We start from the raw sequence: 288,358 nt of genomic DNA, 5'->3' as shown, positions 1-288,358 counted from the left end.
CTGTGCACAAAACTCCCATAGTGGAGGCTGTTGAAATCGTTTCTGAGCAACCCCGCCTACTTGAGCTTTTTTCTATCAAGAAGTGTGCAAGTCGCCCTAAACCTTTAAAAAATAGACGCAGGAACATGCCAGCATGACTAAGGTACAAACTGCATCTCCCTAGCATTTTTTGTTCCAGAGTTATTTCAGAGCGTAGCTGAAAGTTTTTAATTGTCCGGCCTATTTTTTGAATGACCCCCTTACTGTTGGTTGGAACCCTGACTGCGCCGTGTCTTTGTATACGCTGTATACACGCACAGTGTACGTCAATTTCTAATGGGTGCCTGCTCGCGCCGTCGCATCTGGCCCCGCCTTAAACATCGTCAGAGCATTAAGTTTTGTACGAGAGAAAAGCCCTTGAACATGCAATCCTGTGGTGGTAAAATTTTGAAGATTGAGCATGATACTGGGATCGAAATTACCCGTTGTACATTTTGTTTTTTTCTCGGACAGCTCTGTGCACAAAACTCCCATAGTGGAGGCTGTTGAAATCGTTTCTGAGCAACCCCGCCTACTTGAGCTTTTTTCTATCAAGAAGTGTGCAAGTCGCCCTAAACCTTTAAAAAATAGACGCAGGAACATGCCAGCATGACTAAGGTACAAACTGCATCTCCCTAGCATTTTTTGTTCCAGAGTTATTTCAGAGCGTAGCTGAAAGTTTTTAATTGTCCAGCCTAATTTTTGAATGACCCCCTTATTGTTGGTTGGAACCCTGACTGCGCCGTGTCTTTGTATACGCTGTATACACGCACAGTGTACGTCAATTTCTAATGGGTGCCTGCTCGCGCCGTCGCATCTGGCCCGGCTTAAACATCGTCAGAGCATTAAGTTTTGTACGAGAGGAAAGCCCTTGAACATGGCAATCCTGTGGTGGTAAAATTTTGAAAATTGAGCATGATAGTGGGATTGAAATTACCCGTTGTACATTTTTTTTTTCTCTCCGACAGCTCTGTGCACAAAACTCCCATAGTGGAGGCTGTTGAAATCGTTTCTGAGCAACCCCGCCTACTTGAGCTTTTTTCTATCAAGAAGTGTGCAAGTCGCCCTAAACCTTTAAAAAATGGACGCAGGAACATGCCAGCATGACTAAGGTACAAACTGCATCTCCCTAGCATTTTTTGTTCCAGAGTTATTTCAGAGCGTAGCTGAAAGTTTTTAATTGTCCGGCCTATTTTTTGAATGACCCCCTTATTGTTGGTTGGAACCCTGACTGCGCCGTGTCTTTGTATACGCTGTATACACGCACAGAGTACGTCAATTTCTAATGGGTGCCTGCTCGCGCTGTCGCTTCTCGCCCCGGCTTAAAAATCGTCAGAGCATTAAGTTTTGTACGAGAGAAAAGCCCTTGAACATGGCAATCCTGTGGTGGTAAAATTTTGAAGATTGAGCATGATACTGGGATCGAAATTACCCGTTGTACATTTTGTTTTTTTCTCCGACAGCTCTGTGCACAAAACTCCCATAGTGGAGGCTGTTGAAATCGTTTCTGAGCAACCCCGCCTACTTGAGCTTTTTTCTATCAAGAAGTGTGCAAGTCGCCCTAAACCTTTAAAAAATAGACGCAGGAACATGCCAGCATGACTAAGGTACAAACTGCATCTCCCTAGCATTTTTTGTTCCAGAGTTATTTCAGAGCGTAGCTGAAAGTTTTTAATTGTCCGGCCTATTTTTTGAATGACCCCCTTACTGTTGGTTGGAACCCTGACTGCGCCGTGTCTTTGTATACGCTGTATACACGCACAGTGTACGTCAATTTCTAATGGGTGCCTGCTCGCGCCGTCGCATCTGGCCCCGCCTTAAACATCGTCAGAGCATTAAGTTTTGTACGAGAGAAAAGCCCTTGAACATGCAATCCTGTGGTGGTAAAATTTTGAAGATTGAGCATGATATTGGGATCGAAATTACCCGTTGTACATTTTGTTTTTTTCTCGGACAGCTCTGTGCACAAAACTCCCATAGTGGAGGCTGTTGAAATCGTTTCTGAGCAACCCCGCCTACTTGAGCTTTTTTCTATCAAGAAGTGTGCAAGTCGCCCTAAACCTTTAAAAAATAGACGCAGGAACATGCCAGCATGACTAAGGTACAAACTGCATCTCCCTAGCATTTTTTGTTCCAGAGTTATTTCAGAGCGTAGCTGAAAGTTTTTAATTGACCAGCCTAATTTTTGAATGACCCCCTTATTGTTGGTTGGAACCCTGACTGCGCCGTGTCTTTGTATACGCTGTATACACGCACAGAGTACGTCAATTTCTAATGGGTGCCTGCTCGCGCCGTCGCATCTGGCCCGGCTTAAACATCGTCAGAGCATTAAGTTTTGTACGAGAGGAAAGCCCTTGAACATGGCAATCCTGTGGTGGTAAAATTTTGAAAATTGAGCATGATAGTGGGATTGAAATTACCCGTTGTACATTTTTTTTTCTCTCCGACAGCTCTGTGCACAAAACTCCCATAGTGGAGGCTGTTGAAATCGTTTCTGAGCAACCCCGCCTACTTGAGCTTTTTTCTATCAAGAAGTGTGCAAGTCGCCCTAAACCTTTAAAAAATGGACGCAGGAACATGCCAGCATGACTAAGGTACAAACTGCATCTCCCTAGCATTTTTTGTTCCAGAGTTATTTCAGAGCGTAGCTGAAAGTTTTTAATTGTCCAGCCTAATTTTTGAAAGACCCCCTTATTGTTGGTTGGAACCCTGACTGCGCCGTGTCTTTGTATACGCTGTATACACGCACAGAGTACGTCAATTTCTAATGGGTGCCTGCTCGCGCTGTCGCTTCTCGCCCCGGCTTAAAAATCGTCAGAGCATTAAGTTTTGTACGAGAGAAAAGCCCTTGAACATGGCAATCCTGTGGTGGTAAAATTGTGAAGATTGAGCATGATACTGGGATCGAAATTACCCGTTGTATATTTTGTTTTTTTCTCCGACAGCTCTGTGCACAAAACTCCCATAGTAGAGGCTGTTGAAATCGTTTCTGAGCAACCCCGCCTACTTGAGCTTTTTTCTACCAAGAAGTGTGCAAGTCGCCCTAAACCTTTAAAAAACGGACGCAGGAACATGCCAGCATGACTAAGGTACAAACTGCATCTCCCTAGCATTTTTTGTTCCAGAGTTATTTCAGAGCGTAGCTGAAAGTTTTTAATTGTCCGGCCTATTTTTTGAATGACCCCCTTATTGTTGGTTGGAACCCTGACTGCGCCGTGTCTTTGTATACGCTGTATACACGCACAGTGTACGTCAATTTCTAATGGGTGCCTGCTCGCGCCGTCGCATCTGGCCCCGCCTTAAACATCGTCAGAGCATTAAGTTTTGTACGAGAGGAAAGCCCTTGAACATGGCAATCCTGTGGTGGTAAAATTTTGAAGATTGAGCATGATACTGGGATCGAAATTACCCGTTGTACATTTTGCTTTTCTCTCCGACAGCTCTGTGCACAAAACTCCCATAGTGGAGGCTGTTGAAATCGTTTCTGAGCAACCCCGCCTACTTGAGCTTTTTTCTATCAAGAAGTGTGCAAGTCGCCCTAAACCTTTAAAAACGGACGCAGGAACATGCCAGCATGACTAAGGTACAAACTGCATCTCCCTAGCATTTTTTGTTCCAGAGTTATTCCAGAGCGTAGCTGAAAGTTTTTAATTGTCCGGCCTATTTTTTGAATGACCCCCTTATTGTTGGTTGGAACCCTGACTGCGCCGTGTCTTTGTATACGCTGTATACACGCACAGTGTACGTCAATTTCTAATGGGTGCCTGCTCGCGCCGTCGCATCTGGCCCCGCCTTAAACATCGTCAGAGCATTAAGTTTTGTATGAGAGGAAAGCCCTTGAACATGGCAATCCTGTGGTGGTAAAATTTTGAAGATTGAGCATGATAGTGGGATTGAAATTACCCGTTGTACATTTTTTTTCTCTCCGACAGCTCTGTGCACAAAACTCCCATAGTGGAGGCTGTTGAAATCGTTTCTGAGCAACCCCGCCTACTTGAGCTTTTTTCTATCAAGAAGTGTGCAAGTCGCCCTAAACCTTTAAAAAACGGACGCAGGAACATGCCAGCATGACTAAGGTACAAACTGCATCTCCCTAGCATTTTTTGTTCCAAAGTTATTCCAGAGCGTAGCTGAAAGTTTTTAATTGTCCGGCCTATTTTTTGAATGACCCCCTTATTGTTGGTTGGAACCCTGACTGCGCCGTGTCTTTGTATACGCTGTATACACGCACAGTGTACGTCAATTTCTAATGGGTGCCTGCTCGCGCCGTCGCATCTGGCCCCGCCTTAAACATCGTCAGAGCATTAAGTTTTGTACGAGAGGAAAGCCCTTGAACATGGCAATCCTGTGGTGGTAAAATTTTGAAGATTGAGCATGATACTGGGATCGAAATTACCCGTTGTACATTTTGTTTTTCTCTCCGACAGCTCTGTGCACAAAACTCCCATAGTGGAGGCTGTTGAAATCGTTTCTGAGCAACCCCGCCTACTTGAGCTTTTTTCTATCAAGAAGTGTGCAAGTCGCCCTAAACCTTTAAAAAATGGACGCAGGAACATGCCAGCATGACTAAGGTACAAACTGCATCTCCCTAGCATTTTTTGTTCCAGAGTTATTTCAGAGCGTAGCTGAAAGTTTTTAATTGTCCAGCCTAATTTTTGAATGACCCCCTTATTGTTGGTTGGAACCCTGACTGCGCCGTGTCTTTGTATACGCTGTATACACGCACAGAGTACGTCAATTTCTAATGGGTGCCTGCTCGCGCTGTCGAATCTCGCCCCGCCTTAAAAATCGTCAGAGCATTAAGTTTTGTACGAGAGAAAAGCCCTTGAACATGGCAATCCTGTGGTGGTAAAATTTTGAAGATTGAGCATGATACTGGGATCGAAATTACCTGTTGTACATTTTGTTTTTTTCTCCGACAGCTCTGTGCACAAAACTCCCATAGTGGAGGCTGTTGAAATCGTTTCTGAGCAACCCCGCCTACTTGAGCTTTTTTCTATCAAGAAGTGTGCAAGTCGCCCTAAACCTTTAAAAATGGACGCAGGAACATGCCAGCATGACTAAGGTACAAACTGCATCTCCCTAGCATTTTTTGTTCCAGAGTTATTTCAGAGCGTAGCTGAAAGTTTTTAATTGTCCAGCCTAATTTTTGAATGACCCCCTTATTGTTGGTTGGAACCCTGACTGCGCCGTGTCTTTGTATACGCTGTATACACGCACAGAATACGTCAATTTCTTTTTTTTTTCTTTCGATTGGAGTTATTCTACTCCGTTTATTCTACAAATGACAACATACATCACTCAATCCACATTAATAAAGAATCATACTAAATAATGCTATTACATAGCAAAAACGAACATTAAATAAATATTCTAGTATATACAAATATAAAAAAAAAAAAAAAAAAAAAAAAAAAAAAACTTTTAGCGTGACATTTTCACGAAATAAGGAAAACAATGGACTTAATTAATTTAAAATAAAACAAAACAAAACAAAACAATCTCAAAAGGAAATCCCCACAATGATAGCCATTAGGTAAAGCGAAAATTAAAACTTAAAGATAAGTCTGTCATCTTGAAAAAAACACAGAAATTTGTAAAGTTGATTGAAACTAGATGTTTTTAGTCGGTCACTTTCCATTACCAAGAAGTTTTTCAGCGCTTGTTTAAAACTTTGAACAATGTTAGCTGTACGTTTTGTCTTCATTAAAAACAAGATCACATCTACATCTCCAAATTACCCTAATCATCATTGCAACAATAATCATCGACACAAACGACAGATTGGTGCTACAAATTATAGAACAATCAGTTAAACAAAAGAAACTACAACCAACTTGTTTTCTAATTAAATGTTCAACGAATAACCAGGGTTCAATCGCTGTTTTGCAGTATAAAAACAAGTGCTCAATAGTTTCAGTAGCAGAATTACAGAGAGGACACTCAACTTTATCAGTTATTCCCATATGAACAAGTTTGTCCCGGGTTGGAAGTATCCTGTGACAAAGTCTAAAAATCACATCTTTATCTTTACCATCCAAAAAATTGTTTTGTTGAATTTTTCCCCACACACCAGTCCAGTTAAAATCGTCCGAGAGGTTTAAAATCTGAGCCCACTTTTCTTGGGCCTTTGGCCTGACAAATTCTCTTGCCTTGAGGGCTTTGTACAAAATTTTGTTGGAAAGTTTAGAAAATGACACACAGTCCTCTTCCCCTTGATCTAATTTTATATTCAGCCATCTACTAGGATGATTACTTGGCCCACACCTTGTTTCTTTGAACAAACCTGGATTGATATTCCGTTTTAGGCGCTTAACTATACGACCAGCACTTATGGGATTAATTTTACATTTCCTGGCCAACTCTTTAAATGTAACCAATCTATTATTTCTAACAACATGGTGAAATTTACTCATACCATTTGCCAAAAGGACATGACTTAAAAGATCTTTGTCTGGATCACCAGTGATAACAGTATTGTTAAAAAGCGGTATATTCATAACCTCCAACTTAGATGAGAACTCTGGTCTAATAGTGGCTTCAGCTTTTCTATAGGATATGAAGAGGTCCTCATAAAACGGGGTGGTCTTTAAAGATCTCGTTTTGGTTTTCTCAAACACATACCACCCCAAATTTTGTAGCTCGCCTGTTTTTTCGATCCAGTAATTGAAAAATTGTTTCCATTTGCCATCACTTTGAATATAATTTCCCAACCACATCAGTTTCAGACAGCGTAACCGGACTCTAACATCTATAAGGCCAGTTCCACCCATATTGCGGGGCCCAGTGATAGTGAGGCGCTTGATTTTGTCGGGTTTGTCAGACCAGTAAAAACTAAATATTGCCTGCTCGATTTTTTTTTTCTCCCGGACAGCACTTTGCACAAAACTCCCATAGTGGAGGCTGTTGAAATCGTTTCTGAGCAACCCCGCCTACTTGAGCTTTTTTCTATCAAGAAGTGTGCAAGTCGCCCTAAACCTTTAAAAAATGGACGCAGGAACATGCCAGAATGACTAAGGTACAAACTGCATCTCCCTAGCATTTTTTGTTCCAGAGAAATTTCAGAGCGTAGCTGAAAGTTTTTAATTGTCTGGCCTATTTTTTGAATGACCCCCTTATTGTTGGTTGGAACCCTGACTGCGCCGTGTCTTTGTATACGCTGTATACACGCACAGTGTACGTCAATTTCTAATGGGTGCCTGCTCGCGCCGTGGCATCTGGCCCCGCCTTAACAATCGTCAGAGCAATAAGTTTTGTACGAGAGGAAAGCCCTTGAACATGGCAATCATGTGTTGGTAAAATTTTGAAGATTGAGCATGATACTGGGATCGAAATTACCCGTTGTATATTTTGTTTTTCTCTCTGACAGCTCTTCGCACTAAACTCCCATAGTGGAGGCTGTTGAAATCGTTTCTGAGCAACCCCGCCTACTTGAACTTTTTTCTATCAAGAAGTGTGCAAGTCGCCCTAAACCGAGAGGAAAGCCCTTGAACATGGCAATCCTGTGGTGGTAAAATTTTGAAGATTGAGCATGATACTGGGATCGAAATTATCCGTTGTACATTTTGTTTTTCTCTCCGACAGCACTTTGCAAAAACTCCCATAGTGGAGGCTGTTGAAATCGTTTCTGAGCAACCCCGCCTACTTGAGCTTTTTTCTATCAAGAAGTGTGCAAGTCGCCTTAAACCTTTAAAAAATGGACGCAGGAACATGCCAGCATGACTAAGGTACAAACTGCATCTCCCTAGCATTTTTTTGTTCCAGAGTTATTCCAGAGCGTAGCTGAAAGTTTTTAATTGTCCGGCCTATTTTTTTGAATGACCCCCTTATTGTTGGTTGGAACCCTGACTGCGCCGTGTCTTTGTATACGCTGTATACATGCACAGTGTACGTCAATTTCTAATGGGTGCCTGCTCGCGCTGTCGCATCTGGCCCCGTCTTAAATATCGTCAGAGCATTAAGTTTTGTACGAGAGGAAAGCCCTTGAACATGGCAATCCTGTGGTGGTAAAATTTTGAAGATTGAGCATGATACTGGGATCGAAATTACCCGTTGTACTTTTTGTTTTTCTCCCGGACAGCTCTGTGCACAAAACTCCCATAGTGGAGGCTGTTGAAATCGTTTCTGAGCAACCCCGCCTACTTGAGCTTTTTTCTATCAAGAAGTGTGCAAGTCGCCCTAAACCTTTAAAAAACGGACGCAGGAACATGCCAGCATGATTAAGGTACAAACTGCATCTCCCTAGCATTTTTTGTTTCAGAGAAATTTCAGAGCGTAGCTGAAAGTTTTTAATTGTCTGGCCTATTTTTTGAATGACCCCCTTATTGTTGGTTGGAACCCTGACTGCGCCGTGTCTTTGTATACGCTGTATACACGCACAGTGTACGTCAATTTCTAATGGGTGCCTGCTCGCGCTGTCGCATCTGGCCCCGTCTTAAAAATCGTCAGAGCATTAAGTTTTCTACGAGAGGAAAGCCCTTGAACATGGCAATCCTGTGGTGGTAAAATTTTGAAGATTGAGCATGATACTGGGATCGAAATTACCCGTTGTACTTTTTGTTTTTCTCCCGGACAGCTCTGTGCACAAAACTCCCATAGTGGAGGCTGTTGAAATCGTTTCTGAGCAACCCCGCCTACTTGAGCTTTTTTCTATCAAGAAGTGTGCAAGTCGCCCTAAGCCTTTAAAAAACGGACGCAGGAACATGCCAGCATGACTAAGGTACAAACTGCATCTCCCTAGCATTTTTTGTTCCAGAGTTATTCCAGAGCGTAGCTGAAAGTTTTTAATTTTCCGGCCTATTTTTTGAATAACCCCCTTATTGTTGGTTGGAACCCTGACTGCACCGTGTCTTTGTATACGCTGTATACACGCACAGTGTACGTCAATTTCTAATGGGTGCCTGCTCGCGCCGTCGCATCTGGCCCCGCCTTCAAAATCGTCAGAGCATTAAGTTTTGTACGAGAGGAAAGCCCTTGAACATGGCAATCCTGTGGTGGTAAAATTTTTAAGATTGAGCATGATACTGGGATCGAAATTACCCGTTGTACATTTTGTTTTTCTCCCGGACAGCACTTTGCACAAAACTCCCATAGTGGAGGCTGTTGAAATCGTTTCTGAGCAACCCCGCCTACTTGAGCTTTTTTCTTTTAAGAAGTGTGCAAGTCGCCCTAAACCTTTAAAAACGGACGCAGGAACATGCCAGCATGACTAAGGTACAAACTGCATCTCCCTAGCATTTTTTGTTCCAGAGTTATTCCAGAGCGTAGCTGAAAGTTTTTAATTGTCCGGCCTATTTTTTGAATGACCCCCTTATTGTTGGTTGGAACCCTGACTGCGCCGTGTCTTTGTATACGCTGTATACACGCACAGAGTACGTCAATTTATAATGGGTGCCTGCTCGCGCCGTCGCATCTGGCCCCACCTTAAACATCGTCAGAGCATTAAGTTTTGTACGAGAGGAAAGCCCTTGAACATGGCAATCCTGTGGTGGTAAAATTTTGAAGATTGAGCATGATACTGGGATCGAAATTACCCGTTGTATATTTTGTTTTTCTCTCTGACAGCTCTTCGCACTAAACTCCCATAGTGGAGGCTGTTGAAATCGTTTCTGAGCAACCCCGCCTACTTGAGCTTTTTTCTATCAAGAAGTGTGCAAGTCGCCCTAAACCGAGAGGAAAGCCCTTGAACATGGCAATCCTGTGGTGGTAAAATTTTGAAGATTGAGCATGATACTGGGATCGAAATTACACGTTGTACATTTTGTTTTTCTCTCCGACAGCTCTGTGCACAAAACTCCCATAGTGGAGGCTGTTGAAATCGTTTCTGAGCAACCCCGCCTACTTGAGCTTTTTTCTATCAAGAAGTGTGCAAGTCGCCCTAAACCTTTAAAATACGGACGCAGGAACATGCCAGCATGACTAAGGTACAAACTGCATCTCCCTAGCATTTTTTGTTCCAGAGTTATTCCAGAGCGTAGCTGAAAGTTTTTAATTTTCCGGCCTATTTTTTGAATAACCCCCTTATTGTTGGTTGGAACCCTGACTGCACCGTGTCTTTGTATACGCTGTATACACGCACAGTGTACGTCAATTTCTAATGGGTGCCTGCTCGCGCCGTCGCATCTGGCCCCGCCTTCAAAATCGTCAGAGCATTAAGTTTTGTACGAGAGGAAAGCCCTTGAACATGGCAATCCTGTGGTGGTAAAATTTTGAAGATTGAGCATGATACTAGGATCGAAATTACCCGTTGTACATTTTGTTTTTCGCTCCGACAGCACTTTGCACAAAACTCCCATAGTGGAGGCTGTTGAAATCGTTTCTGAGCAACCCCGCCTAATTGAACTTTTTTCTATCAAGAAGTGTGCAAGTCGCCCTAAACCTTTAAAAAACGGACGCAGGAACATGCCAGCATGACTAAGGTACAAACTGCATCTCCCTAGCATTGTTTGTTCCAGAGTTATTCCAGAGCGTAGCTGAAAGTTTTTAATTGTCCGGCCTATTTTTTGAATGACCCCCTTATTGTTGGTTGGAACCCTGACTGCGCCGTGTCTTTGTATACGCTGTATACACGCACAGAGTACGTCAATTTCTAATGGGTGCCTGCTCGCGCCGTCGCATCTGGCCCGGCCTTCAACATCGTCAGAGCATTAAGTTTTGTACGAGAGGAAAGCCCTTGAACATGGCAATCCTGTGGTGGTAAAATTTTGAAGATTGAGCATGATACTGGGATCGAAATTACCCGTTGTATATTTTGTTTTTCTCTCCGACAGCTCTGTGCACAAAACTCCCATAGTGGAGGCTGTTGAAATCGTTTCTGAGCAACCCCGCCTACTTGAGCTTTTTTCTATCAAGAAGTGTGCAAGTCGCCCTAAACCTTAAAAAAATGGACGCAGCAACATGCCAGCATGACTAAGGCACAAACTGCATCTCCCTAGCATTTTTTGTTCCAGAGTTATTCCAGAGCGTAGCTGAAAGTTTTTAATTTTCCGGCCTATTTTTTGAATAACCCCCTTATTGTTGGTTGGAACCCTGACTGCACCGTGTCTTTGTATACGCTGTATACATGCACAGTGTACGTCAATTTCAAATGGGTGCCTGCTCGCGCCGTCGCATCTGGCCCCGCCTTAAACATCGTCAGAGCATTAAGTTTTGTACGAGAGGAAAGCCCTTGAACATGGCAATCCTGTGGTGGTAAAATTTTTAAGATTGAGCATGATACTGGGATCAAAATTACCCGTTGTACTTTTTGTTTTTCTCCCGGACAGCACTTTGCACAAAACTCCCATAGTGGAGGCTGTTGAAATTCTTGACTAAGGTACGAACTGCATCTCCCTAGCATTGTTTGTTCCAGAGTTATTCCAGAGCGTAGCTGAAAGTTTTAAATTGTCCGGCCTATGTTTTGAATGACCCCCTTATTGTTGGTTGGAACCCTGACTGCGCCGTGTCTTTGTATACGCTGTATACACGCACAGTGTACGTCAATTTCTAATGGGTGCCTGCTCGCGCCGTCGCATCTGGCCCCGTCTTAAAAATCGTCAGAGCATTAAGTTTTGTACGAGAGGAAAGGCCTTAAATATGGCAATCCTGTGGCGGTAAAATTTTGAAGATTGAGCATGATACTGGGATCGAAATTACCCGTTGTACATTTTGTTTTTCTCTCCGACAGCTCTGTGCACAAAACTCCCATAGTGGAGGCTGTTGAAATCGTTTCTGAGCAACCCCGCCTACTTGAGCTTTTTTCTATCAAGAAGTGTGCAAGTCGCCCTAAACCTTTAAAAAATGGACGCAGCAACATGCCAGCATGACTAAGGTACAAACTGCATCTCCCTAGCATTGTTTGTTCCAGAGTTATTCCAGAGCGTAGCTGAAAGTTTTTAATTGTCCGGCCTATGTTTTGAATGACCCCCTTATTGTTGGTTGGAACCCTGACTGCGCCGTGTCTTTGTATACGCTGTATACACGCACAGTGTACGTCAATTTCTAATGGGTGCCTGCTCGCGCCGTCGCATCTGGCCCCGCCTTCAAAATCGTCAGAGCATTAAGTTTTGTACGAGAGGAAAGCCCTTGAACATGGCAATCCTGTGGTGGTAAAATTTTGAAGATTGAGCATGATACTAGGATCGAAATTACCCGTTGTACATTTTGTTTTTCTCTCCGACAGCACTTTGCACAAAACTCCCATAGTGGAGGCTGTTGAAATCGTTTCTGAGCAACCCCGCCTAATTGAGCTTTTTTCTATCAAGAAGTGTGCAAGTCGCCCTAAACCTTTTAAAAACGGACGCAGGAACATGCCAGCATGACTAAGGTACAAACTGCATCTCCCTAGCATTGTTTGTTCCAGAGTTATTCCAGAGCGTAGCTGAAAGTTTTTAATTGTCCGGCCTATGTTTTGAATGACCCCCTTATTGTTGGTTGGAACCCTGACTGCGCCGTGTCTTTGTATACGCTGTATACACGCACAGTGTACGTCAATTTCTAATGGGTGCCTGCTCGCGCCGTCGCATCTGGCCCCGCCTTCAAAATCGTCAGAGCATTAAGTTTTGTACGAGAGGAAAGCCCTTGAACATGGCAATCCTGTGGTGGTAAAATTTTGAAGATTGAGCATGATACTAGGATCGAAATTACCCGTTGTACATTTTGTTTTTCGCTCCGACAGCACTTTGCACAAAACTCCCATAGTGGAGGCTGTTGAAATCGTTTCTGAGCAACCCCGCCTAATTGAACTTTTTTCTATCAAGAAGTGTGCAAGTCGCCCTAAACCTTTAAAAAACGGACGCAGGAACATGCCAGCATGACTAAGGTACAAACTGCATCTCCCTAGCATTGTTTGTTCCAGAGTTATTCCAGAGCGTAGCTGAAAGTTTTTAATTGTCCGGCCTATTTTTTGAATGACCCCCTTATTGTTGGTTGGAACCCTGACTGCGCCGTGTCTGTATACGCTGTATACACGCACAGAGTACGTCAATTTCTAATGGGTGCCTCTCGCGCCGTCGCATCTGGCCCGGCCTTCAACATCGTCAGAGCATTAAGTTTTGTACGAGAGGAAAGCCCTTGAACATGGCAATCCTGTGGTGGTAAAATTTTGAAGATTGAGCATGATACTGGGATCGAAATTACCCGTTGTATATTTTGTTTTTCTCTCCGACAGCTCTGTGCACAAAACTCCCATAGTGGAGGCTGTTGAAATCGTTTCTGAGCAACCCCGCCTACTTGAGCTTTTTTCTATCAAGAAGTGTGCAAGTCGCCCTAAACCTTTAAAAAATGGACGCAGGACCATGCCAGCATGACTAAGGCACAAACTGCATCTCCCTAGCATTTTTTGTTCCAGAGTTATTCCAGAGCGTAGCTGAAAGTTTTTAATTGTCCGGCCTATTTTTCGAATGACCCCCCTTATTGTTGGTTGGAACCCTGACTGCGCCGTGTCTTTGTATACGCTGTATACACGCACAGTGTACGTCAATTTATAATGGGTGCCTGCTCGCACCGTCGCATCTGACCCCGCCTTGAAAATCGTCAGAGCATTAAGTGTTGCACGAGAGGAAAGCCCTTGAACATGGCAATCCTGTGGTGGTAAAATTTTGAAGATTGAGCATGATACTTGGATCGAAATTACTCGTTGTACATTTTCTCTGTGCACAAAAATCCCGTAGGAAGGCTTGTTGAGGTCGTTTCGGAGCACAGCTGCCTACTTGTCATTTTCGGTATCTAAAAATCTAGAAGCCGCCATAACACATTGAAAATGTGTTCAGGGACATGCCAGGATGATTCAGGTAAAAATTCCGTCTTTCTAACATTTTTGGTTCAAGAATGAATCAAGAGTATAGCTGAAGGTTTTCATAAGTCCGGGCTTTTTTTTCCATGAATATTTTTTTACTCCAAAGTTCACCATGTGCCGTGTGTATCATGCATTAAATGCCCCGAATTTTGGGGGTCCCAAGAGGAAAAAATATTAGACTGAGTTGCACAATCCAGAATGTACCATGTGCTGGAACTTGGGAATATTATTACGATTTTGTCTGTGCACTTCAAACGAAGAGAGCACCGGACATTACCAGGACCTTGTACTTGACCATCGGCACTAAGGAGGGTTATGACAGTAAGAGTTACACAGTCTCACGACAAGGCTGTAAGTGGACTTTGTACATACAAGACGTGAACCTGATAGATAGAAGAATTTGTTATTGCTATAATCAACATTAAATATAGCAGGGATTTTGAGCTCTCTGATACAGCTAGACTGACTGCAGTTGATCTGATAGACACTACTGTCACACCGTCTCAGATTGAGAGAAACGTGAGCCAGAGTGCGAGATTTCGTTGCCAAGCGCAACCAATAATTGAGTACGAACTGAAATACATTGGGTATATCAAACCAGCTGCAATTATCAAGATGGCTCGTGGCAACAATTAACGGAACATGAGTTGATTGCTTGTGGGACAACGCCACTGAAGTGAAATGTATGGTGTTCGGAGGAGCCATGTCGTTTACTAGAAATACTACTAGTACCTTGTTACTTGTTCACCATGCCGAAGTAACCACGTTTGAGGTGTCGACATCTCAAATGACATTGACCACTTCCCATCCACCTACCAGCTACCCTGCAATCAGCAGCACTGAACCCGTACCGAGAGATCGACCAGACCCCATCTGCACCCCAGACCCCATCCCTTCTACCGACCAAGAAGCAAGATCCCGATCCTGACAGTAACAACCCTTCTTCAGGATCTACGGACTCTACAGTCATCTTAGTAGGAGGAGCTATAGGAGCTGGTTTCTTAGTTCTCCTCATTGTAATCCTCCTTTTTATTGATTTTAAATGAACCACAGGTACAGGACTGATAGCAGCCTTGAAGAAGGCACGGGACTGTGTAGCAGTGAAGAGGACTCTGCAAAACTGTTTCACTTGCCTGCGAGATTTAACCAGCTTGTGCCATCTGCTGTTGGGAGGAAAAACGATGGGAGCAGTCCTGCACCTGGGCCTACAGATGTGTATGATTACGAATCAGACAGTAACCAAACCCTTCAATCAGACAGCAGTAACTACGTCCTTTGTTATTCATGTATTGGTTCCTGCTAATTATTCCCTATTCCCCTGTTGGGGCAAAGTTGAAAAAGGAATGCCTAGTTGGGACGGCGTACATTTTTCACTTAGTCAGTAAGCCCGTACAAACATTATTGTGGATTTTCCATAACCTCCCCCCGCCCACTCTTCCCTCTTAAAAGAAGAGGGGTGCCTATTGGCACCCCTTATAGCCAAAGTGACTTTATGGTATGCCTTTTTGTATTCATTTTACTCTCTGTACATAGGAGTATAGACTCTTCATGAAGGGTGCCAATCGGCACCCCTCATAGCAAAACTGACTATGGTATGTCTCTTGTATTCATTTTACTCTCTGTACATAGGAGTATAGACTCTTCATGAAGGGTGCCAATTGGCCCCCTCATAGCAAAACTGACTATGGTATGCCTTTTTGTATTCATTTTACTCTCTGTACATAGGAGTATAGACTCTTCATGAAGGGTGCCAATTGCCACCCCTCATAGCCAAACTGACTTTATAGTTTGCCTTTTTGTATTCATTTTACTCTTTGTACATAGGAGTTAAGGGTGCCAATTGCCACCCCTCGTAGACACTGTGTATTCAATTTTTATTTCTTTGTACATAATCATATGAAAACATTTATTCTAAATGACCCCGCTTCATTTTTGTTGCAACATTTTGTACTTCGCATCTAAAACATACAAAAGATCGTTCAAGTGAAATTTTGGTGGATAATAAAGAGCCATATGAAACAATATTAATACTTTTGCCATTTTGTCTCCTTATTTAAAAAAAAAAAAGAGTGTTATGTGGTTAATCTATCACAAAGCTTATTTTGGAGCTCCAAGAAGAACAAAAAACAAACCACATACCATTGAGATTGCCAAAAAGTCTTATCACTTCCTTCACATGTCCTCTACATTTTAGATAAATCAGTTCCTTAATTAGGGTTTTATTGGTATAAAATTAATTGCACTGGATACTCAAAATAATACAAGGAAGGAAGTGGAATAGAAAAGGGGAAAACACAGAAAAGTCTGTGGGAGAAAGGGCTTCCTTTACCAAAGCTGTACTTTCATGAAGTCATTTACATGTTGAGGTTATAAGAAGCTGCTTGTCAATTGCAAGTTTAGTTTGAAGTTGACGAGTGAGTCGTAAAGATCTCTGGTGTTCATATCAATGTGAAGACTGCAGTTTGCTGTTATTTCATCGCTCATTCTACAACAGCTACGATGTTTCTGTTCATTCTTGTTATGACATCGAGGGAATTCTCTCGGTAGATAAAATGGTCGTAGCCCCACCGTTATAAGCTCGATATCAGGCGAGCAAAGTTTTTCTTTAATACAGATGTTAGTACACCACTTACGATTCACGTAAATACAGACTCCACCGCCAATAGTTTTTCCCGATTCTTGGGTTCTGTCCATGCGTTCACATATGAAGCCATCAATATCAGTCGAAGTATGCACATCATTAAACCAGGTTTCACTGAAGCACATAAAACTGCAATCTCTATACTCGTGTAAGTACTTTGTATTTGCATTAAGTTCATCAAGTTTATTGCAGAGAGAACGAGCATTACCAGCATTACCAGATTGGCAATAGAATCCATTGCAGCAATATCTACACAAATATCATTGGTATAGAGATGTACACGGTCACGTTAACCGGCTGTACATGGACTTTTCACACACACGAGGGATATTACGCATGTTATGTTTACAGATATAGACCGGATACAAAATCTGAATACTCCAATGACGCGAGACTGACCGTAGTTGATCCGATTGACACAACTGTCACACCGTCTCAGATTGAGAGAAACGTGGGTCAAAATGCGAGATTTCGATGCCAAACGCGACCAACTAATGACTCCGTACTAACATACATTTGGTATATTCGACCAAAGTACAATAATCATGACGAATCTTGGCGCGAGTTAACAACGGGAGAGCATTCAATAGTATTTCATAATAAAACAATAACCATGGAGAGATTGACAATGAGATACAACGGCACTGAAGTGAAATGTATGGTGTTTAACGAAGCCACATCATTTACTCGTGAGACTACCAGTGGCTTGCTACTTGTTCATCAGGACGAAGTAACCACAGTTGAGGTGTCGACATCTCAAATGACAATGACCACTTCCCATCCACCTACCAGTTACCCTGCAATCAGCAGCACTGAACCCGTACCGAGAAATCGACCAGACCGACAGCCTAGCCCACCTGCACCCCAGACCCCATCCCCTCTACCGATCAAGAAGCAAGATCCCGATCCTGGCAGGAACAACCCTTCTTCAATATCTACGGACTCTACAGTCATCTTAGTAGGATGGTTTCTAGCTGCTGTCGCCATCTTGCTCGTCGTCGCATTACTCCTGGACATTATCGTGACCAAAAGAAGATCCAAAACCAATCCTAATTCAACCCGTGTAGTTCAAGCAGCTCCACCTGAAGATGCAAATGCGTATGAGGAAATGGAAACCCAACTACACGGGGAAGCTGCTTCTACTGGCCATAAAGAAACCTCACCATCCAGCTACCAAGATCTTATATTCAAGTAGTCTGTGTTCGTCAAAATGACGCCATCTTGTATACTTTGTGTATATACGAAATACGAATTAACCCTTTCCGCTACGGTTAGTTTTAAGGTCTGCAAATACTTTATCTTCAACTTTTAACAAGAGTTAAATAACGTTTATCCAAGGATAATGGCGCCGAAATAAAATGAACAAGCGATGCGCTTCAAAACTGAAACTCATGTTTAGTTTTTTTCAATGGTAACCGATCCGACACTTTACTTTAAACCTTTCCAATTAATGATCAATGAATGAAACATTTACTGGGATTGTTGTTAGAAAAGCGGTGTTTTTAAAAGATTTTTAAATCGATAAATCCCTCAACGTCGTTGGAAATCAAATATATTTCCTTTGAGGTTCTTTTCTAGGGTAAGAACTTTATGCTTCCGGATTAAAAAAATTGTTTTGTTTGATTAAGTTGACAAATCTGACATGCATATTTAACCGCAAAGTAACACGTTCTCTTATAAACAATTAGTATTTCTTATTTACATTCATCTGAGATACGCCTACATCTTAAGATGGCCACGTGGATATGACGTCATCTCTTCACCTGCATGCATTACTCAATGTTTATTAAAGAAATCACCACAAGGACAAATGACTATGTGATATACCTTTAAACGGACAATGAGCTATTAAATAAAAACAACTCATATACGCCGTTTGAGAAAGCAAATAAGAGCTCAAAAGAATAATCAGCTAAAAACTTTTCTCATCATATTATTTGAATCCAGTCTGAGAACATCCGGGTCAGGATAAACCATGATTCCGTGTCACGTGGGGGGTCTGACCCATTTCGCTTTCAGTTAGACCAGGAATCAGTGTCAAGTTACCCGGAATGGGTCAAAAGGACGCAAATCCAAATTAAAATTCATGGGGTTTGACAGCAGATACCTGGTCAACCTTACCCCCCCCCCCCCCCCGGACTGGAATCCGGGTACGTTTTAGAGTGAAGTGCAGTAGTTATTTCAGTAAATCACATCGGTTGTTGGTCGTTTAAAATATCTTGATTTTCATTGTGTTAAAAATGTGTCGACGCAGTGCTAGACATAACACAAGCCTGCATTAGTTATCAATTAAACTAAAAGTAAAGTTTTCTTAAAGGCACTGGACACTATTGGTAATTGTCAAAGACCAGTCTTTTCACTTGGTGTATCTCAACATATGCATAAAACAACAACCTGTGAAAATTTGAGCTCGATTGTTCGTCGGAGTTGCGAGATGAAAGAACAAACACCCGTGTCACACGAAGTTGTGTGCTTTTATGGTTGATTTCGAGACCTCAAATTCTAAACTTGAGGTCTCGAAATCAAATTCTTGGAAAATTACTTCTTTCTCGAAAACTACATCACTTGAGAGGAAGCCGTTTCTCACAATGTTTTATACTATCAACCTCTCCCCATTACTCGTTACCCAGGGAGGTTTTACGCCAATAATTATTTTGAGTAATTACCAATAGTGTCCACTGCCTTTAAAAACCTGTCTTGTATGAAACCATATATGTAGTTTTAATAAAGTAAGAAGATCTACACATAAAAACAGGCGATGTAAGTGTTTTGATTCTTTTAGGAAACAAAGAGGTGGGAAAAGAACTAATTGAGAAAAACAAACTGCAACTTGAAGGGTTCAGTGCAGTTATATTACAGTAAATCTGAACTTTCCCAGGGCAGGGGAGTTTACAAAACTCAAGGAACTAACAATCTGTGCAGGTCTAACAGTAATTATAAGAGTAGAATTTGAACTTTCCCAGGGCAAGGGAGTTTAGAAAACTCATAAGGAACAAACAATCTGTGCAGTTCTAGCAGTAATTATAAGGGTAGAATCTGAACTTTCCCAGGGCAAGGGTGTTTAGACAACTCATAAGGAACAAACGATCAAAAAATACTCCCTGCTTGTCCTAGTTTAATTACCAAAGACCAAGGAATTTGTTGACGTTGGTGCAAAAGAGGAAGACAAATAGAGATATTTTTTATTTGTGTTGTTGTGCCAAGAAAATAATCTGAACATAATCCTCAATGAGAAACGAGGAGAAAACGATTAGTCTTGGTTTTTAAGGCTGGTATGTTGTATTGATGCGCGTCTTGACTTGCAAAACACGTCTCAAGATCATTATTCAGTACAATTCAAACAAACTTGCTCAACCAAAATGGAGGCGGGGTTGGCGTGCACAGTTTATGTCCAAATTTTGTCTATAATTTCCAGGTTTAATATTATTTTTGGGGGGCGTTTTATATTCAACCTAATACAAGGAAGGAAGCGAAAGAAATACAAGGGAAAACACAGAAAAGTCTGTGGGGAAAAAAAAAGCTTTCTTTACTAAAGCTGTACTTTCTGAAGTCATTTGCATATTGAGGTTATATAAAGCTGCTTGTCATTTCCAAGTTTAGTTTAAAGTTGACGAGTGAATCGTAAAGATCTCTGGTGTTCATATCAATGTGAAGACTGCAGTTTGCTGTTATTTCATCGCTCATTCTACAACAGCTACGATGTTTCTGCTCATTCTTGTTATGACTTTGATCTGGAGGTTGGGTCAGGCCTCACTTTTCAAGACTCACCCAGTTGACACCCTCGCCTTGAAAGGAAGTGATGTGACATTAAGCTGCACGGTCCAGTATGTACGGTGTCCTATAGAGAGCTCTTACCATATGTATTGGAAACTTAAAACAACAGTAGAATCCCCTGCAAATATATTATCTGATTGGACCAGTGTGTACGACAATAGAGAGAGGCACACGATCACGTTAAATGGCTGTACATGGACTTTTCACATTACCAATCTACAACCGATTGACGAGGGATTTTACAGCTGTTATATCTTCAAATTACAGCCTGTAGTACAACTCGAAGATTCCAATGTGGCTAGACTGGTAGTTGGTCCAATCAACACAAGTGTCACACCTACTCAGACTGAGAAAAACGTGGGTAAAAATGCAAGATTTCGTTGCCAAACGCAACCAATCGTTGACTCCGGACTAACATACATTTGGTATATTCGACCAAAGTACAAAAATCACGATGGATCTTGGCGAGAATTAATGGCAGGAGATCATCTTATTGCGTTCCGTGATAACAGTAAAACAATGACAATGCAGAGATTGACAATGAGAGAAAACGGCAGTGAAGTGAAATGTGTGGTGTTTAACGGAGCCACATCATTCACTGGTGAGACTACCAGTGGCTTGTTACTTGTTCATCGGGACGAAGTAACCACAGTTGAGGTATCGACATCTCAAATGGCAGTGACCACTTCCCATCGACCTACCAGCTACCCTGCAATCAGCAGCACTGAACCCGTACCGACAGATCAACCAGACCAAAAGTCTACCCCATCTGCACCCAAGACCCCATCCCCTCAACCGACCAAGAAGCAAGATCCCGATCCTGACAGTGACAACCCTTCTTCGGGATCTACAGAATCTACAGTCACCTTTGTAGGATGGGTTCTAGCTGCTGTCGCCATTTTGCTCCTCATCGCGTCACTCATGTACATTATCGTGATCAAAAGAAGATCCAAAGCCAATCCTAATTCAACCCGTGTAGTTCAAACAGCTCCAGATGAAGATGCAAATACGTATGAGGAAATGGAAACCCAACTACACGGGCAAGCTGCTTCTACTGGCCGTAAAGAAACCTCACCATCCAGCTACCAAGATCTGATATTCAAGTAGTCTATGACCCTTTCAAAAACCACGGCTTCGGCTTTTGATTCGGCTCGGGCTAGCTTGGCCCCGCGGTTGTTTTGACAATTGCGCATGCTTTGCGTGCACGCGCCAGGGTCTCAGACGAGAGCACGGAGCCTGAAGCCGAATCCAAAGCAGAAGCCGCGGTTTCGAAAAGGGCATGTGTTCTTTAAATGGACGTCATCTTTTGCACGTTTGAAGGAATAACTCGTTCAAGCAATTGTATAGTTTTAACGTCTGCAATTCCTATATCCTTGACTTTAAACAAGAGTTTGCAAAATGTAGTTATCCGGAGGATTGCGCTGATATAAAAATGTATAACCGATGAGCTTCAAAACTGAAACTTATTCAAGAAATCACCACAATACAAGGAAGGACAAAAAATAACGACTAAAATTGGTGACAGTAATACTTATTTTTAAAAGGACTAATGAACCATTGAATACAACAACATTGGGATATCTAGCATTTTGTTGAAATGTTTTGTACATTGTAGTTCCCGCTGACCCAGCGCGTAGTTTCTAGTGTCTACCATCCTTTTATTACAATTTTTTTCTAATGCAAGTTTACTCCATACAAGACTTACTTTTTAATAAATAAAAAATAGTAAACTGGCGGGTACAACCACGTGTTAATCTCTGAAAAGAGCCGGTTTGGTCACGACGTTTTGAACAGATACACTGCTCGTCTTCAAAAGAATCAAGTTGTACGATCTTGTCTTATATAATTTTAGGGTTTTCTAATTAACCTCAGAATATTATGATTTGACGTTTTAACGTAATACCGTAATCACCATTGTTTATTAATCCCCAGTTAATAACTGCGCCATAATTGCTTGTTTGAGATATTTATAGAATAGCTACTTCAAGGTGAGGGCTATATAATAATCGGCTGTCAACTTTCATAGAGTTGCTTAGGCATAACTTAATTATTGCTTATAAGGTGTGGACACTATTGGCAATTGTCAAAGACCAGTCTTCTCACTTGATGTATCTCAACATATAAATCAAACAACAAACCTGTGATTATTATTTGAACTCAATTGGCCGTCCAAGAAAACGCCCATTGTTTCACAGGTTGTGTGCTTCCAGATGTTTGGTTTCGAGACCTCACTGAGGTCTCGAAATCAAGTTCGTGGACAATTACTTCTGTCTCGAAAACTACGTCACTTCATCAGAGGGAGCCGTTTTCGCAGTGATTTATACTATCAACCTTTCCCCATTACTCGTTAATTGGCGCTTATTATTTGGTTGTAATGTGTAATCAAAATTAATAAATAAAATAAATATTAATGTTGTGTAATGATTCCAAGTCACGGAGAGGGGATCTGGAACCAAGGGCCAATTTCATAGAGCTGCTTAAGCAAAAAAAAAAATGCTTAAGCACGAAAATAGCTCCCTTATTTTACACACGTTACTGTCCAAAATGTCATGCCATATACATTGCTTGTGACTGGTGATTAGCTGTCGTGCACTCAGCATAACAATTGAGTGGAGTCTTGGCCGGTAATCTGATTTTACTAAGCAAGGTTTTTTTTGCTTAAGCAAAATTTTGTGCTTAAAGCAGCTCTATGAAATTGGGCCCAGGTCAATTGTGACCCAGGACAATTTTTGAGTGCGTTACCATGTATAAATTCCAGAACATAGAATTGGGACATTTTTAATAGCAAAAGTGGTTTTTAAAAACTGTCAGACTATGACTTATTGGCCACTATTTTGAAGAAGAAAAAAAAAATTGTTCTTGCAAAACTTATAGAAATATCATGGGATTCTACTTTCCAATTATTTCTTTATTGTTGACTAATATACTTGAAATAATTTAAAGATCCTCCAAGTTATAAAGGATATGTTGGTCATCCTGCATGCATGAGAGACCATTCTCATTTTGAGGATTATTTAAAATGTTATTATTTTATTTTAAATTAATTATACACGACGCGTCGTGACGGCTCTTGGAGTATAGCGCCCTCTATTGTCGGTAACAGAAATACCGTGGTTTAAAGATGGCGGCGCCCTTAAACCGAATTTGACTGCCCTGAATGAAGTCTGAACAACAACTGTGACTGCAGCAATAGCCACATTATATGAAATTGTGGTGTATCTGCAGATATGGCCCCCTGTCTAGATCACACCTCAGTGGAAAACACGAATTCAGGCAAGAAAATAGAAGTGAATGCTTCATCGGTAAGAACTCTTTCGTTTCGATTTGACAGTTTGATACACTAAGTAAGTTGAATTGATTGATTGTCACTAGGCGAAGTAAGAGGACTTTTGGCCATTGCCATGTTGTCACGATCGATTGTTGTTAAATTTTAATGAATGAAATTTGTATGAATGGAGGGAGTTTACTTTATTTTTCCTCAACTTCAATCAACATTTCCAAGTTCCATCCACCAGATCAAAATAAATTAATTTCTCTTCTAAAGTCATCAATCAATACAACTACAACTGATAACAAGGATAACTTTCCGTACTCCATACTAATTACTAGAACTATTTTGGTTTCGTCCGGCTATCGTCTCCCGTCGATAGCCGGACGAAACCGAAATAGTTCTACATGTAGGTAGGTAGGAGTAAACTTTCTGCATCCCTGCCGCCACTTTTCACTCATTTTTACAAAAAGGGATATCTCATTGATTGAGGTAATTAGACTTGATATTATTTCATGTTGAATGAAAAGCAAAAAGTGGTGGTGTGATACATAAACTTTGCCCAATACAATTGTCTAGGCCTACAAGTCAACTCTTCTAGCCTTTCTACTGAACACAGACTCAAAACATGGTCCATCATGTCCATCATGAAGTTTTTCACTGATCAAATTGATACAAAAAACCTAAAGTTTATTCTGGCTTTTAATAAAGAATATAAAAAAAAGGAACATCGAAAAAGTTACCAATACGATAGAGTGACTCAATCGCTCAACATTTTGAGTTTCAAGAGGTGAAATAATTTTTGAATGGAAAACAAACTTTTTATGCTGAGATGCTGCCCCAGTTATTTTGAAACACCCCCCCCCCCAAAAAAAAAAAAAAAAAAAAGTTCACACTAAAACAGAAATGAATATATTCTAGGTATTGCATGGCAAGCCGCGGTATCAATTTATGTTTGGTTTGCTGTAACACCATGTGTGTGTATGTATCTACTTGCCAGGTAGAGTTTGTTCTTAGAGAACTGTCTTTCTGTATACATACTACTATCGCGGAGTAGAATTATTATTATCATTATTATAATTAGTATTTATTCGACCACAAGACAATAACGTTCACAAAAGTACAGTATAATACTACAAAACAAGTGCACAAAATCAGGAAAAATAGCAAAAACAATAACATGAATAAATCAAAATTTTTAAAATAAAACAAATATTGACAAGAAATTATTATATACAAAACGCAGTAGGAAGAAAAGAGTGGGGAAGAGAGGGGGTGGTTGGGCAACCAAGTAAGACAACGGGGAGAAAAACAAAACAAAGACAACGACAATAGGGACAACAACAACAAGAGGGACAACAACAGCAACGGGACAACAACAACAACAATAACAACAATCCAAAGAAACAACAAAGCAAAAACAAACCAAACAACAACAACCCAAAGAAACAACAACAACAAAAAACACAACAACAGAAACAACAACAAATCAACAACAACACAAAAAACAAAGAACAGATCTCCAGACACATTAAAAAATATGACAAAGCAACATGACCTGACAAAGGAACCAATAAACAACTTAAAGGAACACGTTGCCTTGGATCGGTCAAGTTGGTCTTTGAAAAGCGTTCTGTGACCGTTTGTTGTAAAATGTTCATGTATATGGTTAGAAAGATATTGTAAAAGTAGAGCACAATGATCTACACAAATATGCCTCAAAATAGCGTGGTTTTCTTTTTACCTCGTCGACTAACACGGTCGGCCATATGGGAGTCAAAATTTTGACTCCCATAAATGGCCGACCGTGTTAGTTCGCGACATAAAAGGAAAACCGTGCAATTTTGAGTGATACTTGCGTGGATCATTATATTCTACTTTTAACATATCTTTCTAATCATAAACTGTGAGGGCATGTTTTTAGCTTACACCAATCGTCAAGCACCAAGCGATCTTGTGTTGGCACTGCATGCCTTTCACCATGCAGGGTAATCAGAGTGGGCCGTCCGCACAGCAGTCATAGTGCGTGCAGACATGGTTTGTGACCACAGTTCTGCACATGCATCATACCGATCAGGTACCCAGACGTAGTGTACGTGGCCAGACTACACATTTTCTCTTCAACTATCGCGCCACGATTGACGTCATGGACAGCGCCCTCTTGGGGTCGGGCCTAACTCTTAAATTTTTAAATAAAAAGAAAACAATTTCGGGGCAACCTTAGTTAACTATTTATTCATATTCTACTCATCAAAACACATTGTTGACAAAAGCTTTATTTTGAAAAAATACCACTCCCAGGTGACTTTAAAGAAGTTTGTTTTAACTATAATATATTCCAGGTGATAGTTAGCATCGGAGATAAATAATATAATTTGTTTACCCTTTCACCGATGTGTATGAAAGCACTTTACACTCAGTACTTGCCCGGGTTATACATGTGTCTGCTCTAGCAATGCAAAGGTCATGGGTTCAAATCCCACCTGGGTGATTTGCCTATGATTGTATTGTATCAACAGCTCTCCATTGCTAGTTATTTGAAGTAAGTTTTTATGCTAAAAATTATTGTGAGTAATTACCATGGTGTTCAGTGGATTTTAAAGTCATACTTTCCTGGTTTTTTTCTTCTTCTTTGACAGTTGAACATTCGAGGTTGGAAATATTTGTTTTCAAAACTTTGTGACACTTGAAAGCCAGCCGGTCATAACACTGGTCATTATCAACCATTCATAATACCCCAGACAGTTTCTCCACTCCTATTGGTGGAGAGTGCAAACGTGGGAGTGTTTAAACGGCTGATAAAGACACATCTGAAGCTGTTTAAGATCGGCTGGCTTCTGCATGTCGGGCGCGCGCGCAAGATTATCGCGTGGAACGCAATTCATAGCTATACAGCCTGAATATATGTAAGCGTGCGCGTAATCTTTTTTTAAGCGGGCTCGCGTACACACAACCCACGCACATCAAACAGATTCTTCACAAAGTTTTTGAAAAAAATATTTCAAACCTCGAATTTTCAATTGTCAAAGTGTCTGTAATTGTATTTTGGTTAATGTTTTTTAATAAAAGGGCATTTATGAATGGGAATAAAAGAGTAGTGACTCGTTCTTAAACGTCCGTTTAAAACCTTGCAGGGTCGTTGCCGGTTTTAAACGGCCGTTTAAGAACTTGTCGCTACACTTATAGGAGTGCGCTCCACCAATAGGAGTAGAGAAACTGTCCGGAGTTTTTATGAATCTACATTTAAAGTCCGACTTTCCTTGTTTTCTCTTCTTCTCAGAATGGATGATGTGGACACCTTCTAAGGACGATCCAGACGCTGTATGAAGAAAGATCTTCCTGAGCTCATCAACATGGATAAACGTCTTAATCCTAAAGGCATTTAGGTAAGTCCAGATTATCACCGGATATAAATGATTGGTCTCCGCACTTGCTATTTGATTCATAGTTCAACTAACAATTTTGTAAAAGCACACAATTTGTGCAACTATTTGGTTTAGGAGGCCGAAAAAAATACAACTCCAAAGAAGTCACTCATACAGAGTGAACTTGGTCAACTATTCTATATTCTGGTAATGAAATAAGTAGTAATAGTAATAATGAAAACTTACAAAGCGCACAAATCCATCCTCATGGTGCTAAAAAAGTTACCCTTAAAAAGTGACTAGCACTGTGACCCTGAAGGTCGCTGTGTAGAGAAGATGATGAAGAAATTTCAGTTTAAGATGTTGGAGGAAAACCCAAACAGTTTGTCGTCGACAAACACAGTCGGCCATTTATGGGAGTCAAATTTTTTACTCCCATAAATGGCCGACGGTGTCACTTCGCAAAGTAAACATGGTAAAAGGAAAACCATGCAATGTCGAGGCAAATTTGTGTGGATCATTGTATCCTAATTTTAAAACATCTTTCTAACCATACGTATTTTATAACAAATGGTTATAAACGCTTTTCAAAGACCAACTCGACCGATCCAAGGCAACATGTTCCTTTAACTTGACCTGTCTTCGTTTACATAACTTAGGGAGAAGGAAGACAAAGAGACATCTATGAAGCAAGAATCACTTCCAGATTTTCTCTTTAGTGATAATAATATCTGTTGGCATGTGGCCTTAAAGGATTTGGGTACTTTTTGCATCAAACATAAAAGACAATGTTCACAGATTTACATCAAACTGACACTGTTTGAAGCTAATGACAGTAGCAAGCTTCCCTTAAAATACTACTTACTGAGGTGCTATAGTTTTTGAGAAATAAGTAAAACAATGGCATGAAAAAAACGTTTTTACATTCTAAAATAATTTTCGTCTCATGATCACTGAGACGAAAATTATTTTCATGACATTGTTCTACTCATTTCTCAAAAACTACAGTACCTCAGCAAGTAATATTTTCAGGGAAGCTTTTTACTATCATTATCTTCAGACTGTGTAAGTTTGGTGTAAATCTGTGGACATTGTGTTTTTTGTCCTACAAAAGTTACATAGACCCTTTAATGGATTGAGAAAGAGGAGACATGATGGGAAGAATACTGCCCTCTGGTGGCGGATGGGGATGAGATAATAAGCTTCACTTTAATACCTGTTTTTGTTTTGCATATTTTAGGGAGAAGGAGGACAAAGAGAAATCTATGAAGCGAGAGTCACTGCCAGATCTTCTCTCTAGTGACATGCATCGGGAGATGATAAGGAAGAAATGGGAGGCTGAGGAGGAAAAGATGAGGAGCCGAGGTTCTGGTCCTCTTCACTACCAAAACCTCAAGTTTGATGGTAAGGTGTAAGATGTAGTAGACATACAGTATTTTTTCTTTATTCAATTTAAAGACACTGGACACTGTTGGTAATTGTTAAATACCAGTCTTCTCACTTGGTGTATCTCAACATATGCATACAATAACAAACCTTTGAAAATTTGAGCTCAATAGGTCGTCGAAGTTGCCAGATAAGAACGAAAGAAAAAACGCCTTTGTCGCATAAGTTGTGTGCTTTCAGATGCTTGATTTCGAGACCTCAAATTCTAAATCTTAGGTCTCGATTTGAAATTTCTCGAAATCTATGTAAATTCAGAGGGAGCCGTTTCTCAAAATGTTTTGTACTATCAACCTTAACCCATTTCTCTTTACCAAGTGAGGTTTTATGCTAATAATTATTTTGAGTAATTATCAATAGTGTCCACTGCCTTTAAATGCACCAGGCGGCCCTCATGCCTTCCTTTTGTTACGCAACACCAGGCGGTTTCTCTGACTCCACTCACACCTGTGTACTCACTGCATGCACTCCCTCTCTCATTTATATTTTTAGGACTCACTCCTGGATGAGGCAGTAGTTTAAAGCCATTGGACCCTTTTGGTACAGATAAAAAAATTAAAGTTCACAGATTTTCAAATAACTTACAGAGTTTACAGAAGGTAGTGGTGAAAGACTTCTCTTGAAATATTATTCCATGAAATGCTTTACTTTTTGACTTGAGAAAACAGTAAAACAATATCAATTCTCGATAACGAGAATTACGGATTTATTTTAAACACACGGCGAAACGCGCGGATATGAGGGTGGGTTTTCCCGTTATTTTCTACAGACTCCGATGACCGATTGAGCCTAAATTTTCACAGGGTTTGTTATTTGATATAGAAGTTGTGATACACATAGTGTGGGCCTTTGGACAATACTGTTTACCAAAAGGGTCCAATGGCTTTAAAGGCAGTGTACACTATTGGTAATTACTCAAAATAATTATTGGCATCAAACCTTTCTTGGTGACGAGTAATAGGGAGAGGTTGATGGTATAAATCATTGTGAGAAACGGCTCCCTCTGAAGAGCCATAGTTTTCGAGAAAGAAGTAATTTTCCACGAATTTGATTTTGAGACCTCAGATTTAGAACTTGAGGTCTCAACCATCATATGTTGAGGTTCACCATCTGTGGAGGCTAGTCTTTGACAATTACCAATAGTGTCCACTGCCTTTAACCATCACCAGAATGTGTGTATAATGAATGCCACATAGCGACTCTTATCTGTTAGAGAGGACAATTCAATTCAGCACTTACTTTACTTTATTGGGACTCTTGGTGCTGTGGTGTACTGGGCCTAATTTCATAGAGCTGCTAAGCACAAAAATTTGCTTAGCATGAAATTTCTTCCTTTATATAAACAGGATTACCAACCAAATTTCCACGTGATTTTCAGGATAAGCAAACAACAGCTGAATACCAGTAACAAGAAATATGCAACAAATGGAAATTTTTTTGGTAATCCTGTTTTTATCAAGGAAGAAATTTCATGCTAATTGCTAAGCAAATTTTTGTGCTTAGCAGCTCTATGAAATTTGGCCCTGTTTGGCAGAGAATCGGGCAAGTCGGTCTATGGTTTTCCTTTAAAACTAACACAGTTGGCCATTTTGTGGAGTCAAGAGTTTCGTGTTAGTTCACGACGTACATGTATAAGGAAAATCGCAATTTCAAGGCATATTTGTGTGGATTTCTTAAAACTACTTTTAAAACATCTTCCTAACCTAATGTGGCTGAGCGGTTAAGAGCACCGAATTCAAACTCTGGTGTTTCTGATCACCAGAGTGTGGGTTCGAATCCCCAGCCGTGACACTTGTGTCCTTAAGCAAGACACATAACCATTGCTTCATCCTTCGGATGGGACGTAAAGCCGTTGGTCCCATGTGTTGTGTAACGCATGTAAAAGAACCCGGTGCACTTATCGAAAAGAGAAGGGGTTCGCCCCGGTGTTCCTGGCTGTGGCTGCTTAATGCGCCGTAGCATCTTGTAAACCCTTATAAGGTGCTAAATAGTTGGGTTTAAGAACTCATCACTGCAATAACCATTATTTCTGAAAGTTTGTTTGTATAATACTCAGCGCCTTGAGTACCTTGTTTGGTAGATACATGCGCTATTAAGACTCTGATATTATTATTATATTTCATAACAAATGGTTTCAAACACTTTTCATAGACCAACTCGTCTGATCCAAGGCAACGTGTACCTTTTAGTGAAAAAGAAAGAGGAACAATTTGTTTATTTGTTTTCCGTCTTAAAGATGCTGGACACTATTGGCAATTGTCAAAGACCAGTCTTCTCACTTGGTGTACATGTATCTCAACATATGCATAATATAACAAACCTGTGAAAATTTGAGCTCAATAGGTCGTCGAAGTTGCCAGGAAGAATGAAAGAAAAAACGCTTTTGTCGTAAAAATTGTGTGTTTTCAGATGCTTGATTTTGAGACCTCAAATTCTAAATCTGAGGTCTCGAAATCAAATTCGTGGAAAATTACTTCTTTCTTGAAAACTACGTTACTTCAGAGGGAGCTGTTTCTCACAATGTTTTATACTATCAACCTCTACCCATTACTCTTTACCAAGTAAAGATTTATGCTAATAATTATTTTGAGTAAGTCTCAAGGGTTGTGAACGGTAGGAATATTCCAATTTGACAAATACCACTCCATTGGGCATCTGCCCGTATTCACTCATGTAGGATTCCTTTCTTACGTAAGCATAATGATTCAGTCTAGTCAGTAGATCGTTCTTGTGGTTTAAAGGGTCTATGTAAATTTTGTAGGACAAAAAACACAATGTCCACAGATTTACACTAAACTTACACAGTTTGAAGATAATGATAGTAGAAAGCTTCCCTGAAAATATTACATGCTGAGGTGCTGTAGTTTTGGGGAAATGAGTAAAACAATGTCACGAAAATAGTTTTCGTCTCATGAGACGAATATTATTTGACTAATTTACAAACTTATTTTCATGACATTGTTTTACTCATTTCTCAAAAACTGCAGCACCTCAGTAAGTAATATATGAAGGGGTAAGATTTCCACTATCATTATCTTCAAACCCTGTAAGTTTAATGTAAATCTATGGACATTTTGAAAAGGTACCCAAATCCTTTAATGGGTTGCGATCATGTGCCAACGGGAATGTAATTTAAGAACACGCAATATTTGTGTGATTTGTTGTACTGCCCGGGTTTCCCAAGATAATTTTAAACAAAATGTTTCTGCAAATTCTGAAAAATATTACTATGTAGGTAAGATCAATGAATATTTGAGACAGTGAACAAAAGCCACATTTTCTCAATAGATAAAAATAAGTCTAGGTACATTTCTTGAGAACAGTCAATCTCTGGGTTAAAAAGTCATTGTTTCATTATGACAAAACAAATTTAAAAAATACAAACTTGTTCTGCAAAGTGATCACTGAAAGGTGGTTAAAGGGAAGGTACACGTTTGGTAATTACTAAAAACAAATATTAACTTAAAAACTGACTTGGTAACGAGTAATGGAGAGCTGTTGATAGTATAAAACATTGTGGGAAACGACTCCCTCTGAAGAAACGTAGTTTTTTGAGAAAGAGGTAATTTCTCACTAAAATATTAAAAGACTTCTAGCTAGAAGTCATTTATTCCCATCTGAAAGCACACAAATTCGTCCAACAAGGGTGGTTTTTCTTTCATCATTTTCTTGAACTTCGATGACCGATTGAGCCCAAATTTTCACAGGCTTGTTGTTTTATGCTTTTGTTGGGATACACCTAGTGGGAACACTGGTCTTTGACAATTACCAAATGTGTACCTTCCCTTTAAAGGCAGTGGACACTGTTGGAATTGTTGATAGTATAAAACATTATGAGAAACGGCTCCCTCTGAAGTAACGTAGTTTTTGAGAATTTTTTTTTCCATGAGTTTGATTTGAGACCTCATAATTAGATTTTGAGGTCTCAAAATCAAGCATCTGAAAGCACTCAACTTTGTGTGACAAGGTTGTTTTCTGTCATTATTATCTCGCAACTTCGACGACCAATTGAGCTCAAATTTTAACATGTTTGTTATTTCATGCAAATGTTGAGATACACCAAGTGAGAAGACTGTTCTTTGACAAATACCAAAAGTGTCCAGAGTCTTTAATGCCAGTTTTGTTTCTGTTCAGAGGTGAGAGAGATGGGTGTCGGCTACTTTGACTTCTCAAAGGATGAGGGAGATAGAAAGAGTCAGATGGAGATGTTGAGTCATCTTAGAGACGAGGTAAGAAGATAACATGATTTTTGTGTCGATTAAATACCAGCATTCTCACTTGGTGTATCCCAACATTTGCATACAATAACAAACCTGTGAAAATTTGGGCTCAGTTGGTCATCGAAGTTACAAAACAATAATGAAAGAAAAAACACTCTTGTTTTCACAACTTTGTGTACTTCAGATGCATAACAAAAGGCTTCAGCAGAAGCCTTTTATTTTTTGAGTGGGAATTTACCTCTTTCTCAAAAACTACGTTACATCAGAGAAAAATTATGGGAAAAGAGTTGAGGAGATGTTTTCTCTGCAACCTTACTGGTTTGTACGGTACCTTGTACATGTAGTTTAGCGCTTGGTTAAGCGTAGCCTGAACATCTGACGCCACACTTCGTGGCTCGCAAATAACGCCAAAGATCGGCATCAAAAACTGGCATGTGTTTTGACTTTTGTCCTCATTAATTTTACATAGAGATACTCAGTCAAATTCTATTGCGGACAGTATAGTGTAACGTTTGGGCATAATGGGTGCTAGTTTATCCAATATCATTTTTGTATCCAATGGAATCACTGGGTCTAGCGGCAGGGACCTGTCTTTATCCTTGGGGATAACATGATTTTTGTGTCAATTAAAGACCAGCGTTCTCACTTGGTGTAGCCCAACATTTGCATACAATAACAAACCTGTGAAAATTTGCGCTACGCAGTCAAATTCTATTGCGGACTTGACAGTAGTATACTGTTTGGGCGTAATGGGTGCTCGGTTATCCAATATCATTGTATCCAATGGAATCACTGGGTCTAGCGGCATGGACCTGAAAGACAGACCCCCAGTCTAGGATAGGCATCACAACCAGCCCTCAACCCACAACCCACATAATAATAATAATAATAATAATAACCCGTTTTTATATAGCGCTTTTCACACCCAGAGGGCGTCCCAAAGCACTTCACATTATTACCCCTGGTCACTGGGCCTTAATTCATTCCTCAAACCATCTCAGCTCCCTGGTGGAGTATGCAGCCTGTGCAACATCAATATGCGCTACTCGGCTAAATCAATCACAAGAACCATCTCTGCCCTCACATGTACCCATTTACCCCTGGGTGGAGAGAAGCAATTTTAGTTAAGTGTCTTGCTCAGGGACACAAGTGTCACGACCGGGATTCAAACCCACACTCTGCTGAACAGAAGCATCAGAGCTTGAGTTCGGTGCTCTTATCCGCTCGGCCTCGACACCCATATATATCACAACCCATAACCCACCTCGACGACCCAACGACCTACAGCAACAAAATACCAAAGTACAACTCACAACCAAGACCTCAGAACCCACAACCCTTCTCTTGCAACTTCGATGACTAATTGAGTCCAAACATTCACAGATTTGTTATTTTATGCATATGTTGAGATACATCAAGTGAGAAGACTTGTCTTTGACAATTACCAGACATGTCCAGTACCAAGGTTAGTTTTGCAGTAGCACCATGTGTAAATCTTCTTTTGTGTAAAGAGTTGGTTCTTCTATCTGAGAAGAACCTATGGTGATCAACTCAACGCTTGTCAACCACCAGGGGTGCGTTACACTTGCTCAAACGACTCGCAACTGTTCGCACAAACGTTTTTTATCTTTGGAACGATTGGTGCGCATTACGCGATGTCAATATGGCGGGGCCCTGAAATGAAGATGGCGCGCACGGTACGTAGTATTTTTTTAAACTTAGTTTTTGCTGTATGTAGTCCTCCTTTCTACATCATTTCTTCAACTAATTAACTTTGTTACTTTAAATCTTCATTATAAATCACCGAAAATACAATGTTATTTTGTTTGTGACAAAGAAATAATACTGTATGCTTGTCGGCCATTTTAAAACCACTCGCCAACACCTCAGAAGTATGTTCGCCTAAAGTTGCCAACGTTCGCCAACGGTGGCAGCACACAACTTGTTCCACTTGAAATTGTTTGCGAACGTGCGCAACTGTTGGCAACGTTTGCACGAGTGGAACGCACCCCAGTTCTTTTTACAACTACAACTCTCAGAGAGTTTTACACAAGCCTCCCCTCATGGAATAAATGTGATGCGATCATGTGGTGCAATCAGGGGAAAACCCATCACACGGTGATGAAAGTATCCATTTCTGAGTTAATTTCAAGAGGACACTCTGCTCTTTTCAAAACTGTTTTATTTTTAGTCATAGGATGTCCAAAACTCAAGCTACGCTCTAATGAAGTTCGTAAGACCAAGGGTGGATTTCACAAAGAGTTGAGACTTGTCTTATCTCGAGTTAGGACGAGTTACTCGTCAGTTTGTAATATCTTCTAGGACTATACATGTAGTCCTAAGTTAGGAATAGTCCTAAACCTTTATGAAATTGACCCAGTTGGCCTTTTTTTTTTTTTAATCAAGCTATAAAGTTCCAAATGCACATTGATACAGATGTTTTTCAAGAATACAGTTGGTATATCGTTTGTGCGATCGATTCTTTTTTCAGACACTTGATCAGAGAACCATGAGTGAACAGCTCAAAGCGAAATGCAAAGCGGCCCTGAAGGCCTGATTGGATAAAGTGAAGCGGCGTAAGAGAGCTAAGGGGGAGATAGTTGAGGAGGAGGGCGATAAGGACCATCAGGAGGAGGAGGAAGATGCAAGGATAAAGGAGGAGGCGGAGTCAGCGAGATGGAGACAGAAGGAGGAGGATGAGAAGAGACTAGCAGAGAGGCTGAGCAAGACGGCACCGGCGAGACCTTGGGATATCGGAAAAGGTAGGGTACTCTTCTTCATCTGCTTTCTCTTCTTTCGGTGTTTGGTGTCGTTTTCTTGATGCGGAATGCTCTAGCAAAGTATCAGACTCAAAGTACATGAATGCCATGTTCCCATTGGACTTTTCCTTCAGCTGTCACGTGGAAATTTACTGTGACTGGCCTTTGAGTAATTCTACAGTGCGTTCTGACCTAGACTTATATTTTGCAGCGTTTGCATAGCATTTTACAACGTGGTTGCGGTAGGTTAATAGAGCGGCAGACCAGAGCACTTTAGATAAAGGAACGAGGTACCAATATTTGAGTACAGGAACATTTAGTGGATAACCTGACATAGTCAGATATGCAAGCCTGAGGAAACCTGTAAACATAGGTGCTTGATATGTGAACCAGAAACACCAGGGTTAACCCCTACTCTTTCAAAATAAGTGTGTTGAGCTTGATTTCACAAAGCACTAAGGTTCATCTTAAAGATGGGTTGTCAGTCGTAGAGTTATATATAAGAACTAGAGGGCGCACGGGTGATGCTTCTTGCACAAAGGCGACGGGACCGCAAGGAGACACGTGCGCGCCATTATGTACACGCATTGAATATGGAACACACGTTTGAGTTTGTGTTTATTGAACGCTACGCGATGCTGTTTTGTTCAACTTACAAAAAGGGCCGCACAACCACACGCTGTGGGATGCCAGTTTTGTCAACTTAGAAAATGGCTGCCTGCGCGTATATAGGCCAGTGCGCCCTCTAACTCTATGGTTGTCAGTATTGCCATAGTGATTTTTATACTAATTATGATTACAAAGCCCTCTCACTCTCCTCTAACCGTTTTCGCTCCTAAAAGGCATCTATTTTTCTACTATTTCCTTGACTGATGGAAGCACAAAAAGCTTTTTCAAAATCATAAAAAACGTTCTCTTTCCTTTCACACAGAGCTCTTGGTTCTGATACAGGGGGATCAGTCCGCCACCCAGCATCGTACAGTGGCGTCGTTGGTTTTAAACCTACCTATGGACTCTGCTCCAGGCATGGCCTCATCCCTCTAGTCAATTCCCTGGACGTACCTGGAATATTCGCCAAGTCTGTTGATGATGTGGCTACAGTATTAGGTGTGGAATCAATCACATGAAGGAATACATATTTTTGTACTTTTACCATTTAAGGAGTTGAGTAATTTTTGTAACACAAATCACAATGTGTCTTTCTTTATAATAACCATGACAAAAACATGACCCCACCTTTAATGGAAAATGATGATCATTCAACTTAATTGTTTTAAATCTGTTTGAACAGGTGCTATTGCTGGGCATGATCCCCTAGACTCGACAACAGTCACCGACACATTTGAGCCGTTTGAACTTAATGAAGAAATATCACTGGACGGACAACACATCGGCATCCCGAAGGTAATTTAATTTGTGAGAAATCTCTCAGCCTTAGAAAACTGTGTTCACCAACTGAGCTGTCTCTCTGTTTAATAAAATCTTAGCAAGAGTGTTAGTATTAATAAGGGAATCAATTGGTGAAGAGGTTTTCAACTAGTGGTTTAAACCCAAGGAGGCCTGGTTCTTGATAATTTTACCAAGGCAAAGTCGAGGTAAATTATCAAGAACCAGGCCCGGCAGGTTTAAACCACATGTTGAAAACCACTTCACCACACATTGATTCCCATTCATATACATTTACGGTCAAAAAACAACAAAAATGTTTGGTCAAAAAGTAAAAGAAATGCAAAAATTTGAATTGTTCAATGATTTCTTTCAACACAACACCCTTCCAGCTTTGAAATGGTAAGGCCCTTGGGTAAACAACTCCTCATAAGGGAATGCTGTGCGCGTAGCGCGTATCGCGTGATGTGGCATAACTGTCTCGGCCAATGCTCTCCACCGATATGAATGAAGAAACTGTCTTATAAACATAGGTGCAAGCTCGCGTGTCACGCCCATGTTTCAACACTCTTTACTGATCACAAACAAAGGTTTATACACACCCGCGTGACGCGCTCTCCACCAATAGGAATAGCGAAACTGTCTGATGTATTTATGAATTTTGATTTGTACCCATGTACACTGATGTGTGTTAGCACTCTGTACTTGCCCAAGTCCTGTGAAAAAACCCACACAGGCATTATTACTCGGGTGGGATTCAAACCCACATTCTTTGCAATCCTAGAGCAGTGTCTTACTAACTAGACCACCGAGATTGCCCGCTAGCAATCATTGCAGCTAGAGCAAACATTGGTATTTTTTATCCCTGGTGCAAATTAAAGATCCAATAAAGGATGGTCTCAATTTGTTAACTATTACCTTTTTATGGCCAAATAGACATCGCAGATACCGGTAAATAACCATTTTACTCTCAAAATTTGCATTTAGTACTAAATAACTCAAATCAAAAATGCACCAGGACAGCGACGTTTTCAGCTGAAAGTGAAAAACGGCTTATCAATTATAATGACCCTCATACTTTGGCATTTCCACACAAAATAGCCGCCACTGACGTCACGATTCCTTTGTCGCGCGGGCTTGTTTGACCCCACGTTTTTCAGAAATTTGGCTTGTAGCGTTCTGAAGAAACACCCTTTTTTACCATGGTTAACGTGAGGTAAGAGACTCGTAATATTTGTTATGTTTCCTGGATGGACTGCAGCTGTTAGAAAACTGTAGTATCTGTATATTTGAGATCATCCTTTATTGGCTGTTTAAACATTGATTACATAAGAGGATTAAAAGTTGGGTCATGTGTTTTGAGAGGCTGAAATTTTGCATACATGTACTCTAAAACTTTGGTTTGCACACATGTACTCTAAAACTTTGGGTGCGTTCGTTTAGCTTCCCTGGGTCGACCTCGGTCTGCTCGGTACGTTCGCATAGCTTTGACGGGGCTCACCCGGGTCAGCCCCCAGTGCCCTGCTTGTGAAGTGGGTCACTTGGGGGTGACCTGAGGTGCAAGCCGTCACCATGAGAGGGCGAGTGTGATCGTTTGTTTAGCTCTTGTCAGGGGCCCACCCGAGTGAGCATCGCGGGGTAGACCTAGGGAAGTGTAACGAACGTACCATTTGAATACTTCGTCTTTGCCCCATATCCAATGAAGCCTTCTGCCTCGTTGGATATGGGACGCAAAAGCACTGTATGTTTCTGTATTCCACTCGAGCTTGTGTGATAATTTATGTTATCCCCGATGCAAATTTGACATCTACTCTGGCTTTACTATTATTATTGTCATTATTATTTTTTCCAGGAGTTTCATTTCCCCGGTCTTGATGACTGCGTTCTCCAAGCTTGGTCCAAGGGTGTGGATCTATTTGAGAAGGCTGGAGTGAAGGTGTCTGAAGTCTCTGTGCCTAATGTTCAGTATTCAACAGCTTGCTATTCAGTGATGGGTCCTGTCGAAGTGGCATCCAACATGGCCAGATATGATGGAATTGAGTATGGTGAGTGAACATTTGTTAAGTTTTTAATTAAGGAGTACAAGAGTGGTTCGAGGTCTTGAACGTTTGTAACTGGCAGGATCATGGTGGTGCGATAAAGCTAAAGGACCTGCAGTCGATTTCACAAAGAGTTAGGACTCGTCTTATCTCGAGTTAGGACGAGTAACTCGTCTTAACTTAGGATTAATCTTAAGGTCCGCATGCTACAGTGCAGGGTTGGGACTCGTCCTAAGTCCTAAGATTAGTCTTAGTTAGAAAGAGTCCAATTTCATGGCTCAGCTTACCATAAGCACAAAATCGGCACTTGCGGAAGCAAGGGACTTCTGTGCTTACGGCGTGCGTATTTCACAGGTTAGCGGGAACTTTGGCTTGTGCGCTTGCGTTTTTCCTGGTTACTAGGCATTCTACGCTTACACAGCTAGCACAGAAATTGGGTGTTTGCAGGTCAGTGGAGATTAGTGAATGTGTCAAATTTGGTAAGCAGAGCCATGAAATTGGGCCCCGCAAGGTTTTAAACAAACTTTCCAGGCTAAGTCACCACTCTTTTATTCCCATTCATATACATTTTTCTTTTTTAAGCGCAAACATGTTTGAAAATCTATTGAACAGTTTTTGTAATTTTTCAGTTCTTGTCACGATCTTATGATTTGACTCGAGTAGTTGTACATTGATTGCTGGTGTATTTATTGTATTGTGCTTAAACAAGCACCAAGCAATCTCGCCTATGTTTGAACACTTCTAGCCGTGTTTATAACACTCGCTTAAACACGCCCACATGACCATGGCGTGTTCTCCACCAATAACAAAAGCGAAACTGTTTCGGGTTTGTTCAAGGTGAATTGATTCACAACATGCTTTATACGGTCAAAAGCTGCTGTACTTCTAGCTAAGAAAGTTTTTCTTGCCAATTAGTGTCGGGAGTTGTTTCCACACATCTATGGTCTCCTGACGATGACTAGAGCAGCTAGTCGAAATGTTGTGACCAATTCAAGAACTGACTCCTTGGTAGTGCAGTTGTACGATCCTGTAAGCTAAAGTTGTAGTCCCGCCAGTTTTCTATATCATCCGACCAGGTAATAGTTAATAAGCAGGACAGTTCTTTTCAGAACTGAGAAGTCTCCCAATCATTCGAACAATCAACTCCATGGTTGTTGAATTAAGAAAGACAGTTCTCTAAGAACAACTCTAACTGGCAAGTAGATACACACATGGTTTTCTGCAAACCAAATATATATAGATACCTCACCATGCAATGCCTCAAATCACCTCAACAACATATCACCCCAGTACTTCGCTCACTTCATTGGTTACCCGTCTCCAAACGCATAGAATTCAAACTTCTCCTGCTGACATACAAATCTCTCCACCAATCCGCACCTCACTATCTTCAAGAACTCCTTCATGTAATGTACCTCATCGTACCCTCCGTTCCAGCTCTACCTCTCAACTAGTCCCATACATCACTCGCACGATGTCTTATGGCCACCGCTCGCTCTCATATTCTTCACCCTCACTCTGGAACAACTTGCCGCACAACATCAGAACTGCTCCGAACGAGAACATTTTCAAACATCTGCTGAAAACTTACCTGTTTACTCATTAATTTTTGTAAAGTGCTTCGGGACTGTTGTGTGAAGCGCTATATAAGTGCCGTTCATTATTATTATTATTATTAAATCCTATAAACATCTACAAATGTACCTTCCCTTTATATTGTCCCCGTAGGTCATAGACATGAGCATAGTGATTCAACTGAATCACTGTATGCAGCGACTAGACACCAAGGTTTCAATGATGTCGTCAGAGGGCGGATTCTCGCCGGGAACTACTTCCTGCTTAAAGAGTGAGAACATTTTTATTGAAATTCTAAAATGATTTTTGGGGTTGAACAAAGAATTGACTAGAGTGGGATTCAAACCAACGACCTCCGGATTAATGTGCCGGCGCTCTACCAACTGAGCTATCTAGACCTATATTGGCGGTGTCCCTATTTTGTCAATATCTTTGTTCGGGGGTGCCAGTCAGAAGCCATACAACCGTTAACTGCCGTGTAGCCACGGATCACACCCAAATTACAATACAACCTGGGAAGTGGCAGCTAGGGGATCACCTTAAGGGGATGCAACTTAAAATCATTCTAAAATGATCAAATATAAAAGAACACGTTGCATTGGTTCGGTTGAGTTGGTCGGTAAAAAGCGTTTGGAACTGTTTGTTATAAAATGCATATGGTTCGAAAGGTGTTTTCATGGTACATGTAGAATATAATATACCGCACAAATAGTGCCTTGAAAATGTTGGGTTTTTTTTTCTTGTTTTTTTTTTGCGCACTAATACAGTCAGCCATTTTGTGGAGTAAACAGTTGGAATTCACAAGGTGGTCAATACTTTGTCTTTGTTCAATCAAAAATTATTTAATGTTTACCCAATCAGTTTCCTTTGTGGCTTATTACTAAATATAATTTGTGCGTTCCTGTATTAGTGTTATTTTCCAAGAGCATTTGTATTTTTTTTTTCGGTTGCGCTTGAGTAATTGGTTATTAGAAAGTGTGCTTTTTAAAGGCAGTGGACACTATTGGTAATTACTCAAAGTAATTATTATCATAAAACCTTTCTTTATTATGAGCATTGGGGAGAGGTTGATGGTTTAAAACACTGAGAAACGGCTTCCTGTGAAGTGCCATAGATTTCGAGAAAGAAGTAATTTTCCACGAATTTGATTTCGAGACCTCAAGTTTAGAACTTGAAGTCTCAAAATCAACCATCTAAACACACACAACTTTGTGTAACAAGGTTGTTTTTGTCTTTCATTATTATCTCGCAAGTTCGATGACCAATTGAGGTCAAATTTTCACAGGTTTGTTATTTTATGCATATATTGAGATACACCAACTGTGAAGGCTAGTCGTTGACAATTACCGATAGTGTCCACTGCCTTTAAGTTTGTATTATTATAAATGTTAATATTATTATTATTATTATTCTGTCTGGACAGCAATTATGAGAAGTACTTCCTTCAGGCTCAGAGAGTCCGACGTCTGATCGCGAATGATTTCCAGAGAGTGTTTCGTAGTGGAGTAGACATCTTACTAACACCTTCCTCAGTCAGCGATGCTAGGGCGTATAAAGACTTTGTAGCCCGAGACAATCGGCAGCAACAGGAAGTAGAAGACGTAATGTTCATGTCGGCCAATTTAGCGGGTGAGTCCCCTTTAAGCACAGTTCACACTTCCTGGGAATGCGATACAAATTTTGATGCCACAAGGCTGTTTTCACATGGAATCTTCCCCAGGAGTTAAGCACATTTCAACTGATGCGAAACCATCTTTGCGTATTTGCGATGTAAAAATTTGTGGAAAATAGTGGTAAATTACTCGAAAACTACGTCACATCAGAGGGAGCTGTTTCTCACAATGTTTTATATAAGCAACAGCTCTCCGTTACTCGCTACCAAGTAGGTCTTTATGCTAACATTTATTTTGAGTAATTACTGATAGTGTCCAGTGCCTTTAAAGCCACTGGACACTATTGGTAATTGTCAAAGACCAGTCTTCTCACTTGGTGTATCTAAACATATGCATAAAATAACAAACCTGTGAAAATTTGAGCACAATTGGTCGTCGAAGTTGCGAGATAGTTATAGAATAAAAAACACCCTTGTCACACAAAGTTGTGTGCTTTGTGATGCTTGATTTCAAGACCTCAAATTCTAAACTTGAGGTCCCGAAATCAAATTCGTGGAAAATTACTTCTGTCTCGAAAACTACGTCCCTTCAGAGGGAGCCGGTTCTCACAATGTTTCATATTGTCAACCTCTCCCCATTACTTGTTACTGTGTGAGGTTTTATGCTGATCATTATTTTGAGTAATTACCAATAGTGTCCACTGCTTTCATATTGTCAACCTCTCCCCATTACTTGTTACCAAGTGAGGTTTTATACTGATAATTATTTTGAGTAATTACCGATAGTGTCCACTGCCTTTAAGCGATAGCAAAACAAGATAAACTTTTAATCAAAATTATTCCTTTTGCAGGCATTCCATCCAGCGATATCAGTCCCCGCCTTCTTGTCACCACAGAGCATGCCCATAGCACTGCAGCTGATTGGCCAAGGGTGCAAGGAGAAACAGCTGTTGACAGTCTCTAAGTGGTTGGAACAACAGGTGTCATTTCCATGGCAGGAGCTTCAGAGGTCACTGAGGTCAATGGACAGATGACCCAGGTCAACCGAGCTCAATAGGTCAATAGGTTTAGCTTCCATGGGTCTACCCCGCGGTGCTCACCCGGGTTGAGCCCATGACAAGAGCTATTCGAACGATCACACTCGCCCTCTCGTGGTGACGGCATGCACCTCAGGTCACCCCCAAGTTACTCACTCCAGAAGCAGGGCACTGGGGGCTGACCCCGGTGAGCCCCGTCAAAGCTATTCAAATGTATCGGGGCAGACCAGGGTCGACCCAGGGAAACTAAACAAACACACCCTATAAGAAAATTTCGTTGGATTTATTTTGTTATTATAATTATTTTGTTCCATTATAAAAAATGGCATTTGGCAAATAAAATACTTTAAAAACTACAAAAGTTTGAGGTTGTCATGCTTTGTTTGTCTTATATATGACACTAGAATGGATACAGTCTACTCGACGGTAATGATGCACATGTACCATTCCTTTAGGATAAAAAGTTCACATGGACTAAACTTTTCCGAGCGAAAAGTTCACAGGGCTATACTTTTCTCTCGAAAAAAAATCACAAGGCTATAAAGTAAAGCCTTTTGAAAAATCACAAAGCTATAGCCTCGTGAACTTTGCGCTTGAAAAAAATCATAAGGCCTTGTAAATTATTTGCTCTTTAAAAATCATAATGCCTTGTGAACTTTGCGCTCGAAAAAAATCATAAGGCCTTGTGAACTTTGCGCTTGAAAAAAATCACAAGGCTATAGCCTTGTAAACTTTTTGCTCTTAAAAAATCATATTAGGCCTTGTGAACTTTGCGCTCGAAATAAATCACAAGGCTATGGCCTTGTAAACTTTTTGCTCTTAAAAAATAAGGCCTTGTGAACTTTGTGCTCGAAATAAATCACAAGGCTATAGCCTTGTAAACTTTTTGCTCCTAAAAAATAAGGCCTTGTGAACTTTGCGCTCTTAAAAAATCACAAGGCTACAAGGCCTTGTAAACTTTTTGCTCTTAAAAGATAAGGCCTTGTGAACTTTGCGCTCGAAAAAAAATCACAAGGCTATAGCCTTGTAAACATTTTACTCTTAAAAAATCATAAGGTCTTGTGAACTTTGCGCTCGAAAAAAATCACAAGGGGTAAAGCCTTGTAAACTTTTTGTTCTTAAAAAATCATAAGGCCTTGTGAACTTTGCGCTCGAAAAAAATCACAAGGCTATAGCCTTGTAAACTTTTTGCTCTTAAAAAATCATAAGGCCTTGTGAACTTTGCGCTCGAAAAAAATCACAAGGGGTAAAGCCTTGTAAACTTTTTGTTCTTAAAAAATCATAAGGCCTTGTGAACTTTGCGCTCGAAAAAAAAACCACAAAGCTTTAGCCTTGTAAACTTTTCGCTCTTAAAAAATCATAAGGCCTTGTGAACTTTGTGCTCGAAATAAATCACAAGGCTATAGCCTTGTAAACTTTTCGCTCTTAAAAAATCATAAGGCCTTTTGAACTTTGCGCTCGAAAAAAATCACAAGGTTATAGCCTTGTAAACTTTTCGCTCTTAAGAAATTATAAGGCCTTGTGGACTTTGCGCTCGAAAAAAAACACAAGGCTATAGCCTTGTAAACATTTTGCTCTTAAAAAAATCATAAGGCCTTTTGAACTTTGCGCTCGAAAAAAATCACAAGGCTATAGCCTTGTAAACGTTTTGCTCATAAGAAATCATAAGGCCTTGTGGACCTTGCGCTCGAAAAAAATCATAAGGTTAACGCCTTGTAAACTTTTCGCTCTTAAAAAATCATATTAGGCCTTGTGAACTTTGCGCTCGAAATAAATCACAAGGCTATAGCCCTGTAAACTTTTTGCTCTTAAAAAATCATAAGGCCTTGTAAACTTTTTGCTTTTAAAAAATCATGGGGCCTTGTGAACTTTGCGCTCGAAAAAAATCATAAGGCCTTGTGAACTTTGCGTCCGAAAAAAATAACAAGGCTATAGCCTTGTAAACTTCTTGCTCTTAAAAAATCATAAGACCTTGTGAACTTTGCGCTCGAAAAAAATCACAAGGCGATAGCCTTGTAAACTTTTCGCTCTTAAAAAATCATAAGGCCTTGTGAACTTTGCGCTCGAAAAAAATCACAAGGCCTTGTAAACTTTTCGCTCTTAAAAATCACAAGGCCTTGTGAACTTTGCGCTCGAAAAAAAATCACAAGGCTATAGCCTTGTAAACTTTTCGCTCTTAAAAAATCATAAGGCCTTGTGAACTTTGCGCTCAAAAAAAATCACAAGGCCTTGGAAACTTTTTTGCTCTTAAAAATCTTAAGGCCTTGTGAACTTTGCGCTCGAAAAAAATCACAAGGCTATAGCCTTGTAAACTTTTCGCTCTTAAAAAATCACAAGGCCTTGTGAACTTTGCGCTCGATAAATATCACAAGGCTATAGTAGCTTTATGAATTTTTCGCTTCTGAAAAAAAAAATCATAAGGCTATACTTATGCTGGACCTTACCCTTCATAGTTTTTTAAGTTTCGCCCCAACTTTTAAGTAAAAATAAGAAAAATCACAACTTCCTAATTATTGCTTCAAATATTGTTATTCTTGGCATCTGTTCAATAACAAAGGCTTCAGAAAAGCCTACTACAAAAATATAGGCAAAAGTTGAGAAAAGTGCTGGCCTCACCCCCTAAGATTCTTTCAAATTTCGGCCGAAAAAAGGATGCCGATCGATCACCCCTGTGAACGAGGTTTGTGTACCCCTTTACTTAGTCTGTTTCCCAGACCCAAAAATCTTCGACTAGGCTCTATCGACAAGAGACGTCAAGAAATCTTTGGTCAGGGGACCAGACTACCCTTTGCTCCCCCGCGGCCATTTTCTTTTCTGAGTGCGGGCATGGTGTGTTAAGTTTAACGTGTGTGGTGAAAAAGCAGATTTTCTGCAACATTTTACATCGCAAACCGACATCAAAATTCAACAACTTTCACATGATAACTGCACGGATGTTCATAGAATCAGGTAAGTGATTCATGTGTTGATGCAAAAGAGGAATATCCATGTATGAAATAATTGCTGAAAATATGTCGGAGTCCTGCACTGGCGATGTGATTGTCATGTACCAAATTGATAGTGTGAGCCAAAAATATTAACACTAAATGAGAAAATTCAACAATTTTAAATAATAATGTCTTGGAGTTTTCCCCGACTACAAGGAACATAATTGGTAAAAGTTCAGCTTCCTGAGTTAGGTGTAATATTTTCGCAATGGTACGAGACCTTTATACCCTGGACTCTGTTGCGTTGCCTGCATCAGGGGAGTCCAACCTGGGCTATGTACATGTCATGTATATGTGGAGAAAATTTAAAGGCCCCGAACAATTTAAAGGCCCCTGAAGTAATTTTCCCAATGCCTTTTACTTCCTATATCCCATCATTTGTATGAACACTAATCTACATCTATACTCAAAATATAATTTTGTTCTTTTTCAGAGTTCGTGGAATCTGATGTTTCCCTTTCATCAAGTGTATGCCGCCTCTCCCTGCATCTTAGAAGCCTTTCCAGCCACAACAGCAGTCACTGAGGTACACAGCCACAACCATTCTGTGAGGCAATCTGTAAATCATATTCTATTACTAGCTGTAGGGCCAGAATAATTTATACCAACACATTTGCCAAAATTTCTCTCATACTTTTTTTCTCTTAAGACCCACATTATTTATGACTTTTTTTTTTGTGGGGCCTCCGAAGAATCAGTTAAATTTCTATTAAAAACTTTCATTAAGGTCAGCCCCCAAGGATTTTGAAAAAAAAATTAGCTTTATAATAACGCATTCTATTTAATAGCAGTACAGTTTATCTGTTACTTGGTAGTTACTCCAAAAATTAATTACCATGAAAACGTTAGAGCACTGGTCATGTTGATGTTACAAAAATATTGTTGGAAAAACACCCTTTAAAGTAAAATGTAGTTTTAGGGAAAGTGGTAAAAATAGTTTCACCCCAAAACATTTACTCTGAGAAAGGCTTCAGGCATGAAGCCTTTCTCATGCATCTGAGAGCACACAATTTTATAAACGGAATATGGGGTTTTCTTTCATAATTTGTTTTAAACTTTAATGACCATTTGAGCCAAACCTTCCATTGGTTTGTTATTTATGCATTTATTGAGGCACACCAAGTGAGGAGACTGTTGTTTGATAATTACCAAAAGTATCCAAACCTTAATTATTTTCTAAAATTTATTTTTAATTAGTTCATCAACACCAAGAAGGCATCAAAGTTACAAGTTGTCCAAATATTAGGAATCATCAGAAAATAATAAGCAAACCAGACTAGATTGTTTACTTGAATTTTCAAAAATTTATTTGAACAAACTTTAAATGTCTTCCAGAGAAAGAAAACAATAACACTCACTTAGTGCATCCACACTGTTAGACATTACCCCCACCCACCCCAACCTCAAGAACTTGATTATGACTATGCTGTATGTTATGTTTCCTTAATGTTTCAATTAAAACAAACTTTGTTTTTGTGGGTGCTTTTTGCACTCCTATTGCTTCCTTACTATTCATTTTGATAGTTGCTTAAATTGATGGTTGGAAATATGCCAGTTGATGTACAATTACTTTTTGAAAACTTCATTGAAATTATTTCAAAATGTTTTTTTTTTTAATGCACTTGTCAAGTGCCACAATTCAAAAATTGTATTTGTAAAATCAAATACAGCTTTCAATTCATACTTGTGGTAATTAAAAAGTATTGAAAATGTGTATAGTTTCAAAATTGAACTTAAACCCCCAAAATATTCGCGAAGAAATATCAGCTGGCAAATAACAACCATAGCTAAGAAATATAAATGATCAACCAAGGAAGAAATGTAACCTGTTTTATCCAAAAGGAGTCCACATGGCTAACAAAAAAACTAGTTTCATAAATTAACTATTTGTGTTTTGCAAACTTGCCAAAAAATTTTTTGTGCTTTTTCTTCATCTTACAAGAACTCAGAATATTTACAGAATCAAAGCGTTTTTTTTTTTCTTTTCAAACAAATCTAATTAAATTTGACTCCTTTATGGTTTACAGGTTGCATTTCTTACTTATAAAGAAGGTACAACATTGGTATTCATATACTGCATATAGAGTGCACAAATTTTGACACAAAAAACGTTATCTCAAACTTGCAGCGTTTTCATAACACATTTCTTTATTTATTGTTTAACTCAATACAGTTTTTACTTCAAGTGGACATTTAGATGAATGTTTACTTGCATGCTTACCAAAATTGAAGGTAATGCATAAATTCCCGCAATAAACATGTAATTCAATTCACAATATAGCGTAACTACCAATGTTGTATCTTCTGTAAAGGCCGCATCTTATAGCTTGTTCTGTGACTTTATAATATCAATCTTGGAAAGTTTTTGAGTGTTTTTGTCAAAAAATGACTAAGTCCAAAAAAAGACTAAGTACAAACATTGACTATGAGTTTCTGCTCAAAAAAATTACTAAGTACAAACAATGGCTAGTATTTTGGTCGAAAAAATGACTAAGTCCACAATAGAACACCGAAAGTCAATAATTACCAAGTGTTTTTGTCAAAAAATGACTAAGTCCAAAAAAAGACTAAGTACAAACATTGACTATGAGTTTGTGCTCAAAAAATTACTAAGTACAAACAATGGCTAGTATTTTGGTCGAAAAAATGACTAAGTCCACAATAGAACACCGAAAGTCAATAATTACCAAGTGTTTTTGTCAAAAAATGACTAAGTCTAAAAAAAGACTAAGTACAAACATTGACTATGAGTTTGTGCTCAAAAAATTACTAAGTACAAACAATGGCTAGTTTTTTTGTCAAAAAATGACTAAGTCCACAATGGGACTCCATTTTATTGTTATTTAAAGTCACAACAAGCTATAAGACGATACCTTTAATAAGGGGCTGTATTCCATTTTGATGTACCTAGCTATATAATCTAATTGTAATTTGAATTTGACGCCTTGTATAAGAGTCATGTGCAAATTTCTAGTTGATTATATTGTTGGTGTACATTGCTTTGGGATACAGTCTCTTCTGCACCCCTATAGGGGGTGCACTTGGTTGATCAATATTTTAATAATAGGGGGGTAGGGCCAAACTTTTTACGGAGTTAATTTCGAACCGTACAACGGCACGAGAAATTTTTTTGGCTGACTTAGTCTATATAAAAAAGGCGTTTTTTTAAGGATTTTTTTGATTTTTTTAAGCACCACTGAACTGTAGAAGCAGCAGAGTTGCGCAAACGTGTGTGCCGGTCGGTGTGGCCAACTACTATCTAGAAAGTGAAGCGACTAAATGATCTAAGTATTAATGGAAGGAAAGCATTTTATTAAGTTAAATCTAGTTAATGTTTCATTGATAGTCTGTTTTACCAATGTCCTGCCTTACATGATTGACAAACTAAAAAGATTGTTTTTTAAAAGTCCGAAGCCAAAAACAAACTTAAGATTTTTTTTTTCAAAGTCCAAAACAAAAGTCGGAAAGGATTCTGTTGCCCGTTAAAATGTTTGATGAATCTGTATCAAGTGTACCATCGGACGTCTCCCCCTGTTCGGGCAAACACGTCGCTAAGTTCTTGGAGTAAAGTTTCAAGTTTGAATTTTGGTTAAAGTGTAAAAGGACACTTCCACTCCGTCACCGATTGAGTCCTGTACCATCAGAATAACGAAGACTTCAACCCAGATGATGATGCGCTGATCAGAGAAACAAGATTCCAACATGGCGGCTGAACTTACAAATTTTGTGAATTTTTGTGACAAGCACAAAAAAACAGAACAGCATACTCAGGAATGTATTGGTTTCACTTGCATTAGACGTAGTAAAAATTTGTTTTGGATTTGTTAAAACATCGCAACATTTTAACAGTGTGTGTGATTACACGTTCAAATGAAGTCAAATTTCAAAGTCAAAAATTAGGTTAAACACAAACATCAGATTTGCATCTTCATTGCAGAGTATCGTTACAGGAGATATTGTAGATGACATTGGGTTTATGGAGGATAACTAGACTAAGAAAAAAAAACTCTAAATAAAAAAATAACCTAAACAAATTGAGGATTTATCAGTGACGATAAGATCCTAAGTACAACAAAGTTTCAAATCCTACGGAACTACAAATTGCTGATGAGGTCCCAATAAAGTATTGAACATCTAGGATCAACAACTACTCCTACTAATTAACTTCATGTAAATCTGCAAACCAACCACTGCATACTAATGATTTAGTACTAATCATAAACTACAATGTTTTTGCATAAAAATGAGTCCGACGTCGATGTCAGAAAATTAAGGTTTTATCAGTGACGATAAGATCGCTGATAACTTGGTGTACTTTCCATGTAGAAAGAAAGACACCTGTGATTCTGCAAACAGTGCATGACTAAAGTAACAAAGTGATGGCTTATTTAGATAACCTATTCCTGCTGTGTCTTTTTGGCATAATATTCATAACAAAATCAATCTAACAAGCAAATTGAGAAATCACTAATTTAGTTATTTGTTAAATAATTCTACACTAATACTGGACTAGTGTTTATGCTTCCTATAAATACCTAGCAATGTGACAAATTACTATGTTTGTTCCGAGGTTTAACTGAATAAGTCTACACTAATACTGCTAATCTGCTAATAAGCACCTAGTTTGATCCATTGTACACTACGCTGTTGTACATGTTGAGACGTTCTCTACAGGTTACATATCTTAAACTTGCCAACTCTTTTTAGAACCTGTCAAAATTTTAATGACCAAGTGTCTTTGTCACTTTAACAGCCTAAATAACTAGAGAAACAAGATTCAAACATTGCGGCTGAACAAATTTTGTGAGTGTTTGTAAACCGCCTGAGTGTCGTCACCATGTTCAGCTGGAAAAGGATTAACCAGTTATAAAAACTGATCATAATTATCAATAATTAATACCCTGAAGGATTTAAAACACCTACTGCAGCTAAATTACTGTTTATGAAAAATGTATACAAATCATGCACACCACAGTGGCAGTATTTGTTGAAAAAGCAATGTCTATTGGTCAACATCATTTGTACATCATTTCCTCAACTGATTGTCGTTAACATACCTACTGTAGAATCTGTCATAAAGCTGACCACTCAAAACCTACAATGAACAACCTAGTTAATTGGTCACTGAAATAGACCAATAGTTAACGTCATAGACTGAATGTTGTCAACCAGTTCAAGCGGGGTTTTAACTAAATCTAAAATCTAAACACTATTCTAACTGACGAAGGAGTGTACATACAACCTACTGTGGCTGAGAATTGAACCAGTCACAATTAACCGCATCTATCTAAGCAACGATGTTTCTTCTATAAAGGACCCTGTTAACTTCCTACACAATCCAAATGTCATCTTTGATATCTCCTTTTGATACAGTCAAAACTTCTTAACACAAGTGAAACCAATGTAAAAGCCTGAGTACCTGATTGAAATGTGAATAGCCATGTTCAGAATCTCGTTTCTCAGACCCTCGCACCAACATCTGGGTAGAAGTCTCCGTCATCCGTCAAGTTCAGAGGCTCCCTCAGATCAGAAGAGGATGTCCAGTGTAGAGAAGTTGCTCAAAAAGTAGACCCATTTACACAGGAACAGTATAGAGAGACGGGTACCAACTTAGGATAACAAAATGATCAGGTAAAAAATGTGCAAAAAAGTGCAATGGTCCTCAGTCCTTGACACTTTTGATACAGGCCCCCAAAGACTTCAACAGGCAACCAAATCCTTTCTTTCTTAGGTTTTGTTTTTTGTCGGAGATCGAGAAAGTTGAAATAGTTTGTCAATCATGTAAGGTAGGACACCGGTAAGACAGACTACCAGCGCCACATTAACAAGATTTCACTTAATAAAATGCTTACCCAACCATTAACTCTTGGATCATTAGGTCGTCACACTTTCCAGATAGTAGTTAGCCACACCGACCGGCACACACGTTTGCACAACTCTGCTGCTTCTACAGTTCAGTGGTGCTTTCTACAGCATTTAATGAATGGTAACCAATTAATTTACTACATAATTTTTCAAATTATAAAAACAGCCAAGTACAACACTTACAATCCTTGAGTTGAAATAAAGTTATCTCTGAAATGAGAATTTTTTTTGTATCAGCTGATGCAAAAAAAAACCTAAATAAAATTTAGAACTGTTAACTATTACTGTCGCAGCAATGCAAAGAAGAAAAAAAAACATTTTCAAAAGAAGTTTGTGATTGTTTCGTAAAAAATATTGAACTTTTTAATTTTGAATTTGGACAGGTGTGCATCACACTCATCCAAACATGTCATGACTAAAATGAATAAATTTGGTTAAATTGATGCTGTACTCGTATTTCATTTTGAGTTTGGACAGGTGTGCATCACACTTATCCAAACATGTCGTGCCAAAAAGGAATAAATTTAGTTAAAATGATGACGTACTTGTATGTCATGAAGATTGGTCCCAAGAATACAACTTTAGGATGTGTTCCGCTTGCATTAATTGTATTGAGTGCAAGTTGTACTTGGCTTCACAATCATCAAAGTATCAATATAGAACCAGAGACACTCCCACAATTTGAGTCACAAGCAAATTTTACAGAAAGTTTTGTAAACAAACATTTCTGTAAAATTTGCAAGGATATTCCAACTCTGGGAAAAATCTAGAAAAGAAGAGTTTTTAAAGTGAGCAAAGTTTCAAAAGTAGTAGCGGGAAAACAATTTGCAAAGAGAGTAAAACAAAAAATAAGAATTTAGAATTTTGTATTTTGGGAACTAAAGTCGAGCGTTCTATATGAAAACTGTACGCATTTTGTATGAACTCATTTCGTGGGAATGTCTCAATAAAGTAGTAAGAAAATTTATGTAAAATACACAAATATTTTGCACTTTTGACCCAAATTACCAAAAAGGACAAATCTTTTCGCATTGTCGTATTTCTTGTTCCAAAATAAAGTTTAAAGCCAAAATTAAGAATAGCTTTGACAGTAATTTATTTTGCGTGTGTGGCCAACAAAAAGAATGATAAGCGAAATGTTTCACGTAGTGATTTGTCTTCTTTTTGTGAAGTTGGATCACAGATGCAGTCAAATGCACAATAATGAATAAATCCAGGCCTGATACTTCATGGGGGCAACAAAGGCGATAGCCTCGATGCCCCTGGTCATTGCCTTGGTGCCCTTGAAATGATCCAGTACAGATATACAATTTCCTCATAGGGTGCGTTTAACCAAGGAGGAAATGCTCTGGTGCCCTTGCCTTTTCAAAAAAAGCATACAGGCCTGTTAGTCTATAGAAACGATTCACAACTCAGGATTCAAGATTTATCACTGTTATTGCAACAAATACCCCAGGTGGAAAGGGGGGCAGAGGTAAAATGGCCATTTCTGACATACATCCGCAAAAATTGACAGTAACCTTACCCCACAGACGAAGGGGGTCAGAGGTAACAGGGCAGGTGGATTAATAGAAAGTACCAGTCATTCCCTTCAAAGGTCATGTATGAACATATGAACCTCAACATTTAGTTTGCTGTGACCCAATCCCTAGCAGAAAGGAATGAAAGTCATGTGTGATGGTAGTGGTACAACAGTAAGCCACTAAACTAAAACTTTACTAAGTTTGCTGTGACCCAATCCCTAGCAGAAAGGGATGAAAGTCATGTGTGATGGTAGTGGTACAACAGTAAGCCACTAATGTAAAACATTACTAAGCTTGCTGTGACCCAATCCCTGGCAGAAAGGGATGAAAGTCATGTGTGATGGTAGTGGTACAACAGTAAGCCACTTAACTAAAACTTTACTAAGTTTGCTGTGACCCAATCCCTAACAGAAAGGAATGAAAGTCATGTGTGATGGTAGTGGTACAACAGTAAGCCACTTAACTAAAACTTTACTAAGTTTGCTGTGACACAACCCCTTGCAGAAAGGGATGAAAGTCATGCACCATGGTAGTGGTACAACAGTAAGCCACTGCTCGAGAACATGTTGATAGGTTCCTAGTTTGCTATGACGCAAACCCCTAGCAGAAAATTGCAAGAACATTTCAAGGGGCACCCAGGCAATGACCAGTGGCATTGTGCCTCCATAATGCATCGGGCGTTTCGTAGTAACAGTATCGAGGATGACATTTGTGCAATGACAAACTCTCAGGAAAAGGGAGTTTTAGTCTTGTCATGACCCATAAGTTACTAAGTATGCCATAATCCTAACCAGAGCTAGAAGGCTTTTATCATAAAAGGTTTGCACTCAAGTTTCTTGTTCGTTCTTTCAATCGATTAACCCACCCCAGGGGTTAGGGGAGGATCGATCAATATCAACAATTCACGACGGTTATTAATTCAGTTTTAGATACTAATTTTTTCAAAACAAGCTATAAAGCACGAGTTATCGCAAACTAATGTAAGCAACACTGACAGTTTAAAAACACCTTTACCACAGTTCGGCCATTTTGTCTGGTTCCCGTGTACCGATCAGAACCCGCTCGAAATGCTCAAAGTTTAACAAAAAGGAACCAGACTTAATTTTGTTGTCAAGCCTCATTTTGTTTCTTGAGACAATCTTGATGGCACTGTCAGTGATAAAGGATCCTTATCTTATTTAAGTACCCATACTGGGATGGATGCTCGGCCTCCTCATCAGTAAGACATCTCTCTGGCATCAGGTGGTCGTCGTTGTCGTCGTCGTCGGTGGTGATTTCATCTCCTTGTTCCAGTGAGCTCTTGCCTTGAGTTCCTCTCAGTGTAGACCAAACCGAAGATGTTGATTCTCTTCAGGAGTACTCAATCTCTTGATGCCTGTAAATCAGAAAAAGCAAAACAAAATCAAAAATTACTGTTACATAAAAAATTAACCTTTGACCCTAACCATTCTGGGGTCGATTTCGCCAATGGTTAGAAAGATGAAAAAACAGTGAAAGTTTCAGCAAAATAGGTTAATTGATTCTACTTGCTAAAAAAAAAGAGAAAGAAGCAAAACCTTTCAAAGTAGCCTAGGTGAAGATTTCGACACATCAACAAATTATGTTTGCTTTTTTTCCCAAACATTTAAAAAAGTGTTGGCCAAGGGTTTCCATACGGACACAAACTCTTTGCCACTGATTTTTGCTCCTTTGTTTTCACAGGTAAAGTATAAAAACCTCTAAAACAAAAGGAACCTATTTGTATAGCAAAATATTTGGCTGAGTTTATGTCATTTTTCAAAGTTTAAATGTCAATTTTCAATTTGAAGTTGCACAATTTTCAATCTAACACAAGTAAAAAAATCGGCCAGGGGTTTCCTTACGGGTGGCGAACCCTTTGTCACTGAATTTTTGCTCTTCTGTTTCAGAGTTTAAATAAAAAACCAAATAGTTGGGGGCTTGTTTTTCAAAACTTATTAATCACCTTATATGAAGTGGCGCATTTTTCAATGAATAGACACAGTGGAAAATTTTGCCTCCTCATCAGTAAGATATCTCTGTGGCATCAGGTCGTCATCGTTGTCGTCGTCGCCGGTGGTGATTTCATATTCTTGTTCCAATGAGCTCTTGTCTTGAGATCTCTAAGTGTAGACCGATCCGAAGATGTTGATTCTCTTCAGGAGTACTCAATCTCCTGATGCCTGTAAATATAAAATTTTTTTTAAAAAGGTTACTTTTACATAAAAAATGAACCTTTGACCCTAACCATTCTGGGGTCGATTTCGCCAATGGTTAGAAAGATGAAAAAACAGTGAAAGTTTCAGCAAAATAGGTTAATTGATTCTACTTGCTAAAAAAAAAGAGAAAGAAGCAAAACCTTTCAAAGTAGCCTAGGTGAAGATTTCGACACATCAACAAATTATGTTTGTTTTTTTTCCCAAACATTTAGAAAAGTGTTGGCCAAGGGTTTCCATACGGACACGAACCTTTTGTCACGGATTTTTGTTCCTGTTTTCACAGGTAAAATAGAAAACCTCTAAAATAAAAGGAACCTATTTGTATATAGCCTTGCTCAAGGCAGTCGCATTATTCGCTCTGAAAAGACGCAGCTGTAAACCCACCGCCGTATACCCTGTGCATGGTGTGTGCGATCACACCGAATGACCCACCCGTATACACACTGTCACATCGCACGAATACTGTTCACACAAGTCATCGCACTCGTACACCACTAACCGCATGCGGAGGCCGTCAGGCCGACAGCCTTGTCGGATCTGTATCTTCCCGTTTTAATGTGTTGTATTGAAAAAATTCCAATAGTGGACGAAATTGGGGGGGCTCGAGGATATGCTAGTATGCAGCTCATGAATATGTATATTGTTCGTCAGACCTATCAGACAACACAGGATGTGAGGCAAATGAATTATTCATTTTGACGTCCAATCACGCACTTCCCTTATCACGACCTTTGGACCCTATCATGCGTCCGTGGTGGTGTGTGAGGTAAACATGCCTCGTCTTTCGCGGGCATTATGGTAATGAGCTGACCGTGGGAACTCTTCGCTTATTATAGTAATGAGGTCAGTGGCTTCAACACAGATCCTACAAGGCTGTCGGCCTGACGGCCTCCGCATGCGGATAGTGTACGGGGGCATCGTGTCGTGCGGTGTTACGCACAGTGAATACGGGTGGGTTTTACGCACAGTGAATACGGGTGGGTTTTTATACAGCGGCGGTCTTTTTTCGGAGTGAATAATTCGACTGCCTTGAGCAAGGCTAATTTGTATAGCAAAATATTTGGCTGAGTTTATGTCATTTTTCAAAGTTTAAATGTCAATTTTCAATTTGAAGTTGCACAATTTTCAATCTAACACAAGTAAAAAATCGGCCAGGGGTTTCCTTACGGGTGGCGAACCCTTTGTCACTGAATTTTTGCTCTTCTGTTTCAGAGTTTAAATAAAAAACCAAATAGTTGGGGGCTTGTTTTTCAAAACTTATTAATCACCTAATATGAAGTGGCGCATTTTTCAATGAATAGACAGTCGAAAATTTTGCCTCCTCATCAGTAAGACATCTCTGTGGCATCAGGTCGTCATCGTTGTCGTCGTCGCCGGTGGTGATTTCATATTCTTGTTCCAATGAGCTCTTGCCTTGAGATCTATAAGTGTAGACTGATCCGAAGATGTTGATTCTTTTCAGAAGTACTCAATCTCTTGATGCCTGTAAATATAAAAAAATATTTAAAAAGGTTACTTTTACATAAAAAATTAACCTTTGACCCTAACCATTCTGGGGTCGATTTCGCCAATGGTTAGAAAGATGAAAAAACAGTGAAAGTTTCAGCAAAATAGGTTAATTGATTCTACTTGCTGAGAAAACAGAAAGAAGCAAACCCTGTCAAAGTAGCCTAGGTGAAGATTTCGACACATCAACAAATTATGTTTGCTTTTTTGCCCAAACATTTAAAAAAGTGTTGGCCAAGGGTTTCCATACGGACACAAACCCTTTGTCACTGATTTTTGCTCCTTTGTTTTCACAGGTAAGGTATAAAAACCTCTAAAACAAAAGGAACCTATTTGTATAGCAAAATATTTGGCGGGGCTTACGTCATTTTTCAAAGTTTAAATGTCAATTTTCAATTTGAAGTTGCACAATTTTCAATCAAACACAAGTAAAAAATCGGCCAGGGGTTTCCTTACGGGTGGCGAACCCTTTGTCACTGAATTTTTGCTCTTCTGTTTCAGAGTTTAAATAAAAAACCAAATAGTTGGGGGCTTGTTTTTCAAAACTTATAAATCACCTTATATGAAGTGGCGCATTTTTCAATGAATAGACACAGTGGAAAGTTTTGCCTCCTCATCAGTAAGACATCTCTGTGGCATCAGGTCGTCATCGTTGTCGTCGTTGCAGGTGGTGATTTCATCTCCTTGTTCCAATGAGCTCTTGTCTTGAGATCTATAAGTGTAGACCGATCCGAAGATGTTGATTCTCTTCAGGAGTACTCAATCTCTTGATGCCTGTAAATAAAAAAAAATATTTAAAAAGGTTACTTTTACATAAAAAATGAACCTTTGACCCAAACCATCCTGGGGTCGATTTCGCCAATGGTTAGAAAGATGAAAAAACAGTGAAAGTTTCAGCAAAATAGGTTAATTGATTCTACTTGCTGAGAAAACAGAAAGAAGCAAACCCTGTCAAAGTAGCCTAGGTGAAGATTTCGACACATCACTAAATTATGTTTGTTTTTTTTCCCAAACATTTAAAAAAGTGTTGGCCAAGGGTTTCCATACGGACACAAACCCTTTGTCACTGATTTTTGCTCCTTTGTTTTCACAGGTAAGGTATAAAAACCTCTAAAACAAAAGGAACCTATTTGTATAGCAAAATATTTGGCTGAGTTTACGTCATTTTTCAAAGTTTAAATGTCAATTTTCAATTTGAAGTTGCACAATTTTCAATCAAACACAAGTAAAAAAATCGGCCAGGGGTTTCCTTACGGGTGGCGAACCCTTTGTCACTGAATTTTTGCTCTTCTGTTTCAGAGTTTAAATAAAAAAACAAATAGTTGGGGGCTTGTTTTTCAAAACTTATAAATCACCTTATATGAAGTGGCGCATTTTTCAATGAATAGACACAGTGGAAAATTTTGCCTCCTCATCAGTAAGACATCTCTGTGGCATCAGTTTGTCATCATTGTAGTCGTCGTTGCAGGTGGTGATTTCATCTCCTTGTTCCAATGAGCTCTTGTCTTGAGATCTATAAGTGTAGACCGATCCGAAGATGTTGATTCTCTTCAGGAGTACTCAATCTCTTGATGCCTGTAAATATAAAAAAATATATAAAAAGGTTACTTTTACATAAAAAATGAACCTTTGACCCTAACCATCCTGGGATCGATTTCGCCACTGGTTAGAAAGATGAAAAAACAGTGAAAGTTTCAGCAAAATAGGTTAATTGGTTCTACTTGCTGAGAAAACAGAAAGAAGCAAACCCTGTCACAGTAGCGATGAATCCAGCCGAGGTAAAGATTTTTATACATCAACAAATTATGTTTGCTTTTTTTCCCAAACATTAAAAAAAGTATTGGCCAAGGGTTTCCATACGGACACGAACTTTTTGTCACTGATTTTTGTTCCTGTTTTCACAGGTAAAATATAAAACCTCTAAAACAAAAGGAACCTATTTGTATATCAAAATATTGGCGGGATTTACGTTGTTTTTCAAAGTTTTAATGTCAATTTTCAATTTGAAGTGGCACAATTTCTAATCGAACACAAGTAAAAAATCGGCCAGGGGTTTCCTTACGGGTGGTGAACCCTTTGTCACTGAATTTTTGCTCTTCTGTTTTCAAAGTTTAAATAGAAAACCAAATAGTTGGGGGCTTGTTTTTCAAAACTAATAAATCACCTTATATGAAGTGGCACTTTTTTCAATGGACAAACACAGTCAAACAATCGGCCTCCTCATCAGTAAGACATCTCTGTGTCATCAGGTCATCATCGTTGTCGACGTCGCCGGTGGTGAGTTCATCTCCTTGTTCCAGAGAGCTTTTGTCTTGAGATCTCTAATTGAGAGAGATCCGAAGATGTTGATTCTCTTCAGGAGTACTCAATCTCTTGATGCCTGTTAATATAAAAAAGTAAATAAAAAAAATTACTTTTACATAAAAAATGAACCTTTGACCGTAACCATCCTGGGGTTGATTTCACAAATGGTTACAAAGATGAAAAAACAGTGAAAGTTTCAGCAAAATAGGTTAATTGGTTCTATTTGCTCAGAAAACAGAAAGAAGCAAAACCCTGTCACAGTAGCGATGAATCCATCCAAGGTAAAGATTTTGATACATCAACAAACTATGTTTGCTGTTTTGCCCAAACATTTAAAAATAATTGGCCAGGGATTTTCTTACAGACTGTCACTGATTTTTGCTCTCTGTTTTCACAGGTAAAATATAAAACCTCTGAAATAAAACGAACCTATTTGTATATCAAAATATTTGGAAGGGTTTCCTGTTTTTTTTTCAAAATTTACCAAATGTCAACTTTCAATTTGAAGTGGTGCAATTTTCAATCAAACACAGTTAAAAGATCGGCCAGGGGTTTCCTTACGGGTGGCAAACCCTTTGTCACTGAATTTTTGCTCTTCTGTTTTCAGAGTCAAAATGTAGAACCAAATATTTGGGGGCTTTTTTTCATGAACTATAATATTTAATATGAAGTGGCACATTTTTCAATTAATAAACAGCAGTTAAAAAAATTGGCCAGAGGTTTGACAAACCCATATCACTGAAGATTGCTATTCTAAGGCTTAAATACAAAACCTCTGATATAATACTGTTTCTAAGCAAATATTGGGGGGGGGGGGGGGTAGTTTTCCGAAATTACCATATTATAAAATAAATGACCCGTTTAAAATGAAGTGGTACATTTTTCAATTAAACAGTTAAAAAAAAATGGCCAGCGGTTTCCCTACAGGTGGCGAACCCGTATCACTGAATGTTGCTCTTCTTAAGAGTTAAATATAGAACCTCTGAAATAAAACAAATATTTCTAACCAAATATTTTGGGAGGGGAGAGGGTTATTTTCAAAAATAAATTATTTAAAAATCGCCTTTCAGAAATGAAGTGGTTCTAAACACAGTTCAAAAATTGGCCAGAAGTTTCCCTACGGGTGGCGAACCCATATCAATGAATTTTGCTCTTCTTAAGAGTTAAATATATAAAACCTCAGAAATGAAACAAAACTATTTCTAACCAAATATTTGGGGAAGGGTGGAGGGTAAATTTCAAGTTACCAAATAAAAAATAAAAATTGCCTTTTAAAATGAAGTGGCACAGTTTTCAATTAAACACAGTTATAAAATTGGCCAGCGGTTTCCCTACGGGTGGCGAACCCATATCACTGAATGATGCTTTTCTTAAGAGTTAAATATAAACTCTCTGAAATAAGACAAATAATTCTAACCAAATATTTGGGGAGGGGGTAATTTTCAAAAATTACCAAATTTAAAAAAAAATTGCCTCTAAAAATTTAGTACTAAAACACAGTTTAAAAATTGGCCAGAGGTTTCCCTACGGGTGGCGAACCCATATTTATCACTGAATGTTGCTCTTTTTAAGAGTTTAATATAAAACCTCCGAAATAAAACAAAACTTCTTCTAACCAAATATGTGGGGAGGGGAGGGTAAAAATGAAGTGATACTAAACAGTTAAAAAATTGACCAGGGGTTTCCTTACGGGTGGCAAACCCATATCACTGAATGTTGTTCTTCTCAAGAGTTAAATATAAACCCTCTGAAATAAGACAAATAATTCTAACCAAATATTTGGGGAGGGGAGAGGGTAATTTTCAAAAATTACCAAATCATAAAAAAAATCGCCTTTAAAAATGAAGTAGTACTAAAACAGTTAAAAAAATTGGACAGAAGTTTCCCCACGGGTGGCGAACCCATATTTATCACTGAATGTTGCTCTTCTTAAGAGTTTAATATATAACCTCTGAAATAAAACAAAACTATTTCTAACCAAATATTTGAGGGAGGTGGGGGGGAGAGTCATTTTCAAAAACTACCAAATTTTAAAACAAATCGCCTTTTAAAATGAAGTGATACATTTTTTCAACTAAACACTGTTAAAAAAATGGCCAGAGGTTTCCCTACAGTTGGCATAGAACCTTTATCACTGAATATCGCTGTTTTCAAAGGTATATAAAACCTCTGAAATAAAATTAAAAAGTACCAACAAAGAACTTTGGGGTTGCTTTTTTTTTTTCAAAATTTACAGAATGATAAACCACCTTTTATTCAAAACGAAATTGTGCCTTTTTCTTTCAAACCATTTCATAATTGACCTGAGGTCCCCCTACAGGTGGCAAACCCTTTACACTGATTCGTTTTTGTGTCTTCCTTGAAGAAAAACAAAATGGTGAAGCTAAATATTTTGGGCGTTATATTCTTCAAAAGAAACCATTATGCAATAAATCACCTAATGAGTTTCATTTATTGTGCATCTTTTTTTTTCATAAGCCAATTTTAAAAATTCAGAGTAATATAAATGTTGAAACCTCTGAAAGAACAAAAAAAAAGTGATTTGATGGATCTAGCAGGGGCAACTAAACAATAATAATGTACAAACATTTCTGTATGTAAAGATCAAGATATAAACCTAAACAATTTGGACAATTCCTAAGACATTTTAGATAAAACTCAGGTGTTTCACTCACCAGTGGTCCTAGGTCTTTCTGGCAACGACGACCTCCTGACAACCTTCAACATTCTTGTGAGAGTTGAGACGCAGGTATGAATGATAGACCACACCATGTAATGCAGCTGTAATGAGAATGAAGACAATAAGTGACTTTTCACAGAAATGCCAAGTCCAGAGGCCAGCTATGCCTGAGAATTTTCACAGCTCACCACCAACCCCCCCTCCCCCCCCCCCCCCCCCGAAAAAGAATTGCCAGTTTTAGAAGGCCTTTCGTATAATCGCGGCCCAACTTTTTTTTTTAATGAACTTAAACAAAATTCCGAAATTTAATTGTCGACAAACAAGTGTCCCAAAATGCACCAAAAACCTCTTCAGAATAATTAAATGTCACATGAGGTACACAGTAGATGTTGATGGTTAATGTGGAGGTACGATTGTGTCAGATTATTTCCCCCGAAAAATAAAAAAATAAAATTGACTAAAAATGATGTCCAAAATCCCTTGCTCACTTCTTCTGCCTGTTGTGTCTTCGCTAGTGGAGCGCATTTAACGAATTTGCTAAATGAATCGGGGAAAAAACTTCTGCGCCAAAGCATTTTGCGCTCTGCCGAATCTTAGCTGAACCTGCTGGAAGAGCAAAAGCGTGTGCAATCTGCAAATTTGTACGGCAGCTCAAGGTTGATGATTCTGATAAACTGCGTGCAGTTTGAAGGTTGTGCAAACATTGTAGATTGCGTTTTTGTACACACGAGTGCGATTCGGCAATGCATTATTGTGAATTTTTATTTTTTTCCCGGTCTGGCCCAAATGCGTGATAAAATGGTTGCTATGCGTGTGAGCACGAGACAGAGCCCAAATGCGTGAGTCTCACGCCTAATGCGTGAAACTTGGTAGGTCTGTTTTCATTCATTCAAAAAATGCTGTCTGTGCTATTAATTATTGGTAGTGATGTAAAATATGCGGTCATCGCTGAGTGATACAAAGAAAAAAAAAACACTGATAATATTAATAAAAACAACTTTACACAATTGTGACATTTTGTTGAAAATCTGTGAAAGGAATGTAATTTTTATATCCTAAAAAAATAAAAAAATAAAAATCAATGTTTGTTGTCAACTACAAATTATCAGTCACAGGTCATTTACATCATCAGAGTCAAAGTCATTGAGCTGAGTTTGCATTAATGTGTTTAATATTCAAAGTCTGGGTGTTGTTGCGATCATACATGTAGAGTATGCGATCATGCATCAGCCTCCTCCCCCACCGCCTCCTTGGCCACGTCCCGACTCCGCCTACCCCTTTTACAAATAACGCACAAGTCAAGGGGGCTATCAGTTTTATCACACACAACTTTACAAGCTCCGGTTTCCACAATAAATATATATATTCCAAACTTACTTTTTGCATTTACTTCGTGAGCACATGTCTTGCACTTCATAACTACCGTTTTTTTTTTCAGGAAACGGTTAAATGGAGCCAAATTGCGGGCAAAATTCTCTCGAAGAAGCAAGTCACTCCCCTCCGTCCATGTTTTTGAGAAATTCTGATACCGCATGCGTTTCTGAATGGGACACACGTGATTTATCAAGCTCGACTCCATCTATACGTTCAGCCTTGAATTTGGTTTAGGGTATCTGACTAAGTATTTAAGTAGGAATCGCGCCCTCTGTCGGCGGATTGTAGCGTCTCCCGCGTAAAGTTAATGAGCTTCACTCGTCCCCAGCGCCTTGCTTTAACCAAAGGCGCTGGGATGGGCAAAGGTATCATGCACTGTCATTGGTGTAATAATGCGCAGTCCCATCATGCATCACACTCACACTGCACCATATTTCTATGCAGTGTACGCATGACGTACTTTCTGAACAAGAATCTGTGCAAGCGATTAGCCCATCCCAGCGGTCCTGGATTGACTGGCCGCTGGGGCCGACCGAATTAATGAGCCTGCATTAGGTGGTTAATTGATGCACTTGCTGGATGATTTTGATTAATTCTGGTTAAAAATACCACTCAATGAAAATACCAAGCGCAACAGGATAAAAAAAAAAGAATTTAAACAAACAATAAATACGGATGCATATACTGAGTTTAAATTTCTTGCAAGTAAAACAAAATCAGTAAACTATTGCAGTCACTTTATTAGTTTACGATGTTTAAAAAAGTCAGTAATATTAATAATGATAACACTAAGTTCCTACGTTTCTGCGTTGAATATTTTCTTCAGACCTGCCATGTTGAATCGTCAGCAACTTATGTTTTTAAAGGCAATTACTCAAAATAATTAGTGTCATAAAACCTTACTTGGTAACGAGTAATGGGGAGAGGTTGATAGTACAAAACATTGTGAGAATCGGCCTCCTCTGAAATGACGTAGTTTTGAAGAAAGAAGTAATTTTCCACGAATTTGATTTCGAGAACTCAAGTTTAGAACTTGAGGTCTCGAAATCAAGCATCTGAAAGCACACAATTTAGTGTGACAAGGGTGTTTTTTTTTCTTTTCAGAGTAATCGCGCAACTCCGACGACCGATCGAGCTCAAATTTTCACAGGTTTGTTATTTTATGCATATGTTGAGATACACAAAGTGAGAAGACTTCTCTTTGACAATTACCAATAGTGTACACTGTCTTTAAACTTAGGGGTGTAAAATGAGCCAACCTACATAGACTTTAGCTGCCCGATTTTTAGGAAAAGATATTAATATTAATCAACGATGTATCATTTTATGTTGGAAAGAAGGATGGGCCAACCCACATGGGCAAGGTATGCAAAGGATCATACTATTGTGTGTCGTATGGAAAAGACATGTGGTCGATTTCACAGAGATATTCCTGACTTAGGACTATAATATTATGCATAGTCCTCAGTTTAAAGGAATTTGATATCATTCTTATCTTATCGTACATAAAATCAATCTGTCATTAAAGCCACATATTAATTGTCTTTTTAATGAAACTATAGCCGAGGTAACTTTGCGAAAGTGGGTAACAAAAGGTGATGTTTAAATTGCTAGTGACGTCACAAGATCACAAAATGGTTATAATTGTATGTGTCAGATTTGTTTTATACTATTTCGCTTTTTTACAAAAGGTAACGTTGGGCTTTTACTGCATGTAATCGAAACAACTTTATTTACAGCCACATGTAAGCAGTTCAAAACGCAGCGCGATGGCACCATTCCACTCAACGGGTACGATGCGAATCTTGACCGCCAAGACGGGCTTGAAGAAGTGCCTCTCCACAATGCTGTTTCTATCGGTGTTGCCATTGAATAACTAAAAAGTGGATAAATAACGTAAATAAATTGTTATCTTCGTAATGACAGATTTTTATATTTCAAAAAATTGTAAACCAAGGGAAGCTATATCAGCATACCTGAGTTTGGCCAAGTTGGTCTTTCACGTCAATAAGACATGCCGGTGAGTGTGGTTCGAACTGCACTTTGTACTTAGTCACCCACTGGGCGTTTCCACCAGTACGCCCCTGTGTGAGTACCCCAGTGACGTAGGTCGGGTTGCCTAAATCCACCTGTATCCACTGGTTGGTATTCATTACTCTGGGTTGCCATGCTCCTATGGTATTATCATTTGGCGGTAGCTTGTTGAGACGGCCACCAGCCGCTGTTGACTTTCGACGTCCGTTGTAGTTACTTGATGCAGAGAGGCTCTCATCGGGGATTGGACCATCTTCAAGACCGAGCTTCTCTGGATCGGGAACAGAAAGATACATTAAATATTGTGACTATAATGATAAGGAAAGGTTTGCGGTTACACCTAGTAACGACTATCTCTAATGAGTTGGGGTGGTTCTGAAAAGAACCGTTGGTTTAACTCGACGTTTCGATCAGTATGCTCTGATCGTCTTCTGGAGAATGACGATCAGAGCATACTGATCGAAACGTCGAGTTAAACCAACGTTTCTTTTCACAACCCCCCCCCCCCAACTCATTAGAGATAGTCGTTACATGGTGTTAGCGCAAACCTTTTCATATCGTAATTCCACCATGCAAAGTTTCAAATTCTACTATAATGCCTGCAATAATAATACTTTTAATAATCGATTTTAATATAACTCTTTATCACAACCCGAAGGGCGTCTCAAAGCGCTACACATCATTTACCCTTGTCACTAGATCTTATTTCATTCCTTATAACATCTCAGCTCCCTGGGGATGATTATACAGCCGGTGCTACCAGTTACCACGCTCTAAGCTAATCATTCACATAAACCATCTCTGCCCTCACAGGTACCCATATTTCTACCCCTGGGTGGAGAGAAGCAATCATTATTGTAAAATGTCTTGATCAAGGACACACAGGTTAACCAACAAAACTTGAGCCAGATGCTCTTTCCCACTGGGCCATGACACCCGCAATAATACAGAAAAAATCCACAGAATACAAACTTCTCTAATGCATTAGAAAATATTATGCCTCCTGTAACAATTTACTCACCAAAACTGGCATTCGAAGAAGTGCATTTCCCATTGTCTGACACATGACTGTTCTGTAGAGCAAGCTGGATATCAAACACAATTGTAATTTGTATTATTTAAAAAATACCTCCACAGTCTTTGTCAAAATTTTGAGAAAAAAATGATGTATAATATAAAAAACACGATAAATAAGTACAAGTGTAAATGAAATTAGCAAATACCTGACAAGTCCTTGGTTCTGCAGTTGCGTCGTAATACGAAACATACTGCATTCCTTGAAAGTTGTCACAGGTTTGCTCTCCGATGGCGTTGTTGTTCATCTGACAGACTTGGTTAATGTTATCGTAGTTGTAAGAAAAACATCCATGATGGCTGAGACACCGAACTGAACATCTGGCGGCAGAGATACCTGAGATATTCATGAAGGACTGGCCTAGTAGGGCGTAGTGCTCTGTCGGCTGGTACCAGACCCCTCGGTAGAGACCACTCACACTATAAGACGCTGAAACCTCAAGAAACATCTCAAGCAAGAAAAACATCCAACTACTGCGAACGGCCATTTTTATACTCCGGCCTTGTCATACAGTTTCACCGTTAACCGATAAACTAACAAAATAATTCAGTTATTCTCACGTATCAAGCGCGAGAAGTTTTACGCGATTAAAAATGATCGCAAATCCGTTGCCATAGTTAATAATCATTACCTGTTTCTCTCATCACCTTTAAATAATTAAGGCCAGGGCCTACTTTTCTTGTGTTAGTTATTTATTTATAATTATAATTTGTTGTCATGCAGACACACTTTGTAGACTACGATCAGCTATTATTCCAGAGACTGTCGTCACCTACTTCTGGGGCTGAAACAGAGTTACCTCTTTAAAGTCCATAAAACGGATGTGACCTGGGTATAATCCATCAGAAGTCTCGAGTGTTGAGCAGAAAGCACAAAATACGAATAATTAGTGCAAATGAATAAGCAAATGCCTGTAGTGATAACTTACTGGTTTGGCAGTTGCGTCGTTAAACGAATGATGAAGCACTCCTTGAAGGTTTTCACAGACATACTCAGCATTGGCGTTGTTCATCTGACATACTTGACTGATGTGATCGTAGTTGAAAGAGAAACATCCGTGATGACTGAGACACCGAACTGAACATCTGACGGCAGAGATGCCCGAGATATTCATGAAGGACTGGCCTTGTAGGGCGTGGTGCTGTACCGGCTGGCACCAAACCCCTCGGTAAAGACCACTCACACTATAAGACGCTGAAACCTCAAGAAACATCTCAAGCAAGAAGAAAATCAAACCACTCAAGACGGCCATTGTCTCACTCTGGCTTTATCGTCGTAGAGTTTCACAGTTTACCGATAATTATCATCACTTTAAAAAAAATCAGTTATTTAAACCTGGCGACCTCCAGCTTTAAAACATTTATGCGAGTCCGTGGCCTTGATGAACTACTTATTATGAGCAGGATACCATTAAAATGTTCGTGTGGCGTATTGTAGGTTGACTAGTAACAATTGTTGTGATGAGCTTCTTATGACAATTGATGTTTTTACAGTATAAGTTTCTGATTTTGACCCATTGTATTACCGTATATTTAAAGGAACACGTTGCCTTGGATCGGACGAGTTGGTCTATAAAAAGCGTTTGAAACCGTTCGTTATGAAAATACATATGGTTAGAAAGATGTTTTGAAAGTAGAATATAATGATCCACACAAATATGCCTCGAAATTGCGTGGTTTTCCTTTTACTTTGCGAACTAACACGGTCGGCCATTTATGGGAGTCAAAAAATTGACTCCCATAAATGGCCGACCGTGTTTGTCGACGAGGTAAAAGGAAAACCACGCAATTTCGAGTGATACTTGTGTGGATCATTTTATTCTACTTTTAAAATACCTTTCTAATCATATGCATTTTATAACAAATAAATACAAACGCTTTTCAAAGACCAACTCGACCGATCCAAGGCAACGTGTTCCTTTAAAGGCAGTGGACACTATTGGTAATTACAAATCTCTCAAAATGAAATTGCTCCTTGTTTGAGATGTTTTATGCACTAAAACACCAACACTAAAGGCCTGTCCCTATAAATTATAGAATTATGAATTATGGATTATGAATAAATAGTTTCTACGCTGTAACTTGAACGTCCATTAGGCACTTACCAGTATAAGTTGTTTTGGTAAGTGCAATATAAAATGTTAGAAGTAGTTCTTTGCCCTGATAAATTATTGAGCATTTCTCAGCCAAGAAAAGGTTTTATCAAAACAATTGCTCTTTTGAGGTCAAACAGTGATAAGAAGGATATAAATTTTTAAATTTTTAAATTGGGTTTTAAAATAATATATCCCGTGATGTACTGGCTTATCTTTTGGCATTTATGGGTTCGTCAAATACTCCCAACAGTTATCATTGCTACAAATTGATGCCAAATTATTGCATACTCTAGCAATGACCACCGGGGCACAATTGATACAGAGTTGTTTAAAGGAAGATTACAGAATTTGTTTTTGCTAACAAAACAGTTGCTGGCAGTGTAAGCACTTTATGTAATCCACCCTAAACATAAACTGACAAACCTGTCGAAGTTTGAGATCAATCGGACATCTGGGTCACGAGAGAATAGTGAAAACCGATTACAAAATTTTGCATTGCATCGGTGCCAAAACAAAAATGAATAAAACGCTCACTGAGCGATTAACTCCAAACGCGAAATTAGATAATTTATTTCTCATCAAATATGACATTTCAGACAGAAATATTTCAAGGGGTGTTTTCTACTATCATCATCATTAGACTGTGTAAGTTTTATGTAAATCTGTGATCATCACGATTTTAGTTTCTTACCAATTCTGTAACCTTCCTTTAAAAGCAGACAACTTTGCTGCACCTTTAGTAATAGTCAAATACCAGTCTTCTCACTTGGTGTATCTCAACATGTGCATAAAATAATAATCCTGTAAAAATTTGAACTCTTAGTCGTCGAAGTTGCGAGAGAATATTGGAAGAAAAACACTCTTGTCGCACAAGTTGTGTGCTTTCAGATGCTTGAATTCGAGACCTCAGTTTAGGTCTCGAATTCAATTCAAATATTTTAATGAAGACTACTTCTTTAACAACGTTCCTTTACTTCAGAGTTTCTCACAATGTTTTATACTATCAACAGCTCTCCATTGCTTGTTACCAATTAAGTTTTTATGCTCACAATTATTTTGAGTAATTACCAATAGTGTCAAGCGGCTTTAAGCAGACAACTTTGATATCTGAATAAACAAATGCGGTTTATTGAAAAACTACATGTATTTGAAAATAAATTATATAAAATCATATGCTAAAGTGCTCATCTTGAGTAAATTTTTCTGAGTAAATTAATGAAATAATACAACTTAAAGGTTTTGGGTACCTCTTCAAAATGTCCAAAGATTTACATTAAACTTATAGGGTTTGAAGATACTGATAGTGGAAAGCAATTCCCTTCAAATGTTATCTACTGAGGTGCTGTAGTTTTTGAGAAATGAGTAAAACAATGTCATGGAAATACGTTTGTAAATGATTAAAATAATTTTCGTCTCATGAGACGAAAATTATTTTCATGACATTGTTTTACTCATTTCCCCAAAACTACAGCACCTCAGCATGTCATGTTTTCAGGGAAGCTTTCTACTATCATTATCTTCAAACTTTGTAAGTTTACTGTAAATCTGACGACATTGTGTTTTTTGTCCTACAAAAGTTACATAGACCCTTTAATTCCTATTAATGGGTTTCCTGAGTAGGCATTAAACTGTGTTAATTCCTCTTAAGTTCCATTCTGACTTCCTTATAACTGGAAAGAACACGCCCATGAGCAACAATAATAAACAACATTAGTAGACTTGTGGACAAGTCGTTACATGCCTGTCGAGGTGATAGCAAGACGGCTCTGTCGCAACTACCTTGAAAGACTGCTGCTAGCTCTGCGCGAGACGGCTGCTCTCACGACTAAGCTCTCATTTTTTAAAGGGATTGACACGTTTGATAATTACTCAAAACAAATATTATCATAAACACTTACTTGGTAACGAGTAATGGAGAGCTGTTGATAGTATAAAACATTGTGAGAAACGGCTCCCTCTGAAGTAGCGTAGATTTTGAGAAAGAGGTAATTTCTCTCTCAAATAATTAAAGACTTCTGGTTAGAAGTCTTTTATTCCTTTTGAAATGCACGCAAAATCGTTCAACAAGGGTGTTTTTTCTTTCATCATTTTCTTGCAACTTCGACGACCGATTGAGCTCAAATTTTCACAGGTTTGTTATTTTATGCGTATGTTGAGATACACCAACTGTAAAGACTAGTCTTAATTACCAATAGTGTTCATTGTCTTTAAATGAGAGCAGTAGTCATAGAGCAGCAGTCGGCGTGAGATAATGTGAGAGAGCCGTTTCGCTATCATCACCGCGACAGACATTTAAAGGGTCTATTTTGTAGGACAAAAAACACAATGTCCACAGATTTACACTAAACTTACACAGTTTGAAGATAATGAAAGTAGAAAGCTTCCCTGAAAATAAATAACTTGCTGAGGTGCTGTGGTTTTTGAGAAATGAGTAAAAGAATGTCATGGAAATAATTTTCGTCTCATTGATCATGAGACGAAAATTATTTTAGCATGTAAAACGTACCTCAGCAGATAATATTGTCAGGGAAGCTTTCCAGCATCATTATCTTCAAACTGTGTAAGTTTACTGTAAACCTGCGGACATCGTGTTTTGTGTTACAAAAAGTACCCATTAAATCTTTTAAAGTCACCTGGAAGTGGTATTTTTTACAAAATAAAGCTTTTGTCACTAATATATGTGTTTTGATGAGTGGAATGTGAATAAACAGTCAACTAAGGTTTTTAAAAATCAGTTCTTATGTTATTTACAAATTATTTTGAGAGTAGACCCCGACCCGAGAGGGCGCTGTTCGTGACGTCAATCGAGGCAGACTTTGCCTGTAATGCGTAGAGTAAACACAATCGCAAAGTACATGTACGGACCAAGTCGTGAGTTTGTACGTTTCAATTTTTTATTTATTTTTTTTTTTTTTCCGGCAATGCCGACCAGGTGTATTGCTGCTGAATGTAGAAAAACACTTTTTGAAATGTACTTTGCACGTGTGTTTACCATACGCATTGCAGGCAAAGTCTGCCTCGATTGACGTCACAAAAGGGGTAGGCGGAGTCAGCCCCCAAAACAACTTTATATCTTTTTTAAACATATAAATCGTGACAAAAAATTATTACTAAGAAAATTGTTTTATTGTTTGAAGCATATACTCTTATGTTTGAAAGAAAAAAAATTAAATTTCCAGGTGACTTTAACGGCTTCCACAAGTCTCTATATTCTTTAGTTACTGAGGCTTACTGTCAGGAATCTTTATACTACATGGAAAGGAGCTCAGGGGTTGATAGCGGTGGATCGTGTACACGCAAATGAAGAATTAGGAGACAAAGCATGAATTGTTGAGAACATTTTGACAGCCCGTAGGCCTGTTCATTGTCATTAGATAGTAGACTTTGAAGTACAATGAGTAAACTTGATGCTGTTTTAGAGAGAGACCAAAAAAGAACACGTGATAACTGCTTTTCTACCATCTCTTTCTCTGATTTCATTTCACTTTATCATCCTTTTAAGTGCGTTTACCCCCCCCCCCCCCCCCTCATCCTACTCACAGTCTAATTCTTGTTTCCAATGTCAGCATAAAGCGTCTCCTCCTCCGTGTTGATGATTCTTGCTGATCCTCGCGATAGATTCAAGTCAGCGTAGACCAGACCTTCCACATTCCTCTGTCTTGGGTCATCCTTGACGAGACCGTCTTCCTCACCACGGTCTGCCGTCTGCTCTAGCCCGGCCTGGGCTTGGTGGGTCATGGTGCTGGCTCGGTGTTTGGAGAGATGGTACGGAATGACGCGAGGGGGTTTCTGACCGGACGCGACGCGTCCTGGTACCGGCAAAGCCTTCACAGCGACGGTTGGTTTCTGACGCTCAGACGGACTGGAGTAACCACTCGAGGTCTGAGCGGTGTCTGTTCCAAGATTCAGCTTCGATCCATCCTTCCCACCTCTTGAGTTTTCCTGAGATGCATCCTCAGTGGAAATGGCGCCAAGTGTCTTACTTTTGGCGCCACTTTTATCCACCACAGCATACATTGACTCAAGATGACTCTTTCTGTCGTTACGTTTCTCCCCATCCTTGACCGATTCACCAGTTTCAGTGGAAAGAGGTTTGTCTACATTTTCCTGATCATGTTTTGTGTCTGCCTGCTGGTGTAAGTCCGGTGCCACCTCTACAGTAACTGTTTCTCTCGGGGACTCAACTGACGTCTCGCCTGCAGAGGTAGTGTGCTCATTTTCTTGATCACATCTCGGAGTGTCTCCGTGCAGTTGGGTTTCTGATATCCCGTCTGCATCACTTTCTCCTCCATCATCTTGAGATGTAGATGCAGAATGTGTGTTGTGTGTCGCTTTGGATTGTCTTTTGAAGACGAGACAATAGATAAGAAATGAGATGATTAGCATCAAGAAGACAGCAGCGACAACTCCCCCTACTATGATGAATGTAGAATTATCAACCGAGGATGAGTCTTGGAGTTTAAGATCAGGATTCTTGGTAGAAGGATCGATGGGTGGGGACTGATGTGCTCCCTCTACGGTCACACTTGGTCTGTTTTTCTCTGTTGGTCTTGTTGAGTGTGAAGGCACCATGTTGCGGGAACCTGTGCTGCCAGAGTTGGGCTGAGACTCTTCAGTCTCAGGTACTTGAGTAGCAGAAGGCTCATCAGTGTCGGGGTGAAACTCAGTAGGGTTGACGGTGAGAGACTCTTCAGTCTCAGGTACTTGAGTAGTGGATGTTATCGGTTTCTTCTGAGGATGAATGAGTATCAGATATTTATCACTTTTTTTCACAGATGTAGTTCCACTGAATGCTTTACAATACACGTTGGTGTTGTTAACACTTATCTTGAGAAATGTTAAGATGTATCCGTCGTTATCCAAACGATACATCAATGATTGATCTTGCAATGTTCTGACGTTGGTACCATTCAGAAACCATTTCACATTGAGGGTTGGTAGAGCTCCACGCTGTGACTGAATGGTACAGTGAAATGTAGCATTATCTCCCGTTGTTATTGGAGGACGAGGAGGCTGGACACGGATGTCGATTAGTGATGGTATGATGAGTGTTGCAGGGGAAGAATAAGCCCAGTGGTTACTTTTCCATTCTGAGAAAACACTGCATTGGTATCGCCTCATATCACTGGCCTGTACTTCTCTAATAGTCAAAGACCAGTCAGGACCAGAAGACACTGAATAAACGTTTTTATTATCACGATACACAGTTGTACAGACAGTTATTGATTCAAATACGTCATTTGTCTCACGCTCCCAGTGAATTTGGCACCTATAAGGCAAAGTATGTGAACAGTCGGTAAAGTCAGTACTACACGTCAGCGTGGCAGTCTCTCCTACCTCGGCTACGGTATCCTCCGGATGTCCCATTATGACACACGCTCTGCATCCATAAGACAACACAAGAACAACCACAACAACTGATGGATACATCTTTTCTTTCACACTGAATGAAAACAGTGCACAGTGAAGAATTCTATATGTAAATGCCGGACAGAAGTTTCAATAAAAGTAACATTGTCCTGCTTCATATGCCAACAAGGTCCGCTCATCATAAAACCCAAACTGTTCTGATGGGAAAAATTTCATACAGCTTTGTGTAAGCACAACAACTCGCTAAGCACGGAAATATATTGCTTAACAGAAACAGGTTACCAGCCACAATTACATTCAGTTTACATTGTTGGGACTGGTGCCCTACTCAGTTTTTGTTTAGCAAAGAGCTCTGTAAGCTTTATAAACACGGACCTTCGTTGTAAAGATTGTTATCCCATAATGGGACGCTGCATTTAATAATATTTATGTCTGATCAATAATTCCGACTTCCTCTTAGATTAAAATAACATGGTCCAATTTTTGCAAAAGTGATTATATTCAATGGATGCTCTTTTCTCTTTACTAACGAGAAACGTACATAAAGTTCAGGTAAACCATGGGCATTGCACAACATACATGTAACATGCATTAGTGTTTGAACACAGTCGCTAACGATTGGTAGACTGTTCCTAAAAATAATTATACTTAACTATATATAACTATCGTTTAAAATCTGTCAAAACTCGGCAATCAATCTTTTGCAGTCTTGTGGCATGTTAAAAAATGTGCTTCTATTTTTTTAACCCAATGTTGTCTTGGTTTGCCTTCCACCTCTGGGGACCCCGGTTCGAATCCCACCAGGGGCACTATGTGGATTGGGTTTTCAGTCCCTACTTGACTTCGTGAATTTTCTCTGGAATAATTATCTGGGGTTTTCCTCCCACTTCTAAAACTGAAATTTCTTTATTGTCTTCTCACCTTGTCTAGATGAGAAAGGCTTTGACATTTATTAGCATAGATGTAGACGTGTTTGGTGGTGGTCTATTAAAACCCTTGAATGGGCGTGGCTACCCTATGTTTTTTTTTTATGCAAGTCGCACAAAACAAGGCTAAAAGCCACTCTAGGTAAAGGGCTACAAGGAAGAAAACGTAGACATGCAGAAACACAGTGGAGCTGAAGGTAGGAATTGACATTCCTCTTAAAATATGGAAGATCATAGGATGAAGGGAAACATGCACCAGACAAGGAGTTCCAAAGAGATGCAGTACGAGGGAAAAAGCAACTGGAGTAGCTCTTTGTTCTACATCTCGGCCCACCACAGCTGACGCTCATAAAGGTTTAAATGTTGATATTTAACAGCTTTCCATTGCTCGTTGCCAAGTAAGTTTTTATGCTAACAATTATTTTGAGTAATTACCTATAGGCAAGTGTATTTTTTATTAGTAAACAACAAGACACAAACACAACAAGTTATAAATTACCAATCTCAACTTTATTTCAAAAGTATAATTATTCTCCTCAACTCTTCATAAGTGGGCAAGGTCTTACAGTTCCTGTCAGCAAAATACTAAACATTGATTTCTCTAAAGGGTAAGGACAAATAATTTCAATAAATTAAATTGATTGTGATTTAGAGTTTTGATAAATAGCACAACAGTTCAAAAACAGATAAACAACAATTTTGCATTGAGGATTTGTGATTGAGTCTTTGTTTTTAATTTCCATGAATGGTTCGAAATAAAACAGGATTTAAAAAAAAAACTACTACAACAAAAACCTAAATTTTATTTCACTTGAAGGGCAGACCAAATTACTTTTTAAGTCCTAAGCAGGACCAATTACTTAAGTTGAGGAAACGGTATTTTTAGTTTTGAATAAGGAAGTGATATTTGTATATTTTAGCTGAACTAACAAAACTGAGGATTTGCGGAAGAATTTTCTGTGGCCTTTGTCAGGAGACAAAGAATGCACTTTGGAAAACGTTCAAGAGATCTTTTGATATACTAATTATCTTGATGTTTAAAAGGGACGCTGTAATAGTTTGTTCACACATCGTTGTCTACGGTCAGAACTCCATAAATTTAGTTTCCTTCCTCCATGTTTGTTAAAGACACTGGACACATTCGGTAATTGTCAAAGACCAGTATTCTCACGTGGTGTATCTCAACATCCATACAATAACAAACCTGTGAAAATTTTGACTCAGTTGGTCGTCAAAGTTGCAAGAGAATAATGGAAGAACACCTTGCCGCACAAATTGTGTGCTTTTAGATGCTTAAATTTTAGACCTCACCTGACGTCTCGAATTCAATTCAAATGTTTTAGTGAAAAATTACTTCTTTCTCTAATACGTTACTTCAGAGGGAGCAGTTTCTCAATGTTTTATACTGTCAACAACTCTCTATTGCTCGACACCAAGTAAGGTGTTATGCCAACAATTATGTTGAGTAATTACCAATAGTGTCAAGTGCATTCTCCTTGCTTTAAACAAAGGGAAACAATAGATGTTATTGTTGTTTGTAAGAGCAGTGTCATATATTGATTATTGTCAGAGTCATGCTGATTTTTTTGGCAACTTTGTATCAAGAAAGATAACAAAACATTTTGTGAAAGTTCCTGGATCAATGACTTGCTTTGAGGAAACGAATGCCTAAAGGCACTGGACACATTTGGTAATCAAACTATATTTTACCAAAACAACTCATTTTGTAATGAGCAATGGAGAGCTGTTGATAGCATACAACTTTGTGAGAAACGGCTCCATCTGAAGTAAAGTAGTTCTTAAGAAAGAGGTTATTTCTTACTTATGTATTTGAATCTGAGAAAGACTTCAGGCCTGATGTACATGTAGTCTTGGCCCAAGACTATGGTGCTTGATAGTGTACACGCAGTTGTATATCGCCAAAGTGCACCCGCCACTGTACGATTTAGTTTACTGGACGGCTTGTAATCCAGACTATAATGGCAAGCTACATTATAGTCTAGATTACAAGCCGTCCAATAAACTAAATCATATCGTGGCGGGCGCACTTTGGCCTATTACAACTGAGCGCAGTACACTATTCAATATCAAGCACCATAGTCTTGGGCCAAGACTAGGCCTGATGAAGCCTTCCTCAGACATCTGAAAGCAACAATTTCATTTGTACAATGAGTCTTTTCAACAATGGTGTTCCTATTACTTTCTTGCTACTTCGATGACCAATTGAGACAAACTTTTCACAATTATTTTATTGTATGCATATGTTGGGATACACCAAGTGAGAATACTGATCTTTGACAATTGCCAAATGTGTCCAGCGCCTTTAATTCCAATGAAAGTTGTTTATTTTAGCTGAAGTGGCATACAATTATCTGGGCCCTTTATCCAACAAAAGGAATTGACCCTTGTTATTGTTATTTTTAAAGGCAGTGGACACTGTTGGTAATTACTCAAAATAATCATTACCATAAAACCTTACTTGGTAACAAGTAATGGGGAGAGGTTGATAGTATAAAACATTGTGAGAAACGGCTCCCACTGAAGTGAGGTAGTTTTCGAGAAGTGTTTTTCCATGAATCTGATTTTGAGTTTAGAATTTGAAGTCTCAAATAAAGCATCTGAAAGCACATAACTTCGTGTGACAAGGGTGTTTTTTCTTTTATAGTTATCTAATTGAGCTCAAATTGTCACAGGTTTTTTTATGTTACGCATATGTTGAGTTACACCAAGTGAGAGGACTTGTGTTTGACATCTACCAATAGTGTCCACTGCCTTTAAACATGTTAAAGGTACCGGACACATTTGGTAATCAAATTATATATTAGCAAAACAACTTATTAGGTAATGAGCAATGGATAGATATTGAGTGTATGAAACATTGTGAAAAACGACTCCCTCTAAAAGTAACTTAAGTTTTTGAAAAAGAGGTACTTTCTAAAGAAAACACATTTGAATCTGAGAAAGCTTTAGGCCTGATCTAAAAACATATAAATTTGAGCAATAATGGTGTTCAACATTGGTGTTCTTAATATTTGCTTTCAACTTCAACGACAAATTGAGCCAACATTTTCACAGATTTGTTATTTTATGCATAATTCTGCTAGGATACACCAAGTGAGAACACTGATCTTTGACAAATATTACCAAATAGTGTCCAGTGCCTTTAATTTCCTATTAAGTTGTTTATTTTAGCTGAATTACGAAAGTGAGAGTTGACATAACATTATCTGTGCCCTTCATCCAACAAAAGGAATTAATCCTTGTTATTGTTATTCTTAAACAGGATATGTAACTCTAATTGAGGGACATGACTCATCTGATGGCAAGATAAGCACAAATTGTGTCTGGTTTTTATAATTTTGTTATCTGCCGTCAAATATATACAAATGTTCTCCAACTGTCTCAATAAAAGAGGGCTCTAAGGTTGAATTGAGTTTGAGTCACATTGTGGACTACTTATTTCTCCCTTTGGAGAAGGCTTTCCTTATTTGAAGAAAGTTTGAAGGCTCTCTTTTCTTTGGGATTTATTCAGATTTTATTCTGTGATTTCATCTAATTATCAAAAGTAAGATAAAACCCACCGACATTTCCAGCAACTTTAACCTCCAACAATTCCTCACTATCAGAATGAAATGGAAAACTGCTTCGTAGAAAACTGACAGTATTTTATGAAAAAACACAAAAAACTTTTATGGAATGAAACTTAGAAAAGAAAAATGAAAATAATGTCAGCACCAAAAGGGAACCAACAGCAAAACCTGGCATTGAATTGTATGGAAAAGTAGAGACGTTATCTCAGTGTCTGAGAAATGGTTTGCACTTGCGTTAAAACGACAAGTCAGTGCAAAAACGTTTCATCGTAAAAAAAATAGCCTTTTCATGGACGCATATCTGAAATTGAACCAACCTGCCTAAATATGACCCATAATACCGACCAAAATCTCGCTGTATCCCAGAGAATTCGTCTACGGAAATCCCCTGCGGTCAGGTAGGGACTGAAAACCCAATCCTTACCCAGGTGGGATTCAAACCAGTGTCCTAGAGTTGGAGACGAGGAGATACCACTACACCTACCCGACCACCTTGTCCAGATAAACTACCTCAGGCAAAATCCATGCAGTCAGGTAGGGACTGCAAACCAAATCCACGTAGTGCCCCTGGCTTGATTTGAACCTGTGTCCTAGAGGTGGAAGGCGAGGAAAGTCCTTGCCCCAACATGAGACATCAACATCATTTGCAGGCCTGGTACTTCACGGAGGTACCAAAGGTGATGGCCTCCATGCCCCCTGGTCACTGCCTTGGTGCCCTTAAAATGCTCCAGTAGAAATTAACAATTTCCTCATAGGGTGCCCCTTTACCAGGGAGAAAATGCCTTGGTGCCCTTCAACTGCTTCAGTAGAAATTTACAATTTCCTCAAAGGGCGCCCTCTACCAAGGAGAAAATGCCTTGGTGCCCTTGCCCTTTCAAGGGACAGCATACAGGCCTGTATTTGGGTGAGGGCGAGAAGGAGTGCGATGTGACGCGGAGGGTTACAACTATTATCAAATTGTTCTTAATTGGTCAAGATTGCAGATCTACTCTCCCATAATGCTTAATCTCGCTCGTTGAGTCAACCGTCGCACTCTCCCTCGACTCGACACTGTCGTCGGAACATCCTCTTCCGCATCGTCTGAGACCTCCTCGCTGTCGTACGACTGATTCTCACTCTCCTCGTCCAGGTCCCTATAAATCACAGTCTGCTTTCCCTGATTACGAGTCTTAGGCTTGCGGCTCGAGCTCGCCGCTGCGACAGTCTCCGTTTCAAAATCACTGGAGTTAAAGCGTCCTCTCGTTCTCGTGTTTACTCGGTTAGATCGTCGACTTATCGCCTCCGAACTTGACGTACTCCTCCTGCTCTTCCGCTTTGATGTGGACCTCGCTCTTGATCGGTCAGACCGCGTGCGATGGTTACGCGCATCATCCGACATATAATTGTCCGTGTCACTATCCCTCGACTTCTCATCGGAGCTATTGTCCGAGTTTGAGACGTCTTCGGTGGCTGAGGACGAATCGTTGCTCGAGTCGGAATTCTTCTCGCTGCCATCTTCGCTGTCCGAACCCTCTTCCTCCTCATTTTCATCTTCTTCGTTGTCGCTTACTACTGGCTGATTTCTTGTGGAGTACCGCTTCATGTGACCATTGCTCAAGTTAGAACCTGCGGAATCAAATTCACATTAACAGTTTTTAAATCAATTCAATCAACATAAATACATATTGGTGAAAAAAGGAGGATAATAAACAAATGAAGTACAAAGCAGTCAAGAGCTGGACAAGAATTGTTTTTAATGAAAATTAAATGAAAAATATTACAATGTAATGGATAAAAAACATAGGTTTAATTTCCCTTTGATAACCATTTACCTGAATTCCTTATTGAAGACTAAGAGAAGAACACTAAACCCAACCTTCAATTTTGTTCATATACACCGATGCATGTTAGCACTGTATACTCAGTACTTTCCCGAGCTCTGTGAAAACAAATCACAGGCATGTTAGTCAATCTTCCAACACCAAATAATTAACTTTCCCTTACCAGAATTTCTTGTGGCAACGTTTCTTCTCATCCCGTTTCGTTTTGGTCTTAATGGTTTAATTTCTTCTTCTTCTTCTTCTTCTTCTTCTTCTTCATTTTCTTCATTTTCTTCATCATCTTCATCATCTTCATCTTTCTTTTCTTGCTCCACGTCTGTTTCCTCCCCCTCCTCCTCCTCCTCCTCATTTTCTTCTTCTTCCTCCTCCTCCTCCTCTTCTTCACTGTTCTCGTCTTGGTCTTCACTTTCTTCTCCCGAATCATCTTTCCTCGTGTTGCTGGATTTCGTTTGCCTCTTCACTCTTTCTGCAACGCTTTTTGAAAATGTCGTTGATTTCCCTGAAATGAATTTATACAATGGGTTTGTGAACGAGACATTCTTGGTGAACCACAACTCTAAACAGTTCATCAATGAACTGCCAAGTGTTTTTTTCTGCTCTTAACAATGCGCTCTGGGATTCGCAAAATTTATCCATATTACTTGTTTTTTTATACCTGAAGTTGTCACTCAACAGTGTCAACATTTGATCATTATTATATTTTATGATTTTTGGGGTTGAACAAAAAATTGACTTGAGTGGGATTCGAACCAACGACCTCTGGGTTAACGTGCCAGCGCTCTACCAACTGAGATATCTAGCCCTATGTTGGCAGTGTCCCTCTTTTGTCAATATCTTTGTTCAGGGGTGCCATTATATTTCATATTAAAGTTGTTACACAACTTGGGTTGAACAAAAACAAATCTACAAAAGACAGACTTGGGCCTTTGACCTGAGCAATCTGGGTTTCATTTCTTAAAGACCTGCTTGAATGAAAATGTCAAGTCGAGAACTTTGCTGAATTCCACTTAAAATGTTTTAGATGAATAAGGAAATCGAGTCATATGATTATAAATAGGTTTCAATTGTGTAAAAAAAACAATCATTTTGTATGCCCTTGTCCAGAGCTTTTCTGCGAGGTTTGCGAAAAGCCCCGTTACGTAATCACTCTCAAAATGTCATAAGTAGATAAAGCCACTTTGTTGCAGCGTGGATGTATAACAAAGCAAACTCCCACAAATGACGTCAGCGGCATTGTCCTTTGACGCCCGCTCTCAACGGCAGATGTGTTTTTTAGTTTTTCAAAAAATCTTTAGGTTGGGGCCTGATTTTTTAATCGATAATTACGAAAAATTCAGAAGTGTACACATATTAAAATTACATTAAAATAGTGAACGAGTGCATTATAAACAAGTAAAAATACCATTTCTGTTGAAAACATTCCGCTCAGGTAGCTGTTTAAGTAAGTTTTCAACACTGTGAGGTATTATTATTGAATCGAAAAAGACAAGAAAAATCCTGTCCTGAGTTTACTGGCCCATCGCTAAATACCACTGACCTCAGACCTGTGGTTAAGTGTCAATATTAAGCAACCGGATCTTGTACAACTTGTCCCTCCTTAAAGGTACTGGACACTATTGGTAATTACTCAAAATAACTGTTAGCATAAAACCTTACTTGGTAACGAGTAATGGGGAGAGGTTGATAGTACAAAACATTGTGAGAATCGGCCTCCTCTGAAATGACGTAGTTTTGAAGAAAGAAGATATTTTCCACGGATTTGATTTTGAGACCTCAGAATCAGATTTTGAGGTCTCGAAATCAAGCATCTGAAAGCACACAAATTTGCGTGACAAGGGTGTTTTTTACTTTCGTTGTTATCTCGCAACTTCAACGACCAATTGAGCTCAAATTGTCACAGGTTTGTAATTCTATGCATATGTTGAGATACAGCAAGTGAGAAGAATGGTCTTTGACAATGACCAAAAGTGTCCAGTGTCTTTACCTCTCTTATACTGACCTGAGTTTTTACTCTTGGACGGAATGTTCTTGGCACTTAGTCTGGTACTGGTTGGACTTTCTTTGGCATTTAACTGTCTTGAAGTACTAGGTCTGGCGACGCTGGCTGAGTTCTCTCTGGATGGCCCCGCCCTAGATGACCCCGCCCTGGATGACCCCACCCTGGATGGCCCCACCCTGGATGGCCCCACCCTGGATGGCCCCACCCTGGATGGCCCCGCCCGAGGAGGGCTCTCTGTCTCCTCGTCTTCTTCGCTGTGAGATGACGAGGCTTCACTGTTAGAGGACGAGGCTTCGGTGGATGGGCGACGTGATTTCCTGCGTGATTTCAAGCTCTTATTTCTGTAATTTTCAAAAGGAACTCGTTAAAAACTGGATATTTGGTTCTCAGAAAAAAAGTTGTAATATTTATTATAGAGTACAAGGGCATTCATGCATACATGGTGTTGGCTTTAATTGAACTTTTCAGGCTATCTAATGATTACAATTTTCCCAAGGGCAAAACAAAATTTGAAATCAAACTAAAAAATGTCATGCCTGTGGCTATTTGACCTCCACTCAAACTTAAAAATAAATTCTTATAATTATTCAACATTTGGAAATATTAATTCAGGTAAGATATTCATAACTTTTAAAAAAATTGAAAATTGTAGAAACATTTCAAGCCAGCAATGCGCTAGATCAGTGTTAACCTAACTTTCTTGGCAAGTATATCAAAACTAGTTTTATTTAAATTTTGGAATAAGCAAAGAAGAATTGATGAGAGCGGGACTTTGAACGTGGGGCCTCCAGATTAACGTGCTGGCCCTCCACCAACCAAGCTATCTAGGCCTAATGTTTGCGGTCTACATACAAAGGGAGACCACTAGTGCTGAGCGAATAGTGAAATTGGGTTATTCAGATACCGCTGGCCAACTATCCAAAGTTAACCGGATATTCGAAAAACATAAAAAAACATAAAATAAAAAAAATATATAGTTTTAGACAGTGTCACTCGGTTCATTCATAAAAATGACCGGATCTAATTTAAAATGGCGATTTGTTTTTTCTTTTGATCGCGATTGATTCTACGTGAAGGAAAACTTTTGTAATCTTTGAACAAACTACGTCAGAAATGTCATTGTTTTAACTCTTCACGGAGGTGAGCATAGTTAAATACTTAACTTATGCTGTTTTATGCTGTCCTAATAGAAGTTTCATAAGGATTCAGACAAAACATTCATACAGTTTGCACCCAACGGTTACTTGGCTGTAATTACAGAACTATCCGGTTTATAAATAGGTATTCGCGCCCTATGCGGATATCCGGTTAAGAAAAAAAAGGCATTCGCGGTTGCGGATAGGAAAACCTTTTCGCCATTAACCGGATATTCAAATAATTCGCCCAGAGACCGCCAACACAGCTATTTAGACCTAATGTAATTTGTGAACCCTGTTTGCCATGCTTTGGAAATTTTTGTCCAACCCAAAATACAACATTTTTACCCAGTTAGTTTTTTTTTACAAAAAGTAATAAAGCAATAAAATCAATTATTGCACAAACTAGAAAACAGCAAGCAGTATAAAATAGATGAGTCCTGAATGTGTGCACATAAAAACAATCTGAAAGCTTCCAGTACAACAGATGTATAACTGGAAAGGAAATGTACACAATAGTAAAAAGTCATGGATATTATTTTTTTTCAAAACTGAAAAACACTTAAAAGCGTAATCTTTGCAAGTATCGAGACACACATAAAAGACTTGTTATGACACAAAAACAATCAATAGTATACAAACATATAGAATCAAGCAATGAAAACACACAAATGATTTGTTTTTTGCACAAAAGCAAGACAACAATTAATATTGGACACAGTACAGTAGCAGCTAGAAATTTAAGCATTCAATAATTCATGAAGGAAGACAAAATTATTGTACAAAGCAATATAAAGCTTTTTGTACTTTGCAATATAACAAGGTTGTCACTCTTGCAGAGAATTGATTAAAACCATCGCTGCTTATATTGGCTTTCCGTGCAGAGGAAATACTAAAGCAATAGAGAATAGGATTTGAAACTTTGCATGGTGGTAATACAATACGGAAAGGTTTGCGGTAACACCATATAATGAGTACTGTGTCTCTAAATGAGTTAGGGTGATTCTGAAAAGAACTGTTGGTTTCAGTATGAATGGAGTGATCAATTAGAAAAATAACTTGATCTGCGTTATGAAGCCGTGTGGACGCACCCAAATCTTTGTAAAAGTGTTTATGATTATGTTTTTTTACGGTTTACCTTTTGAGTCCTGAACGGACTTGCTTCTCATACTTTAGAGCTGATTTGTAGTCGCTTAGAATTGGTCGGAATTGCTCCTCGAAGAGTGCTGATAAACGTAACGTCATGGAATAGATCTGAAATGGTTAGAAAGAATGAAAAGGTAAGGTCACTTATTAAAGATTTTCTAAACTTATTTAGCGGTAATAATTTTCTAAGTAGGATGTGAAACATTTTGCATGGTGAAGATACAATCAAGTAAGGTTTGCGGAAACACCATGTAGGGCTATGGTGGTTGTGAGATAACCAATAATGGTAAAACAGCTGAGACATTTCAATCAGTATGCTCCATCAACATGCTCAAATCGCCTTCTTCTGAAGATGATCAGAGCATACTGATCGAAAGTTAAGATGTTAAACCATCGGTTCTTCTCAGAACTACAACAGCTCATACGAGAGTGGTAACATTAATATTACATTGTTAATTTTGGTTTTATTCATATACACCGATGTGTGTAAGCACTGTATATACTCAGTACTTTCCTGAGCTCTGTGAAAAAAAAACACAGGCATATTACACAGGTGGGATTCCAACCCACGACCCTTGCAATTCTAGAGCAGTGTCTTACCAACTAGACTACCGAGGTTGCCAGGTAGCTAGAGGCCGTTCCAATCATATGTTTGAGCAGGTACTGGCTGCTTATCTACATGGTGTGTGTGATTGATTGTTAATAACCACGCCCATTTTGAGCCTTATGCTGCATACTCCTCAGGAGTTCAACTTATTAAGTAGTATGCCAAAAAAGCTTAGGGGAAACATTTACCTTGGATTTTTTGTTTGGGGTGTAGCTTTTTGAGTTGGTGAAGACGAGGCGTACGTCTTTACAGAATTCCATGGGGTCTTGGTAGATCAGTCCTGCAAGTTGCTCTCGGACTGTGTTCAAGTCCATAGGGGTGTCTATGATGGTACGATAATCCTACAGGGAAAAGATAACAAAGAACGATGACTAGAGCAAGCTAGTGGAAAGGTTGGGACCAATTAAGAACGATGACTAGAGCAAGCTAGTGGAAAGGTTGGGACCAATTAAGAACGATGACTAGAGCAAGCTAGTAGAAAGGTTGGGACCAATTAAGAACGATGACTAGAGCAAGCTAGTGGAAAGGTTGGGACCAATTAAGAACGATGACTAGAGCAAGCTAGTGGAAAGGTTGGGACCAATTAAGAACGATGACTAGAGCAAGCTAGTGGAAAGGTTGGGACTAATTAAGAACGATGACTAGAGCAAGCTAGTGGAAAGGTTGGGACCAATTAAGAACGGTGACTAGAGCAAGCTAGTGGAAAGGTTGGGACCAATTAAGAACGATGACTAGAGCAAGCTAGTGGAAAGGTTGGGATCAATTAAGAACGATGACTAGAGCAAGCTAGTGGAAAGGTTGGGACCAATTAAGAACGATGACTAGAGCAAGCTAGTGGAAAGGTTGGGACCAATTAAGAACGATGACTAGAGCAAGCTAGTGGAAAGGTTGGGACCAATTAAGAACGATGACTAGAGCAAGCTAGTGGAAAGGTTGGGACCAATTAAGAACGATGACTAGAGCAAGCTAGTGGAAAGGTTGGGACTAATTAAGAACGATGACTAGAGCAAGCTAGTGGAAAGGTTGGGACCAATTAAGAACGATGACTAGAGCAAGCTAGTGGAAAGGTTGGGACCAATTAAGAACGATGACTAGAGCAAGCTAGTGGAAAGGTAAGGTTGGGACCAATTAAGAACGATGACTAGAGCAAGCTAGTGGAAAGGTTGGGACCAATTAAGAACGATGACTAGAGCAAGCTAGTGGAAAGGTTGGGACCAATTAAGAACGATGACTAGAGCAAGCTAGTGGAAAGGTTGGGACCAATTAAGAACGATGACTAGAGCAAGCTAGTGGAAAGGTTGGGACCAATTAAGAACGATGACTAGAGCAAGCTAGTGGAAAGGTTGGGACCAATTAAGAACTATGACTAGAGCAAGCTAGTGGAAAGGTTGGGACCAATTAAGAACGATGACTAGAGCAAGCTAGTGGAAAGGTTGGGACCAATTAAGAACGATGACTAGAGCAAGCTAGTGGAAAGGTAAGGTTGGTACCAATTAAGAACAATGACTGGAGCAAGCTAGTGGAAAGGTTGGGACCAATTAAGAACGATGACTAGAGCAAGCTAGTGGAAAGGTTGGGACCAATTAAGACTGATGACTAGAGCAAGCTAGTGGAAAGGTAAGGTTGGGACCAATTAAGAACAATGACTGGAGCAAGCTAGTGGAAAGGTTGGGACCAATTAAAAAATCACTCTGCATTGGAGCCCCAATTTTCACTGGTTTGTTATTTTATGGTTATGATGGGATACACCAAGTGAAAAGACTGGTCTTTGACAATTACCAATAGTGCACCTTCCCTTTAATTTGCAAAAAGGAAGAGTGAGTCAAAACAGGGGTAAACGAAAATAAAAATAAAAATAAAAATAATAATTACTTACCGGATAAAGCATTTCATCAACTGAGTAACGAAAGGGCTCAGAGTCTTGACAATTCCACAGCATTTGAGTAAGTTCTTTACATTGATTGATCCAAGCTTTGGTGTTGTAGCTAGCGAGGCTTCGAATCCGCTTAGCAGGAGGTGAACCAAACTCCTATAGTAAGTAGAATGAAATAGTTAAGATGGTATAAAATGCTGTAAGCAAGAACTGTAAGGTATTGCTTTAAACATATTTTTCATAACCTGATATTAATACACCCAGGGATGTGTGGAAGGCGACCATCAGTGTTTCTCGAGAAGGCGTCGGCCGAAGACAACCTCTCGGTCAAGTGACTGACTGACTGACACCCAGAGAAGAGAGTCATTATTGACAACAAAGCCTGAAACCGAAATCCAGATCTTAGGAGCTACATTTGAATGATAGAAAACCTGAGTAATGTAGAGCTGTTGATAGTATAAAACATTGTAAGAAACGGCTCCCTCTGAAGTAATGTAGTTTTCAAGAAAGAAGTAATTTTCCGGAATTTGATTTCAGGACCTCAGATTTAGAATTTGAGGTCTCGAAATCAAACATCTAAAAGCACACAACTACGTGTGACAAGTGTTTTTCTTTTCTTTCGTTAATATCTCGCAACTTCGACTACCAATTGAGCTCAAATTTTCACAGGTTTGTTATTTTATGCATGTTGAGATACACCAAGTGATAAGACTGGTCTTTGACAATATTACCAATAGTGTCCAGTGTCTTTAACCCCTGGAGTTATAACTTTTGGAACAGCATCCTCAGCACTAGAACAATATATCCATGGGCCTGACTTAATTTAATTTGGAGAAAAATACAAACACGTAGACTTTAAAGCCAGTGGACACTATTGGTAATTGTCAAAGACCATGCTTCACTTGCTGTATCTCAACATACTGTGTGCATAAAATAACAAACCTGTGAAAATTTGAGCTTGATTCGTCGTCGGAGTTGCAAAATAACTATGAAATAACAAAACACCCTTATCACACGAAGTTGTGTGCTTTCAGATGCTTGATTTCGGGACCTCAAACTCTAAACTCGAGGTCTCGAAATCAAATTCGTGAAAAATTACTTCTTTCTCGAAAACTACTCCACTTCAGAGGGAGCCATTTCTCACAATGTTTTATACTACCAACCTGTCCCTTTACTAGTTACCAAGTAAGGTTTTGTGCTAATAATTATTTTGAATAATTACCAATAGTGTCCAATGCCCTTAAAAAGTCTGAATTCAGATAAAAGTTTGAACTATCTCATCCCTGACACCAGTCATAAATCCTTGTCATTTGATTGGTGGAACCTGTGTCACATGTCATAATTTACAGTGCCATGTACTTACTGCTATGATGTGCGACACTCAAGATTTAATATAGGAGTCCTATATGGATTAATATAGGATACATGTTTTTGTTTCAATCCAATCGAAACTTACCGCTGTCCGCTTTCTACTCGTTGATGGTCGGTCTTCATCCTCGCTTGAGGAGGTATCTTCAATCTTGACCAGTTCGTCTGCGTCCATCGCCCCCGTCTGTTTTTTGTAGACAACCATTGCATCCGTGCACTTTGGATTCCTGGCAAAGAAAAAAAAAATCAAAGTTTGATTCCTAAGAGCACTGTATCCTATTAAAGAAAGATGGCGAATAACACAGTTTTCACAATGTTAAAATAAAACAGAGTCTTGCGAAACTTTTAACTTCATCCAAGACCTAAAAAGACAAAAATTGCAAATCAAATTTTTAAAAATTACAAAATCCAGGTACATGAAACACTCTTTTCTTTGAGACAATTTTCACCTTGTAAACCACTACATGGTTCTATGTTAGGGGAATTGATGGTGCTATGTAAGAGAATAGGTCTTATACTTCAAAACGTAGCTCTTCATACCTTGCAGGAAAAAATACTGAGTGCTTTGATCCGCCCCTAAGGGGTGTGATAAAGCGCTATATAAAAACCTAGTATTATTATTAGAGTTACATTCAACAAGGATCTGTTCAAGAGTTCACTTAAATCATATCTTATTAGCAAGTGAATTTCAAACAGTTCTGCCAGATTTTTCACTTTTTTCAGTTTAAAGGGAATGTACACATTTGGTAATTGTCAAAGACCAGTCTTCTCACTTGGTGTATCCTAACATAAGCATAAAATAACAAGCCTCTGAAAATTTGGGCTCAATTGGTCATTGAAGTTGCGAGAAAATGATGAAAGGAAAAAACACCCTTGTTGAACGAATGTGTGCTTTCAGATAGGAATAAAAGACTTCTGGCTAGAAGTCTTTTATTGTTTGAGTGAGGAATTACCTCTTTCTCAAAACCTATGCTACTTCAGAGGGAGCCAACTCTCACAATGTTAATCGTTACCAAGTAAGTTTTAATGATAGTACATGTATTTGTTTTGAGTAATTACCAAACGTGTACCTTCCCTTTAAGAATTGTTCGTGTATCATTAAGTAAGTTTCATGCCTGTAAAGTGCATTTGGGTCTTGTCATACTGGAATGTATGTGCTTCACAAGACTGATTGATTATTATTATTTATAAGGTCCCTGAACCCTCACCTAATAATCTCCAGAAGTATCTTAGTAATGGTCTCCGCCAACTTGACGATCTTACTGTCCTTCTCGTTGAAGAGTACAGCGTTCTGCTCGATGAGTCTTATCTCCCACATCAAAGCCGACAGCCGGCGGTAGAATCTAAACTCCAGTCTCGTCTTGATCTTATTCAGATCGGTCGGGTACGCGACGATCTGCGCGTACATCGGAAAGACACCGAGATCCACGGTGGCGTTGAAGTGCTTGGCGATGCTTAGCGCCATCAGCTGATCGATACAGGAGATGATGCGTTCACATTCCATGACGTGATCCCTGTCGCCCCATTCGGCGTCTTCCGGGGTGTAGAGGGAACGCATGCGTTCGTCTTGACTGACAGGTACACTGCCGCCTGTCTCGTCCGGTAACTCTAGAATGAGTCAAAGAAAGGAAAGATGTGAATCTTTTCTTGAAGATGTTCAATAGCAGACTCACCAGATAAATCTGTGTGTGCAATTGTTCTCAGCAATGTGTGCATAATAATAATATTAAGAATAAGGATAAGAATAAGAATAAGAATAAGAATAAGAATAAGAATAAGAATAAGAATAAGAATAAGAATAAGAATAAGAATAAGAATAAGAATAAGAATAAGAATAAGAATAAGAATAAGAATAAGAATAAGAATAAGAATAAGAATAAGAATAAGAATAAGAATAAGAATAAGAATAAGAATAAGAATAAGAATAAGAATAAGAATAAGAATAAGAATAAGAATAAGAATAAGAATAAGAATAAGAATAAGAATAAGAATAAGAATAAGAATAAGAATAAGAATAAGAATAAGAATAAGAATAAGAATAAGAATAAGAATAAGAATAAGAATAAGAATAAGAATAAGAATAAGAATAAGAATAAGAATAAGAATAAGAATAAGAATAAGAATAAGAATAAGAATAAGAATAAGAATAAGAATAAGAATAAGAATAAGAATAAGAATAAGAATAAGAATAAGAATAAGAATAAGAATAAGAATAAGAACTAGAATACAAAGCATTTATATAGTGCTCTACTGAGAGCAGAGCGCTTTACAGGAGACGAGGACAAAAATAAATATAAATGAACTACGATGGGTTGGGGAAGAGAAATATATTCAGGAGGCTTTTGGAAACAGGCAACGAGGTTGCCTCTCGCCGACTGGCGAGAACCTCATTCCATAGACGCGAGGCAGCCATGGTGAATGAGCTATCCCCAGCTTTCCGTCTAGCTCTAGCAACGGAAAGCCGGGTCTGATCAACTGATGAGCGCGGTATGCCTGTATGCATCAGCAGTATTAGAGCTGTGGGAATGCATGATCAGAACTACATTAACAGTAAAAATGACCAGGCAAGTCTGCTGCCATCAGGCCACCTACTTTGAAAGTGGTAGGTTAATGTTATGTTTTTTGAGTGTTGATGTAAAATTAGTTTTGTTTTGTAATAACAATTGCAGAAATTATCCAGAACTTACGGTCTTCATCGACTGGCTCTAAATCCCAAGGACTCATTTTCTCTGCCTCACTGTTGTCCCATCTGAAGAGGGAAAACAAAAATCACAATTCAATTGTAATTTCTGGCATTAATTGTTTGTATATCATTCAAAAGCACAGTGGATACTATTACATGGTAACAGTAGGAGGGTTGAGTTTGAACTGTCACCCATTACGACCACGGAGCACAGCCCGAGATCGAAAGTGTTTGATTTTTTCAAGATGGTCTGGGAAAACCCTTATGGTACAGCAGAGAACCAACGCACAACTCAACTCACATGTGGCCCTGGCCCGGTGTCAACCAGGTTCACCTTGATGAAAGGCGAGCGCTTTACTCACATGGCAACTATTCTCCCAATTGGATGATACAAAAAAAAACTATAGAACTTGAAAAACTTACGCAACGTTGTAACACTGAAAGAAGCTATCTGGAAACTCCACTTGGAATGGCTCTTGGTTCATGATGGTACCCAGCCACCATGCATCGTCTATCATGGCTCGAAACCGGTCCCCTGCCTTCCAGTTCTGAGCGATCGAGTTGTCGTAATGCTGGCGCAACACCAAGAAATCTATAACATCTGACATGTCGTGGTACCTAGCATGATAATAATAAGACCCGAATGGCTTAACAAAAGTAAATAAGTAATAAATTAATTAAAGAGGTACGTTTCTAGCATAGATTTGAAAATGTTTATATTTGGAGCAGTTTTGATGAAGTTTGACAAGTTCTTCCACAGTGACGATGAGAAGAATGTGAGAACGAGTGACGGCCATTATGATTTAGTTAGTGTGATGTATGGGACAAGTCGAGACGTAGAGCTTGAACAGAGGGTATGACAAGGTTGGTACGGATGAAGGAGTTCTTAGAGGTGAATTTGTGGTGCATTTTGGACAAAATTTGCACATGTACCAGCACGCAAATCTGGCGTATCGGACCAAAAAGCTAGCTTGTGCAGACGTACCAATTAGGTCGCGCACAACCAATCTTATGTGCATCAGGGATAAAGAATATTAATTTTGGTTTTTACCCATACACCGATGTGTGTTAGCACTGTTTACTCAGTACTTTCCCGAGTCCAACCAGACTACCATTTAACATCTCTTATAATCGTTGCGGTACCCCCTGCCAAAACATAGGTTTCGAACTGCCTCTAGCTATTGGGCAACCTCGGTAGTCTAGTTGGTAAGACACTGCTCTAGAATTGCAAGGGTTGTGGGTTCGAATCTCACCCGAGTAACATGCCTGTGATATTTTTTTCAAAGGACTCAGGAAAGTACCGAGTATAGAGTGCTAACACACATCTGTGTATGGGTAAAAACCAAAATTAATAACCAATCTTATGTTTCCGTGTCACAAAATTTGCATCGAAGCAAAATTTGAATGCAAGGAAAGCAAGCTGAAGACTTACTTGATCGAAAAGCTTGACCCTGTCTGCTTGCGAGTTTCTGGATCTATGAAGGCAAGTTTCAGTCCGCAAAGCGTCGGAGGTCCAATCTGGTACTTAATACCAACAACTTTTACCAACTCTTGGTCCTAGAAAAAAGACCCAAACGATTTCAATCCCAATTATTGTTAAATATTTTCAATGCAGTTAATACTTGAGGGGTGTCAGGGATGTAAAAGATTTCTTGAAAATGGCTTTCATGCCTTAGTTTTCTCAGCCCACTGGCGAGATGCCAGATCAAATGATTTACAATCTATAGCCGTGGTTTAACAATCGAAAAAATGTACTCCTCATATTTATCGTTTCATGTCGCGAACAAGAACAAAAAGTACACTTTTATTTATTTTCATGAGTTTTATTGAAAATGGAAGAAAAGTAAGGCTATTTGACCTTTGACCTCTTACTCACCCTTAGTTTCCTTTTGTACCACGGTTGTTTCTTCAAGTCGATTTTATAGAGTTTCATCCTCTTGACAGCCTCGTAGTAACACTCGTGCCCCTGGCGTAGGTACACCACCTCATCACCCATCTGGGGGATGTACGGGCAGCGACGCGGGGTGGAGTCCGTTACCCAACGAGGGGGTTTCATTTCCTCTGGAAGGTCTTTTATCAATTCTTGGTCCTCGATGACGGTCGCCGGGGGCTGAGGAAACACATTTTAATTTTAAATCAGAGGGATTAAAAGATTGAAGCACCCACTGTTAGAGAGGGTCATATTTGTGTTTTTAAAAATCAGCATTTAAAGTTTTTTTTTGCCCTGAAATGAATCCCTACTCACTGTGAATAAAGATGGATGTAATAAAATTTACCTGTAGAAGTTTCAGCTTCATTAGATATCAGGTTTGTGAGAAAAATCACTGAGCAATGTTTTTTTGGAGAGCCACGTAAATCCGTTGTACATACCTAAGTAATCCATCTCACTTTGTGACTTTGTTTTTACTCATTTCTCAGTAACTACAGCACCTCAGCAAGTTCCATTTAAAGGGAAGCTTTTTATCATCATTATCTTCAAACAGTGTAAGTTTAATGTCAATCTGTGGATATTTGTGTTTTGTGTCGTACAAAGAGTACCTAAACCGTTAAAGCGCTCGAAGCTATTTTAATTATAGTCTTACTTTTTTCTTCCTTGGTTTGGACTCCTTTCTGCTCGCCTTCCTTGGGCTTGACGATTCCTCCTCGTCCTCGGAGCCACCGCTGTTAAACCTCCTCCTAGTGACCTGCCTCTGACTCCTCTTGGGTGGTTCAAGATTGATGCCAACATCGGCCGTCCAGTCAGAGTACTCACTCGTTTCACTGAAGGAAATATAAGATAATAATAAGATTTGTATAGTGCTTGTTTCTAGAAAACTACTTACTGCGTTGACACCTCAATTAGCCTTTTGAGATATGGCGGATAGTATAGGAGTGCACTGTTTGGTTTGGGTGTTTATAAAAAACAAACTTACTACAACCCAATAGTGCCGTAGTATTGTGTCCACCATTCCTCAAAATGGTTAATAAATGACATGCCTGATTGAAAAGGTAAGTTTTGAGATGTGATCAAAAACAAGCGATGTCAGTTTGTGTTCTAAGAGCCTTTTTCAAATTGCTCCGTATGACTGGAAACATCCCAGTCTAACCAAAAAGTTTCTAAAAGCATGGAATATTCTAAAAATGAATACACAAACTCTTCCTGTGGTTTAGTACATGTAACAACTGAACAACAACAATAATAATATCAACAGGTTCTTATATAGCATATTTCACAATAATGTCTCCACGCGCTTTACATAAGTTCCCCTGTCATAGGGCCAATATTTATAGTATAAAGTATCTATCCGTATGGACTGTAAAAGGGGTAACCCTGTTTCAGCCCTAGGAGTAGGTGGCAACAGCCTCTGGACAAAAATAATTGTAGCCGTCACCTTGAAGTGGCCTTCAGGCCTTGTGTGCCTGGCGACTTGCATTAAAAAAAATCTTGCTCAAGAATAAAAGTGTCATGACCAGAATTGGAACCCACACTCCGAAACCTTAACCACCAGAACTTAAAAACTTTAACTTCGACCATGACACCCTAGTAACATCCTGTCGTGACAACTCACCTTCCGCTATCACTACTGCTGTTCCATTCCACTTCATCCTCCGTGGTGTCTCCCCCACTCATCACTAACGTCTCCTCACCCTGGATACAAATACAAGAAGGAAAGAGACGATGGGGATCAGTTAAAAGTGATTAAAGCCATTGGACCCTTTCGGTACAGAAAAAAAAAAAAAAGTTCACAGATTTACAAATAATTTACAGGGTTTACAGAAGGTAATGGTGAAAGACTTCTCTTGAAATATTAGTCCATGAAATGCTTTACTTTGAGAAAACGGTAAAACAATATAAATTCTCGTTAACGAGAATTACGGATTTGTTATAAACACATGTCATGACACGGCAAAACGCGCGAAAACAGGAGTGGGTTTTCCCGTTATTTTCTCCCGACTCCGATGTCCGATTGAGCCTAAATTTCCACAGGTTTGTTATTTTATATATAAGTTGTGATACACGAAGTGTGGGACTTGGACAAAACTGTTTACCGAAAGTGTATAATGGCTTTAAAGGAACATTACAAAATTGGTTTTGCTAACAAAACAGTTGCTGGCAGTGTAAGCACTTTATGTAATTCATCATAAACATAAACTGACAAACCTGTGGAGGTTTGAGATCGATTGGCCATCTGGGTCTCGAGAGAATAATAACCGATTACAAATTTTGCATTGCATCGGTGCCAAAACAAAAATAAATAAAACTGAGCGATAAACTCCAAACGCGAAATTAGATAATTTATTTCTCATCAAATATGACATTTCAGACAGAAATATTTCAAGGGATGTTTTCACTTATCATCATCATTAGACTGTGTAAGTTTTATGTCAATCTGTGATCTTCACGATTTTGATATAAAAAATGAGGTTTTGGAAGAGTTTAATACGTTGGTACTGCAATATTCATCATATATAATTGGGACCCTCAAGTCTCAAAGCACTTTACAGTGTAAACAATACGTAAACAAAATTAAGTAAAATGGGTGAGTTTAAAGGCAGTGGACACTATTGGTAATTACTCAAAATAAGTATTAGCATAAAACCTTACTTGGTAACAAGTACTGGGGAGCTGTTGATAGTATAAAACATTGTGAGAAACGGCTCCCTCGGAAGTAACGTAGTTTTCGAGAAAGATGTAATTTTTCACAAATTTGATTTTGAGACCTCAGATTTAGAATTTGAGGTCTCAAAATCAAGCATCTAAAAGCACACAACTTCATGTGACAAGGGTGTTTTTTCTTTCATTAATGTCATGAATGTCTCGCAACTTCGACGACCAATTGAGCTCAAATTTTCACAGCTTTGTTATTTTGTGCATATGTTGAGATACACCAAGTGAGAAGACTGGTCTTTGACAATTACCAATAATGTCCAGTGTCTTTAAGTTTACAATATGAAAAGGAGGTAATGGAAGAGTTATAATTGGGACACTGACATTGTCAACAAGTCTCAAAGGTTTAGTGTAAACGATATGTACAAATGAAGAAACATGCAAATGAGAATCAAAGTAAAATGGGCGAGTTTAAAGCATAAAGCAGAATGATAATATATGCTTGAGAACCTAATCTTCGATCCATAATAAACAAGTTGCAAAAAATATAAAATATGATCAAACAAGAAAAAGGGATAAAAGAAAAAAGAGTGTAAAGTGAGGATAAAAAGGAGGTAGTAGTTGAGAAGAATTGGTAAAACTTGACATAAACATTTTTTGTTTACACTCTGTACGTTTTTGGGTGTTTTTTGAGGGTGACCAAACAAGAATCATATTGTTGTGCCTGTCCCGAATCAGGAAGAAGGGGGTTGTGGGTCAATGGTCAATCGACTCTTACCTCATCGTCGGTGTTGATCTCCTCTCGGTCTTGTTCCCTCTGTTCTCTTTCGCGTTGCACCCTTCTTTGCTTCCTGAGGGTCTCTCTACTGGAGCGGGTACCATACCCATGGTTGGCCCTCTTCTTTTTCCTGAGTCGTTCCTGAGAGTCACCAGAGTCCTCCTGTACATTGTACATGACAAAAAGATCGGTTATCATGGCACCAGACTATACCAGCAGCAGTGGGCCGATTAGGAATATACTGCCCAAATTGGATTCATCAAACAAATTTTATATTTTGAAACAGTTTTCAACACCTAAAAAGTTAAAAAGGGCACCAGAATATACCAAAAGTAGTTGGCCGATTAGGAATGCACAGCCCAAATTGGATTCATCACACAAATTGTATATTTTGAAACCGTTTTCAACACCAAAAAAAAGTTATGAGGGCACCAGAATATACCAAAAGTAGTTGGCCAAATAGGAATGCACTGCCCAAATTCTTTATTTTAAACAAGTTTTCAAGATGTATTCAAATGATCTTATGTCACTAAAGGCTTTAAAAAAATAATAATAAAATAAACAGAAGGGTGGAGTCCAACCCAGAAGCATTTTCTTAAGACATACCCTTTGAAGGAATGCCACCGATGGTTTCCTCCTTTTCTCCATCTTGAAGTGACACTGTTCCTCTTCTAGGAGCAAATGCCTTCTTTTCTCAAAACTCCTGCAATGTAAAGAGTTCAAAATTAAATTGATAGTCAGATTTAACTATAGATGCCTAAATGTTTATCTCTAAATTTACATCACTTACTACTTTTTGTAAACTCAACTGAATACGTTTAGTCTTCGGACTTGTTGTTTGGTATAATTAATAAAACCGAAATGAATAAATGAAAGAGTGAGACTCAGACTTAGAGTCATGTTTCTGCTACATGAACTCCATCTCACCTTAGCAACGAGGCAGGAAGTTCAGGGACCACAACCCTCTCACTCCAGGCCAAGAGGTCTGCCTGGGATGCCTGCTGACTGATCGGAACATTCCCCGTAGCTTGCCGTACTCCTTCAATCTCACCGCTACGTCTTACACCTCTAGGAGACACAGCTGAGGGGCTAAGGGGACCATTGAGGCTACCTAAAAATACCAACAAGAGATCATTTTAGAGACCACTGTAGTGTGATTTTGAGCTGGGCGTAATTTCTAAGAGACCCTTAGGCACAAAAAGTAGTTAAGCATAAAATAAATTTACTTTACAGAATAAGGTTACATGTACCAACCAACAAAATGGCATGTACATGTATACACTTCATTTCAACATTAAAGTGGTTGAGAAATTGGTCTTGCACTTACAAGCTTTAAAGGGTTTTAGTACCTTTTGTAGATCGGCCATGACATGAATCGCATGTCACATCAAAATCACAGAGCAATGTTTTCAGGAGAGTCGCATAAGTCCGTTGCTTTAACAAATTTGTCTCACTGAGACGAATATTACTTTTGTGAAATTGTTCTGATCATTTCTAAGCAAGTAATATTTTAAGGGAAGCTTTCTACCATCATTATCTTCAAACCCTGTAAGTTTAACGAAATCTGTGGACGTTTGTGTTTTGTGTCATACAAAAAGTAACCAAACAAAACTATACTCCCTCGGCAAGAAATACTTTAAGGAAAGCTTTCTACCATCAAATCTGTAAGACCGTGTAAGTTTAACATATTTAATGTAAATCTGTGGACGTTTGTGTTTGGTGTTTTACAAAACGCACCCAAAGCCCTTAAGAAATTAAGAGTAAATGACTTACCCCTGCTTGGAGTGGCTGGCCTTGGGCCCGGGATACCAACAGGCGGTGGCATAGCTGCTGCAGCAGCAACATCAGCAGCGCTCGGACCGTCCCCATGCCCGTCTTGCTCCCTCTGCATCTGCTCGATCATCTCATCTAAGATGCTAGACGCTTGGTGAGACTCGTTGAGGTCCATCTCTTCTTGGGGTAGCATCGGCTCTTCTTGAGAGGGCTCTGGGGGTACCAGTCGTGGTGGACCTCCTCGGGCCGGTGGCGCCGGCCTGACTGGCTCGCTGATGACTTCATGTTCACCTTGAGAAATAAGCAATTTTTGACATAATCAAGACACACTGAAAATGGGGATGTACCAGAAATTATTAATCATGAGACTTTTTTTATAATAATAATAGTGGCTTCTTATATAGCGCTCATCCATCACTCAGCGACACTCCAGGCGCTTTAACGTTCAGTATTTTCTTATAAGGTAGCACCATTTACATAGGATGTAAGGGATTACAAGGTGCTGTGGCGCATTATGCAGCCAATCAAAAACAGCCACAAGCAAATAGAATTAGCTGTCGCAAACAGCTTACCAACCAATATGGTATAAATGCACAAAAATGTTGATCACCTGACATTTGGACCCTGCGTCTTTCTCAAAAGGTAAAATGCTGGAGAAAGACTCTGCATTCAAATTTCAAAAATGAAAATTGCATCCCACTTCTGACACCGAATTTAGAAAGCATGAAGATACACACCATTAGGAGCCACACCAATCTGAGGCACCAAGGCGCTTGAGGTACAGTTCTCTCTGCCCGGGACGAGTTTCTGGTACTGGATGGGGTGAGGGTTACCGTCCATGTCCACTAAAAATGGCGGAGGCATGAGGTGAGGGGCCTGCTGCGTCTGCTCGTCTAAAACAAAATTGTTTGCATCCCGCATCAGAGGCCGGTAGTCGGTATGGAAGAACTGCTCAAAAGGCACCTGCGGAAATATGTTATCGTGATGATAATGAAGCAATCAATAGCGGCACAATAGTCTTGAGGTATTTAAAAACAAGAGTAGGAATGGGGAAAATAATTGCAAAAGAATTAAAAACAAAATGATATCTTGAATTTACAAGTGGCAGTGCTAAAAACATATGGTGTGCCAATGTAAGACACTAAGCAAGTAAATCACAGAATTGATTGCTTGAGGAGAGCCATCCATCGAGGAGTGATTCCCCTTGAGAAAGCTAACAAGGTTCGAAAGTCAGAAACTGGGATCCAGATCTTAGGAGGTTGATTGAAACAATGAAATTCCACTTTTTGATAACCCCTGGAGTTACAGATTCCAAGGATCTTTTAAGAACAGTATCCTATTAGTGCTACCCAGTAGCTCCAAAAGCATTACTTATTTAATTTTGAGAAAAAATACAGTTCTCGGCAACTACAAACACAGTTTGAGTTCAGACAAAATTCTGTACAATCTCATCCCTGTAGACGCAAAATATTATTCAAAATAAAACAAAAATAATAAAAATTACAAATTACCTTTGAATATCTCTCGCTTGACCCCCATCCAAATATGGCAAGATGACCGTGAGAGTCTGTAGCTGCAATGTACTGACCATCTGGAGAGAACTTACAGTCAAACATAGCACCGTGACCTTGACCCTCAATCTGAGATAAACAAAGTTTCAGAAAATAGATTTCAATAATCACAGTACAATAAACACAACACAATAACTACACTGCAATCAATGCAATACAATAAATAAATTTTAAAGCACTCTTACTCATCAAAGATGGTGACACAGCGCTAAAAAGAGTCTAAAATAACAACTACGACTAAATTTCTGCATCATCATGCTTTTAAGTTTTGGATTTCTTTAGCAACTCCCGAAGGAATGGTCATAGCCATGTAGTCACCTATTCAGATGCGGTTTTGACTTACATTGTTGTAGTAGCTGAAGATTTTGTTGCCAGTATCGAGATCCCAGAGAATGATTAAACCGTCGTGTCCAGCACTCAGGAATATCCTGGTATCTATCGGATGACCCTCAAGCACAAACACCTCATCCGTGTGCGACTGGAAAGGGAAAAATCAAATAAATGGCATTATAATAAAAAATAATAATAACAACAACAGAAAATTTATATGGCGAACAGTATCTGGAGGACCATTTACAGGCGCCGGTCGCTGGTAAATCATTGTGGCTTAATAAAATAAAATTGGAAAAAAAATAGGTTTATAAGACGGCGATGGAATAATGACAGATCAGCTTTATGAAATTTGGCCCTGCAGCCGATTTCACAAAGCGCTAGGATTAATCCTACTTCCAGTTAGGACAAGTAACCAGTCCTAAGTTAGGATGGGTTTAATGCTTCCTTCGTGTTTCGATATGGAACTGAACCCGTCCATAGTCCTAAGATTAATCCTAAGTTAGGAAGAGTTTGCTGAAATCGACAGCTGGGGCCAATTTCATAGCGCTGCTTAAGCAAAAGAATTGCTTAAGCACGAAAATAGCTTGCTTGTTTTACTTATGCTAATGGCCAAAATTTCATGCCATATACATTGCTTGTGACTGATATTTAGCTGTTGTTTACTTAGCACAACAATTGAGTGGAGTCTTGGCCGGTAATCTGATTATACTAAGCAAGGATTTTTTTGCTTAAGCGAAATTTTGTGCTTTAGCAGCTCTATGAAATTGGGCCCTGGTCTCATCCAACTTGTCCAAAGGCCCAAAATGCTAATGAAGAAAACTTACATAGAGTTCTTGTAGTAGTTTCCCGCTGCGAGAATCCCACACTCTGAGTGAATGATCGTTGACGGCCGTTACTACTCGCTGATCGTGAAGATCCCATCCGACCATCGTTACTCTGTGTTTCATTATCTTATTGGAGTCATCGATACCTGGCGTCTTCGCTCTATAGCAAAACAAATTATGGATTCGTCATCAGAACACCCGATCGGCGATCGGAGTTGCAAACTCATAGTGGCTTGTTGTGGCTAAGCAGTTTGGTGCACTTAAAAGAACCATGATGCTTCGCCTTTCAGATGGGACGTTGGCAAGACACTTTACCATGATGCTTCACCTTTCGGATGGGACGTTGGCAAGACACTTTACCATGATGCTTCGCCTTTCGGATGGGACGTTGGCAAGACACTTTACCATGATGCTTCGCCTTTCGGATGGGACGTTGGCAAGACACTTTCCCATGATGCTTCGCCTTTCGGATAGGACGTTGGCAAGACACTTTACCATGATGCTTCGTCCTTTGAACGGGACGTAAAGCTGTTGGTTTTGTGTGTTGTGTAACGCACGTAAAAGAACCCAGTGCACTTATTGTAAAGAGAAGGGGTTAGCCCCGGTATTCCTGGTCTGATCAGCAGCATATTGCGCCACAGCACTTTGTAAACTATTACATGGTGCTGTAAAGGAATAGGTCTTACACTTCGTCGCTCCGCATATCTTACAGGAAAAAACAATGAGTGCTTGTTACGCCCCTAAGGGGAGTGATAAAGCCCTATATAGGAACCTAGTACTATTTGTATTATTATAGTGTGTGTCATTGTAAATAAAGCAAGCAAGCGATGTCCAGTATGAGTGGACAAGCATAGTTGTTGTGGAGTGTGTCTGCCATATGTACAGAATAACCCTATGCTTAAAGGCAGTGGACACTATTGGTAATTACTCAAAATAATTATAAGCAGAGAGAGAGAGGTTGATAGTATAAAACATTGTGAGAAACAGCACCCTCTGAAGTGACGTAGTTTTCGAGAAAACAGTAACTTTCCACGAATTTGATTTCGAGAACTCAGCTTTAGAATTTGAGGTCTCGAAATCAAGCATGAAAGCACACAACTTCGTGTGACAAGGCCATTTTTTCTTTCATTATAATCTCGCAACTCTGCTGACCAATTGAGTTTAAAAAAATTACAGGTTTGTTATTTTATGCATATGTTGAGATACACTAAGTGACAAAATGAGTGAGAAGACTGATCTTTGACAATTACCGATAGTGTCCACTACCTTTAACCAAGCACACTGTGAGCTGCAATGATTAAAATTTTGAGGCATCCTTGGTTTCACTACCAGAAATATATAATAATTATATTTTTCACAACTCCATTTGACTTACCCTGGAATGCGTACATCCATGTTGAGGAGAACGCTTCTCCATTCCTGGCGTTCGTATCTCCAGATTCTCGCCGTTCCGTCTTTACTCCCACTAACAAAATGAACGCTGGAGTGACAAAAGTCAATACTGTCCACGCGATCCTTTTACATAAACAGAAATATCAAATGTCAGAATCAATTTTAATAACAGTCAATCAAAGGATTGTTTCGATGCCTGAGACCATTTAAAGGCATGTGTTACGTTTGGTTATTGTCAAAGACCAGTGTTCTCACTTGTTGTATCCCATCATAACCATAAAACAAAAAGCCTGTGAAGATTTGGGCTCAATTGGTCATCGAAGTTACGAGTAAATGATGAAAGAAAAAATGCCCTTCTTGGAGGAATTTGTGTGCTTTCAAATAGGAATTAAAGACTTCTAGCTAGACCTTTGTTGCATTGTGATTGGTCAATACGCAATGGGGCGGAGCTTAATGGATCGGTCTATTGTATTCTGCTGTACTGTACTCATATGCAACTGATAGTTGTTTGCATTTCTACTTACAGTGTGGGCTTCCAGTTCACACATCTTCTCTGGACCACTGCTGGTGAACAGGTACACTCTGATAGTGGCATCGGAGCTACCAGCAACTAAAAAAGTACCTCCTACAAAGGAGAAAAAAAAAAATGTAAAAACTAATGATAAAACTAATGATAAAGAAGGGTACTAATATGTACCTTAATTACATCCAGTGGCGTAACTCTGTTGGCAAGGATCCTGCGCTAGCAATGGAAAGGTCCTGGATTAAAAACCCAACTAAGTGATTTGCCTGAGTTTTTAAAACCATTGGACACTTTCAAAAGAACAGAACAGAACACTGAACAGAACAAAAATTAAAAGTTCACAGATTTACAAATTACTAACAGGGTTTACAGAAGGTAATGGTGAAAGACTTCCCTTGAAATATTGTTCCATTACTTTTTGAGAAAACAATAAAACAATTATCAATTCTCGATATCGAGACATGTCATGACACGACGAAACGTGCAGAAACAAGGGTGGGTTTTCCCAATATTTTCTCCTGACTCCGATGACCGATTGAGCCTAAATTTTCACAGGTTTGTTATTTTATATATAAGTTGTGATACACAATGTCATATTTGATGAGTATAAATATTCTAACTTCGTGTTTGGAGTTTATCGCTCTGTGAGCGTTTAATTCATTTTTGTTTTTGCATCAATGCTATGCAACAATGTGTAATCGGTTTTTCACTATTCTCTCGCAACCCCATCTGGCCGATCGATCTCAAACTTCTACAGGTTTGTCAGTTTATGTATCTTTAAGTTTTGACAACTCCTGAAGAGCCCAAGGACTATCTTTGTGAAGTAGACCCTGGGTCTCAGATGAAAGACTTTTAACGGTTTGGGCATACCATGGATAAAGAAGTGTAATACTCAATAAATAAACAAGAAAATGAAAGTATACGAACCTGGACTGAATGAAAGACATAACATCTGGCTACCAGCTCTTGATCTTTCCGTGAATCTGATTGGCCGGGTGCTACAGGTCAAAGGTCAAAGGTCAAAAATAAGAAACTGTTAGGATTTATCAGTCTTAAAGGGTTTGGGTACTTTTTGTACGACACAAAACACAAACATACACTAAACTTACACAGCTGGAAGATAATAAGGGTAGGAAGCTTTGCTTAAAACATTTTCTGCTGAGGTGCTGTAGTTTATGAGAAATAAGCGAACGATTTCACAAAAATAATTTAGTCTCGCTGCAGTAAGACGAAATCATTTAAGCATGTACACCGGATAAACGCAACTCTTATGAAAACATTGCTCTTTTTGGGGTTGAACAAAGAATTGACTAGAGTGGGATTCGAACCAACGACCTCCGGATTAACGTGCCAGCGCTCAACCAAGTGAGCTACACTAGCCCTATATTGGTGGTGTCGCTGTTTTGTCAATATCTTTGTTCGGGGGTGCCAGTCAGAAGCCATACAACCGTTAACTGCCGTGTAGCCAGGGATCACACCCAAATTACCATACAAACTGGGAAGCGGCAGCCAGGGGATCACCTTAAAGAGAAATGCGACTTTTTGTTTCAGATATCAAACACTGCTCTGCAATTTTTCACTTTATTCGATTAAGGTAAAAGAAAGTATTGGTGACAGATTGACAAATTTAGAACTGCTTTAATCATATAAAAATATACAAGACTTATTGCAGAGCTTACTTGAATAAAAGATTATTTGCGTTCCACGTCCATATACACAGTGTACCATCAGAACCAGTCGTTGCCATGTAGCGATTGTTACCACGGTTGTATGGAGAAAACTGAAAAAAAGATGGAAACGTCGCCAATTAAAGGGAAGGTACACGTTTGGTAATTGTCAAAGATCAGTCTTCTCACTTGGTGTATCCCAACATAAGCATAAAATAACAAGCCTGTGAATATTTGAGCTCAATTGGTCATCGAAGTTGCGAGAAAATGATGAGAGAAAAAACACCCTTGTTGGACGAATTTGTATGTGTCGGACTCTGTTATAATTCGCATATTATAACATAATTTTCATAGTCCGACGAAGAATTCTTACTTTAGTTAATAGTCCGACGAAGATTATTTTATTTAGTTAAAGTTGAAACAATGACGCTATAATAAACTTAAGAATCCTCGTTGGACAACTTAAACTAAATAAAATAATCTTCGTCGGACTATTAACTAAAGAAAGAATTCTTCGTCGGACTATTAAAATTATGTTATAATATGTGAATTGGACAACTTAAACTAAATAAAATAATCTTCGTCGCACTATTAACTAAAGTAAGAATTCTTCGTCGGACTATTAAAATTATGTTATAATATGCGAATTATAACAGAGTCCGACATTTGCTTTCAGATACATGTAGGAATAAAAGACTTCTAGCTAGAAGTCTTTTAATATTTTAGTGAGAAATTACCTCTTTCTCAAAAACTACGTTACTTCAGAGAGAGCCGTTTCTCACAATGTTTTATACTATCAACAGCTCTCCAACGCTTGTTACCAAGTCAGTTTTTAAGTTAATATTTTTTTTGAGTAATTACCAAACATGTAACTTCCCTTCAAAGCACAATTAACCAAGTAGTTGAAAAATGGTAGTCTCGATTCGACAAAGCAATCAATAGTCGCAACTATGACACAAGTTGCACTGGTTGCCAAGTGGTTGATTTCACAAAGAGTTGGGACTAGTCCTAACTTAGGACTAATCCTAGAAGATATAGAAAATGTATTGCAAGTCCTAAGTTAGGACGAGTAACTTGTCTTAACTCGATATAAGACTAGTCTTAACTCTTTGTGAAATCGACCCCTGGCTTAACTTACTATTATTAAAAACTAAACTGACCTCTAATGATGTAATCATGGCAGTGTGACCATTCAACACCACGACCGGTGCCAGCGTCTGCGTATTCCAGACCCGAACTACCTTGTCAATACTCGCTGCAGCAATCAGAGTGTTCTCGTAGTTGAGGTGCATATCAACGATCTCGGAGGCGTGGCCACGGAGCGTGCCGAGAAGGCGGCCATCGAGGGTACTCCAGATCTTGACAAGGTGGTCATCCGCACCCTGTTAGAGTAAAAATATAACCTATTCCTTAATTTCATTTTTAAATTGTACATTCAGAAGCTCATGAAGTCACTCTCTCAAACAACTACTGTCTCAGGAGTTTGCAAGACCACACATTGTTGTCTCACCCATCAAGAAAATTAACCTAAGGGTGCCTTCGATTGGCTTCCCTGGGTCGACCATGCAGTGCTCACTCGGGTGAGCCCCTGACAAGAGCTAATCAAAAGATCACACTCACACTCTCGTGGTGTTGTCCTGCCCATCTGGTCATCCCCAAGTGACCCACTTCACAAGCAGGGCACTGGGGGCTAACCCAGATGAGCCCCTGGAATGACGTCAAAGCTATTCGAATGCACCGGGGCAGACCGGGGGCGACCCAGGGAAGCTAAACGAACGCACCCTTAGTGATTGTGCATTTGTGTCACTTCTCCGAACAAGCAAAAAATCTCCCTCCTTGTATGAGACAATCATGTTCAAGTAATGTAATCAAATCAAAATTAAAAAACCATGCTATTTAGTTCATTCTTTTCTGTTTGTGTAACTTGAGTTGTTTTTCTCTGCATTTGTTTATGTTTGTAATGCGCAGTAGAGTATATCATTGTTCGGAATATAAACGTCTGTTGTTATTATTATAAATATTTTATGGGGGGGGGGGGGTGGTATAGGCCAGGGAAGGGATGAGATGATACAATGTTTATTTAGAAAAACTACATTTTTGATATCGACATTTTCGATATAACACAACCACCTACAAAAAGTAATAATAATATCTCGAGGAGTTTTCTTCGACCCATACTTACAGTAAATATCCGAATCCCTCTGCGGTCGAACGCAACACAGTAGACTGAGGAGAGGTGACCCAGTGTGCGTAGGTGAGTGGCTATCTTACCGTATTGCGAGGTAGGTAACAGGTGGTTGTGGCGTGCCACGCCCGTTCTGACACGCCCTTGAAGAACATGATCTGTTGGGAAAAAAGTATTTTGTATGAAACTCAACCTGCATATCACGGACTCCCTTTGTTTGCTCCTTTCCCTCCTGGAAGAGGCCATGAGACCGACCTCGCTGCACCTGGGTGGGCCAACTGGAAGCTGACTCAAGAGTCCGGGGATGGGCAGCTGTGGAATCAGCAGCAGAACGCATTGGTTGGTCGGCTCTACGTCCCCCGTGGTGGATCAAGAGATGATGATGGTCATCATTTTGTTTGCACACTACATGCGTCCTAACGGAGACATCCATTTCTCCCCCGAATTTTCATAGGTTTTCACAAGACATCCCACAACGCCCCACTAACAATCTGTTTACTCTTCCAAACGTTTTTATATGCCATCGATGTATATAGGATTTGAGGCATTGCATAATGAGGTATCAATGTATAGTATATTTGGTTTGCGGTAACACCATGTGTGTATCTACTTGCCAGGTAGAGTTGTTCTTTGGGAACTGTCTTGCTTTATTCACGGAGTAGATAAACGGAGGTTCGGGAGACTTCTCAGTTCTGAAAAGAACTGTCCTGTTTTTTTTAACTATTACCTGGGCGGATGGTATAAAAATTAGAATGGACTACTACTTTAGCTTATAGGATCGTAATTAAATGTACTGCCGCGGAGTCAGTCTTTGAATTGGTCTCAACGTTTTGACTAGCTTGCTCTAGTCATCGTCAGGAGCCATCTATGTACTCACACCTTCTCGGTGTGTATATTTGTGTTAGTAAAGGCGACATCAAGAAGGCAAATTCCTTGCAAATTTCTTCAGCAAACTCTGAGATGGCCAGCCATTGTCACTTAGCGCGCACAATATTTTGCATTTGGTACAGAGGCCTCCGGGCCTACGTCAGCAATAACACACCGTTAACACATGCTGTACAGGGTGACATCCTCGACAGTGGCCTTGCGTTAGGTGTAGCCGTGCTCTGCTGAACATCAGGCCCATACAGTAGCTTAGAGGGGGGACTTTTTGTCTGCAAGGATAAAAGTAATCGACTTACACTTGTTTGGGTATTTCGCTCGTTTCACTGGTGGCATGAGGGGACGGTGATGTATGGTGGCTGAATACACCGATGGGGACAAGTCAGCTGCTTTGCCGACATCTGAAAAAACAAATTCACAAAACAACCTGAAAAACATTTTCTGAATAATGCAAATAGTTAAAGTTAAAGTTAGGGTGCAATTTTGGTAGTTACTCCAAAAGTCCATAACAACTAATTGGCAAAATTAAGAGCATTAATTTTAATTTTTTTTTGTTTACCCATACACCGATGTGTGTTAGCACTGTATACTGAGTACTTTCCCGTGTCCTGTGAAAAAATATCACAGGCATGTTACTCGGGTGGGATTCGAACCCACGACCCTTGCAATTCTAGAGCAGTGTCTTACCAACTAGACTACCGAGGTTGCCCGGCAGCTAGAGGCAGTTCGAATCCTATGTTTTGGCAGCGGGTACCGCAACGATATAGTAGATGTTAAATTTGCATCGGGGATAAGGAATAATAATTTGTTTTTTACCCATACACCGATGTGTGTTAGCACTGTATACTCAGTACTTTCCTGAGTCCTGTGAAAAAACATCACAGACATATTACTCGGGTGGGATTCGAACCCACGACCCTTGCAATTCTAGAGCAGTGTCTTACCAACTAGACTACCGAGGTTGACCGGCAGCTAGAGGCAGTTCGAATCCTATGTATTAAGAGCACTGGAGCGCTATTACAAAATTAACCTCCCGTTAGACTCCCAGTCCAAAATTTGACTCCCATAAATGGCGACCGTGTTTGTCGTCGAGGTAAAATACAAACCACGCAATTTCGAGGCATACTTGTGTGGATCATTGCATTTCATAATAAATGGTTTCAAACGCTTTTTATAGACCAACTTGTCCGATCCAATGCAATGTGTTCTTTAAATTAATCAAAGTATACCCTGCCTCTGAAATATTTTTTCGTGACAAGCAAGGAAATCGACAGGAGACATCTTAGCTCTGAAAAGAACTGTCAGGACTGCTTTTGACTTACTTCCTCGCCAGGAGGTAGAAAATGAGCAGGGAATACTACTTTTGTATTGAAGTGGATCGAGGGGACTTCTTGTTATTAACTATCAGATCTTGGAGCCGTTTGCAGCTGCTACGGGCATTTTGTTATAAGCCTTTTCCAAGCCGCTTGTGGTCTCTAAAGGGTTTAATGCACTTACCTTGTGCGGATCTTAAGTGCGACTGCGACCCGGCCCCGAGCAAGGACTGAACTCCGGCCACGCTTGGTTTGATCTCTTTGTCCAGGAGAGGTCCGATCCGCTCACAAATACGCAGTAGGTGATCATTTCGGATGTGTTGGTTTGCTTGGTCCTATTGGTTACGAAATGAATGAGATGCCAAATTAATAATGGTGGCTTCTTATAGCACAAGCATTCTATTCATTTCAATATTGGTTTATTTTAATATAAAAATATAACACCAAATAAAAAGTCATTGACTAATGGCATTTGGTTGACAATAAAATTACATCAAAAATATGTGTAGGACCTACAAGTTTACATGATAAAACAATAATATTAAAAATATTACTAGAGTTAAACAGACAAACATGAATTGGGAAAACAGCTATGGACATGAGGGGGAACTCCTGGACACAAAATAAAAACAAAACAAGGGAGTTTAAAACAAAACGGCAATATTCTGTAGGCAAGGGAGATTTGGACACAACAAGAGCACAAAGGAAATGAAATGGAGCTGTTATCATGAAAAGATTGAGTTAAGCATCTGGAGCATTGATGGGACAGGCGAGTTTTTGTATCTCTGAGTTTTTATCTGAAGGTGTTCTAGTTGCCTGGTGTATCCGTCATTAAATTAAAAAGTTTTACATCAGAAAAACCCAAGCTTGTGTCCGGTGCTCTAACTACTTAGAAATGACAATAACATACATCAGCCCTACGAACAAAAATTGTTAAGGAGGGGCCCAGTCCTATCTCACAGATACGCCAGGTGATCATTTTGGTTGTTCGCTCGATTCAAAAATTAAGGAGATGCAAATATGATTTAGAAATGAAGTTAAGGGATATCCCACATAAAAAAATTAATCATTTGCAATTTGCATAAAACACAGCGGACAAATCCTCAATTGAAAATAAATTAAAAATACTAAAAATAATAATTAGATAAATACACAATTAATAGCCTAATTAGCGCAGAATATTCTTGCTTCATAGAATTATCTTGCTCTTCACTGGCTTACGGCTTTACTGTATTAATATTATTATTTATGGCATGGCGAGTGTCTCCGCAAAAGTTTATTTATCCGAATGAAAATTTAAGATCTATAATTTATAAAAAAAAACAAGTTTATATTTCAGAAAACATTTTTTTTTTCTTCAAATTATTGATACTCAAAGTCAATACTACTAGTACTAGTGTTGTAAGTAATTAATAATATTTAAGAATGATAGAATAATCTGAACATGTTGAAATTGAAATTGAATGATGGAGGAATACTAGTTTATTTCTCCATGATGATGAAAGAACATACTAATTGAATCATGGAGCTATAAAACTATAGCAATGATAAGATTGAATTGAACATTACCTTGTAAAATAAACAACATTAATAAGTTAAAAGAGCATCAAAACAATAACAATGTGCACATGTACAGCCAGCCATAATAACAGAACACACATGGGAGTACATGATGTATGTGTGCATGTATATGCCATTACATGTGTACAAAATGCATTGTGCACAAAGCATAGCTTGTCATCTACTACTACATATTCATGAAGCTTGAGGTCAAAACAAACCAATCATTTGTATCTCTATAAATAGACTTGACCCCATCACCCGTACAGCTATCACAAGCGTGCTGTGTTTTCATTGGTCAGTGCGCCAGGCTGGGTGCATGACGTCACCGGATGACAATCCATTTGCCATTATGCAAATTAGTAGGACTGTAAGCCAAGGCAGCTGAGCATTGAAAATGTGAACATATTTTATGTTTTTTGCTAATTTATGGTTAAAATAAATGTAATTTTTTTGGAAAAATTAGATGATGTAAATTGTACAAGAAAGGGCACCATTTAGAATTGAGAAGTTTGATGTTTTTATTTTTTTTACTTTTTTTGTTTTTTTGTTTATCTGGCGAAAGTTTTAAAAGTTTCAAAGTGTTACTCACCAAGTTTTCATAGCTCTTTCGATGTTCATTTCCGAGCCAATCCAATCTACTTGGAAATAGCTGAAAATAAGAAATTTTCATTTCAAACAAAGAAATTTTTGTTAGAAACAATTAAAACACATTGTAATCTAACGATTTTCATATTCAAAATTAAAATTTGAAGTTAGTTTTGGGAAAATTCGATGAAAAACGGCAACAAAGTCGTGCGAAAAGCGCACATTTTCAAGGATGTCATCAAGCAAAGCACTGCACTTACCTCATTTTGTTCAATCTCTCGCTTCAGAACCTGCACAAAAAACACGCAAAATTATTAATGACCAGAACTAATTTAGACCACAAAAACAAAACAACATGAACTATAATTACCTCTGCTGTTGCCCTGCATGGACCACCGGCAAGAAATTTGATGATCAAAAAGTATAATTCTGCAAAGAAAGTGAACGAAATTTTTGATAAAAATTTTAGAGTGCGACGAACGAGGAAAACAAAACAGCAGTGCTGTGAAACGCGGTAAAATACTGCCGAAACAGTGGAGAGAAACTTGCCTGATTCCTGTGGAGATGGCTTGCTTGAGCCACCTCCTCCTTTAGACATGACTACAAATGTTTGGCTAGTTCAGAAAAAGCGTATTTCCTCTCAATTTGGCTCGCAAGAATGTCCTAATTTCCACGTTTAATTTCAAGTAAAAATGCGACATGAACATTCTGTCCGATCCGCTACGTTGGTCATGGACTATGTGTGATGCGGTTCGTCCGCGTGAAATAGTGCAGCTTGATAAAGAACAAATAAATTGTAAAAATGGGGAAAAACAATAACGTGCTACCACCTGGATTTAATTCTTAGTACAAATTATCACATTTATGTGCAAATTTCTGTCAGTGTTACATTTTTATCATAATAACATTCCGGCCTTGGGCAGCATTATCTCATGTGCGTATCCATCCGCATCATAATATTTCGCGAAATGGACGACCTTTGACACCATCAACCATTTCTTTTAACAGTTTCATGTGCGAGTATAATCAATCATAAAACAGTCGTAGATAGAACGTGAGCACTTGCATCATCGAGTATGTACATGTGTACACGTACACATGTACATGTACATGTGTACGTGTACAATGTACATGTACATGGGCACTTGCATACGAATGCATACGACAATACACTTGTAAATGTGTACATGGGATGTATCTGTCTTCCTTGCGGATGTACATACGCACCGTACGGACGGATCCCTGATCCAACACCGAACGGACGTTTCATCATGTGTCTTGTTTTAAAAGTTGCTGTATGATCGGTGATGATCGGAGACTTGGAATCGTACGGTAAGCTTACTTTTTCAAGATCTAACCATCAAATACTCTATTCTTACACTCATGCTTCGGTAGTAAATTACTTTTAAAATTGAACAACGGTCAAGAACCCTGGCCGCAACCCTCCGCCCACCCAGCATCACCGCCCCATGACCGTGCAACGGTCGATTTGTCTGCCGTGATTTGAGCGCGTTGGCCCCGCCACCTCCTGTACGGCATCACGGTCAGTCATGAGATGGTTTTGTATTGGGTTTACGGATAAAGTGTTTTAAATTCTGAATGACTTTTATTATTATTCTTTCTTCTGAACACAAAACAAGTTAAAACAAATGTGCTATGCTATAGTTTGGAGTGGAGTTTGAACGCACACTTACTTTAGTACAGTTTTTTGTGTAAATAAACCATGAATGAACAAGTTGTAAAAAACAAAACTTCCTAAAAAACATTTTTTAATTGATTTTTATTTTATTAACTCAATCATTGAATCAATAAGATCATTATAGTCAGGTGTGATTAGGTAGGATTGGATTGACATGGAACTATCTCAATAATTGGAGGATCTGGGATGGTTTTAAAAGTGTCTACTTACTGACACTACTGAAATGTGTCAAGAACAGGACTCGAACCCACACCCTGCTGATCAGAAACACCAGAGAGTAAGTTGAGCCCAGCATGCAGTTACAATAAGGACACTGGACACTATTGGTAATTGTCAAAGACTAGTCTTCACAGTTGGTGTATCTGAACATAATCATATGCATATTAAAATAATAAACCTGTGAAAACTTGAGCTCAATCGGTCGTCGAAGTTGCGAGATATTAATGAAAGAAAAAAACTCCCTTGTCGCACCATGGTCACACGAAGTTGTGTGCTTTCAGATGCAGGATTTCGAGACCTTAAATTCTAAATCTGAGGTCTTGAAATCAAGTTTGTGGAAAATTTCTTCTTTCTCAAAAACTACGTCACTTCAGAGGGAGCTGTTTCCCACAATGTTTTATACTATTATCCTCTCCCCATTACTCGTAACCAAGAATTATTCGTAATCAAGAATTTATTTAATAATTATTTTGAGTAATTACCAATAGTGTCCACTGCCTTTAAAAGAATATAACCTATAATTTCACAATTGTTAACTTTGTATGTTGTGGCTTGTTTTTTAGAGAGAGAAACCATGACAACAACGGTGGAGTCAGAGTGGTTTCCTGAGGAGAAATACAAGGTACAGAAAACATGGCTGCAAAGTTTCTGTACACGCGTGCTGAAGACGGGACCTGTCCCCAAACACGTGGCGTTCATCATGGACGGCAACAGACGATTCGCTAAGAAAAAATCAGTTGAGAAAGCAGAGGGACATCTTATGGGATTTCATAAGTTGTCAGAGGTCAGTAAAATAACATGAGAACTGTGTCACTGCTTCACTGTGGTTGGAGGGTTGATTTCACAATGGAAAACCATTTTGGGACACTAGGTGGCAGCAAACAAATGGAAACTTACCTGGTACTGTTAGTTTGCTGCCACCAACATGTAGCATGAGAGTCTCCCATTGGCTAAACTCGTCGACGATAACGTTCGTGATGTGTACTGTTACATTTGCACTGTGTACAAGTAAACCACGAATGAAAAGAATATCCTCACTTCACGTAGATGGCTAGTTCATAGCAGGCCCAGCACTTCATCATTCAAATAACCATTTCTTACGACAGAAACTTAGTCTTTGCAGAATGGTTGTGAAAAAGTCCAAATTTGTATGCATAAATTGTCAAACAAAAATGGTACAATACAACTCATAACAGAGATTTTGGTGTTTATAGAGCCAGCTTGTACAAAGTGGGCGTGGGTTACAGTGGAATTACATCACTTTTACATACATACAAAATTGTGGTGTAGGTTGTTTTTATTCAGGTGAAAAGTTTGTGCAATGTTCATGTAGTATCCGTTTTCCTTCCTATAGACATTGCAGTGGTGTTTGGATTTTGACATCAAGGAAGTCACTGTGTATGCCTTCAGTACAGAGAACTTCAAACGCTCTAAAGAAGAGGTTGATGGCTTGATGGAGCTGGCCAGGCAGAAATTTGTGAAGTTACTCCAAGAGAAGTAAGAGAAAGTTCAAAGCTCAGATGTAGCTTAAGTATTGCAACCTTTTAGTGTAGTATGTAGTTTTGGTTCTAGATATTTAACAAAATTTGTGTAAACTTGAACAGGTGGAAAAAATGGCCTAACACCAGAATACTGCTTTGGTGTTAACCTGCCTACCCAGTGACATGGTAGTTTGTCTGGTAACCTTTTTCTGTATATATTTGGTTTGCGATAACACCGCATGTGTATCTACTTTCCTTTTTCTAGTAAGCATAGTTTTGTTGTGCTTAGCTACTTTTTGTGCTTAAGCAGCTCTATGAAATTGGGCCCGGTCAACATTGACTCTCATCCAGTATCTAACTGGCTCATACTTCTTGCGAATTTGAATGCGATATTTTGACGTCACAAATACGCAACAAATAATTCACATCAGTTGACTTGTGCTCAACTCCTGCGAAACATTCCCTGCGAAAACAGCTTCGTGACATCAAAATTTGCTTCGCACTCGCAGTAGGAACAGGCTACCAGTGGCTGCAACAAATCTGCAAGGGTTCCAAAGAAAAGCACCGCCAGCTATAAGAGGGATGGAGCTTCTAATCTCTCTCTGGACAAACTGACAATACCACCATCTGATAAGCACAATATTGTCAGCATAGGCACAGAGCACAAATGGATTTTGCAACTCACCCTCTCCAGGACAGCAGCAATGCTTTTAGGAGAGTTAAGGCTGAGTCACCCTGCAGCGATAACAAAAACGATAACGATCACGACGCAAAGAGAATGCATTCTATTTGTTGAACGAGCGAGTGCGTATTCTGCGTGATGTAATTCAACCAATAGAATGCATTCTCTTTGCTTCGTGATTGTTATCGTTTTCGTTATCGCTGTAGTGTGACTCGGCCTCAAGCAATTCAAGATTCAAGAAGTAAAGGTTCAAGAGGAAGTATAAACCAGGCTCTATCCAGCCATTGCTGAAAATAAAACCAACTGTTTGAATCATTTCCTTTGTTGTTGTTTTATTCACTCTAGGGAACAAATAATGAAGCATGGCGTCTGTGTACGAGTACTCGGTGAGCTTCATCTACTACCTCGAGACGTACAAGAAGTTGTAGCTGAAGCGATGTACATGTCAAGAAATAATACAAAGTAAGTAACATGCATCAGGTTAGTGTAGTGGTGTCTTGCCTCACCTTCCACCTCTGGGACCCTGGTTCGAATCCCACCAGGGGGCACTATTTGGTTTGGGTTTTCAGTCTCTTACTGACCAAAGACACACTGGAGCAAATGATGGATGCAGTCACAATATGCGCTCAAGATCGTGTTAGCATAAGGGTATTTTGCCATTGTTCATGTTGTTATTGTTACTGTTATTGGAAACAGGGAACATGACCAAGATGGTGACAGCGTGATAAAGGTCTACGGTAATGATAGGGTCAGACAGTTGGAGGGTTGACTGTGTACTGTGTAGTATGCATTCACTGCATGGTGATCATATTGCAGACCTGCATAGTTTCATTTTATCCATCAAAACCAGTGTGGATAATTTTAAATGATCAGATAGTAGGAGGGTTAATCACCTGTTTGATTCTTTTCGCAGCGCTATATTAAACGTATGTTTAGCGTACACGTCCAGAAATGAGATCACAAATGCCATGAAAGAGATGGCTCAAGGAGTTGAAGATGGATGTCTTAGACCAAGGTGGGTAAAACTAGTCCATGTAATCGCTTCAGGGAGCAACTTCAATTGGAGACTTTCCAACGCTAGGTGGCAGCAGACTTAATGGGTACATGTCAATTGTTTACGTAGTTCTGAGCATGCTCATGATTCTGAGAACAAAGGCTTTACCCGGTAAGTCTGCTGCCACCTATCTTCCCAGAAAGTCTCCTATTGTTATAACCACGTGATTTTTTTCTCAAGTCAAGTCACAAGTCAAGTTTTTTACAAATCAAGTCAAGACACAAGTCACTTTCTGAAATAAGCCAACTTCCAAGATGTGAGACAGCTAAATACAAACAAACAAAAAGTGTTAACAATCCAGTTATAAAATTAAATCAATGATCATGCATACTCGTTTTATTAGTAAGGTAATTTGCAAAGCTTTCTGAAACTGGGCCCTGATGGCATTGTTTATGTTCACTGGCTTTTTATTTTTTATTTTTAGTGACATTTCCGAGGGACTTCTTGAGAAGTGTCTGTACACAAGTCAGTCTCCAGACCCTGACCTGTTAGTAAGGACGTCAGGCGAAGTTAGACTCAGTGATTTCTTACTATGGCAGGTAAGATGGGGGCATAGGGCCCTTGGGCTCTGGCTTAGGCCCCGCCCGCCTGTTTGAGTCTGTGTACTGAAAGATCACGCTTTCAAAATAGTTTTGTGTTGAATCAAACAAATTTGACTAAAGACAGACATGTACATGCACACAGAAAGTGAAGTCCGAACAACTCCAGTCATGCCATGGTAATGTCTGGCGACTCGGCATATATTACCAAATTCTGATAACTGGTCCTCTTTGCACTGTTAAACAAACAGCTGTTAACCAGCCATGCAACAATGCCCAGTAGGCTGGTTTTCAAAAAAGTCGACTAGCATAGTCCAACTATTGTCGACTAGACAGAGTTAGGGCGAACATAGTCGAGTTATGGTAATGATAGTTCTTGTGCAAACTTGGCCATTGTTGTTGGCATCTGCTGTGCCTGCCCTCTTTGTCTAACCTAAGGAACCAATATGAAACCAGAGATTTGCCAGACAGTTAAAATGGTTAGCGCACAGATTGCCTTAAAGCGGATACTACACACACAGCATTATCTTTGTTCTATCTAGAACTATGGATAGAGGACAGTACGTGCAAATTATTTATTGGTGAAATGTTAAACATCAAGATAATATATGCAATTGTTGTTTTTTTCCAGAGCAATTACTCTGTGTTGTCCTTCGTCGAGGTGCTGTGGCCAGAGTTTACAATATGGCATCTCTTCTCGGCAATTCTTCACTATCAACAGAACTACGATGCCGTTATGGTAAAAAACCCTAAACAATTATGATATATAAAGAAAGTTCTTGTTACTGTAGCCTCGCTAGGCCAAGAGCATCACACCATATTGATACCTCTCCATCACTATACCCTCGTAGAGATGAGTTCTTTTACTGTTTTCTTGTGACTCTTTCACAGGTTTGTTATTTCATGTATGTATAAAATGGGTCCCATGAAATATCCAGCAGGTGCTAGTCTTCCCTCCTTCTCCTGGGGCTGAAACAGGGTTACCCCCTTCACAGTCCAAAAGGATGTAGGCTTGGGTACCATCCACTAGGAGCCACCTACTCCTAGGACTGAAACAGGATTACCCCCTTCACAGTCAGCAAGGATGTAGGCATGGGTATCGTCCACTAGGAGCCACCTACTCATAGGGCTTAAACAGGGTTACCTCCTTCACAGTCCGCAAGGATGTAGGCATGGGTATCATCCACTAGGAGCCACCTACTCCTGGGGCTGAAACAGGGTTACCTCTTTCACAGTCCGCAAGGATGTAGGCATGGGTATCATCCACTAGGAGCCACCTACTCCTAGGGCTGAAACAGGGTTACCCCCTTCACAGTCCATAAGGATGTAGGCATGGGTATCATCCACTAGGAGCCACCTACTCCTGGGGCTTAAACAGGGTTACCCCCTTCACAGTCCATAAGGATGTAAGCATGGGTATCATCCAATAGGAGCCACCTACTCCTAGGGCTGAAACAGGGTTACCCCCTTCACAGTCCATAAGGATGTAAGCATGGGTATCATCCACTAGGAGCCACCTACTCCTAGGGCTGAAACAGGGTTACCCCCTTCACAGTCCCTAAGGATGTAGGCATGGGTATCATCCACTAGGAGCCACCTACTCCTAGGGCTGAAACAGGGTTACCCCCTTCACAGTCCATAAGGATGTAGGCATGGGTATCGTCAAATAGGAGCCACCTACTCCTAGGGCTGAAACAGGGTTACCCCTTCACAGTCCGCAAGGATAAAGGCACGGGCATCATCCACTAAGAGCCTGGCTGGTAGAGCAGAATGCACCACCTTCCCAACATTTTATGAAGCAATTATGGTTGTGCCTTGCCAAAGGGCGCAAGTGTCATGACCGGGATTCAAACCCACACTCTACTGCTAACATCACCAGAGCTTGGGTCCATTGAACTAGACTGCTTAGCCACGGCACGCCAATATGTGCAAGCATAGCTTGAGCTCAAGCTCTTAGCTCTGCTTACTGTAAGCAAAAAAGTAGTGCTTACAGAAGCAATTCAGGGCTTACGTCAAGCAAACTTCACAGATTAGCGGGGAATTTTTTAGAAGGCAATATAACAAGAAATTATAGCACCCCCACCATGATCCAAAAAGTCTTTCATTAGTCTTTCAATTTGATTTCACCACCAGGCGGTCAGAGAAGCACACAGGCAAGAGCAAGAAGAGAGGCAGGCACGGTCCGACTTGAAATGTGCCCTTCAAGAAGCGGACGACAGTCTTCACCACGACCAAGAAAGTCCCACAAACGTCCAGAAGTGTGTACGACACTACACACAAGAAAGGGAGGCTAGAGTAACTAATTTTTTAACACGCCTACAACAGAGGAGAGACCAGTATATATGTAGTCTACTACCTAAGGAAAGTGAAAAAGCCACACCTAATGCCAAGTTAACAACGTCCTCCTGAAAACAAAAATTACCAAAAATATTGATTTTGCAGGTTTTGGATTTTCAGGCGTTGTAATCTTTCTACTTAAAGGCAGTGGACACTATTGGTAGTTACTCAAAATAATTATTAGCATAAAACCTTTCTTGGGGACGAGTAATGGCGAGAGGTTGATGGTATAGAACATTGTGAGAAACGGCTCCCTCTGAAGTGACTTAGTTTTCAAGAAAGAAGTAATTTTCCACGAATTTGATTTTGAGACCTCAAATTTAGAACTTGAGATCTCGAAATCAACCATCTAAATGCACACAACTTTGTGTTTCTTTCTTTTACTATTATGTCGCAACTTTGGATACCGATTGAGCTCAAATTTTCACAGGTTAGTTATTTTATGCATATGTTGTGATACACCAACTGTGAAGGCTCGTCTTTAACAATTGCCAATAGTGTCCACTGCCTTTAAAGACACTGGAAACTATTGGTAATTGTCAAAGACTAGTCTTCTCACTTAGTGTATCTCAACATATGCATAAAATAACAAGCCTGTGAAAATTTGAGCTCAATTGGTCGTCAAAGTTGTGAGATAATAATGAAAGAAAAAAAACCATTTTGAGACCTCACAGTCTAACTCTGAGGTCTCAAAATCAAATTCGTGGAAAAATTACTTCTTTCTCGAAAACTACATCACTTCAGAGGGAGCCGTTTCTCACAACGTTTTATACTATCATCAACCTCTCCCCATTACTTATAACAGAGTATGGTTTTATGCTAAAAATTATTTTGAGTAATTACCAATAGTGTCCACTGCCTTTAAGTCAATTTTCTGTCTTACTTTTGCCCTTGAGAAAAATCTTGAAACTTTTATCAATGAGGTCTGAAAAGTCCGTTATTAGAGCCTACAACGTGTGGACATGTAGGTCAGCTCCTGTACTCAATAAAATGAAAATCATACCTGGATTTTACTCCTTTATCAACAACTCCTGTTTCTTAAAGGAACACATTGCCTTGGATCGGTCGAGTTGGTCTTTGAAAAGCGTTCTGTAACCGTTTGTTATAAAATTGATATGGTTAGAAAGATGTTGTAAAAGTAGAATACAATGATCTACACAAATATGCCTTGAAATTGCGTGGTTTTCTTTTTACCTCGTCGACTAACACGGTTGGCCATTTATGAGAGTCAAATTTTTTACTCCCATAAATGGCCGACCGTGTTAGTTCGCGACGTAAAATTAAAACAGCGCAATTTTGAGTGATACTTGTGTGGATCATAATATTCTACTTTTAAAACATCCTTCAAACCATGCATTTCATAACAAACGGTTTCAAACGTTTTTTATAGACCAACTCGTCCGATCCAAGGCAACATGTTCCTTTAAATGGTTTGAGCTGTAAGCCAATCTGATAAAAATCAAACAAAACCATTCTTCAGCATAATAATAATTTGTATTTAGCGCTTTTCAAACCTGAGGGTTTCTCAAAGCGCTTACAACATTATTACCCCTGGTCACTGGGCCTTAAATCATTCCTTAAACCATCTCAGCTCCCTGGGGAGTATACAGCCTGTGGGACAATTATATGCACTACTCGGCTAAACCAATCACAAGAACCATCTCTGCCCTCACAGGTACCCATGTACCCCTGGGTGAAGAGAAGCAGTTATAGTTAAGTGTCTTGCTCAGGGACACAAAGGTCACGACCGGGATTCAAACCCACACTCTGTTGAACAGAAGCATCAGAGGTTGAGCTCTTATCCAGTCGGCCACGACACCCCACAGCATAGAATGTTTACCTGTGTACCATGAAAATGGGCCCGGCAATGCCTCAAATTAAATTCAAAAAACCATTCCTGAGAGATTGGCCAGTGAAACTTATGTGATTGAACTTAATGCAAGAATTCAAAGTATCCAAAGGTTTCAATAATATGAAAATCTTGTGAAAAAGTTTAAGAATTACTGGACAGATCATGTAGTACTATATTGCCATCGAAAATAATTGTATGAAAGACAGGCATTTTAAACATTAAGAAATAGACTCTAACTCTATAAATCATTCCAGGTTTGTGTTTTAAAGACAAAATTACTGTTTTTAGCAGACTGTTTATTGATTGGTTTTGTTTCTTGTTTAGGTGACTTCAAAGTGGCTTAAACAAAATTCTGATGTAAACAAATCTACTTTTTCTTTATAACAATAGAATTTGTTTGCTTATTTTGTACGGCAAACTGATCAGATTTTAAATGAATAAAAAATATATTACACTAATAAAAGTGTTATTTAAAGAATGGAATTTGATTGTCATCTTATTTTGTTTCGAAATTAACTTGGCATCTGTTTTCAAAAAGAAAGATCTCCGTTTACCTCATCCTTCAAGATCATAGTCAACGTAACCATTATTAAAGCCAGTGGACACTTTTGGTAATTGTCAAAGACTAGTCTTCGCACTTGGTGTATCTTAACATATGCATAAAATAACAAACCTGTGAAAATTTGAGCGCGATCGGTCGTCGGAGTTGCGAGATAACTATGAAAGAAAAAACACCCTGGTCACACGAAGTTGTGTGCTTTTAGATGCTTGATTTCGAGACCTCAAGTTCTAAACTTGAGGTCTCGACTCAAATTCGTGGAAAATTACTTCTTTCTCCCAAACTACGTCACTTCAGATCGAGCCGTTTCTCACAATGTTTTATACTACCAACCTCTCCCCATTACTCTTTACCAAGTAAGGTTTTATGCTAATAATTATTTTGAGTAATCACCAATAGTGTCCACTGCCTTTAAATGGTAACAATACAGCACAACCCATGAGCCTAAAAGAAGTAGTCTGGAAGAAAAGTCCACAGTACACGTTTGGTAATTGTCAAAGACCAGTCTTCTCACTCGGTGTATCCCAACATAAGCATAAAATAACAAGCCTGTGAAAATTTGAGCTCAATTGGTCATCGGAGTTGCGAGAAAATGATGACAAAAAAAACACCCTTATCACACGAAGTTGTGTGCTTTCAGATATGAATAAAAGACTTCAGGCTAGAAGTCTTTTGTTATTTTAGTGAGAAATTACCTCTTTCTCAAAATCTATGCTACTTCAGAGGAAGCCGTTTCTCACAATGTTTTATACTATCAACAGCTCTCAAATGCTCTTTGCCAAGTCAGTTTTTAAGTTAATATTTGTTTTGAGTATTTATCAAACATGTACTTTCTCTTTAAAAACAGTGGACACTATTGGTAATTGTCAAAGACTAGCCTTCACAGTTGGTGTATCTCAATACATGTATATGCATAAAATAACTAACCTGTGAAAATTTGAGCTCAATCGGTCATCAAAGTTGCGAGATAATAATGAAAGAAAAAAACACCCTTGTCACACGAAGTTGTGTGCGTTTAGATGGTTGATTTCGAGACCTCAAGTTCTAAATAATTTATGAGGTCTCGAAATCCTATTTGTGGAAAATTACTTCTTTCTCGAAAACTATGGCACTTCAGAGGGAGCCGTTTCTCACAATGTTTTATACCATCAACCTCTCCCTCTCATCGCCAAGAAAGGTTTTATGCTAATAATGATTTTGAGTAATTACTAATAGTGTCCACTGCCTTTAAGAGATGATTGAAAGCTAAACAAAACATTGAGAGTTGAAACTACTAGGGTCAAAACGTAAGGCCATCAACTATTTTTTGCATTGATACCATAGGTCCTTTTGGTTAATGGTTGGTAAGCAGTTTTGCAACAGCTATACTCATTTCAAAATCCAGCTTACTAGCGCGCTCCTTTGAATTATTCATGATTCACCTGTCCTATTGTTACGATATTGATCCAATTATAGCTGTTATACTCAACGGAGCGAGCAATGCAAATGATGCTACCGCAGTAGGAAGAATTGGTTGTCATTTTGCAGTAGCAAGCATTTCCATTGAATCCTCTTCATTAACCACACACAATGCTTTCGAAAGCACTCAACAGTTGATGTTTATTTGAGACGTTGGTTTTCTTTATGGTTTAAACCAGACAAAGTTGCCCGTTACACGATGCTCATAATTTAAGCCCTTTTCACAGGGACTCAGCTGGCCGTGTGTTTGCTTTGATGCACCGGTGGTTATAAACGATGGAGACTGGTGAATATGTCGTTTGCAGACGATACATGTTGTTCGTCCTAAATTTTCTAGTATGGGTAAGTATCTTTTCCTTCATCCACGTTTGTATTTGGTGTGGAAGATGTGTACGAGTTGAGCCCATCCCCAAAATACGAAGGTCTTTGCGTCCACACGGATAACCAAAAGAGGTATTTGTAATACTCGCAATACATCTTCATAACCTCACAGTTATTTTCTAGACTGGAGTTAGAAATATAAATATTTCTATATCTCCAAGGTTTGTACCGCCAACCGCATCAATCCTACAGTGCTCATTCCTGAATGGAGCACGTGGAAAATTTTCCCAGTGTGATTAAATTCTCCTCTCAGATTAATATAAGCTAATGAGCAGTCGCGTAGCCCGAAGTGGCGGGGAGGGGGGGGGGGGGGGGTCCTGGACCATGGCTGGTGAACAGAGAATTATTATGACAGCACAGAGAAAGTTATCATGAAGTTTAAATCCCCTAAAATGGCTATCAGACTTCGTTCTATACATTAGGTCTGCCTTGGAAACTATGCTTCTCACAAACACATTTTATTTTATTTTATTTTAGTTTATTTTATTTGAAAAAATAATGTATTTAGAGTTATCTAACGGTTGCAAACTGCTTATCAACCAAAATGACAACGCAACAAATGGTTAATGGTCTGACGTTTCAACCTAGCAGCAAGAGTCTTTCTATAAGGGAAAGGCTTTATTTTAATTGATAAGATTCTATTTTCGTTGTTGTCAATTAACTACACACAGGTCATCGCATCAACCCTAACGGCTGTTGGTCTGTGGGCCAAGTTCTCTAAAGATGGTTTTGACGATCTGTCTACACTACACATCGACCCCACAACGTACATCATCATCATCGGTGTGGTCATCTTTATCGTCTCTGGGTTTGGGTGTGTCGGCTCTCTCAGACAAAACATCTGTTTACTTTATAGTGTGAGTATTAACTTGTTTAACATGCCCGATACCTCACGGAGGCAACGAAAGCAATTGCCTCATATGCCCCCTGGTCAATGCCTTGGTGTCCTTAAAATGCTCCATACAATTTCCTCACAGGACGGTGCCATAAATACCAAAGGGAAAATGCCTTGGCGCCCTTGCCCTTTCAAAAACGAAGCATACAGGTCTGATTTTACTTTATTATGAGAAATTTTTGGTAATGAAAACGAGGGACCCTCAAAAGTGACTAGCAGTATATTGTCCATAGGCCGGAAGATACCTGTACGTGTGTAGAGTGTTTTAATGTTTAATTTTATGCTGAGAGCTACACCCTTCGTATAAAGTGCAAATAGTTTGTCTGTGTAAAATAATCCCTGAATAAAGTTTTGTTTTTACTGCCTGCTGGTGAGTCACGTGCCCGGCATTAATACAAAATATCTTTTCCGTTTTGCTCATCTCTTTCTGTTTCCGTGTTTTCTATTCCATCTTCTTGCCAACGGCTATTTCATGTCGATTGAAAACGTAATGTCCCTGCTTTCCTTTACAGTATTGTGCTATTTTAGCTGTTTTAATCATAGTGCAATTCGTCGGAGGCATCCTGGTCATGTTACTACAGGAAACAGTCGTTGAGTCGTCCCTTCGTTTCTTTGAGAAAGCAATCGTCCGTTACCGTGACGACGCAGATTTGCAAGATATCATCGATTTTATTCAAGAAGAGGTATGTGTACGACTGTACGTCCAAACTGTTTTTCCTAAGTTTGGACGGCAGTGCATTCTGCTCTTGGCAGGCTCCTTGAGGGTGATACCATCTTACAGACTGATATTTGAAGACGAAAGTTTGGGCGCGAAAAGAGAGTACATTATAGGGTGCATTCTTTTAGCTTTCCTGGGTCGACCCCGGTCTTCCCCCGGTGCGTTCGCCTAGCTTTGACGTCATTCCAGGGGCTCACCCGTCAGCCCCTTAGTGCCCTGCTTGTGGAGTGGGCCACTTGGGGGCTGGCCCCACTGTGTCACTACGAGAGCGGCGAGTCGTTCGTTTAGCTCTTGTCAGGGGCTCACCCGAGTGAGCACCGCGGGGTAGACACAGGGAAGCTAATCGAACGCACCCATGAGCGATGTGGGTTCACTGGACGGGCCGAGTTGTATGATGATGATGATGATGATTCGCAGTATTTTTTATGGCGCCATAATATCTATTTCAAAAAGAAGGTGCGAGCTTCTCAAATAAAGTTAGCATTTAAATGTCTGAAGGAAGATGCTAGTCTGACTTTCTTGTTTGGTGGATACGTGCGCTATATAAGACTTCGATATTATATTTCTGACACTACAGCCACCCTCTATGACCTGCAAACCAAGTTACCCAAGTTGGTGTGATGTTTCCGTTTATGATGTTTTGCCGACTATAATTCAGACTCAGATTCAGTCAAAAATCTTCTGTCTAGAAGTATCATGGGTTCAATTTATACATGAATAAGTAGCCTAAATAGGCATACAACTGGGCCCAATTTCATAGAGCTGCTAAGCACAACATTTTGTTTAGCATGAAATTTCTTCCTTGATAAAAACAGGATTACCAACCAAATTTCCATTTGCTGCATATTGCTTGTTACTGGTATTGCGCTGTTGTTTGCTTATCCTGAAAATCACAAGGAAATTTGATTGGTAATCTGATTTTATCAAGGAAAAAAATTCATGCTAAGCAAATTGTTGTGCTTAGCAGCTCTATGATGTATACAGGAGTAAGTAGCCTATACCTATAACTGTTAAATGTAACAATTGTGTTGATATAGTTTCGATGTTGTGGCGCATCAAGTTATGCCGACTGGCAGATGAACGCTTACTTCGACTGCTCATCCCCGGGCCGTGAAGCGTGTGGTGTCCCGTATTCATGCTGCATCGATTGGGACATGAACTACCAGTGCGGATTGGATATCAGAACGCAAACGGTATTATAGTTTTCTGTTTTAAACACAACATTTTTGGAGTAAATATCTTTTCAAGGAAAGGCGTGTACAGCACCGGACACTATTGGTATTACTCAAAATAAATGTTACCTTAAAACGTACTAACTTGGTATAACGAGCATTGGAGAGCTGTTGATTTCATACATTCAGAGAAAAATAACTTTCTCCAATTTCTTTTTTCCTGCGTCCAAGTCTCGCATTTTGCGACAATTAAACGTATGATTATAAGTAACTATGCCTATTTAGTACAAGTTCCACCGAGCCTCTTCGTGGCAATTAGCCGCAGTTGTAAACATAGTGACATACCGCACTTTTTATTAAACGTCTACTGGGAAAACCTAGAAAGTGCAACACGCAAAAAAGTTATCTTATTATTGTCATATTATTTGGCCGCACTTCCTTTGCCCCGAGTTTCGAACTATATGTTGTCAAACAGGAAGACAGATGTCAACGCATTTATTTATTTGTATTTTCTTTACGTTACGTTGTGAAATGTGACGTCTCCAAAAGTTTTTGATTGACAAATATAATTGGATTAGAAAGGTATCAAACACAATGACATTTTAAAACCAATTGTAAGGTCAGGTTTACACACAATGCTGTTAATATACGCTTTCTCCTCAAGACGAGCAGAGTATACTGTTCGAAACGTCGAGACCAGACCAGCTCCTTTCAAAGCCAACACTCCCTCAAAAGAGAATTTAAACACTATGGTTGAACCTGCACGTTAACTATTATAATACCAGCAAGTTTACTATTATAATATTGTTATTCTATTACTGTTATAATTTATTTTTAAACACTTATTTGTTTTCAAATTGTTCACAAGGACTCTGTTTTTATTTCAAAAGGCGTGGATCTTAAAATTGAATTTGACCTTAGAGACGTTTTATAGATGTTTACAAAACTTAATATTGATATCTTTTCTAGCGCTATGTGATCTACTCCACCATCTTCATCCATGGATGTATAGACTCTTTCGTCTTATGGATGCAGCAGAATATTCTCCTCCTTGGCCTATTGGTGTTTGCATCATTGTTCTTACAGGTCAGAATTTCAGTTTAAAATATAGTAAAAGTGTGCAAGAAAAAAACATCTACTTCGCGGTAGTAGGAGATGTAGACAATCTCAGAAAAACAAACTCTACCCAGCAACAAGTAGATATGGTGTTGTCATCGGAAAAGGAACATCATAATTGTGGCCTAAATTTCAAAGAGAGGCTTTAAAGGGAAGGTACACGTTTGGTACTTACTCAAAACAAATATTAACTTAAAAACTGACTTGGTAACAAGCATTGGAGAGCTGTTGATGTAGAAAACATTGTGAGAAAATGACTCCCTCTGAAAATACATAGTTTTTGAAAAAGAGGTAATTTCTCACAAGAAGTCTTTTATTCCTATCTGAAAGAACACAATTCGCCCGAGGGTGTTTTTTCTCTCATCATTTTCTCGCAACTTCGATGACTGATTGAGCCCAAATTTTCACAGGTAAGGAGAAATTAATCTCCTCATCCTCAAAATGTTATTTTTTTTTCTACAAGTGTATTGTAATTGATTTCATGTCTTTAGTGCCTTTGAACAAGTGTTGATTATGGCGCTATGTAAATGTTTTCTGATTGATTGATTGATTGATTGACTGATTGATTGATTGATTGATTGATTGAGGGTTGACTGAATCAAATCTGTCTATATTCTCCCAATTCCTTACAGATGTTCTCCTTACTGCTTTCACATTGGATGATCAGAGACATTAGAACAATACAGAAATACACCGAGACGAACACCAGGCAGCAGTTTCCAGCAAGATGATGAATCCATTGGATAGAAGCTTTGCTTTCATTCCTTCAAAACTGAAATATCACGCTTAAAGGAGTAAACTCGACTATGGTGTATCTATGTGTGTGTACATGTACAATGCAGAACTACACAGAGACAATCACCGGGCAGCAGTTTCCAACAAGATGATGAACGGAGAGTTTTGTTTTCGTTCTGTCAAAACTGAAACATGGCGCTTAAAGGAGAAAACTAGTCTGTTGTTCTGTGGTAGAAAATCTATGGGTGTGCTGTGCGTGTGCAATACAGAAAAATACAGAATAAACAGAGACAAACACCAAGCAGCCTATTCCTGCAAGATTATGGACGGACATTTTTGCTTGCTTTTCTTTAAAAATGAAATATCGCGCTTAAAGGAGTAAAATAGACTATTGTTCTGTGATTGAATATCTACTACGTGTGTGCTGTGTGTTTGCCGATGCTGCATATTACTCAGGAGCTGAAATGGTTTCAGTAAATGTGTTTTGCCTTTAAAGAATTTAACAATTTATAAGTGGCCTTAAATATTTTTATAAAAACACTAACAAGATAGATGACTCATTTTTTTTTATAGAAACAGTTTTATTGTTTGGCAATGAATGTTAAATTCAGACGAACACATATTTAAAGGCAGTGGACAGTATTGGTGATTACTCAAAATAATTGTTAGCATAAAACCTTTCTTGGTGACGAGTAATGCGGAAAGGTTGATGGTATAAAACATTGTGAGAAACGGCTCCCTCTGAAGTGCCATAGTTTTCGAGAAAGAATAAATTTCCACGAATTTGATTTTGAGGTTTCAGATTTAGAATTTGAGGTCTCGAAATCAACCATCTACACGCGCACAACTTTGTGTCACATGGGCGTTTTTTTTTCCCTTTTCTTTCATTATTATCTTGCAAGTTCGAAGACCGATTGTGCTCAAATTTTCACAGGTTTGTTATTTCATGCATATGTTGAGATACACCAACTGTGAAGGCTAGTCTTTGACAATTACCAATAGTGTCCACTGCCTTTAAAGACACATAAAACTTAGTTTTAACTTGGTTATTAGAAGGCGACAACAAATCAATTTTACACAGCTATTACTACATTAGGCGCCAAAACGCTCTTACAATGGCCATTGGGAGGGGGGGGCAAGCAGGGAAAAGAATTTTGTTTTCTCGTTTCATGTTGACATGGTATTTGACTCTCTGGTGAGTTGTTCAAAGTGACTTATTTCTAAACATATTTTATAGTAATTAAAATTCACCATTCCAATTTTATTCCCTGAATGATCATGATTAATTCTTTGGTTTTTATTTTGTGATAGAAAAAATAGCTATGTCTGTGGTCATACAGATAATTCCCCACAACAATGTATATATAAAAGGCGAAAAAGACATGGCAACCCTGTTTTTAAAGAAATTTTTCAAACATATGTTCAGATTCTGGGTAATACCCTTAACATCTGTTACATACCAGGGGTGCGTTCCACTTGCTACCTTGGCATTGTTTGCCAATATTTAAGAGTGGAACGGGTTGTTAGCACCTCTGAGGTGTTGATTGGTGGTTTTGAATTGCAAACAACAACAAGATAAACAAATGGTAAGTAGACAATATTATTTTCTTGATGTGAAGATAATTATGTTTCATGGTTGGTAAACGCAGTCACATGGAGTTGAAATAACAAACTAATAAGATGATGTCATGATGTCCAAAGAGGGCTAAAAATAAAATAACTTCAATAGCGAAAGACAACGTTACAAAAGAATACGTACGGTGTCGCCATCTTCATTACAGAGCGTCGCCCTGCTGACCTCACAAATTGCGCAACCAGTTGTTCCAACTATAAAAACCTTTTGTGCGTAAAGGTAACTTTCTGTTTGCGCAAGTTGAACGTACCCCAGGCCGTTATTTCGACATCTACATCATTCTCCATCACATAGCCATGTCCAGTGTGATAGGGCAGTGGTCGCTACCAGGTACCCAAGTCCTTAAATCTGAGTCGCATAGCTTCGGTAGGAGACGCTTTGAGATCACAAAGTAGTCAAGACGCCTGAAATCAAATAAAGACACAAGGCTGTCAGTGAAAGTGTCTGGAACTATCAGTAAGGTGTTTTAGAACTTTCAATTAACACTTCTGAAACTTTCAGTTAAGTCTTCTAGCAGTGCTTTCACCAAGTCTTTTTGATCTTTCAATTAAGTCTTCTGGAATTTTCAGCTAAAAGTTCTAGAACTTTCAATTAAGTCGTCTAGAATTTTCAACTAAAAGTTCTAGAACTTTCAATTAAGTCTTCTAGAACTTTTACCAAAGTTTAGGATTAAGGGGGCTGGGGGGGCACCACTGATCTAGTATTGGTTCCAAGGCGCTCCAGTTTCGTCACAAACACATACAGTCATGAAAACCCAATCACTACCCTAATCGCAATCGTCCCACAAATTACCGATCGCCACGAGAGGCGCCATATCATCCATGTAAACGCTATCACAGGAGCATAAAGGTTCAGCAAGATCAGAATTTTATTTTCAAACGAGGTTTGCAGAGGATGGATTAAAAGTCTTACCATCCGACGTTCTTGACTCGGCAGTTTCCCATGTAAGTCCAGAAGGAGTAGGCAAATTCCCTGTCGGGATATAGATGCCTGAGGCAGTCCACGAAGCCTTCATCAAGAATTTTTGTGAAACCTTCTCGCTCGTCATCGGTAAAGCCTGGCGTCTTGTTGCGGTTTGATTTAGGATTCTTTAAATCTTGAAGGGTAAGGTATATAATTTGAAGGTAAGACAGTGGACACTATTGGTAATTACTCAAAATAATTAACCAAAAAGGCATTAATGAATAGGAATAAAAGAGTAGTGACTCATTTTTAAACGGCCATTTAAAACCTTTCAGGGTACACGGCAACGACCCTGCCTGTCGTAAACGGCCGTTGAACTCGTTCCTACCCTTTTATTCCCTTATTTGTAAAGTGCCTTTACATCAAGATCAAAGCGCTGAAAAAAGCAAAACCAATGGAACTATAACTACAAAAAATAACATCTGACACAAGCGACTTTTGAGAATTTTTTTTAACAATGTCAAAGAAAACATTTTCTGACGCGCACTGGGAGGTTGTTCCATATTCGCAAAGCAACAAAGGAGAAAGTCCAGTTGTGAACAGATGAGAGTGTTCTGATGGTTGGGTGTTCGGTTAGGCGTGTGTTGCAAGAAGCTGATTGCAAGCTTGAGCGTGGCGGTTGGTAGAGAGCAAGGCAAGATGATAAGTAGCCCGGTGCTAGTCCTAGGAGACATTTAAACACAGAAACTCATTATTAGCACTTACCGATCTCCTGGTGGGCCACATTGAGGTCTCCACAAAAAATTAACGGCTTCTTCTTATCAAGATTAACCAGGTACTCGCGGAAAGCTACATCCCACTCTTTCCTGTATGGTAACCTAATGCAGTGTGGAGAGAAGGTGTGAAGCCAGACTACGGTCAGAAACATTTCCTTGGAAGCAGTTGTAACAAGTACATTTTCTTTACACAGTGAAACTTTCAGTGAAAAATCTATTACAAAAACTGTTGAATTCACGAATTAGAGTTAAAAGCAAAGAAAGGTAGATCTTGATGGTCTTACCTCACTAGTCCCCGACTCGAGTTGGGCACATCTGCAAACCAAAACCAAATGAACTTTTAACCAAACGGTGATTGATGTTAATTGAATACACCGATCCATTAGGCTCCGCCCATAGGGCACGTGTGAGCAAGAACACGTGAGCCTCTCCAATGCCATTCTGCACAACTCTGTTGCGTGCGCCAAGCATAGGCGCACGCATGTCGGACTTTATAGTGTCGGGCTTTTGGTTGTGCAATGGGTTGTGATTGGTCAATACGCAATGGGGCGGAGCTTAATGGATCGGTCTATTGGAATAAAAGGAAACATTTTGCAAACTCTGCAAACTCCCACCAGGGGATATAACACTAGGCTGGCAACAACCTGACAACCAATCTCTCTCATTGGGTTAACGCCTGTGGCTTTTGACTATGAATTGCACAAATAAAGAACTTGTGATTCGGTAACTAGACGACAATACTTATTCCAGCCATTGGGAAATCAACGGTTTGCTTGGTAGGATTCGAACCTACAACCTTGTGATAGGAATATCTTGATTCTAACCTCTTGACCACAAAAGAGGGTTAATGTTGAAACAAATATTTCAAAAGAAAAAACTTTGCAAAGAGAATGTAATGAAAAGTCACTCACAGCAGCCGACAAAATAGAAGTCCTCAAACTCAGCAGTGATGACTCTACCTTCACCGTCGTGTTCTTCAATACCTGGGGGGTCAACAGATAAATCTCAAAATCCATTTAACAAATACAACTAGGTAACACTAGATTACAAGGTCTAAGTTTTGAGCAAATATTATAAACCAAAGGGAAACTGACTGGGTACTTTTTGTAACACAAAACACAATGTCCACAGATTTACGTTAAACTTACACTGTTTGAAGATATTGATAGTAGAAAGCGTACCTTAAAATATTAGTTGCTGAGGTTTTTGAGAAATGAGTAAAACAATGTCATGAAAAAAAAAATTGTTTGTAGTAAAATAATTTTTGTCTCATGATTACTGAAACGAAATTTATTTTCATGACATTGTTTTACTAATTTCTCAAAAAGCTACAGCACCTCACCAGGTAATAATATTTGCAGTAATTGGTAATTACTCAAAATAATTTTTAGCATAAAAAACTTACTTGGTAACAAGCAATAGAGAGCTGTTGATAGTATAAAACATTGTGAGAAACTGCTCCCTCTGAAGGAATGTAGTTTTTGAGAAAGATGATATTACTAACTAAAACATTTGAACTGAATTTGAGACCTCAGCTGAGAGGAGTGGTCTGTGACAATTATGAAAGGTGACCAGGGGTCGATTTCACAAAGAGTTAGAGATATCAAAAACGTACAGCTAGTCCTAAGTTAGGACTAGTAACTCGGCCTAACTTTAGATAAGACTAGTCCTAACTCTTTGTGAAATCCACCCCAGTGCCTTTAAGGACATAAGTGTCAGGCTCATGATTGGGACTTGAACCCACACTCTGCTGTACAGAAACACCAGAGCTTGAGTCCGGAGCTTTTATCCCCTCGGCCATGACACGCCACATGTTCGATTGCTTTATTGATCGATTACTTGGTTGGTTGACAGTCTCTTGATTAATTGACAGTCACACTCACCTATTCCGTATTTGACGCTTATTGGTTCTTTCTTTGTGAACATGCCAGTTCCTGAGTAGCCTTTCTTAACGGTAGCACCATGCCAGTAGGTGTGGTAACCTTCTACTTTAGTCACCTCCGGGATGGCATCGTCGGCACATTTTGTTTCCATCACGAAAAATATATCGGGATCTTCCTTAGCGATGTAGGAGATTCCATCTTTCTGTATAAATAAAAAATAATAAAAAAATGAAAATGCAGAATATAGATGGAATATTGATGGAAATCAATATGACTTAAGGTATTACATGGTGAGGTATAAACATATCTGTCTTTCTTTATTCTACTACGATAGTAAAATAAAGAAAGACAGTTCTCTAAAAAGCAAGCTCTACCTGGCAATGAATACACACATGGTGTTAGCACAAACCAGTTGAGATATGTTGATACCTCAGATGTACTGCCTCAAATCATACCGCGGAGTAGATTCATTGGATTGTTCGGGAGACTTCTCAGTTCTGACCAGAACTGTCCTGCTTTTTTAACTACTACCTGGGCGGGCGGAAGGTGGAGAAAATTGGCTATGACTACTACTTATCCTATAAGCTAAAGTAGCAGTCCCAGCAAATTGTCTATACATTCTGCAACGTAGTTATAAAACAGGCAATTGTCGATTGTTGTGGTTTTCAAGCTAGCCTTGAAAATACCAACACTAGAAATATCATGAATTTCAATTGGCAAAAACTCTAAAGAGCGAGTACAGAATGCGAAAATGACCTATCGCCCCATGATGTACTACTCTTAGGAACCTAACCAGCAAGTGTTAGAAGATTGACAAGATCGTACAGGAGTTTATTTGGTTATAAAGGCAGTGGACACTATTGGTAATTACTCAAAGTAATTATCATCATAAAACCTTTCTTGATTACGAGAAATGGGGAGAGGTTGATAGTATAAAACATTGTGAGAAACGGCTCCCTCTGAAGTGACATAGTTTTCGAGAAAGAGGTATTTTTCCACGAATTTGATTTCGAGACCTCAAGTTTAGAGTTTGAGGTCTCGAAATCAAGCATCAGAAAGCACACAACTTTGTGTGACAAGGGTGTTTTTTCTTTCATTATTATCTCGCAACTTCGATGACCGATTGAGCTCAAATTTTCACAGGTTTGTTATTTTATGCATATGTTAAGATACACCAACTGTGAAGACTAGTCTTTGACAATTACCAATAGTGTCCAGTGTCTTTAATTATATCTCAAGAGAAATCTTAGTTTTAGTGGTTTAAGGGAAAATGCAAGGATGTGAGTGTATGATTTTTTTGCTGAAATTGCCTGGGAAAATATTATTATTAACAATTTCTGGTCATGAAACCAAGACGATGTTGAACTTGTTCGTATTGATAGGATAAAAGTGAAATAATCTCTACCTTTATCCAAGCTCTTAATCCAGCAACATTCCATGAAGCAATTTTCAGGTTGGGCTCACTGAATGACAAAAATAGAACAAATGGAAAAAATTTTAAGAACACATATCTTGCTCTTTTACAAACAAATGTAATGATAGAATTCATTCACAGAGTGAATCAACTTAACCAATGTTTTTAAAGCATATTAACAATTTTAAGAATTTAAAATTATAATCACAAATCTCAACACGGAGAAATTTTACTACGAGTCACAAAACTATTTGAACTGATTTGACAAACTTGCCTCGTTGCAAATTCTTGAATTATAAAATAACATTTCTTACTTTCCCTCCTCTGATTTTCTGTCGGTCGTGTATTTTTCGGGAACGACTAGAGCTGCAATCGCATCAGCATTAGGATCCTTTTTCTCTGCCTAAAATACCAACAAAAATATAATTTACTAGACCTGTAAGCCCTGCAGCCGACTTGCATGAAACTCTAGGATTAATCCTAACTCGAGTTAGGACGAGTAACCCGTTCTAACTTAGGATGGGTTCAATGCTTCCTACGACTTGGATACGGAACTCAACTCGTCCTAAGTCATATGATTAATCTCAAGTTAGGAAGAGTTTGGTGAAATCGACGGCAGGCTACATAGTCTTGGTTCCAAGACCATTGGTGTTGCACGGTCACACACAACCAACGTTCCGATCTATGCACAGCAAAAACTGTATGCTATACACGATTGTAAAGAACGAACTTATTTCTGTATCTCACCAAGATACAGAAATCAGAGAAACAAAGAAAGATCACTGCGCTTTGAGCATACAGCCTGTGCTGCCAAATACTTATCGAACCAAGCTAAATCAAGAACAATGTCTGCCCTCACAGGTAACCATTTACCACTGGGTAATAAGAACAATACTGGTGAATAGTGGCTTTCACGGTTTGAATATTCAGAAAAAGGTTTTAAAACCAATCCGGTTTATTGTTTGAAAAACAAAATGAAAAAGAAGATACATCTACCTGTACTACTTCAAAGAATCAAATTACCTTTAGTTTCTTTGTTGTTGTTCTGCTCTGGAAAAAAAAATAATAAGAGAATGTTACTCACACAAATTTATAGTAAACAGTTTTTTTTTAATCTAGCAGGGCTGAAAATTCACAAAGGCAACAAAGGCGATAATTGCCCCCTAGTGCCCTTGAAATGCTCCAGTAGAATTTTGCAATTTCCTCATAGGGTGCCCTTTACCAAGGAGAAAATGTCTTGGTGCTTCTTTTTCTAAAAAACATGCCTGATCAAGAAATGGACAACTCTTCTAAATGGACACATATTTTGGGAACAATGGGTTTGTTTGGAATGAATTTGCATTAACCAGAATGTAGTCATTATATAATATATTTTATTTACAATTTAAACAAAGCATTTTATATGTACAAATCTACAAAATAATCTACAAGCTCTTGAAAGGTTTTGTTTTCAGCAAATTAAAAATGCTTTTTTATTATTTCCTCACCTCTGCATCAGGACCTACATCAGACTGATCTTCAGACCCACCATCACTCTATAATAAAAAGACATAGAAAAAGAAAATCAATTCATACAATACAATAAAATATCTAAGAATTGTGAAAAACGAAGTCATTTGTGTATCATTAACAGATTAAAATATTTTTTATTTTTTAAAATATTTTATAGACCTAATATTAGTATAATTGGTGACACTTTTAATTATATATATTTTATGTGCAATTTTTTCTTTGACTTTATAATAATTTAAGTTTATAACAAAAATAAAATATATTTAAAGACAATTTATTAATGATTTTTGCCGTCCCAAAAATGACATAGGCCGACACTACCTTTTAATATTCTGTACTATCCTTCTTTCGAATTACCAAAGGGGAAAGTTTCTGTATCCAGCCACCAATATTTCCTTTTTTACGAAATAGAAATAGTATAATTTTTCTATAGGGCCTACCTAAAAATGAGTGGATGAGTGAGTGGTGGCAGGATACAGAAAGTTTCCCAGTATAAAATCGTAGGAGTGAATGATATCGGAGGATTTATAAAGAAGTAAATGATCCATATCAATAAAGTAATGTGCTAGCAATGTTTTGACTTTATTTAATATTAAATCAAACAATCACGTTCACAAATATTTTTAATAATTCAGACTTAGAGTTCGACACCGAGTTATTTGTAACTGACGAGTTGGATTCAGGACAGGTTGGAGACTTGTTTGAGGAGAGTTGAATGAAGTTAACCATTATATTAAGGACCAAGTAAACTGGGGCGATGCACTCCTTTTTAATTAACATCGCAACTGTCAAAACGAAATTTTGTACAAAAGACTACAATGCCACTTTCCTGTCCTGGCCTTCGCTTTGACAACAAAATGACAACAACCCCCTGACTGATGACCCCTAGTATTTGTAGTAAACGACACAACAAATTAACATCTTTCTCTTTGTCACTCAGCTCAGCTCCATTGTTACCTTTCTTTTCGGCATTTTCCTTGAGGTTTTCTTCGGACCCAAACTGTAAAATCTGGAAGCTAAATACTGCCCAGCTTCTTGTCCTTTTCGAACGTTTTGTACCCCACTTTGTGTTGACTTTCTCGGTGCCAAAAGATCAAACTCAGAGTCAGACGTCAAGCCGCCAAACAACAAAGTAAAGCACGAATGTTTTTGTCTTCCACGTGAGTAACAGCGACCTCTACCGTCGAAAACTCTCCAGCTTAATGGCGAAAGTTTTGACAACAGGAAGTTGAGTTGTCCTCTTCTGCCAACGATTTTTGACCAAATCATTGCATTTACGCCAGTCTTTTGCACGGCATCACTGTTACTGATATGCTGTGGTTTATTTCAAATGTTGCCCACACACAAATAAATAAGCCTTCATGCATGTTTGTTTGACTTACAAAGCCCCATGAGATGAGGTCAATAAATGAAAAAAAACACCGAATTACAAATAAAGCGAGCGCCCTCTGCCGACGGATTTTTTCTCCGGGCGGTGTTTAATAAACAAATTGTTGTGATGAATTGTTTTTTCCCCCTTTTGAAACAGGAGGGCAAACAAAATTCTCCTGACTTCTATTATTTCTAGAGCCTTCTTTTGAATCTGAAGGAGTGCCGCATTACTATTTGATTTGAGCACTTAACTACAATTTCAATTTTAGCTCACAAGGGGTAGCGATAACGTAACCCTCTTCCCGACGGCCGCCGGGCGGGAGGAGGGTTACGTTGTCGCAACTAACAAGGGGGGGGGGGGGGGGGGGGGTACATTTCTAATTGTCTTTACTTAGTTTGTTTATAATAACAACTGTTGTACTCACTGCTCAGGCTCATTTATAAAGCAATTAATGGTTTATTTTCAGATAACATGCATTGTTTTAAAAAGTGATTACAATAGAATCTAACAAGTCAAACCCTAGTCTTGAAATCAAGTCAGTAGTTGTTAAGTGCGGTGTAGCTACGTGGACGGTACACTGTACACTCATCCTCGATCCCAGTATGTCTGCAGGTCAGTGGCAATTACCACACGCTACCTGCAACCGTTGCATGAATGTATAATCGCACTGTGACTGTTGCATGAATGGCAGAATGTGTGTTTGTAACAAAAGGGCAGCGCCCAACGACTTGTCAAGTCTAGTCAAACCCAGTGCTTAGGTCATTGAACCCTTTCATCAGGCTTTAAAAGAGTACCATATAGAATTACTTCTGTTATACAGGTAGAAGTGTAAGAAGTGATACAAATACCCTGAATGACACAAAGGCGATAGAGGGCATGGTCTCTGTTACCCCCGGTCTTGGCCTTGGTGCCCCTTCAGAAATTTCTCTACAACACCTTAAGACTTTTCCAATAAATTGCCTATTGCAAAATGAACTGGTCTTGGCCTCTTGTAGATAGAATTTCCGACCTGATGTAAAAGTTCACCCATAATGGGCCAATCCTTTACAGGCCTGGAGCACCGCACCGCAGCGATGACGAAAACGATCACGGCGCAAAAGAGCGTATTCTATAGCTTGAATGAGCGTGTGCGTATTCAGCGTGGAGCAATTCAACCAATAGAATGCATTCTCTTTGCATCATGATCGTTATCGTTTTCGGCCTTTACATAGGTGTCACACAGGCATTGGTTTGTTGTGGCCGAGGGGTCTAGTTCAACGAACCCAAGCTCCGGTTTTGTCAGCAGCAGAGTGTGGGTTCGAACCCCGGTCATGACACTTGTGCCCTCGAGTAAGACACTTAACCATAGTTGTTCGTAAACAGTTTGAAAGGTAGTGCATTCTGCTCAACCAGCGAGGCTCCTAGTTGACGACACCCATGCCTACATCCTTACAGACTGTGAAGGGGGTAATCCTGTTTCAGCCCAAGGAGTAGGTGGCTCCTAGTGGATGATACCATGCTTACCCCCTTACGAACCGTGAAGGGGGTACCCCTGTTTTGGCCCTAGGAGTAGGTGGCTACGTGCCCCTTGAGAGAGTCGAGTGGCTAGCCCAAGACAGTCGAGTGGCTAGCCCAAATCAGTTCAGCGTTGCCCCAACAGTGAAGTGGCCTAAAAATATTAAAACAAAATCTCTGTTGCACAGCTCTTGCTCAACAAATCGTGTTCATCGTCAGGGTTCGTAAGTCTGGCAGCATCCCATCAAACAAAAAGTTATAATTGTCTATTTTGACAGCTCTTTAATTTTCTCTTCAACGTCTCTCCTGATTCTTCCTGGATTTTTTATATGTCGAGTGGAAGGTCTGTAAAGGCTGTTGTGCGCACCTCTGCACGGGGGAGGTGTTTGTCGCTCTGTTTCTCTGCGCAGAATGGTCGGTCGTATGACGTCGATGTCTCTGTGAAGATACTCTGTCATTGATATGACGGAATCAGGCGGAGAGTCGAACTCAACGACGAAATAACTGCAAAGTAAAACAACATCAGGTAATAGCAACAGCAACATTTTAATAACAAAAAAAAAAAAAAAAAAAAAAAAAAAAAGCAGGGTCCAATTTCATGGAACTGCTTAAAGGCACAAGACACTTTTGGTAATTGTCAACGACCAGCATTCTCACTTGAATAAAAAAAATAGTATGTGAACATTTTACTAAAAACTATGTTACTTCAGAGAGAGCTGTTTTAAAATGTTTTTTAATACTATCAACAGCTCTCCATTGTTGAATTTTGATTCCTGTACCGTCGGGTGTCATGGCCAATCGGATAAGAGCACCGAACTCAAGCTCTGGTTTTTCTGGTCAGTTTGGGTTCGCACTTGTGTCCTTTCTGAGAGAGACACTAAACTACAATTGCTTCTCTTTTCTCCACCAAGGAGTAAATGGGTACATGTAAGGGCAGATTGATAGTAATCTTGTGATTGATTTAGCTTAGTAGCACACTATTGGTTCACAGGCAATATACTCACCAGGGAGCTGAGATGGTTTAAGAAAACACCCAGTGACCAGCAGTCAATTTCACGAAACTCTTCCTAACTAAGAATTAACCATGGAGTTAGGACAAGTTAGGTTCCATATCCAAAGACATACGGACGCATTGAACTCGTCCTAAGATTGTAAGAAGATAGGACGGGTTACTCGTCCTAGTGTTTCATGAAATCAGCTGCACGGGTAGTAATGTTGGAAGCACTTTTAAGACACCATTCGGGCGTACAAAGCGCTAGATAAAAATCAATTATTATTTATATTTTTACAAATGAAATACTTACTGTCCTCGAGTGAAACTCTCTGTGTGTGCCAACATTCTGTACGGAAGTCTTTTCTCACCGAGGTTTTCAAGTTTCTTGACAATTCCTCCTCTTTCAATTATTGAGGTTATCGATCTTTTTACTCCTTCGACTACACCCGGCTGTAATTCACAAAAAAAAAAAAAAAAAAAAAACGATAACCAATGAATGAGCCACAGGGAAGTTAGATTTGAAAAATGTCTGGTGGTAGGCCTACTTTACAATAAATTAAAAAAATAGTTAATGGCCTGACGTTTTGACCCAAGCAGAGTCTTTGGAAAAGTTTCCGTATGGCGCCACCACCTTTTCACTCGATATGAAATAATATAGTATCTAATTTACCTCAATGAGATAGGCCTATCCCTTTTTGTAAAAATGAGTGAAAAAGTGGTGGCGCCATACGGAAAGTTATCCGACTCCGAGTCTTTCTCGAAGCGAAGGCTAACAATTACTTCCAATAGCAATATTCATAATTAATTAAAAAAAGGCCTACTGCTTTAATAAGGCCGGGTGCTTCTTAATTTCGATAACGTAACCCTCTTCCCGACTTCGTCGTCGGGAGGAGGGTTACGATCGCAACTAACGACTAACTCTATCGCAACAACTACATGCTATAACGAGTAGAACCCCGGCCCAGTCAAGTTAACAAAACATCATTTCCAAATCAGGCATTGAAATGGGATGGTCAAACGACAATTTAGATAACGAATTCAGTGATTATTTAACTCGTAATTACCCTCGTCATAACTCTCATAATCAGTGCCAGCTCGTACCCAGGCATGGTGAAATAGTATTACAAATAAAAACGACAAAACACAGTGGATTTCGTTACAGCGATTTCCCCTATATAGCACATGGATCGTCCGTTCAGTCGTCTGTCAATGTCGGTTGTTTTGTACGGTATGCACGGCTTTTGGTGCTCTTGTTCTCGAGTTGGGCCGCATTTAAATTGTTCGTCAAAGACCGTCACTTTATTCGGTATGACCATGGAGGTAGACCACCATTATCGTATGACAATGTACTATAAAAGGGCCTTAATCAAATCAATTTTTTTAAATACGTTTATTCATGGAGGTAGAAATAGGTTTATTCATGCAGAAATCGCACTAATTCAAAAGGAATAATACAAAATGCTATTATATAGTGAAGATGATAGTAGGCCTATCTTCATTTTGTGCTACAAAAGCGAACTTCGAGAGTTATGGTTGTGCTTCTGGACGGTTTTAGCATAGGGCAAGGGTTTTATTATGGCAAGTGAGGGACCTAGTGAACGAGGCTGAGGTTCATTTGACCATTGTTTAAGGAGGTTTCATTCGTATTTCATTTAGTGGCACCTTGAAAGCCATTGCTGTTCTTCTAATAGCCATCAAGGATTATTTCAACACCGATATGGATCATATCGCTTGACATGGATGGGCTTGATTAGCCCAATGGATTATTCTAGCACTGACGTTGCTGTGACGTTAGTTTTTTTCAATCGTTAGGCAAACGCTGGCCCAACTTTGCCACGACGTCATGATGCGATTTAATCGAAACATTTCTTCGTTTTATTGCTGTTTATAATCAAGAAACATAAAAACCATTACACGTAAAATAATGAGTATAAGTGCCAGCCCCTCTATCACCTATCCAGCATTTCCTGGCGTTGCAGGTTGCCCAAAGTGTAACATTGTAGCTACGTAATGCCAACGTTGGAAATCGACCTGTTATACGGCAATATACAATTCCAGACGTCTGACGTCCGTTGGCACAACCTAAGGATGGGGACGTTAGGTTACCCGTTTTTTTTTTACTATGTTGAGCTAACGTTGGAAATCGACCTTTTTTGTTTTTACTGCATCACACTGTTCCAGACGTTTGTCACAACCATTAGCCGACGTTAGTTTACCCCTATCATAACTACGTTGTTACAATGTTGTATTTCTAAATGTTGTATTTCACACTGTTTACCAACGTTCATACAACGTTTAAACACTGACGCCGACCTTCCAAACATAATGTTTAACGTCTGTTTTGTATGCCGACTTTGCCGACATTCACCGACGTTGGCTCAACGAATGCATGTTAGCTGGGCACCTCTCATCATAGTCTGGCCGGACGGCGTCTTCGCTGCCAGACAAGAGCAAGAAGAGCAATCAAGGTGAGAAGTTGCACTCCTCCCATCAGAATGAAGGTTATGGTATAACTACCATAAAGGTCGTAGATAAGCCCTGCAATTATATAAGATAATATGGGCCATACACTCGGGTTAAAGTCTCGGTAAAAAAAAAGTACTATGTATTGGCGAGAAAGAAATGAACAGACAACACTTCATATAGTTGTGTGTGTTGTCGCTTGGGCACCAATCAGGCGTGTATAAATAACGGAGTGGGGGGGGGGGGGTACAGTGGACGTGTCCCCCCTTAATAATGTCAAAGGTGGGGGACTAAAAATATCGATGTCCCCCCATGTTTTTGACCTCACGCCGTAAATGCTAGAACTAACTATGTACCCCATCTTTCAAGACAGATTGACGCCTATGGTATGCGTTTATGTTGTTTCAAAACAAAACGACGCCCTCAATGTTGACTGACTACGAACATGTATCACTTGACATGTTCCCATTATACACCATGTAAGCATTCAGTTTTATCTGACTTAGCCTTGCTCAAGGCAGTCGCATTATTCGCTCCGAAAAGACATACACACTGTCAGATCGTACGAATACTGTTCACACAAGTCATCGCACTCGTACCACTAACCGCATGCGGAAGCCGTCAGGCCGACAGCCTTGTCGGGTCTGTAACTTCCGGGTTTAATGTGTTGTATTGAAAAATTTCCACATGGGGGGGGGGGGGCTCCCGGATATGCTAGTATGCAACCATGAATATGTATATCTTTCGTCAGACCTATCAGACAACACAGGATGTGAGGCAAATGAATTATTCATTTTGACGTCCAATCACGCTCTTCCCTTATCACGACCTTTGGACCCTATCATGCGTCCGTAGTGGTGGTGTGTGATGTAAACATGTCTCGTCTTTCGCGGGCATTATGGTAATGAGCTGACCGTGTGAACTCTTCGCTTATTATAGTAATGAGGTCAGTTGCTTCAACACAGACCCTACAAGGCTGTCGGCCTGACGGCCTCCGCATGCGGATAGTGTACGGGGGCACCGTGTCGTGCGATGTATACGCAGAGTGAATACGGGTGGGTTTTATACAACGGCGGTCTTTTTTCGGAGTGAATAATTCGACTGCCTTGGGCAAGGCTAAATCTGACTCTAATACTTACCTGGTAAATACAATGTGAAGAGCCCGGTCACTCCAGTGAACAATCCATTCCAACCCCAAAAGAACCCCATTCGATCAGCACCAAATGACTCTATGATGACGAGGTCAAATTGTATGTGTACCATCACTTTGAAATACCCATAGATGAAAGCTGCCACAAGAATTGGCCAAAAGGACATCAGCCAGGGATCTATGAGATAATACAAAGATGACAAAAATAGTCCAAGTCCTAACCACGCAGAGTTGCTTAGACTTAGTACTTGAAGGTTTTTGACCAATGGCCCAACAGTTATACTGCTAAGTATTCCACCAATTCCATAACTGACGACACAGTTGGAAGCGTCTCCAAGTGAAAACCCCTTGGATACGGTTGTGTAAACTACAAAATATATCACCCAAGCTATGTTCATCATCTTCCATATGTTGCACATGAAGATTATAAGCCAAAATGATGGTAAGGAGAATAAACCAAGCTTGAAAGTCTGGCTGATGAATGAGCGACCATAGTTAAAACAAGAGCAACAACGGCTGTTTGATGTTGCTTCTCCATCATCGGTGTCTTCATTTACAGCAACTGTTTGATATTCATCGTTACTTCTTTTTACAACAGGTTCTTTCATCAAAGCTCCACAGACAGCAAGATGAGACAAAATCGCACCAAATAGCAGTTTGGTTCCCCTCCAACCGTAGACATCCAAGAAGAATTGCGTTAAGGGTACGCAGGTGACGTATGCAATAGAACCCCCAAGTATTCCCACGCCGAAAGCTGTTGTGCTTGCTTCCTTAAAGCAGCGTCCAACCAATTCTTTACTAACAATAAGTGAGCATCCAACCGCAGGACCTGTTTGGAGTGGAAAATATCAACAGTTATAAGCCGTGTCCAAGGCTCTTTACGCAAGCACCGGCCCGCTCTGACTTCACGAAATGCATATATACTACACCGCACGGCACATAACAGTACTTGATACCGCGGGGTCGAAGCATGGCTTTACGAGGTATCAACGAGGTTACAAAATGAGTACTGTTATGTGCCGTGCGGTGTAGTATATGCATTTCGTGAGGTCAGAGCGGGCCGGAGCTTGCGTAAAGAGCCTTGGACAAGGCTACAGTTATATTAGTAAGTGTTGTAAACTAAGCTCAGGTTTGTACCATGACGTCATGTCAGGTGAATACAAGGCGTTGTTTTATTATGTCTTAAAGGCACTGGACAGTGGACACTATTGGTAATGATAATTGTTAGCCTGCCAGAAAACTATCCTGTTAGCGATCAACGGAGAGATGTTGATAGTATAAAACAGTGTGAGAAAACGGCTCCCTCTATAAGTAACGTAGTTTTCGAAAAAGATGTTATTTCTTACTAAAATATTTGAATTTGATTTCGAGACCTCATCAGTGTTTGTTTTTTTGAGGTCTCGAAATCAAGCATCTATGAAAGCACACAACTTTTTGTGACAAGGGTGTTTTTTCTTCCATTATTCTCGCAACTTCGACGACCAGTTGAGTTCAAGTTTGAGTTGAGTTATTTTGTGCATAATTATGTTGAGATATACCAAGTGTCTTTAATTGCTTCCATGTCTCACTTACCGGCAGCTAGCGTGAGAAGAACCGTTATCTGAGACAAACTGGTTGCAAAAGCCGAAGCTATCAGCGAACCACCGACGAGTAACCCACTCACCATGACCACAACTCGAACTCCTAGTTTCTCTCGTAGCGGAGAGGCAAATAAAGCTGTGAAATTAAAGACAAGAAGACACAAGTGTTTATAATAACGGTTCCAATGTAATGGTTGCATGCCACAGTTAATTATCTTCTTTTTCTGCTTCTGACAATGTTCATCATCCTCAGTCATGTTGGTCTCTGCAGTTATATAGCCCAGTGTAACAGCTGTAAATATAGCAAGTTTATTTTAGCCATTGTAGTTTCTGTGTTGTATTCACCTCAACTCAGCTCAGCTCAGCTCAGCTCAGCTCAGCTCAGCTCAGCTCAGCTCAATTCAATTCAATTCAATTCAATTCAATTCATTTAGTCTTTTTTTAGATCCCAAAAGGGTGATTCAATTAATGCTCGCATACGGTAAAAACATTGACACATTAAAAACATTAAAAACAGACAAGGCCTATGCAATTCGTACGCGTTCCTGGCCAGCTTTTTTATGTGGTACCTTTGTTGAAGACGTGGGGCCTAACCCTAACCTATGGTAGTTGTCAAAGACCAGTCTTCTCACTTGGTGTATCCTAACATATGCATAAAATAACAGACCTGTGAAAATTTGAACTCAATTGGTCGTCGAAATTGAGAGAGAATGGAAGAAAAAACACTCTTGTCGCACAAAATGTGTGCTTTCAGATGCTTGAATTCGAAACCTCAGCTCAGGTCTCGAATTCAATTTAAATATTTTAATGAGAAATTACTTCTTTCTCAAAAACTATTACTTCAGATGGAGCCGTTTCCCAAAATACTGTATACAATCAACAGCTCTCCGTTGCTCGTATAACAAAGTAAGATTTTATGCTCACAATTATTTTGAGTAATTACCAACAGTGTCCACTGCATGCCTTTAAAGTTTGAACTTTACCTGAAATCTGCATACTGGCGTCTATAATAGCAATCATCCAGCCAACTAACCAAGTTGAAGCGTTGAATTGCTCCTGTAGAGTTGGTAACATCACAGCAAGACCCTTAATCAATCCTATCCACGCCATCCATGATGAAAATAAACCCACGACAGCAAGCCATCCGTGAAGACCGCCATCTTTGAAAGTTTTAACAAACCAACTTGATACACTTTGGATCGGAGAAAACTGCACTCCATTGTCGTTCGCTTTTCTTTGTTGTAGCATTGTAGTTTGGTTGTCACTGTGGTGCTTTTACAATAGGAATTTATTCGAAAGTTAGTTCGATCAGCAGCTTCCGTAGGGTGATTGTCGCATCTGATGGACGTAGTGCACTTTGATTAAGGTCCTTTCGTTAGACTCGATTTCAAGTCTGGGATTACTGTCTCTGGGGTGGATTTCACAAAGGTAGTCCTAACTTAGGACTAGTCCTATAGGCAATGCTAAGAGATAGGACTGGTCCTAAGTTAGGACCAGTAACTCATCCTAACTTAGGACTGGTCCTATCTCTTAATATTGCCTATAGGACTAGTCCTAAGTTAATACTACCTTTGTGAAATCCACCCCTGGATAGTTTGGTTGTCACTGTGGAGCTTTTTCCAACTGGAATTTATTCACAAGTCCGTTTATAATACCAGCAGCTACCGTAGGGTGATCAATTTCCTTTTGTAGACTCGATTGCAAGTCTGAGATTACGGTTTCTGCATCGTCGAATAATAGAGCAAGACCAGACCTTGCTCTGTTGGTACAAGCAAAACAACGTGCTAACTGCTAACGTCTAGACCATAGTGGCCTTTTTAAAAGTACTTTAATTCCAGACTTGATGACCCTGACCTATAGGGGTCATCTGATCGAAAAAAGCACATTGTAAAAATTTAGGTAGCCCGCTGCATGCATGCATGACAGACTGTATGTTTAGAAAGCAACCACTGCCTTTAAAGGCAGTGGACATAATTGGTAACTACTCAAAATAATTATTAGCATGAAACCTTACTTGGTAACGACTAATAAGAAAATATTGATAGTATAAAACATTGCGAGAAACGGCTCCATCTGAAGTAACGTAGTTTTCGAGAAAGAAGTTATTTTCCACGAATTTGAATTCGAGACCTCAGATTAAGAATTTTTGAGGTCTCGAAATCAAGCATCTGAAAGCACACAACTTCGTGTGACAAGGGTGTTTTTCTTTCGTTATTATCTCGCAACTTCGACAACCAACTAAGCTCAAATTTTTACAGGTTTGTTATTTTGTGCACTTGTTGAGATACATTAAGTCAGAAGACTGGTCTTTGACAATTACCAATAGTGTTCAGTAACTTTAACAGTGAGTATAAATTTGTGAAGGTTCTATAGTAACTCGGACTTAATGGGGTATTTATCGACACACAACAGTGACCTTGTGTACACGCAATGTTCAGTGACTGTACGGGGCAGTACCGTGACTCTCTTTGGAAAAGAGTGAATGAAAAACCACTCGTTTTGTCTGCCATCACTCTTGCAAAGAGACTATGGTGAACAACTAAAGACGGGCACTTTCAACTCGATTGAGAGTGAAATTTGTTCCAATTTCACTCAAAAAAGTGACACAAGCAGGTTTACTTTTACTCTCAGAAGAGCGAAACTGACACCACTCAGACAAGAGAATGTCAGTTTCACTCTTTAGGCCGAAGGCCCCCCCCCAAAAAAAAAAAAAAAAAAAGAAAAAAAAAAATACCAGTTGATCGTCCGGATTTTTCAAAAAAGAGGAGGATGAGGGCCTTAATTATTATTTACTATTTACTTTTTTACTATGTTACTGTCAGATAACACTAAAAAGACTTGCTGGTAGGCATTCAGTAATATTGTTTAATGAAACAGATGGTTACAAGTGTTCGAGAGCATCAAGTTATACTATTCGGGAAAAGCTCCTAGGGCAGACCCTTTTGAAATGATGGATTAAAAATAAAAAATAAAATCGAAGATAAAAAATAATAAATAAAGGATGCGGACCCAAACAAGGGTGCGGGCGGGGACGATCAACTGGTATTTTTTTATTTGGCCTAAGATGATACCCTGTGGAACACCAGATGAAGAGACATCCACCCAATCGGACCAAGAGCTATGCTGCTGACGATTGGTCAATATAACGATTTGTCTGAATAGAGTGTTTGACTGCTTCTTTATAAATTATCAGGTTACATTTTAAACTGTTGGACAACCCATGAAGCTAGGAACAATGGGAGACTTTTGGGACGCTTGGTGGCAGCAGTCTTACCAGGTAAAATCTATTGTTCTTTGTAATGTGCGCATGCTCAGAACTACGTAAACAATGGAAATTTACCTGGTAAGTCTGCTGCCACCTAGCGTTCCAAAGTCCCCCATTATGCACAACTCGGCGCTATTCAGGTATTAAATGTGTTGGCTATCGGGTAGACTTAATGCACGATCACAGACTTGGAACCAAGTCTATATATTCGAGGGGTCGACCTATTTCTACCTCCATGGTTCACAGCAGTCGTCCTTGGCCGGCCAGCGACAAGTCGAAAGGTTATCTAAAGCGTATTGTTTGTATCAATAACAATCCTAACGCCGTGTTTACAACATGTTGTTTACCTTGAACTCACTGGACCCTAGTGTGGTCTTGGCTCAGGACGTTGGGACGTTAGTTATTCAACACCGCATCAACGACGGGTGCAGCCAAGGAGGCGGGTGCACCAAGTTTCCATTTAACACCGGTACAAATGGTAAAGTAATGATCCCAAACAATAAAACAAGCATGGTTTATTAAAAACTGTACTCGAATCGCGGCACAAAGGGTGAATTACAATTTTTTTGTACAAATTTACAACCTGAAATGAATAAGGTGTAATAGAATCATAGAGCAAGAATAAACCGCTCAAAACAGTTTTCAAAGTAGGCTGGTCTACACTCGTGGACGAGGGCCGAGCCACGAGTTGAATTATCAATTATGAGTCTTCTACCCCCAAAAGACTATGTCATAAACAAGATTGTAGAGAGGGTCAACACAGTGACTTTTCAAAGTCTCTTACCTATTAGATGAATGACAAATAAAGCACTCTTCGGAGTTTAGGCACTGGACCCCTTTGGTAAAAACCAGTCTCCTCACTTGGTGTATCTCAACATAATATGCATAACAAACCTGTGAAAATTTGAACTCAATTGGTCGTCGAAGTTGCGAGAGAATAATGGACGAAAAAAAACACCCAGCTGATGCGGTCTCGAGTTGAAAGTCGACAAATCAAAAAATGAGTGAGAAATTAATACCAAAGAGGAGCCGTTTCTCACAATGATGTTTTATACTATCAACAACATTTCATTGCTCAGTACCAAGTAAGATTTTATGCTAACAATTATTTTGCTTAAAGGCAGTGGACACTATTGGTAGTTACTCAAAATAATTATCAGCATAAAATCTCACTTGGTAGTCAGTAATGGGAAGGGGTTGATAGTATAAAACAATGTGAGAAACGGCTCCCTCTGAAGTGACGTAGTTTTCGAGAAAGAAGTAATTTTCCACGAATTTGATTTCGAGACCTCAAGTTTAGAATTTTGAGGTCTCGAAATCAAGCATCTGAAAGCACACAACTTCGTGTGACAAGGGTGTTTTTTATTTCATTCATATCTCGCAACTTCCACGACAAATTGAGCTCAAAATTTCGCAGGTTTGTTATTTTATGCATATGTTTAGATACACCAAGTGAGAAGAATGGTCTTTGACAATTACCAATAGTGTCCATTGTCTTTAATAACCAATAGTTTCAAAAGATAAAGTAAACCCCACGAGTAAAGTCAGGCGGTTCTATTTTAGTGATGATAGAAGTGAGGCACGTTGCGTTTTGCATGGTCAATGCAGAGACCGTTCTCAGACTTGAAATCGAGTCTACAAAAAGGACCTTGATCAAAGTGCACTACTTCCTGATGCGACATTCGCCATTACGGTGTACATGTATAGCTACTGATTATAAACGGCCAAAAACTGTCAAGTGCATCGGCTTAAGCAACCTTGTGTATCACAAGTTACACGAACAAACAGTAAGACAAAAAACTGACAATGGAGAGCACTTTTCTCAAGAGTGTATCAAGTTGGTTTGTTAAAACCTTCAAAGATGGCGGTCTTCTTGGATGGTTTGCTGTTCTGGGTTTATTTTCATCATGGATAGCGTGGATAGGATTGATTAAGGGCCTTGCTGTGATGTTACCAACTCTACAAGAACAATTCAACGCTTCAACTTGGTTAGTTGGCTGGATGATTGCTATTATAGACGCCAGTATGCAGATTTCAGGTAACAATAATGAGCACTTAATAGAGGTATCACATCTGGCCAATAACCAAGACTTAGTTTATTTCGAGACCTCAGAATTAGATTTTAAGGTCTAGAAATCAAGTACTCCTAGAACTATTTCGGTTTCGTCCGGCTATCGTCTCCCGTAACCTCATAGGTTTATATCTCTCACGCGTTCAACGACCCATGGTTCAATGAATTTCGGCATCAGGAATCTCTCTTTTTTTTTTTTTTAATCTCGCCAAAATTAGGCTCTATGTGTCCTTTGATGTATCAATGTGTATTCTTTTGACCAGAGAATCCACTCCACAATCTCAAAAATTGTTAAAAATGATAAATTCTTACCGTAATTTCAGATTCCCTATCTACTGTACGTGTTACTCCTCTGCCAACAATAATTGAAAATTACCCGACCTCGTTTTGCGAAAATGCGTCACGAGAGGGCGGGTACGATCCGTGATTTGTGTACAAAACATACACGGAACCACGAAGCTCGCACAGGGTACCAGTATGTACACTTTTTGCACACAGCCGTTTACATACTGGTACCCTGTGCGAGCTTCGTGGTTCCGTGTATGTTTTGTACACAAATCACGGATCGTACCCGCCCTCTCGTGACGCATTTTCGCAAAACGAGGTCGGGTAATTATCAATTATTGTTGGCAGAGGAGTAACACGTACAGTAGATAGGGAATCTGAAATTACGGTAAGAATTTATCATTTTTAACAATTTTTGAGATTGTGGAGTGGATTCTCTGGTCAAAAGAATACACATTGATACATCAAAGGACACATAGAGCCTAATTTTGGCGAGATTAAAAAAGAAAAAGAGAGATTCCTGATGCCGAAATTCATTGAACCATGGGTCGTTGAACGCGTGAGAGATATAAACCTATGAGGTTACGGGAGACGATAGCCGGACGAAACCGAAATAGTTCTAGGAGTAGAAATCAAGCATCTGAAAGCACACAACTTCGTGTGACAAGGGTGTTTTTTCTTTCCTTATTATCTCTGGCCAATAACCTAGACTTTATGTTGGCTAAAATACTATTAAATACTCTATTTACAACTGTATGTTTATACAAAGATAATAGAGTGGAAGTGCTATAATGGTTATTAGCAAGCAGGAGTAGAAACGGTAACATACCACAATGTGGAATGTTCACTGGGCTAGAACTGTAGAGTGAGTATGGCATAGAATGGAGGACCTTTGACAATGATCAGGATGGGTCAAGGTGTCCAAAAATCAATAACAAAACATAAACCATTTCAAGACAGCCAGACTAATTTTAGGTCGCATAGCAGCGGCGTAGCCGGGGGCGATTTTTTCCCCAAACGACAGTCCCCTGCCACATCGGAACAAAAAGAAAATCAGTAACAGTTTGAAGCAGAAAAAAGGGAATTAGAATAAGCTGCTGAGCAACCATTACATTGAAATATTTATTCTGAAACAATTCGAACATCAAGTTGTTGTCTTCTTGTCTTTAATTCCACAGCTTTATTTGCCCCTCCACTACGAGAGAAACTAGGAGTGCGAGCTGTGGTCATGGTGAGTGGGTTACTCGTCGGTGGTTCGCTGATAGCTTCGGCTTTTGCTACCAGTTTGTCTCAGATAACGGTTCTTCTCACTCTAGCTGCCGGTAAGACATGGAAGCAAATAAGACGTTGAGATACACTAAACAAAATGGCGAACGAAGTGCTTTGAATTTCGGTTTAAAGCTTTTCAGCTTAATGCGCATAGTATTTTCATCATAGATAAATAATTTGCAATACGCGTCATCGACCGCCGTCTTTGATGGGAAAAGTTCACGCGCAGCCCGTACACGCGTGCACTTGTATCCCCTTGTTAATGCATCAAAGATGGCGGTCGATGACGCGTTTTGCAATTCATATAGCCAAATGCTATTACGTCCATACAAACAGAGTGAAATTCCTATGAAATAGTTGACAACATTTTCTGTTGATATTTTCGACTCCCAACAGGTCCTGCGGTTGGTTGTTCACTTGTTGTTAGTAAAGAATTGGTTGGACGCTGCTTTAAGGAAGCAAGCACAACAGCTTTCGGCGTGGGAATACTTGGTGGTTCCCTTGCCTTCGTCACCTGCGTACCCTTAACGCAATTCTTCTTGGATATCTACGGTTGGAGGGGAACCATGCTGCTACTTGGTGGGATTTTGTCTCATCTTGCTGTTTGTGGAGCTTTGATGAAAGAACCCGCTAAAGAAACAAGAAGTAACGATCAATATCAAACAGTTGCTGTAAATGAAGACACCGGTGATGGAGAAGCAACATCAAACAGCCGTTGTTGCTCTTGTTTTATCAGTGCTCACTCATTCAGCAGCAAGACTTTCAAACTTGGTTTATTCTCCTTACCATCATTTTGGCTAATAATCTTCATGTACAACATTTGGATGATGATGAACACAGCTTGGGTCATATATTTTGTAGTATACACAACCGTATCCAAGGGGTTTTCACTTGGAGACGCATCCAACTTTGTCGTCAGTTATGGAATCGGTAGAATACTTAGCAGTATAACTGTTGGTCCGTTGGTAAAAAACTTTCAAGTACTAAGTCTAAGCAACTCTGCGTGGTTAGGACTTGGACTATTTTTGTCATCTTTGTATTATCTCATAGATCCCTGGCTGATGTCTTTTTGGCCAATTCTTGTGGCAGCTTTCATCTATGGGTATTTCAAAGTGTTGATACACATACAATTTGACCTCGTCATCATAGAGTCATTTGGTGCTGATCGAATGGGGTTATTTTTGGGTTGGAATGGACTTTTCACTGGAGTGACCGGGCTCTTCACATTGTATTTCCCAGGTAAGTATTAAGTTTGCTTGCCAATAGATAGTCTTGAAATCAAGTCGGTAATTGTTAAGCGCGTTGTAGTTAGGGGGACGGTACCACAGACACAAGTAACCTTTATGTTTGTGGACGGTACACACATCCTCGATCCCAGTTTGTGTTGGAGTCAGTGGCACCACGCGCTACGTACGACCGTTGCATGAACTTATAATCGCACTGCTGTTGCTTGACAGCAGAGTGTGTGTTTGTAACAGCTAGGCAGAGCCTATAAAACGACTTGTCATCAAGTCTAGCCAATAGATAGATTGCACAATTGCGCCATATTGTTATTTTGATGATGCACAATGGACAAGTCCACGCGTGCGCGCACTGCATAACTCTCAGCATCCTTTTACGTGCACGTTCATCAAAGATGGTGTGCAATGACGTCATGTGCAACCATATTATTATTATTATTTTTTCTAATTTTTTTTATACAACATCCAACAGCGCAGGCGCCAATTACATGACTGATAACAAATATTATTATTAAACATTATAAAAACAGTAAAATTTAACAACTGTAATGCTTTTTATGTTCACATTGTGAACATGTCAAGTAATCATCTGGGTTCGGAATCAGCCAAACACTTATAGGGCGTAGGTTTTTTGTTTTAACACGATTGAGTATTTGTCTTTACATTTCTTTATCACTAATACTAATGTACGTCTATTTATGATCACGAGAATACACCGATAGTTTAACGTGATCCGTCCTATCTTGTTTAATTCCAGGGTTAATCTACGATCACTTTGGTAGTTATACCTTAGCCCTTATTCTGATGGGAGGCGTCCAACTGCTCACCGTGGTGGCTCTACTTGTTCTAGTTTGGCTGCGAAGACGTCGTCCAGCCAGCCTCTGAGGGGACGTCCCAAAATGTATCCGTACTGCCAATCCCGGTGCTCACTGTCGCGGTGTTCACTGTCTAACCTTGGTGGCGCTGTTCTGTTACATTCCGCTTTGTTTAAATGTATTTGACATTATTTAAACAAGTACTTAAACGATAGCTCTCGGTGCTCGCTTGTACTTAGTTATTTCATAGCGATGTGTGTATTATTTGCTATAACAATATTTAAATTTTGTATTAGGGCCGCTAATTATGCGCTTTTGATTTTGTTACCTTTTTATGTAATGTTCAATTCTCATTGTATTGAACTATTTTCCCCAAAAGAGTATGATGGAACAAACGTCACAATGCATTGAATTGAATTGATACTAAAATTAATTCACAAGTGGTAAATGAATTACGACAAGCTGTAAACCCGTGGGCCCTATTTGATATGTACCCAACAATCATTATGGGTTCCATGTGGGCATGCCCAGATAACCCATGGGATACATTTTGGGGTCTATGGAAAAACAACCTTGATCAAGTCTGGGTTATCCCATAATTGGCATTACGTGGGGGGCATCTGGGCCAGAAATGGGGCTCCATAATGGGCGTGACGTGGGGTTCATATGGGCATCTGGGCCATACTTAGGGTTCCTTATGGGTATACGCCAACGGAGCCCATGGGATGTTTAATTTTATGAACGATTTCATGTATATCTGTAATTTCTTTAATTGACTACCAGTATTTGTAAATAATATTTAAAGTGCGTTGAGATTATTTGTTGATGTAGTGGACTATAGAACTAAATGTTATTATTATTTATATTAATTCATTTTACGACACCACAATTACTAATAATGGTATAACATAATATCCTTTTTACTCATGACATGTGTTCAGAGTTTAGAGTTGTGGTTAACACAATTGGTTTAAAGAAAAATGTATATGACATTATTACCATAATTTATCAAATTATATACGTTTTTTGTTGTTTTAAAGTTTATATAAATGTTTTTGTTTTTCTTTTAGATTTGCATCATACAAAGCAGTTTTAGAACAAAATGTCACTAAATTTATAAAAATAAAACTGTACTTCACTGCTCTTGTCACAGGGAATTCTGCCCCCCCCCCCCCACCCAACGGTCCGGGGACAGAATCTCCTAGGGTATTCAGTCCCCCTAGCTAAGGATTTTTGAGGAATTTCCCCCCCCCCCCTCTCTTTTTATTCTGAAAAAAATTAGTTATACTTGTATCTTCATTTGTTCGCCTCTGTGCGACACTTTTTACAATAAAATTCAGCTTATTCTCAATAAGGCTGCAACGTTAAATTATAAACCCACTTTGATACAATAGTAGCAGTCAACCTGCAGGTCACTAAATTTCGTTTCCTGGAATTTTTTTTGTTACACTTGTAACAAAAAGTTGGCCAGTTTCTATCATAAATGGGATTACTATTTTGTTATTTTCCATGATTAATGTTCTAAGTGTTGACTCGCTTTTTAAACGATGTGTGTATAGCTTTCACTTTAACCATAATGTTTGTTTAAACGATCTCATGTACGATTTTGTGAATGTTGTAAATAAACCATTATCCCCCGTGATACAAACAAAAATCGTTTTCTTTTATCTGCAAATTATTCATCGTTTTTCGTGCGTGACCTCCGTGTGAATGTTTAAATAAAGGCAGTTGACACTATTGGTAATTACTCAAAATAATTATTATCATAAAACCTTTCTTGATTACAAGTAATGGGGAGAGGTTCATAGTATAACACATTTTAGAGAAACAGCCTCTCTGAAGTGACGTAGTTTTAGAGAAAGAAGTAATTTTCCACGAATTTGATTTCAAGACCTCAGATTTAGGATTTGAGGTCTCGAAATCAAGCATCTGAAAGCACAAAACTTCGTATGACCATGGTGCGACAAGGGTGGTTTTTCTTTCATTCATATCTCGTAACTTTGACGACCGATTGAGCTCAAATTTTCACAGGTTTGTTATTTTATGCATGTTGACATACACCCACTCTGAAGGCTTAGTCTTTGGCAGTTATCAATAGTGTCCAGTGTCTTTAAGCAAGCAGGCAATCAAGGGTGAATTTTGCACTGTAACATCCCCAAGTTAGGACTAGTTACTCGTCCAAACTCGAGACAGGATTAATCCTTGCGTTTCGTGAAATCGGCAGCTGGTAAAAAAAAGGTACTGGTCTAGGCCATATTCGAAAGGATGTGGTGCAATTTGAAGACCCATTTCATGTTTTATGGAACAACAACAAGCAAAATTCATCAACTCAACAAATTGCGCGCGCTTTTTGTACGTGTTCAGGACTTCAGGACGAGAGAACGGAGCCCAAAGCCGAATCCAAAGCCAAAGCAGCGGATTCGAAAAAGGGCCATGGACTGCAAAGCGCGCGAGCAGTAGTCTCGTGGGGTCCAGCAGTCTCGCGAGAATATCGCCAGCCCGTCGCGGGAATCGCGGAGAGAGTCGGAACTGATGCTATCACCGCGACAGACATTCAACGACTTGTACACAATTCTACCCAACTTTCATTTTAGTGATTTTAATATTACTTATAATAAACCCTATGTAAGGTTTTTTATGTTTTGGACAAAACAGTCAGTTGGACAAACACAAGCTAAACATTGTTATGTTTTATTTGTGTATGTACTTGTACAGATTAGTATAAATGCACACAATTTACTGCTGTAATGGAGTCCATGAAAATTATTCAACAAATTCTATTCAAACCATGAGGTCACACGGTTTTTCCTTGTTGTTGTCGGGTATTGTGTATTTTTGTTAGATCTCATCTATAGGTAGGAATGACATAATTTGCATACCACTTGTATAGTGTCGAACATGTACAGTGCAAGCACTGAAGGTTGTGTGAGTCACTGTTGCGTTACAATGGATAAGCGGTCTCAGACGCTGCTTAAAAGCAGCGTCTGAGACCGTATTTTTAGGGTGATAGGCACTGATCAAATCTTAGTGCACTAGGTCCAACACATGCAACACTCGCCCTACGGATGACATAAACGGACCTCTCAATCCATTCCAATTGGGAAAGCACCAAAGTGACAACCAAACTATGCAGAGACAGTGATCCCAGACTTGAAATCGAGTCTACAAAAGGACCTTGATCAAAGTGCACTACGACCTGAACTATGCGACAATCGCCATTACGGTGTATAGCTATCAAAAACTTTCAAGTAGACTAGACAACAGGCTTAAGTAATTGATTTGTGTATATCACCAGTCACCAAACTACAAGAAAAGAGAACGACAATGGAGTGCAGTCTTCTCCAAAGTGTATCAAGTTGGTTTGTTAAAACTTTCAAAGATGGCGGTCTTCTTGGATGGTTTGCTGTTCTGTGTCTATCTGCATCATGGATAGCGTGGATAGAATTGATTAAGGGTCTTGCTGTGATGTTACCAACTCTACAAGAACAATTCGATGCTTCGACTTGGTTAGTTGGCTGGATGATTGCTATTATAGACGCCAGTTCGTCGATATCAGGTAAAGTTATTGTCAACACTTCAGTCGAGGTGTTAGATAAAAGCTGACCGATAACGCTGCCCTATGTCTTTTACAAAAACAAACAAAAAACAAACAAACAAACAAACAAACAAACGAACAGAAAAACAGACAGACATACAGACAGACAGACAGACAGACAGACAGACATACAGACATACAGACGGACGGACGGACGGACGGACGGACGGACGGACAGACAGACAGACAGACAGACAGATAGACAGACAGACAGACAGACAGACAGACATACAGACAGACACACGTTGCTGCATTTTACAACCTTGATAACATTAAGCTAGGCACCCAAGTTAAATTGCTATCGTGTGAGTAGCATTATAGAGGGACAAAGGAAAATCCTCGCACGGAAAGCAGTAAATATTGATACAATAAGGATAGGCAAGTACTGCAGCTCAAAGAGAACACCAGGAACAGTTGGAGAAGAAAACAGAAGAGACATTGACATAATAAACAATGCAATGACCAAACTTTACATTTGTCTTCGTGTCTTTAATTTCCCAGGTTTATTTGCCTCTCCACTACGAGAGAAACTAGGAGTGCGAGTTGTGGTCATGGTGAGTGGGTTACTCGTCGGTGGTTCGATGATAGCTTCGGCTTTTGCTACCAGTTTGTCTCAGATAACGGTTCTTCTCAGTCTAGCTGCCGGTAAGACATGGAAGCAATATTGACACACTAAAGCCCTTTTCACACTACAGAGCCATTTCCCGGGAAATAAATTCCCGGGAAAATCCCGGGAGTCTTTAACCCCTCCGCCACCCCAGCAACCGTTCTCACTATCCCAATTTAGTAACTCTTGGGAGTACTATTTCCCAGGAACATGCACGGTCGTTTCACACTTACGATCAAACCCCAGGAAATGTGGTAAACAGGTCAGCCCATGCGGAAGTTACAATGTTTGTGGACGGAAGTCCCTTCCCACAATGCCACGCGGCCGGCTGCAAAATTCTTGCCACATGCGACCCAAAATGGCTGCACTTTAATTGTGTATTTGCGTGTTGTTATACCAATATATTGTGTGATTACGGCGGAGAAGAAGTCTTGCAGTTCGGGGAAGACGTCGCTGGCGTCTTGTCAGGAGAAGACGATTGTTGTGACAGTGTTTTAAAGACATGTGGTATAACAATCGGATGGAATTTGTCGTGCGATTGACGGGTTTCATGGCACTTGCTGGAAGCATTTATTGGTCAAAGGTCAATCTGGTCTACCATGAATAGCGGCCACTGGTGGGAGCAAGTTGCTTTTAGAAAAAGCGAAAGGGAGCTTTCCATCTGCGACAGTTTTTTTTCTTTTAAGAACTGTAATTGAATGGACTTTTGTGTCCGTGTTTTACCCAGAGGTTTTGTGTTGGCGTTCATCTCAATTTTTGCCTGTTCACACTATAGTTATTTCCCGGGAAATTCCCGGGAACTTCTGGTTGATCTGTTCACACTACAAAGATACTCCCGGGAATTTCCCGGGAAATGACGTTTTCCCAGGAAATAATTAACCCTGCTCAGGGGCAGGGTTAAGGAATCAACCCTGGGGTAAGGCCTAGAAATTTTCTGAATGGCATTTTCGAAGGATTGCATAATAATGTCCATGATGTTAGGGCCAAGATAGTTAAAGGTTTTATAGAAAAAAAATACCGCATAGTCGATTTTGCACAATCTGACAACAGCAGTAGAAAGAAAAAGAAGCATTCTTCCCTTCCAACATCAACAGTGCTGTTTTCCCATCGTGCAAAGAAAGAACACGGAATAGGCTTTAGCCCTATATTGGCTAGCATTTGTTCATGGCTTCATAAAGACTTTTAAATGTATGTTTCTTCAAAAAAAGAAAATGTTTTTTGCAGGAGAACACTTATGCAATAGAAAATATTTAGACCTTGAAAAACAAAACTATTATCATACCGACCTATAGTCTTTTTTCCCCAAGGTTTTCAGTTTTTATCTGCAATGGGCAGGGGTCCGTTAATATCCAGCTTCACGCAGGCAGAAACTTTCCCGTTTCTTGTAGGCCTATATGCCCATCTAGCTGTTTTTGGACTGCATCGTCGGCCAAAAATGCAACTAGTTTCAAAATTTCATCATCACTCCATCGGTCACTTCTACCCATCGTAAGAAATTGAGCAACAGATTGAACTAAAATATTTACTGTCAGGTGGTAGACAGCACTGTCGATCGAAGAACTCAAATCTGACTCTGGACAACAAAAGTCCATCAACGGCCAAGTACATGTAAAAATACGAAATACCATACACACATGGCGTGTGTACGAGAAGGAAGCTTGTTCACGCCAACTATTTATTCTACTCCTATTCCATTCACGTGGTCATTGTTTTTAATTCATATATTTATTTACAAATTACAGATGTAATTCACTTTTATTTTCGTACCTAAACGTAAACACTTTCAGAAGGAGAAAACAAAAAAGGGCTATTGTTACCACGCGAATTATTTGGCGCGCTATTTTTGACGTCTGTGACCTTTCGAGATTAATGACGTCTCAACACAGTAGAAGCAAAAGGTGGGGTAAGTTAAACCCGCTTTCGTTCTCACTAGCTGCTTTTCCCGGGTAAAACGTTTTTCCCCGGGGTTAACTCCTTTAACCCTACCCCTTAACTGGGTAAATTATTTCCCGGGAAAATGTTGTTTTCCGGGAAATGTTTTGTAGTGTGAACAGATCGACTAACATTTCCCGGGAATTTCCCGGGAAATACCTGTAGTGTGAAAAGGGCTTTAGAGGAAGAAACCTGGCGAACGGAAGGGTTTTGAAGTTCAGTTTAAAGGTTTTGGGCTCTATGTTTTTGTAAGTTCACCAATAGCCAATCTACAATAAACCCGGTCAGTGTCTCGTTTGGGCACCCGCTACACGGCCCCGTTCCCCTTTTTAATTTTTGCCCTCGTTGCAGCTTCTGCGAAACCTAACGTGGGCTTTCATATTACTGTGACAACGTCGGGAAAATACTGTAAATGGGGCCAGATGCAAAACATTGTGCCTATGCAGACGTCGGCAAAAAAAAACCGACGTCAGAATGGGGTTGAGCCAACGTTGGATCAACGTTGGATCAACGGTTGCCAAACCAAAAATGTGTACGTCGGGCCGACGATACATGTAAGTGGGCAGGATGTAAACCTAAGTTTAGTTGATAATACTTATTAAACGGTTGATATGTTCCACTCAAAACAGGTCCCGCGGCTGGTTGTTCACTTGTTGTAAGTAAAGAGTTGGTTGGACGCTGCTTTAGCGAATCGAGGGCAACAGCTTTTGGCGTGGGAACGCTTGGTGGTTCCCTCACCTTCGTCACCTGCGTACCCTTAACGCAATTCTTCTTGGATATCTACGGTTGGAGGGGAACCATGCTGCTTCTTGGTGGGATTTTGTCTCATCTTGCTGTTTGTGGAGCTTTGATGAAAGAACCCGCTAAAGAAACAAGAAGTAACGATCAATATCAAACAGTTGCTTTAAATGACGACACCGGTGATGGAGAAGCAACATCAAACAGCCGTTGTTGCTCTTGTTTTAACAGTGTTCACTCATTCATCAGCCAGACTTTCAAGCTTGGTTTATTCTCCTTACCATCATTTTGGCTAATAACCTTTATGTACAACATTTGGATGATGATGAATACATCCTGGTTCATATATTATGTAGCATACACAACCGTATCCAAGGGGTTTTCACTTGTAGACGCTTCCAACTGTGTCGTCAGTTATGGAATTGGGAGAATACTTAGCAGTATAACTGTTGGTCCGTTGGTCAAAAACTTTAAAGTACTAAAAAGCCTAAGCAACTCTGCGTGGTTAGGACTCGCACTATTTGTATTGTCGTTGTATTATCTCATTGATCCCTGGCTGATGTCTTTTTGGCCAATTCTTGTGGCAGCTTTCATCTATGGGTATTTCACAGTGATGGTACATATACAATTTGACCTCGTCATCATAGAGTCATTTGGTGCTGATCAAATGGGATTCTTTATGGGTTGGAATGGACTTTTCACTGGAGTGACAGGGCTCTTCACATTGTATTTCCCAGGTAAGTATTAAGTTTGCTTGCCAATAGATAGTCTTAAAATCAAGTCGTTAACTGTTAAGCGCTAGGGTGAAGGCACCACAGACACAAGTAACCTTTATGTATGAGGACGGTACACACATCCTCGAACAGCTAGGCAGCGCCTAAAACGACTTGTCATCAAGTCTAGCCAATAGATGTATTGCACATGGGGTCGTGCACCACCATAGTTGATGATGCACAAAGGACAAGTCCACGCGTGCGCGCACTGCATAACTCTCAGCCGATGATAGATATTCTTTCACGTGCACGTTTATTAAAGATGGTGGTCAATGACGTCATGTGCAACCATTTTTATGAAACTGTACTGCTTTGTGTGTTAACATTGTGAACATGTCAAGTGATCGTTGGGGTTCGGAGTCGGAAAAGTTTCCGTATGGCGCCACCACTTTTTCATTCGAAATAAAATAATATAGTATCTAGTTTACCTGATTGATATATCCCTTTTTGTAAAACTGAGTGAAAAAGTGGTGGCGCCATACGGAAAGTTATCCTTGGAGTCAGCCAAACATAGGGCGTCGTTTTTCGTTTTTCTTTCTCGAAAGTTTTGTTTAACACGAATGAGTATACATTTTTTACCACTAATAATAATGTACTTCTATTTACGAGACTTCACCTGATATACTTTAACGTGGCCTATCATATCTTGTTTAATTCCAGGGCTAATCTTCGACCACTTTGGTAGTTACACCTTAGCCCTAATTCTGATGGGAGGCGTCCAACTGCTCACCGTGGTGGCTCTACTTGTTCTAGTTTGGCTGCGAAGACGTCGTCCAGCCAGCCTCTTATGAGGGGACGTCCGAAAATGTATCCGTACAGCCAATCCCGATGCTCACTGTCGCGGTGTTCACTGTCTAACCTTGGTGGCGCTGTTCTGTTACATTCCGCTTTGTTTAAATGTATTTGACATTATTTACACAAGTACTTAAACGATAGCTCTCGATGCTCGCTTGTACTATAGTTATTTCATAGCAATGTGTGTCACATGCACGGTACAAAGGAGACGGCGGAGACCTTTAGATGAGCTTTCCCATTTATTTGCACTCGGTGTATAACATTTAATACACAGGTGAAAGGGAGATCGCTACGGAAAATTACATGTCTGAAAAGAACTAAAATAAACTCGAACAGAACACAGCGGAATCAGGAACATAAATGCGCCCATACGGTGTTCGCTGCAAGAATATATTAAGCAGCCAACGCTCACTTCGTTGGTACCCGGGCATACTATAGACATTCCAAAGCAATACAAAGTAAATACCAGCAATGCAGTGGTTGAAATAAATAAAGGGGAAGGCGGGCGGGACAATAATAGAAATACCACAGGATAATACATTGAAGGAATAATGATAATGCAATACAACAAACACACTTATCGACGGAGATAACAATGCGTGTATTATTTGCTTTAACAATATTTAAATTTGGTATACTTATGCCCTTGGCGCTTTTGATTTAGTAACCCAGGTACTGATCAATTCTGATTTTATTGAATTATTTTCCCAAAAAGAGTATGGATTAAACGTCAAAATAAATGGGCCCTATTTGATTCTGCACCCAACGAGTATGGTCCCATTTGGGTATGCCCAGGTAGCCCAGATAGCCCAGATACTTTTGTTTTAACCTTGACAGCCCCTGTACAACTTGTAACTATTGTGCCTGTCTACAGATTTAATATAAATAAATAAAAATAGCCCATGGGATACATCTGATGTCTATGGAAAAATAACCTCGCCGCACAGCGCTGGAAAAGACGTCGGACCGGACCATAGTGCAAACTGACCCCACATTTGGTTATTTACTTCATCCAGCAGCAATGACACCTGGTCGACATTGCCGGACAAATGCAAGAAACAACTTTTTTTTTTTCGAAACGTACAAACTCACGACTAGGACTTGCATGTACTGGCACGTACGTGTGTTTGATGTAAGACCTAGGCAAAGTCTGCCTCGATTGACGTCACAAAAGGGGTAGGCGGAGTCACCCCCAAACAACTTTATCTATTTTTTAAACATATAAACCGTTACAAACAATTATTACTCAACACATTATTTTATTGTTCATCGACATAAATATACTCTTATGTTTGAAGAAAAACAAATTATTTCCAGGTGACTTTAAAAAAAAAAATTATATGATATTATTACCACAATTTATCAACTTATATACGTTTTTTGTGTGAAGTTTATATACATAATGTTTTTGTTTTTCTTTTAGATGAGCATCATACGAAGCAGTACAAAAATAACTTTCCAGAACTAAATTTCACTAAATTTGTAAAAATAAAACTGTTTTTCACTGCTCTTGTCACAGGGAATTCTGCCCTCCGCCCAACGGTCAGGGGGCACAATATCCCAGGGATTCATACGCGACATTAGCCGCATCCAAAAGTGGCTGCCGTCGATTTCACCAAACTCTTCTAACTTAGGATTAATCTTAAGACTTATTACGAGTCACAGCCTTGTACTGTAACAGTGTATTAATCCTACTTTAGAAATAGTTACTCGTCCCAACTCGAGATAGGATTAATCCTAGCGTTTCGTGAAATCGGCGGCTGGTTCTTCATGGAGGTGCTTAAAAGTCACCTGTGAGAGTATAACACCCAAAAGATGAAAAGGGTGAATATAGGCCAAAATGGTATAAAGTATAGGCCTAGGCAATATAGTATTCAACAGGTTTGTGGTACAATTTGAAGACCATTTCATGGGATTACACTAAGCAATGTTCATCAATAGGGGACTTTCAGAACGCTTGGTGGCAGCAGACTTCCAGGTGAAATCCATTGTTCTCGGTATTAAAGGGACACGTTGCCTTGGATCGGTCGAGTTGGTCTTTGAAATGCGTTTGTAACCGTTTGTTATAAAAGTCGTACATGGTTAAAAAGATGTTGTAAAAGTAGAATACAATGATCTACACAAATAAACCTCAAAAATGCGTGGTTTTCCTATTACCTCGTCGACTTACACGGTCGGCCATTTATGGGAGTCGACCGTGTTAGTTCGCAAAGTTACAAGAAAACCACGTAGTTTCGAGGCAAACTTGTGTGGATCACTGTATTCTACTTTACAACATCTTTCTAACCATATGCATTTTATAACAAACGGTTACAAACGCTTTTTATAGACCAACTCGTCCGACTCAAGGCAACGTGTTCCTTTAATGTGCGCGTGCTCAAAACTACGTAAAGGACATTTACCTGGTCCCTGCCACCTAGCGTTCCAAAGTCTCCTATTCAACAAACTGCGCGTGCTTTTGGTACATGCTCAGGGATTCAGGACGAGAGAACGGAGGCCGAATCCAAAGGTGAAGCTGTGGTTTCGAAAAGGGCCATGGACTTTAAAGTGCGAGAGCTGTAGTCTCGTGGGGTCCAGCAGTCTCGCAAGAATACCGCCAGTGTTGCGAGAATCGCGGAGAGAGTCGGTTGTCAACATACCCAACTCTCATTATAGTCATTTTAATATTAAATACTCACAACTAGACCCAGTAACTGGGGCGCTGTACTCCTTTTAAAACAATTTTTTGGTACGTAATTACTCAAAATAACTATTAGCATAAAACCTTACTTGGTAACGAGTAATGGGGAGAGGTTGATAGTATGAAACATTGTGTGAAACGGCTCCCTCTGAAGTGACGTAGTTTTCGAGAAAGAAGTATTTTTCCGCGAATTTCATGTCGAGACCTCAGATTTAGAATTTGAGGTCTCGAAATTAAGCATCTGACAGCACACAACTTTGAGTGACAAGTGTGTTTTATTCTTTCATTGTTATCTCACAACTTCGACGACCAAATTAGCTAAAATGAGGTATCTTTTTTATGCATATGTTGAGAAACACCAAGTGAGAAGACTGGTCTTTGACAGTTACCAATAGCGTCCAGTGCCTTTATTGGTTTGGAAGACAAACACAAGCTAAACAGATGTTCTGTTTTTATTTGTGTATTTACTTGTACATGCGCACAAATGCTGCAATGATTTTGACCTCGTCTCTTCTCTTATTCCCTTATTCAAAATATAAAACCAATTATACAGAGTTCATAACAATTATTTAAAGGAACACGTTGCCTTGGATCGGTCGAGTTGGTCTTTGAAAAGCGTTTGTAACCGTTTTTTATAAAATGCATATGGGTAGAAAGATGTTGTAAAAGTAGAATACAATGATCCACACAAACATGCCTCGAAATTGCGTGGTTTTCCTTTTACCTTGTCGACTAACACGTCGGCCATTTATGGGGGTCAAAATTTTGACTCCCATAAATGGCCGACCATGTTAGTTCGCACAGTAGAAGGAAAACCACGCAATTTCGAGGCAAACTTGTGTGGATCATTGTATTCTACTTTTAAAACATCTTTCCAACCATATGCATTTTATAAAAAACGGTTACAAACGCTTTTGTTTTGACCAACTCGTCCGATCCAAGGCAACGTGTTCCTTTAACAATAAGGTCACATGGTTTTTCTTTTTGTTGTCGGGAATTGTGTACCTTGTTTTGATCTCATCTAGTTGGATGGCAATACTGTACAATCACTGAACATTGCGTGTACAAGGTCACTGTAGTGTGTCGATGAATACCCCATGAAGTCTCAGTTAGCTATCATATGCCTTCAGACCTTTTACAAATCTATACTCACTGTTAAATCACGCATTGGGTGGTTTTCTAAACACGTACAGTATGTCATGCATGCACCGAGCTACCTAAATTTTAACAATGTGCTTTGTGGATGAGATGATCCCTAGGTCAACGGCATAAGTCTGGATTTGAAGTACTTAAAGGCTATATATGGTCTAGCCTTTAGCACATTGCTAGCATTGTTTTGCTAATCTCAGACTTGAAATCAAGTCTACAAAAGGACCTTGATCAAAGTCATAGAGCTGTATAATAAGACCGTGCATCTACGTCCAGCACATGCGACAATCGCCATACGGAACCTGCTGATGAAACGGACCTCCGAATAAATTCCTATTGGAAAAGCACCACAGTGACAACCAAACTACAACAAGAAAAGAGAACGACAATGGAGTACAGTTTTTTCCAAAGTGTATCAAGTTGGTTTGTTAAAACCTTCAAAGATGGCGGTCTTCTTGGATGGTGTGCTGTTCTGGGTTTATTTTCATCATGGATAGCGTGGATAGGATTGATTAAGGGTCTTGCTGTGATGTTACCAACTCTACAAGAACAATTCGACGCTTCGACTTGGTTAGTTGGCTGGATGATTGCTATTATAGACGCCAGTATGCAGATTTCAGGTAAAATAATTTGATTGTAAACACTAAAAATAGAGGTGTGGATCGGGTCACTTGGTGCTTGCCCCAGGTGCACTGACGTCACCACGAAAGGGTAAGTGATCGTTAGCTCATGGCAGGGGCTCACCAGGATGCGTAATTTTTTTTCCAGGAAGAACGTGGGTTATTATCTGTACACGTTCGTCCTGAAAAAAAGATACACCACCCGGATGAGCACACCGGGGTCGACCCGGGGAAGCTATCGAACGCACCCATTGTGTACGAAGTCACATAGCGTTCCGTGAGAAGGCCGCAAACTGTGACTATTCTTCGCAGACGATCTTTCACCGTGGTCAGGGTTGTTTGTGAATATGTCAAAATGATATAACCAGATTTGAAGAATCTTTATTATTCGGTATACGTATAAATAGGCCCTTGGTGACTCATGCCAAAACCATGACTATTTGCCCGATTACACTTTTGGGTTGAACAGCAGAGAAAAACTGAAACTGATGAAAAGAATAAAAAATCAAAACAGTGTGACGAGAACAATTTAGAAAGGGTCGTTTGCTAAGTTGAAGCATGCGGTTGTAACATTTTACAAAATGTGTGTGAAAGGATAACTTTTTTTCTACTCTCCAAATTCTCTTGCAAAATCTTGTCACACATTGCTACGTTTTACAACCATGCTAAAATTAAGCAAGGGACCCCAGTTAAATTGCTGGCGTGTGAATAGCACTATAGGGGAACAAAGGAAAGTCCTCATATAGATAGCGATAAATATTGATACAATAATATGATAGGCAAAAGGAAAAGGTTGATACACTGCAGCACATGAAAATGTCCGAAGAAAGGCAAACGAATGAAGGAAACAACCGGCAACAGTTTGAACTAAAAAATAAAAGAGACATTGAAAAAATAAACAGTGCAATGACCAAGCTACACATTTTATTATTCTTGTCTTTAATTGCACAGCTTTATTTGCCTCTCCACTACGAGAGAAACTAGGAGTGCGAGTTGTGGTCATGGTGAGTGGGTTACTCGTCGGTGGTTCGATGATAGCTTCGGCTTTTGCCACCAGTTTGTCTCAGATAACGGTTCTTCTAACTCTAGCTGCCGGTAAGTAAGACATGGAAGCAAAAACTGCGTTATGACTTTAAAGACAGTGGACACTATTGGTAATTGTCAAAGACCAGTCTTCTCACTTGGTATATCTCAACATATGCATATAATAACAAACCTGTGAAAATTTGAGCTCAATCGGTCGTCGAAGTAAGAATAGAATAATGAAAGAAAAAACACAATTGTCACACAAAGTTGTGTGTGTTCAGATGATTGATTTCGAGACCTCAAATTCTAAATCTGAGGTCTCGAAATCAAATTCGTGGAAAATTACTTCTTTCTCGAAAACTACTCCAATTCAGAGGGAGCCGTTTCTCACAATGTTTTTTACCACCAACCTCTCCCAATTACTCGTCACCAAGTAAGGTTTAATACTAATAAATACTTTTAATTCACGAATAGTGTACACTGCTTTAAAAAAAAAAAATTAAGAAGAAATAAAATGGCGAACGGAGTGTTTTGAAGTCCGACGTCAGAGTGGGGTCGGGTCAACGTTGGATCAACGTCCTCGACGTTGGCCCGATGGAAAAATCATCATCATAGCAACGTCTCTTGCCAACGGTTGCCTAACCAAAAATGTGTACGTTGGGCCGACGATACATGTAAGCTGGGCAGGATGTAAACCTGAGTTTCTTTTGACAACACTATAACTATTGATATTTTCCACTCCAAACAGGGCCTGCGGTTGGTTTTTCACTTATTGTTAGTAAAGAATTGGTTGGACGCTGCTTTAAGGAAGCAAGCACAACAGCTTTCGGCGTGGGAATACTTGGCGGTTCCCTTGCCTTCGTCACATGTGTACCCTTAACGCAATTCTTCTTGGATGTTTACGGCTGGAGGGGAACCATGCTGCTACTTGGGGCGATATTTTCCCATCTTGCTGTCTGTGGAGCTTTAATGAAAGAACCCGCTGTAAAAAGAAGTAACGAAGAATATCAAAGAATTGCTTTAAATGACGACACCGGTGATGGAGAAGCAACATCAAACAGCCGTTGTTGCTCTTGTTTTATCAGTGCTCACTCATTCATCAGCCAGACTTTCAAGCTTGGTTTATTCTCCTTACCATCATTTTGGCTAATAATCTTCATGTGCAACATTTGGATGATGATGAACGTAGCTTGGATCATATATTTTGTAGTATACACAACCGTATCCAAGGGGTTTTCACTTGGAGACGCTTCCAACTGTGTCGTCAGTTATGGAATTGGTAGAATAATTAGCAGTTTAACAGTTGGGCCATTGGTCAAAAACTTTCGAGTACTAAGTCTAAGCAACTCTGCGTGGTTAGGACTTGGACTATTTTTGTCATCTTTGTATTATCTCATAGACCCCTGGCTGATGTCTTTTTGGCCAATTCTTGTGGCAGCTTTCATCTACGGATATTTCAAAGTGATGGTACACATACAATTTGACCTCGTAATCATAGAGTCATTTGGTGCTGATCAAATGGGATTCTTTATGGGTTGGAATGGATTGTTCACTGGAGTGACCGGGCTCTTCACATTGTATTTACCAGGTAAGTGTTAGAGTCCGATAAAACTAACTGCTTACATTATGTTCAATGGGGACATGTCAAGTGATAATTGGTGTTCGGAGTCAGTCAAACACTAGACTTGACTCAAGTCGAGAAAACTATTGTTGTGTAAAGCTCTGCATTCCCCCAACCTGTTACGCACGCATTCTCGGGACCACATTTTGACGGCGAGGGCGCGCTGCTATATGCGGCTTGTCTGCTAGTTGGCGCGATATGCTCAGGGACCTCTCACACGAGAACGGGACTTGAATTAAGTCTATTCAAACACTGATGAGGGCGTCATTTTGGTAAAAAAAAGTTGTTCAACACTATATAACGCAAACAGCTATAAAGTATTTGTCTTTACATTTCTTTTATTTCTTTTTCACTTATAAGAATGTACGTCTTTTTACGAGACTATTCACCAAGGATAACTATCTCTTCTGACCCCTCATATCTTATTTCATTTCAGGGCTAATCTACGACCTTTTGGGTAGTTATACCATAACCTTCATTATGATGGGAGGCGTGCAACTTCTCACTGTGGTGGCTCTTATTGCTCTAGTCTGGCTGCGAAGACGCCGTCCAGCCAGCTTCTGATGCTCAGGATGGGAGGTGTCCACTGTCTCACTGTGGTGGCTTTACTCGTTCAAGTCTGGCTGCAAAGACGCCGTCCAGTCAGCCTCTGATGGGAGGTGTCCACTGTCTCACTGTGGTGGATCTACTCGCTCTAGTCTGGCTGCGAAGACGCCGTCCATCCAGATTCTGATGGGAGGTGTCCACTGTCTCACTGTGGTGGCTCTACTCGCTCTAGTCGGGCTGCGAAGACGCCGTCCATCCAGACTCTGATGGGAGATGTCCACTGTCTCACTGTGGTGGATCTACTCGCTCTAGTCTGGCTGCGAAGACGCCGTCCATCCAGACTCTGATGGGAGGCGTCCACTGTCTCACTGTGGTGGATCTACTCGCTCTAGTCTGCCTGCGAAGACGCCGTCCAGCCAGACTCTGATGGGAGGTGTCCACTGTCTCACTGTGGTTGCTGTACTCTCTCTAGTCTGGCTGCGAAGACGCCGTCCAGCCAGACTCTGATGGGAGGTGTCCACTGTCTCATTATGGTGGCTCTACTCCCTCTAGTCTGGCTGCGAAGACGCCGTCCAGCCAGACTCTGATGGGAGGTGTCCACTGTCTTACTGTGGTTGCTGTACTCTCTCTAGTCTGGCTGCGAAGACGCCGTCCAGCCAGCCTCTGAGGGGATGTCCGAAAATGTCACCGTGCCCATCTCGGTGTCCACTGTCTCTGTACCACCGTGGTGGCATTGTCTGTTTCATTTCGTTTTGTTTAACGTTTTATAGCTCTTGTAGTTAAATGTGTTTGACAGATGAGTTCTTGAACGATAGCTCTCGCTCATCTCTTGTACATAGTTATTTCCTAATTATTTATGGATTATTTGCTTAAAAACAATTTCATTTTTGTACAATTCTAAAGCCTATAATATGCGCTTTTGGTTTCTTTACCTTTCTAAGTACTGATTAATGGCAGTGGACACTATTGGTAATTACTCAAAATAATTATTATCATCAAACCTTTCTTGATTACGAGTAATGGGGAGAGGTTGGTAGTATAAAACACTGTGAGAAACGGCTCCCTCTGAAGTAACGTAGTTTTCGAGAAAGAAGTAATTTTCCACGAATTTGATTTCGAGAATCTCTCTAAAATTCAGATGAGGTCTCGAAATCAACTTGCATCTGAAAGCACACAACTTCGTGTGACAAGGTTGTCTTTTCTTTCTTTATTATCTCGCAACTTCGACGACCAATTGAGCTCAAATTTTCACAGGTTTGTTATTTAATGTATATGTTGAGATACACCAAGTGAGAAGACTGGTCTTTGACAACTACCAATGGTGTCCACTGTCTTTAATTCTCATAATTGAAATATTTTCCAAAACGAGTATGAAATAAACTTCATATTATAATAATTGAGTTGAATTGATATGGCTGACATTCATTTACAAGTGGTACATGAATACAGACAAGCAGTTAATCCAATATGGGCCCTATTTGATTCTCCACCAAACAATCATTATGGGTTCCATGTGGGTATGCCCAGATAGTTAACCCATGGGATATGGTAGGGAAAACAACCTAGATGACGTTTGGGTTATCCCAAACTGGGCATTACGTAGGGTTCATAAAGGCATCTGGGCAAATACGAGGCTTCCATTTTGGGATGACGCATAACATGGAGCCCATGAGATGTATAATTTGATGAACGAATTCATGTATATCTGTCATTGTTTTAGGACGCGCTTAAAAGTCAAGTGCTGGCGGGTAACGCACAGAAGATGGACACGGGAAATAGGCCTTAAACACACGTTGGCTATATTATTTGACAAGAGTGTGGTACAATTCAAAGACCCATTTAATTGAACATACGACGACAACAAACAAGACTCATCAACTTAAGCAATGTTGAATACGGACACATTTAAGGAGTAAAACAACGGGATAGTCATTTATTGTACACCCTTAGCGTATTATGTCAGATTCAGTAATAGCCTTGCTCAAACACTCCGGAAAGACGCCGCTATAAACCAACTCGTATACTGTGCGTGGTGCCTGTATTATCACACCGCACGACCCAGCCGTGTACACACTGTCACATCGTACGACTACTGTGCACACAAGTCATTCGCACTCGTACCACTTACCGCATGCGGACGGCCGACGCATACGGATAGTGTACGGGGGCATCGTGTCGTACGATGTGGTTACACACATTTCACGCACAGTGTAGACTGGTGAGTTTTTTATACAGCGGCGGTCCTTTTCTCGGAGTGAATAATTCGACTGCCTTGAGCAAGGCTAGATTCAATACAAAAATATCAGTTGGTAGAAATTCATGTCACAATCCAGAAAAACACCATTGTGGTAGAATGTTGACTATTAGAGATATAATCATGCTCGACTGTTGTACAGAGCTTCCCGAGTATTGACGGAGTCAGACCTCTCATTCTAGACTTGTAAACAAGTCGTTAATGGTTTGTCGCGATAGTTGAATCTTGGTTGTGGTGGTGTAACAAAGATAGTCCTAAAGTCCAGTCACACTAGACTTGATTCAAGTCACGTTCTCGTGTGAGAGGTCCGGCCCTAAGAGTATCGCGCCCTCTACGCTACTAGCAAACAAGCCGTATAGCAGTGCACACTCGCCGTCAAAATGTGGTCCCGAGAATGGTACAGGTTGGGGAATGCAGAGCATCACAAAACCTTGGTTTTCTGGCGATGGCACGGGATTGGGAGATTCGAGTCAAGTCTACGGTCACACTGACCTCGATAATGAGAACGAAAACGAGAACGTTAACAAAGCACGCCCTCGATTGGTTGAATTACCAATTCAACCAATCTCGTGCCACCGCCAGAAAACTATTGTATTGTCATGCGCATTCCCCAACCTGTTCCGCACGCATTCTCGGGACCACATTTTGACGGAGAGGGCGCACTGCATGCTTCGGGCTTGGTTGTTAGTTGGCGCGATATGCTTACGGACCTCTCACACGAAAACGGAACTTGAATCAAGTCTAGTCAATCAAACACTGGGTAAAAAAGTTGTTAATTGCACACAGCTATTGAGTATTATCTCACATTTCTGTTTCACTTATAAGAATGTACGTGTTTTTACGAGACTATGCACAGGATATCTACCTATTCTGACCCCTCATATCTTATTTCATTTCAGGGCCAATCAACGACCTTTATGGTAGTTATACCATTAGCTTCATTCTGATGGGAGGGGTGCAACTTCTCACCTTGGTGGCTCTTCTCGCTCGAGTCTGGCTGCGAAGACGCCGCCCAGCCAGCCTCTGATGGGAGGTGCCCAGCTAACATGCATGCGTTGAGCCATGGAGTTTCCAAGTTATTCCTCTATGGTTGAGCCAACGTCGTTGAACGTCGGCTTCAAAACACATTTTAAACATACGATAGGAATTTCCAACGTGTGCCGACATTGGGCCGGTGTCCCAGGGATTTCTACTGTCCGCCGGCGGAGTGGGTCCCCTAACGAGAAATTAGCGAGCTTTCTCAAGACGACGGGAGGGAGCGAGGCGACGGGTAACAACATTCTAAGCGTATTTGTTTCGTCTTCCAGGGAAGATGAGGCCATACCACTGGCATCAAGTGGTGTGTTTTACCACTCAGTTGTGCTGTGAACAAAGACGGAAGACGGAACATATGGAGCTGGCATGTACAAGCTGGCACATAATTATACTTGTACGCAACATACAAGTAGAGAGTACTCTTGACACGCTTGGTTGGTTGCGGCTTATGTGTGAGAAAGAATGTTCAACACGCCCATTAATGCTAAGTGGCCTCATCTTCTGGGGAAAAATACAATATAAGTGATTACTGATCGTAATATAGATCAATGGGTGCGGTCGATAAGCTTTCCTGGGTCGACCCCGCAGGGCTCACTCGGGTGAGCCCCTGACAAGAGCTAATGGAACGCCCACTCGCCGCTCTCGTAGTGACGTCATGCACCTGGGGCCAGCCCACAAGTGAGCCACTCCACACTGGGGGGCTGACCCGGGTGAGCCCCGTCAAAGGTGTTCGATGTACCGGGGCAGACCGGGGTCAATTCTACGTCACCGGACCAAAATTACAACACCATCACTCAAGCGTGAGCATCGGGACTAATCATGCGCTGTCGTATCATGCACTGTCATCGTTTTAATAATGCGCAGTCCCATCATGCATCACACTCAACACTGCGCCATATTTCTATGCACTGCATACGTGATGTACTTCCTGAACAAGAAACTGTGCAAGCGATTAGCCCATCCCAGCGGTCCTGGATATAAAGACTACTGGCAGCTGGGACCGAGCGAAACCTTCAGTTTGCCCTATGGGAGGGGGGCGGGGGGGGGGGGGGCAGATGATCTCCTGTCACACCGTCATTGGATAGCTAAGAACATGGACTAGAGGGAGTTATAGCTCTATGGATGAACCGAGTGATAATTAAAATGCAAATTTTAAGGCAGGGCGTCAAAGCTGTTATAAATACTATATGGGTTTTTATGAAATCTTACAATAGACCCTATTATTATGTAAGTTATTTGGGATTTCTTTTGCCGCTACCGAAGGTAATTGTATTAATTAGATTACGGCCAATATTTCTATCTTGATTATCGAATAATATTTGTAATCGATATAAGTAACAAATTCAGCAGAACTTAATGGCAATTGACACCTTTTGTCGAACAGTAATTCACTTAATTGTACCCCAACATGTGCATAAACATATACCACACCTGTGGAAATTGAACCCTTATTCATCAAAGTTGACAGAGAATAATGGAGAAAAACCACCCTTGTCGCACAAGTTGTGTGCTTTCGATGCGCGAATTCGAGACCTCAGGCGTGAAAGCAGACCTCAGGGCGTAACACAGGCAACTCTTCTGTCAACCCCCCCCCCCCCTTCTCCATTGGATGGGCGGAGCAACTTGCTTTGCCAGTCGACACTATACAAGTGAGTGACGGTCGTTCACGTTATTTGACTCAAACTTAAAATTGGGTCCACTTTTGTTTGAGACCACACGTTTGTACCTCGTTCGAAAATGAATTACTAAGTTTATCAATTTGTATTCAATAAAATATAATTAATAGACTAATTGAATTAAAAATATATATTTACTAAGTTTATATTATTTTGGTGTCATAAAATCAGTATTTATATATATTAAAAACAATAAAATAATATATACAATCATAAGACCGGCTGACTAGCAGTGCTGCGAAACAGGTCACCAAAGAGGGCGCACTCTACAACCGGCGAAAAAATGGCTGCCTGCAAGTTTTCACTTTTGGTAAAAAAATCTCGATTTATTTTCATAGATTGTCACTAAAATATTTACTGCTTAACCTCTAAATTTAGATGCAGAGGTTAATGGTTATCTGATACTTGAGCAGTGACGAGTAACCGTGTTTTTATATTGTTTATAAAGACATTTTCTCCTGGCTCTAAACTTACTTAGCCTGGTGTTACATGTAGTTTCTTTAATATTTCAACATGTTCAAAACTTTCGGCTGCAACACCAGTTTATTCTATCCAATCGGTCCGATCCAATTCGTATCCCTAAACTTGGCCCCAGCACGTCTGGTAGCTAAATCGGAATCTTTCGCATTTTTTGAAAACCTTCTGCAACGATTTGCATCATAAAACTTACCACTGCCCTATGTAATTGTTGCTTCTGAAGTTGTACTCTCTCTGTAGTGTAGTCAACTGTAGTGTAACTGTAAGTGTAGTTCTAGACTTCTAAATTCTAGTTGGCCCTAGCCTTAGCTACAGATTCTGTATTGGTTCGTTCCACTATTCTATTTCTAAATTCTATCATCATGATCATCAATCATAATTCTTATGGCCTCCATGAGCGAGGGTGACAGCGAATTGAATCTCATATATTAATATATATAGTTCTAGAACTAGCCCTACACCTAACGCCTGGTCCTGGAATTGTTCAATTTCAAATACACATTACAAGTTTTGGGGTAAAAGTTAGATGAATTTTGAGTGTGAATTTTCTCAACGATCTTTAGTTGCGATAACGTAACCCTCCTGCCGGGCAGGAGGGTTACAATTTGCGTTATCCCAACTAAGCAACATTGACAATTGGCTCTTATACAGTGAGTCACTCTGCAAAATGTGACTTCATTAGAGGTCACGGTAATAATAATATTATAATAATATCAATGATCTTTTCTTTTCTTGTACATAGGTTCGCCAGTTCAGCACCTCTGGTGTTACACACCAGCTGGTGAAGGTAAATAACAACAAGCTTTGTATCACTTCCCAAGACGACCCCAAACTGCCCTCCCCAACCCTTTCCAATCCCAAACATTTAAGCACAAGTACGACTTTTCTCAATGGATGGACAACCCACAACCTTTGTATCGCTAGAGTAGGTATATTATCACTATACCACTGAGCTAGCCCGATTCCTAGAGGCAATTCAAATCCTTAGTAATAATAATTAGAACAGTTTTTATATAGCGCTTTTTTACACCCGAGGGCTTCTCAAAGCGCTACTGACATTAATACCCCCGGTCACTGGGCTTTAAATCATTCCTTAAACCATCTCAGCTCCCTGGCGAGTATACAGCCTGTGCAACAATTATATGCTCTACTCAGCTGAACCAATCACAAGAACCACCTCTGCCCTCACAGGTACCCATTTACACCTGGGTGGAGAGAAGCAATTATGTTTAAGTGTCTTGCTGAGGGACAAAAGTGTCGCGACCGGGATTCAAACCCACACTCTGCAGAAGCACCAGAGCTTATCCACTCGGCCAAGACATAAATGTTGATCATTCAACAATTTAATAGATGTCAATTTATGTTGACGTTTATTCTGTTTTTATTCTGCAGCCTCCTATCCAGGTCTTCGGGATGGGTGGACGCTATGCCACTGCTTTGTATTCTGCAGCCGTGAAGGAGAAGAAGCTAGAGGTCATTGAGAAGGAGCTCAAGTCAGTAGAGGTGAGAGGTCAATGCCAGAGAGGTCAAAGTTGAAGGGGTCATTAGTATTAGGTCATGGTTCAGATTGGATGTGTACGTGTACTACAAATCTGAATGAGAGTTTAAAATTTACACTGGTCCACAGCCCTTAGGCCAGTGCGTTAAGCATTGAGCCTGTAAACCCGTGCAATCTGTTCAATCACGTGATAGCGCCCTCTTTTGACTCAATTTCCTCATTCCATCATGGCTCAATTTCCTTATGCTTTAAAAACTATCATGTGTTCTCCTCTCGACCAATCAGAATGGATACTGTCTCAGGTGTTTATGAATGTATTACAAATAGTATAATTTTGTTTTGATTTATTTTACTTGCAGGAGACTATGAAGAATAATGCTATATTGTCTAATTTCGTCGCCAATCCAGCCATCAGAAAACAAGACAAAATCAGTAAGTTTAATAGATGGATTGTACATAGCGTCATCAACCGCCTTATTTGATCTGTACAATGAAAAGTGCACAACTCTCAGCCTATGATAGCCTGTCACGCATGCACGTTTCATTAAAGATGGTGGTCAATGACGCCATGTGCAATTCATCTTCAAGTAAAACAATCACAACTTTGTGGAAGTGTCGTGACCGAGCGGTTAGGAGCACCGAATTCAAACTCTTGTGTTTCTGATCAACAGAGTGTGGTTCGAATCCCCAGCTGTGACACTTGTGTCATTAGGCGAGACACTTAACCAGTGCTTCGTCCTTCGGATGGGACGTTAACTCGTGGGTCGCATGTGTTGTGTAAATGCATGTAAAAGAACCCAGTGCACTTATCGAAAAGAGAAGGGGTTCCCCCCCGGTGTTCCTTGCTGGATTGGCAGCGTATTGCGCCACAGTACCTTATAAACCATTACATGATGCTAAGGATTAGGTCTTATAACTCAACCTTCGTACCACTCCTTGCAGTAATAATACCTGGCGCTTTGTATCCTTTGGCAAAAGGCGTGTCATAAATACGGCTATTATTATTATTATATGACACACAAAAGTGATATGACACACAAAACAGATATTTTAAAGATATGGAGAAGGCAAGACTTAGGAGGATAATGTAAATTTGTTTATAACCTTAAGGTTTAGTCTGCCAATAAAAATGTTTCCTAAAGATTTCAGATACCTTCCACTCTATGTTTCCTGCTGTTTAAAATACTGAAGAAAAAATTGCTGTACAAGATCCGTGTTCCAAGCAGTCTCCCTTTTGATTTTGCATTTTTTAAAGCTCTCTAAAGCTCTCTAGGTTTTTTCCTGCTGCTTTTTTCTTTTAGGTGTTCTGACAGATTTTATAAAGGCCAGAAATTTCTTGAGCGAAAATGCCAAAATGAGGTTTTTTTTCTGCTGTTTTTTTCTCGAAGGTATTCTTACAGAGTTCATGAAAGGCCAGAAGATGTCACCAATCACCATCAACTTCTTCGGTGCCATGGCGGACAACAACAGACTAGGAAAGTTGAAGGAAGTCCTTAATGCGTGGGGTCAGATCATGAGCGCGCACCGAGGAGAGGTCGTCTGTAAGGTCACCACTGCCAAGGTATGCGCATTAAGACCCTTTGCAAAGTCGCACTTGTTTAGTTAACTCCACGATTATGCAAATTCTTTAATGTCTTCACTCGTAATGGTGTCATGGCCGCATGGTTGAGAGCACAAAATCAAGATCTGAACCCAATTTCATAGAGCTGCTTAGCACAAAAATTTGCGTATCATGAAATTTCTTCCTTGATAAAAACAGGCTCACCAATCAAATTTCCATTTGTTGCATATTGCTTGTTACTGGTATTCAGCTGTTGTTTGCTTATCCTAAAAATCACGTGTATATTTGTTTGGTGATCCTGTTGTTATCAAGGCAAAAATTTCATGCTAAGCAAATTTTTCTTCTTAGCAGCTCTATGATATTGGACTCTGGTTAATAAATCATCAGAGTGTGGGTTCAAATCCAGGTCGTGACACGTGTGTCCTTGAGTAAGATACTTTACTATAATTGCTTCTCTTGATGTTTGTCATAACACAGAGTATGGACACAAGCCAACAGAAGGAGGTTATGACTGCTCTTCAGGGATTCCTTGACAAGAAGGAAGTCATCAAACTAAACATGGCGGTAAATAAATTTCCCTTTCCTATACAAAATAGATCGTTCATGTATTGACCTTGGCACTGATCATTGTGACCTACACCCTTGTGCACCATGGTCTCACGATGTTGTTTGCTTTCAGATGCTTGATTTCGAGACCTCAAATTCTAAATCTGAGGTTTCGAAATCAAATTCGTGGAAAATTACTTCTTTCTCGAAAACTACGTCACTTCAGAGGGAGCTGTTTCTCACAGTGTTTTATACTATCAACCTCTCCCCATTACTCGTAATCAAGAAAGGTTTAATGATAATAATTATTTTGAGTAATTACCAATAGTGTCCACTGCCTTTAAACTGGACACTGAAACTTGTGCGCTCCGCACAATCATTTGACAGCGCCCTCTTTTGACTCAATATTTACACACTCCTCACTTTGTTTATATCGCTGGTTTACTTTGTTTTTTGGAACATGTGGAAATTTCATTTTAAAAGGTGTTAGTGCAATCTGAGAAATGTTTCTCAGACTAAAGTGTTTTTGTATCCCTCTCTCTCAAATAATGACACTTGAAGGGGGTTGTTTTTTCAAAATGTTTTAAATTATCAACAGCTGTATTGCTTTATATCAAGTATGTTCTTTGTGGTCTTTAATTTTTTGAGTAATTACCAAAGGTTTACCCTTCCTTTAAACATTTCTATGTGTTGATCTTTTTCCTTTCAGGTGGACCCCACCATTCTTGGCGGCATGGTTGTAGAAATTGGCGACAAATACATCGACATGTCAACAGCCACTCAAGTTAAGAACATGACCAACTTGATAAAACAGAGCATTTAATTTAGCTTCGCTGACATCTGCGGCATGTTTGGATATCACCAGAGGGCACTGTTGCATTAGTTATGATACGGATTCGGTTTTAGTTTGTGCGGACAAGATGTTTTAGTCTAGTACCCAATGTTCTCATGCATCAAGTTTGGGCCGAGTTTGAAGGATATCTGACCATGTTGCATTTGTTGATATTATTGTAAGAAGAGAGTTTTTTTAAATAGAGTTTTAAAGAATTCAACGGGTCGGATCTTATAAGAAGTATGAATAAATTTGATTGGGAAAATAACTAACGGATTACTCCTTAAAGATAGTGTCATCAGAAAAACTCAAGGGTCCGTTAATGAACAAATGTTTGATTTTTCAGGTGGGGCTTTGACAGTTTTTAAAAATCTGCATTTTGGTTGTTTTCCCTGGACACAAAGAAGATTGAAGTGTTGCCTAACATCAACCAGGGCCTAGTTTTATAGAGCTGCTTAAGCACAAAAAATAAGCTAAGCAGAACAAAATGTTGCTTACCAGAATATGGTTATCAGCTAAAAAACACTGTCAAATATACCATTTGTGACTGATATCCTACTCATTTCTGCTAAGCAGGAAGTTGTTAACAACAAGTTCTGTGAAATGGGGCCCATCTGGTAATTGGAAATAGTTCTTGAAAACAAATTCTTTAAAAGGTGCATGATTGAGTTTGAAGTGTGTATTTAATTTCATGGATTTCAGAATTTATAAGACAGTTAAAGTGTAACCTTCAATTGAGAAGACAGTTTTACTTGGCAGCAGGGCCCTAAAGCTTGTAAGCACAAACATTTCAGCTTAGCAAAGAAATTTGTCAAGCAGAATCTGTGAAATTGTATCAAGTTCAACTGTGTCAACTCTTAACCAGGCTTTGTAATATCTTCACGGTATTGTTTCTTCGTCGACACAAAATACCCATAACAGTTTCAGATGCAGACTTGCAAATAGACTCACTGTTCGACAGATTGTTCTAATATTACAATAAATCAAAAATAAAATATGAATGTTTTTGTGATTTGAATTTATCCAGTGCACATTGTGTCATTTTCATTTGTCTGAAATGATTGATGTCTTTAAAAAATAAATAAAGATTTGTCTATGAGTGAATGAACACACTAGACACAAATGTGTTTGATACTGCGACATTTGAAACCACAAGTTTGTGGGGGCGAATCACAACTACAGATTTCAGTTAAGGATCGAGGATTGAAGAAATCAAAAGGTATCAATATAAACCACAAGGGAAACTGACTGGGTAAATTTTGAAATGATTTTTGGGGTTGAACAAAGAATTGACTGGAGTGGGATTCGAACCAACGACCTCCGGATTAACGTGCCGGCGCTCTACCAACTGAGCTATCTAGCCCTATATTGGCGGTGTCCCTATTTTGTCAATATCTTTGTTCGGGGTGCCAGTCAGAAGCCATACAACCGTTAACTGCCGTGTAGCCAGGGATCACACCCAAATTACGATACAACCTGGGAAGCGGCAGCCAGGGGATCACCTTAAAGCTATTGGACCCTTTCGGTACAGAAAAAAAAAAAAAAAGTTCACAGATTTACAAATAATTTACAGGGTTTACAGAAGGTAATGGTGAAAGACTTCTCTTGAAATATTAGTCCATGAAATGCTTTACTTTTTGAGAAAACGGTAAAACAATATAAATTCTCGTTAACGAGAATTACGGATTTATTTTAAACACATGTCATGACACGGCGAAACGCGCGGAAACATGGGTGGGTTTTTCCGTTGTTTTCTCCCGACTCCGATGACTGATTGAGCCTAAATTTTCACAGGTTTGTTATTTGATATAGAAGTTGTGGTACACAAAGTGTGGGCCTTGGACAACACTGTTTACCGAAAGGGTCCATGGCTTTAAGGGGATGCGACTTTTTGTTTCAGATATCAAACCACAAGGGAAACTGACTGGGTAAATTTTGAAATGATTTTTGGGGTTGAACAAAGAATTGACTCTAGTCAATTCTTTGTTCAACCCCAAAAATCGAAATCAAAATGTGTAAGGCTTTGTCTTGTAGACTCGCTCCTAGGGGTAGTCTTGCTCAAGACGCACCAGCTGGCATGGTTGGATGGATCAAAGCACCATGTAATGGTTTACAAGGTGCTGTGGCCCAATATGCAGCCAATCAAACCAGGAACACCGGGGGGAACGCCTTCTTTTTACATACATTCCCAACACACAGGACCAACGGCTTTAGGTCCCATCCAAAGGATGCAGCAATAAAGTGTCTTGATTTAGGACACAAGCGTCATGACTGGGACTTGAACCCACCCTCTTGAAACCAGGAACACCGGGGGGAACGCCTTCTTTTTACGATAAGTGCACTGGGTTCTTTTACATACATTCCCAACACACAAGACCAACGGCTTTAGGTCCCATCCAAAGGATGCAGCAATAAAGTGTCTTGATTTCGGACACAAACGTCATGACTGGGACTTGAACCCACTTTCTTGAAACCAGGAACACTGGGGGGGGGGACGCCTTCTTTTTACAATTAGTGCAGTGGGTTCTTTTACATACATTCCCAACACACAGGACCAACGGCTTTAGGTCCCATCCAAAGGATGCAGCAATAAAGTGTCTTGCTTTAGGACACAAGTGTCATGACTGGGACTCGAACCCACACTCTGCTAATCAGAAACATCAGAGCTTGAGCTCAGTGTTCTTATCTGCTGGACAAGATGGAAATGTCATCATTTCAACAAACCGAAAATGATGATCCAAATTTTCCTTGACAAAGACTCTCACCCTATTTTTAGGCTTCATTGCAATACATTATTTAATTAGTCCAATGTCATTATTATTTTACATTATGGTTACACCATGTACAGTTTTTGTTTACCTAACAACTTGACCTTTGACACTTAATAATACTAGCTTATTAAAATATATGCAAAATGAAGTACGTAGCTATATAATAATTATTAAATCTTATAGACAGAAATTTAGCACAATAACTACATACACTTTTCAACAAAAACAAACAAAATACTGTAGCAAAATTTGTTGCGTTTAATAGTTTACGCATGAGGTACAGCCTTAAAAATGTTTAAATGTTCTAAAGATTCTGCTTACAGTTTTTTACCTTAAACAAATGGGAGGAGGAGGTACGAGACACCAGCAGCGAATAGCAACAAATTCAGAATATACTCTTAAAGGAACGTTACAGAATTGGTAAGAAACAACAATCGTGAAGATCACAGATTTACAAAAACTTACACAGTCTAATGATGCAGATGATCGTAGAAAACATCCCTTGAAATATTTCTGTCTGAAATTTTATATTTGATGAGAAATGAACAAACTAATTTCGCGTTTTGAGTTTATCGCTCAGTGAGCGATTAATTCATCTTTGTTTTGGCATCGATGCAATGCAAAAATTTTAATCGGTTTTTCACTATTCTCTCATGACCCAGATGGCCGATCGATCTCAAACTTCTACAGGTTTGTGAGTTTATGTTGTGGATTACATAGAGTGCTTACACTGCCAGCAACTTTTTTGCTAGCAAAACCAATTCTGTAACGTTCCTTTAAGTGTGACGCATCATTACTTTGAGCCATCACTCACAAGTAAAGTGTTAGAGGACCACAAAGAATGTGCTGTAGTACGTGTAGTTCTTGTTGAAGAAACAAGAAAAAGTTTTTTTAAAATGTCTTTTAAATAGTGTTTGTACAAATGTTTTGCATGAGTAGCCACAACTTTGTACCCACACTTACTGAATTCGCATTTGATAACTTGCCACCAACCATCCAACAATGCTATCTTCACAAGCAACTTGGGTTTAGCTTTGACAACAAAAGTGTTTCACACTCATTATGCTTTGAAGTACGGGGTGTTGTGGCCGAGTGGATAAGAGCACCGAACTCAAGCTCTGATGCTTACGTTCACAGCAGAGTGTGGGTTCGAATCCCGGTCGTGACACTTGTGTCCCTGAGCAAGACACTTAACTATAATTGCTTCTCTCCACCCAGGGGTAAATGGGTACCTTTGAGGGGCAGGGGTGGTTCTTGTGATTGATTTAGCCATGTAGGTCATATAAATGTTGCACAGGCTGTATACTCCCCAGGGAGTTGAGAAAGTTTAAGGAATGATTTAAGGCCCAGTGACCAGGGGTAATAATGTCGGAAGCGCTTTGAGAACCCCGTGAAAAAGTGCTATATAAAAACCGTGTATTATTATTATTATTATTAAGTAAAATGATTTTCAAATTGCTTCATACTACCAAAAGCTGCTTTACTTCTAACCAAGTAAGTATATTGCCATTAATTATAAGAGTGACTACCAAATGTATTTTTTCTGTAATACGGAAAATCTTTAACATACTCGAAAATAGCCCAAGAGACTTAACTTCCTGCAGGCACGAATTGTACACAGCTCTATGAAAGACAACAATCTGTATTTAGATTGTTGTCAATTTCTGACAAGAAGAAATCGCAGGGGTACATCTCAAAACGTGTTCAGTTGTTACTTTAATATCTCTTTGTTGTTTCAGTGGAAATGAAGACATAAAATGTATCTTGCCTACCAAAAAGGCCCTGGATTGTACAAGGTCATCCTTTTAGTGAACTTGGTTACATTGTATTTAAGCTCGGAATTTCCTTCCTCCCCTAAACCAACAAGCTTTACCCCAAAACAAAGTTAACACTTTATTTTATACACAAACTATAAACTAAATGCACATAGTTGTGGTCCAATAAAATACTCATGATTAATATAAATTAACTGATGTCATTTTCAAATTGGCTAGAAAAAAATTAGTTTTCTGACACTATTTTTGTGTGTACAGGGATAGTTAAAGGGACACACCGGCCGAGTTGGGCTATTTGGGCTACAAAATAGACTAAGATATGACTTCAACGGTCTTCCAGGAATAAAGAAGAACAGTCCTAAAAAAAAATCATCAAATTTAGCCGTTTTTGAGCATTTTAAGACAAAAACGCAGGGCGCGTGATTGTTCTAACTAAAAAGTGGTACAAACAATCCTGTGACCTTCCGGGCTAGTTTTACTTTCAGCCGTACAAAAGTAACTTACTTAACCAAATTTAAATCTTTTTTTTACAAAATTATTTACGAATAACTGACGAAAAAGATCATGTATTTAAATTATCGCTACAAAATGTAAATAATGGTGACAAATCTTACGTAAGATTCACATTCAAAGAGTCCGTGTAACGGAAGCTTGTTATATGGCCGCTTTGGTTTAAAAAAAAACAAATTCGCTAAATACGTGACATTTTGATGATTTTTTTTACAGCAACCATCTATAAAAACATTATTTATGATTCTACACCCCTAAATTGCATAAACGGTGGGCCGGTTTGTCCCTTTAATTGTTAGTATTTTAGTAGGTGTCTTTGTCACCCGGGGTCTCCCAACTGGGGGCAATTGATATCCTCATCTGGGGAGAAGTATACCCAAATTGGGATAACTGGGTGACAATTACCCTTTATGTTGTTTTTAGTATATCCTTTAAATATTTATAATGAGTAGGGTAGATGGCCTTAGCTTTCGATCCAAACCGGACCGTCTTCAGAGGCAAAAACAAGTACAAACATATCCATTTATAGAAAAAAGGGGGAAAGAGATTAAGGTAGGGATCCACGTTTAATTAAATACCTGAACTGGGGCATTTACCACCCACATCCAAGCTACAACATCTTTCCCTTAAACTTTAGTCCTGAATTTGCAAAAAGTTGTTTTGGGCACTCTACTAAAAAAATAGTAACTTAAGCCACCCATACATGAATGTGTATTATGTGTAAAAATTGGCAAGAATGCAATTATAAAAACCCATCAGGAAAGAAATGTGCTTAGCTATTATTAAACTGTAAGAGTTAGCAGAACCAGGCAATTCAATAGCAATTAAATTCTCAGATTCGATCAGCTGTGGTTTAAAGCTGCACTTAACATGGGTCTCAAACTAACCTTTTAATACTTTATGGTCTCAGCTTTGAGTAGTTTTGATAAATATTTTCAAACAATTTCTCAAATTGTTTGCAGTACCTGAAAATACCAAGACAAGTTCCAAGTGAACAAAAAATGTACTGAAAATAATTTAATGTTTATATCAATCTCCACTCACAAAAAGATAATAAGTTATATCACATATAATATTTTGGTCGGTTTTGTGGAAGGGGAATAAAAATGGAACGGTCTGTTAAAGTTATTCATTATATATAGTTTCAAGTTCATAAACCTTTCAAATATCTTTTTACAATGTTTTTGCCCTCTCATTTTTCACAATTTCATCTTTTTGATACAAAGTTATATTTATATTATGCTTTAAAATTATTCTGTTGAAATATGAAGGCAGGGGGGGACACAGAATAAAATAGAAGATTTCATTTTAATTGTGAAATTAGAAGTTTTTTCTTTGTTCAGTTTGGTGTCCACAAGGGAATTATTCTTGAGAAAAGCGAAACACAAAACAATGGCAAGTCCCCACAAATGCGTATTCAAAAGACTGCACGTAAGTTTTTCACATGTTTCATAAGAATGGTTAGAAAATTTAACCTAGTTACACAACACTAGCTTTGGTACGTCACGAACACCGCATGTTGAAAGTGATTAAGCTGAACATTCAGGTTCTATCTCCACTTGGCCAAAATTTTACAGAGCTGCTTAATCAGGAAATATTGCTTAAAAACTTTCTGCTAAGCAAAAATAAGCAGGATACCACTTGGAGATCGCACATGTGGCAAAGACATTTTGGCTGGTGACCTTCATAAGCATGATTTTGTTGTGCTTATAGCTACTGTTTGTGCTTAAGCAGCTCTATGAAATTGGACACTAGTCAACAAAGATGGGGGTCTAGTTTGACGCGACTCTAAACCTGACGGCTCTACCTGCTAAGCAAAAAATTAGCAGGATACCAGTCGGAGATTGCACATGTGATAAAAGACGGATGACCTTTATCTGGTAAGCATGATTTTGCTGTGCTTTTAGCTACTGTTTGTGCTTAAATAGCTCTAAGAATTCTCCAAGCGTTAAGACTTCTCAAAGAGATGGAGGTCTAGTTTGACATGAACCTCGCCGGTAGAAACCTCGTGAAGTAAAAGCTGTTTAGTAAGAGGGCCTCGTCCTTTAGCCTCCTTGATGACATCTGCCACACGGACTTCAGTCCGACCAAGAAAATCTGCAGAATAAATTGCAAAATTATGAGTTAAGTTTTTTTTTTCTTCAGCTTGTCAGTTTGTTCTTGATTGTCATGTGTCGTTGTTTGTTTCTGCTTTGTTTGTTTCTGTCGTGTTCAACTTGTATGTTTCTGTTCGTTTGTATTTGTTTAATTTAGATGTTTGCTTAAGTTCAGTTTTTTTTTCTTCTTTTTTCTTTAGCTTGTTTGCTGTGTAGTTGTTTATGGCCTTTTGTTCCTAGTCTTTTCCAGGTAAGACTGACACACCTCTTGGTGACGGTGCAGGCACTTTTGTCAGTCCTGACCAACCTGGATTATCGATGTCTTTTCTGTTGTAGGAACTTTATTATTTCCAGTTTCTACTGCTTCTTGCCCCTTTTTTAAATCTAGTTATGGAAAGTTTGTCTGCCATACAGTTATTATGAGCAAAAGTGACACCATTAGTACGCCATCTGCTCTTGTAAGCATTAAATCCAGTAAGACTTGCTATTTTTTTTTTTTTTTTTTTTTGCTCCTTTTTGCCAAAGACTTGCCCTTGTTGGTATCTCATCTTTAAAAGATGAGGGTAGTGGTTAGTGTGCTTCTTTCTGTGTAATACTTGTATGTGCTTTGTGCAATTTGATTTCCTAAATACCTCTTTGTTTTTATTTAAATATAGTTTACTTTAAATATTTCTGTTGTATTCTTTTATATTTTAAAGTACACTGTTCTGCAATGAGCAGTTTTTTTAATAAACCATAATAATAGTAATAATACAAAAGAGTACAAATTGATACAATAAGTTATTGATTTCCAGAAGCAATATTTCGTATATATTTTTTTTTTCATAAAAATGTATCTTACCATTTGGAGAGAAGAGGTCTCGGTCGTACACTGTAATACACAAAACATCTTGTTCCAGATCTTTCACAGTGAACTGCATGGAGGCATCCCAGACTGGACTTAACGTGTCTGGAACTACTTTTGTCTTATGCTCCTGGGATCCCATACGGACCTCGCAGTAAGGGTCGGCACGACCTAAAGAAAGATAGTTCATGATAAAACAACATTTAGTTACTAGTGAACATGAGTGCAATTATATTTTTATTATATTATTTATTCAGCACAAAAACACAAACTAAGTACAAACATAAACTAAACCAAAGCCAGGGACATGCCCGGAATTAAAAAAGTTTATCGAAAAACTTTAACCAAAGGCCTTCAATTCCAATATCTCTGGCCACATCAACAAAAATAAACACTCTTAACTTACACCTGTCCAGACAGGCACACCAGAGCTGCGTCAAACCAAACAGATTAAGAGCAACTCTAGAGATCAACTCTGACAGAACACAAATGCTTAGTTCAACTTACCAGTAACATTATTAGATGGTTTAAGGTCATGACCTTCCATAATGACCACTAACAATCGGCCATAACCCCTGCTTCTCATTGAACGAGCTGTAGCAAAAAACAACAACATAAACATCAAAACCCTGGTCTTAGACAGCTCAGACTAAGTCATTATTATAAATAATAACTGGATTTATATAGCGCCAAATTACCCAAGGATGCAAGGCGCTTATCAGGGAGACAGACAAACGTAATGGGGAAACCAGCTACGAGTTGGGAGAACAGGTGCGTCTTGAGACCCTGTTTGAAGGACCATGCAGTCTCGGCGTTTTTAATGGGGACAGGAAGACCGTTCCATAGGCGGGAGGCAGCAGTGGAAAAATCTCTTTCACCGGCTTGTTTGCGTGACGAGCGTTCACCACGAGGGAGATCGCATCATAGCTTCGAAGGGAGTACGGACAGTCATGGATTTCAAAAAGTGAAGAGAGATAATCTGGAGCACTGTGGTTTAATGATTTGTAGGTATGGACCAGCATGTGGAACTCAATACGTTGGGCTATTGAAAGCCAGTGTAGTTGTCTTAGAAGTGGTGAGGTATGGGAGTGTTTTGGCATCTGGAAGATTAGCCTAGCACATCTGTTTATTAGCCGTTTAAACACCCCCACAGGGTGCGCTCTCCACCAGTAGGAGTAGCAAAACTGACTGTTTTTTTTATGAATGAGCATTATTAACTAAGACATGTAAGAGGATTGTGTCAAAACCAACCTCTCTGTATTTTTTCTCGTTTCTTCTTCTCTGTTTCGATATAATTCTTGGAGGCGGCTTGAATCTTATCGATCCAGCGATTCTTGTCATTATTACTCTCTCCTCTGAGGGCATAGACCTTATCGATGTGGTTGATGTTGAAGAGAAACTCATTAGAGCCCGGTTCGCTCGCCGACTTTACGTCAACCTCGTTGAGAAATAACGGCTGAAGAAATCAAGAGAAGGTGATTTACTTATTAACTTATCTCGGTTAAAAAACACAAAACATGGTCTGTAGTGTCACAAAGTTAAAACTAAAAATGGCATGCTTACAAAATCAAACATTGAGTAATATAAATACAACCAAAAACCAAAAACCTAGGCTAGCTAGATATATAAGAAGTTACCCCCAAAGTTATGGTAAAAATACAATTACTTATCTCGGTTAACACAAAACATGGTCGGTAGTGTCACAAAGTTAAAACTAAAAATGGCATGCTTACAAAATCAAACATTAAGTCATACAAATACAATCAAAAACCAAAAACCTAGGCTAGCTAGATATAAGAAGTTACCCCCAAAGTTATGATAAAAATACAATTACTTATCTCTGTTTAGAAACACAAAACATGGTCTGTGTAGTGTCACAAAGTTAAAACTAAACTTGGCATGCTTACAAAATCAAACATTAAGTCATACAAATACAATCAAAAACCAAAAACCTAGGCTAGCTAGATATAAGAAGTTATCCCCCAAAATATGGTAAGAATACAATTACTTGTCCCTGTTTAGAAACACAAAACATGGCAGTAGTGTCACAACAAAAATAATAATAATAAATGCCTACAAAATAAAACATTAAGTAATATAAAGATAACCCAAAACAAAAACCTAGGCCTAGCCATTAGATAAAAGAAATAACCCCAAAAACTATTTCACCCCTTTCTCCAGAAGACGATCAGAGCATACTGATCGAAACGTTGAGTTAAAACCAACGGTTCTTTTCAGAACCACCCCAACTCATTTAGAGATAGTCATTACATGGTGTTACTGCAAACTCTTCTATATCCCAAAACTATGATAAAAATACAACTAGCAATGTAAAATAAATCACAGAGGCGTAGAAAAATAAGATTAGATTAAAATTGAAAACTATCGCAAAAGACAGAGAGATACATTATCTATTATAAAATATTTACAAGCAGAAAGATGTACATGTATATGTACAAGTATTGTAGCAAAACAGCCTCACAGCGCTGTGAACAAAAACAAATTAAGCAAAAAATAAAGGCAAAAGTCCAATAAAGGCAAATAGAATATCAATTGTTAACAAATTACAACATCATATATTACAGAAGAATAGACAACAATGAATATCGCACTCTCTTAAGCAGTAAAAGGGGTGAAATAATGGAAACAGATTAAGGCAAAAGTCAAAAGCAGATTGTTATAATGTTACAAAACTTCATATTACAGGATAATAGACAATAATGAATATTGACACTCTTAAACAATAAAAGGGGTAAAATACTGGAAAGCAGATAAAGGCAAAGTCAAAATAGACAATAATAAATAATGCACAAGTAATAAAATGGGGTAAAATACTGGAAAGCAGATAAAGGCAAAGTCAAAATAGACAATAATAAATAATGCACAAGTAATAAAATGGGGTAAAATACTGGAAAACAGATCAAGGCAAAAGACAAAAGCAGAACAATTGTTAGAAACTTACAACAAAACGTATTAATACAGGAGAATCAAAAAACAACAAACATTGCACACTCTTAAGCAGTAAAAGGTGTGAAAAATGGAAAACAGATAACCGTAAAAGACAATAGCAGCAAAATTGTTTGAAGGCACTGGACACTATTGGTAATAGTCAAAGACCACTATTCTCACTTGAATGGTGCATCTCAAGATATAAATTTGTTAAAGTTGCACGAGAATAATGAGAGAAAAAACACCCTTGTTGCACTTATCTGTGTGCTTTCAGATAACTGAAAAGGGCTTCAGGCTTGAATTTAAATATTTGAGTGTGAAATTACTTCTTTCTCAAAAACTATGCCACTTCAGAGGGAGCCGTGTCTCACAATGTTTTATACTATCAACCTCCCGCATTACTCGTTACCAAGTAAGGGTTTATGCTAATACATGTAATTATTTTGAGTAATAGAGTCCACTGCCTTTAAAAGTTAGAAAATTTTATCTAGAGACGAAATGCTAGCCTTTACCTGTCTGTACATGCGATACTCCACTGTGCTTCTACTGGTCGATGAAATAAACGGAAGGAGACCAGGCTTCACTGGTGTAGTGAATAATAAGAAGTCGTTGAACAGAAAGGCATACAACTCCTTATTACTCTTTGTCTGTAAAAATAAAAAAAATAAAAGTGAACAATATAAGTGAAAGATAATTCCAGATAGACGAACAAAAAATAAAAGATCAGCAAAAGTTGAGAGTACTCTTGTTCAGAATGTACGTGTAAGCATTTTGAGACAATAGTACAGAAGTGTTTTACTTTGATGAAAGATAAAGCCGAAACTTTTTCGCTCGACATAGATTCAACCCTAATCGTTTTGATTCAGCATGGAGTGCAAGTCTGCACCGGGTGTACACTTACAAGCTCCATCAGATGAAAAGAATCAACAAAACGTTTTTACCTTTTGTAGTTTTCCAGAGTGGAGATATTTTCTCGGGCCGAGGCAGTTGGTCAAGGAGTTGAAAATCAGCTCCTAACAAATCAGAAAGAAATTGCAGAAGTCAATTCAATTGGACATACCATATACCGGGTTCGTTTGTAGCACCTTCATTCAGTTCACAGACAGTTGACCCATCTCTCATTCTTACAAATAAATTTTACCAGAATTGAACTAATTAGGGTAACATTATAAACAATATAAGGCCAAAGCTTCACAGTCTAGCCAGATCACTCGTTTTACAATTTATTTTTGAGAACTAGCTTGGTGTGACTGAAGCTTTACAAAATTCTCTGACACTCTATCTTATTCACCTCAGCTAAGCCCACGCAGTCCACATTTTCCTGCAGCCATTCCAGTTTATCAGAGTTCTCCTTCTCCCGTACTCCTTCGTTGACTTGATTGCATAACTCCTCAGCTTTCTCTAGGGCCGTCTTGGTGGAAGCGTGATCTGGGTGAGACTCTGCTGTGTATTTCAGTATCTGGACAGTTGAGCAACAACATCAGTATGAAAATCAAGAGGTAAACTATGGGGAAACTGACCAGGTAAGTTTTAAAAATAATTTGGGGCTTGAAATAAAAAGTTGCATCCCATGTAGTGTGTCGTGGCCGAGTGGTTAAGAGCATCAAATTCAAGTTCTGGTGGTTAAGTCATTAGAGGTTGGGTTCGAACCCTAGTCTGGACAGTTTTGTCTTTGTGCAAGATACATTACTATAATTGCTTCTGTTCGCCCGGGGGAATAAATGGGTACCTGCGAAGGTAGAGGTTGATACATGTATTGTGAATGAAAAAAAAACCTTTGGAGTGCTACGGTTTCCCAGGTTGTATACTCCCCAGGGAGATAATAATAATAACCGTATTTATAACGCGCCTTTTGCCAAAGGATACAAAGCGCCAGGTATTATTACTGCAAGGAGTGGTACGAAGTTTGAGATATAAGACCTAATCCTTAAGCACCACGTAATGGTTTACAAGGTGCTGTGGCGCAATATGCTGCCAATCCAGCCAGGAACACCGGGGCGAACCCCTTCTCTTTACGATAAGTGCACTGGGTTCTTTTATATGCGTTTACACAACACATGGGACCAACGGCTTTACGTCCCATCCGAAGGACGAAGCAATGGTTAAGTGTCTTGCTTAAGGACACAAGTGTCACGGCTGGGGATTCGGACCCACACTCTGCTGATCAGAAACACCAGGGTTTGAATTCGGTGCTCTTAACCGCTCGGCCACTACACTTCCACAATGAGAAAGATTAAAGGAATGTTGTTGGCCCAATGACCAGGGCACTAATAAACTGATGTTAAGTGCATTGTGAAATGCACTATTAAGCTAATGCACTATAGAAGAACTTGTCATTTTTTTTATTATCATAATTATTTTATTACTAAAGGCTGGTACCCCCTGCCAAAACATAGAATTCGAACTGCCTCTAGCTACCGGGCAACCTCGGTAGTCTAGTTGGTAAGACACTGCTCTAGAATTGCAAGGGTCGTAATTTCAAATCCCACCCGAGTAACATGCCTGTGATATTTTTGCACAGGACTTGGGAAAGTCCTGAGTATACAGTGCTAGCACACATCGGTGTATGGGTAAAAACCAAAATTAATATTCTTTATCCCCGATGCAAATTTAACATCTGTTATTATCGTTGCGGTACCCGCTGCCAAAATAAAGGATTCAAACTGCCTCTAACTACCGGGCAACCTCGGTAGTCTAGTTGGTAAGACACTGCTCTAGAATTGCAAGGGTCGTGGGTTCAAATCCCACCCGAGTAACATGCCTGTGATATTTTTTCACATGACTCGGGAAAGTACTGAGTAAACAGTGCTAACACACATCCATGTATGGGTAAAAACCAAAATTAATATTCTTTATCCCCGATGCAAATTTAACATCTCTTATAACTCAAGGCTGATAATATTTTAAGAAGCAAAGATAATTTGAACTGACCTTTTTTATTAGCAGTGGATATCTTGTGATCCTCTGCATTGGTTTGATCAAGTAGCTGCTAACTGGCATTCCTTTAACACGAGGATCCTGGGCTAATTTCTAAAATATAATAAAAACAATATAAAAAAATTATATAAAATACTGTGGGCCTAAGACATCATATTTTAATGTGGCGTCTTGTGGCCGAGTGGCTAAGAGCATCAAACTCAAGCTCTCGAAGTGGTAAAGCACATAAGGTTACTAGCCAATTTACCATGTGTCATGCACCATCTTTGATTGTTACACCTCGGTAACAAACTGTGAAGTTTGATAAGTCCAGAACCAATCACGTGACGTGTAACAAAAACGCATGTTACCATGGTTACAGGGGTTGGGTAACATGAAAAGTGATGTACACCGGTGTACATCACCTTGATCGTTCCCAGTTTTGGTCGATTTCCAGCGCTGTGTTCGAAACACCTGCGGGTTCGAGTGAACAGTCAGGAATTGTTTCTTGTTCGTCTGCTTATTAAACAATGAATACTCCATCGTAAAAATGTTTGATGATAACAACAGAACTTCGAGAAGAGGAATATGAATGTTACTCAGGTATAACAAAAAAATTGTTGCATGCTGTGATTGGGGTCCATGGGTTTTGTACACCGTCGGGGGGAAAATGGCACCCTCTTCGCCTCGGGTTCCATTTCCCCCCTCGGGTGTACAAAACGCCATGGATCCCAATCACAGCGTGCAACAGTGGTATACTGGTATCCTGCTAGCTTTTTTATTAAGCACAAAATGTTCAGCAAAATTTCAAAAGTTGTCTGCCTTAGCACCAACTGCCAGCTTTTATTCACTTAAAGACATGGACACTATTGGTAATAGTCAAAGACCAATCTTCTCACTTGGTGTATCTCAACATATGCATAAGATAACAAACCTTTGAAAATTTGAGCTCAATTGGTCGTCGAAGTTGCGAGATAACTATAAAAGAAAAACACCCTTGTCACACGAAGTTGTGTGCTTTCAGATGCTTGATTTCGGGACCTCAAGTTCTAAATCCGAGGTTTCGACATCGAATTCGTGGAAAATTACTTCTTTCTCCAAAACTACGTTACTTCAGAGGGAGCCGTTTCTCACAATGTTTTATACCATCAACCTCTCCCCATTACTCGTTACCAAGTAAGGTTTTGTGCTCATAACTATTTTGAGTAATTACCAATAGTGTCTACTGCCTTTAATTACTAAATTCTTCATTCCAAAAGCTAAAAAAAAAAAAAAAACTGACAGAGAATTCTTCGTTACCTTTATGTACTCTTTAAATTCTGCATCATTGTCTAGCCTCTGTTGTAGCAAACTCGATGCATTCAATTGACAACTACAAAATCGGATGTAGGCCGTCATGCGAGGGAGCTGTTAAAAAATTACAACACAATTCAAAGTTAAATAACTTATAAAACTTGGCTTACTATCAATCAGAAGTTTTGAAAACAACAATCAGTGTTTCTAGCGCAGTCCAGCGCTTGTTGATTTCCTTGAAAATGTTTAGCTCTGTAAATTGGCTACAGATTGCACCACAGCACCTTGAAAGCGTCTTCAAGACGCTAAATTTAAGTGTGTCTCACATTATCCAAAGCAGCTCTGTGCACTTGTGACAAAGCACTTTGAGATATCTCCAGATAAAGTGCTCGAAATTGTCTGCCATAGGGGAAAAGCATAATGTGACACGCTCTGTGAAAATGAGTCAGATGTAGGCAATTTCAGGAATTGACTTATATGCATGGCTGGAAAGAACATATCAGCAGCAGTAATTTGGTATGTGTCTGAGCTTTGGGGTGTATCGCGTTGCTGAGTTACTCCCGTTTGAAATTAGCCACTACACTATTTTTTTGTGAAAAACGAATTACAAGTAAAATGATATTTTAAACGACCATTGTGTGCAAAAGGATACAAATTAGCCATAAGTATGATCACAAAATTGTTGTATTCATAGCTTTATTGCCTAAAAGTAAGTGTTATAAAGGTTAACCATGCATCTAAAGATCTTAAAAAGAAAAGAAAGAAAAGTTTTATTTTTATTTTTATTTTTTACATTTTCCACATTAGACTGTCCATAACTTGATATTGCATTGGGCGACATGTGACTCATTTTCACAGAGTGGGTCACAAATGCACTATTCTTCGCTTTTTTCCTACTTGCTGACTGTGACTATATAATGACGCACAAATATTTGAAAATGGTTACTTGAAATGTCCACAGATTTGACTTTGTTTGCTTTTATTATGTTCTACGCTGCCCTACATGTACCAAGGGTAACTGCTAAGATCAGGGAACGAAGAATGAGGCTTGCTGGACACTGTGTCCGCCATCCAGAGCTAGCTGTGAGCCCCCTAGTTCTCCGGGAACCCATTGACGGAATCAGGAATAAGGGCAGGAGAAGAACTTCATTAGTAGACCAGCTGAAGAAGGACGCTACACAACAGGAAACATCCGAGCTTAGGACGCTGATGCTGTGACTGGGATGCTTGGAAGACGACCATCAGAGTTTGCCGAGAAGGCGTCGGCTGAAGACATCCTCTCGCTCAACTGACTGACTGACTGTTCATTGATCACTTGAAATAAATATGCAATGGTAAATAACCTGCACATATCATTGTATTGTAAACGCCATGAAGAAATAAATGATTATTGGATTTTAGTTACAATTATTGTTGATTGTTTTTACCTGTTCACACAGAATATCACCAATCATATGGATCAGCTTTCCCTCACCAGACATCTTCTTCCGAACTCGTAAAGACCTAAAAACAAGAAATGACAACAAAACAAACTCAGAAAAGTCTGTAGTTTAATTTAGTGTTTTTACGCAATTCCTCATTACAGTAGCACTCAACATGCTCAATGGTAAACACACAGGCTCAATATCAAGGTATTTTGAGCAAAAGTGCCGTAATCAGAAGGGAGTGCTAATAGACCGACCCATTAAGCTCCGCCCCATTGCGTATTGGCCAATCACAACCCATTGTGCAACCAAAGGTCTGACAAAATAAGGTTGGCGCGTGTGACACCGACAGAGTTGTGCAGAATGGCATTGGAGAGGCTCACATGTTCTTGTTCACACGTGCGCCGTGGGCGGAGTTTAATGGATCGGTGTATTACCATGGAGGTAGCAGTTAATTTAATTTTTACCTCCATGTACATGTAACATGTACATGTATTTACTGACAAATGTACATGTACACATTCAAAAATTCACAATAAACCAAATGTGACTTACTTAAGTAGTTTTGTATTGCACTGAATAATTTCTCTCCAATTAACGAAGATTCTTGAGATTTCTTGCACATCCAACTGTCCGGATTCACTGAGGGGCTTCTGAAAGACCTGTAAAAAAAATGTGAAAAAAAATGCAAAGATCTTAAGAACTGGCGTCACTTTTGTTAAGTGCAGAATTAATGAAAGAGGGGTGTGAGGTCTACTCTCAAGACCAGAGCTTTTTATTGAGAGAGTCGCGACAACTGACGATTAGAATCCACTCTCAGTCCAAAGAACACATGTGCGCACACCGGGTGAAAGACTAGAGCCCGTTTCATTCTTCCTGCGAAGGCGAAGCGAATTTGACGTGAATTTGACGTCACAACCCTCCTTTAGCATCAATATTCGCATGTGAGTTGAGCAGAGTTGTACTGCTGCGAATTATTCGTTGCGAATCTGTGACGTCAACGTTCGTGTCGCATTTGCATTCGCAGGAAGTATGAACCGGGCTTCACTCGCACAGGGAGTTGTGCTACACTTGGACCAAAAAAGGTGTCCAGCAACCACGTGACCAAAAGAAAACTGGTCAAACAAACTAGTTACTCTTTACACAGCTCTGCTCATGGAAACCCGTATTTACTTTTTTGAGCTTTCAGACGGACACTCAAGACCAGCTCTTTTTGGAGCAAGCACTCTTCCAAAAGAGATTTTATGCATGGTTGTACACATTACTGTTTAATAGTTCATTATACCATGCCAGCTGCGATGGATTGGACACATCTAAAGAATGACCACCGAGAGACCAGTGATAGGCCTCTTTTGCAGTGAGCTTGAGGAGGTAGGCATGCAGGACGTCCCTTTCTGCGTTATAAGGAAGGACGACACTCAAGAGGACGTCTCCCTTACCACCTGGCATAACCTGGCATCAGACTGAACAACCTGGAGAGCCTACACCAGGAGAGCCTGTAATGGCTTAAGTCTTGGTTCAAGACTCTCCTGCATTTGTCACAAGAGGGCGCGCTATCACCCCAAACGCGCTATCAATTGCGAACCACTGTCACCCGAGAACCGCTATCATAGGAGAGTCTTGGCACATTCGTTAAATCTCCCCCCAAACGGAAGCGGTGGGCTCTGCGGGGAAACCTACGCACGCGCATTATGTTTCCCCCCGATTTTGGGGGAGATTTAACAAATGTGCCAAGACTCTCCTGTGCTAGCGGTTCGTGGTTGATAGCGGGTTGGGGGTGATAGCGCGCCCTCTTGCGACAAATCCAGGAGAGTCTTGAACCAAGACTAGTGATGACTATGAAAGGAGAGCTCGCAGCTACTTCAAGAGAGGAATTTGGCAATGAATGTCCGTGTTGAGCAATGACCCTACTACTTTTTTTTTATTTTATTTTTTTATGCAAGACGCCTGACACACAAGGCCTGAAGGCCACTTCAAGGTGTGGGCTACAATTATTTTTTTTGTCCAGAGGCCATTGCCACCTACTCCTAGGGCTGAAATAGGGTTACCCCTTTCACAGTCCATACGAATGAAGGCTTGGGTATCATCAATTCGAAGCCTAGCCGGTAGAGCAGAAAGCACTTCCTCCCCAATTTTATGTAGCAAGTGTCACGACCGGGATCCGAACCCACACCCCGCTGACCAAACACCAGTGCTTGAATCCGGTGCTCTTAACCGCTCGGCCATGACACTGCCACTACTATCTTATCTATCACATGATTTGGTGTATGATTGATGGAATGGTTCTGACCTCTATAGCTAAGGCGAGGTCATCCACGTACGCCTGCTCTGTATTAATAACTTCATGAATGCTTTCCTGACGATGTCTCTCCATTGGTGAGGTCGTCTCTAACAAATGAAGATCCTTCGTCCCTGGAAATATGAAGAAGAATACCTTGTCAATATGTTTTAATTTATTTCATTTCATGTAAACATTTACATCTTGCAATCAAGAACTTAATTGATCCCAGCGACATAAGACCTGACCCCCACAAGCTGACACTAACACCGCGGACTTTGAACCCAAGACCTAAGACTTTGATCCTAAAGACTTAAGACATATACTTGAGATTATGTTCCAACTCTAGAATTAAATATGGGTCAAAACAAATAACTTCACCCTCTTACTCTTACAGGGGTTGAAATTAAGTGTATTTTCATGGTAGTCAGCGGGGCTAGTAACCAATAATTTTTAGTAGCCCTGATGAGATTTTGGTAGCCCGAAAGACACATTATGTCTCGTGTCACGGCTCAAACTTTACAATACACCATAGCACAGTTCTTTGTTGTTTGTAATGATGATTTTTGCATTGTTTTTCCACTAGCCCGTCGGGCTATCAAACTGGAAAAATCAGTAGTCCGGCTGTAAATCTGGTAGTCCCGGACTAGCGGGCTATTGGCAATTTCGACCCCTGTCTTATAATGTTGTCCAGTCCTCCCCCCGTAAAAAAAAAATTAAAAAAAAAATCCTTTTGTAACCAACCATAGAAATAGATCTCAGAGAACGCTGACCTGACCGTCCTCTGTGTCGTCTATGGACGCGGCATACCGATACAGCGCGATACGCGTGTATGGCAAAATGATCATCGCCTGACACGCATGTATGGCACAATGGAATTCAGGTGACACGCGTGTATGGCAAAATGGCATATATATGCGCGCCCAAAAAGAAAGGCGTATGCGAGGCCATTAAAATGGTCTCACAACGAAACTGTAAGGACAATGACACAGTCGGCGTTCTCCGGGTTCTGTTTCTATATAACCAACCTACCACAAACAAACAAATAAATAAACAAACAAATAAATCAATGTAAATAAATATGAATATATAACAGTAATAATTTTTAGAACAAATTTAATTAAAAATTAAAATTGATGTTTGTTCGCTTTAAGTTTAGCATTTTGCTTGCATAAATTTGCTTTTTATCATGTTTTGATGTTCTTGTAGATTGATGTATATCACCTTTTGTTCACTGTCATTTTAATGTATTCACAATGTACATAATGTATTGATCTAACAGTATATGTGTTAATGTTCCATTGAAGATGTTTGTATTGTTTTCACTGGTGATGAATAAACGGAGTCTTAGAGCTCCACTAAAAAAAAAAGAGAGAACTAAACTTAAATAAAACCGACAACAAACAATAATTGTTACAAAATGCACTCTTAAACTCCAGTGGTTAAGTCAGGTTTGTACTAAGATATTTATTGGAGTTGTTATATTAATATTTGCTGCATTCAATAATAATTATACACATTGTCTAAAATAACGGCAGTAGCATGCACCTGAATATAGTAAAGAAATAATATTAAAAGACAGGATACATTGCAGAAATTTGTCAAAAGAAGATTGTGGTTTTTAACACTGAAATTTCACAAGTTTTCATCTTATAATAAGTGCTTGCCCTTTCAATGTTTTTTTTTTTGAAGAGAAATGAGTTTGATTTTTTTTTTCTTGTCTGCAAAAAAAAAAACCTGGAGAAATAACATTTGACTTGTACAAAAACCTACAAAACTCTAACCAATAGGGCGACTGTTCATCATTGAAAATCACAGTGAATGATATTTAATGGTCAGAGAGTGAGAGGGTTAAGGTTGCAGAACAACCACTTCAAAAATAAATTACATAATTTTTTATAAAACAGTTTAAATTTTATTAATTATGAGATGATTGATAAGTATTTACTTTCAGCGTAACACTTCCATGATTGAACAAAAATAAAAATCACAAAGTTTTCAGATTGATTTCATTAAAGGAACATTACAGAATTGGTTTTTGCTAACAAAACAGTTGCTGGCAGTGTAAGCACTTTATGTAATCCACCATATACATAAACTGACAAACCTGTAGAAGTTTGAGATCGATCGGCCATCTGGGTCATGAGAAAATAGTGAAAAACGGGTTACAAATTTTGCATTGATAAAATTAATAAAATGCTCACTGAGCGATGAACTCCAAATGCGAAATTAGATTATTTATTTCTCATCAAATATGACATTTCAGACAGAAATATTTCAAGGGATCATCATTAGACCGTGTAAGTTTGATGTAAATCTGTGGTCTTCACGATTTTTGTTTCTACCAATTCCGTAACGTTCCTTTAAGTTTCGCAAGTAGCGTTTTTTTTCATGTTGGTAAACTATAAAAGATTGACTTTGTATTCATTCTTTAAAATAAACATAGATTTTTTTGTGATAAATAATAGTGTAATTCCTAAAGGCTTTTTCGAAGGTACAAAACCATAATAAAAAATAATCAATTTATAAGCATGTAGTTACATGTACTTTAAAGAGTTTAAAGAAATATACATTGATAAAAAAAAAGGAGTAACATTCACATGTACAGTTTATTGGTACCAATCCAGTTTAGCTCAATTTCAGTGTTTCCTGCCAGTATATTAAGCAAACGTCAAAAAATTGTGTTGTTAAAATCTCACGTTACCAGTACGTGAAGTAAACATTTCTCACGTCAGGTATGTATGTGCAGACATGAAATAATCCCAAAGTGGTGACATAACCTAGAAACAATAGATCGATCCATTAAGCTCCGACCCATTGCGTATTGACCAATCACAACCCAATGCACAACCAAAAGTCGGACACTATAAAAGTCCAACATGCGTGCGGACGCTTAGCTCACGTGGCAGAGTTGTGCATTGGAGAGGCTCACGTGTTCTTGCTCAAAAGTGCGTCGTGGGCAAAGCCTAATGGATCGGTGTATTGACGTTCACGTTCACAAATTTGCTCGTGTAGCGTGAAGCTAAACCTCCCTGATATACCATATTTGGTGAGCAACTTTAAAGTTTAAATCCTTGCATTATTTGATTTGGGCGTTTTGCATCATCAAGGTATACAAATATTCAACATCATAACAATTACATGTACCTTTAATGACCTGATTTGAACTTGCTTGCTGTCCTAACCAGAACCTTACATTTACAGTTACACCCTGTAGAGCCGATAACAACACTTTAGAATGTCGCAAACAAGAATTTACCAGAACTGAATCAATCTCAGTTGAAAATGTCCAACGTCATTTACAGTCAAGTTTGTGAAAGACAAAGACACACACGGGCCTAATATGCTTCGTTTTTGAAAGAGGAAGGGCACCGAGGCATTTTTTCTTGGTAAAGGGCACCCTAAACTGTAAATTTCTACTGGAGCATTTCAAGGGCACCAAGGCAATGACCAGGGGGCATGGAGGCATGTATGCTTCATTTTGAAAGAGGAAGGGCACCGAGGCATTTTTGGGGGGTAAAGGGGCACCCTATGAGGAAATTGTAAATTTCTACTGGAGTCTTTCAAGGGCACCAAGGCAATGACCAGGGGGCATGGAGGCAATCGCCTTTGATGCCTCCGTGAAATATCAGGACTGCACAGAACTGGCTCCCTGACACTCCTTGTAGTAGTATTTGTCACAAAAGCGTTTTTTTTTTATACAATTTATTTACAAGGTAAATGCCCAACAATTATATTTGCATTCAGCATAATGAGGATTTGTGTAGTGTCAGGGGCTGATAAAAAAAAAAAAGCACATTGAAAGATTGGTTTATTTTAGGGGAAATTTTCTGCAGAATCATCTAGAGTGTTGTATGATCTGATATAGGGACGGCACGCTTGCACTGTATCATACATGTACAAAATGCAGCTCCCAAATGGGCCCAATTTCATAGCGCTGCTTATTGGTAAGCAAATTTGCAAGCTTACTGTAGCAGAAAAAATTGCTTAAGCCTTAGCGTATTTCACAGGTTAGCAGAAAAATTGGGTGGCCATATTGCATATTTACCATGGATTTGCATTGTGACGTCATTTATTTTCGTGCGGTAAGCACCGGAAGGTTAGCATGCCTTTTCGTGTGCTTACGGTTAGCAGCGCTATGAAATAGAAATTGCAAAGTAAGCACAAAATCGGCCGCTAAGCAGCGCTATGAAATTGGGCCCTGATGTTACACAGTGTAAAGTCAGCCAAATACTGGCAACAAAATCAGTTTATGAATGCACAAAGCATTTTTGTATAAATATTCAGTGCAGCACGACAGAATTTTATCAAATTCCTTGCATGATTTAGTCTGTGAATCACTGGTGCTAACTATGAAAATTAATACTATTTCTTGAAAGTGCCCGGTTTGGGCATTTGGCCTCATATTTAAAGAGAAGGTACACGTTTGGTAATTACTCAAAACAAATATTAACCTTTAAAAACTGACTTGGTAACGGCGCATTGGAGAGCTGTTGATAGTATAAAACATTGTGAGAAACGGCTCCCTCTGAAGTAGCATAGATTTTGAGAAAGAGGTAATTTCTCACTAAAATAATAAAAGACTTCTACCTACATGTAGCCAGAAGTCTTTTATTCCTATCTGAAAGCAGACAAATTCGTACCACAAGGGAGTTTTTCTCTCGTCATTTTCTCGCAACTTCGACGACCAATTTAGCTCAAATTTTCACAGCCTTGTTATTTTATGCTTGTGTTGGGATACACTAAGTGAGAAGACTGGGCTTTGACAATTACCAAACGTGTACCTTCCCTATAAGACCTTTACAATGCTGTCATTATCTTTGTCACTTTCCCCGTGTGCAATAGTAATAAAACAATCGAAGTTCGCAATATATTTAGAAACGTCCAGACTATAAGTACAGACCAAAGTAGGCCTTTCCATACATGAATAAGTACTCCTTGCAATTTGTACAAACCAAAACTCTCAACAAAGAGCCAAGAAATCACTATCTTACCTTTTGAAATGTACATCTTTAAAACAAAATATGAAACCAACTCAATATCATCATCAATGCGTTTGCACTGATACTGTCTTTGTCTTATACATGTAGCACCAAAATAAATAAAAACAAATCGGTTACTACGCAAAAGTAACACAACCATTTAAAGACTATAGTTGCCACAATCAGCTTGTACCAAAAAGCCCAAACGGCAAAAAGTGGCTTGGACCAAAAAGCCCATAATGGCCAAAAGTGGCTTGGACCAAAGAGCCCATAGCGGCCAAAAGTGGCTACTAACAGTGACTAAAAAGCCCATAGCGGCCAAAAGTGGCTTGGACCAAAGAGCCCATAGCGGCCAAAAGTGGCTACTAAAAAGCCCATAGCAGCCAAAAGTGGCTTTGACCAAAGAGCCCATAGCGGCCAAAAGTGGCTACTAAAAAGCCCATAGCGGCCAAAAGTGGCTTGGACTAAAAAGCCCATAGCGGCAAAAAGTGGCTTGGACCAAAGATCCCATAGCGACCAAAGTTGGCTTGTACCAAAAAGCCTGTAACAGCCACAAGCGGTGTGGACCAAACCAGCTATAGTGGCCACAATCAGTGTGTATCAAATCGCCCATAGTGGCCACAGTCAGCTTGTACCAAAAAGCCCATGGTGACCACTGGCCACAAGCGGCCTGTACCCAAAAGCCAATAGCGGCCACACAAGCGGCTTGAAACTCTAGTGGCCATAAGCGTCTTGTGCCAAGAAGCCCATGGTGACCACTGGCCACAAGCGGCCTGTACCCAAAAGCCAATAGCGGCCACACAAGCGGCTTGAAACCCTAGTGGCCATAAGCGTCTTGTGCCAAGAAGCCCATGGTGACCACTGGCCACAAGCGGCCTGTACCCAAAAGCCAATAGCGGCCACACAAGCGGCTTGAAACCTCAGTGGCCATAAGCGTCTTGTGCCAAAAAGGCCAGAGTACAAAGGTTATGTTCTCAACTGACAGATTAATTCCTATCCAATGTTGACAAACTAACTTTCATATCAAATACAAAACAGAATCCCTGTTTGGTAAACATTTTCCAATGGAAAAGAACGCTTTAAAAAAATGTCAAATAAAAATTGCCATGTCCGGAGACGGTTACAGAAATAAATATTCTCTTCAAGAATTCAATAAACTCAAATATTGACTTTAAAGATGACCCTTTTCACCTCAAAATAGTTTGCTGCCATCTTGAGTTTCAAAATGTCTCACTTAGCGTTGGAAAAAAACACCCCACAATTGTCCGTTCACCTTCTATCAACTCACAATCCCCACCACCCTTTCGTCAGATTGAAAAATTGCTCCTCTAACTTTTCTGAACCCTTTACAATTCACAAAAGCCTCTTTGAAATAAATGGCAGTACTTTCGAAAGATTTTGGCAGATTACAAAGAAATTTTCTGGAAGTCACAATAATACATTAAGAGCCCAGATGGACTTATAGAAACAAGAGTTGCATAAGAAGTAATTATCTGACACTTACAGTTAATGTTTACATGATTTCATTTCATTTTTTAAACAGTCTTAGTGTAGTTCACAGGAGTAAACAAAAAGGAAGCAAACCCTATCATGCCTATCAAAGAGAAATACTGGCCTGATTAAAGGAACACGTTGCCTTGGATTGGTCGAGTTGGTCTTTGAAAAGCATTTGTAACCGTTTGTTATAAACTGCATATGGGTAGGAAGAAGTTTTTAAAGTAGAATACAATGATCCACAAAAACATGCCTCTAAACTGCACGGTTTTCCTTTTACCTCGGTCGGCCATTTATGGGAGTCATAAATGGCAGACCGTGTTAGTTCGCACAGTAAAAGGAAAACCACGCAATTTTGAGGCAAATTTGTGTGGATCATTATATTCTACTTTTAAAACATCTTTCCAACCGTATATGCATTTTATAACAAACGGTTACAAACCCTTTTTACAGACCAACTCGTCCGATCCAAGGCAACGTGTTCCTTTAAATATTAACAGTTTACGGCTATAGTCTCGTAGTGGGTCTAAACACTGCTCATCATGCGAAAGAAAAAAATTGCTTGCACTTTTGACGTCATCATTTTCAAGTTTCAGAAAAAAAAATAAAGATGAGATTGAAAACAGGGGTGCGTTTTGGCGGATATAACTAACATAGGTTTTGGTCACTGATTAGTGTCTAACCAAGCCAACGGAAACATTTATTGGTTACGACCGGCCAAGACGCACCCCAGCTGCGATACGGCCACAGTTTGATGAAAGAAACTTGTCTTAATCACACCTGCAGAACTCCGCTGTGAAAGACCCACTACCCGACTTTACAAAAGCCAGGATCAAAAACACCATTGCATGCTTTGGACACAAACATAAAGACAGAGAGACGCTCGGGAAGGTTTTTGTTTTTTTGGGAGTTGTCGACCCGACAGGTGTCGCCGTTGCAGTTTTGTTGCCGTGGCAACACAACAGAGAGAGGATGAGAGATTCCTTTTTGGGGAGGGGTTTAAATCTGGCTTCTTGTCGGGTGTGGGTCTTTCGAGCCGCAAACTGAGTACGGAGTTCTACAAGCCAAAAGATAAAGAGAGCAGAGATGAGGTAAGTAGAAGATAATGAAAAGGCCAGGAGACAGACTGAAGAATTGTTGCTTTAAAGTCTAGAGGGCGTAGCTTGGGCCCCAATTTCACCGCTCTGCTAAGCGCCGAGTTCTGCACTAACAATCACCACTCTCCGCTTGCACCACAAGTATCAATTTTCTGTGCTAGCCTTGTAATGTGGAGTACACATGCTCGCAAGCCAAAAATCTCAGTTAACCCATGAAATAAGCTTGACGTAAGCACAGATCCCCTGCTTCCATAAGTGTACGATTCTTTGCTTACGGTATTAGCAGAACCATGAAATTGGGCCCTTGTCACACAGGGAAATTTTTTTCAGGCGTCTTGAAGGCAACTTACTGCGATGCATGCATAAGGAACAAATTGGCAATCTCCTAGCTGTAACTACATCCCCCCCATAGAAAAATACTTAGTAAACTGAAACTAGAATGACCTTTCTTCTTGCAGATTGCCTGGAACTGGTTGCCTGTAAATTGCCCCCAAGACGTGGCATGAAGATCGTCATTGTTTTTGTCAGCACAGGAGGCTTAAAGGCAGTGGACACTATTGGTAATTACTCGAAATAATTATTGGCACGAAATCTTACTTGGTAATGAGTAATGGGGAGAGGTTGGTAGTATAAAACATTGTGAGAAACGGCTCCCTCTGAAGTGGAGTAGTTTTCGCGAAAGACGTAATTTTCCAAGAATTTGATTTCGATACCTCAGATTTAGAAATCAACCATCTAAACGCACACAACTTTGTGTGACAAGGGTGTTTTTTTCTTTCATTAATATTCTCGCAACTTCGACGACCGATTGAGCTCAAATTTCCACAGGTTTGTTATTTTATGCATATGTTGAGATACACCAAGTGAGAAGACTAGTCTTTGACAATTACCAATAGTGTCCAGTGTCTTTAAGGCATTATACAGAATAAGTAGAGTCGACAAAATAGTCGCAGACAGTGTTAATGTTTGTGTGATCAACCACGACGCTCTGATAGGGATCTCTACTTCTTTCCTCTACTCCCAAAAATTTAAACAAATAAAAAAGCTAGCTCGCTTTCTCAATCTTGATGCAAAGAAGTTATGAATGTAAACAATGAAAAAACAAAGTCTACTTACAATTAACGTCATTCCCTTTTCCTGCCTCGCTAAGTTCCTGGACGTAGTTTGCGGGAAAGACCCCCGTGCTGCCGTTGAGTTCCCCCTTCCACCAATCTTTGTCTGCTTTACTAGTGACGTTGAGAACAATTCCCTTCCCGAAGGACAGCTCATCATCGTTCTGCTTCACGTACGGGTATAACGTGATCACCTGACAAACTGGGGGTGAAGGAGAGCCTTGGGTTAAAACTGGGTATAAAACGGGTATGGGTGGAGCAAAGGATAATCATTTCCCGTCTGGAAGGATTGCTAATTCTCGTTCTGCTTCAAATTTGGGTATAAAGTGATCACTTGACATACTGGGACTGAAAAGAGAGCCTGGGGTTAAAACTGAGGTATGGGTATAAAATGGGTATGGGTATAAAACGGGTGTGGGTATAAAACGGGTATGGGTTGACTGGAAAACTTACCTGAATCAGCAGAGGGAGTGGCTACTCTATCCCCGACCTGAAACGGAAAAGACACATAAACTGAAAAACCAAGTACATGTAACTTTTTTGTTTGACCATTCTTTTTTAACCCTCTAAAGACCATTGTGGCCATAGGTAATTTGTACCAAAATGCCCACAACGACCGTAAGATCTACCTCCTTCCGCTAAGTCAAAATGGTTGAAGTCAAAAGTCATTCCTACTGGAAATATCTTGTCAAAACAAGTATTAAGATATGTACATGTAGAAAGCAGGTATACAAAACTTTTCGTAGTTTTGCAATCTTCTGTATTCCTGTGAAGCAAGTTGACAAAATGTTATAATGTGACTTTGTGAATTTTTTTTACAGAAATTCTTTTTTTTTTTAACCCTTTGGTGCACAGATCAATCTTTAAAAATGCAAAAAAAAAGAACATGTTCAACCCTGTTTTTCTCAAAATGTTTCAATAACACCCCCTGTTGAGCATCACACCAAATGAAAGCTCAACACTCGCTCTAAACAATCGAATGAGGGGGATATATATGGCGGTAGTAGTTTTTAAGTTACAACTGTTTATAAAAGTCCAATTTGGCATGTTTTTGGTGGTCGCTAGCGACTGCCTTGTGCACCAGGTTTAACAGGTTAAACATTGTATATTATGAAAGAAATTCTTTTTCAGCTACATGCGTGAAATAAAGTGAAATAAAGTGAAATAAAGTGAAATAATAAATAAATAAAAATCACAAACCGGTTTTGGAGAAATTGCGGTTGTGGGTGATCCTAGCTCTGATGGTGTGCTGGTACCCGGCGTTCCAGTTCCACCCATTATTTGTACGTAATTGGCAGGGAACCAGCCAATCTGCTTCTTCTTGCCACGCGCCTGTAAGGAAACGGACAAACGTCAACTTAAAGGCAGTGGACACTATTGGTAATTACTCAAAATAATTATTAGCATAAAACCTTTCTTGGTGACAAGTAATGGGGAGAGGCTGATGGTATAAAACATTGTGAGAAACGGCTCCCTCTGAAGTGCCATAGTTTTCGAGAAAGAAGTAATTTTCCACGAATTTGATTTCAAGACCTCAGAACTTGAGGTCTCGAAATCAACCATCTAATTGCACACAACTTCGTGTGACAAGGGTGTTTTTTCTTTCATTTTTATCTTGCAAGTACGACGACCGACTGAGCTCAAATTTTCACAGGTGTGTATTTTATGCATATGTTGAGATACACCAACTGTGAAGGTTAGTCTTTGACAATTACCAATAGTGTCCACTGCCTTTAACATAATTGTACAAGTTCAGTTCAGTATAGTTCACAAAGAAGGCATTACACAATGAGGTTTTACTATCACTAATGGGCTTGTCCTGTTGTGGTTTTAATGGCCTAATACTAAAAGTACTGACCTCAGGCTGGCAGTCCAGTGTTAAATACGAGCCCTGAGAAAGGACTACTTCTTTGGCTTATTGGAATGCTTGTTATTAAAGATGCTATGTCATATTTTTGGCCGGTTTGACCCAAACATTTTGATTTAAAATTCAATAGGTATTTTGATGGGGGTCGAGAAAGTTACAAGCTTTCATTTGAGCCATTGCTCGAAAAAGTCCGTCAATTAAGTAGCAGTAAAATAAAGTGCTCAAAATTGGTTTTTGACGGGATCCCGACAATATATCACGTGACCAATTCTCATGTGTTTTATAAGAAACGTTTTAATTTTTTTCATGGTTCCTGACTATTAAAAGTAAAAGTTAAACTTGTTTTCGTTAGAGCGGGTGATACTCTTTGAAATACCATTCACTCAATTTAATGTTTGGGGCCAAAAATCTGACATAGCATCTTTAACTTTCTCTGCTGCGAAGAGAGCTCTTAATTTGTTTCAACATTTCAACTGGCCTGCCCTCCGGGGCCCAATTCCATGAAGCCTGTTAGTTTGCTAAGCACAGAAAAACCTTGCTTAACAGAAACTGGTTACCAGCCGAAATTTAATAAAGCTTACACCGTCGTAATTGGTACCCACATTTTCAGCAAAGAAGTTTGCTCGCAGTATTTTATGCTGAACAGCTTTCCAAAATTGGGCCAAGGAGTCTTGGGGCATTTCCCAAACGAGTCGGCTTGGGATCCGGCTCCATGCACCGTCTGATGTCTGACCACCACTGCGTGCAAAGTACATGCTGCTCCAAAAATGAATAGGCCTGAAGGCCGGTTCCAATGCGTATGCAGCGTGCATAGCCCAAGCTTGAGATGGTTTACTTTATTTTTGAGAGGTAGAAGTCAGGGTCTTACCTGGAGCTCTCCTTCCCACCAGCCACTGGGATTCTTCTTACGGACGGCAATGAGCTGACCCAACGATAGACTCAGCTGCTCAGCACTAGTAGCGGTGTAGGGTGCGATAACTCGCGCTATCTCTGCAAAATGATAATAATAATGATACTAAGAGTGGCTTCTGATGTAGCCCTCATATCCGTCACTCAGTGACGCTCAAGGCAGTTTAACTTCCACTTTCAGTATTTTCCAGTAGTGGTGTATGGTGCAATAACTCGCGCTATCTCTGCAAAAAAATATTTAACGATAATAGTAGCTTCTTCTGTAGCGCTCATATCTGTCACTCAGTGACGCTCATGGCGCTTCAACCATGTCAACATTTTCCAGTTCGTGTACGGCGCAATAACTCGCGCTGTCTCTGCAGAATAAAATAATAATAATAGTAGCTTCTTATAAAGCGCTCATATCCGTCACGCAGTGACGCTCAAGGCAGTTCAACATCCAGTATTTTCCAGTAGCAATAACTCACGCTATTTTTGCAGAAAGATATACAATAATAATAGTATAGCTTTTAATATAGCGCTCATATTCATCCCTCAGTTACGCTCAAGGCTTCAATATTCAGTTTTTTTGTCACCTGCTTTTATGGTGAGTTTGTGTCATAATAATATTAAGGGGGTGAGTGTTGTAAGAGAGGAGATTAAAGCAAAAGTGAAGAGGTATGATGTCAGAAGGTGCTTTTTATGCTACATGGATGTCACAGGTGGGGCTTATTTTAAGTGGGTGTTGGCGTATTTTTTCCTTTTTTTTTTCTTCACAGCAATAATGATTGAGTGTCACGACCGGGACTCCAACCCACACTCTGCTGACCAGAAGAGTCCAGTGCTCTCATCGGCTCGGCCACGACAGGCCACTTTGTTATGATCTTTCCAGAAATAAATTTCATATCCATACCTTTCCGTGTAAGTGATCCAGTCTTAGCTGCATTCTCGGCCGACAGAGCAGCAACCACAGGCGGACTCTCAACTATCTGCGGTACCTCTCCTCCCTTAGGGACGACGTAATTGGATGGAAATATGCCTTCCCTGTCCCCTATCCGACCCGTCCACCAATCACCATCCTTCTTACTGACCGTTACAGTCTGGCCGGCCTCGAAGTTCAAATCCCCTGGTTGATCGGACGAGTAAGGGAATCTCGTCGTATAGTCTTCCCCCTGGTCTCCGGATTGATTCACCCACGGAGTGTTGTCAGCAGGTATAGAGTTCACTGGTGCTGCGTCTGTCGACGCCACAACACTGCTCTTAGGCTGCACGTAATTGGCTGGGAAGACTCCCTTCCTATCGCCTATTGTTCCGATCCACCAATCACCTTCTCTCTTTGTGACCATGATGGTTTCGCCGGCTGAGAAATGCAAGTCACTGGCTTCGTCCGATGTGTAGGGATACAGGGTTACATATTCTGCAATGAAATGTTTCAAATCAGTAAAAATAACATACTTTAACATTTCTTGGAAGAAAAGTTTTTATTCCCATTCAGCACTTTTCCAAATGAAGACAATTTGAAGACATCTCATTGACAAGTTTCAATGAATTTACGGTCTTTTCCACGGTCTTTTCGACGCATCTGGGACTCTCTACCACTTAACCTTAAATCTTGTCTTTGTATCAAAAAATTAAAAAAAATTAAATCTCTTCTCAAAACTTATTATGTCACAGGTATTTAAGGACTGATTTTGTTGGGTCTTTTTTCTTTCTTTTGTTTTTAGTTTAACGCGCCTTACAGGCAGCTCAGGGCTGTATACTCCCAAGGGAGCTGAGAAACATTAAAAAGGGATGTTATTGGCCCTATGACCAGGGCACTAAGGTAAAGCGCATTGATACGGTTATTGTGAAATGCGCTATATAAGAATTTGTTATTATTATAATTATTATTATTATTACTAGCGGGATGCCGCGCTTCGCGCGGCACCCCGCTAGATGAGGAGGATTCTAGGATGAGGAGGATTCTAGTATACAAATGTTGTAAAAGGTAATGTGGGGGAAAGGGAGGTATGTGGGGGCAAGGGAGGTATTCTTACAGGTAATAATCATTTCGTAGGATTGGATTAGAAATTGTATTTATAATCGGTATGAAAATTTGTCATTAATGTTGTATTTTGATAAAAATTAATTGTTGAGCGTGCACAACTTAGTTGTGAAACGTCGCGACGCGTCGCCTCTCCTCCTCACCTTCTCTCTTGCGTTCTCCAACTAAAGGAATTGATGTTCGTTTCTGGAATTGAGCTTTAATATTGGGGATGGGTATACTTGGCAATGATGGTACTTGGCATAATATGTAAGGTATTTCGTAATAATTTTATTTTAGTGTTGATCGAGCGGGCCAACACATCCGTAAAGTGGATTATGTTTCGCCTCATTTACGCATAGTTTTAATTCAATCGGCTTTTGTCATTGTGTCAATTTTATCCACTGCACTGAGTACTTCCCAGCTAAGATGACTGTAAGGGTAATAATGCTTAGATAGCACGTACATTGCTCCAATGACACACTTATTTTATTGTGTTGAGCACTTTTGGTATAATTCAGTTACACGGATTTTAGTGGTCTAAGTCTGGTCTCCCCCCTCAACAATAATCACCACTGCTAATACTTAATAGCACAGGAGAAATCCGACTAAAAAGGCTTGTATGAAAGTGGTACCCTCTTTTAAAACAAACTCATAATCACAGCCACTAATAGCCGTGGAGTTTATCTGACTGAAAAGGAAGCTTCGAAGAAGTTCTGGTATACAGCAGATAAAAAAAAAAAACGCGCCAGTTGGTATGGACTTTAACGACAAAGACAATTTCTGCAAATTGTATTGAAAATAAATATATTTAATGATTTGGTTGCTATAACTGTTGAATGATTTTTGCTTTGTTTCCAATGACGTGTACACGATTTTAGAATCTAAGGCCCCATTCATCGTGATTTATTGAGTGTACGTCCAACGACGCATACAAAGTTGTCTGAGCACCAAATAAAGCGAGTTTTCAGAACATCCTGTGCAACATCTAATCTGTTTTTACCACCACTTTTGGGAGTAACAGAGCGTCGGCCTCATTAATTTTTAGTTTATTGTCATATCAATTAATTCTCATGTAAACTTTCTGGTCAACATCCGCCGGGGCACGTGCCCCGCGTGACAAAGTCCCCTGATAAAACATCCAATTTATTTATAATATGTTATCATAATTATCTGTGGAACCCTATTTACAAACTAAAATAATAGAAACGGTAATTTTGTTGGTCTTTAATAACTACTCCTACATTCTCTCACTTAATTCACTTTCAGAAAACATTTGCCTAGTTATTTTGAGGGTTTGTATGCCAGCTACCCCTACATCCTCTCACTTAATTCACTTACAGAAAACAGTTGCCTTGTTGTTTTAAGGGTTTGTAGGCCAGTTTGGTTAATTTTGTATGGAGAAATTCGTAAAAAGTACCCGATTCAGCTGCACATGAGGGCTCTTTCGATAACAAAGCCCGACGGCCGATTGCTTAATACAAAAAGGATTTGGCAAAATCTACATCCTGAGTCCTGACCAGGCTGCGTTCTAACAATTTTGTTGCTTCAGAACTTTGAATGGAATGTTCGTTTACAGCTTCAAAACAGCCGTTGATATTTCACAAAGTTCGTTTTCAACTATGAAAGCATACTATTCTTAAACAGTGATTCCATGTACTCTTTTGTAGGTTTAACTGGCAAAACCTACACAATGTATATGAAAAGAATCAGTAATGCATTTACTTTCTTTTTGAAAATGTTTCAACTTTTGCGTGTATACGTTCTGTGTGTGGGGGATGACATATGGACTGTACCACTAATGGTGCAGAGTTAAATGGAACAAATAAAGTTTCTCAACAATGGGTTGCTGTTTGATGCGTTTAAAAAATGCTGGTAAGTTGGGTAGGCGTACATGAGTGACTTAATTGTAATAAACACATGTAACAGAGTCTAATGTTTTTTATTTAACACGCGAAATTGAACCCCCCTGTACAAAATGGTATATACACAATGCCATTTACCCCTCTGCGAAACATCAATGAGTCACTCTGGAATGTTAATGGGAGTCCGAGGTTGCCACCCACTTCAAACCTAAAGAGGTGGCTGTGTGTGCAGCCTACAGCTCCCCCCCCCCCCTAGACCAACAGGTGGCCCATATCAAAACCAGACAACCACAGAGGTGACTCTGTGCGCAGCCTACGGCTTCCCCCTTCGACCAACAGGTGGCCCATATCAAAACCAGACAACCACACATGTAAGGAGATATCGCTCGTGTCTCCAGCCAATCAGACAACTCGTAATAGGGAGTTCGGTTCAGGGTTTTGTAGACTTGCAACCCGACGTCTGTAACGATACAACCGTGTTGGATTCCACAAGGATGCCATGCCACTGGACCTTCTAATTTTCAATCCAAGATGGCGCGGGTTACGCTTTTAATAGTATAGATAAACACCCAGAAGGGTGGATATGTGCACATTAAGTCTTTATTATTTGTTTTTCTATTACTATTAAGAACTTCATACCTTCTCCTAGGTGCATCTGGTCTGCTAAAGGCGTCGGTGAAACTGCAGGCTTCGCCGACATGGAAGTAAAATCACCCAGTTGTGGTTGGGTAGTGGGCATTGTTACGGACACCCCCGCCTTGGCTAGCGTGGGTTCAGATGTAGCTGGCGTTGCGACTGCTGCAGGTTTAGCTGTCACTGCAGCAGGTTGAGCTATTGCTGCAGCAGGTGTTGCCGTCAGTGTTGGTTGAGACGTGGGTGCTGCTGCTACGGGTGCTGCAGCAGGTTTTGCTGTTGCTGCAGATGGTGTTGATGTTGCTGCAGCAGGTTTTGCTATTGCTGCAGGAGGTTTAGCTGCTGCTGCAGCTGGCTTGAATGTTGCTGCTTCACCAAACAGCGAGGATGTAATCGCTGCTACTGATACACCTGCTGCAGGCGTGGCTGCTGCAGGCTTATCGGACTCTATTCGAAGCTGCTTGACCTGTGTCTTAGGGAACCATCCCTGTTTCCCGTTCAGCTCTCCCATCCACCACATATCCTGCTCTTCCTTGAGTAGGAGGATGTCTCCAGCCTTGAATGATAGATGGTTATCCTTCTTAGCTTGCCAGTCGTATAACGCTTCAGCTTTGACGCCATCTGCAAGCTTCTTGCCCTGCAGAATTACAAACACGACTTATTAAAATGAAAAAATACATCAATAATAAGGATAATAAAGACTTGCAATGCGCTCACATCCAGCCTGCTGTGTGACTAAGGCACAGTAAAACCAAAAACAAATCGACAGAAAACGGACACAACAAAATTAGTCCTTGAAAACCTGTGACGCAAGATAAGTTTTGGGAAAAGATTTTAATTTGACAAGATCTAAGATTAAGTGGTAGAGAGTTCAACTGGAACTTGGGGGGAATTCTATGAGACTGTTTGCAGCTCAAAATGGTTACAGGATCAGATCTTGTACAACTGACCCCTCCCTTTCCCCTCTTAGATAAGTGGAATGATCCAGTCTAGGGTATTATGGTTGCTGAGCTCATTATCATGACTGTGGGTTTGCAGCTTGAAAAACAGTGAAATACAAAACTTGTTTGTGCCTAATAAGAATCTCGTTATTTTCCTTAATAGCTTTTGGAGGGATGTTTTTTGGCTTTTTTGAAATAAAACTCAATCAAAGTAGGGGACTTGTTAAAACAATGTTAATACATACTCAGAAAATCTTTGTTTTTCCTTTAACTGTTTTTAGGGGGGATTGTTAATGCCATCTTGGTTTTTTTTTTTAAGAAAAAATTCTTGCTACCTGTCCAGGTGTGGGTGACGGTGCTGGATGCGTTGACGTTTGAGTTACATGAGTGAACTGGGACGACTTTACCGAATGACTGAACGCAGAGGAAGAAGTGGACATCGTTTCAGAAGACAATGTTTCAGCTTTCGCCCTGAAAGAAACAAGACGAGAAAACAATTGAAATTTAAAGCCATTATACACTTTCATAACAGAAAAAAAAAAAAGTTCACAGATTTACAAATAACTTATAGGGTTTACAGAAGGTAATGGTAAAAGACTTCTCTTGAAATATTATTCCATGAAATGCTTTACTTTTTGAGAAAACATTAAAACAATTATCAAATTCTCGACTACGAGAATTACGGATTTATAGTAAACACATGTCATGACACGGCAAAACGTGCGAAAACAAGGTAGGGTTCTCCCGTTATTTTCTCACGACTCCGATGACCGATTGAGCCTAAATTTCCACAGGTTTGTTATTTTATACATACGTTGTGATACACGAAGTGTGGGCCTTGGATAATACTGTGTACCGAAAGTGTCCAATGGCTTTAAACTGTCTAAAACTAAAATTTATTTGGGTCGACCTAGAGTCGCTCCTAATCTATTTGGTTCGGCGAAAACTCTGGCACGCCTGTCTGAAACAGGTTCAACTCCAAAGAGATGATTTGACTTACAGACTCCCAGCAGCATCTCCGAAGCTAGCCCAACCAGCATCCTTGCCACTGGTCCCCTCCTCATCGTCAGATCCCATCCTCTCAACGTAATTCTCAGGGAACCAGCCTGTCTTACCGTTCAGCTCACCACCGAGCCAGCCCGGCTCTGCGTTCTCGCTTCTACCGACCTGAAGAAACAAAATTAGTGGCGCTAAAGGCAGTGTACACTATTGGTAATTACTCAAAATAAGTGTGAGCATAAAACCTTTCTTGGTGACGAGTAACGGGGAGAGGTTGATGGTGTAAAACATTGTGAGAAACAGCTCCCTCTCAGAGTGCCATAATTTTCGAGAAAGAAGTAATTTTCCACGAATTTGATTTCGAGACCTCAGATTTAGAACTTGAGGTCTCGAAATCAACCATCGTAACGCAAACAACTTCATGTGACAAGGGTGTTTTTTCTTTCATTATTATCTCGCAAGTTCGATGACCGATTGAGCTCAAATTTTCGCAGGTTTGTTATTTTATGCTTATGTTGAGATACACCAACTGTGAAGGCTAGTCTTTGACAATTATCAAAAGTGTCCACTGCCTTTAAAATCAATTTCTCATCATCAGGAAATGGTTGCCAAAGGAGTGTTAAATTTAAAAGACCTTTACGAAATGACGTCTCACTCTTATATAGCGCCCTCACCGAAACCAAAAAGCACCCTCACTGATGCTGTTCTTTGTGCAGAAAAAAACATGCACGTAACCTCAATGCCATGTTGTGTTTTGCGTTATGCAAGGGGGTCTATCTAATACACCAATCCACTAGACTCTGTCAGCAACGCTTGTGTGAGCAAAAACACGTGAGCCTCTCCAATGCCTTTCTGCACAACTCTGCCGCGCGAGCCAAGATACGCGCACGCATATCAGACCTTATTTGTCGGACCTTCGTTGCGTTGTGATTGGTCAATACGCAATGGGGCGGAGCTTAATGGATCGGTCTATTACCAACCTTCTGGTTTGCTCAGTGTTTTTTTTCCTGCCTTTCACCTCTTTGGACCCCGGTTTGAGTGCTGGACTGGAGCCTTGCATATTAATATGGACAAAATTGCTAAGCATCTATGTTTAGTCATACATGCAACTATTTGCAATAAAAAGGAGGAAATGGCCGATCACACTTTGACTTTTGTACAGTGTTTTTCAGTTTTCTATGGCACTGTTTTGAAAAGAAAAAGAGTAAACTAGCTGATCAGCTAAAAAATTGCATGCCTGTTAGTACAGCTCAAACTATGTAAAATGCTCTACTTCAATGAGAAAATAAATATAAACAAAGTTATTACCATGACGATATCTCCAGGATTGATCGACAGCTCCTCGGGCGTTTCCGCTTCAAACGCAAACAGAGCCCTGAACTTCTTGAACACCACACTGTCCGGCCTGGTTTTGGATGACTTCAACGGTACCCCACTGTCGTTAGTAGCACTAGTTTTGGCAGTCGGCGCTTTGGACGACGTGGCTGCGGGCAATGAGGGCGCTGTTGCTTTTGGAGCTGGAGTCAGCTTTGTTGCCGCGCTGGGCTTTGCTGAAGTGGTTGAGGCAAAGTCAAATTTGGCGCTTGAGAAATCTGTGAAAAAATAAAGAAGTGAAACATAATTGAGTTGCGTTTTGACAAATAACCTTCAAAACAGACACAATACAGAATTGGTGATTAGGCTTGAACAAAAATAGTAGGTGGCTCCTAGTGGATGATACCCATGCCTACATCCTTAGGGACTGTGAAGGGGGTAACCCTGTTTCTGCCCCAGGAGTAGGTGGCTCCTAATGGATGATTCCATGCCTACAGCCTTACGGACTGTGAATGGGGTAAGCCTGTTTCAGCCTCAGAAGTAGGTGGCTCCTAGTGGATGATACCCATGCCTACATCCTTAGGGACTGTGAAGGGGGTAACCCTGTTTCAGCCCTAGGAGTAGGTGGCTCCTAGTGGATGATACCCATGCTTACATCCTTAGGGACTGTGAAGGGGGTAACCCTGTTTCAGTCCTAGGAGTAGGTGGCTCCTAGTGGATGATACCCATGCCTACATCCTTAGGGACTGTGAAGGGGGTAACCCAGTTTCAGTCCCAGGAGTAGGTGGCAATATGCCCCTGGTGGCAGTTGACCTAGGTCCATAGCCCAAATCAGTTACAGTGTAGCCCTCATCTAGTGCCCCTCCGGCCTCGTGAAAGGCGATATCTCAAACAAAAATGGTCCAGAGTGCAGAGAAATCATTATCCGTTTAATAATAAAAAATTGTTTGATTCATACCTGCAAAAGCTGAAAAGGGATCATCTTTCTGAGCAGCTGGTGGAGTGGGTGTTACAGAACCTTTATCGAAAAGAAAAAAAAAATAATAATAATAAATAATCTTTACTTTTTAAAGGGTCTATGTACTTTTTCCTAACAAAAAACACAATGTCCACAGATTTACATTAAACTTACACAGTTTGAAGATTATGATAGTAGAAAGCAACCCTTGAAATTTTACTTACTGAGGTGCTGTAGTTTTTGAGAAATGAGTAAAAGTAGTAACTTTCGTCTCAGTTTTAGCATGTAAAAACGTATTAATCAGTTATGCTATGGTTTTGGTATAATATCATAACTGGTTAAGGGATTTCACATGCTAAAATAATTTAAGTCTCATGAGACCAAAACTATTGTGTGACTTTTTTTAATCATTTCTCAAAAACTACACAACCTCAGTTAGTAATATTTGAACGGAAGCTTTCCGCTATCATTATCTTCAAACCCTGTAAGTTTAATGTAAATCTGTGGACATTTTGAAAAAGTAACCGAATCCTTTAAAGGGAAAGTTTGATAAAACACAGCATTTGAAGTAATGTGGTTATGCATATGAAGTTGGGGAGTACACATGCAACACAAAAATGGCTTCCACGACTTTACCTGAGAAAGCAGCAAAGGGATCCGCTGGATCAACTGTCTTGGGCGCCGAGTTGGCTGCAAGAAAAAAAAACAAAAAAAAAACATCACAATAAAGAACCCCAAATAGTTATTTGCCTTACGTTGCAACCCTACCTAGCAGAGTGTTTCTCAAAGGCTACATGTAAAAGAAAAGGAAGACTCTGCTAGGCCATTAATGACAAGCCGTTAAATACTTTTTGCTTTTACACTATATATAATATAATATCGAAGTCTTAATAGCGCACGTATCTACCAAACAAGGTACTCAAGGCGCTGAGTATTATACAAACTTTCAGAAAGATGGGTTATTGCAGTGATGAATTTTGAGACCCAATTATTTAGCACCTTATAAGGGTTTACAAGGTGCTACGGTGCGTACAGCAGCCACAGCCAGGAACACCGGGGCGAACCCTTTCTCTTTTCGAAAAGTGCACTGGGTTCTTTTACATGCGTTACACAACACATGGGACCAACAGCTTTACGTCCCATCCGAAGGACGAAGCAATGGTTAAGTGTGTTTAAGGACACAAGTGTCATGGCTGGGGATTCGGACCCACACTCTGCTGATCAGAAACACCAGAGTTTGAATTCGGTGCTCTTAACCGCTCGGCCACGACACTTCCACTTCCATATATCCTTTTGGTTGGTATGCAACAACTAATACTATTTGTTCAATAAAGAACCAATTCACAGAAATGCACCAGTAACAAATACTACCTTGGAGTTGAACATTATACAAATAAAATTTGTGAAATCTTGGCAGAAAGAAAACCAAACTCACCAAAGCCAGATGACGCAAACGGATCATCAACTGCATTTCCTGCAAGTAGAAAAAGATAAAAGTTTGGATTGAAGTCCAGTCTGCAGGTACATTTGTTTTTGTTAAAACTCCAGTCTGCAGGTACATTTGTTTTTTGTAAAACTATGTTTTTTGTAGGTATGTCTGCAGTAGCACCATGTGTGTATCTACTAGCGGGGTAGATTGTGTTCTTTTGAGAACTTGTCATTTTACTTTCAGGTAGTAAATTTATGGGATTTGGGAGACTTTTTAAGTTCTGAAAAGAACTGTCCTGCTTATCAACTACTACCTGCTGGGGTGGAAGGTAGAAAATCGGCCGACACTACCACTTTGGCCAGGGTTCTGCCAAGAATGTCTTTAGTGGTGAAAAAATGTTTCCCTGGAAACCATTGCGATGAGATGGATCAGTTGCCTGGTAGATCATGTAAATACACTCAAATCAAAGAAGTGCTAAAAAATAATGGAAGAAGGCGTGGTGGCTTGAAAACAGAGGAAATTCTACCAGTGGTGGTTGGGGAATCCTGAGTGCCGGGCGGGTTTTCTGGCATTGACCACTGTGGGCAGAGCCTTAATGGTTCGAGGGGACTGTTCATTAATACCTTTCCAACCGCTGATTGAGTTCATCCCAAGAACAAAATTCTTACCAAAGTTAGCAAAGGGATCGGCGACTGGAGCTTTGGTTTTCTCTTCTTGCTTCTTCTTTTCCGCCGCCTCTCGTTGCTCTTGCTCAGCTCTCTGTTGAGCCAATCGGATCTGATCTTGTTTTCTTCTCGTCTCCTCTTCCTCGGCCTGTTTGCGCTGATTCTCATCCCTGGAAAAAGACGGACGTCTTAAAACTTGTTTGACATTTTATTACTGTATTTTGTTGGCTCAGTGCTATAAGGCCATTAATTGCTATTTCATATTTGGTTTGCGACCACACTACGTGTAAATCTACTTGCTGGGTAGATTATGTTTGTTTTTTTGAGAACTTGTCTTGCTATTAAGGAGACTTCTATACTGCTGCGGAGCAAATTTTTCAGAATATTCGGAAGACTGCTCAGTTAAAAAAAAAACTGTCCTGCTTTTTAGGTAACAAAATTGATATATACCTAACCATGAAATGCCTCAAATCAGATATTTCATAATCTGTACTGATGAAAAGGTCATTCAATGAAAAAGTTGTATAAATTTGAAAACAATTAATCAAAATCAACAAATAAATGTTTTACTCAGTAAACAAATAATTAATTTTGCCAAACAAATGCTCAGAATACCACTCTTGATCAATAAACCCCATTTAGAAAGACCTCAAAACATGAAAAAGCAACTTGTTTTAAATTGGTCTTTGCTTTTTCTTAAACTTTTACCAAAATGGAAACAATTGAATTGAAAAAAAAACAAAAAACAAAACAGAAAACTTATTGTGCCAGGTGTTTCAATGTACAAAATTTAAAAATGATAAACAATGGATGTAAGAATAGATATCTTACCTTATCCGTTGTAGGTCAGCGGCTATTTTCTGCTTGATATCCATCTCCGAGGCTAGTTGACTTTTGCGTTTGATGTCGGTGCTGGCCTGCTGTTGCTCTAATTGCTTCTGTTGATGGAGAGCGGATAGTCTCTCCAACTCAGCTTGCTCCTTGGGAATCTGTTTCTTCAGTTCCTGAAAACCAAAACCAGTCAAGTTATACATACATACATACATACATACATACATACATACATATCAGCATTTATATGAGGCGCCTTTTACCCAAGGTTACAAAGCGCCTACAGAAGATGCAACAAAGAAGTCCAAACTCAAGATGTTCCAATAAAAAGTGAAATAAACCAGTCAGCTATTTCTGTATAAGTGAGTCTTAAGTAGTTTCTTGAATTGTTTATGTGAAGTTGCATGGCGAAGATTTGATGGTAATGAGTTCCATAGATATGGAGCAGCAGCAGAACAAGCACGAGAACCAGCTCTAGAGACCGTGCGATGTTCGGCCAAGAGGTTCTCTGAGGAAGAGCGTAGGGAACGCGGTGGGGCATATGGAAGTAGCATGTCAGATATGTATGATGGTGACTGGTGAGCAAAGGATTTGAAGACATGTAGACAAAGTTTGAAGTCAATTCTGTTTGAGATGGGCAGCCAGTGCTAAAGCCAGTGCAGCCAGTTATAAAAACATTCTTTAACTTTTGCTTTTTGTAAATTGGCTTTTTTTTTTTCAGAGCCAACACTCACTCAAAAGAGAACTACAACATGGTTGTGCCTGCAAGTTTACTTTAATTTATCGTTTACTCTGGCTGAAATACATGTAGTGTCTAAGGTTGTATCCTGAACGGCAACTTCAGCTAAAGCTACGGCTAGATTGCACATGTACATGTATGCCTATTCTTTAAAGACACTGGACACTATTGGTAATTGTCAAAGACTAGTCTTGACAGTTGGTGTATATCAACATATGCATAAACTAACAAACCTGTGAAAATTTGAGCTCAATCGGTCATCAAACTTGAGAGATAATAATGAAAGAAAAACCACCCTTGTCACACGAAGTTGTGTGCGTTTAGATGGTTGATTTTGACACCTCAAGTTCTACATGTAATACTGAGGTCTCGAAATCAATTTCGTGGAAAATTACTTCTTTCTCGAAAACTATGGCACTTCAGAGGGAGCCGTTTCTCACAATGTGGTTATTCCATCAACCTCTCCCCATTAATAGTTACCAAGTAAGGTTTTATGCTAATAATTATTTTAAGTAATTACCAATAGTGTCCACTGCCTTTAACACTACCAGACGCACTCATCAAGCTGTATGCCATGTATGCTGTATATTTTACAGAACTGGCTGTACACTCCCCAGGGAGCTGAGATGATTTAGGGAACGACTTAAAGCCCAGTGATCAGAGATTATTATGTGGAAACACTTTGAGACACCCTTTGTGTTTATAAAGCGCTGTATAAAAACTAATTATTATTATTATTATTATTGTTATTTATAATAATGACTCACAGCTATCTGGGTGTTTCTAGCATCTATTTCCAGCAGTGTTGTCTCCATCAGATTCTCATGATGTTTCAGCTGCTCCCTCAGTCGCTCTAGAGTCTTCTTCTTATTGGTGAAGCTGTTCATGATGCTACGGTAATTCTCACCTGAAACGGACGAATGGTAAAAACCAACGTTTGAAAAAGGGTAGACTGGGCCCAAGGATAAAGACAGGTCCCTGCAACTCAGATCCAGTGATTCCATTGGATACAATGATATCATTTGATAAACGTGCAGTGACATGAGCTTTCAATAGATGCCCAAAACCGTACACTGCTGTCACATCCCCAAAAGAATTTGACTGCGTATCTCTGTGTGAAATGAATGTAGGTCACAGGTGAAAATACATGCCGGTCTGGAGGCAGGTCTCTGGCGTTATTCACTTGAAGCTTCCAGGTGTGACGTAATATTCAGGCTAGAAAAACGGCAGCGTAGCAACTTAAGAAACATTTAAAAATTTTTGAATTTTGTGTTTTGTTTTGATTATGACCTTGAATGCACTTGAGCATAGACTAGTAGACTAAATGCCAACGTTTTAAGTTTAAATAAAAAAATTCCTCCATGAAAAATAAAAAAATGCCAACGCAATATTTGGCTAGGCACCAGCAATTTTCGAGTACAATGGTGGACCTACATACACATGTTCATGTAGTATAGGCTTTTATAGACGTAACAGGCAATATAATAATAATACTAATAATAATAATAGAAGTGTCTTGCTCAATGACACAAGTGTCATGACCGGGATTTGAACGCACACAGAACTTCGATGCTCTAATCAGCTAAACCGCTCGACTACATGTATGACACCCGAAAATGAAAACCATCTGAAGGAAATCAGCATCAAATCAACTTCAGAAAACGAGCATTAGGGTTCGGCAGTTTTGATTTTGAAATGGACAGCACGTGAGCATAGACTAGCTAAGCAAATAAGGAAATACTTATTCTGTAACCATAGCAATTGAACATAGACTAGCCAAACACCACTCTATAACAACAGCACTTAAAGTCACCTGGAAGTGGTATTTTTTCAAAATAAAGCTTTTGTCACTAATATATGTGTTTTGATGAGTAGAATGTGAATAAACAGTTAACTAAGGTTTTAAAAAATCATGTTATTTACAAATTTAAGAGTAGACCCCGACCCCGACCCGAGAGGGCGCTGTTCGTGACGTCAATCGAGGCAGACTTTGCTTGTAATGCGTAGAGTAAACACAATTGCAAAGTACATGTATGGACCAAGTCGTGAGTTTGTACGTTTAAAAAATGACCAGGTGCATTGCTGCTGAATGCAGAAAAACACTTTTTGAAATGTACCAACTCACGACTTGGACGTACATGTACTTTGCACGTGTGTTTACTATACACATTGCAGGCAAAGTCTGCCTCGATTGAAGTCACAAAAGGGGTAGGCGGAGTCAGCCCCCAAACAACTTTATATATTTTTTAAACATATAAATCGTGACAAACAATTACTAAAAAAATTGTTTTATTGTTTGTAAGCATATACTCTTATGTTTGAAAGAAAAAAAAATTATATTTCCAGGTGACTTTAAACATAGACTAGCCCAGTCAGTCCAGACCCTTCCCTGATGATGCTTACCAACATGGCCGTCAATGCCGAGTTTCTTAGCAGCTGCAGATATATCATCTTTCTGCATTACTATCCCTTGCTTCACTTGTCTTTGTTCCTGAAAACAAATATCAAACTCGTCAGTATAAATTGTGGCCAGCCGAATGTATTTATACTTCTAGTAAGTTACCGACTGTAATTCACATCCAATATGGAAAGTGTGCAACAAAATGTGAAATTAAAGGGACACGTTAAAGGGACACGTTGCCTTGGATTGGACCAGTTGGTCTATGCAAAGTGTTTGTGATCGTTTGCTACAAAGTGCATATGGCTAGGAGGATGTTTTAAAAAGTAAAATATAATCATCCACACAATAAGCCTCGAAATTGCATGGTTTTCCTTTACTTTGCAAACTAACACGGTCACCCATTTTGTGGAGTCGAAAATATGACTTCACAAAATGGCATGCCAAGTGTCGAGGTATTGCCTGCTTTACTTTAGCATCTTTTGTTTGCATGATTGGTGAGACTGGTGGCTTCAACAGCCAGTGCAGGCTTTTTACTGTGTGACTTCTAGAAACCAGACCAAGATGGCTACCCTAGTAACACGTACCTGTATTTCTTTCTGTAGCTGATCTATCTCAGCCACTTTGGTATCCCTGGACTGCCCCATTAATATGATCGAAGTGTGATGCTCAGTAATGATGTTCTTTGCGTCGCTCAGCTGTCTGTTTAGACTATTCTTCTTATCTTCCTGAAGTACAAAACAAGAAGAATACAAAAGCAGTTTTTATGTGATCTGTGATTTACAAGAACCTGAAAACAGTCTGACCAAATTTGCAGGAGTTTAAAAAGGGCACTGTCTTCTCTCAAAAAGCTTCTAAACTTTAACATACACAATCTGGAATTGATTCTTGCTTTTCTTACCAGCGTCTCTAGTTCACACGTTAACGTCTTGCTCTTAGACTTGAGGTGGCAGACGTCTTCCTGCTGTTTGATTCTCTGGGCCTCCAGTTCCTGGCGTCGCTGACGTTGGATCTCAAGCTGACGCTGTCTCTCTAGCTCACGTCTTGCGGTCTGTAGAAGGAAACGATACGATGGATCAGTTTCATCCAATCAAAAGAGAGAAGGGAATCCAAACATTTGGACTGAGTTCTTAAAGGCAATGGACACTATTGGTAATTACTCAAAAAAAGTTTTAGTATAAAACATTGTGAGAAACAGCTCCCACTGAAGTGACGTAGTTTTCAAGAAAGAAGTAATTTTCCATGAATTTGATTTTGAGACCTCAGATTTAGAATTTGAGGTCTCGAAATCAAGCATCTGAAAGCACACAACTTCATGTGACCATGGTGCGATAAGGGTGTCTTTTTCTTTCATTAATATCTCCCAACTTCGACGACCGATTGAGCTCAAATTTTCACAGGTTTGTTATTGTATGCATATGTGGAGATCCAACAAGTGAGAAGACTCGTCTTTGACAATTACCAATAGTGTCCAGTGTCTTTAAGATGAATCTTAGTGCTTTGTGAAATCGGGCCAAGGACTTCTACTAAGACGCTCACCTCTCTTTGTTCAACCATCTTCCGTCTTTGTTCTTCTTGCTCGGCCTCCATCTCCCGCTGTCTCGCCATCATTCTCTCTAGCTCCATCTGACGACGCCTCTCTTGCTCCATCCTACAAGAAAGATATCAAGACCAAAGTTTAAAGTCAGAGTTGAAGGACACAAGTGTCACAACCGGAACTCGAACCAACACTCTGCTGATCAGAAACACCAGAGCTCGAGTCCGGTGTTCATATCCGCTCGGCCCCCGACACGCCATCAAGTACATCAAAACTTAACTCAACAATCAATGCAAGCAAATTGTTTCAAACAAAATCAAACTTAACAAACAAAACTAGTAGATAATTTATATTTTCAAAACAATTCTGAACTAAACGCACCTAATCCTTTCCTTCTTTTCCTGTTCTTGTTTCTCAATTTGAAGTTGCCGATCCTGCAAACGATAACAAGAAATTTTTATTTCACTCTTAAAAATCAACGAAACAAAAATCACTTTTTTTAGTTAAAATTTTTGAATTCACACTTTAATATCAAAATTTTCATAAGTGTACAAACCATGCAGCTTTTCGAGTATTTAAACCATTTAAGAAATATAAAGACTCATCTTAAATAGATATATACTGTAATACCCTAATTTCCTTCGTACAAGACGAAGCTTATCCGACTTTCAGAGGTCCAAAAAATAACTGAGTCTTTATAAATCTAACTGTGCAAAACGGATCATGCAGCTATGTTTTAATTGTTCAATTTTCCAGAAAACAAAAGTGTACGGTGGGCATTAACCACTACCACTAGCAAAGGGCTCGTACTCTTGTGAAAGTGTTGATAATTGTGAATGGACCAAAAACTACTTTAAGGAAACAAGCCTTCTAGCCAATGGTTTTGAAATTGACGCTGTAGCAAAATACAAGGAAAAATAGAGAATAAGAATAATAATATTTAAGAATGACATGTGACGCGTGTCCCACCAATCAAATGATCTGTGAGTTTTGTTATCCTTACCTTTTCTCGTTGCTGTTCTTCCCTCAGCATTGCTCGTCTTCTCTCCAGCTCCATCTGACCCTTCTCAAAATTCTTTCTCTTCTTGTCCTCAAATGAAACTGTAAACAAGTAAACAAATAAACAAAAACATATATAAAGGTCAAAGAGAGGAATAACAACTTAAAAATGGGTCCTAAGGCATGTAAGGTGCTGAATAAAAACCAGGTTCAATTTTTGTTTAAAGGCAGTGGACACTATTGGTAATTACTCAGAATAATTATTTGCATAAAACCTTTCTTGGGCACGAGTAATGGGGAGAGGTTGGTGGTATAAAACATTGTGAGAAACGGCTCCCTCTGAAGTGACATAGTTTTTCGAGAAAGAAGTAATTTTCCACGAATTTGATTTTGAGACCTCAAGTTTAGAATTTGAGGTCTCGAAATCAAGCATCAGAAAGCACACAACTTCGTGTGACAAGGGTATTTTTTCTTTCACTTTTATCTCGCAAATTCGACGGCCAATTGAGCTCAAATTTTCACAGGTTTGTTATTTTATGCATATGTTGAGATACACCAACTGTGAAGACTAGTCTTTGACAATTACCAATAGTGTCCACTAACACAAAGAAAGGGACACGTCCAAACTAATTTTGTATTATACTCATTTTCCAAGAGAATTACATGTATGTATGTATCATTCATGAAGCCGTAGTGAACGATATTAAATGGTCAGACAGTAGGAGGGTTGACTGTGCACTGTGTAGATCAGGCATTCACCACATGATATCCTATTGCACGCTGGCATTGTCTGATAGTGCATTTACCAGTCAAAATCGTGTGGATAATATCGACTGATCAGGGCTAAATTTCATAAAGCTGCTTAAGGAGAGAATTCTGCTTAAAACATGAACACCTTTCTGCTAAGCAAAAATAAGCAAGATACCAGTCACAAGTTGTACATGTTTCGGCTGGTAAGCATATTTTGTTGTGCTTAGCTCCTTTTTGTACTTAAGCAGCACTATGAAATTTGACTTTGACATTGAAGTACAACTTTTAAATTTGTTGATAATTTCTTGCAAACAAATGAATTAATTCCGATGCTGGTTTGAGGACGATAAAAAACAAAAATAGTACCTGGCTCGATTATTTTATCTTCGAGAGGCAGGTCATCAAAGTTCTGTTGCTGAGGGAGGCCGGGCGACATGGGCGGTGTCATGGTCATCATTCCACCCATCTGGGCGATGGGTTGACTGGGTGGCATACCGCCCATGGAAGCAGGCATGCCGCCAATCGAAGCTGGCATGCCGCCCATCGAAGCTGGCATGCCACCCATAGAAGTGGGTACTGCACCTAAATTGGGTGGCATAGAACCCATTGAGGTGGGCACCTGAGCAGCACTCTGGAATTGGTTACTCCCCGAGCGCCCCCGTCTGAAGGATGGGGGTACTAGGTGATTGGGGAGGGATGCTGGTAGGACCTGGCCCGCCTTGGCCATGTCGGCAAGATGCATGGACACGCAGAACTCGTCTTGGGTGAGTCTGCCGTCGTTATCGATATCGGATAAACTCCTAGAGAGTAAAAAGAATTTTTGTGTCATTAATAGTTATTGCCAGAAATAGGATTTGATTAAGAGTAAAGAAAATACAAATAAATTAAGTGAACTGGTCCTAAAGGGGCTTGGATAGTTTTTGTCTGATAGAAAACACAAACGTCAGCAGTCTTACATTAAAATTACACGGCATAAAGATAATGATGGTAGAAAGCTTCCCTTAAAATATCACTTTACGAAGGTGCTGTAATTTTGAGAATCGAGTAAAACAATTTCATGAAAATAACTCTCTTGAAACATTACTCTTTGATTTTCATTTTTGTTTTCACAGAAACTAATAAAGCTAAAACTTCTACAGGTAAACTGTATTTTCAGGTAAATTATATTACACATCATTCACAGTGAGTAGGGATTCATGTCATGGCAAAAAACTTGATCTAGAAAAGGTATCACAATCCTTCAAAGGCAAACACTGGGGGTTAGGTTTCGGGGTTCTTTGGGTGGGAGGGGGGGGGGTCCTTGGTTCTGGGGGGGGGGGGGGATGTGACTCACCATATCTGTGCAAGAATGCCCTGTTGCAACCCGGTCTGTAGCAGTATCTGCCGGGCCTGGGGACCGGTCAGAAACCCACTCCGCGTCTTGTCGTGTGTATTAAAGGTCTGCTTGTAACGTAGCTTGGGACCGTGGGGGATCGACCACTCTGGACCTGTGGATATCGTTGCTGACCTATCAAGAAAATTTTTAAGAGAGATTAAAATTTCTATATAAATAATAATATTAACTAGTTAATCATATTAAACTAGCTTATATAGCACATTTCACAACAATGCCTCAATGCGCTTAAACATTAGTGCCCTAATCATTGGGCTATTTTTAGTCCTTTATTCTTTCCTTCTTTTTCATACACATTATCAGCCTCTACTCTTGGGAATACCCATTTATACCCCTGGGTAAAGAGAAGCAGTTGTAGTGGAGCACATTACTCAAGAACACAAGTGTCATGACTGGGATTTGAACCCACACTCTGATGACTTAAGGTATCGTTACAGGCCTGTATGCTTCGTTTTTGAAAGGGCAAGGGCACCAAGGCATTTTCTTCTTGGTAAAGGGCACCCTTTGATGAAATTGCAAATTTGTACTGGAGCATTTCAAGGGCACCAAGGCAATGACCAGGGGACACGGAGACAATCGCCTTCGTTGCCTCCGTGAAGTATCAGGCCTGTCATTATACATACTATAAGTTACTATCTGATCATCAAATAAATAATACTTAAAAGACTAAACAAACAAAATATATAAAATACATAAAGTGAAAACTTTGGAAATGAACAACTGTTCTTTAATTTCCTGTAAATCTGGACCGAATTTCCAGATTGTACCAAACGCTGTGGTTTAGTATAGGTGAAACATTTTTTTAGCAATTCATTTCACCTTTAAGTGCAATCAATAGCATAACTACACTCCACACCACTGGATATATACATTTATTGATTGATTTTTACACCACATGCAATGATACATGTAGCAAGCTGTACACATCCAAATGCCCCCAAGGCTACTAGTTTAATTGATTTTGATGGGAGTGGAAAAAAAAAAAACCTCTAGAAAAATCGCAACCAAGTTGATATGAGATCATTTTAGCATGTTTGGGAGGGTTAAAAAATCTCTGCTAGACCAATCCTTGCAGGAACTTTCGCAGGACCAGAAAAAAATATTTAAATGACCTACATACTTGAGGTTGAGGTAATAAGCCACAAGAGAAACTGACAGTAGATTTTTGGAAAAATTGTGAGTTGAACATTTTTTTTTCACTACCAGACTACAGCCTAACTTAGCCCCGCAAACACTGGATTAATATATATACACATCTCAAAAACGCAGGTTAATTTTACGGTATAATATCTATATTTATATTGGATTAAAACAATCAAACGGTTAAAAAAAAAAACAAGGTCTACTTCCGATTTAAAGTGCCCTTTACTAGAGAGAACACTCTTTGGTGCCCTTGCCCTTTAAAAACTGAGGCAACAAACCTGGGGCCAATTTCATAGAGCTGCTTAAGCAAATAATTTGCTTCAGCACGAAAATAGCTCGCTTGTTTTACACATGTTACTGGACAAATGTCATGCCATTAATATTGCTTGTGACTGGTATTTAGCTGTTGTTTACTTAGCATAACAATTGAGTCGAGTCTTGGCCGGTACTCTGATTTTACTAAGCAAGGATGTTTCTGCTTTTAAAAGCAAATTTTGTTGCTTAAGCAGCTCTATGAAATTAGGCCCTTGACTTATATCAAGTTTTGTTCACCTTTCTAAAAGATTCTGCCGTAAAACTCAGTTGGAAAAAAACCTTGTTTTAGTCTGCAACATGAATAAATTCCAGCAATGGCGCCCCAGAGGGCATATACATTCTACAGTTGATCTTATGCAATGAGCATATCCTTACCTCTCAGGGGAAGCGTGCACGGCTTGCGAATTCGTAGGAGGCAGTGTAGCAGACCGTGAAATGCCCTGGAAGCCCCCGGGACCAGACTGCGTGATCATTTGACTAGAAGTGCCTGTGAATAAATGCATCAATCAGAAAAATGTTTTTTTTTTAACATAATTTATCTTTCAGACTTGTGGACACTACTGGTAATTACTCAAAATAGTTATCATCACAAAACCTTTCTTGATTACCAGTAATGGGGAGAGGTTGATAGGAGAAAACATTGTGAGAAACAGCTCCCTCTGAAGTGACGTAGTTTTTGAGAAAGAAGTAATTTCCCACAAATTTGATTTCGAGACCTCAAGTATAGAACTTGAGGTCTTGAAGTCAAGCGTCAGAAAGCACACAACTTCGTGTGACAAAGGTGTTTTTTTCTTTCATTAATATCTCGCAACTTCTACAACCGATTGAGCTCAAATTTTATTTTATGCAAACGTTGAGATACACCAAGTGAGAAGACTGGTCTTTGACAATTACCAAGTGTCCGCTGTCTTTAATCTTCAAACTTCCTTTATCCTTTTAAAATCAGAACATCTTTTCTTGTCTACATCTGACTCTGGTAAAACCAGTTATAATGAATGTTTTTTCAAGAATAAAATTCCGGTGATCGAACAAAGTTTAGAACGCCCTTTTTTTTTTGTGGTCAGATTGTATAAGGGTGCATGTTAATTTTTAAGAGATTTTTTTTGGTCTCTATTTTAGTCATGGTTTTATTTTGACAAACAATATTTTCAAAAATAATATTTTACTCTGGGTGTTCAACATTTAAATTTTAGCCTTTTTGAAAATGGTAAAATACACAATAAATATCACAGTCAAATTCAACCCCCAAAAACAACACTACATGTTTGCAAAGTAAAAAGAACCAAGTCCATGCAAGAGCGAGTAAAACCGAACACAGCACAACATTTCCCATTTTCAGATAATAATTTACCCTATGAGTCACAGTAGAAACTGGAAACAAGAGTATTAAAGGTGCAATGCACACACCACAAAATAAAAAAAAGCAGTAGAGAAAGAAGAAATTAAGTTTTTATTTTTCAATCCTATCTTAGTGTGGAGACTCTTTGAGAAACACAGGATTACAAAAAAATGAAATTCTTGCACTTTAAAGGGACACGTACTGTGCATTGTAAACATAGGCTAGGATTGGGCAATTTAGGCTAATGTGTTTTTGACTCCACAAAAATGGCCGATCGAATTAGTTAACAAAGTAAAAGGAAAACCACAATTCTGAGGCATTCTTGTGTGGGTCATTATACTCTTCCTTTAAAACCATATTGACTTAAAGGAACACGTTGCCTTGGATCGGACGAGTTGGTCTTTGAAAAGTGTTTGAAACCATTTGTTATGAAATGCATATGATACGTTTATGGGAGTCAAATTTTTAACTCCCATAAATGGCCAACCGTGTTAGTTCGTAAAGTTAAAGGAAAACCAAGCAATTTCGAGGCAAGTTTGTGTGAATCATTGTATTCTACTTTTAAATCATCTTCCTAACCAATGCATTTTATAACAAACTGTTACAAACACTTTTTAAAGACCAACTCGACCGACCGATCCAAGGCAATGTGTTCCTTTAACATCCTCCATTTGCAACATGGTATTGATTTATTTTTATCATGCAGCTTCCATTTGTTTTAAGTGCACATGCAATTTTTTGGCAGACTGCCTAAATGCAGGCCAAACAAGGTCAACGATGGAATGACACATTAAAGACACTGGACACCTTTGGTAATTGTCAGAGACCAGCATTCTCACTTGGTGTATCCCAACATGTGTGCATAAAAACAACAAACCTGTAAAAATTTGGTCATCGAAGTTGCTGAAGAATAATGAAAGAAAAGATTATCCTTGTTGCACAAATTTGTGTGCTTTCAGATGCCTGAAAAAGACCTCAGGCGTGAATTCTTTCACTATTTGAGTGAGAAATTTAACAACCTCTTTCTCAAAAACTACATTACTTCAGAGGGAGCAGTTTCTCACAAAGTTTTTTACTATCAACCTCTTCCCATTACTTGTTACCAAGTAAGTTTTTATCAATGCTAACACTTATTTTGAGTAATTACCAATAGTGTCCAGTGCCGTTAAAGGGGCAAACTGACAACACTGTAATTAACGATGTCAACATACCCATAGCGAGTCCAGACATTGACATTTGGGCGTTCCGTCCAGGTTGGGCGTTAAACCCACCTTGCCCTGTTGCCATAGACCCAGTCATGGGTTGCATGTTACCCATGCCCCCCATGGTTCCCACGGGCTGGGCGGGTGCTACAACGCCCATACCACCCATGCCTGTAGGATGTGCGAGATGTGGAAAAGAAAGTTGCAGTGGTTAAGAAGAAAGAGTTAATGAGCAAAAGGATTAGAAAAGATACCTCAGTTAAAAGCAGTTAATCCGTAGATACCTCAGGTAAGATAGTTAATCCAATAATTAGAAAAAAGAATAGTTACTTAGAACCAATGTGAGATTTTAGGGTCAATATTGAGCATCTAATGAAGGTCTAATTAAAGCATGACCATCAGAACATAAAGGAACACGTTGCCTTGGATCAGTCGAGTTGGTCTATAAAAAGCATTTGTAACCGTTTGTTATGAAATGCATATGGGTAGAAAGATGTTTTAAAAGTAGAATACAATGATCCACACAAATTTGCCTCGAAATTGCGTGGTTTTCCTTTTACTTTGCGAACTATACACAGTCTGATATTTATGGGAGTCAAAAATTTGAAAGGAAAACCCTGCAATTTTGAGGCATGTTTGTGTGGATCATTGTGTTCTACTTTTACAACATCTTTCTACCCATTTGATTTTATAACAAACGGTTACAAACGCTTTTCAAAGACCAACTCGACCGATCCAAGGCAACCTGTTCCTTTAAGTTTCATGGCGGAAAAATTAAATAGCATTATTGTCTCTTTTTTCTCTGCCTTTGACTCTTTTCAACTAGTGTGATGTTAATTGGTTACTGTTAGAAAAGTACATAGATGCCAGACAAATGTGGCCAAATAGTGCTAGGTTAAAGGCAGTGGTAATTACTCAAAATAATTATCAGCATAAAACATCACTTGTTAACGAGAAATGGGGAGAGGTTGATAGTATAAAACATTGTGAGAAACAGCTCCCTCTGAAGTGACGTAGTTTTCGAGAAAGAAGTAATTTTCCACGAATTTGATTTTGAGACATCAGATTTAGAATTTGAGGTCTCGAAATCAAGCATCTGAAAGCACACAACTTCGTGTGACAAGGGTGTTTTTTTCTTTCATTGTTATCTCGCAACTTCGACGACCGATTGAGCTCAAATTTCCACAGGTTTGTTATTTTATGCATATGTTGAGATACACCAAGTGAGAAGACTGGTCTTTGACAATTACCAGTAGTGTCCAGTGTCTTTAAATGGCAGTGTCTACATTTTTTCCTCAGTTTCGTTCTGGTCAAATAAAAAAGGGGGGCCATATGTGCTTCTGAACAAAGCAGCACACATTTCCTTGAGTTCAGTTACTACACACCAACCAACACTGACTTACAAAACAAACAGACAGACAGACAAACAAGCTACTCCTTGTTTTATCTTACCCATCGTGAACGATCCACCGAATCCCCCCATAGCTTGTCCAGGTTGTTGTTTGAGAGACGGAGGAAGCGACGTCGGCAGCTCCATCCCTTGCAGTTTTTTCTTGATGAGAAACATTGCGATGGAGAATTCTTGTTTGTCCATCTTCCCATCTCCATTCATATCGGCCAGGCCCCTGCCAGAGACAAATAAACTTCAGTTTTGAAAATTGTCTCTTTTTAACAATTTCAAATTTTGATTTTCTCAGGAAAGACGTAGACCATAACTGGGGTGAAAAAAACAGACGCTTAAAATGTTGGTTTACCATGCAGGATGAACTCACTTCGCCTGGGTGACTAGTGCAACTAGTGTTGTAGTCGCTGGAGTGATTGCTTAATTGAGTCGCGCCTCCTGTTTTTCAACTACTCGGTTCAACATACCACTACAAAAAATAGTAGGGACAACCTGCTTGGTGAACCGATTGTGACGTTCACGACTCTTCACGACAACATAATTTACTTATGAAACACAATTAGACATCAGTGACACGATCCTTCACTCCTTCCAGGGTGAATTTTACTATATTGTGCCTGCCACAAACATACGCCGGAATGCATTTTAGAATTTAGAAATTAACGACTAATGTCAAAGTCCGACTATTTGAAGTGTGACTAGTAGTAAATTTCACTAGTCGCCCAGGCCTAGAACTCACCATATGTGACCGAGGACAAGTTTTGGAAGCCCTGACTGCATGAAGAACCCCCTGGCCTGCTCCCCGGTGACAAAACCATTGACCGGCTTGAGTTGGTAGAACTGGGCATCATGTTTCGTCCGATCTTCGGCAGTCACCCTCCAGTCTGACAGAAAATTCACAAAAACAAATTTCTTAAATTTTTAGTATATGTTTATTGTTTATTTATTTATTAAATTTTATTTTGATATACTCTCAATAACACTATTTTTATTTATTTAGTTCTTCTTTGTTTTCCTTTTGGGGGGAGGGGGTCAAAGTGCAATCTAGCATGATTAGTAACACTTTTTTAAAGCAGGATTTTTAAAAACTTTATGGCTATATGCACCCAAGTTTTAGAGGTTTGGCCAAAATCAACTTGATACAAGGTTCTCAGAATGTATTTTACTAAGGGAATCAATGTGTGGTGAAGAGGTGTTAACTAGTGGTTAAGTCCCAACGAGGCCTGGTAATTTTACCGAGGCAAGGTAAGTTATCAAGAACTAGGCATCGATGAGTTTAAACCACTAGTTGAAAACCGATTCAACACACTTTGATTCCCATTCATAAATACCGTTTCGGTTAAAAACATCAACCATTTTTGGTCAAGGAGTAAAATAAATGCAAAAATTATACTTGTTCAATGATTTCTTTCAACACAACACCCCTCCAGCTATGAAATGGTAAAGCCCTCCGCCGCCGGGTTAACAACTCCTTATAAGGGAATGCTGTGGGCATCGCGCGTATCGCTTGATGTGGCACAACTTTTTCCGCCGTTGCTATCGACCAACAGGAATGAAGAAACTGTCTTATAAGAACAGGTGCAAGCTCGCATGTCACGCCCATGTTTCAACACTTTTTACTGGCCATAAACAAAGGTTTATACACACCCACGTGACGCGCTCTCCACCAATAGCGAAACTGTATGAGGTACTTATGAATTAAAGTTTTTCATTGGTCTTAAAAGCCCTACCGTTCAATCTGTGGCGTTCTACACGTTTTTATCTTTATATTTTTGTGAATTTGATCTTAAAGGCAGTGGACACTATTGGTAATTGTCAAAGTCTAGCCTTCACAGTTGGTGTATCTCAACGTATGCATAAAATAACAAACCGGTGAAAATTTGAGCTCGATTGGTCGTCGGAGTAGCGAGATAACTATGAAAGAAAAAAACACCCTTGTCACACGAAGTTGTGTGCTTTCAGATGCTTGATTTCGAGTTCTAAACTTGAGGTCTCAAAATCAAATTCGTAGAAAATTACTTCTTTCTCGAAAACTACTCCACTTCAGAGGGAGCCGTTTCTCACAATGTTTTATACTATCAACCATGTCAACCTCTTCCCATTACTCGTTACCAAGTGAGGTTTCATGCTAATAATTATTTTGAGTAATTACCAATAGTGTCCACTGCCTTTAAAGATGCTATGTCAGATTTTTGACCCCAAACGTTAAAAAATATATTTATTTGAGTTAATGTTATTTCAAAGAGTATCACCCGCTCTAACGAAAAAAAAGGTTTAACTTTCACTTTTAATGATCAGGAACCATTACAAATATTTAAAACGTTTCTTATGAAACACAAGAATTGGTCACGTGATATATTGTCGCTGCTACTTATAGGAACTGGCGGACTTTTTCGAACAATGGCTCAAATGAAAGCTTGTAACTTTCTCGACCCCCATCAAAATACCTATTGAATTTCAAATCAAAATTTTGGGGTCAAATCAGCCAAAAATCTGACATAGCATCTTTAATCAAAACAAATTATTTGTATCAGCCCAGACACTAGCTTATGTGCACGGGGAGACTCTTGTCTGACAACTTACCCTGAACCTGCATCATCTTGTACAGCCTCCAGGTCCCTAGAGAAACAGAAAAATAACATCTTTATGTCAAAAAAATAAAAACAGTGGAAACAAATAACAATCGAATTAAGATTTGCAAAGAAATTCCAACCCGACTTACTGACTGACTAAAATATCCTAACCTGAGCTACCGAGATTCCGACTCACAAATAGTCCAATTACAGTCCAACTAAAAGTAAAAACCACAATTCTGAGAGCCCGAACAACTCCCAAGTGCACTTAAGTGACCAAAAACTGTCATCCTACTTCCATGTAGCGCAACCACAACTTCACCCTGCGAGAGTGAAACGATAATTCCATTCAGCAAAAGTGAAACCATGGGTTATAGTCACTGATAGTTGATACATTCACATGATGACAACCATTAAAGGAACACGTTGCCTTGGATCGGTCGAGTTGGTCTCCGAAAAGCATTTGTAACCGTTTTTAATAAAAATGCAGTTGGTTGGAAAGATGTTGTAAAAGTAGAATACAATGATCCGCACAAGTTTGCCTCGAATTGCGTGGTTTTCCTTTTACTGTGCAAACTAACACGGTCGGCCATTTATGGGAGTCAAAAATTTGACTCCCATAAATGGCCGGCCGTGTTAGTCGACAAGGTAAAAGGAAAACCGTGCAATTTAGAGGCATGTTTGTGTGGATCATTGTATTCTACTTTTACAACATCTTTCTACCTATATGCATTTTATAACAAACGGTTACAAACGCTTTTCAAAGACCAACTCGACCGATTCAAGGCAACGAGTTCCTTTAACCTCTGGTTAATCCCCCTCAGACAAGTAGCATCCAGCAACAGAGTCCAGAATTCTCCTGTAGACAATCAGAGCATACTGATCAGAACTTTGAGTCTTTACCACCGGTTCTTTTCAGAGCCAACACTACTAATAGAGATAATTATTCACATGGTGTTACTAGAATAGGCAGACGCGCGTGATCTAGCCATACATGACGGTCTAGCCGATATCCTCGTTTCAAACACGCTTAAGTGACACTTCCACCAAGCAAAGTTTCAAATCCAAACCATGAAACAAAATCTCCTATAGAAAGTGTCGCTTGTAATGCCACAAGCGAGACCAATTTAACTCAATAATTTGTCTACACAGTTTTTGTACACATTGTTAACAATTATTACCAAGTATACACATGACTATCAGTTTACTGCTGGGTCATACACTCGTCACAATTATCAAAGTTCAATGTCAAACTGTGTACACAAGCACGATAAGAACGAGGTTCAAATGAATAAGCGCATCCCATACGCACAATGACTACACCGAAATACACAAAGATCCTTGATACAACTTACAAGTTCACCGAAACCCCCAGAAACCTGTTTAATTTCAAACAAATCGTCCGTAAGAAACAGATCACCTGATTGGTCAACTCACAACCCATTCTCAATCATGTTGCCCACCACTCCAGCCAATAGACACAATCGTTTCATCTACCTACGCTACGGTCCGATAACATCCGACTGTTTAAAAATAGAACAAGGCAGGAAGGGGCGCATTACAACTGGGGAAGGGGATATTAAGCTGTAGGACCATCTCGAAAATTCACAACAACATCTGACATCTTTGATCGACTTAGAGGAAATTTAAGGAGGATACAAATTGAAGCAAAACATGCTTTAACAGAAGATCTTTTTGGATTTTGTTTAAGTACACACAGCTGCTACAATGTAGTTATGCGGGACAAATCTGGTCAGGGTTAAATTGGGTTTGTTATTGTTGTTTTTTTGTCTCCACCTGTAAAAAGAATGAGCAGTTGGAATTAATTAGGTATCCAGAACATGTTGATTATTGTCATGATTGAGACAGACTGTGTCACATCTTTTAAGTAACTCAAACGATTTCCCTTCCCAGGAATAACAAAGAGGGTGCCGATCATGTTGTGCAATGTGTAGGCTGTTGGTCAATTAATTATACTACACTACTCCTATCTGTTAGATTAGTTTGGGTTGCAATGTCCTTTGTCATAATGTATAATATGACAAATTTTTGCGATAATCCTAATTCTCGATCCTAATATGAGCCAGACGATTGTTCCGGCGGAAGGTTACAATACAACACATGGCATGTACAATGTAAAAGTACACGTCTCAAGAATAAAAAAGTTAAAGCCCGTTTCACACTTCCTGCGAATGCGATACAAATGTTGACATCGCACATCACAGGGCTGTTTTCTCTGCAAATAATTTGCAGAAGTTGAGCACCTGTACTGTTCCAAAATATTCATTGAGAATTTGCGACGTCAAAAATCGTATCCCATTTGCATTCGCAGGAAGTATGAACCGGGCTTAAACCCTCTGGGTTGATGCTGCTCCTGCTAAGATAAAGACCATCGCAGAGCCCAGACATGCCAGAGGCCGAGTTGAGGCAACGTCTCGACGAGATGTGACGTACAGAACGATCACCCACCAACCCGTTCCCACGAATCCGAGGCAATTTTTTTTTTTTTTTTTACGATTGACTGACTATCACTTTACTTACTAGCTCACCCAACACAAATACAAACTGTGGGTTTAATTAATCAAGGTCAAGGACATGAAGAATGTATGAAATTCTTCTTTCTGGTATTACTATTAGGGCGCCCTCTTACATTATGATTTTCTGTTTTGTTTTAACTTTTTTTAGAGAACAGCTTGAAACAGCATCTACCTCTTCAACTGATTGCGATAATTAACAACACAAATCCAGTACTAAAAATTATAATTTACATACCAGATTGTTTCTTAATACGTCACTGATGCTGCTGATTAAGTTTCAAGGAAATTTAAAGACAGGATCGGGCACAAAAATCATTTAGAAATTCCCGAAGTGATGTTTCTCCTTTTTGCCATTCATCTTGATTTAGCGGTGAAACACAAGGGGGCTCGCCCACTATACGGTGCTACCATTTCATTGGTTGATACATTTTTCACGAAAGGGCACACTTTATCCAAATTAACAGTTTTTAACCAAATATGTGTATACACTACTACTATTTTGAGTAATTTTTTAGTGTAAATGTATTATGTATAAGCATATATAAGAAGAAATATACAATTTTAGTGCGCATTTTTCAACAAAAGTATAAAAACTAGTTATTTACATTAACCAATCAAAACTATCGTTTGTTAGAGCTAGGGAATGTATCGAACCCCGAAGTAAATTAATCTGGTGCCGTTATTCGGCCATGTGTTTCAGTAGAGATCAGTGGTTTCAGAGCATTGATTTACGAGGCGAGGGTCAGACGGGTTGTATGTACATTTCTTATGACAGAATGACCCCCATTCAAATGCACTGATTCTTTTGAATGCACTTGACATGTGTGTTTACATCCGGGTTGCATGGGATGTTTTGACCGCCCCCTTTTCAATCGTAGAACGTTTTCTATCAATTATCTATAAAAAATGAGGTCTGTTTGCCTGGATTGTGGACCAAATGGCAAGAGTCTTAATGCTGTATTGAATACTGATGTAAGTTTTTAAGTTTTCAACTAGTTTTTCAGTGCTGCACTGCGACAATCGGTGTGTCCGGCCACTCCGGAAATTCGTTGTGCGCTTGACAAATTTATAGCGGGCCCAAAGTGGCCTGCGGCCCCACCACTTCGTGCCGAGTGGTTTGGCATCAGTGTGGCTGGGTTTATAAACGAGGCAAGAGGATGGTGAGGCCGACCTATCACTAAAAATCAGGAGATATCAGATAGGTCTATCAGTCACTGATGAATCTTGACCCAAAATTGTTGTAATATAAATTATTGTGTTTAATTTAGCTTTTGTTTACCGGTACTTCACTTGTTTTATTTAATTTTAATTTTGGTTTATTATGAACTTTGCATGTTTGTTGTAGTGTCAATTATTATTTGGGCTTCCATTACATTATTAATTTATTTGTCTAAAAATCTACTAAAAACTTGTTTTACCAACTTCCAGGGTTGTTTAAATTATGTTAGTATTTTCTTGATCAAAATTATGATAGGGCCTACAGTTTTAAAATAGATAAATAAATCTTTTTGCAAAGTGTAAAAACATTTGGATCTCGATTTCGCAAAAATGCTGTTCTCGCAAGAAAATATTCTATGTGTGCAATAATATCAAATTTCGTAGTTGCGATATAGTAACCCTCTACCCTCCGGCCGTCAGGAGGAGGGTTTCGACATCCCAACTACCTTCATGATTGAATTTGAAGATGAACGCACTAACGGCAGACACACAGGGCCTCAGCTAACCACTTAGCTACTGGCTGCATTGGGGTATTTTACGTGCGTTGATAGTTTTGATAGGAACACCTGGAACTACAGGTTTATATGTCCCAACCGAAATAGTACTTGTCAAGACCGGGCCTACAGTTTGTTCATGTAGAACCCACATTCTGCTGATCAGAAACACCAGATCTTCAGTCCGGTGCTTTTCTTAACTGCTCGGCCACGGCACTCCTAACTTAAAACCTGTTTTTGTAATCCGTTTTGATCATTGTTTCCTCATTTCCTTCAGGTACCAGTTCCAGAACCTGAAGAGGATCAGGTATTAATCCAAGTAGAGGCATGCGGGTTATCATCAATAAGATTAGATGTCATCAAAGAGCTCTCGTTAGACAGGCAACATCTACCGATAGGGAGGGAAGTTGCTGGTGTGGTAACAAAGAGTAAGTAATTTATGGTGTTAGATGTTGTTTCTTCTTATTATTTAGTTGCTTAGTTTAAAGTTGGTGAGGTAGTGCATTCTGCTCTACCAGCCAGGCTCCTAGTGGATGATACCCAAGCCTTCCCCCTTCTGGAAAGTGAAGGTGGTAACCCAGTTTCAGCCACAGGAGTAGGTGGCTCCTAGTGGATGATGCCTACATCCTTGGACTGTGAAGGGGGTAACCCTGTTTCAGCCCTAGGAGTAGGTGGCTCCAAGTGAATGATACCCATGCCTACATCCTTCTGGAAAGTGAAGGGGGTAACCCTGTTTCAGCACTAGGAGTAGGTGGCTCCTAGTGGATGATGCCTACATCCTTGGACTGTGAAGGGGGTAACCCTGTTTCAGCCCTAGGAGTAGGTGGCTCCTAGTGGATGATACCCATGCCTACATCCTTGCGGACTGTGAAGGGGGTAACCCTGTTTCAGCCCCCCAGGAGTAGGTTGCTCCTAGTGAATAACACCCATGCCTACATCCTTCTGGACAGTGAAGTGGGTAACCTTGTTTCAGCCCTAGGAGTAGGTGGCTCCAAGTGAATGATACCCATGCCTACATCCTTCTGGAAAGTGAAGGGGGTAACCATGTTTCAGCCACAGGAGTAGGTGGCTCCTAGTGGATGATGCCTACATCTTTACGGACTGTGAAAAGGGTAACCCTGTTTCAGCCCCAGGAGTAGGTGGCTCCTAGTGGATGATACCCATGCCTACATCCTTAGGGACTGTGAAGTGGGTAGCCCTGTTGTCACATATCCACCCGCCAACAGAGGGCGGTGTTATTCAACATGGCTGATTAAACAGTTGTAACAGCTCAGAAGTCTCCTCGTTCCTCAATCCTTATTTAGGCCACATGCCAACATGGTGGCAGCGGTAAACTACTATACATGAAAATACATAGTAAAGACAGTACTTTTAGACACTTTCTGGCGAAATTCTCTGTCAGGAAATTGAAGTTTGACATCGTTTTTGTGCACCAAATCATACGGAGCCAACACAGCGTTTTGTGTACATCACTACACGTACACACACAGTCACAGACAACGTGCATCACCCGTTCAGTGGCGACCTCAACCCGATCCCGAGCTCCTGCTAACTTGGTAAGCCGTGCAATCTCCTTCATATTTTAACCACAGTGTCTCAACTAAAGTACCGCCATGTCAGAGAACGCAGGATTAAGCCCCAGAATGAACTGGGAAGATGCTGACCAAGCCAACTCAATACAGTTATTTCAGCAGCAGTGTGCCTTATATTTTTCTGTCAAAGATATACCTGTTGACAAGCAAGTTGATCACATTCTATTGTTCATGGGAGCCACAGGCATAAAGATCTACAACTCATGGAGCCTCACAGAGCCCGAGAAAAAAGACCCTACAGTTGTGTGGTCCAAATTCATGGCACAAATTCAGCCCAAAGAGAATTTTCGTGTGGCTAGGCTGTACCTACAGAAGTTTGCTCAACGTGATAGTGAAACAATAGATGATTTTCTCTCTCAACTCAAACTTCATGCCCAAAAGTGTGAGTTCAAGGATGATGCTGAGTTCCAGGACCGGGTCATTGAACAGTTCATAGCGGGTGTGAAGTACACTGAAGTCCAGAAAGATCTCCTCGGCAAGGACAAAACGCTTACAATACAGCAAACCCTTGACCTAGGACGAACACATGAAGCTTCGATCAACCACATGCGTCAGCTTGCCCAAGTCCAACCGACAGCACCACCTGATGCTGCAACAGTTGATGCCATCCGCTCCAAGCGAACATGCCGTAACTGTGGAGGCACACACCCCTTCCGCCCGAGAGACTGTTGCCCGGCATACAACTCAACTTGCCATAAGTGTGGCAAGAAGAACCACTGGCAAAACGTCTGCCGTTCCACTGGTTCCAATGATAGGCAGCCCAGAACACGTGATAGACCACCCTCTCGTCGTAAGCCCCGTACTCCCTCTAGAGGGCGCAAGAGGCCTAATCCAAAAGTACACTACATCTCTGAGCAAGATTACGAGAGTGAGTTTGAAGATGACTTTAATGAGATGGTCATAAGCCCAATCCTTGTCTCAAACATCAGTGCCATACACAATGCTGAGCAGCACGACAGCCCTGACACACGAGATGAGGTTTTCACTTTCATCGAGGTGAAACGTGACCGGAAAATGCTGGTGAAGCTCCACGTCAAAGTCGATACAGGAGCCCAGGGCAACACAATACCCCTGAGAATGTACCGCCGCATGTTTCCAGACAGACTTGACTCTGGTGGATTTCCAAGTTCTGACTCTACATCCAACCATAAAGCCATACTGACTGCTTACAACAACACAAGAATAAAGCAATATGGTTCTACTTCCCTTCCCTGCCGGTATGATGGAAGTGCCTGGGTGACAGCAGATTTCTTCGTCGTGGACTCTGACGGCCCAGCAATCCTTGGTTTGCCCACTTCTCGCAAACTGCAGCTTGTGACTCTGCACTGTGCAATAACGACACCACAGTGCCCCTCTATCAGCTGCACTCAGGATCTACAACGCCAATACCCTGACCAGTTTGACAGGATTGGTAACTTCCCTGGCAAATACCACATCGTCCTGGATGAAAATGCCCACCCTACAATCAGTGCTCCCCGCAAATGCCCCATAAAGATCAAAGATGAATTGAAGTCTGAGCTAGAGAACATGGAGCAACAAGGAGTGATCAGACGCGTCACTGAGCCGACTGATTGGGTAAGCAGTTTGACAGTCTCCAGACGAGAGAATGGGAAACTGCGTGTCTGCCTCGATCCGAAAGATCTTAACAACGCAATCAAAAGATGTCACCACAAAACTCCGACCATAGAAGAAATCACCCATAAGTTCTCAGGTGCCAAATTCTTCAGCAAGCTAGATGCCAAGAATGGCTACTGGTCGGTGAAACTGGATGACGAAAGCGCTCTACTCACAACATTCAACAGCCCCTTCGGTCGCTATTGCTACTTGAGACTACCCTTTGGCCTAGTGATGAGCCAAGACGTGTTCCAGCTACGCATGGACCAATTTCTCGAGAGCTGTCCTGGTGCAATTGGCATTGCAGATGACATTGTAGTTTTTGGCGCGACTGAGGCAGAACATGACAAAAATCTTCATCATCTGATGAAAGCCGCCAACCAGTACGGACTGATGTTCAATAGCTCAAAGTGTGCGATCAAGACCCCACAGATAAAGTTCTTTGGTATGATCTACGATAAGCATGGTGTACACCCCGACCCAGCGAAGGTTACAGCCATCAAACAGATCAATCCACCTCAGGATAAGACAGGACTCCAGGAATTCCTTGGCATGGTGACCTATCTCAGTCCCTTCATCCCGAACCTGTCCGACCATACATCTGACCTCAGGGCTCTCCTAAAGAAAGACATTGACTTCATCTGGTCTCCTTCACATCAGAGGGCTTTCGAGAAAGTCAAAGACCTCATCTGTGCTGAGACGATCCTCACTTACTTTGACCCCTCCAAAAAGACGACCATCCAAGTAGATGCCTCCATGAAAGGCCTGGGTGCAGCTCTAACCCAAGACGGCAAACCGGTCGCCTTTGCTTCAAAATCCCTCAGTCCGGCAGAACAACGGTATGCCAACATAGAGCGTGAACTCCTTGCAGTTGTCTTTGGATGTGAACGTTTTCACACATACATATATGGCGATCATTTCACTGTAGAAAGTGACCACAAGCCCCTGGAGATGATTCAGCGCAAATCACTAAAAGCCGCTCCTCCGAGACTGCAGCGAATGCTTCTCCGTCTCCAACCCTACGATGTCACAGTAACCTACAGACCAGGGAATGAAATGCTCCTGCCTGATGGCTTATCTCGTCTCCCTGTACCAGACGCCAATCACATAGACCTTGACCTGCATGTGACCTTTGTCCAGTTCACACAACCGCGCATTCGCTCTCTCCAACATGAAACAGCCTTGGATACCACCCTCATGACACTCAAAGATATAATCATAAAAGGATGGCCAGAGCGACGTCATGACGTCCCCAAAGCTCTCCATCAGTACTGGCCCTTTCGTGACGAGCTTGCAGTCGAAGATGGACTTATTGTTAAGGGTGGGTGCATTATCATCCCCGCTTCACAGCAACAACATGTCCTCCTCCAGCTCCATGAAGGCCACCAGGGTAGCGAAAAAACCAAGCTGAGAGCCAAAGAGTGTGTCTTTTGGGTAGGCATAACCAAAGACATCGACACACTTGTGAAAAACTGCCCAACTTGCCAGCGGTTCCAGACAGCACAACCACGAGAAACTCTTCTTCAACACACTGTCCCCACTCGCCCGTGGCAAGTTGTCGGTGCTGACCTGTTCTTCTTCGAAGGTGATAATTTTCTCATCGTGGCTGACTACTACTCAAAGTTTCCATTCATCCGGAAGCTACCAGTGCCATGCACAAGCCAAGCAGTTGTAAACGCCACCAAACAAATCTTCGCCGAACAAGGTATCCCTGAGAGAGTTGTCAGTGACAATGCCAGACACTACGACTCAAAACAGTACAAAGATTTCTCCGTCTCATGGTGTTTTGACCATATCACTTCTTCACCCCACTACCCCAGATCCAACGGTTTCATCGAGCGCACAATCCAAACAGTCAAGAAAACCATACGAAAGGCTCGATCCAGTGACAGTGATGTAAATATGGCACTCCTCTGTCTTCGAACGACCCCAGTTGACCATACTATTCCCAGCCCAGCTCAAATCCTCTACAACAGAAAACTCAGAGGCAACTTACCTGCGAAAATCCGCAACTCCCTCGCAGCTCGTGACAAGATCCAAGAGCGTTTGTATGAGCGTCAGAGTACCCAGAAACAATACCATGACAGACAAGCCAGAGATCTCCCTCCCCTACGGTCCGGTCAAACCATCTCCATTCTTGACCCCAACAGTGGCCGTTGGACACCAGCCACTGTAGCGGAGAAATGTCATGAACCGAGGTCATACATAGTCCGCACCCCCAATGGAAGTATCCTCCGTCGCAACCGCAGACACATTCGTGACTTGGAACCAGTCAAGAAGCGAGTGACCTTTGACATTGACCCTCAGACACCCTCACAGTCATCGCCCCAACCTCCAGTCACCACTCCCCCACGTGTCAACACACCAACCCCACCACCTCTCCATCAACCAACGGTTCAACATCCAGAGTACAAAACTCGCTCTGGAAGACTTGTGCGGAAACCTGAGAAACTCTCATTGTGAACATTGAACATTGAACACTCCATCATGATGCCACCCATGATATACTCAAACTTTTACTAAAAAATAAAAAAAAAATTCTTGCAAAAACTGATACTCAGTTTCTTACAAAAAATTCTTCTTTTTGACAAAACCAAAGTTTCTTTTATTTAAACCACACCAGACTCCTCTAGCAACCAAAGACCACAATGCTTCAAACTTTTGAGTTCATTCACAGAAAACTTTTTATTTTATTTCTAAACCTCATGTGATAGACTGGAAAAAACCTCCAGTGGAATCCTAAAATACAGGATCATTAACCAACCATTTTTCTACGGATGAATGCAGTTGATTCATCATTAATTTGATCAAAGAGCACAAAAACCTGTGTTCAACATTATAATTTTGTTGTATTTAAAATCTGTGATTTTACACTGTTCTTGGATTAAAATTTTTTTTTTTAAAAAGGGGGATGTCACATATCCACCCGCCAACAGAGGGCGGTGTTATTCAACATGGCTGATTAAACAGTTGTAACAGCTCAGAAGTCTCCTCGTTCCTCAATCCTTATTTAGGCCACATGCCAACACCTGTTTCAGCCCTAGGAGTAGGTGGCTCCTAGTGGATGATACCCATGCCTACATCCTTCTGGACAGTGAAGTGGGTAGCCCTGTTTCAGTCCCAAGAGTAGGTGGCGATGTGCTCCTGGTGACAGTTGATTTGGTTGACAGTTTAGCCCTAGTACTATTGTGGGATGTCAGTGCCTCCAATGACCCATTTAGCTCGAAAGTGTTCACACTTTGTTATTTAATGTTGGGTCATATTGTGCAGCTTTGACAATTACGAATGTCAAGTCCGTCTTTAAAAAAGAGCAAATACAGATTGTGCTTACCTTCATGAATTGTAAACTGGTTATTGTCTTATTGCAGTTGGAGGGAGTGTTTCTAGATGTAAAGTCGGGGACGAGGTCGCAGCTTTTCTTCCAGTGGATTCAGTGTGCTCTGGATGTGCCGAGTACTGCGTCGCCAACGAGTATGACTTAGGTAAGCTATTGGAAAAAACTTCCCCATCCGGCCACCACTTTTAATGTGATTTATTTTATTTTTCCAACGGATGTTGCACATGATCTCCTTTTTTGATATTCAAAGTATCATTGCATTGTTCTTAATGTAAAGCTCTATATAAAGCCCTTTTAAATTAATTTGAGAAGCATTTACAATCTTGTGCTTCTACACTTTTGCCTCTGGTCACTGGCCTTGGGCTATTTTATTGCATTCCTTAAACCATCATTCCTGTGCTGCTAAATATGTAGCCCACCAAGCTAAATCAATCAAAAGAGACATCTCTGCCCTCACAGGTACCCATTTACCCCTGGGTGATGAGAAGCAATTATAAATTATAGTTAAGGACAAAAGTGTCATGACCGAGATTCAAACCTGAACCATGATGACTTAGCAACAATAACTTGAGTTCGATGCTCTTAACCACCTGGGGCCAATTTCATAGAGCTGCTTAAGCAAAAGACAAAAAACACGAAAATAGCTCGCTTATTTTACACATGTTACTGGCCAAAATTTCCTGCCATATATACATTGCTTATGACTAGTATTAAGCTGTTGTTTACAATTTTTTTAGCATTACAATTGAGTGGAAGCTTGGCAGGTAATCTGATTTTACTAAGCAATGAATTTTTTGCTTTTAAAAGCAAAATTTTTTGCTTAAGCAGCTCTATGAAAATGGGCCCTGGCCATGACACCCTGCTTGCTGACCAACAGCTGCTTGCCTAAGTACAGGTCCTTTCAAAAGTAATATAAATTGTAATCTTTTTTTTTTAGTCATCAAGCCAATGAGAGTGAACTTCCATGATGCAGCGGCGTGTATAAGAGATGCAGTTAAGGCCTACACAGCGCTGCATTACATGGCAAGAGTATGCGCTGGGGATACTGTACTGGTCATCAATGGGGCATCGGTAAGTTTCATTGTAACTTAAGTGGACCTGTGGGGTGCTCCAAGGGGGGAGGGGGCGGACAATAGGTAAAAGTATCAGTTACCATGGTTACTAAATAAAAACCTACACTTAATCAGGATCACTCCTATATAAGCATGCCATTTAATAATAATCATAATAATATCGAAGTCTTACATGTATATAGCCCTCATAAGGGTTTACAAGGTGCTATGGGGCATACAGCAGCCACAACCAGGAAACACCGGGGCGAACCCCTTCTCTTTTCGAAAAGTGCACTGGGTTCAGCTTTTGTTTGCTTATCCTGATAATCATGTGGAAATTTGGATGGTAATCCTGTTTTTATCAAGGGAGAAATTAGCATCTCTATGAAATTGGGCCCTGACCCTAGCAGAGTCTTTCTGTTTAGCCTTCAAGAAAGACTCTGCTGGGGTCGTAGCGTCAGGCCACTTGCTATTTTTTGCAATTATAATAATTGGCAAATTCTTCCCTTTATTTGTTTTATAGTCAAGTGGGACGATAGCGATCCAGTTGGCCCAGCATTGGGGAGCTAAAGTACTCGCCACAGCGTCTTCACAAGAAGAATCCATCTACCTAGAAAGTTTCAAACCAGAGCTTGGTAAGCCCCCCCCCCCCCCACCACCCACTGCCCCTCGCCCCCTGATCTTAAAAATATCTTAAAAAACTGCCCCTCACCTCTGGATCTTTTATCAAAAAAGCCATTTACTAAGATGCAGGGGCTGCAAACTCCTTAGGGGTTGAGAAGATATTCCGAAAGACTTTGACCTGATGAACTGAGGTAGTGTGTAAGTGATTTAGAGTTCCGTAATAAAGCGAATTACCTAATGAAGTACACACTTTGAAAAAGTCCTTCCTAAACCCTTTATGTGACCATTTACTTCTAAAAAATCATCACAAAATACCCAGACCAGCTAATATTATTTGTTCATTTCTTTAATAATCAAAGTTTATCAGCAAAACTTTCAACCGAAAAAACATGAAACAGAAACCTAACTTTGTGTTTAGAAATTTGGATACTGTGTTTTAAAACAAACATTGGAAAATTTCAACATGATCTGGACATGATCCTGAATTTGATCTCATTATGTGAGTCGAAGTAGATCAAACTTTGCAGTCGTTTGTGACCGCCATGGGCAATTTGGAACAAGCCACTTGTGGCCACTATGGTCTCTAAAGGATTAAAACTTAAATAATGAATGATTGTTTCTCTACAGCCCAAGTAATTGAGACAGATCAGAGTAAGAAGTATGCCTTAACCCAACAGTGTATTGAGGAAACTGGAGGACTTGGTGTGGACTGCATCTTAGATGATGGGGGTAAGTGTTTCATCTTAAACAGCTGCATGCAAACTTTTAGGTCGATGACCCAGATGAAAATTTCAGGCACTCGGCCGCAATCCCACCTTAAGTTCTAAGACCAGTCATCAGTATGCTGGGCTTGAAATTTAACTGGACTGCAGGCCATACGCCATCTTCAAAGTTGAGCAGAGTATACTGTTTGAAACGTCGAGACCACACCGGCTCTTTTCAGAGCCAACACTCCCATGAAAGAGATTTAATACATGGTTGAACCAGCAAGTTTCCTGTTTTTAACTTTCCCTTTTCATCTTTTAAAATGACCCTTATTAAAGCAGTGCGTAGGGAACTGGTCCATATTACATGGAGGCCAGACGGATAAGAGCAGGGGACTCGAGCTCTGGTGATTCTGATCAGCAGAGTGTGGGTTCGGGCAAGACACTTGTGTCCTTAACAGGCAATTGACCATGATGCTTCTTCCTTCGGATGGGACGTTAAGCTGATGGTCCCGTGTGATGTGTAAGGCACATAAAAGAACCCAGTGCTCTTATCAAGAATAGAAGGGGCACGCCCAGGTGTTCCTGGTTTGATTGGCTGCATATTGCGCCACAGCACCTTGTAAACCAATGCATGGTGCTACACAAAAGGAGAAGGTCTCATGCTTCAAATGTAGCCCCACTTAACTTGCAGGCAAACACTGAATGTTGAAGCGCGCTCACTGAGTGACGGATATGAACGCTATATGAGAAGCCACTATCAATATTATGTTTCTTGTCCCAGTGAGCATGTTCCCGAAGGAGGAGGTAGACCCGATGCTCAGTCCGAGGAAACAAAAGAAACTTCAGACGCTTCCAACAAAACATGAGGTCATCTCAGCGCTAGGGGTCGGAGGTCGATGGGTCACGACACAAATGGATCTTCAGGTAACAAGATTTGTAGACAACAGGTGGAGACAGACATATATTGCATGGTCTTCCACTTTCCATCAGAGCCATCCAGACAAAAGAAATTTCAAAACAACCTTGAAAACACACTTTTTTAAGGAACATTTTTTCTAGTTCCATTTGGGATTACTTGCAAAAGATGACAATTGGGCTCAGCATTCTCTGTTTTCTGTTTTATTGCATGCACAGATGATTTCTAAGAACACTATGGGCTCTATCTATCTATACATGCTTTTACTGACCATTGCGCAAAAGCTCTGCTTCTAAAATGGATCCCTCTGCAGTGCCATTGGTTTTTTTTTGCATCTACTTTTCGATTTTTTTTACTGCTCAGACGTATTGATTGGTCTTGTCATTTTTTATTGCGATGCTATGCAGTATAAAGGGACCTGATTTCCTTGATGACCCTGGGGGTTGCCACTTTGGCAGTTTTTTGGGCAGCGACACACATAATCCTCATCACTTTAATTTTAATGGACTCAAATTAATATCTCTTCCTTTTCTCATAGCTTGATCCCCCGGATTCCCGTCTTCTTCACATGAGAGGTGCTAGTATCTCGTTCCTTAATGAGACAGTCTGGAACTTGTCTTGCGGACAACTGGGAAGATTCCTCCGTATCCTTGACAAATATTTATAATTAAATTCCAGAATCATAAAGAAAAGAAGGTAAAAGGAAAACCGCGCAATTCCAAGGCAAATTTGTGTGGATCATCGTATTCTACTTTTAAAACATCTTTCCAACCATATGCATTTTATAATAAACAGTTATAAACTCTTTTTATATACAAACTCGTCTGATCCAAGGCAAGGTGTTCCTTTAACATCTATGATTATGAGTGGCACAAATCAAGAAATTCTGATCAGCAACTAGAGAACAGTACATGTACTTGTTCTAGTCATTGTGAAATCAGCAGTTAACTTTGGGGATTTCGAACCCACAACCTTGTGGTTGCAAGTCGTGCAGTCTAACCACCAGACCACGATGACCTTTAGCTGGAACCCAGTTCCTGCTAAGCAAGATTTTTTGTGCTTAAACAGGCTTAATGAATTTAGGATTTGAGGCATTGCATGATATTTGGTTTGCGGTAACACCATGTGTGTATCTACTTGCCAGGTAGAGTTTGTTTTATTTTACTACTGTAGAGTAAATGTTCGGGAGACTTCTCAGTTCTGAAAAGAACTGTCCTGCTTTTTAAATTATTACAAGGGCGGATGGTATGGAAAATAGGCTGGGACTACTACTTTAGCTTATAGGATTGTGATTAACTGTACTGCCGCGGAGTAAGTTCTTAAAATGGTCTCAACGTTTCGACTAGCTTGCTCTAGTCATCGTCAGGCTTAAGAAATTGAGCCCAAGTGAATTTTTTTTTAACATGGAGTGCTGCATCTAAATAGCACAAGAAGTTGAGATTTTATGTACCTTAATAATGGCATCTCAGATATTTTTCAGTCTGTAATCAACGAGATGGGTAATGGAGTTCTGAGGTACGATTTTAAATTTTGATGAATCAGTTTTAGGAGAAAACTTCTCAAAAAAAACCAACTAACAAGTACAAGTTCTTGTTTCTTTGATAGCTTCTAAATGTGGCAGTGTCATTGCCGAGCGGTTAAGAGCACTGGATTCAAGCACTGGTGTTTAATCAGCAGGGTGTGGGTTCGGATCCCGGTCGTGACACTTGCTTAATAAAATTTGGGGAGGTAGTGCTTTCTGCTCTACCGGCCAGGCTTCGAATTGAAGATACCCAAGCCTACATTCGTATGGACTGTGAAAGGGGTAACCCTGTTTCAGCCCTAGGAGTAGGTGGCAATGGCCTCTGGAAAAAAATAATTGTAGCCCACACCTTGAAGTGGCCTTCAGGTCTTGTGTGTCAGGCGACTTGCATAAAAAATTGCTAGGGGTAAAAAATAACACTGCACCGCAGGAAGGTATGAACCACCATTTTGTTTTCGTTGAATTCAAATAATTACTTATTGATAATTCTTGTCTTTACAGACCAAACATTTCCCGATGTGTCAGCCTAGAGGAGGCGTGTGAAGCCTATAACAGTCTTCCAGCTCAGCGAATCGGAAAGACTATCGTCAAGATGTAGGATAGTACCGTCAGAACATTACGAGAAAACTCAAGTCAAGATTTTCCAAATCTGGCCACAAAAACTCGGCAACATTTTGAGGCTCGTGAATAACGGCAGCCTTGAAGCATCCGACAGGATCCTGCCAGATGTACCTTTGACCTCGCATCCCATTCACATGTATACACAAGTGAAATATAAACAACAACTAACCGGATATTTCGCGGAGGCAATAAAGGTGATTGCCTCCATGCCCCCCTGGTCGTTGCCTTGGTGCCCTTGAAAGTTTGAGTAGAAATTTACATTTTCCTCATAGGGTTCCCTTTACCAAAGAGAAAATGCCTTGGTGCCCTTGCCCTTTCAAAAACGAAGCAAACAGGCCTGAAACATTATGCACACTGTAGCAGCAGAAGATCAAATTGTTCAGTTAACTGCCAGTCTATGTAAGTGACAAACTACGTCAGACAATCATAACGCAGAAACTGAAAGCTTAAATGTACGTCACTGCAAGACACAAATGTTTTCATTGGGGTTAAAGACGGGGATAACATCATCTGTATGGAGTTATCCCAACTACAGAGGGCGCTGTGTATATAAACCTTTATTATCTAGCCTCTCGGGAGTTTAATCACCATCTTTCTTGATTCAAAGTCTACTACTTTAGAAGTTCTGTTTTTAATTGAGAGGAATTATGTGCACTCTTATGATAGGTTAATTTTGAAGCTTGAACTGGTAGTTTAAAGCCATTATACACTTTCGGTAAACAGTATTGTCCAAGTCCCACACTTCTTGTATCACAACTTATATATAAAATAACAAACCTGTGAAAATTTAGGCTCAATCGGTCATCGGAGTCGGGAGAAAATAGCGGGAATCCCACTCCTGTTTTCGCGCGTTTCGCCATGTCATGACATGTGTTTATAATAAATCCGTAATTCTCGCTATCGAGAATTGATATTGTTTTAATGTTTTCTCAAACAGTAAAGCATTTCATGGAACAATATTTCAAGAGAAGTCTTTCACCATTACCAAATTATTTGTAAATCTGTCAACTTTTTTTTTTTTTAAGGTATTTAAGTTCATACTTTGGTGAGACCCAGATAAGAAATTGTGTAATTTTTATGCAAAGGCCTACTTGTTATAAAGTTGGTAAAGTAAGCATCGTGCTAAATTATTCTTGTCTGACATGCAACGTTGATTAGAAATCAATAAAAGTGTCTAAAAATGTGGTCAAATGGAGACTTTTGGAAAATATTTGTGTTGTGTGTGTTTGAATTAACAACCCTCAATATATATATATGGCCAGATATGCGGTTGGTACTTGCTGTCGTGGATAGATTAGAGCTGGCTGATGAGAATACCATGACTAGTTTTTGTAGATCGCTGTATGAACATTAGCACCTTTAGGTTGCACCTTTACTAGTAACATGGAGCAATAAACTTATTGCTCCATGCTAGTAATGATCCTTAAAGAAACACGCTGCCTTGGATCGGTCGAGTTGGTCTTTGAAAAGCGTTTGTAACCGTTTGTTATGAAATGCATATGGTTGGAAAGATGTTGTAAAAGTAGAATACAATGATTCACACAAACACGCCTCGAAATTGCACGGTTTTCCTTTTACCTCGTCGACTAGCACAGTCGGCCATTTATGGAAGTCCAATTTTTTACTCCAATAAATGGCCGACCTTGTTAGTTCGCAAAGTAAAAGGAAAACCACGCACATTCGAGGCAAATTTGTGTGGATCATTGTATTCTACTTTTAAAACATCTTTCCAATCATGTGCATTTTACAACAAACGGTTATAAACGCTTTTTATGGACCAACTCGACCGATCCAAGGCAACATGTTCCTTTAAAGACACTGGACACCTTTGGTAATGTCAAAGACCAGTCTTCTCACTTGGTGTATTGCAACATATGCATAAAATAACAATTCAAAAAATTGAATTAAATAGGTCGCACAAGTTGGGAGAGAATAATGGGAAAAAAAACACCCTTGTCGCACAAAGTTGCGTGCTTTCAGATGCATGAATCGAGACCTCCAGGTCTCGAATTCAACTCAAATACTTTAGTGAGAAATTACTTCTGTCTCAAAATCTACATTACTTCAAAGGGAGCCATTTCTTTTTAAAGCTCTCGATTACTTGTTAGCAAGTAGGTTTTTATACTTGCATAATTACCAATAGTGTGCATAATTACAATGCACATTATGCATAAAACACTACGTGCATATGCATAAAACAATACGTGCAGCACATGCAAGTTTTGTTAATTTCCTTGTCCATGAACCACTTGGGAAAAACTGGAACACTTGATGACGTGGCCAAATGCCAAAACCCCAAAGTCACCATAAAGATGGTGTATATATCGGGAAGTTTAGTGCGTCACATGGTATTTTAGTCTTAGCTTGGTGATGTTGGACTGAGTCGATTGTTTATGAGGAACTTTGTGTCGTCCAGTGTCAAGTTACCGGAGCTCATGAACAAGGATCTTGTACAACCGTTTCCACTTCCACGAATTCTTGTATATTTAGAATTGAAAGTCGGATGTTAGCATTACTGATGAGTTAGTACATGACTTGGAACAGGAAGATAGCCAACAGAGTGGGTTTAAATGGCAAGGCCATTTATATTTTACAAAGGGCAATTCCACTTGGAACACAAAGATTCCCAACAGAGATCTCTACATGTTTAAAGGGCAAGGCCATTTTCATTTTGCAAAGGGCAATTCCCTTGTAAACAGGAAGATATCCAACAGGGTGGAATTTCAGATTTGAACATGTTTAAATGGCAAGGCCATTTATATTTTACAAAGGCAATTCCACTTGGAACAGGAAGATTCCCAACAGAGATCTTTGAACATGTTTAAAGGGCAAGGCCATTTTCATTTTGCAAAGGGCAATTCCCTTGTGAACAGGAAGATATCCAACCGAATGGAATTTCATATTTGAACAAGTTTAAAGGGCATGGCCATTTATTTTTTACAAAGGGCAAAGGGCAAGGCCGTTTATATATTACAAAGGGCAAAGCGCAAGGCGATTTATATTTTGCAAAGGGCAATTCCATTGGGCACAAGAAGATATCCAACCGAGTGGAATTTTCATCTTTGAACATGTTGAAAGGCCATTTTCATCTTGGACAGAGCAGTTCCACTGGAAAATCTTTAAAGCCACACCTTCGGTAATAAGTATTGTCCAAGTCCCACACTTCGTGTATCACAACTTATATATAAAATAACAATCCTGTGGAAATTTAGGCTCAATCGGACATCGGAGTCGGGAGAAAATAACGGGAAACCCCACTCCTGTTTTCGCGCGTTTCCCAGTGTCGTGACATGTGTTTATAACAAATCCGTAATTCTCGCTAACGAGAATTTATATTGTTTTACCGTTTTATCAAAAAGTAAAGCATTTCATGGATTAATATTTCAAGAGAAGTCTTTCACCATTACCTTCTGTAAACCCTGTAAATTATTTGAAAATCTGTGAACCAATGCCAGGGGCAACCGAGGCCAGGGGCAACCGAGGCCAGGGGCAACCGAGGCCAGGGGCAACCGAGGCCAGGGGCAACCAAAGCCAGGGGCAACCGAGGCCAGGGGCAACCAAAGCCAGGGGCAACTGAGGCCAGGGGCAACCGAGGCCAGGGGCAACCAAAGCCAGGGGCAACTGAGGCCAGGGGCAACCGAGGCCAGGGGCAACCAAAGCCAGGGGCAACTGAGGCCAGGGGCAACTGAGGCCAGGGGCAACCGAGGCCAGGGGCAACTGAGGCCAGGGGCAACCGAGGCCAGGGGCAACCGAGGCCAGGGGCAACCGAGGCCAGGGGCAACCGAGGCCAGGGGCAACTGAGGCCATGGTCTCTGTGGCCTGTGTGTAATTACAGGCCTGATCCAATCATGATCCAACTGATTCCCAGGTACATTAACAAATTTCATGACTCGATGTGTCGACCCAGAGCAGATTCTTTCTCGAGGGCCTTTCTTCATTCTTTCGTCAAAACGACACGCCATTAACTATTTTTGTGCATTTATACCGTAGGTCCTTCTGGTTGGTAAGAAAGTTCTATTTTCCGATTCTCAAATAATTAGATGGGGTCTTTATCTTTCAGATAGCATGCCTTGGGGAGGCTGCCCGAAGTTTCAACGTTTTCTTTGTCAGAGTACGATAGGTGGGGGAGGGGTGGGGTGTTGTCTGAGGTTTTGTACAACCTAAACAGTGGAGAATGTGGATTGTTTCAACAGTAGAAGCAAAGGAGGATATCAGGAAGTAAATTATGCAACACACACATTGGAATAGGTTAAAAAAAAAAAACTCTTCTTTGTTTTCCTTTCTCTTTTTCAGGGGGGGGGGGGGTAGAAGCTTTACGTTCCATCCGGAGGCAGAGCAATATGTAGTTACACGACTGGGACTCGAACCAACACTCTGCTAAACAGAATCACCAGAGTTTAAATTCGGTGCTCGGCCACGACACTCCCAAATTTATAGATTTGAGTAATGAAATTGACGCATCAAAAATAGAGGGGAAAAGAAAAACACCACGTCCCGTGAGAAATCTGTTTCATTTCCTTGTTTAATATTACAATGAAAACAACAAATCAGGCAGTACTTCATGCATATTACACTTATCCTTTCATACAATCAAACTCAAATTACATGATTTTCTTTTTCCTTAAGGGTGACTAAATTAATTCATAATATATATAAAGAAATACATATGATACAGCGATTATTAATTTGGTTCCAACATAAAAACTTCAATCTTATGTACAATTATTTTAGCACATATTATCTTCCATAGGAAAATATTTTAAGAACGTTATTTATTATAAAACAAGGAAATAATTAAACCATGTTTCAAGTGAAGCGATTGAACAAACTATGAGCTTTTTTTACGATCCAAGAACTTTGAAATAACGCTGAAATAACAGACCTGTATGCTTCGTTGTTGATAAGGCAGGGCCACCAAGGCATCTTTGGCATGTTTGGTAACGGGCGCCCTCCGAGGAAATTGCAAAACTTTAAGGGAACATTTTAAGGCAATGACCATAAGCCTTTTTGAGGTATGGCGGACACAATGCTACAACACTGTAAAGTTGTGGTAAATTTGTGCGTATTGACCATAGAAATAGAACGTATGTTATTCAGTGAAGTGCACATTTTAGGTGACGCGGCGTTTACACGTAAACCTAATGACCACCAACATGGTGAGCGTGGCATCAGTCGCGGCATGTGACGCGCGCGTATCACGTCCACCATACCTCAAAAAGGCTTAAATGGGAATCGCCTTCATTGCCTCCATGAAGTATCAAGCCTGAAATAATATTCATGAAAAAGAACTTTCTGGTCTCATATATAATAATCTGTGAAGATTTAAACACAAACTTATATCAAATTATCAAGTGGTCTTCAGTTCTCAGATATGAAACCAATTCTGATTATTAAAAAAAAAACAGTCTTATTTTCAAAAGCTAAGATGATTTGTTTTTATTGAGACTGCTTTTACCTTAATGAAAATTCTCTTGCAGGCAATGCAAGTATTTTGCCAATTTCTTTCTAAATTTGTTCTTTGTTTATGATACAGTGAGAATTTATTCAAAGGAAAAACATCTCATAGTGACTTTTATATACATGTATTTTAAATTTTAAATTAAATTTCTTTGAATACTTATATCTAAGAATCTTCACCAATGATTCGCATCTTTCCAACTTTGCAACAACTTTTTCAGGGGAATTTTTTTCCAAATGCGTCCTTCAATTTCATCTCCTAGGCACTGGACACGTAAATGATAGATAGAAACTTATTTGGCTCACTCTGAAATATACATTCTTTGAGACAGAGATAATTAAAAGACATCAGGCCCGAAGCCCTTTTTAGGCATTTGAAAGCACACAAACTTGTGCAACAAGGGTGTTTTTTTCTTTCATTATTCTCTTGCAACTTCAATGACCAATTGAGCCCAAATTTGTACAGGTTTGTAAATTGATGCATACATGTATGTTGGGATACATTAAGTGAGAATACTGATCTTTGACAATTACTAAACGTGTCCAGTGCCATTTAAAAATCTACAATAAAAATAATAATGCAATGACAGTTACAGCTCCTCTTTAAAAACATAATTTGTTTCATTTCGATGAATTACATATTTGTACATAAACAAAACACATAAATACAAACTCGACATGTATAAATTATGCCCCATGTTAGCATAGCCAACACCAAAACCGGGGATAGAAACTTTAGACAATTGTCTTTACATTTTACTAGCAGTTCTTAACATGCTTTTATCAATTAACACAAAAGTGCAGTAATATACTGTACTGTTCCTAGAACTATAGTCTCTTGTCATCATCTTGCCTTGCATAAAGGCAGTGCAAGCCAAAAATAGCTCGCGTGTAAATTCATGGATATGAAATTGCGTCCATTATCGCTCAATTTCAAAAGCATTTGAAATTTAAGCAAAACTTTCTGAGTCTTTTACTGAGAAAGTGGACAATTCTTTTCAAGAAAGTAAAAACATGTCAACACACATAATGTTCATATTCATTGTGGTTTTACCCATATACAACGAGTGTGTTAGCAATGTATACACAGAACTTTCCAGAGCTCTGTGAAAAAAAACCCACAGGCATATGACTCAGGTAGGATTCGAACCCACGACCCTTGCAATTCTAGAGCAGTGTCTTACCAACTAGACCACTGAGATCGCCCGGTAGCTAGAGGCAGTTCGAATCCTATATTTTATAATGTTCGTGTTACATTATCTCCAACACCACTCATAAATGTTTGATCCAATTGACCTTTGTAAGGTCTCGTCAAATTTCATTTCATTCTCTTTGAAATTTTAAATGTTCACATAAAATTTATTTTACCTTCAACTTTATAGATGAAGAAATATCAAAACTACATCTACAGATAGTTCTTGTCAAAGCCTGTTCAGTAACTTGACGGGGGTAGAAAAAAAGGAAGGAAGTTTCATTTTTAGATGTGGGAGGAAAACCTCACAGAGTTATTCCTGGGAAAACCACCGCAGTCGGATAGGGACTAAAAACCCAAACCACATAATGCCCCCGGCGGGATTCGACCAGATTCCCAGAGGTGGAAGGCACCGAAAGATACCACTACGCCAACCTGACCACCCTGATAAAAATTACCGAATGATTTCATAGCATTAAAATAAATCTATGACAATGGATAACAAAAATCCTTTCACGTTAATAAAAACTTTTTCTCTTCCACGATCTTAACAAACCAGGAACTAATTGTATTACAATTTCCTTTTGCTCCACAATCAAAGATTTTGGATTACCAGATGCAAAATTCAAGTCAAAATAGATCTAAACGAAAGTGATATTAGTTTTTGAAATGCTTTGAAATTCTATTCTTAAACAAACAAAACACTTTCTGTCTCGTAGCAACTGTTTAAATAACAAATATTGAACTTCCACTTCCATTGTTTCAGCATGCTAGCATTAGTGGATATACAGTATTTCTATGAATTAAGGACCTTTCCACAAGGTTTTCAGTATAGCATTGGTTGATATCAAATAGCACTCTGTCCACTTGACTGGTTTTCAGCATGCTAGCAGTAGTGGATATATTTCTATGAATGAAGAACCTTTCCACAAGGTTTTCAGTTGGTTGATATCAAATAGCAACCTTTCCACTTGACTGGTTTTCAGCATGCTAGCAGTAGTGGATATATCAACAAGGGACCTTTCCACAAGGATTTCAATGCTAGCTTTAGTGGATATACTTCTATCAATTGGGAACCTTTCCACTTACATGATTTTCAGCACAGCATTAGTGGATAGTATAAGTAACCTTTCCTCTTACATGATTTTCAGCATGTGGGATGTATATCAAATAGCAACCATTCCACTAACTTGGTTTTCAGCATGCTAGCATTAGTGGGTATACTTATATCAAAAAGTTACATTTCCACTTACAACATGGTTTTTAGACATGTCAGAATGCAAGCATTTATAGTGAATATACATGTACTTGAAATAGCAACCTCTCCACTTTAGTGGATATAGTTATATCTAACAGTGGACACACATCCACTTCAGTGATATCGATGTCGGCAGCTTTTCCAAACACCTATTTTTCAGCATGTGATAGCATTAATGAGTGCACACAGTTAAATCTTATAAGGGCACGTCAAAACCACTTCAGTAATCCACCTCTAAATGTATTAGTGATCAATTATCTGACCAACTTCTTTCGCAACTATCAAATCCACGTCTCCACTTCCCTATGTATTTGTGGACAAATATATAACCAGCTTCTGTGGGTTCGTCTCAGTCGGATGCCTTCTCATCACAGCCTCCACTTTCTTCGCCCCGAAGATCCCCGACAAATGATGAAGAATATTCTGCCTCCCTTGTTCCTCCGATGAGCTTATCTTAGCGGGCTCAGCGGGTCTGTACGGCCCTCGTGTCATGGGTTGGGGGGAGGGCGGGTAGTTCTGTCGACTGGGCTCGTTGTGGGAGGGGTACCCTTGAGAAACGGTAGGCCTGGGTGGGGAGAACATCCTCTGGTCGGACGACATCGGGGAGGATTGGCGCCTTGAAGGGTAAGGCAGGGGTTGTGTTGTACCCTGTAAAGAGATAAAAGACAACTTGTTTAGAATAGATACCAATCACCGGGTCCCAATCCCCAAGTGATTTTTTGTTACAGACCATCCTAAGTCCCAAAATGTTTGAACCTTGAAAAGATTAGTGTGCCTCTTCAAGTGGTATAAACAATTATTGTTATTATTACGACCGGGATTTGAACCCAAACTCAGATGGAAAGCAAACAATATAGTTGAAATTGTCTTGCCCCAAGAGAACAAGTGTCACGACCGGGATTTGAACCCAAACTCAGATGACTTGGCAAAACTTTGGTGCAGTGCAGCTCTCTACCCCTTGCCCACAACACGTTACAGGGTACAATTCTAGCGTGGTACAGCATTAATTGTTTCTTGGGGTCAGTTGAGAAGGTTACCCAAGTCTCCTGACGATGACTAAAGCAAGGTAGTCGAAACGTTGAGACCAATTTAAGAACTGACTCCAACTTCGTACAGTTAATCACGATCCTACATGTATATAAGCTAGAGTGGTACATGTAGTCCCAGCCTATTTTGCTATTATACCATCCGCCCGGGTAATAGTTTAAAAAGCAGGACAGTTCTTTTCAGAACTGAGAAGTCTCCCAAACCCCAAACATCTACTCCGCGGTAGTAGAATAACGCAATACAGCTAGCTCTCTAAGAACAAACTCTACCTGGCGAGTACATGTAGATACACACATGGTGTTACCGCAAACCAAATGTTACCCAAACAGAACGAAATTGTCAATATTAACTACTTAAAAGGATTTTTAGGGTTGCTGGGTTACACAAGACTTGCCTACTGGCCCGAATTGCTCAGATGTATTGGTCGAGCATCATCTTCCCAAAAGGAAATAAAGTCTTGGACAACGATTGATTCAAAGGAAGGGAGACAGGTTTTAAGACCTACCTGGTTGTCGGCAGGGTGGGATGGCTGCTGCATCCGCCCTAGGAACTGCTCCCCACTGTGGTACTGAGGTTGCCTGTAATTATTGAAGCTATGTTGGGGCTCCTGCGGCAACTGCATTCCACTATAGAAAAAAAAAAAAAAATCAGAATTTGTAAGATCGGTCACGTTTTAAATAACACTCGGGTACATTTTGGGGGGTTGGTCTTGACCAGCAAGTTTGCATAGCAAACTTATTCAGATTGAACTTGTAAAACTAATAAATAAACTTCAACTTCAACTTGTACACAGAATACTAAAATATTGAGTAGAAAATGGTGGTTTTTATTCTAGTAGCTATACAATTTCAGGCCTGTATGCTTCGTTTTTGAAGGGGCAAGGGCACCAAGGCGTTTTCTCATTGGTAAAGGGCTCAAGAGCACCAAGGCAATGACCAAGGGGCATGGAGGCAATCGCCTTTATTGCCACTGTGAAGTACACATGTATCAGGCCTGGGGATGGTCTTGTCCAGCGAGTTTGTACAGCAAACCTTTTAAGACTGAACTTGTTTTGTGCACACAGAATGCTAATATTGAGTAGAAAATGTTTTGTTTTTTTAGTAGCTTATAATAAAATCTTGAGAAGTCATTCCCTGTACTGTGAGACTTACCTTTGAGGATCTTGCATGCCGAGCCTCTGGAAACCTGAAACTAGCTCATGAGACGGTCGCCTCTCAACATTGATCCCAGAGGGATTAACACCCAGTGATTCACCCGACCCGTATATAGTTGCTGGCATGGACAATCTATTGCTGTTGTGTGATTCCTCAAACTGCGCGTACCCCCTCTCCGGCTGATTGGGAGTGAAGTAACTTTGGAGCGGCACTGTGAACATGCCTTGCTGGTTGGCTCTCTGAGAGTTTGACGGGTAGTTGGGTAACGGTGAGGTATGTCCCGCCCTCCCTAATGGCGGGGTGTTAAGATGCCGTGGAGACACCTGACTAAGGGACTGATGTCCTCCTATGTTCTGATGATACCGCTGTTGGTCTTGTCCCAAATATACCTCGTCCCTTTGGTAGGGTGCTTGGGGCGTTGGTTCTTTTGCATATGAATGATGCGGGGAGCTAGACTTTGTCGATACCAGCGACGTGATTGAATCGGAGACGACGCTCTTGCGCTGGGGGCTCCATTGCGTGTTTGCTCCGGGTAGCGGGGCGGTTTGCCAGTCGGGTGTGGTGGTCACCTCCTCCGGGGGCCGGTAACCAGGGATGGGTGCCGTGGATGCGGCGGTAAATCTCGGGCTGTTGCTGCGCTCATTGTTCAGTTTCGCTGCCTCCTTGCGCTTTTTGTCGTGCTCTTTCAAGGTCTCGCTGATGGATTTCATTGGTCGGTTTGGGCGGTCCGAGTGGTAATACTTGCACTTGTTGCCGTAGGTGCACTTCTTGCCGTATGGGCAAGCCTGGGGAAGGTGGTCTGGCATTGTTGGTTTCATGCGGAGGAAGTTGTCCAGGCTAGGGCCGTATCTACCGAGAGGGTCATCGGGGGGCATGAACCTGAAACAATCAAATAAAAACATAAAAATACTGACTTTAAATTTGTACTTGCTAAACTCTAAATTTGTCAGGCAAATTTGGGCAAAGGTAACCTTAATACATTATATACTTCCTCCCCTTCGTACGCTATACCAGAATGGTAAGCTTGGCCCGGTGATGAGCAATTGTTGTTTGGGCTTACAGTAAAATTAGCTACGGCAATGTTTATCTATGTATGTATACATACCTAATTCCAGCCCTGTATAATAGGCCTACGTACATTTAAGGGTTTCAAAACTTGATCAGGCATGCCAAAAGGGTCAGTAAGATTTTAGGGGTAAACTTAAGAATTGATACATCCCTCAAGTTATTTTCAGCTGTAGTTTGTTTGGCAATTCTTCACTTCACTCCCTTCAGCACTTTGTAATTTCCTGTGATTTATACAATCCATCTCAGAATGACCTTCCGTCAACTGTGTGACCTCGTTTAAATTGGTCATCTAAACATCTAAAAAAGGAACTTGCACTTTAAAAAAAACCTGACAAATCTTGATTTTCACCCTGAGGAAATTAAATTAAAAAAAAAAAACGGACCTCTGTTTAATTATGTAACCATTGAAAAATCCATGTAGTTTCAGATTTTTAGGGGGGAAATTTCCCAAATTATTTCACAAGTTCAGTATTAAGTCATTTTCGGGGATAGAAAATGATACCATTTCCTGTCCAAGTTCTTATCTGGTGTTTTGCCAAGTTGTTGACTTTCCAGGATTTGGGACGCTTTCGATGCTCTGACCTTTAACCTACACGTACATGTATTGAGGAAGTGATGGGCTGTTGTGTACATGTACCTATGGCTTTGATGTCTGTAACATGGTAGTGTACACATTGTATGTCTTTCATGTCTGTACCATAGGCATAAAATATTTGTTTTTTTCTTAAAGGCACGATACAGAACTGGTAAGAAATAAAAGTCGTGAAGATCAGATTTATGCATAAAAACTTACACGGTCTAATGATGTTGATAGTAGAAAACATCCTTTGAAATATTTCGGTCTGAAATGTCATATTTGATGAGAAATAAATAACAAAATTTCATGTCTGGAGTTTATCGCTCAGTGAGCATTTTATCCATTTTGTTTTTCGGTTTTTCACTGTTCTCTCGTGACCCAGATGGCCGATCGATCTCAAACTTCTACAGGTTTGTCAGTTTATGCATGGATGGTGGATTACATGAAGTGCTTACACTGCCAGCAACTATTTTGTTAGCAAAACCAATTCCATGATGTTCCTTCAACTACTTGAATTGAAACACAACCTCATTGACCAAGACACAAAGGTTTAGCATAACACCGTCCCTGTCATTTCTTACAGGGAGGTTTAAAAAAAAACAAAAAAAAAAACAGTTTTCCTTTTCAAATCACAGTTCTGCCTGGCCTACACTGAACACACCAGGGGCTATCCGAAACAAGGAAGTTCAGAGCACAACTAAAGATACCTGACAACAATCATCAAACATCAATAGGAGACAACAAAAGTGCCATTGTTTGGCAGGCCCAGGGTACTCATGGTTTCAGATAGTGTTGGGACAGGGGCATCCCCTTACGAAACCCTACTCAACTATCTTTGTTTAGTTTTCATTTGAGGCGCCGCCACAATTTTCTTTGTTCTGGGTTATCACTACACTCTGTATACAGAGCATGAATCTGGCCATAAAAATGCAACATTTTTGTGGTTTGTTTGTCTAGTTTCATTCCTCTTGAAATAAGAGATTTAGTACGTCCTGGCTAGACTGTGGTCAACTTACATGTACTTTTTATATTATGAGCTTGTTTGTGAGTTACTTTTTGAAGTAATCTTTCAAACATGACCTCATCTTCCAAACATGCATCGATCTTGCTTCCCCTCCTACTTAAGTAGTTCCATCATGTTTACCTCTTAATCTCTTACTGGATTTAGTATCGCTTTTGCTTGAACGTTTCTGCCATCTTTTTGCTTATTATAAACTTGTTGTATTATCTCTGATCTATATTAGGTATCTCATGGAAGTGCAGCTATTTGTAACTCCAATGTTTGTCTCTCCTTTTCTTTGCGTGTCTCAGTCTGTCGGTTTGTAATTTGTTTGTTATCGAGCTTTAGTTTATATGTTTGAATTTCTGCTTAAAATCAAAACAGCCCCTACTCTATTTATACATGATCTCGCTTAGATTGTTACTATTGTTAGTTTTGCTTTACTCCATTACATGTACAATGTGTACTATAAATATAGAATGAGGCCCTACATGTACATGTAAATGTGACTCGTATCTCGCCAAATGTATTTTTGCTAACCAGAAAGTTGCTTAGAAGCATAATAATCTGCTTAAAAGCAGCCCAAGAATTGGGCCTTGTTTATAAATATTGTAAATCATATTACTCCGCGGCCAAGTAAAAATTTAAAAAGCCCTCTTGTGTTTGCCTTACCTGTCACTCACAAAGGCGTACATCAACAGCCGTTCCTCGATAACTTTCCTCCACTCTGGTTTCTCGTTCTGAATGTCTCGGAAGTTGTCGTTGGAGACGATAATTCCGTCCTCTTCTACGGCAGTGCGAAGGATGTAGCGATCGTCGTAGCAGACAATGCGTCGCCCGCCGCTACGACGAGAGGGCGTCCACGTTAGGAATTTCTGTTGCTCCAATCTGGTCAGGATGTCTTGGTCTGTAAAGAGTACATCAGAGAGCTAAGTTTATATTTCACATTTTTACTAATTAAAGGCAGTGGACACTATTGGCAATTACTCAATTAAATTGTATAGCATAAAAACCTACTTGGTAACGAGCAACTCTGATGACCAATTGAGCTCAAGTTCTCACAGATTTGTTATTTTATGCATACTGTTGAGTAACAGCAGGTGCGAAGACTAGCCCAACTTCATCAAGCTTATAAGCACAAACATTTGCTTAGCATGAGATTTCTTCCCTGATAAAAACAGGCTTACCAACCAAATTTCCATTTTTTGCATATCGCTTGTTACTGGTATTCAGCTGTTGTTTGGTTATCCTAAAAATCATGTGGAAATCTGGTTGGTAAAATCCTGTTTTTATCAAGGAAGAACTTTCATGCTTAGCCCATTTTCGTGCTTACAGGCTTTATGAAATTGGGCCCTGATGTCAACACTACAGTATTCAAAGATTGCTAGATGTTCCACACTCAGTGACATCAGGGGAATTTCCCTAGCTGTTAATTCAATCTTCGCCTATTGTTAATCTCACCACAGGGGGGCCAGGGAGGGGGGGGGGGGGTATAGAAGGAACAAAAGAAAGCCTTGATCATTGACTAATCTGCTTTCATACAAAACGGTTTCAATTGTTCTCGATACACAACTTCCTTTCCTGCCAGCTCAACACATAAACAAAAAGTTGTTTTGAGGGTAGATGTTTGGTGGGTCGTTAAAAATCATACATGGTGGAGGTGGAATGAACTTATCGGATGAAAGCAAAAAAAAATACTAATTTTGCACCAGTTTGGGTACAGACTGGGTGCACTGAATGAAAAGAAAGTATGTAAAATATACGCCCATTCGGGTTTATGGGTACTGGAGTGGGTGCTTCCTCCATGGGGTGATGTATTGTGATGAAAGAAAAGAATGTATTTTGCAACCAACTGGGTTCTGTGGGGGTGGCTACAGGCTTGTTACAATCATGATGACAGGTAGCTTGTCGACTTATTTTATGCCCATTTGGGTACAGAGGGGTGACGAAGAGTCACCAAAGAGGGATTAACTACCATTTGCAGAGGCCTGGGGTATAACAAAAGGGCTTCCCCCTACTATCCAAAATGAAAGGGGATTTGAAAAGTTTGGCAACGCTTTAAACCCACACCCACACTGGGTGCCACTGAGCAAACACCCACTATCAGACTATGTACACATACCTCTTATGAGTCATTAAACACCCATTTGGGTGCTTGGCAACACTGGGTATTATGTTTAAATGTGACTCACGGGACAAAAAACATGGATGTCTAAAAAAAAAAATGACTGGGTATGCTAAGAACAAAACAAAAATTCTGCAAGCCAACAATGATTGCTCAAATTTATAAACACATTTTACATGGGGATAAAGACGCCCATCTGGGTGTTGGGTAACGCTTGGTAATAAAAATGCGACTCATATATTACAGGAAAAAAATATTTTTGTGTAAGGTGTGACTCGTTTGTCAACACACACTTTGCAAAATCCTGGTTCGGTAAAACACCTCATTCAAAACAAAAATGTATGAACAGATCATCAGTACTTCTGGAGATGATCACACAAGCTTCAAATGGGCTCCCTCCCTTACCTATAGATATTCCTTCTTGTACGCCTGGATGATTTTTTTAAAACAAAATAAGAGGGCGCCCTATGTGGAAATTGTAAATTTCTACTGGAGCATTTTAAGGGCACCAATGCAATGACCAGGGGGCATGGAGGCAATTGCCATTGTTGCCTCCATAAAGTACCAGGCCTACTATGTGTGACTGGTATCTTGCTCACTTCTGCTTAGCATGCAAAGGTTTTAAAACAGTATATGAGCTCAATTTTATTTAGTTGGAATTTCATTTGGCAATCAAAATAAATATTTGATTTGGGGTATCGTTTATCAATTTTACACTTCAATTGCTGTTTTTCAACTAGATGTATCCTTCAACTATGCTGTCAGAATGATAGTATTTTTTTTATTTTTTATTTGCTTTGTTAAATCAGTTTTATCCCAAAATTACCTTTTCTTCATTAACCTTGCCCATTAAAACATGTAAAAAATATAGGCCTACTCTCTCACAAAAAAAAACTTTAAACCTGGAATTGCATTCCATGACGTTACATCATCCTTCTTTGCATCACCTCGGAAACACTATGGAAGTGAGCTGTCACTATCTACACGTTCGGAAATACAGTGCTCTACAGTTCCTGTACTGTTTCCTTCCCTTTGCCTACCAAGCCCATTTATGTCTGTCAACAAGTTAAGTAACTTGAGCCCGTCTCCTCCGATTTCACCGAATGATGTCATGGGTCTTTAAGTAGCACAGTTTGTACTGGTTAATACTTGGTGGTGTCCCACACCGGCCCCAAGAGTTATTAGACCAAGTAGACCAAGGGAAACTTCGCCGAACGCCAAGTCATAAACAAAATGTCCATTGTTTTTCAGTAGGAAATGTATTTCATTATTTAGTTAGTATCACACACTGGCCCCAAGAGTTATTACAACCTAAAGTGAGGAAACTTGGCCGAAGGTCAAGTACCATAAAAAATGTCCATTATTTTCAGTAGGAAATGTTTTGCATTGTTTACGTAAGGGGTTGACCCAGGTGTTCCTGGTTTGAATGTGCGCCACAGCACCTTGTAACCCATTACGTGGTGCTTCATGTACGGTGTTGTAGCCACGGTGGGCGGTGCTGGGCGGGCCTGCGCAGGACTCATATCTTTTGCCCAGCACTCTGAGCAAAATACAATGTGCCGCCCAGCACAGATTTCAAATATTGTCCTCTTTGCATTGATCTGAGCACAGCTAATGATAAAGAGTATCAAATGTCACAGAGAAAGGTCAAAAGGCCCTTCAACAAACAAACAAACAAATGTTCTTACCTGTAATTGGGGTCTCTGGTTTCGACGCTTCTTTCCGCCAATTGGGAACAAAGACGTGAATCTTTTTGTGACCCCTGTCGCAAAACCACTTCACAGCGACTTCGATACCCTTGCAGGCAAAAACCACCTTATTACCAAAACTGAAACAGAAATAAAAATGTTTCTATTATGTTCTAACAAAACCAACAAGTAATACTACCAGTTTATAGAGTTAAGTGCAGTTGTTTTAATCTGTTTCATTCAAGCCAAAACTATTGTATTCAAAACATTTCTGGCCTTTTTTTGTCAACTTTTCATTTAGAGAAGTTTTAATTGCCTCCCTATTTTGTCGTCATGTTGCTTCCTTAAAAAATTGTCGACTTGATTTGAAATTGAAACCATTTCCTAAAATGCATGATTTGAAAATAACTTTAAATTTGCAATCTTTTTCACTTGGCAAAGTTTTGTTCTTATCCTTACCTCATCGCCACATTGCTTCCGTCGATAATAATTGGTCTGAGATTGTCCGAATCGTCCGCAGTCTCCTCTGAAGGAATTCCGTCACTCATGTCTCTTCTGATCTCAGCCTCCTCTTTGGTATCGACAACATCGGCAAACTCCGTCTTCGAGGAGTTCTGGTTCACCAGAGCCCACAAGACGTCGTTGTGATCAGCATCAGGGCCCAACTGTCTCAAAATAATATCTACTTGCTCCTTTGGGTACCCCAGTTTCTGCATACTGCTGACGAGGCTATTGTTTTTCTGGTCTTGACGTTGGGTATTTAGAGGTTGGATGTCCGAGGCTGGGACGTTAATACTGTGAGCGATGAGTTTAACAGGTTCCTCATGAGTCCTCTCCGATTGGTTACTCGTTGGCTCGGTTGGTTTGTTTGTCCGCACCTCTAGAGTTCTGTTCTGTGAATCCGTTTCAAATGAAGGAATGTATACATTGTTTCCCTCGTCCTGAAGTCTGTTTCGGGGTGTGTCATCCTTAGACAATGTTCTTTGTATCATCCCGTATGAGTTCTGACTCTGCTCCTGCCGTAATTTACTACACTCATTCTCGATAAGTGATAACGCCAAAGCAATACGCGTTTCGTCTCCGTTTAGAATTAGTTCGTCCGTTCTGCCGACGCGCTCGATTCTCGTATTAGTCTCTGTCGAGATCTTGTCGAGATGCCCGTGCAGGAGGTCGCCGAATCCGCAAGGAAGCCGTTCAGTGATCGTCATTCTGTCTTGCGGTCGACCCATGGTCTTTGAAGGCGCTGTTCCACGATCACAAAGAGACAGAATGTATTCCTGGAAGATATAAATTTCAAAAACACAGGAAATTAAAACGTGAGTTTATTTAAACACTGCAGGCTCAGGCGTTGCACTGGCACATCGGTAACTGTAACAAGGTTCATGGGATTTGAGGCAAAGCATGGTGACACATCATTCTCAAAATCAATTTGGTTTGCGGTAACACCATGTGTGTATCTACTTGACAGGTAAATTTGTTCTTTTGAAAACTTGTCTTGCTTTATATTCTACTACCGCGGCGAGGTAGATTGTCAGAATTCAGGAGACTTCCCGAGTTCTGACAACTGGGGTTAACAAGGTGAACAAAAAGAAGAAACTCAGAAAGGTCTATACTGCAACGTTTGAAGCATTTCCTTCCTCCATGCAGGAATAAAGTTCAATCATTTCCCCAAAGGAAAACAAATGTACACAACCATTGAACTTCCCTTTCAATCAGTGTGGATGAGCTAATAAACTTCTCCTCATGTTGCATTTAAAGAATGAAAAAAAAATTGAGCTCAAGACAGCTGAAAAGAATTGTGTTTCAATAATGTTTGACGGCACACGACATGTTTTTCATAATGGATTTGCAAAGTTGCATCGGTCACTGGAAAATCATGCCACACAAGTGTAGAAAAGCTACTGCCATTGACTGCACTGTAAGTGTACTAGTGGATTACATAAATTTTAAATCCTTCCATAGGTTTAAAGCAATGCTGCGAAGTCAAAAAAAGAAGTCTTAAAAAACTGTTTGCGGAAAATGTCTCACAGAAATATCATACTGCAGGGCCCAGTTTCATGAAACTCTTCGAAGCAGAAAATACTGCAAAGCCTAATTTCATAAAGGTTTTAATGGAAGTGCACAAAAAATACTGCAGAGCAAACTTACACAAAGATGCTCTAAGCATAAAATACTGTTTGACAAATTTCTTTGCTTAGCACAAATAATAGGAATGGGACACAGTTACAACAATATAAACGTAAATAAGATGTCTCCATTTATAAATTATGTACCTCTTTATCATCCATGGAGAAGAAGAAAAAATATTTGTAGATATGCAAAATGCTCAAAAAATAAACAACACAGAGACTAATTTTCAGTGCACACCACCACCACCGGACTGTTTTGAGAATCTGCATTCAAACACTCGGACAACACTCCCTTTTATACACATCCACCCCCAAGAAATCCAAACCCTGGAAATCCCAAGTCAGCGATTTCAACCGGGCATGTGATGCTTTGGAATCCATGGTTGGGGCTGGTCTTAACATGTTTAAAACACGCTCTCAAAGGCTGGCCCGTCAGGTTAAAAAATACCCAAATTGTTGTTTTAAGTTTGACTTTTGCAATAGTCGCTCTGTTACCGGGGAATACCCTACACTGGGCACAGTACATACTACATGTACAGTAGTCATACACTCACAACCACTGGTGCGTTGTGTGTTGTGTGCGGAGCAGAGCACCTACAATACAAACGACACTCTTGACTGGCTGCACACACTGACTGGCTACCACAACAGGCATCAAAGGGCAGATTCAAACGGCATCAAAGGGCAGATTTGCAGAGCCTGCACAAAATGACAATAGGCCTGCACTTACAGTAGGCCCTCGTACATGTACATGTTTTGTGTCACTGTACAGTATGTACATGTACTGCTGTACATAAATGTAGTAAGGTGAACAAATTTCCCTTGTATTATCATGGATGCCTATTTAAAGGCTTGGAACAGGCCTGAAGTTCAATATTTGAGTGAGAAATTACCTCTTTCTCAAAAACTATGTTACTCCAAAGGGAGCCGTTCCTCATAATGTTTCATACTATCAACAGCTCTCCATTGCTCATTAGTACCAAGTAAAGTTTGTATGCTAAATAGTTATTTTGAGTAATTACCAATCACTCCAGTGCATTTAACCATAGGGCAACAATAGAGAAGTGCAAACAATGACAATTGCTATCATTGGTATCAAAAACCATCGCTTACCAAAAGTCACCGGCAAACAACAAGGAAGTTGTGGTCCTGCGTTATCAATCGCTAAATACAAACTGGACGTCCACTCAGCACCACATTGGTCCAAACTTCAAGAACTGTTCACAACAAAAAACCACAGCTGAGCAGTTTCTTAAATCTAGGCTGCTAAGCGCCAAACAGAGGAGCAGTCACAAGCTTTGGCACAGTATTTTAATGGTAACCCCTTGCTGGTGAGCTGGACTTGGAAAACTCTCGCTAAGCATTTGGTGCTTCATATATACATACATGTAGTGACATCATCGCTATAAACTTGCATTATCCAAGTCCCATACTGACCTTTGAACCACTTCCGCTGATCAAACAATGATGACAAAGAAACGGGTGATTGAGCTGAGCAGCATTGTACCGAGCAACTCACACAATTAAAGGAACACGTTTCCTTGGATCGGACGAGTTGGTCTATGAAAAGCGTTTGAAACCGTTTGTTATGAAATGCATATGGTTAGAAAGATGTTTTAAAAGTAGAATATAATGATCCACACAAGTATCACTCAAAATTGAGTCGGCCATTTATGGGAGTCAAAGTTTTGACTCTCATAAATGGATGGCCGACCGTGTTTGTCGATGAGGTAAAACGAAAACCACGCAATTTAGAGGCATATTTGTGTAGATCATTGTATTCCACTTTTACAACATCTTTCTAACCATATCAATTTTATAACAAAAGGTTACAGGACGCTTTTCAAAGACCAACTCGACCGATCCAAGGCAACATGTTCCTTTAAGAGATCATACCTCCGGTATGTTCAGACCATAGACACAGTACTAATTCAGCCGCATGCGTTTAAACTCTGTGAGTCAGATCGATTCTTAAAGGCACTGGACACTATTGGTAAATACTCCAAACAATTGTTAGCATCAAAAGTTACTTGGTAACGAGCAACACTACAGAGAAAGCTGTTGATCGGTTAAGACACTTTATTCCCCTCTGAACTATACATGTAACAAAGTTTTTGAGAAAGTGGTAGTTACTCATTCAATATGAATAATAAAAGACTTCAGGCCTGAAGCCCTTTTTAAGAATCTGAAAGCACGCAAATTTGTGCAACAAGAGTGTTTTTTCTTTCATTATTAGCATGCAACTTTAATGACCAATCGAGTCCAACTGTTCAGATGTTATTTTATGCACACCAAGTGAGAATACTGGTCTTTGACATTTACACTGTACCAAAAGTGTCCAGGGGTGGATTTCACTAAGTCAAAAGAGTATTCTTATCTGGAGTTATAGGACGAGTTATTGGTCCTAACTTAGAACTAGCCTTTTAAAGGAACACGTTGCCTTGGATCGGACGAGTTGGTCAAAACAAAAGCGTTTGTAACCGTTTTTTATAAAATGCATATGGTTGGAAAGATGTTTTCAAAGTAGAATACAATGATCCACACAAGTTTGCCTCGAAAATGCGTGGTTTTCCTTCTACTGTGCGAACTAATATGGTCGGCCATTTATGGGAGTCAAAATTTTGACCCCCATAAATGGCCGGCGTGTTAGTCGACGAGGTAAAAGGAAAACCACGCAATTTCGAGGCATGTTTGTGTGGATCATTGTATTCTACTTTTACAGCATCTTTCTACCCATATGCATTTTATAAAAAACGGTTACAAACGCTTTTCAAAGACAACTCGACCGATCCAAGGCAACGTGTTCCTTTAAAACTTAAAAGTTTTTAATATCTCCTAGGAGCAGTTCTAAGTTCTTTGTGAAATCGACCCCAGTGCCTTCAATCCACAGAAACATCAGTGTCCAGTCACATTTTGGAGCAATACTTCACTTAATACGTACTTATCACATAGTTTAATGGACCCTTCCCATGAAATATGCTAATTACATTCAAGCATGCGTACATACCCTGTTGGTTGGCAAACTCCATAGAGTTGTGCACTAAGCAGACGCGCAATCGCGTCTTTGTCACACACCCGTTAGCCGTGTACAAAACAGCGCGATGTTTCCTCATTTTGCCAACGAAAACAATAGTGTGCACGCGCTACGTGCAATTTACATATTTCATGGGAAGGGTCTATTGCATTGCATACACTACATACATGCTCAAGCAACTCCACGCAGCCCTTCCCGTACAACCATAGAGGTACAACCAAATGTTGCAACTAAAACAAACGTATGTTGGTTAACTTTTCAGTTCCAATCATGTTTACGAAAGTCACGAGACCGTACTCAAGTAATGTACTTTCGCTTCTTTTGTTACAAAACAAAACAACAAACGTGAAAAACAACTGAGGAAATTTTACTCAACACAAAGTTCATTCAAGTCACAGTTTTCTAGGTGATCATTGTGAGTGACAGTTGACATACATGTAGCTTCTTTTTGCTGAACCCTTTTTGAAATGGATGTAATTTCCTTGTTTTAATTTAGTCAATTAAGGCAAATAATGCAATTCCTGTTTCAGGTATGTTTTTAAACTAAAAGCACCGCTGCCTCCATGCATGCCATGCCCCCATCAGCCGATTTCACGAAATCTCGCGATAGGACGAGCAACCTGTCCTAACTTACGATGGGTTCAACGCGTCTTAACCCCTATGGATATGAAACTTAAAGACACTAGACACCTTTGGTACCAGTCTTCTCACTTGTTGTATCTCAACATACATGTATGCATGAAATGACAAACCTGCGAAAGATGCTTGATTTCGGGACCTCAAAATCTAATTCTGAGGTCTCTAAATCAAATTAAAATACTTTAACGTAAAAGTACTTCTTTCTCGAAAACTACGTTGCAATGTACTTCACGGGAAGCCGTTTCTCACAATGTTTTATAATATCAACAACTCCCTAAACCCTTTTACCAATAAGTTTTTTTATGCTAACAATTATTTTGGGTAATTACCAAAAGTGTCCATGCCTTAAACATCCATGACACCTGTGTGGCAATTATCAGACACACCCCCTCCTCACCCTATCCCTAAACTACACAAGCAGTAGTAAAAGTTTAGAACACAAATCCTTAACTGTAGTAAAAGATTTATTTTAAAACAAAAGTGTGTACAATCATGGAGGAAGAAAATTATTACATACCGAAGGCAAAACTTCATCATATCCAAAGCCCATCAGTGGCCGAGTTTGCAAAGAGTTGTTATTTCCATCCTGCAGCTTCATTTTTCAAAACAAGTGTCCGACAAAATATCCTGATTGTAAAGTTTTCAGAGTTGTACAGAGGTGCCACTTTCACTCATTGTTCATGATCCCTGCACTACATGTGTGAGCCTGGCCTACCAGCTCAGACCCTATATATTGTGTACTGGCACTTCCTTTCATGGCAGCTTCCCTGTTTGATACATGTACTACGTCATGTTAGGTGTGGGTGCTTCTCTCAAGGCCTCCGACACAAAAGCCAGAGAAAGTTATGACGTCAATGGTAGGGTTTTGTATAGTAGCAAAAGTTATTGTGTTTCCACCATCGCCAAGCAATAACAACTACAGAATATAGGGGTTTGTTTACTGTTTTGGCTGTTGCCTTGGTTGTCAGCAGAGGAATGTTAGCAGAGAAATGTTAGAACTGGAATTTTATTTTTTGATTCTAAAAATAGGGCTGAAGTACTTGTGGCCTTTTATCTTATGTACCTCAATGGTAACCTTTGCTCAATGTCTCTGTGCATTATGTATGGTAATTTGGCACTAGTCCATGCCAATACATTTTACAGTGAGTGAATTAGTCCTAATTGTCCAGGAGTGCGTTTTGGCGACCCCAACTGGAATTTTGTTTTTTTCATTCTAAAAATAGGGCTGAAGTACTTGTGGCCTTTTACCTAAATGTACCTCAATGGTACTACATGTATGCACAATGTCTCTGTGCATTATGGTAATTTGGCACTAGTCCATGCAATACATTGTACAGTGAGTGAAAAGTTCTTATTATCCAGGAGTGCGTTCTGGCAACCCCAACTGGATTTTTTTTTTTTTTTTTTTCTAAAAATAGGGCTGAAGTACTTGTGGCCTTTTACCTACATAATGTACCTCCAGCTCCATGATACTATGCCCAATGTCTCTGTGCAGTTTGGTAATTTAGCACTAGTCCATACAATACATTGTACAGTGAGTGAATAGTCCTAATTGTCCAGGAGTGCGTTTTGGCGACCCCAACTGGAATTTTTGTCTGTTTTTAGGCCTATTCTAAAAATAGAGCTTGTGGCCTTTCACCTACATGTACGCTGGAAATCATTCATGGGGATCTCGTTCTTTCGAGGTAGCTGCAGGGAAGGTGTGGAACGGTCTACCACATTCCATCAGAGCCATCCAGACATTAAACACTTTCAAATCAACCCTGAAGACCCATCTTTTTCAAAAACATTTCAGTAACATTCACTAGACATTGGAATTTTTAGTGTCCAAGTTTGTCACTTGCAATGTAAATGACAGAAAAAGCAGTGTGTCCAAATTTACAACAGGTTGTCAAAATGACACCAATAAACACCCTCTGGCTTACAGTAGATAACACTACCAGTGCGGTAATGTATTTTGTATGGACTGACCGCAGACCAGTGACCTAAAAAGCTATCCAAACACTGTCTAGGCCTACATTATTATACATTCATAAATACCTCAGACAGTTTCGCTATTCCTATTGGTGGAGAGCGCGTCACGTGGGTGTGTATAAACCTTTGTTTATGACCGGTAAAAAGTGTTAATTCATGGGCATGACACGCGACCTTGCACCTGTTCTTATAAGACAGTTTCTTCATTCCTATTGGTCGAGAGCAATGGCTTAAACAGTTGTGCCACATCACGCGATACGCGCGACGAGCACAGCATTCCCTTATAAGGAGTTGTTTACCAGAGGGCGGCCAAGGGCTTTACCATTTCATAGCTGGAGGGGTGTTGTGTTGAAAGAAATCATTTAACAATTATAATTTTTGCATTTATTTCACTTTTTGACCAAAAAGTGCTGATTTTTTTGACCGAAAAGGTATTTATGAATGGGAATCAAAGTGTGTTGAATGAATTGGTTTTCAACTAGTGGTTTAAACATGCGAGGCCTGGTTCTTTATAATTTACCTCAACTTCGTTTCGATAAAATTATCAAGAACCAGGGGCCGATTTCACAAAGCAATAAAATTCATCGCAAGACGAATTTTCAGTATCACCATAGTGATTTGTATTGTGACATCACGTTTTACTTAGCAACTACGATCAATCCCAGATTTTTGTGAAATCGGCCCCAGGCCTCGTTGGGATTAAACCACTAGTTGAAAACCTCTTCACCACACATTGATTCCCTAATTAATTACATACATGTAATGTACGTATTGTAGCCCCTGCTACATGTAGACACTGAAAGGAAAAGTAAAGGGGCAAAACTAGTTGTTTCCCTGTGCAGGATACTGTCACGTCACGTCACGTGTGAGTGCTTCTCCCAAGGCCTCCACACAAAGCCAGAGAAAGTTATGACGTCAATGATTTAGTGTTCTGATAGTAGCAAAAGCTACTGTGTTTCCACCAACGCTAAGCGATAACACTACCGATACTACGGTTTGTTTACTATTTTGGTTGTTGCCTTGGTTATCAGCAGAGGAGTGTTATAAATAAGGAATTTTGTGGAAGTTTCGTGGCCGAGCGTTTAAGAGCAGCGAGCGGTTAAGAGTACCGAATTCAAACTCTGGTGTTTCTGATCAGCAGAGTGTGGGTTCGAATCCCCAGCCGTGACACTTGTGTCCTTAAGCAAGACACATAACCATTGCTTCGTCCTTCGTACGGGACGTAAAGCCGTTGGTCCCATGTGTTGTGTAACGTGTGTAAAAGAACCCAGTGCACTTATCGAAAAAGAGAAGGGTTCTGGCTGTGGCTGTTGTATGCGCCTACTTGTAAACGCTTAAAAGGTGCTAAATAATTGAGTCTCAAAATTCACCATGGTAATAACCTATCTTTCTGATAGTTTGTATTCTTATTATACTGATCGCCTTGAGTACCTTGTTTGTAAGATACGTGCGCTATAAGACTCATTATTATTATTATCTTATTTTTGATTCTAAAAATAACTTGTAGGGCCAAAACCTTGTGCCCTTTTAGTACTAGGCATTTATGTACCTCCAGTCATTTTGGATATTTGGTGAAAGCATACATTGTACAGTGTATAAATCCAGTTTAAATATTATTATTATAATAAATTCAAAGCCCTTGAAGTTCATACATTAAACACAACTTAACTTTACACACAGTCTTCTTCGTTTAAGTGAAGCCTTCAAATGACCGAAAAATAAACACACACTGCCAGACAAACAAGCCCGTTGCCCCTGGTCTTGACACTGGTGCCCCTTCAAAAGTTTCCCATTGACTTCAAGATTTTCCAATGGAAGTGCCCTTTGCAAAATGAAAATGGCTTTGACCTCTCAAAGATAAATTTCCAAGCCTGATATTCTAAGCAAACTCCTGATGAGGTCGCAGGCGCGGCTCCCCTGGGGCTCAGCAGCCAATTTCTCATGTTAGGACGAGTAACTCGTCCGTACTTGGAATGGGTTCAATGCGTCCTTATGTCTATAGATACAGAACTTAACTTGTCCTAAGTCCTAAAACTAATCCTAAGAAAGAGTTTGGTGAAATCGACGGCTGCAATGCTACCATCGCAACTATTTGTTTTAAAAGCTCCCCTTCCCACGAGGTACAAAACACACTTTAAGTACACACCTATCAGCACAGAGCACACCTGGAAATCTCACCTATATCCGCTTGCACGGCAAGCGCTGAATTCCTGCGCTAGCTGTGTAATGCAAGCTACAATGCCTATCGTCATGATCGTGGAGTTTTTTTAGGATTACTTTCTGTATCACACCACCACTTTTTTTATTATTTTTTACAAAAAGGGATCTCATTGAGGTAAATAAGATTAGTATATTTTTTTTATATCGAATAAAAAAGTGGTTGTGATACGGAAACTTTTCTTTTTGTATGCACAAGCCAAAACTCTTAGCAAATTCTTCTTAATTAAAACCTCTTCTTCCTTGGTGAGTACAGGCTGCCAATAATGGCGTATTACATGTACGTACTGTGTGATGTGTGTTCTGTGTGCTTGCATGGTGCAGGACAAAATGTACAGTTCAGTTCAGTAGTGCAGGTAACAGATCTGGAAGGACAGCATACACCTGCAATCTGAAACAGTCTCTGCTAACCCAAATACGCACCAATTCTTTGCTTCTGCTGTTGCTACACACGATCCTGCACCATGCAAGCTTAGAAACATAAAAAAATCATGAAATTGGGCCTGGTAGTCACAGCAAAGGCACAAACGTACTTACTCCTAGAACTATGTTCCGCTTCCGTCTCCACGTTCATTAGTACGTAAAACCCTAGCCCAGGTTGGTGGCACTGACTGACGGGATAACTTTCCGTATGGCGCCACCACCTTTTCACTCATTTTTACAAAAAGGGATATATCAATCAGGTAAATTAGATACTATATTATTTTATTTCGAATGAAAAAGTGGTGGCACCATACGGAAACTTTTCCGACTGACGTCCTACCAGGGCTATCTAGTAAAACCATGGTAAAAAAACCTCTGTCCCACGAATGGCACGACGAATCCCCACAATTAAAATAAAAATTAAAAATAAATTAAACATTAGTTATATATGAACGTACCTTTGCTTTAACAGCAACTGATGAATCCCCGGCAATTTCCACCCACATCTGTTGAGATTCTTGCAAAATTTGCCCGCCGTCTGACATGTCCAAACCACCGCCGTGAACGGGAGCGATTCGCCCCCCGGAGTTTCCACCTTCGTCCGCCGTGGGATCGGCGTACGTGCTTAGCTGAACACCAACCCGGAACTTTTGCTCAATCTCCGGCCGATACAACTCGACCAGCTGTCGCTGAGCTCTATTGACAGCAAAGACAGCCATCCTGTCCGTCGTTGCATCCGTGAAATATGAACTGGCTACCTGTTCGGAGTGAAAAATACAAACTAGTCGAGTTTATTCGACTGGAAAGTAGCGAAAATCAGAACTTTTCAGTCACATCTTTAGCTCCTCTTACTTGTCAATTCGCCATTTTTGGAAATCTGCGCGTGTACATTATATAGCGGACACCAGTGTAGCGACTGCTATACTGAACTGAACTTCATTGAAAAGTTTACCAGCTAGATAATACACTTTCTGAATTTGGAACGTGCAGTCGGTGTTTTTAAAACGGTCAATAGCCACTTCCTTGAATTAAAGGTGGGTTCAGCATGGAGGAAACAGTCACAGTGCACCGGGGACAATATTATTTATATACCCAAAACAAAACCAAAACTAACCGAAAACAAATAATATTCTTAAACCGAGAAATTCCAATGCGTACATACCTCAAACATAAGCAATTTGTTGAAGAGACTGTGCCAATCGTGATGTAAATGCCCGCACACGTTTGGTAAATTGTCAGACTTAAAGGACAAAGTTTACTCACTTGGGTGCATTGAAATAACAAATCTGTGAAGATTTAGACTCAATTTGTCATCGAAGTTGAGAAAAATGAAAGATAAACACACTTGTTGAACAAATTTGTGTGTTTTCAGATGCATAAACAAAAGGCTTCCTCCAGCCGGCTAGCCTGAAATCTCAGTATTTTTGAGAAATAACCTCTTTCCTAAAAGTACGTGCTTCATGTTCAGAGGGAGCGTTTTCTCACAAAGTTTTTAAACTATCGACAGCTCTCCATTGCTTGTTACAAAGTAAGTTTATATGCTAACAATTATTTTGAATAAGTACCAAGGGGTCGATCTATAATTAGACCACTAGCATGAAGTCACACGGCCCAAACGGTCAATGAAGAGCTATCATCATTGGCTGAAAGAGTCGTGCACTTAGCGTACTGGACGTTTCGATTGTATGATGACACCAGTGGTGCAATTACGCGAAACTGTTACACAATAGTCCATCATGTTCCATCAGTCACATGTCTGTTAATCATGACGACATATCCCCTTAATTTAGTAGTTTTCCCAATGCTAATCAAAAATATTAGTGCAGCGGGCCAGGTTAGCTGCAAAGGTATAGAGATCGGTGCATTGTCATGTCCGGGTGGCGATGAGTCCATAGTCCGAGTCCGGCATAAGTTCCGGGGGCCAAGATGCGGGATTTTGGTGAGTGGCTGACCCATGAAAACAGTAGGAAAGGGGCTCAAGGAAACGTCTAGTTAGCAGGAAAAGGTGACTCAGTGAAGAAACCTCTGCTACTGGCAATGGATGTTAGTTCCGACTTGTAAACAAATTCAATTTCATGTCAAGATCGAGGTCAACGTTTAAAGGTGTTAGAGGTATTCATGTCACTATTATATATGATTTTTGCTAAACATGATACAAAAAACTTGTATCACCAAAGTTTGGTTGTTCTTGTTTCTATGACAACAACGGATGATTAGTCTGAAGGGGTTTATACATCAAATAAAATGTTCTTTGAGGTTGAACAAAGCATTGACTAGAGTGGGATTTGAACCAATACGACCTCCGATTAACGTGCCGGTGTCGCATGCAATTATGTCCTCTATGCAATACTATCCGGAGGACAGTATTGCATATGCAATAATGTCCGCCGGACGGTTTTGCATATGCAATCGTGTCTGCCCGGACGCTGCTGCATAATTCAATTGTGTCCGCCCGGACACATTTGCATATGCAGTTGTGTCCGCCCCGTGCGGATCACGTTCACCATTTTTTTTACAAGCTATAAGTGCATGTCATGAATGACATGGGAAATGTTCGGCCGTTGGGTATTCGCTGCAATCATAAAATACGTGAATATTCATGCTGCATATACGTAGGTTCAGTGCAGGAAACGTACATGTCCGCCGGACGGTTTTTGCATAGCCCCGGACACGATTGCATATTGCAAAAGTGTCCGGAGCGGACAGTATTGCATGGCGGACACAATTGCATCTGACACCGGCGCTCTAGCAATGTTCGCGGTGTCCCTATGTTGTCAGTGTTCCTATAAAAAGAAAATGTTTCGTATGTTGTTGTTGATGTTGATGTTGCCGTTGCTGTTTATGCTGTTCTTGTTGTTGCTGCCCTGAGTGCTGTTGGCTGTTGTTAAGGTTTTGTTATTGTCGACCAATTATTATATCAGTGTTTTAAAGAAGAAATAGACTCACCAACCAGTAAACTGATTCGTTTCCTATTTATCCAGAAGGTTTCTTTAAAAAAATGTTTACACAACTGAAGGCATTGTGTCAATCCCGTTCCAAGCCCTGGATAGTTCAGTCCCGCCATGGATCACGCTCATGTGACCCGGATATTATGCTCCTGATTGATTGCGCCCGGCACCCCACGCGTTGGTCACTCACGATGTGTGGTCTGCTTATCCGCTTTGCATTGCAGGGAGATAAGTGTTATCATTATCAAGGTTTAATCAGTTTGAGCTATGGTTTGAGGTATAAATTATCAATTTTATTTTAGAACTTTTTTTATAGCTTCATGGAACAATGAATGTAAGTTAAAGGGTGAGGTAAATTACATGTGTAGGAAAGTAGGTGAACGATGGTCAGCGTTTGAAAACAGCTGCTGTATGGAAGTTGCTCTCTAATTGTAAGGAGTGAAAAAATACACCACTCTTTACATTTCGAGCTGTCCCTCATACAGCTCTTCAAAAAGAGTGGTGATTATTTCACTCTTTTAGAGGGGTTTCACTCCAGGACAGAGTGAAAAATCACTCAAAAAGATGCAAACTTCAATCTAAAAGAATGGAAGACCACTTAGAGTTGTCCTTCATATGGCTCTTGAAAGAGTGCTTTTTCACTCTTTTACATTTAAAGAGTGCATTGTAAAAAAAATCATACAAACACATCGACATCTTGTTCTAATGATGTTCCCTTGTAATTTGAATGGCACTCTATAGGCTATACCTCCACTCGTTTTAGATCGCGATTCCTTCGGACTGGCCAAATTTAACCTCTTTCTAACACAGGAACGTTTGTTATAAGAGGACAGCAAAACAAAGAAACAAAAAGTAGAAAAAATAACTTCTTTAACTGTGCTCTTTTGTAACGAGGGTTATGAATATGATGAGCCAACTAAATATCTATTTATTTTGCCGGAAAATGTACATTATAGGCATGGTAATTTTGCCTTTTGTATTACTATTTGTCGGTTGCTGTTAAATAACAAATTTAAAACAAATAGTAGTCCTTCATTTTGTTTGACGAATCAAACAGCACATCCCGTAATGGCAAATTTGACTCCAGGCGTGCGGTGGGACAGTACCTTTAAAAAGTGTGTCAATCTCTCTGCAGTTATCAACGTATAGATGGTGATTATTGGGGTTGGCCGGGGGGGGGGGGGGGTCGTGAGGGGGGGGGTCGTTCCGCAGAATCATGAATGTTAGCGTCCGTGTCGAAACAGTAAGAAACACGGATCCATAATGATCTTTAGGGTCAACATTTTTATGGACAGAGGGGTAGGTTTATAACACTACTTGACAACATTACTACAATCATTCTATTGTGATAAGCCTAATCATTGTTATGTTTTTTGTTCAGAATGCGGAATGCGGATCATGTGCAAAACGTTTTCTGACGATGAGGCAAGTACCTTCTCGGGTTGTGACTTGAGTCACGTCTACATCATAAGGCGGCAAACGCATGATAGCCTAGACTTGTGAACAAGTCGTTATGCGGTGCTCTGGCGAGTTGCCGACTTCTACTTCGCATTAACTGGGGGACCGTATCGTGAGAGCAGTAGTCTCACGGGGCCAGCAGTCTCGCGAGAATACCGCCTGAATCGTGGAGAGTTCGGAACGCTATCACCGCGACAGACATTTAAAGATGCTATGTCAGATTTTTGGCCGATTTGACCCCAACATTTTGATTTAAAATTCATAGGTATTTTGATGGGGTCGAGAAAGTTACAAGCTTTCAGTTGAGCCATTGCTCGAAAAAGCCCGTCAATTATTAGTAGCAGTGAAATAAAGTGCTAAAAGTCAGTTTTTCGGGATCCCGACAATATATCACGTGACCAATTCTTATGTGTTTTATAAGAAACGTTCTTACCATTAAAAGTAAAAAAGTTAAACTTGTTTCCGTTAGAGCGGGTGATACTCTTTGAAATACCATCCACTCAAAAAGAATATCTTATTTTTTAATGATCGGGGCTTAAAATCTGACACAGCATCGTTAACGACTTGTCCATCATCGTCACATTGCCAGCGTGCCAGTCCTACTATTGTTGTCACACCCACAGGTCACACCGCACTGCCAGGGGTCGGGGAATACCCGATTTTACATCCGCCTTTGTTGTTTACTCGACGTGCACTAATTGTGTTTACCTTCGGGCAGAATCGTTAACGACTTACAACACAATACAACACCAAACACAGGGTATATGCTATCCACAGCAGTATATGATTCAGTGCGCACAGGTACAAACTAAAGACAAATAATATCTGTGTGTTTTTTTAGTGATAGAGCCAAAAGACAGCACATGGTAATTTATTATTATTAAAAAAGAAAAAACAATAAATAAGTTATAAAATCTGGTCTGAGAGTCAAAGGATGAAAATCAAAGAACTTCTTTAAAAAAAACTTTGAAAAAAAAACAAAAAAAAAAAAAACTGTGGCATCAGACACCGGTATACATTGCACGTGAGTTTTGTTTTCCGTACCTTAAAGGGGTGTTTCCCCCTTTTTTGGACTAATTTTACACGAAAGTGCAAGTCACATGGGCGGTATTGAGAACTTAATAACAGTGGTTTTATTTTCACAAAGATTGTAAATAAACAACTTGCTTTGTAAGAGAGCTTGGAATATCGCTTAAACAATGTAAACATCTCTACTTCTACTAAACAGTATTGGAATGATTTGAAAAAAAAAGTAACTTTCGATTGAACTCAATCCAATGAAACTATAATTTGACGGCTCCTTAATTGGTTTTTAATACTCTCTTAATGTAAAAAAGAATGAAAATTCCACTCTCTTGTCCGAGTGGGTGTCAGTTTCAACTCTTTTGAGAGTGAATGTCATTCTGTGTCACTCTGTTTGAGTGAAATATCAACAAATTTCACTCGAGTTTAAAGGAACACGTTGCCTTGGATCGGTCGAGTTTGAAAACCGTTTGTAACCGTTGTTTATAAAATGCATATGGGTAGAAAGATGTTGTAAAAGTAGAATACAATGATCCACACAAACATGCCTCGAAATTGCGTGGTTTTCCGTTTACCTCGTCGACTAACACGTCGGCCATTTATGGGGGTCAAAATTTTGACTCCCATAAATGGCCGACCGTGTTAGTTCGCACAGTAGAAGGAAAACCACGCAATTTCGAGGCAAACTTGTGTGGATCATTGTATTCTACTTTTACAACATCTTTCTACCCATATGCATTTTATAAAAAACGGTTACAAACGCTTTTGTTTTGACCAACTCGTCCGATCCAAGGCAACGTGTTCCTTTAAGTAGCCGTCACCCTAAAACGAGTTGTCCGCCATATGGTTTGCAAGAGTAGATGGCGGACACTCACGAATGGTTTTTCACTCTTTTAAATTAAAAGAGTATTATCAGCTCTGAGCTTAAAGACAGTGGACACTATTCGTAAATGTCAAAGACCAGTCTTCTCACTTGATGTATCTCATCATATGCATGAAATAACAAACCTGTGAAAATTTGAGCTCAATCGGTCATCGAAGTTGCGAGATAATAATGAAAGAAGAAACACCCTTGTCACACGAAGTGTGCTTACAGATGCTTGATTTTGAAACCTCAAATTCTAAACCTAAGGTCTCGAAATCAAATTCGTGGAAAATTACTTCTTTCTCGAAAACTACGCTACTTCAGAGGGAGCCGTTTCTCACAATGTTTTATACCACCAACAGCTCCCCATTACTCGTTACCAAGTAAGGTTTTATGCTAATAAGAGTAATTACCAATAGTGTCCACTGCCTTTAAAACGTAAGAAAAACTATAATACAAGAAGTTGGCCATATAGTTGTAGTCCTGCAACAGAGATTATCCATCGTTTATTTTGTTGGGTGTAGGGCCTATACATGAAAATACAAAAAGGTGTAATTAACACTGACTTACCTTTACGCGTGGACACATGTAAACAGTTAGAATTCCCAGTGACAACTTCAATCAGTGGTAGCTCTCCCGATGTTCTTATTTGGTTTAAAGAAATACAACCAGTCCCACTCCAAATATATTCAAAATTCAGGATGTTTGATGATAAATAACTAAATATTCCCACAAAATGTAAGACCGTCAGGCAGCAAACTTATTGCAGCCATTATTACATTCAATACCTGGAACTGGGGGGCACGTGTTGATTTGTCACCGGGTGAATCACCCTGTTTGTATACGGCGTACGTATTGACTGTGAATGGTGCTATGTTTGAGTGGGCGGCGTCGGATTGTGCAGTAGTTACACTGTATTGCATCAACTACACGGTCGAATTAAATGAGATGATGATGTTGTCATTTCAACATGGTCAAAGAAAATGAACTAATTTACGTCGATATTGGTGGAGACTCACTTGAATATTGCAAACGAAAAAGGTGTTTTTTCCGGTAAAATT

At 39.7% G+C, this 288,358-nt stretch overlaps 15 protein-coding genes and 1 long non-coding RNA gene across 20 annotated transcripts; 8 read left to right on the top strand and 8 right to left on the bottom strand.

Annotated features, from left to right (window-relative positions):
- The first annotated feature begins 23,344 nt into the window (after window positions 1-23,344).
- LOC139946766 (glutamyl-tRNA(Gln) amidotransferase subunit A, mitochondrial-like) lies at window positions 23,345-43,232 on the top strand. The gene is made up of 8 exons (XM_071944448.1): window positions 23,345-23,509; window positions 26,756-26,861; window positions 28,081-28,244; window positions 32,418-32,512; window positions 38,501-38,693; window positions 40,416-40,533; window positions 41,686-41,891; window positions 42,726-43,232. The coding sequence occupies exons 3-8, from the start codon at window positions 28,106-28,108 to the stop codon at window positions 42,836-42,838; spliced, it is 864 nt and encodes a 287-aa protein (XP_071800549.1). The 5' UTR covers window positions 23,345-23,509; window positions 26,756-26,861; window positions 28,081-28,105; the 3' UTR covers window positions 42,839-43,232.
- Window positions 43,233-53,720: 10,488 nt separating this feature from the next.
- LOC139947450 (uncharacterized) lies at window positions 53,721-56,872 on the bottom strand. Its single transcript, XR_011787351.1, has 3 exons — window positions 56,771-56,872; window positions 55,250-55,466; window positions 53,721-54,661 (listed from the first exon to the last, which is right to left on the bottom strand). It is a non-coding gene; the product is annotated as an uncharacterized lncRNA (long non-coding RNA).
- Window positions 56,873-65,095: 8,223 nt separating this feature from the next.
- LOC139947354 (retinoschisin-like) lies at window positions 65,096-66,962 on the bottom strand. Its single transcript, XM_071945252.1, has 4 exons — window positions 66,624-66,962; window positions 66,422-66,485; window positions 65,343-65,671; window positions 65,096-65,242 (listed from the first exon to the last, which is right to left on the bottom strand). The coding sequence occupies exons 1-4, from the start codon at window positions 66,960-66,962 to the stop codon at window positions 65,096-65,098; spliced, it is 879 nt and encodes a 292-aa protein (XP_071801353.1).
- A 9,923-nt stretch (window positions 66,963-76,885) lies between these two features.
- Window positions 76,886-111,790, bottom strand: LOC139946854 (bromodomain and WD repeat-containing protein 3-like). Of its 2 annotated transcripts, XM_071944593.1 has the most exons (34): window positions 111,615-111,790; window positions 111,436-111,494; window positions 111,326-111,355; window positions 111,070-111,129; window positions 109,102-109,252; window positions 107,904-108,005; window positions 106,720-106,880; window positions 105,698-105,919; window positions 104,550-104,650; window positions 103,798-103,868; window positions 102,872-102,972; window positions 102,331-102,470; window positions 100,956-101,115; window positions 100,142-100,276; window positions 99,739-99,867; window positions 98,965-99,190; window positions 98,228-98,518; window positions 97,382-97,565; window positions 97,061-97,157; window positions 96,455-96,616; window positions 94,637-94,716; window positions 93,671-93,848; window positions 92,965-93,198; window positions 92,521-92,645; window positions 91,512-91,706; window positions 91,093-91,154; window positions 89,614-90,013; window positions 88,494-88,632; window positions 87,041-87,193; window positions 85,353-85,505; window positions 84,550-84,665; window positions 82,276-82,616; window positions 80,440-80,775; window positions 76,886-80,061 (listed from the first exon to the last, which is right to left on the bottom strand). In XM_071944593.1, exons 1-34 carry the CDS (start codon window positions 111,661-111,663, stop codon window positions 79,442-79,444), a joined length of 5,763 nt encoding a protein of 1,920 aa, XP_071800694.1. In that variant the 5' UTR covers window positions 111,664-111,790; the 3' UTR covers window positions 76,886-79,441. The 2 variants fall into 2 exon arrangements, with proteins under 2 accessions (XP_071800694.1, XP_071800695.1); XM_071944594.1 differs by lacking the exons at window positions 111,070-111,129; window positions 111,326-111,355; window positions 111,436-111,494; window positions 111,615-111,790 and adding an exon at window positions 110,487-110,587.
- Window positions 111,791-112,260: 470 nt separating this feature from the next.
- On the top strand, window positions 112,261-119,624 carry LOC139947090 (dehydrodolichyl diphosphate synthase complex subunit DHDDS-like). The gene is made up of 8 exons (XM_071944928.1): window positions 112,261-112,397; window positions 113,547-113,767; window positions 114,338-114,480; window positions 115,492-115,608; window positions 116,060-116,161; window positions 116,625-116,739; window positions 117,371-117,478; window positions 118,873-119,624. Exons 1-8 carry the CDS (start codon window positions 112,373-112,375, stop codon window positions 119,146-119,148), a joined length of 1,107 nt encoding a protein of 368 aa, XP_071801029.1. The 5' UTR covers window positions 112,261-112,372; the 3' UTR covers window positions 119,149-119,624.
- A 3,139-nt stretch (window positions 119,625-122,763) lies between these two features.
- On the top strand, window positions 122,764-128,377 carry LOC139947486 (tetraspanin-33-like). The gene is made up of 6 exons (XM_071945412.1): window positions 122,764-123,287; window positions 123,998-124,183; window positions 124,734-124,904; window positions 125,977-126,132; window positions 127,081-127,197; window positions 127,860-128,377. Exons 1-6 carry the CDS (start codon window positions 123,222-123,224, stop codon window positions 127,956-127,958), a joined length of 795 nt encoding a protein of 264 aa, XP_071801513.1. The 5' UTR covers window positions 122,764-123,221; the 3' UTR covers window positions 127,959-128,377.
- A 159-nt stretch (window positions 128,378-128,536) lies between these two features.
- LOC139947485 (DNA repair nuclease APEX1-like) lies at window positions 128,537-137,414 on the bottom strand. Its single transcript, XM_071945411.1, has 11 exons — window positions 137,041-137,414; window positions 136,059-136,106; window positions 135,595-135,621; window positions 134,886-134,974; window positions 134,563-134,620; window positions 133,158-133,359; window positions 132,186-132,257; window positions 131,559-131,589; window positions 131,264-131,376; window positions 130,508-130,691; window positions 128,537-129,999 (listed from the first exon to the last, which is right to left on the bottom strand). The coding sequence occupies exons 1-11, from the start codon at window positions 137,350-137,352 to the stop codon at window positions 129,882-129,884; spliced, it is 1,254 nt and encodes a 417-aa protein (XP_071801512.1). The 5' UTR covers window positions 137,353-137,414; the 3' UTR covers window positions 128,537-129,881.
- A 505-nt stretch (window positions 137,415-137,919) lies between these two features.
- LOC139947124 (small ribosomal subunit protein bS6m-like) lies at window positions 137,920-141,273 on the bottom strand. The gene is made up of 3 exons (XM_071944974.1): window positions 141,008-141,273; window positions 140,254-140,393; window positions 137,920-139,453 (listed from the first exon to the last, which is right to left on the bottom strand). Exons 1-3 carry the CDS (start codon window positions 141,050-141,052, stop codon window positions 139,216-139,218), a joined length of 423 nt encoding a protein of 140 aa, XP_071801075.1. The 5' UTR covers window positions 141,053-141,273; the 3' UTR covers window positions 137,920-139,215.
- Window positions 141,274-141,737: 464 nt separating this feature from the next.
- LOC139947121 (monocarboxylate transporter 12-like) lies at window positions 141,738-146,542 on the bottom strand. The gene is made up of 4 exons (XM_071944969.1): window positions 146,120-146,542; window positions 145,129-145,272; window positions 143,546-144,385; window positions 141,738-142,481 (listed from the first exon to the last, which is right to left on the bottom strand). Exons 1-4 carry the CDS (start codon window positions 146,382-146,384, stop codon window positions 142,354-142,356), a joined length of 1,377 nt encoding a protein of 458 aa, XP_071801070.1. The 5' UTR covers window positions 146,385-146,542; the 3' UTR covers window positions 141,738-142,353.
- A 3,547-nt stretch (window positions 146,543-150,089) lies between these two features.
- LOC139947123 (monocarboxylate transporter 12-like) lies at window positions 150,090-155,315 on the top strand. The gene is made up of 4 exons (XM_071944973.1): window positions 150,090-150,439; window positions 151,936-152,079; window positions 152,423-153,265; window positions 154,025-155,315. Exons 1-4 carry the CDS (start codon window positions 150,208-150,210, stop codon window positions 154,150-154,152), a joined length of 1,347 nt encoding a protein of 448 aa, XP_071801074.1. The 5' UTR covers window positions 150,090-150,207; the 3' UTR covers window positions 154,153-155,315.
- A 1,730-nt stretch (window positions 155,316-157,045) lies between these two features.
- On the top strand, window positions 157,046-163,829 carry LOC139947122 (monocarboxylate transporter 12-like). The gene is made up of 4 exons (XM_071944972.1): window positions 157,046-157,638; window positions 158,179-158,322; window positions 160,846-161,691; window positions 162,388-163,829. The coding sequence occupies exons 1-4, from the start codon at window positions 157,407-157,409 to the stop codon at window positions 162,516-162,518; spliced, it is 1,353 nt and encodes a 450-aa protein (XP_071801073.1). The 5' UTR covers window positions 157,046-157,406; the 3' UTR covers window positions 162,519-163,829.
- Window positions 163,830-166,433: 2,604 nt separating this feature from the next.
- On the top strand, window positions 166,434-170,182 carry LOC139947353 (monocarboxylate transporter 12-like). The gene is made up of 4 exons (XM_071945251.1): window positions 166,434-166,971; window positions 167,923-168,066; window positions 168,746-169,585; window positions 170,055-170,182. The coding sequence occupies exons 1-4, from the start codon at window positions 166,740-166,742 to the stop codon at window positions 170,180-170,182; spliced, it is 1,344 nt and encodes a 447-aa protein (XP_071801352.1). The 5' UTR covers window positions 166,434-166,739.
- Window positions 170,183-175,357: 5,175 nt separating this feature from the next.
- On the top strand, window positions 175,358-181,065 carry LOC139947457 (ATP synthase subunit O, mitochondrial-like). Its single transcript, XM_071945369.1, has 7 exons — window positions 175,358-175,439; window positions 176,349-176,393; window positions 176,999-177,109; window positions 177,464-177,536; window positions 178,493-178,665; window positions 179,143-179,229; window positions 179,921-181,065. The coding sequence occupies exons 1-7, from the start codon at window positions 175,413-175,415 to the stop codon at window positions 180,032-180,034; spliced, it is 630 nt and encodes a 209-aa protein (XP_071801470.1). The 5' UTR covers window positions 175,358-175,412; the 3' UTR covers window positions 180,035-181,065.
- A 1,743-nt stretch (window positions 181,066-182,808) lies between these two features.
- On the bottom strand, window positions 182,809-240,694 carry LOC139947456 (intersectin-1-like). 2 transcript variants are annotated; one of them, XM_071945367.1, is made up of 41 exons: window positions 240,560-240,694; window positions 237,798-237,833; window positions 235,954-236,098; window positions 235,265-235,437; window positions 233,822-233,983; window positions 231,647-231,758; window positions 229,754-229,927; window positions 228,787-229,220; window positions 227,675-227,772; window positions 227,053-227,105; window positions 226,674-226,785; window positions 226,036-226,185; window positions 225,722-225,862; window positions 225,140-225,227; window positions 223,504-223,643; window positions 221,998-222,170; window positions 221,170-221,336; window positions 220,508-220,546; window positions 219,709-219,762; window positions 219,073-219,132; window positions 218,109-218,392; window positions 216,802-216,968; window positions 216,137-216,272; window positions 214,867-215,497; window positions 211,253-211,756; window positions 210,320-210,441; window positions 208,785-208,916; window positions 208,038-208,074; window positions 207,589-207,786; window positions 198,912-199,033; window positions 197,177-197,283; window positions 196,625-196,700; window positions 195,204-195,311; window positions 193,920-194,018; window positions 192,280-192,447; window positions 191,930-192,001; window positions 191,501-191,635; window positions 189,291-189,495; window positions 188,547-188,633; window positions 188,037-188,210; window positions 182,809-187,196 (listed from the first exon to the last, which is right to left on the bottom strand). In XM_071945367.1, the coding sequence occupies exons 2-41, from the start codon at window positions 237,811-237,813 to the stop codon at window positions 187,048-187,050; spliced, it is 6,204 nt and encodes a 2,067-aa protein (XP_071801468.1). In that variant the 5' UTR covers window positions 237,814-237,833; window positions 240,560-240,694; the 3' UTR covers window positions 182,809-187,047. The 2 variants fall into 2 exon arrangements, with proteins under 2 accessions (XP_071801468.1, XP_071801469.1); XM_071945368.1 differs by lacking the exon at window positions 233,822-233,983.
- A 445-nt stretch (window positions 240,695-241,139) lies between these two features.
- Window positions 241,140-255,229, top strand: LOC139947021 (quinone oxidoreductase-like protein 1). Its single transcript, XM_071944837.1, has 10 exons — window positions 241,140-241,296; window positions 242,314-242,464; window positions 248,611-248,724; window positions 249,517-249,650; window positions 250,155-250,266; window positions 250,883-250,984; window positions 251,744-251,886; window positions 252,417-252,522; window positions 253,348-253,393; window positions 253,902-255,229. Exons 1-10 carry the CDS (start codon window positions 241,231-241,233, stop codon window positions 253,996-253,998), a joined length of 1,071 nt encoding a protein of 356 aa, XP_071800938.1. The 5' UTR covers window positions 241,140-241,230; the 3' UTR covers window positions 253,999-255,229.
- A 3,302-nt stretch (window positions 255,230-258,531) lies between these two features.
- On the bottom strand, window positions 258,532-288,083 carry LOC139947086 (uncharacterized). Of its 3 annotated transcripts, none has more exons than XM_071944921.1 (8): window positions 287,868-288,083; window positions 281,462-281,761; window positions 271,047-271,864; window positions 270,588-270,727; window positions 267,447-267,681; window positions 264,127-265,008; window positions 263,481-263,601; window positions 258,532-262,576 (listed from the first exon to the last, which is right to left on the bottom strand). In XM_071944921.1, exons 1-8 carry the CDS (start codon window positions 287,883-287,885, stop codon window positions 262,232-262,234), a joined length of 2,859 nt encoding a protein of 952 aa, XP_071801022.1. In that variant the 5' UTR covers window positions 287,886-288,083; the 3' UTR covers window positions 258,532-262,231. The 3 variants fall into 3 exon arrangements, with proteins under 3 accessions (XP_071801022.1, XP_071801023.1, XP_071801024.1); XM_071944922.1 differs by lacking the exon at window positions 287,868-288,083 and adding an exon at window positions 282,166-282,485; XM_071944923.1 differs by lacking the exons at window positions 281,462-281,761; window positions 287,868-288,083 and adding an exon at window positions 276,907-277,066.
- Window positions 288,084-288,358: the final 275 nt, after the last annotated feature.

The sequence above is a fragment of the Asterias amurensis genome, chromosome 14, assembly GCF_032118995.1.
Source record: "Asterias amurensis chromosome 14, ASM3211899v1".
Taxonomy (NCBI): Eukaryota; Metazoa; Echinodermata; class Asteroidea; order Forcipulatida; family Asteriidae; genus Asterias; species Asterias amurensis.
Note: the sequence above shows the minus strand (reverse complement) of the source record. Positions and strands in the feature narration are given on the sequence as shown.

Bases quoted from the DNA above. Each gene is read 5' to 3' on its own strand.
- LOC139947021 (XM_071944837.1), top strand. From the start codon at position 241,231: ATGAGGTCTGTTTGCCTGGATTGTGGACCAAATGGCAAGAGTCTTAAT. The intron at 242,465-248,610 runs GTAAGTAATTTA...GTCTTATTGCAG, and splicing joins TGCTGGTGTGGTAACAAAGA to TTGGAGGGAGTGTTTCTAGA. The intron at 248,725-249,516 runs GTAAGCTATTGG...TTTTTTTTTTAG, and splicing joins CGCCAACGAGTATGACTTAG to TCATCAAGCCAATGAGAGTG.
- LOC139947353 (XM_071945251.1), top strand. From the start codon at position 166,740: ATGGAGTACAGTTTTTTCCAAAGTGTATCAAGTTGGTTTGTTAAAACC. The intron at 166,972-167,922 runs GTAAAATAATTT...TTAATTGCACAG, and splicing joins CGCCAGTATGCAGATTTCAG to CTTTATTTGCCTCTCCACTA. The intron at 168,067-168,745 runs GTAAGTAAGACA...CACTCCAAACAG, and splicing joins TCTTCTAACTCTAGCTGCCG to GGCCTGCGGTTGGTTTTTCA.
- LOC139946766 (XM_071944448.1), top strand. From the start codon at position 28,106: ATGAAGCGAGAGTCACTGCCAGATCTTCTCTCTAGTGACATGCATCGG. The intron at 28,245-32,417 runs GTAAGGTGTAAG...GTTTCTGTTCAG, and splicing joins CCAAAACCTCAAGTTTGATG to AGGTGAGAGAGATGGGTGTC. The intron at 40,534-41,685 runs GTGAGAACATTT...CTGTCTGGACAG, and splicing joins AACTACTTCCTGCTTAAAGA to CAATTATGAGAAGTACTTCC.
- LOC139947086 (XM_071944921.1), bottom strand. The intron at 270,728-271,046 runs GTAAGGATAAGA...TTTCTGTTTCAG, and splicing joins GGAAGCAATGTGGCGATGAG to TTTTGGTAATAAGGTGGTTT. The intron at 263,602-264,126 runs GTAAGTCTCACA...TTTTTTCTATAG, and splicing joins GGCATGCAAGATCCTCAAAG to TGGAATGCAGTTGCCGCAGG.
- LOC139947123 (XM_071944973.1), top strand. From the start codon at position 150,208: ATGGAGAGCACTTTTCTCAAGAGTGTATCAAGTTGGTTTGTTAAAACC. The intron at 150,440-151,935 runs GTAACAATAATG...TTAATTCCACAG, and splicing joins CGCCAGTATGCAGATTTCAG to CTTTATTTGCCCCTCCACTA. The intron at 152,080-152,422 runs GTAAGACATGGA...GACTCCCAACAG, and splicing joins TCTTCTCACTCTAGCTGCCG to GTCCTGCGGTTGGTTGTTCA.
- LOC139947485 (XM_071945411.1), bottom strand. From the start codon at position 137,352: ATGATTTGGTCAAAAATCGTTGGCAGAAGAGGACAACTCAACTTCCTG. The intron at 132,258-133,157 runs GTGAGTGTGACT...TTGACCCCCCAG, and splicing joins AAGCGTCAAATACGGAATAG to GTATTGAAGAACACGACGGT. The intron at 130,692-131,263 runs GTAAGTGCTAAT...TTACCCTTCAAG, and splicing joins TGTGGCCCACCAGGAGATCG to ATTTAAAGAATCCTAAATCA.
- LOC139947122 (XM_071944972.1), top strand. From the start codon at position 157,407: ATGGAGTGCAGTCTTCTCCAAAGTGTATCAAGTTGGTTTGTTAAAACT. The intron at 157,639-158,178 runs GTAAAGTTATTG...TTAATTTCCCAG, and splicing joins CGCCAGTTCGTCGATATCAG to GTTTATTTGCCTCTCCACTA. The intron at 161,692-162,387 runs GTAAGTATTAAG...GTTTAATTCCAG, and splicing joins CTTCACATTGTATTTCCCAG to GGCTAATCTTCGACCACTTT.
- LOC139946854 (XM_071944593.1), bottom strand. From the start codon at position 111,663: ATGTCTAAAGGAGGAGGTGGCTCAAGCAAGCCATCTCCACAGGAATCA. The intron at 106,881-107,903 runs GTAAGTCGATTA...TTTTCCCAACAG, and splicing joins AGCGAAATACCCAAACAAGT to ATCATGTTCTTCAAGGGCGT. The intron at 97,158-97,381 runs GTGAGATGGAGT...TTTACATTGCAG, and splicing joins CTTCCTGCCTCGTTGCTAAG to GAGTTTTGAGAAAAGAAGGC.
- LOC139947456 (XM_071945367.1), bottom strand. The intron at 226,786-227,052 runs GTGCGTTTAGTT...TCTTTCTTGTAG, and splicing joins GAAAAGAAGGAAAGGATTAG to GATGGAGCAAGAGAGGCGTC. The intron at 194,019-195,203 runs GTAACGAAGAAT...ATTATATTTTAG, and splicing joins AATTTAAAGAGTACATAAAG to AAATTAGCCCAGGATCCTCG.
- LOC139947486 (XM_071945412.1), top strand. From the start codon at position 123,222: ATGGAGACTGGTGAATATGTCGTTTGCAGACGATACATGTTGTTCGTC. The intron at 126,133-127,080 runs GTATTATAGTTT...TATCTTTTCTAG, and splicing joins TGGATATCAGAACGCAAACG to CGCTATGTGATCTACTCCAC. The intron at 127,198-127,859 runs GTCAGAATTTCA...AATTCCTTACAG, and splicing joins TTGCATCATTGTTCTTACAG to ATGTTCTCCTTACTGCTTTC.
- LOC139947124 (XM_071944974.1), bottom strand. From the start codon at position 141,052: ATGCCTGGGTACGAGCTGGCACTGATTATGAGAGTTATGACGAGG. The intron at 140,394-141,007 runs GTAATTACGAGT...TGTGAATTACAG, and splicing joins TTATGAGAGTTATGACGAGG to CCGGGTGTAGTCGAAGGAGT. The intron at 139,454-140,253 runs GTAAGTATTTCA...TTTACTTTGCAG, and splicing joins GAGAGTTTCACTCGAGGACA to TTATTTCGTCGTTGAGTTCG.
- LOC139947354 (XM_071945252.1), bottom strand. From the start codon at position 66,962: ATGGCCGTTCGCAGTAGTTGGATGTTTTTCTTGCTTGAGATGTTTCTT. The intron at 65,672-66,421 runs GTGAGTAAATTG...TTCCCGATCCAG, and splicing joins TTCTTCGAATGCCAGTTTTG to AGAAGCTCGGTCTTGAAGAT. The intron at 65,243-65,342 runs GTATGCTGATAT...TCCACTTTTTAG, and splicing joins ACCAACTTGGCCAAACTCAG to TTATTCAATGGCAACACCGA.
- LOC139947090 (XM_071944928.1), top strand. From the start codon at position 112,373: ATGATCGGAGACTTGGAATCGTACG. The intron at 113,768-114,337 runs GTCAGTAAAATA...TCCTTCCTATAG, and splicing joins GATTTCATAAGTTGTCAGAG to ACATTGCAGTGGTGTTTGGA. The intron at 116,162-116,624 runs GTGGGTAAAACT...TTTTATTTTTAG, and splicing joins GATGGATGTCTTAGACCAAG to TGACATTTCCGAGGGACTTC.
- LOC139947121 (XM_071944969.1), bottom strand. From the start codon at position 146,384: ATGCTACAACAAAGAAAAGCGAACGACAATGGAGTGCAGTTTTCTCCG. The intron at 145,273-146,119 runs GTAAAGTTCAAA...TTAATTTCACAG, and splicing joins CGCCAGTATGCAGATTTCAG to CTTTATTTGCCTCTCCGCTA. The intron at 144,386-145,128 runs GTAAGTGAGACA...CACTCCAAACAG, and splicing joins TCTTCTCACGCTAGCTGCCG to GTCCTGCGGTTGGATGCTCA.
- LOC139947457 (XM_071945369.1), top strand. From the start codon at position 175,413: ATGGCTGCCTGCAAGTTTTCACTTTTG. The intron at 175,440-176,348 runs GTAAAAAAATCT...TCTTGTACATAG, and splicing joins CCTGCAAGTTTTCACTTTTG to GTTCGCCAGTTCAGCACCTC. The intron at 177,537-178,492 runs GTAAGTTTAATA...TTTTTCTCGAAG, and splicing joins CAGAAAACAAGACAAAATCA to GTATTCTTACAGAGTTCATG.